Source organism: Apodemus sylvaticus, chromosome 7, assembly GCF_947179515.1.
Source record: "Apodemus sylvaticus chromosome 7, mApoSyl1.1, whole genome shotgun sequence".
Lineage (NCBI taxonomy): Eukaryota > Metazoa > Chordata > Mammalia > Rodentia > Muridae > Apodemus > Apodemus sylvaticus.
Window position 1 is genome coordinate 14,862,764 of NC_067478.1, and position 259,164 is coordinate 15,121,927.

The following is a 259,164-nucleotide window of genomic DNA, read 5'->3' on the forward strand; positions in this document are numbered from 1 at the left end:
TGAAAAAGGAAATAAAAATAGAAGAAGAGAGAATCCCTTTGAAACCTATTAACAGTGGAATTCCAGGGCTGGTGGGATGGTTCAGTGGTTAAGAGCACTGACTGCTCTTCCAGAGGGAACGCTCCACATTTTAAGTACAACTTAAATTCAGTTTAAGTACAACTTTAAATTCTTAAACTTTAAGAACGTTCCCCATACCCTAGGCTCCTGGCCATCTCATGATGCAAGATACATTTGTACTGATTTTAAAAGCCCCCATCATTTTTGACAGTTTAAACTTGTTTAAAAACCCCAAATGCCTTCAAAGCTCAAGTCAATCTCTTCTTAACTGTGATTCCCCCTCTGGAAAATAAAAATATAGATTACGTACTTTCAACACACAATGGCATGGAGGAAACCTTTCTGCTCCAAAGGGAGGCATGAAGGCGTAGCAAGGGAAGCTTGGACAAAGCCCGACTGGAACCCAGCAGGACAAACCCCTGACCCTGAAGCACACATCAGGCACCTGGGGCTCAGGATGGCCCCTTCTGGCCTCTGAGGTCTAGGTACCCTGGACCCTCAGCTCTGCTGCCTGCAGGACACACAGCTTCTCTCTTGAGATGCTAAACTCTATGATTAGTCACACTCCTATAACCCAACACAGGAAAAATAATTAAGGAGCTCTCTCTGAATTCAAGACCAGTGTGGTCTAAGTAGCAAATTCCTGGCCAGCTGGGCTCTCAAAAACAAAAGCAAACAAAGCAGGAGCAAACCTCCTAGGTTGTGCCCTTTCCTGAGTTCCTCTGTTTTCAATTAGCATCAACTCTGCTTCATGCTGGCTTTTCTCGAAATTATTCTCTGTGTGAAAACCAGCGATCTGGTTCTACCTGAGTTGAGTTCCTAACAGATTAACGGAGCTTGTTAAACAACCTCGAGGACAAGGTGGAGTTACACCTTTGCTGCACCAGGGCTGACATAAGCCTAATGTGGTGGAAGGAAGAGTTGCCGACTCTTCAAGCTGGTAGCGAACAAACAAAAAATTTAGACAAAGAAAATATTGAACTGACGATGAAATTGTGAATATTTGACTATTTTGGTCTACAAAAATTTGCATTTTCACACAAGGACTTGAATGAAAAGAGAAACCATGAAGTGAAGCACAGCAAACGAAGAATAAATGTGAGATGACTGGGGTTAAACATCCCTGTCAGAAGCCAGGCATGGTGGCACAGCTTTAATCCCAGCCCTTGGAGACAGAGGCAGGTGAATCTGTGAATTTGAGAGTAGCCTGGTCAAAAGTTAGGTTTACATAAAGAGATCATATCTCAAAACAACCACAATTAAAATAAAAGAAAAAAAGAGGATTGTAGTGAGAATTCTGAAATTGTGGTTTCTCTTAAAACTCAGAAAAATAAGAATACGTTTTTGTTTTAATCCCAGGTGTGGGGATGTGGGCTGCTTTGGACAGTCCACAGCAGCTGACTATTATTTGCCTCGTACTCTAGCAGAGGCACGATTTTGCCAGCTGCAGATAATGTCTGCAATTTTGTGGTATTTGGAATTCTAGGAACTTTTCAGAGAGTATATAAATGCTAAGGAATGGATATCTTTTTCAAGAGGCCAGCAAAAGCCCAGGGCTTCCAGGGGACAGTAGGCGATATGGTAACGGTTGCCTTTGGACTAATGAATGTAGATCTAGAAGAGATATTCGAGGTAATTTTAAGCTATAGTTACAACCAGGAAACAGCCTTGGGAACCTAGCTCGAGGCCCTGAAGCAAAAATTATGAGCTGTTTAGGCCAAGGAGTAACATGCAGACTGAAAAGCCTCAATACTAAGCAAGAAGAGTCGCCAAGTTATAGAAAAAAAATGTGTGGAATTAAATCAGCCTGTGTACTCTAAGGCTGTGTTAATATCAGAAAGGAAACCAGCAAAAGTTCTGTATTGGTTATATGAATTTCTTTATATCTCCACAGGAAATGAAAAGCTGTGGACACCAACAAAACTTATAAAGATTAGAACTGACCAAGAAAGGTCTCTGAAAGACCTTAGCCAGTGACCTAAACAGCACTTCTTTTGTTTCTCATAATTTCTTGCTATACCCAGCATAGTCAATGGCATAATGCAGAAAGGGAGAAATGTAGTGAGAATTCTGGTTAATTATCCTCTATCCTGAAGTTAGCCCCTGATCTCCCAGTCTTCTCTTTCCTGAAGTGGTCATTATAATCCTATACTCTCTTGTCCTAGATAAAGATCAATCATTTTAAAACTTAATATCTGTGGAATCACACAGGATGCTTTTTTTGAAATTATTCTTTGAAAGTCTCATATGTGTATATGACATATCTTAGTTATATCCATCTCCCCTCTCCCTAGCCAACACCTCCCAAGTTCATGTCTTTTAAAAAACATTTACTTTATTACTTGAAAGGGGTGGGCTGGAGACATAGCTCAGAGGTTAAGAGCACCAACTGCTCTTCCAAAGGTCCTGAGTTCAAATCCCAGCAACCACATGGTAGCTCACAACTTTCCGTAATGGGATCTGATGCCCTCTTCTGGTGTGTCTGAAGACAGCTTTATATATATATATATATATATATATATATATATATATATATATATATATATATATATATATATATATATATATATATAAAGGGGTTGGGGGTGAGGGAGAGAGAGGTGTTAGTGCCTGTGGAGGCATAAAATCCCCTAGGGCAGAACTACAGACAGTTGTGAAAACACAGGGTGCAGTGATAGGAACTGCTATTGCAGTGAATATTATTTGGGGTTTCTACCCCATCTCAGATCACTTAGCTCACAAAACCTTTATATCTACACAAGACTTATTGCACTAGAGCTGGGTAGAGAGCAAGCCTCTCTGTAGCTAGTCTGCTTCCCTGTCAGTAACCCTGAGATAAGGCTGGCTATGTTCCACCTGGGCTGCTCCTACTCCACAGGCCAGCCCTCACGGCCACGTGCTCACAGCTCACCTCCTCATAGCCACTTCTTCCTTCTCTTTCTCCTCTCTCATGATCTCTTCCCAGACCTAAGCCTGGGTACCAGAACCCTGTCTACCTCTCCTACCCAGATACAGGCTGTTGGCATCTTTATTAACCAACAGTTTTAAATTAGGGAGCAAGGTTTGAACAACAAAAGCTGACTCACTAGACCTTGGGATACAGAAGTTAGTCTTAGCATTCCTACACAGCAACAGACCAAAGCTCAGCAAACTGCGCCAGACTCCTCTGCAGGAGCAGTGCGAGCTCTTAGCTGCTGCCATCCCTCCAGCTCCTGGTCTTCCTCGGGTTTCCAGCACGCACAAGAGTGTGAGGACTTCCAGGGAGCCAGGGGCAGCCAACCAGCGGCCACACCCACAGAGGAAGGCAGCTCTCCCCTCTTCCACTTTTTCCTTTTTCTTAAAGAGCTGGGGAGTTGTGTTGCCCAGGCTGCTCCCAAACTCTTGGACTCATGTGACCCTTCTCTCCCAGTTTCCCAATACCTGGGGCCATGGTGTGGACCACAGTGCCCAGCACATCCGGGTTAAATTTTGTTTTCACATTCATGTATTTATTGTGTGTACATGTGTGGGCACACAAGTAGAGGTCGGAGGCCAACCTTTGGGAGTCAGCTCTCTCCTTCCTCCACGTGGGCTTGGGGATCAAACTCAGGACATCAGCCTTGTCTTCGAGCATCTCCACTTGCAGAGCTGTCTTCCCGGCCCCACATCCAGCTTTTTAAATTCTACGTTCGATCTGCCAATCTTATTGCTATTTTTCTCTTTTGTACGTATATAGCGATAGGTTTTTCTTTTAGTTGCTATATATTCGACCACAGGACTATAACACAAACTGTTCAACTATCTAGTGGACATCGAGGTTGATTTCGAATTTTGGCTGTTGGTGAATACGGCCGCCACGGATGTTCTCTTACGAGTCTTTGTTTATACACCACTTGTTGCCACTGAATAAGGTCCAGTTCCTTGGTGCTTTTCCACCACACATGCCTAACATTGCTTCTGAGTCTGTGTTTGTGGTTTTAGTATCGCAAGACAATGCCACCCTTTCCACATATTACATCAATATCCAAATCCCAGCGTAGGCTGACACTAGCCACACCTGGCCCTTTTTTATCAGGTTGGAAACACCCTCCCAGCACCTCCCAGAGATTGCACTTGGTCTCACTGACCAAACTCAGGTGACTATGGCTGCGCTTAGAAGCAAGGAGGCCAGTGAGTCAGGGAACGGCTTCAGGCTTGGGCTGTGACTTGAGATAGGATTTTTTCCTATTCTGTACTAATTCTGGGTATTCTGGGTTTGTTAATGTAAGAGAGAGAGAGAGAGAGAGAGAGAGAGAGAGGGGGGGGGGAACCCACAGGACCTTTCTACAAGAAAAGCTGTTCAAAGTTAACAAAAGACCAGGAATGCAAACAAAGTATGAAATGACAGAGCAAGGTTGCAGAGATGGCTTAGCAGGTAAGGTGCTTGTCTTCAAAGCGCGAGGGCCTGAGTTCAATTCCCAGAGCATTTGTAAACTTCAGGACACGGTGGACCCCATGTAATCCCAGTGCTTGAGGCAGAGATGGGAAGATTTTGGGGGCTTTCTGATCAGCCAATCTATCCTGATGGGTGAACTCTAGACCAATAGGAGGCCCTGTCTGTGGGGCTGGAGCCACAGCTCAGTGGTTAAGAACTGCCTGCCCTGACAGACCACCTGGGGCTTATGCCCAGCGCCCACTTAGTGTGCTTTACGACTAATTGCAGCGCCGGGGATCTGATACCTCCTTGGGTGTCTGAACACAGTTGCATGCACAACAGGATAGATGGCTCCTAGAGAGGGGGACTGGATACCGATCTCTGGCTTCCTCACACGGAGGCACATGTGCACCTGCACATACACAAACGTGCTCACGCATACATGTATGCATAAGAGATTGATAAGCAACGAATAATATTTTTTTAATGTGACAATGAGTGGCTATCAGCCTTTCGGCTAAGACCACTATAGAGATGTAACAATGTGCCAGGCCAAAGCTCTAGTCCAGCAGTTCAGTGGTTGCAGACATTACCTGAAAACAAACAGAAAATGCCTATCAATGGAAAGGCTGCAGAGAGTTAAAGATCATTTGCCGGCAGGCGTGAGGGGAGATGAGAATGCAGAACCAAGGAATGAGGGGCAGTGAAACTGTCACAATCGACACCTGTCATTATACTAATCTGCCAAATGCATAGACTGTGTAGCTGTGGCCTGAATGCTTCTCCACACAAATTCCTGTGTTGAAACCTAATTACCTGCGTGATGGTATTTGGAGGTAGGGACTTTGGAGGTAATTAGGTCATAAGAACGCCTCTTCATGCACACGAGCGGTGCTTTTATACAAAAGGTCCAGTGGGCTGCGCCCAACATGCAGAGACCAAGCGAAGGGTCATCTATGATGGGAAACGGGGCTGCTTAGACCCCTCCAGGACCTTAACTTGGGCTTTCTTGGCCTTCTGAACTGGCCTATTTTGTTTTGCTTTTAAAGCTGCTCTGCCCACGATCTTTAGCAGCCTGAATAGGCACAGTTAATGAACAACACGAAGTGAGCCCCATGCAAGCTGTGGACCTGGTTGATAGATAACGCCGGGATTGCTTCATTCATTGTGTCTGGTATTGACGGTGGGTTGTGGGTGTGGGGAAGGCCGTATGGAAGCTCTGTAATATTTGTTTTGTTTTTGAAACAGAGTCTCAAACTCGCCACATTCCCAAGGCTGTCCTGGAGTTCAAGATCCTCCTCCTCCCCCTTCCCAAGCTGACTACCGGCATGTACTGCTGCACTGGCTGAGAACTCTTATGTCATCCATTTTGCTGTAGCCTTAAATTTTCTTGGAGCTGGAGACATGGATCAGCAGCTAAGGGTGTGCAAGTGTTCCGGGAAAGCCTAGGGTTGGGGTTCCGATCCTAGGGTTGGGGTTCCGATCCTAGGGTTGGGGTTCCGATCCTAGTGCCCATGGAAGAGTCCAACACCACACCTATAACCGGAACACTGAGGGTGGTAGAGACAGAAGGATCTCAGGGGCTTCTTGGCTACCAGTCTAGCCTAGTTGGTGAGCCACTGCACCTGCCCAATACAAAAGAATATACATTTCACTTTGAGTTGGGTGTGGGGTATAAGCCTGAAATCTCAGCTTAAAATGTGAGCTCTAGGTTCAGTGAGCTACCCTGCTTCACAGGAAGAAGGCTGAGAGTAATAAAGGAAGGTGTGCACTCCTCTGGCCTTCCTGAGAAAACAGGCATATGTGTGTACTTAGGCTTCACAAGCAGTTTCTTAGAACTGACAGTAGAGGGTATGCAAACAGACAGACAACAAAAAAACCAACCAGCCAACCAAACAAACAAACATAGCCAGGCCTGGTGGTGCCTGCCTTTGATGTCAGCACTCAAGAGACAGACCATGCAGATCTCTGTGAGAACCAGGACAGTAAGAGCTACATAATGAGGTCATGTCTAAGGACGGAAGGAAGGACGGAAGGAAGGGCAGAAGGAAGGACGGAAGGAAGGAAAGAAAACCAAGTGGAGAGATCGCTCAGTGGTTAGAGCACCGGCTGTTCTTGCAGAGGACCTGGGTTTGATTCCCAGCACCCACATGGCAGTTCACAGCCATGTGTGACTCCACTCCCAGGATATACATGTCCTCTTTGTGCTGTGCGTAGATATACATGCAGGAAAAACACACATACATATAAAAGAAAAAATAGTAAAAATACAACGCAGATGGCTCCGGGGTTAAGGGCGCTGGCTACTCTTCAGGAGAACGGGACTTTGGTTCTCTTTTCCCACCCCTGGAAGCCCTAGAACTCCAGGAACTCCAGCTCCAGAGAACCTCACCCCCTCTTTTGACCTGTGAGAACACACACTGACATGGCTTATACTCACATAGCTACATACACAAAAATAAAGATAAAGCTTAACAACAAGTGTAATAGTGAGAAGTCACTCAATAAGTCAACAGCCAGCAAGCAAACATTTAGGAGTCACAGCAACATGGCAACAATGGTTGGGCCTTTAATACCAGATCTGGCGGAGGCAGAGAGGCAGAGAAGAAGAAGCAGAGAGGCAGAGAGGCAGAGGGATCTCTATGAGTTTGAGGCCAGGCTGATCTACATATTGAGTTCCAGGACTACATAGAGAAACCCTGTCTAAGAAAGAAAGAAAAGAAAGAAAGAAAGAAAGAAAGAAAGAAAGAAAGAAAGAAAGAAAGAAAGAAAGAAAGAAAGAAAGAAAGAAAAAAAGGGAAGGAAGGAAAGAAAGAAGGAAAGAAGGAAAGAAGGAAGGAAGGAAGGAAAGAAGGAAAGAAGGAAGGAAGGAAGAAAGAAAGAAAAAGGAAAGAAAAGAAAGGAAAAGAAAAGGAAGATTCCCACCAACTCGTGTATTACAGGACATGAGGAAATATATGCAGCACAGGGGTAAAATAGCCCTATAGCAATTCCACGTACTCAAGTTAAAATTAATAAAGCCCTTGAGGCTGGAGAGATGTCTTCAAGGCTAAGAGCATATAGTGTTCTTGCAGAAGATTGGAGTTCTGTTTCTAGAACCAATGTTACACAGCCCTTACTGCCTGAAATGAGGATCTGAAACCTCTGACCTCCACAAGCATCACACATATGTACACACACACACACACACACACACACACTCATAATAAAAAAAATCTCAGCACTTGGGAAGCAGAGGCAGGCAGACCTCTGTGAATTTAAGGCCAGCCAGAGCTACATAGTGAATTCCGGGCCAGCTCAGGCTACATACTGAGAGACTGTCTCAAAAATAAATAAGTATATAATCCATACAGCCCTGTGTGAAGAGGATTTTAAGTCTTCAGGCCAGCCTGGATTACTTAGTGAGAATTTATATCAACAAACCAAAACAGGAAAATCAAACCCGAATTGTTGGGCCTCATCTTGGGGTTCACATTTCCCGAAATGAAATCCCTGAAGGTGGTGGAGGCAGGGGGATCGGGAGTTCAATGTCATCCTTGGGTACATAGTAAATCCGAGACTAGCCTGGGCTATGTGAGAACCTGTCTCAGGAGAAACAAGATGAAGAAAAGCAGGGAGAGGAAGAAGAGGGCGAGGAGGAAGAAGAGGAGAAGGAGGAGGAAAGGGAGGAGGAAGAGAGAGGAGGAGGAAGGAGAGGAATTAATAAAAGCACCTAGAAATGAATTGCATGTTCAGAGCATTTATCCTTCTATAATGTCTAGTGAGAAAAAGTTTCTGAAATGACAGCCATCTACAAGAACATTGCTGAAGACGACTTGAAACCTCCGTGTTGTTGCAGTAACTGTGTCATGATAAGTTATCCCAATATGGTTCTTCAAACAGCGTTTGGGGGTTTACTGCTTTACAAATTTTATGTGCATGAGTGTTTTGTTCACGTGTGTATGTATCTGTCAATCTCATATGGGCCGGCGGCTTCAGACTTTAAGACTACATGGGATCCCCTTGCATGGGAGTTCCGGATGGGTGTGAGACTTCTTACAGGTGCTGGGAATTGAACCCAGATCCTCTGAAACATGAGCCAGTACCCTTAAATACAGAGCCATCTTCCCAACATCAGTACTTAATTTTTAAAATTTGCTTTAAATTAGGCTTATTTCACATGTGCGTGTGTGCATACATGTGTATATATGCACCAACATACACGTGGAGCCAGCGCACAGCTCATCAGAGTTCATTCTCTTTTCCACCAATCTGGGCTGGGACGTGCATTCTGATTTTCAGACTTGGCGGCAAACATGCCCGACAGCTGCACCGTCTCTCTGACCCTGGTCTTTAATTTTTTTTGTTTTTGAGACATGGTTTCCTTTATGCTTGTGAGCCTCTCCTTTTGCAGCTAAGAATGAACTTAACTCCCACCTCCCATCTCTACCTCCTGGGTGCTAGTATTAAAAGCATCTCTCAGCAACATAGTTTATGGGGTACTGGAGATCAAACCTAGAGTTTTGCGCATGCTAGGCAAGTCTTTTGTCAAATGAGCCCAAGACAAGTCTTTGTTTTTCTTAAAAAGCTGCAATCTGAACTGGGTGTGGCCACAAATCTCAGCAGATGCAGAGACAGGAGAACCAGAAGTTTGAAGGTAACATCAGTTACACACAGAGTTTGAGGCGAACAAGGCACTTGAAACCTCCAGGTTTTGTTCACACGTGTATATATCTGTGAATCTCGGTGGTTAAAAGCAATGATTTCTCTTCTAGCTGACCAGAGTTAAGTCCTAGCACCCCCGCGGAAACTCTCTGTAATTTCAATTCCAAAGGATGTGCTGCCCTCTTCTGGCCTCGACAGGCACTGCACCCATGTGGTACACAGACATACTTTCCAACCAAGCAGCCATAGGCATACAATAAGAGTAAATCTTAGCATGCAGTGGCACGTGATGTTTCCTCGTCCCCAAATAAATAAATCAACCAGCCTCAGAGCTGCCATTCCGTAAGATTGAGTAGACACAAGGTCCCTCGGCATCACAGAGGCAGCCGGACAGCAAAGGCTAGACCATTTGTCAGTTACCTGGGTCACTCTGAGGAGAGTTGAGGGATGCTTTTGCCGATAGTGACTCTTCACTTGGTCCTGCAGATGTGTAAAGGATGCTGAACATGGAGAGTAAGCTGTGGCATCGCTGTCTCCATATCTGCCCCTTGCTGTCTTCTTCCGGGGGTTAGATGCTACTCAGCCCTGCCACACAGACACATGGATCATTTAAAAATTGCGTGGGGACTGGGGAGATGGCTCAGAGATTAAAAACACACCGCTTTCACACAGGAACAGCATCCGGTTCCCAGCACCCGCTTCAGGCAGCACACACTGACCTAGGGAATCCAATGCTTCCGGCTTCCAAGGGGACCTGCATTCCCATGCATATACTTCCCCCACCACCACCACCCCCACACAGCTAAAAATAAAAGTTAAAAACGTGGGCTGGAGAGATGGCTCAGTGGTTAAGAGCACTGAGTGCTTCTTCCAGAGGTCCTGAGTTCAATTCCCAGCCACCACATGGTGGCTCACAACCATCTGTAATGGGATCCGATGCCTTGTTCTGGTGTGTCTGAAGAGAGTGACAGTGTATTCACATACATAAAATAAATAAATAAATCTTTAAAACAAAACAAAACAAAATGTTGGGTGGGCTGGAGAGATAGCTCTGTGGTTAGGAACACTACTTTTCCAGAGAACCCCGTTGTTCTTTCATTCCATCAAGACAGGGTCTCACTGTGAAGCCACGGCTGACCTGCAACTTACAGTGAAGACCAGGCTCGTCTCGAACTCAGAGATCCAGTGGCCTCTGCCTCCCCAGTGCTGGGAATAACTGCATGTGCCACCACACCTGGCAAAATTAATTTTCAAACTATTGCTCAGGGTGCTGGAGAGACAGCTTAGGAGTTAAGAGAATTTACTGTTCTTGCAAAGAACTGAGGTTTGACTTCAAGCACCTACATGGTGGCTGCCTTACAAGCATCCAGAACTCCAGTTCTGGGGGCTACTACCCTTTTCTAACTTTCCCAAGCACCAGGCATGCATGTGGCACACATACATGCAAGTAAAACACTCAGAAATGTAAAACAAATAAATCAGAAATAAGTAACGTTTGATCTTGAACACTCACAAGACACAGGTTTGTGGCTGGTGCCGTAATCCAAGCCAGCAAGGACCCGGAGTTCAAGGTTACACAGCAAGTTCAAGGCTCGCCTGAGCTTCATGAGACCTTGTCTTTAAGAAAATGTATTTTGTCTACATATGAAACAAGGTTAAGTTGCCTCACCGCCTGCTAGGCTGCTGTTTCTCTTGTGCTCTGTCTTTGCACTTTCTTTCAGGAAAATCCCACAGAAAAGGCCCAGAGTGAACCCAAAGACAAGGGTGTTTATGCAAGAAGTCAGTGGGTGCTGGAAAAAGGCCTGGCAGCTCGTGCAGTGGACCTGAGTTTGGTTCTCAGCACCAGGGTCAGACGGCTCACATCAGCCTTAACTTCCAGCATGCGTGTGCGCACAGACACACTCGTTTTAAAAATCACAAGTCTGAAGAAAAATAGACGGAGCCACTATCTGGGGGTGCTGTCTGAGTTAGGGTGACGACCAGCGACCCACTGACCCTCAAGGCCAGGGCATTCACACGCATGAAGAAAAATGTGTTTTGAAACTCTGCCCATAGCCAATGGAAAGTTACACCATTATCAGCCCCTCTGCCGACAATTCAACAAAAGGCCCCTCTGTGGCTCAGCCATCTACCTGGTCTCCTTCACAAACAGTGTCGCCCGTTTGGGATGAAGTGCCAACGTGGCTTTTGCCTGTCATGTTCTTCACCTCTGGCTTGCTTTCATTTCTATTGTTTCAGAGGCAAAAGATCCCCTGGCTGCCATCAGATTGAGACTTTGCTTGGGGCCTGAACACCCACATTGGCGTCTCCCTGTATCCTGGGTTTCATCAAAACACAGTGTCAGGGTTCTAAAGATGGTTGTTTCAAAAGACAGCAAAGCCCAGAAGGAGCTTTTATTACCTTTTCTTGATAGTGTGTATGTGTGTACATGTGAATGTGTGTGTACATGTTTGTGCACATGTGTTCATGTGTGTACATGTGTGTGCAGGTGCATGTGAATTGTGTGTGCACGTGTGTGAACATGTGGATGGAAGCTGGAGATTGACATCTGGTGTCTTCCTCAATTTTTCTCTACCATATTTAGTTTGAAGCAAGGTTTCTCACTGAACCTGGAACATGCCAATTTTTCTGTCCAGTAAGCTCCAGGGATCCTGTCTCCATCTTTCCAGAACTGGGATTACAGCCATGGGCCTGCCTTTTAAAAATCCTTATTGTGTTTGTGTTGGGGGAGAGACTGGGAGAGGAGAGGGAGGGAAAACTGAGGTCAGAACATAATATATGAGAGAGAAAAAAGAAAATGAAAAAATGATTATTGTGTGTTTGTTGTGTATGGTGGTGTGCCTGCACTGTGGTGCACATCCGGAGGCTAGAGGATAGCCTTGAGGAGCTGGTTCTAAACTCTTCCCTTTACATGGGTTCCAGGAAATTGAACTGAAGTCCTCAGGCTTGCCAGACAAGCACCTTTACCTGTTGAGTTGTCTGTTAGGCCTCTGCCCTGTGGTTTTTATTATTTTTTTTATTGTTAATTTTGTTTGTTTTTGAGACAGGGTCTCAGTAAGCTTGGTGGTCCTGTAACTCACTATGTAGACTAGGCTGACCTCAATCTCATAGAGACCTGCCTGCTTCTGCCTCCTGAGAACCCACACTAAAGACATGTACCATCATGCCTTGCTTTAAAAAAATGTTGGGGCTGGAGAGATGGCTCAGAGGATAAGAACACTGGCTGCTTTTCCAGAGGATCCAGGTTCTGTTCCCAGCACCCACACAGCAGCTCACAGCTGTCTAAGACCCTAGTTCCAGGAGATCTGACAGCCCCACAACAACTGTGAATGCTGGAAGTTGAACTCAGGTCTTGTGGGATTTCTTAGCAAGTATGTTACCAACAGCTGTCTCTGCAGCCTGCTTTGGTTTTGAGAGGAATTCGAGCTGAATCTAGGAAACAGTAAGGCTCCCCCACATCAAAAGAAAAAATGTCAAGTATGGCGTCATCTCAGAATTTGGATGAGACTGGAGAATCACCATAAGGTCCAGCCTGAGCAGTATAGTGAGACTTTGTCCAGAGACAGAGAGAGAGAGAGAGAGAAAGAGAGCGCTGGGTGTAGTGCCACATACCTTTAACCCCAGTACTCAGGAGACAGAGGCAGGTGGATCACTGTGAGTCTGAGGACAGCCAGCCTGGTCTACACAGTGAGTTCCAAGCCAGGCAGAGTTGCATAGTCAAGACTCCATCTCAACAGGGGAAGGAGGAGGGAAAGGGAAGGATGAGAGAAGGGAGGTGAGCTAGCGGGAGCTGCAGGCTCGGAAGGCCATGGTTGGACAATTGTGATTTCAAGGTCACCTCTGGGTGACATGACATGCCATTCAAAAAGATGTATAGATACAAATGATAGTTATATAGTCATAGCCTGCACAACTCACCCTGGCTACTGACCTGAAGAGTGATTAAAACTGGGACTAGAACCAGATGAAGGCCAGGAGAGAGGGACAGAGCAGCAGGTCGATGGGGCCGCTGTGGACTGTGGAGGCTCTTGGCAGGGGAAGAGGAAGGCATGCTCCCAGGACAGAAAGCAGGACGCGACTGAGGAGCTCCTCTGTCTAAGACAGCCCTGCAGCCTGGGGGAGACAGTGGGCAGTGGTCCACCCCGGGGCAGAGACATCAACAGCATGGTGATAACTCCAAGCCATCCCTGTCCTCAGGGAGGGAGAAGGGATTTCCCAGAACACTGCAGCTTCTGTTACAGCCGCTCAAGGTGAGAATGGTCTGGAGGGCGAAGGAAGGCAGGAGAGCTGAGCCTCGCTCTAGAAGGAAGCCCTTGCTCCTACTCTTGCTCCCTTGATCTCTTGCTTCTCTCTTGTCCTCTTGGGCTCTTCCCTTCCCCCTCTCCATGTGTTCATGTGGTCATGGCCAGCCTCTACTTCTCTACTCTCTCCCTCTCTCTGCCTCTATTACCCTTTTGTTTTGTTTTGTTGTTTTTCGAGTCAGCCCTGGCTGTCCAAGAACTCACTCTGTAGACCAGACTGGCCTCGAACTCAGAAATCCGCCTGCCTCTGCCTCCCAAGTGCTGGGATTAAAGGCGTGCGCCCGGCTTCTACTACCCTCTTAGCTCCCCTCCCTATGCCCTAAATAAACTTTATACTGAAGAAGAGGAGGAGGAAGAGAAGGTAGCCCTTGAAGCAGTGGCTGGGAATCAACCATCGTGAACTTTGCTGAACTGGCACACGCACTGGTTGTCACTAGAAGTCTCTGGGGAGGCACGGATGGGATGTGGCAATAGCTGGAGGGCATGGGGGCATTGGTGTGGGGCTCACAAGCGAGTCTCCAGGCTGCTGTCAAGAAGGAGGCAGATTCTTGGGGCAGGAGCTATGGGATCGTTGATGGAATCAGAGGATTCTGACACTTGTAACACGGCTTGCTTTTTCTCCCTACAGACATAAGGTCACTGGTGGCATCATGGTAGGGGTGCGAGACATTACACGTGGCCTCCATGCAGGGCAACAAATATCATGAGGACCCTGGAGAAGGATGGATAGCAGACGCTGCAGTATACGCTCCTTCAGAGTCTGGTGAGATCAAATCTGGTTTCTGGGCTAGAGTGTTAGGCTGCTGCTTCTGCTCTTCTCTGGCTGTAGCTGGGGACTTAGGGAGCACCTCTCTTTGCTAGTATCTGAGCCAGGAAGCAGGTAATGTTAACTTGGGACTGGGCATTTGTCAGAATCCCCTTCCCTTTATAATTCTAAACTTGTGTCCTTATTCCCAGTACCCAGGGTTTAAAGTCTGCCCTGGGACTCTGGGACATGGTATTAGACACATAACTTAAGGCTAGAAACATGATGTTCTCATTGAGATTGGAAGTGACATTCATGTCTCCTGTGACTCCATCCCTACCCACAGCTCCAGATCATGGGTCATTCAGAATGGCAGCTAGCTGCTGCAAATCATCACAAGGATATACTCCCAGAACAAAACACAGGAAAATTACCAAGAAAAGGGTTCCGCAGGGCCAGGGTGGAGGCGGTTCCCAGCACATCCTGGACTTGTACACTTTGTCCCCAATGCTTCCAGGCAGCACATGGCCCTGAGGGGCCAGGGGAAAGATTCCCATTGTGCTGGATGGCTGCCCAGTCAGTGAGCCCCAGTCCCACCCACACACCCAATAGCGTCCCTGCCTTCACACTGTGTGCCAAGGCCTTTGTGAGTTCTTTTTTTTTTTTTTAATACATTTTTAAGGTTTTAAATTTTGTATAGGGGTTGGGATGGATGGGAGGTACATGACCTAATGACAGCACACCACACACACACACACACACACACACACACACGGGACACACACACACACAGGGCGGGGTGTGTGTGAAGGTCCTACAATTTGCAGGAATAGATTCTTGCAGAGAACTGGATTCAGCTCGCTAGGTTTGACAGCCTTTTCCCCTCCAGCTGTCTTGCTGGCCCTGAGCCTGGCCTTCTATGTAAGGTTTAGCAAAACTAGCTTGTTTGGTTAGCTGTTAGAAGGCCCACTCTGTATCAGGGATCCGGGCAAGGTTTTGCTATGATCCAGAACATTCTAGTCTTGAACAGAGCACAAGAGAGTAAACGCCCAGCCCCTGGACCCTGATCTTTACTAAAGCCCCTCGCTGAGAAGGCGAGGGTGGATCTTCAGGCAAAGCTAGGGCAGAATGGATGGAGCCCTCGGGTAAGTATGCTGTTTCCCAGAGGGACAATCTGAGGCCCAGATCAGAATTCCCACTGGTCCTTTGGGCAGCCTCCACCCATAGCTGTCACCATCTTGAGTCCCAATCTTGGGACGGGGACCTAAACAGCAAAGTCTGAGGGACGCATTTACCCATTCCTGTGCGCTGCCCGAGGCTGCGGTTGCCTAGGGAACTGCCTCTCACTTGGGATCTGGGCTGAGATTCGGAGGCTGATGGGGACTGGGAGGCCGAGAGCCCAAGGGAGTCGGGGATAGCCTGCCCCCTGCTGACCGACGTGGAAAACTGCAGAGCTGCTGCTCAAGGTCACACAAAATGGATACTGGCAAGAAAACTTGATTCTTGGCCATCTGTCTCAACAGAACGCAACCTAGGCCAAAAGCGCATCTCCGGCCAACCTTTGTCGAATTTCAAGTGACATGAAACGAGAACGAGAATTTCCGAGGAGTCTGTGTCTCTCACCAGTCCAGCCTTCTCTTTTGCGTCTCCTGGGAGGGATCAGGAGAGAGGAGGAGGAGGAGGAGGAGGAGGAGGCCTGTGTGCCTAAGTGTTTATTTTCTTTTTCTTCCTTCCTTCCTTCTTTCTTTTTCTCTTTCTTTCTTTTCTTCCTTCTTTCTTTCTTTCTTTCTTTCTTTTTTTCCTTTCTTTCTTTCTTTTTCTTTCTTTCTTTTCTTTCTTTTCTTTCTTTCTTTTCTTTCTTTTCTTTCTTTCTTTCTTTCTTTCTTTCTTTCTTTCTTTCTTTCTTTCTTTCTTTCTTTTTTTTCCTTCCTTCCTTCTTTCTTTTTGTGCCTAAGTGTTTAAACCACTTGTTTAAGAGGCAAGAGGCCTGCAATGGTGCCACGCCTTTAATCCCAGCACAGAGGCAGATCTCTGAGTTTGAGGCTAGCCTGCTTGCTCTACAGAGTAAATTTCAGAACAACCAGGGCTACACACACACACACACACACACACACACACAGTCTTGAAAAAAGCCAAAAACCTTAAAAAAAAAGAAAAGAAAGGCGAGTTAGTTTCATAGCCTAAGACAGTAGATCTTAAAGTGGAAGGCCATTGTTGCTGTGCTGCCTGGCACTAATTTTGTTATAAAACTAAATAACTCATTAAGATCACTGAGATAGTCAAATTTAACAGGATAAATGTTTAGCCTCTTGGTTCGACAAAAGCAGTCTTCATGCAATTTCGCCCTCCTCAGGACTAAGACCTTGGACATGATCCTGAGACACAGACACCACCACCCCAAACACAGAAGAAAACACTCAAGTTTTAAAGCCTTGAGACATGGCCAACTTGGCTTTCTCAGCTATCAGTTTCTTGGGACCTAGGCAGGTAATTCACGTCCCTGTCACTTGGCACATTTATGTAGACAGGCATCTCTATCTAGTGGAGGTGACATCGTGAGCTTCCTTTGATCTCTGGGAAAGACAGCCAAGCACAGCAGGCTTACTGGTCTAGCCACAGTAACACAAAGAAGCCATATCCAGGCAGACAGGAAATGGTTTCTATTATTGGTATCTTCTGGGAAGGGGTACAATAGGTACCCTTAATGTTATCTATAGCAATCTACTATGTTGTTGCAGTTTATGTGTCCACTTGACTGGGTTATGGAATATTTGGTCAACCGTTTTCATGGGTGTTCTTATGATTTGGATGAGATTAGCGTTTTACTTGGTAAACTGAATAAGTCACTTTGGTCTGCCTAATGTGGTTAGTCCTTATCTGATCAGCTCAGTTCGAAGATGGCCCAATGATGGAGTGTTTTCTAACAAGCGCAAGGCCCTGGCTTTGCTTCCTTAGGTGGGAGGGAATTTTCCTTTTGACCTTTGACCTCGCTGCGCCCTGTCTCCTGCTGTCAGCCTCACTGAGGCCTTTGGTTTCCACAGCTCTTGGCCCGCTGACCTTTAGACAAGAGCTGTGGGCACTGGCTGTGCTGGTTCGCAGGCCTCTGAACTTGATATTACATGCCTCTATGGGTCTCCAGTTTGCTGACTCAGCCTGCCTCGATCTTCAGGTTTGCCTTACACCTCAGAACCTTTTCTCGTTACCCACCCCACCCCACGTTGACTGCTTCTCCGTGGAACCTCAGTACTGCAAACATCCAGGACTTCTCCCTAATCATCAAGGGTCCTACAATCCCAACAATGTATTTGCCAGGTAGGTGCTAAGATGGCCTGGGACTCTTACAAGAGAAGACAAATATACAACATAAGACACACCAGGACAGCCAGACATGATTTGTCAGCCTTTATTAGTCAAGAGTGAAGCCAGGCCCTAGAGTTTCCTTTAAAAAATAAACAAAAAACCCAACCTTGTTTACAACAAACTATGATTAATTTCTAGTGACTTTTAATTATATGTTCAAGACTACAGATCAAGAATTGTTTTCCAATCATATATTCTTTTGAGATTAAAATACAAGTGTAAAACAGGTTAAAATAAGAATCACCCCAATGATGTAAAAAATAATTCCAATTGAGAGACATTTCAAACACCATATATAGAACTCAGGACCAAAAGATGACCTTAGAATCTTTTTACCTTTGAGGTAGCACAATAATGCTTAATTGGATTTTTTTTAAAAAAATTATTACAATGAGTTAAAAACAAAACAAAAAAACGAGGAATCTAATCTTTGCTCAAGGTGGGCTAAATGGTTTTCTGCAAATCCCCCATGAGGTGAGCGACAATTTTCATTTTTTTTTTATAAAGATAGCCCTGCAGAGTGTAATAGGAAACCCACGGGAAGGCTGCTCCCCATAAATAGACATTAGAATCACGGAGGAACGCCAGCAGTCAAGACAGGAGAGACAAGAGGTAATTGTAGTGAAAGATCAAAAACTACCCAGATCTTGGTGAGATTGGTTTACAAGTGCATTATCAAAAACAAAAATTTCAATATCAACTGACTTGAGAAAGATAAAAGATGACATTCATGGGTCCTTTTCTTTCTCTGTGCAAAATGCTTTCATCTTTTTAAAATGAAAACTGTGACACCCCACAAAACGCTGTGTGCACGGGCACCTGGACACCAGCAGTACACAGCGGCCCCACCACCTCCACCTCGAGCGAGCAGAGCCTGGGCAGTCAGGATGTGTGGGGCCTCGGCTGGAGCCTTGGTTTTTCTTGTTTTGTTTTTGTTTCTGCTTTTGTTTTTTTTGTTTGTTTGTTTGTTTTTTGTTTTTTGTTTTTGTTTTTTGCCACTTTGCTGCTGAATTTGCTTACTAAACTGTTCAAAGAAAAGCTCAATGCTGACTGAGACTCTACGCCAGGAACACATAATTCTTTAAGAAGACTGTGAGCCCAGAGGATGGGGAGAGAGCCCGCCTGCAGAGAATTCAGTAGAGAGCGGGAGTGAGTGGTAAGGAGGACGGAGGGAACACTGCAGTGGAGTGAGTGGTAAGGAGGACGGAGGGAACACTGCAGTGGAGTGAGTGGTAAGGAGGACGGAGGGAATACTGCAGTGGGAGCTCAAGGCTCCAAGGAACATCCTCTGTCATTCCAAGTCAACAGCAAAGCCAGGGAAGAGCGAGGGGAGCCAGAGCCCTCAGGAGAGAGGCGCTAGCTAAGGAATCTTTTTGACACTTCAGCCCAGCTGGCAGCTGTAGGAGTTGCCCTCCACCATGGGAACACCGCAACCTTGAGAAAAACCTGGTCTATCACCTCTGATTCTCTAAGCTGCAGAGAGACCTGGAACACTGTCAGGGTCTGGCGCTGTGATGACAGACATCTTTCATCACCACCCAAGCTCCTGAGACTAGGAGAACCTCTCCCATGGCTCCGTCACACAGTGCCCTGACACAGGGCCACACTGCAGTGAAGACTCAATCAGTAGCTACAGCAGAACTTGGACTTGATGCCTTCTCTGTAAAAGAACAGCTGTCAGTGAGGCAGGAAGGGTGACAAGGAGGACTGTGAGGCCTAGCCCGGGAAGTGTGAGGACAGGCAAAGGCCTACCTAGCAGCCTGCAGGAATAACTCTGGCATGAGATTCACAGCTAGCCCTAACCAACACCGGCATGGAGGGTGGGGAGAGGTCAGAGTCTTTGTAAAGTCTGGGGTTGGATTTCTGGGCTGCTCCTGGAGCCCAATGCACCTCTTATCTTTGCAAGAAATCAGGTATTATTCTGTCAAAGTACGAAGTCAAATTTATTGAATAAAGTGATACCATAGAGAAGGACCTTAGGAAAATTCAGGATCACTACGAGGGCTTTCCAGTGCTAGCTGCCTGCTTCAGAGTTACAACTGCGCAGTTCCCAGATCTGCAGCGCAGGCTCCTCAGCGGTCCGAAGAGCCCTGCTGTTACTTCATGGAACACAAGAAAAAGTGACTGCCAAAAATGTGGCAACTCACCTACTTTGGACATTTCTTGGCTATGGTGACCATGGCAAAAGTCGAGACTGTTACTTAGAAAGGCCGTCATAGTAATTCCTGGTTTACACATGATAACCTGTCTTCCTGTGGCTATTACAGTGCTGGAGACAAACCCCAGAGCCTTGCACACGCTACAGAAGTGCTTTGCCACTGAGCTGCACCCAATCCCTACCCAATGATACCAAGTTTAAAAACGAATATAGAGGGCAAATGCCTAAGTCAGTGGACAAACTCCTTGTATATGAATACATCCAAGGCAAACTCTCTAGAGACATAATTTCCTTTTTTTTTTTTAAAAAGCTTCTTTTTAAGAGTTTAAAACTGACGATTACCAGCCTCGCTCTGCAATACTGAAAGGAAGCACTTGCTCTGTCTGCGCAGCACAGCTCCTGCTGGCCTCCTGCTATCAGCCAGTGACGGGCATGGCAGGGGTCACTCAGTGAAGTACTCAGGTCAGATAAGGTGATAATACCTCCAGACCCTGGCTCCTTGTATCAGCACCATGCTCTGACCGGCTGAGCTAACCAGCCACCCCTGGCTCCTTAGAAGGGGATAGCAATTTGTTTATGTAAACAGCACAGAGGTTAAAAAAAAAAAAAAACGTACTAAAAACAAACAACAAAACCCCTAACCCAGAAAACCTTTTATGGATACTACTGGCAAGAGTGCTGAATCCAAGTTCCTTGCTAACGTGAGTCTGCTCGTACGGACCTGCTGGGCCTTCGGGAGGGCTTCTTTCTGAACTTGGACACAGCTGTATAGTGTGCAGCTGCCAGCCAATAGTACAGGGCCTCTGGGCACACAGCTCCAGTATGACTACTACCACCTTCCACTGTGAGAACAAAGCAGCAATTGTGAACACACTGTGGACTTTCTAAAAGACAAATGAGATGGAAGGTTCTACCATTTCCTCCCCCAGAAGGACTGTGGAGGTGTCTACAGTTATTCAACAGGTTTCTGCAGACCTTAGAACTTTCTGAAGCAACTTTAGCAGCAAGAGAGGAAGGAGGATGTTTACACTTTGGACTTTGTATCAGGCACTTAAATTGCTGGAGAGACAGGCCATTCTGAACCAAATGTGAAACCTGGGTTGGAGTAATCACGACATAAATGGTCTAATGCGGCGTTCAGAAGCAAAGTGGAAGGTGGGTGTGGGTGGAGCCTCCGTCCATCTTTCCATGCTGACTTTCAAGATTTCTAAATGCCCTTAACCACAGCAATGGCGGCGGCGGAGACAGCAGCAGGAACGGTTCTGTCGTGTCTGTTTTCTGTGTGTTCTTGTGGCTGACTGGAAGGTTTTGGTATCACACTGAGAAGGCTCCCAGACTCATCATGTCTACTGCCCGGGCTCCATCAGATCCAAGTTGGAGCCAAACATCTTCACCAGCTGTTCTTCGTAATGCGAGATGTTCCTCTTCATGATGTCCATGCAGGGGCCCAGAAGCCTCTCAAATGCTTGGACATCCATAACTGCGTTGTTAAAAAAGAGGGGTGGGAAAGAACAATCTGTTTACATGAACAATTTAAGTAATCTCCTGTATGTAACCCTGTTCCTAAACACACTCCGCACTCGCGTTACAGGCGTGAATTTTAGAATACTGGGCACATGGAAAGGGAGGGCTGCTTCAGCATAAAACATCGGGAGCCATGCGGCTCAAGAGTAAGCAGGCACTGCCTGCCTTGCTCCTCCACAGGCCTGGCCACTGCTGCTTTTGCGGGCCCGTGGGCCTGTCTTACTCACAGCCTGGATTCACTGCTCAGAAATGATTTCTAGGGTGCTGGGGTAGAGCTTCAGTGGCACAGCATGTGCTTAGAATGTGCAAGGTTTTAATACCCAACACCTCCCCATGGGGGTGGGGGTGGGGGTGGGGGTAGGGAGTGGGGGGGAAGCTTTACTATAAGAATTCACTTACACAAACTATCCAGACCTAGATCTGAATGGGAGTCGTCAGAATAGGTCAAGGCTAATAACAGGAAAAACAAAACCAAAATACCCCCTGTATATTAGTAACACACAAATAATTTTCTTTTGCATTTGTAAAATGTTTACTAGTGCATCTCAGCCATACATGATAATGGTTTTTATAATGGCGTATTCATACATGTATGATTTTGATCATGTTCATCTTACCCTAGCTGCCGCCCACTCTCACTCCTACCCACCCCCCCACCCCACCCCCCAGCTAGATCCCGTCCTGCTCTGCTGATTTCAGGTCTTTTGGGAGGACAGGAAAGATAAGGTTTAATTAGGATTATGTCTCCTTCCCCAGTGGCCATTGCCTGCCTAAAGTTGGGGTGGGCCTTGTCAGCCCCACACATCTTGTCCTCACCTAAGCATTTGACATCTCCAACTGCATACGCAGAAGCAGCTCTGGGTTTGTTGGTGACCAGGGCAAGCTCTCCAAAGTACTGCCCCTTATGGCAATGGGCAATCTCAACCTCTTGGTTCCCACCATTCTTGTTCGTTTTAGTCTGCAACAGATAAAGAATATGATCCTGGCTGGCTCTAAGATCACAGCTGGGACGTCCAGTTGTACACACTCAAATACTTTTTAAATTCAGAAAGTTCAACAAAATCACTGAGGAATTCACATTGCAGAAGCTCTTAACTGTACCCTGTGAACTCAACAGATGAATCTTTGTGACCTGGTACAACAGGTGGTTTTACCTAGGTCTTCACCTAGGCCCTAACACATCAGGTAAAGCCTAAACACCCAGCGTCTTCTGTGGAGATTACACACTCCGGGAGATGTGACCCAAGCCCAGCAAGGTCTCTGCTAGTTCTTCCGTTAGTCACAAGCCAAAGCACAAGAGCACAGCCTGGCTCGAGGCAGTCTTGGATGGTTCTTTGGTGACAACATTTCTTTTAAAGAACTTTCTGCACTTACACTAGAGCTGCTTCTCCATTCTTAACAAGTTAACTACATCCTTCAAACAAACATATGCGCTATGTTGTATTGCTACACTGGGTTTCTTATGAATCCATCTGCTAAGTAAGGTAGTAACAACAAAGTATGAGAATCAGCCTCTGTCTCTAAGAACCATGAATGTTGTAAGCAGAAAGACACCCCCTGCCCCGATTGGTAACACAGTCTCACTTTCTGGCTCTGGCTAGCCTGGAACACACTCACATGCACGTATATGCAAGTGTCCATGAAATCCAGAAATGTGTTAGATCCCTTGGAGCTGGAGTTACAGGAAGTTGTGAGCTGTCCCAATGTGGGTGCTGGGAACCAAACCTGGGTCCCCTGGAAAGCAGAATGTGCTTCTTGACTGCCACCTTTCCAGCCTTCCAAAGTCTGTGCACTATCTGTGGGCTTACTTACCAATTTTATGTCTATGTGTGAGCCTGCCTGCTTGTGTGTATGCATGCGCAGGTCCCCATGGGATCCAGCTGGAATGTTGGAGCCCCTGGAACTGGAGTTCAAGTGACTGGGATCTACCTGATAAGAGTGTTGGGAACTGACCTGGGAACTCTCTGCAAGAGGAGTGAGTACTCTTAACCTCCAGTCCCCATTACATGATTTTTATGTTTACTTTTTGGTTTTTTCAAGACAGGGTTTCTCTGTGTAGCCCTAGCTATCCTGGAACTTACTCTGTAGACCAGGCTGGCCTCAAACTCAGAAATCCACCTGCCTCTGCCCCCAAGTGCTGGGATTAAAGGCATGTGCCACCACTGCCTGGCTTGGGATTTTTTAAAAAGTGTTATTTTAAATAAATGTTATTTATTATTTGAAGTGTTACTATTTCAAAAAATTTATATATTCAAAAAAGAAAAGGAAATTTGGCCCACATGAATGTCTTTGCACCAAAAGGTGGAGGCTGGAGAAGAATGTCAAACGCCTAGAACGGGAGTCACAGACAGCTGAGGGGCCGTGTGCTGGGAATGAAGTCTATCCTCTGGAACAGCAGCCACTGCTCTAACTGCTGATCCATCCCTCCAGCCCCTAAAGGGAATTAATTAATTAGTTAATTAGTTTATTTGTGGTTTTCCAAGACAGGGTTTCTATGTGTAACCCTGGATGTCCTGGTACATGCTCTAAAGATCTTGAACTCAGAGATCTGCCTGCCTCTGCTTCCCGAGCCAGGACTAAAGGGGTATGCCACTACTGCCCAGCTCCTGAAGGGAATAGGTGTTGCTGTGAAGGCGTGCGTACCTGTGTGTGCTGCTGCTGCTCCTGCGTGTGCAGCACATGAACACAGAAGTGCGTGCCTGCTGTCCTCTGTGTCTCTGCTCTTTCCTGACCCAGGGCGTAACTACTACTCATGTTGGAGGCTAACAAGCCTCCACAATCCTGTCTCTATCTATCCATCGTGGAGCTGGGACTACAGGCATCTTAGAGGGTGTCTGGCTTGTTGTGTGGGTGCTAGGATCCCACAATCTATCCTTATGCCTATAGAACAACTGCTTTTAACTCTTGAACATTTCTCTTGCCCCAATTCTTTCTTTAAAACTTGTTTATGTTCACTTGTTTTTGTGTGTTTATGTTTTTAGGCATGCACATACCACAGCACTGGAGCAATAGAGGACAAATTTTGAGAATCAGTTCTCTTTCTACTTTCTGGGTTCTGAAGATCAAACTGAGGTTGCCAGGCTTTGGAGCAATCACCTTTACCCACCAAGCCTTCTTGCTGGACTTTGTTGGTGGTGTTATTGTTCTTTAAGACACTATGTTTTAAGTATGTGTATGTGGCTTGTGCACATGACTGCAAGTGCTCAGAGAGCCCAGAAAGGAGATCAACTCCCTGGAGCTGCTATGAGGGTTCTGAGAAACAAACTCAGAAGCTCTGCAGGAATGCTCTGCATTCCTAACTGAGGGGCCATCTCTCCAGTCCTGCCTTCTTTATTACCTTTAAATGTAAATTTAAACACTCTACTTTACATCTTTAGTTTTTTTATCCCTCCACACTTCAACCTTGACCCGTTAGCTCCGAAGCTGGTCTGCTGCTTCATGTGAACCAATGTACTCTCTCATACATGTGTATGTAGTATGTATGTATGTATGTATGTATGTATGTATGTATGTATGTATAGGTAGGGTTTTGCGGGGCAGGATCTTGCTATATCATCCAGACTATTCTTGATTTCATTGTCTTCCTGCCCCCCACATCTTTCCTACCTATAGCTTAAACCTTTTCTAAATAGTCCCTACTAGATTTAATATATACATATATTTTACTATTTCAACAAATTTATATATTCAAAAAGGAAAAGGAAATTTGATTATGGTGGACTTATTGGTAGACAAACTCCTTGAAGGTTGGGTGTGTAGCTCAGCTGCTACAATGCTTGCCTGAAAGTCACAGAGCCCTCAGTTTGATCCCCAACACCAGATTATATCACCCAAGTGATATAATCATAAGCACTTGGGAGGTGGGGTCAAGGGATTGAAATTCAAAGTCACCCTCAGTTATATACACCACTGAGTTTGAAGCCAGCCTGGGCTAAGAGAGAGAGAGAGAGAGAGACAGAGACAGAGAGACAGAGACAGAGACAGAGAGAGACAGAGAGAAAAGACAGACAGCATTCTTCCCAGCTACAGGTTATCAGTTATAACATCTATCCATGAATATCATAGAGTACATAATGGAGACTTTCCCTCACAGTCCCAAACCGCACCCAACCTTATATGCACCTATTATATAATACTCCTGTATTTATTAGTATGTTTTTCTTATTTATAGCTTAGTAACCCTCATTTCACTAGTTACGAGAGAGACAAAATTGGGATAAGCGAACATGTACTAGGTCTCTATCAGTGGCAGTTCCACACCTCAGAGAGCAACAGCTTGGTACTCTGAAGTACAGGCCGCAGCAGCGCCCCAGGTAAGCCCTGGCGGGAGGACACGTGCACCCACTCACCTTGCTTCTGATCAGGATGCTCACTTCTCCAGACTCAATTATATAAAAGCTGTCAGCCTTCTCACCCTGAAAAAGAGGAGGTCAGAGTCAGAGTCATGCCCACACTGAAGACTGTGAGCACTGTGTGCCTCAGCTCTATCTCCAACCACTCAAGGGATCCATGGCTAACAAAGTAGAGGTTCCTGAGCAGTAAGGACATCAACCCCATCATGACTAACATCTCTCTTCCCCTTTACACACCCACATTTATCTCCAGGAATATGGCCAGGTCACCAACTGCACAGCATCTCTGCTGACTGCCTATGTTAGTGTGCGGAGACCCATTCCAGAGCAGGCACACAAGAACACTGCAAATAATGACAAGGTAAGGCCACAGCATGAGGTCTAGGGATAACCTTGGTCAACAGACACAGCCAGTCCTCAAGAAGAGAGGAGAGAGCTCCAGCACTGCAGCCAAGCACACGGCCTGGGGGCAACCCTCAGAGCCTGTTTGGGGTGGGAGGGGTGAGTGGTGATGCACGGCTGCAATCTGGGGTGTGCCCCAATGCTGGGGTGTGCTAGGCCAGCCAGCCTGACCTAGCAAACTGCAGGTCAGTAAGAGCCCTTGGTTGCTTTGGGGTTTGCACCCCTCTCCTCCCCTCCCTCTCCCTATAAGTTTCTCTGCGTAGCCAAGGCTGGCTGTCTTGGAACTTGCTTGTAGAGCCCAGGCTGGCCTTGAATGCCTCTGTCCTCTGAGTGCTGGGATTAAAGTATGTGTCACCACACCCAGGGAGACCTTGGTTTTTAGTAATTTTTGTTCTATTTTGTGTTTTTTTTTTCCTTTCTTCTTTCTTTTAAAGCAGGAGCAATGACACTGAAGGTTGTCTTGGCACCCTCCACACACACACACACACAGGAAGGTTGTCTCAGCACCCCACACATACACACAGGAAGGTTGTCTCAGCACCACACACACACACACAGGAAGGTTGTCTCAGCACCCACCCCCATACAGGAAGGTTGTCTCAGCACCCACACACACACACACACAGGAAGGCTGTCTCGGCACCACCACCCTCCCCCACACACACAGGAAGAGGACAGCAGGATGCAGATGCCTGGCTGCAGCTGGTGTCGAACCCTTTCTAACCCTGGCTTTGGTCTTGCTCGACTTACTACTGACGCACCTGGCTGACTAAGCCACCTAGGGATTGGACGAATAACACACTACGTACCCGCTTTGTGCGGGGCACTGTCCTGGGGACATGATGGATGCTTGAGCACATAAACTACTGAGAAACGTGATGACCAGGAAGGTATACAGCTGTGCGGGAGGGTAGCACGTGCTACAGGACAGGAACAAGCACCACAGGCACTAGATAGACAGGCGGCAGACAGACGGACAGGAAGGAAGGGAGCCTTAGGCGAGCAGACAGAGGAGACGAGCTTGTGGCTTGTTCCACATTGTCACCCTGGGTCAAACCATGAACAACTCAATAGCAACCATGTGCTATCGGTTGGCTCTGTTCTGAGGCGGGCCTGGCATGCATCCTGTCTGCCAGGTTAGTCTCCCTTTCATCAGCCTTCCTTCCTCTGCCTCTCAAGGCACACCAGCTTGGTGTGGGTTGTGTCTTCAGTGAAAGTCTGCCCTGCCAAACACGAGATCTGCGTTTGACTGACCACTTCAAGCCCCAAACGAACACCATTTGAGGCTGACTTGCCTGAGTGAATCTAGTTCCAGCCTGGAATGATGGCTCATGCCTATAACACAGCACTTAGTCAGCTGAGGCAGAAACACAGCTGTGAGGCTGAGGCTAGCCTGGGCTATGCAACTAGATCCTGCCAAAAAACTGAAAGACTTCTTTCTGTGTTACAGTTTGGATGTAAAATGTCTCCCAAAGGCTCATGTATTTGAACACTTGCTCCCCATCTGGAGACACTTTCCTGGGAAGTTACTGGACGTGGGAACATGGGGCCCAGCTCTGTCACCAGCATGGGCCTGAGAGATTTGTACACCCTGCTTTTCATCTGTTCCCTTTCCAATTACCACGGACTGATGTGTTCCTGCCACCATGATGAACTGATATCCCCTGAAACTGTGAGCAGAATAAATGTTTCCTTCCTTCGGGAAGTTGCTTCTGTCAGAAAGTCACAGAGATAAGGAAAAGAACTGACAAGCCACTGGCAAGTCTGAGCAAGAAAAGAGGCACACATATTATAAGGAATGAAAAATGGCACCAGTCTGCACACATGCTACTGAAATCTCAGTCAGGACAGGACCAACTCCAGGCTGACAACCCGAGATGAAACAGAAGTCACTAGAGACAGACCTCACTGGCGAGCATGTCACGCAGACGGTATGCCACGCACTGTGGTGCAAATGTGTAGTAATGTGGAGAATGGTTATGCTATGCTTTAAGCAGAACAAATGTGGGGTTTTTTCCATACAGTTCATTGCCTTAATAAGTTTATAATATAACTGTAAGCAAACCTTTACTTCATAAAGTAAACATGAGCATTTCATGGCACTGGTATTCTGTATATTCAAGGCAGAAATTGAGTTCTGCATAAACCTATAAAACAAGCACTTGCAGTTACTCTGCAGGCCAAGCTGCAAGGCTTCCTTTACAAATAACACAGATTAGTTGCTTCCTATTCTACACTCTCACTTTTCCCATTATGCACCTCCACAGCGGGCACCACCACAGCAGGCACCACCACAGTGGACATTACTTGAGTCTTGTTTATTTCAGTCTTCAGCTATAAAGATGCACCTAGCAAGCAGAGCCAACCCGTGCTGGAACCTGGGATGAACAGGATACTTCTGTCAGAGCCCTAGTGGGCTCTCTCCTCCTCTTTCACCATAAGTTTGACACACAGGCCTGCGATTTGCACTGATCTGAAACCATCCTCCTCGCAGCTGGGTTCAAGGACAGACACACTATCCAACTCATCCAGAAAACTTGCCTAGTGGTCTTGTCAGACCCATGGGCAGATAAGTTTATATCTTCTGTATAAGTTTAGTTCCTATAACTACTTACATATAATTAAAATACAAACACAATACACAGAGAAAATTGTGTTTCTAAAAGGCATTACATGTAGCACTGGAGAGCTAAAAATTGTTATGCAGCTGAGGGTGGTCCTGGACTCCCGACCCTCTTGCCTCTACCTCCTGAGTACCGGGATTCTAGGCATGCACACCATGTACAGTGTGCAGACTTCTTTAATTATAATGGTCCAGTTTACTGTGTGGTGATCTTACATTATCCAAAAATAAATTATGAAAAAGATACAAAGGATCTATACGTCAAGGACATTTCATAGATCTGATTTATCATTGGATGCTGAGGATTCTAGCACAGAGATAACAGAGAGCATCAGCCCCAGTCTTCTCTGGATTCTAGTACAGGTTAATAAAGGTTACTTAGCATCAAAAGAAAATAATATCCAGTAAAACAAATGACAGAAGCCCACCCCTAAATGAATGGAAGTCTGAGGCTAGTAGCACAACCATGGTAACTCTGAAAGCTTCCAAGGTCAGGACAACTTGATAATACTTTCTCAAAACACAAACAAGAAGGGCTAAGGATGCCACTCAGTGGCAGACTGCTTAGCATGTGAGTTCAGTCCCTGGTACTTCAACTAAATAAGGCAGCAAGGCATCTCTGTCTCAGGGAGACATCTCCGTGTCTCAGGGAGATGGGCATCAATGAACTTCATTCAGAAGTCTCTGTAGAAGGAATCATATGAGCTTCCAGTAGTGGGGACAGTCATTTTTTTCTTTCTCTTTTCTTTCTTTCTTTCTTTCTTTCTTTCTTTCTCTTCCTTTCTTTCTCTTTCTTTCTTTCTTTCTTTTTCATTCTTTTCTTTTTCAGAGATAGGGTCTCTCTAAACAGCTCTGGTTTATCTAGAACTTGGTATATGGAGCAGGCTGGCTTCAAACTCACAGAGGTATGTGCCATCATGCCGAGCTAAATCTTTGTTTTCCATTGGAATCAGAGTAATACAATGTGTCCCAGGCTGGCCTTGAACTTGTGAACCTACTTTTTTTTTTTGTTTTGTTTTTTGTTTTTTTAAGACAGGATTTCCTCTCTGTAGCCCTGGATGTCCTGGAACTTACTCTGCAGGCCAGGTTGCAGACTGGTCTGCCTCTGCCTCCTGAGTGCTTGGGTTAATGGCACGTGCTACCCCTACCCAGCTTCCTTCCCCCTAAATGCTGGCACTGCAGATGTGCATTATCATACTTAGTCCACAAGCGGAACACTGTTCCTTGAGATGGTGACTTCCAGAGAAGGAGCTGTGTGAGACCTGACTCACCTGAGTGATTATTCGCTCTCCATCCTTATAGATCTTCTCCCCGATCACATCTACAATCTTCATTCGTTCTGACATCTAAATAACAGATATAGTTACATAGTAGAAGGAAAAAACCTTGACTGAATGTTATGACTACAACTAGATTGGAACAGCGTTATTTGAAAACCTAAGAGTAATTTTAATAGCTTTCTGTAAACCACACAAATAGACTCTTATTCAAACTTTACCTCTAGTGATTTAAAGAGTGGAACAGACTCAATAAATGATTCAAACATCTTCCTCTTCTTTGCATTGTTCTTCACTATGATTCTTCTAAAAGTCACCCGGTCCTACAAGAAAAAATAGGAAACGTCTACTATTTTCTGTGTAAGAGAACATCTATGGTTTAAATAGCTAAACAACTACTAGAGAGCTGAAAGTCACTGTATCCAGAGTTAATGATGCCGGAAGAAAAAAACCTAACTTGGGCTCAGCAGAAGTCTCCAAACTGTAGTTTGCTGTGCTCACGAGTGCCACCTAGAGGCCATAAATAGAGCACAAGATGAAACTGCCATTATGCAGTACCAAAAGATAACCTCCAGAACAGGCAAATAAAGCCTGTGAGAGTTTGTAACTACAATGAAAAGACAGCACACGATGGGCAGGGCCCACAGCTTTACTCAACATGTAGGAGACTGAGGCAGGAAAACCAGACATCCAAGATCAGTCAGGGCTACAAGGTGAGTTCTTGTCCAGCCTGGATAATAGTGAGACCTATCTCTAACGAAAACAAAAGAAAATTAAGCATAAAATGGATAAGAATTTTTGCAATTGATATATACTGGTGGAAAATATAAATGAATTTTAAAAGTATATAGTTCAAGATAGCAATAGAACTGAAATGTACTACATCAAAGTACAGAAGACAAACGCTACGGTCATTTTCAGGTGGACTCCAGGGCATGGCAGTGTAAGCCTGTGATCTCAGACACTCAACAGACGGAAGGCTCAACAGCAGGAGGCCCAGCTGAGAAACTTAGTTCTGTCTCACAAGAAAATAAAATGGTTTTGGAATCGGATCTAAGTTAGCAATATTTTTCTCCTGCCTCTGGCTGTCAGAGATGAATGTTCGTACATACAGCAATGACATCTTAGATGTAAAGGCTGATGGACAAATATCAGAAGCCACAATTCAGAAAGCGGCAGCTGCTTAGCATCGCTGATACGGGCAGGCACAGGGTGGAGACAATGTGGTGCTTGTGGCCTCTAGGCCATTAGCCCCAGAATTCCAGGCCCTGTCTCATGCCATGATTCACTTCGGAAGTCAAGGGTCAGAGAAGACCCTTACATTCCCAGCATGGGCGACTGCCCTCCCCTCCCCTCCCCTCCCCTCCACTGCTCTAAACTACAGTGTACTGGTTTACAGCTCTCTGGCATTGAGCTGCTCTCCGTTTTCTTCACCATCTACTTGCTTGGCAGGAGCTTCCCAGTCTTTGCTGCTCTCATGTGATGCACACTTGTCATTGATTTCTGAATTCTAAGGTTAAGAATGTATCACATGGGCTGGGGCTGGCTCAGCGGCTAAGAGCACTGGCTGTTCCTCCAGAGGTCCTAAGTTCAAATCCCAGCAACCACATGATGCTCATAACCATCTGTCTGGTGTGTCTGGAGACAGCTACAGTTTGAGGATGAGCTACATTAGACTTGTATACATAAAATAAATAAATGTTTAAAAGGCTGCTTTCATATGATGCCATTATCTTTAAAATTCAGTTTCTGTATATTTTCTGGGCTAATCTAGGCCAAAATATTGTAGAATGAGGGCAATTAAGATGGAAGCACTGAGGTCAGGCAGTGGCAGCACACACCTGTAATCCCAGCACTTGGGAGGCAGAGGCAGGCACATTTCTGAGTTGGAGGCCAACCTAGTCTACAGAGTGAGTTCCAGGGCTTTACAGAGAAACCCTGTGTCAAAATAAAAATAAATAAATAAATAAATAAATAAATAAATAAATAAATAAAAAGATTGAAACACTGTTGCTAGGAACAGTGCTACTTAATCTTAATCCCAATACTTGGGAGCTAGAAGCAGACAGATCTCTGAGTTTGAGGCCAGCCAAGGCTACACAGTAACCCCTGATGCTGATACCTTCTTCTGGTCTGTCTGAAGTCAGCTACACTGTACTCATGTACATAAAATAAATAAGTACTTTTTTTTAAAGGGCTGGCAGGTAAGTAGAGAGGTCTTTTTGTTTTTTAAAGATTTATTTATTTATGATTATATGTAAGTACACTGTAGCTGTCTTTAGATACCAGAAGAGGGCATTAGATCTCATTACAAATGGTTGTGAGCCATCATGTGGTTACTGGGATTTGAACTCAGGATTTTTGTAAGAGCAGTCAGTGTACTTAACCGCTGAGCCATCTCATCAGCCCTAAGTTAACTTTTTCAAAAAAGAGTTAACTTTCTTTAAAAAAAAAAAAAAAAAAAAAAAAAAAGAATGGAGAAGTGACTTATGTATTGGGGTTCCTGTCCCATCAAATAATCTGTTGAGACCTTGCAAATAAACAAAGAGACCTTGTTTATTTGCAAGGTCTCATGTAAGCCAGGGGTTCCTGTCCCATCAATTAATTAATTTCTCTCCTCTTGTGTCTGTCTGTCTGTCTGTCTCTCTCTCTCTAACAAGTTCTCACATAAGCCAGGTTGCTCTTGAATGTAAGCAGAAAGCGTGTTCTATGCCTGGCTTTATGCAGAGTAGGACTGAATGCAAGGCTTCCTTGGACCCTGCCACTGAGTGACCTCTCCCAGACAAGTCTGATCTTCGGTCTGCATGAGTTTATACTTCCCAGAACTTTTATTTTATGCTGAGCAGGGCCAGCTCTTGTGGCTGAGAACAGCCTTAAAAAGCCCTAGGATGCCCACCTAAATATAAGGAGTGGCCCACAGAGCAGTGAAGAGGCAACTTCCACAGGCAGCAAGTGCACAAGAGGGCAAAGAGCCCTCACGTTCAAATGAGAAAAGGAATGTCACTGCTGCCCATGCTTGCCAGAACTGTCCTGACGGAGGGCAACGGCTTGTTTAAGCGGGAATGCGGACTCCAGTGTAAGCCTCCGGGACAACACTGCTCTTGTTTATCCTCAGCAGGCAGTGAAAAACTGCAAACGCTTTGCCTTGGAACCTTCCTGAAGCTCCAGTTCTGGACATAGGACAGAAGCTCCAAGACAGACTGAGCTTGCCAAGTACACAACTGAAGCAGGAGAAAGGCAGAGCCCAGGGGCATTGTCTTCACGGCTCACTAGCCTCACTCAGGGACAAAAACCTGAAATAGGAGGGCAGGCCGGGATCCGAGAGGAGGATCCTTAAGGACAGACAGTGGTGACCAGCAGCACGGTCACAGAACTGGTGCTACTATTCTCTGGGGATCTAACCTGTGCCAGGCCCTGATGCAGCAACCTCTCTCATGCCTATAACCCTTATGTCAAGCCAGAAGGCTGACTATTTTATAGTCCACTATATTTTAAAATAATTTCCATTTTTATTTATATTATTTTCTTTATATTACTTTTACTTTATTATTTACTTATATGAAGAGTGGGTTATGTAATTTTCAAATGTTTGGAGATTTTCATTATTTCCATTATTATGGCTAAAGAATAAATACTACTTTCAATTTTTCAGACACTACAAGAGGGCATCAGATCCCATTACAGATGGTTGTGAGCCACCATGGGGGTTCTGGATTTGAACTCAGGATCTCTGGAAGAGCAGCCAGTGCTCTTCACTGCTGAGCCATTTCTCTGACCCTAAATTTCAATTTTTGACTTGTTAAGATTAATTTTACATTCCAGGATAGGGTCTACTGTGGTGGTCATTTATGATCTTAAAAAGAATATATTCTGCTGTGTGTCTTGTATGCATTTCAATTAGATCCTGCTGCTTTACAGACCCTCAGTGACTTTCTGCTGAGCAGTCCCATCAGCGTTGTGGGACACTGTCCTGAGACATGGACCTGCCTACACCTAGTAGCTTTCTCACCGAGAAGCTCGCTGCTGCTCTGCAGACACATTTTAAGGTTGCTGGGCCTCCTGGGTAGACGGCACTCACCTTTCGTTATTATGCAGGGCTTACTCTTTGTCCCTGCCATTTTTGTTGTTCTGAAGTCTGATGTTAATGTGACTGCTCCTTTTTTGTTGACATTTGCACAGTGCATTGATTTCTCTCCTTACTTTTGACTTAATCATTGTATTTGAGTGAGTTTGTTAGACAGCATATGGCTGGATTATTTGGGGGGGGGCATGAGGAAAGGGCTTGGGGGGAAAGGCAGACAACAACTTGAGACAGGGTTTCTCTGTGTAGCCCTGGCTGTCCTGGAACTCACTCTGTAGATCAGGCTAGCTTGGAACTCAGAGATCTGCCTCCCTCTGCCTCCACAGTGCTGGGATTAAAGGCGTGGCTCCCACACCTGGCTGAATCATTTCTTAGATCCAGTCTTACAGTGTTTCTAAATTGAATGCTTACCTTTTGTTCCTGTTTTTACTTTATCTTCTAATTTTATGTGCCTGGATGTTCTGCCTACATACAGGGCTACACAATCATTGAGTTCAGAGGCCAGAAATGGGCATGGGATCCCCTAGAACTGGAGTTAGACAGTTGTGACCTGCCATGTGCGTGCTGGGAATTTAAATCTGGGTCCTCTTGACGAGCAGCCAGGGCTCTTAACACATTGAGCCATCTCTCCAGCCCATTCTTCTTTAAAAGAGACAAAGTTGTTACTGTTGTTGTTGTTGTTATTATTATTATTATTGGGGAAGGAGTGTCAGCACAGGTGCACTAGTGAAGGTCAGAGGACAACTGTCATAATTCAGTTCTCTCCTTCCATTGTGGGTTCTGAGGACTGAATTCAGGGTGTCACACCTGTTCAGAAAGTGCTTTTATTTGCTAAGCCTGCCAAAGAACAACAGGTTGTTTTATGGACACAGGCTCTTGCTTCCCAGCGCTCCCTAGCCTGAACTTCACTATGCAGACTACGTGGTCTCATATTCGAAGCGATCCTCCTGCTTCTGCCTAAGCGCTGGGACTATGACTGTACCACCACTGGCCTATTAGATAGCATATGAATTATCATATTAGGAATTTGGTTTATAAAATTTGACTACATCTCTATACAATTTTTGGAGGTGGTAGTAGGGAGAGAGATGGAGTATCACCCTGTTGCCTAGTTTGACCCTGAAATCCTGGGCTTAAGTGATTTTCATGTTTCAAGCCTCCTGAGTAGCTGAGAGGAAACATGCACTGCTTTCAGCTAGAGACCATTTTAGAGGTTGGTCTAGGTATACATTACACATGTATGGATCACACCAATGTCTTGCAAAGCTGGACTAGTTTGATAAGTTTTACTTCAATCTGGCCTCTCCCTCTTTATAAAATATATCTGTATAAATGTAGCAAGAACCCTGCCACTACAAGGATATGGACCACTGACATCTCTCTCTTTCTCTCTCTCTCTCTCTCTCTTCTTTTTTAGTATAGAATAGAGTTTATTCAGGGCCTGGGGAGGGGAGCTAAGGGGGTAGTAGAGGCAGAGAAAGGTAGAGAGAAGGAGAGAGTAGAGAAGTGGAGACCAGCCATGACCACGTGGAGAGAGGAGGAGGGAAGGAGGAAGGGAAGAGCCCAAGAGGGCAAGAGAGACCAGAGAGTGAGAGGACAGGAGACCACTGGCATTTCTATAGCTTAGAATAAAGTACGTGCTGCTAAGTCGCTGAGGGAACATCACATGTTTGGGTAGCTGGCTATAGAAGACAGTCAACATGACCCGTGCATGTCTCACTCACTCACCAGTCCCCAAAGGGAGCCTTCTGAGGTGGCGACGATGGTAGCAGCTCTTGGGGTATTGTACATCAGGGCTAGTTCTCCAAAACTGCCACGGTTGTCGTACTGACCAACAGAACGGGTTTGATTATCTTTTGTTACTAAAATGTCATACGTTCCCCTAGAAGAATGACAAGAAATAATTATTTCTAATAAGTTTAAAAACTGACTGATACATATAACACATAAGCGGGGCAGAGGTGGGGACAGAGCTTAGTTGAGAGTATTTGTCTAGCACGCAGGAGGTCCTGGGTTTGAGCCCTGATCTAGATAAACCAGGCCCAGTGGTTCATCTCTGTAATTACAGCACTGGAGAGTTAGAAGCAGGAGAATCAAAAGTTCAAGATCGGGCTGCAGAGATGGCTCAGCAGTTAAGAGCATTGGCTGCTCTTCCAAAGGTCCGGAGTTAAAATCCCAGCAACCACATGGTGGCTCACAACCATCTGTAATGAGATCTGACGCCCTTTCCCTGGTGTGTCTGAAGATAGCTATAGTGTACTTACACTTAATAATACATTAAAAAAAAAGTTCAAGATCATCCTCAGCTACGGGGGAGTTTATGGTAAATCTAGGATACATAACATCCTGTCTCAAATGGGGGGAGGGTAACCAACATAATTTTGCTAAAACATACAAATGATTTTTTCATGTAACATGGTTATTATTTTTATTAAATTCTATGCGCATGAATATTTATGTAGCATGTATATGCAGTGCCCAAGGAGGCCAAGAGGAAGTGCAATTCTTTGCAGTTGGAGTTACAGATGGTCATAAGCTGCCACATAACACATTAGGAATCGAATCTGGATCCTCTGGAGCTGCAGTCAGTCCACTTAACTGCTGAGCCATATCTCCAGCCCTGCATTTGACTTTGCATTTCCGACCTTGATGAACTGACTTGCTCAGTTCACTCTCTTCTTTGTAGCTAGCATTCCTGAGGATTTTTCCTGCAACGACTTTCTTACTTTTGCCTTATTACACTGGTTGAGCTTCAAGCACAATATTAATAGAAATGGAGAGCATAGGCACCCTTTCTTATGCTCAGTCTTTCCTAGGAAGATGGAGGGAGTACAGGGTCTTTCAGCTTAATCCAGGCTGGCCTTGAACTCCTGACCTTTGGCCTTAGCTCCCTAGGTGTTTACAGAGATAAGCCACTATATCTTGCCTGATGGTTTATTGCAAAAAGATGTTGAATTTTATCAAGTATTTTGTGGAAAGCATTGAGTTGACTGTAAAGTTTTCCTTCATGGTGTGTTGAAAAGAAGGACTGAACTGATTAAAATAAACAACTTTCTACCTATTATTGTAAATGATTGGTCAAAAAATACTCAGAACTACCCTTTAGAGAAATGGACATACACACTAAGAAGCAAACAAACTTCTCAGAATTTCTGTAAGACAACTAACAACATTATCAACAAGTGACTCAAAGAGATCCATTGAGGGCTAGGGTGATGGCTCAAATGGCAAAGTATCTGCACGTCTGACGCTGGTGGCACACAATTTTAATTCCTGCACTCCAGGAGGCAGAGGCAGGTGGCTCTCTGAGTTCCAGGATGGCCAGGACTACACAGAAAAACCCTGTCTTGAAAGAGTCAATCAATCAAACAAACAAAGCCGGCTGTGGTGGGCTGCACTTCTAATCCCAGCACCAGAAGGCAGGCAGATGGATAACTGAGCTTGCCAGCTTATGCTAATCTGTGAGCCCCAGGCTGATGAGACCCTGCCTCAAATAAGGTGGACAGCACCTGCGTAATAGCACCTGAGGTGTCCTCTGACCTCTGAACACTGGCACACATCAACACATATGCACACATAATCCTGGTGAAATCATTCAAAAGAGATAAAAATACTGAAAAGGTTTATTGCAGGGTTACTCACCAGACAATATAACAGCAAAAGTTAAACAAACAACTGTTCTGGGGCTGGAGAGATGGCTCAGAGGTTAAAAGCACTGGCTGCTCTTCCATGAAATACAGTTTACTTCCCACAACACACAAGGTAACTCATAACTATTTGTAACTCCAGTCCCAGGGTAGCCAATGCCCTTCTTGCTTTAGTGGGCACCAGGTACACATGTAGTGCAAAGACATACATACATGCAGGAAAAACACCCATACACATAAAAAATGTTTAAGGAAAAATACTCTCAATTATAATAATGTAATTATGACTATAATTTAATATGTAATATAAATAATAAAATAATAAAAATATAATAAATGTAATTTAATTATAAGTATATAATTAAATTACTTAAATATATATTAAATTAAATAAAAATATATAATTTTAATTAATTAGCCAGTAATACCAAGGACACAAAAGTTAACCAGGAAGTTGTAAAATTTTTCATTCAAAATTTTGAGAGGGGTCAGAGCGATAAACACTGGCTGCTCTTCCAGAGGACCCAGGTTCAGTTCTGAGCACCTGCATGGCAGATCATGCTCGTCCGTAACTCCAGCCCCAGGGGATACAACGCTGTCCTCTGGTCTCAGGGCAGCAAGCATGCCAAGTGATGTGCAGACAGGCATGCAGACAAAACATCCATACACAGCAACTTTTAAAATATAAAAAGCCAGGAATGGTGGCACACATCTTTAATCCTAGGAGGCAGAGACAAACTCTGTATGTTTGATGCCAGCTTGACCTACATACAGAGTTCTGGGAAAGGCAGGGCTACAAAGAAAAACCCTGTCTCAAAACAAAACAAATGTGAACAGGGCTGGAGAAACGACCTAGCAGTGAAGAGCACTGTTCCTCTTGAAGAAGTTCCAAGTCAGGCTCCCAGCATTCGTGCCAGGCGGCTCACAACTACCTGTAAGTCCAGGACCAATCACCCACCGCCTTCTTCTGACCCTGACCAACACCTGCACATATATGCCATGTATGCACCAGAAACACACATACACTAAAACTTCCTTTGAATATGGGCCAGTGAGATGCCTCTCTGGTAAGGGTTCTTGCTGCCAAGCCTAACAACCCGAGTATTTTCAGTCTCTGAGACCCACATGGTAGGAGAGGCTTGACTCCAGTAAGTTGTCCTGATGTCTGTACATGCGCACACCTGTATGTGCGTACGTGTGTATAAAACACAAATGAATAAATGTAAAAACCAAAATAATTACAAATTTTTACAAGCAAAGGTTTGATAAGCTAAATTTACAACAGTTACTTGATGACAATCAATAAAAGAATCCCAAAACTCAGGGAAGTAATCAGAAAATCCTAAATAAGCCTCCATGTGGCAGCAATTGTATAAAAATGTTTATTTCTCATTTAAAATTTGTTATATGTCTAAGATAATGCCCTGGTTTTTAGAAAACACAGGTGGAGGTGGAGGTAAAGAAACATTGTATCTGAAACTTACTGTGTGTTGTTCTGAGACAGGGTCTCAGATGGCTCAGGCAGGCTCTGAAATTGCTATGTATCTGAGGATGGCCTTGAACTCCTGACCCTCCTGCTTCCACATCCCTGTTGCTGTGATTACAGGTGTAGACACCCAGGCCTAGCTTTCTGGAACTTATTCCAAACAAACTGATATACTAAACATGGCAGAACACTAACCTGTGGGGCTGGGCTTATAAGAATTTTCTATGCTATTTGTACTAAGTTTGGTTTCTTTTTAAACTTTGAAGTTACTTTGAAAGGAAAAAGGGGTTTGGGGAGCTGGCTCAAGGGTTAGAAGCACATACTGCTTTTCCGGAGTTCTGATCCCATCATCTGATGGGCAGATGGTGCCCAAGTCTGGCTTCAAGGGCTCCAATGCCCTCTGCTGGCTTCTGTGGGCATCAGTGAACCACCTTCATTCCCCGCTCCCACCCCATCACACAGAAGTAAAATACATACACACAAATTAATTAATGTAATTATGCATACACATAAAGATAAGTCTTATTACATGAAAGAATGGAGGTAATGGGGATAATGAATACATTAACATTTTATTACCTTAGACTCTGATTATACTCCTTTTTTAGGACTTAGATGGAAGCCCTATTCTTTCTCAGGAGAGTACTTTCAGCTTGAGACACTAAGATGCAGGCACATTAGGGAGGTAAAGCCCAGGCCTTCACTTTCTCCAACATGGTTTATACTTGGTGCAGAGTCAGAAGTTTTGGGGGTATGGAGGTTAGGGGAGTACAATCATTTCAAAAGCAAGCTGGAAGTCAAAGCTTCCCATGTCAATACAGAGTCACAGATATGCTTCAGGGAATTAATTCAATTGAACACTGGAAATGGCATGTTTACAAAACACACCCTGCCATCTTTGTCCAACCCTAGATTTTAGTGAAGTGGTGTATCCCCCAACAGAAGCTCCTCGGGACAGCCGTCGGTAGAGAGGCAGCTGTGGTCCCTCGAAAGGCTTTGGGAAACTTATTCACCTGGCTCTAGCACTCTCTGGGATGAATGTAGTACAGGATAAGGCTTTTGTCTGAAATCAAGACTCCAAGGAGTTGTGGCTAAGCATTTACAAAGCGTCCCCGACCTACCGTTCTATGACATAAAAGTTGTCTCCATCATCTCCTTGGTCGATGACGTGCTCGTCAGTTTTGACTATCTTTTCAAACATGGCATCCAGAACTTGGGAAAGCTGCTCCTAAGGTACACACAAAGAGCATGGGTATCTTTTACATTTGCTGAGAAAACACGATGGTCAGTCTGCATGGTGGTGCACACCCTTAATCCCAGCAAACCCACAAAAGTCGTATTCATCGCAATGCATGTGCTTATATAATAAGGATCTATACCAGACTACCATCAAGATTAAAGCAGAAACCTGAGAGCTAAGGGAGATGCATTTTTATATTCTTTGGCTTTAGGCTCATTAGAAGACAGCACAATGGCCAAGCCCTCTCCCTCTCCCTATCTGTGGGTGGGGGAGCCTTTAAGACAGGACTTCTGAGTAGCCCAGGCTGTCCAGGAACTTGCTCTGTTGACCAGGCTGGCTCTAAACTCAGAGATCCGCCAGCCTCTGCCTCCTGAGTGCTGGAATTAAAGTCGTGAGCCACCACACCCAGTGGGCTTGGATATTTTGATGGTCCTGTCAGTCCCTTGAGTCTGGCCTTCCAATTCTTTTAATGTACCACTTGACAGAGTATCAATTCCAAAATATATACAGAACTCCAGACAAATAAATATCAGGGCTGATGTGAAGCTCACGCACAGAGCATTTGCACCATGTTCAATTCCCCATCATATCAAAAAAATTTTTTTAAGTTCCTAGAAGCCCAAAATGTTAAAAATAAAGAAGAAAGGGTAGTCAGGTTAAAAATAAATGGTCTAGCTGAGCGATGGTGGCGCACGCCCGTAATCCCAGCACTCTGGGAGGCAGAGGCAGGCGGATTTCTTAGTTCGAGGCCAGCCTGGTCTACAGAGTGAGTTCCAGGACAGCCAGGGCTACACAGAGAAACCCTGTCTCAAAAAAACCAAATCCCCAAAACAAAAATAAATAAATAAATAAATAAATGGTCTAATGATCCAAAGAGACATTTATTAAAAGAAAGACCAGGCTAGCAAACACTTTTAATCCCAGGACTCAGGCAGGCAGAGGTCTGAGGCTGGCTGGGGCTGGGTGTAGCCCGGCTGGTACAGTGCTTTGTCTCACATTCCAGAAGCCCTGGCCTTGATTCCAAGTGCTGCACTAAATAAGCAAACACTTTAATTCAAGCACCGGAAAATACAAGTAGAAGGATCAGAAGTTCAAGGTTATCCTAGGCAGAATTCAAGGCCAAACTAAGATATATGTACAGGATCTCCTCTAAAAAAAGAAAAAAAAATGGGGAGAGGGGCTCAATATCAACATCCTTAGTCATCAGGAAAATGCAAATGGAGCTATATTGAGATTCCACGCCACCCTAAATCAAATGTGTATTGTAAGAAAAGTTAGCAAAGGCTGGTGAGGAAGTGAAGAAAAAGGAGCTTGTGTCCTGGAGGCAGATGTAAATTAGAACACCATGAAAAACAGAATGTAAGCTCCTCAAAAGGCTAAGAATAGAGCTGTGTATGATCCAGCTATACACAGAAGTATGGGTATTCATCAAAAGGAAATGAAGTCAGCAGACAAAATACATATTCATATTTTATGTTACTATTCATAAGAGCTAAATATGAAATCAGCCTATATGCCCATCACCATGTAAACAGGTGGAGAAAATACGGTGGTATCTACACAGCGAGGTGAATGAGGTCATGGAATGTCTGTAGGAAATGGATGGAACTGGGCAGCGTCATGTCAAATGAAGTAAAACAAACACAGAAGGACAAGCGGTGCATATTTTCTCTTCCAAGTGAAAACTGAACAACAGAAAGAAAACCTGGAAATGAAGAAGGACTATGGACTATTAGGAAAGGAAGGAGACTAGGAGAACAGTTGGAAAAACATTTACATATATGGGAATGTCAATGAAACCCATTACTTTTCATAATTAACATGTGATAATAACCATTATTTTAAAAATAAAGAGCTTTCCAACAATTTAAACAAAAATTGACTATCTAAATCATAGTTCCAATTTCCCTAGTTGCACCTACACAAGTATCTTCTACCTGGATGGTTCCAGTATATTGTATATAAAACTATGTGCTGTCACTTTCCTAAATGTTTGGACATGAATATGAATAGCCTTAGCAAATCTAGAGAGCAGATTGTTAGGGATTGATTCCAATGCTTTGAATTAATCTGGCCCCCAAAATCCGGTATCTGTATCCAACTGGGAGGAAGACAGGAATGAATCACCATGACTCGGGGAGAAGGATGGGTTATAAGAGTGGCAGGAGAGAAAGCCAACTAACCATGTGAGAATTCACTGTCCATGATTGGGCCTGGGGTAGCAGGGGAAGGTGTACTAGCTAGTTTTGTGTGTCAACTTGACACAGGCTGGAGTTATCACAGAGAAAGGAGCTTCAGTTGGGGGAGTGCCTCCGTGAGATCCAGATGTGGGGCATTTTCTCAATTAGTGATCAAGTGGTGAGGGCCCCTTGTGGGTGGTTCCACCTTTGGGCTGGTGCTCTTGGACTCTATAAGAGAGCAGGCTGAGCAAGCCAGGGGAAGCAAGCCAATAAGAAACATCCTTCCATGGCCTCTGCATCAGCTCCTGCTTCCTGACCTGCTTGAGTTCCAGTCCTGACTTCCTTTAGTGATGAACTGCAACGTGGAAGTATAAGCTCAATAAACCCTTTCCTCTCCGACTTGTTCCTTGGTCATGATGTTTGTGCAGGAACAGAAACCCTGACTAAGATAGAAGGTTTAAGAGTCTCAGGAGTAACAGAGGAGAACATTTGCTAGCAGGGGAGAGTCTAAGAGTGCCCAGTCTTTGCGCCCAGTCACAACATGTTAAAAATTGACTGGGGTGTGCGTGTGTGCATGTATATATGTGTGTGTCTTTCATTCGTGAACCCAGATTGCTCCTGGGCGGGTGCATGCTTGTGACCTGCTGGGAGCCAAAGTGCTGTAGACAACCTCTGAGGCCGTCTGCTGTAGCGGTAGTTGTCTACAGGCTAACCTCCAAGGCCATCTGCTGCAGTGGTAGTTGTCTACAGCACTTTGGCTCCCAGCAGGTCACAAGCATGCACCCGCCCAGGAGCAATCTGGGTTCACGAATGAAAGACACACACATATATACATGCACACACGCACACCCCAGTCAATTTTTAACATGTTGTGACTGGGCGCAAAGACTGGGCACTCCTAGACTCTCCCCTGCTAGCAAATGTTCTCCTCTGTTACTCCTGAGACTCTTAAACCTTCTATCTTAGTCAGGGTTTCTGTTCCTGCACAAACATCATGACCAAGAAGCAAGTTGGGGAAGAAAGGGTTTATTGAGCTTACACTTCCACGTTGCCCGTAGAGTGGTACCTTACCTGAGTAGGCCAGCACAGCCAACTTCTAAAAAACTTTAATTTCTATCTCATCAATTTTTATGACTAAGGAGGCAAGTGTAAGAAGACCATCTTGCTACACAGTGTTGCTTAGTAAATGGTATCTAATGAACAGAAAATATATACATATTTCAGTTATGCATAACATATATAATTATATACTTACCAACATTACCTGTCATAACCAGAAAGCAACTATATGAATAAATATGAATAAAAAGGAAACACTACTACTAAATTCTGATCAAACATTGGTCTCGGCCTTGAGTTGGAGTCCTTCCATTAGACAAGATTAACGAGTGGCAGGGAGCACAGAAAACATCAGCTTTACACTGAGGTTAAACAGGGACAACAGACGTTAAAGGTTGGGCTAGAGAGATGACTCAGTGGTTGTCAAAAGCACTGGCTACTCTTCTGAAGGAACTGATTTCAAGTCCCAGCAACCACATGGCAACTCACAACTGTCTGGTGCTGTATACTGGTGTACAGATGTACATGCAGACAATGTGCCCATCTATATATGATACATAAATAAATCTGGCAAAAAAAAAAAAGTTCAAGGTCATCCTTGGTGATTGAGTTCAAGGGCAGCCTGAGCTACATGACACCGTATCTCAAAACAAAACAAAACAAAACAAAAATGGGCTAAGGGTGGGAGAAATGGCTCAATCAACCTGAGTTTGATTCCCCAAAATCCTTGCTTAAAAAAAGCACACAGCATCTAAAGAATGACACCCAAGGCTGACCTCTAGCTTCTACAAGCACATGCACTCCTCCAACAACACGCACTTTTACATACATACACATAGCAGCTCAGTCATAGAATGCATATCTCAGGATGTGAGGTCTTGAGTTCAATTCTTAGGACCAGAGTGCAAAAAACAGAAGAATACTAGCTTTAACTTAAGAGAAAAATGATGTTATTTCTGTGAAAGATCATGTAATTTCTGTCAGAGTGACTGTGTTTCCTAAAATAAAATGCCAAAGGCATCTTTAATTCCAAAGCCCCATGGGTGTTGACTACTGTACAAGCTCACACACTAAAAAAGAATGCTTACTACTGTGTGCCACCCACGCTTGTGTGAACCGTGGACGACATCCCCTGAAATCTTCTACTTAAATGCTGCCAAGAAAAAGAAAAAAAAGAAGAAAAAAAATACTGGCAATACATTCAAATTTTCTCGTATAATCCAGACTAAGGAACGACTCAGGCCAGATCTGACGAGTTCTTGTTCTGAGCACCTTCTTGTAATTCTCCTGAAACTCCACGGTATCAGGGAAAGGGATCACTCTACACCATAGGAAACAAAAACTGAACGATCACAATCAAATACAATATGTGTCTTGACTAAGAACAAAGAACCTCATATTAAGAACCCATGGTGTGGGGCTGCAGAGATGGTCCAGAGATTAACACTGCTCTTCTCGGGGTACTGAGTTCAATTCCCAGCAACCACATGATGGCTTACAACCATTTATAATGGGATCTGACGCCCTCCACTAGTGTGTCTGAAGACAGTGACAGTGTACTCACATACATTAAATCTTTAAAAAGAAAGAATATGAACAGGTTCACCTTAAAAACAAACAACAACAACAAAAACCCACATGTTGTGCCAAGCAATGGTGGTGCATATCTTTCATCCCAGCACTTGGAAGGCAGAGGCAGTCAGATTCCTGGGAGTTGGAAGCCGGCCTGGTCTACAGATGAAAGGACGAACAGCTCAGAACAAGAGATGCCTCTTTCTCCTCGGCACAGACTTCTGTGTGAGGACAGTAACAATGAGCATGGTAACTAGTTCATAGGGCTGAGGAGCCGGTCAGCAGGTGAAGTGTCAGGTGTGCAAACAAGAGGACTTGAGCACAAATCCCTAATGACTATGTAAAATAGCTGGACACAGCTTGTAATCCCAGCAAAAATAAAGGTGACAGATAAAGTCAGAATAATTTCTAGGGCTTTAGTTTTGAACCTGTACTCAAGTTCTAAGGCTGAGAATGGCATAACAGGACGCTCAGCCTCCTCTCTGACCTCAGCAAGCACATGGGCATGCATACATCTCTCTCTCTCTCTCTCTCTCTCTCTCACACACACACACACACACACACACACACACACAGAGAGAGAGAGAGAGAGAGAGAGAGAGAGAGAGAGAGAGACACTGTTTCAAAGGCATTTAAAGGTATTCATGGTACTATTCTTTTGACTTCACTGTAAATGTGAAATTTACAATCCTGTGTGTCCCTTTGCACTTGGGACTGCATTGTACGTGTGTGCACACGTATGCGGAGGCTAGGGGTGGATACGAAGGTCTTCCCTTCATTGTTCCCTACCTTTTCTTTTGGGTCAGGGTCTCTCATTGAGCACAGAGCTCACTGACGGGCTAGCCTGGGAAGCCAGTGAGCTTTGAGAATCTGCAGATCTCCACTGCCACTGTGTCATAAAGGTATGGGACCATAGTGAGGTCTTTATCTGGGCGCTGGAGGGCCTCGTATTTGTATAGCTACTAAGTTACAGACAGTTTTGAGTCACCATATAGTTGCTGAGAATTGAACTCAGGATCTCCAGAAGGGCATTCAGTGCTTTTAACATCTGAGCCATCTCTCCATTCCTACAAGTCAGCAATTTTGCTGAGCTTAGCAACATTATCGAATAAAAAAATGGAAAATAAACACAACAAAAACCTGTTGAAAATGGGCATTATCTTCTCAGTGTGGTGATACATTTCTCTAATCCCAATATTCAGGAGATTGAGGCAGGAAGACTGAGTTCAAGGCCAGCCTCAGCTACATAGTAAGTAATACATTCTAGGTTGGGATTACATAGTGAGACACAAACAAACAAAGAAAAGAGGAGAAAGGAGGAGCAGGAAAGGAAACTAAGAGGAAACAGAAGGCGGGAATGGAGGAAGCTGAGGGTGGTGGTGGCACATGCCTTTAATCCCAGCACTCTGGGAGGCAGAGCCAGGCAGATTCCTTAGTTCGAGGCCAGCCTGGTCTACAGAGTGAGTTCCAGGACAGCCAGGGCTATACAGAGAAACCCTGTCTGGGGGGGGGGGGGGAAGAAGAAGAAGAATATATGTGGGGCTGGAGTGACAGCTCAGTGGTTAAGAGCACCGACTGCTCTTTCCGAAGGTCCCGAGTTCAAATCCCAGCAATCACATGGTGGCTCATAACCATCCGTAATGGGCTTTGACACCCTCTTCTGGTATGTCAGAAGACAGTGACAGTGTACTTACATATAATAATAAGCAGGGGGCAGAGCAAGCAGAGGTCCTGAGTTCAATTCCCAGCAATCACATGATGGTTCACAAACCATCTGTACAGCTACAGTGTACTCATATACATAAAATAAAATAAATAAATAAATAAATAAATCTTTTTAAAAAAAGGATACATGTTGTGCCAGGTGGTGGTGGCATATGCCTTTAATCCCAGCACTCAGGAGGCAGAGACACATGGAATCTTTTTTGAGGTGGAGACTAGCCTGGTCTACAAAGTGAGAGACCCTGTCTCAAAAAATAAAACAAAAAAAATTAATAATAATACATGCTGCATAATTCCATTTATATGAAATTCTAAAATAAATGAAACTAATTCAATTATGAAATAAATCAAAATAGCAATTGCCTCCGAATGGGGAGGAGCAACATTAATCCTGAAAAGTCATTTTAAGATTGAGGACAATTAAAAAAAAAAAGATTGAGGACAATTAGATTAGATTATCTGGTTAGATAATTACATAGCATCTGATTAGAATAAAGATCACCTGTGTATGCATCTGTCAAACCTGATACAAGAAGACTTTTTACTATACTAAAGATTAGTGCACTGACCGCTAGGTTAACAGTGCAGGCCTATGACCTTTGCACTAGGGAGGTTAAGGTATGAAGATCCTCAAGGTCTATCTAGGCTACAGAGTGAGTTACAGGCCAGCCTAGGCAATGCAGAGAGATGCTGTCTCAAAGTAAGAAAATAAGAAACCTTGAGGCTGGGCCTACCCTGCTCTACAAGCTGAAGACAGGCCAGCCAGGTATCCTAGAGCACTTCCCGGCATGTGTGAGGTCCTCGGCTAGGCTCCTACACAGACTAGAAACATACATAAGTTGACCTCTAGGGCCATAACATGCACATCAGAGTATTCAGGTCAAAGTGTGCTGATATCAGACTGCAGAGCTAAAGCTGTGATGGAAATGATTACTGTTCTACTCTTTAGGAAGAAGTATGGTGACGTCTTTGGCAAGGGATGGGTAGATATCTGGCAGATCAAGTAGAGCTAGATATAAATTTTGTTGTAAAACTGGAGAAAATAGGGCTGAGGAGACAGTTCATAGGGTGCGCTACTTGCCATGCAAGTGTAGAGACCTGGGTTGGGCTTACAGCACCCAGGCAGGAGTGTGAGGTGGATGTGGCAGCTCGTTTATAATCCCAGTGCAGATGAGGCAGGATTAGGGGACCCCCTGGGGCAAGCTAGAGCTAGATAGCTAGACCTGGTGAACTGGCAAACTCTGGTCTCAATGGGAAACTGGGCCTCAATATACAAAGCGGAGAGTGATGGGGACGATATCCAGCCTCTAGTCCACATCTAAACACACCAGAACATACACATGTAACATGCTCAAAAATTCAACAGAAGAAAACTAATAACAATATAAAATGTCAGATTCCTTCTTTTCTTCTCCTCTCCCTCCCTGTTCGCTTTCTTTCTTTGATTCTTCCAACAGGCTCTTGATGTACAGCCCAGATCAGCCTCACATTTGAGATCCCCCTGTCTCAGCCTCCTGCTGATTTATGCTCCACCATGCTCAGATCAGTTATTTCTCAGTAAGTAAAATGGGAAAAGTGTATCTGGTACTGGGCAATAAGACTTTCCTACAACTCTGACAGTACAAAATTGACAAATGGCTTTATTAACACTAAGCAAAGAAGAAAGCCCCTCTCCATGTATTTATATGGCTGGGTCTTCCAGGGCAACCAAGCCATCACAAGACTACACTCCAGATAAGCAGGACACTCCTTCAGCTCTTGTTTCACTCAGTCTCAGACTAACAGCACCACATGAAGTTCTGGGTTCCTGCAAGCCATATGGCTACTATCAGACAGGTTGACAAACAGCAGAAATGGTTGGCTCCCCAAGTCAGGAGTAAAGCAATCAGATTCCTAGAGAGACACTCAGTCTTCCCTAAAAGCTCAGTTAGTAAGGGAATTCTGACCCTGATCTTCCTGCCTCTGCAGTCTGGGACTCGCAGAAATGGGTCCAGTGCCTCGGCCATACCCGTGGCTTTTGTACATGGCCTTCAAAGCAGAGAACTGCCACACACAGGATGTTAAACATTGGGACTGTGCAGGTGGCTTGTGAGTAAAGTGCTCGTCACAAAAGGACCCGAATTTGAATCTCCAGAACCTGCCTAAAAGTCAGGCACAGATGTGAATCAATAACCCAGCAATGGATGGGCAGACAGGCAGATCCCAGAGCTCACTGGGAGCCAGGCTGGCTAACTGATAACCAGTGAGGTCCATGAGAAACCTTGTTTCAAAATAGAGCAGTGGGCCAGTGACATGGCTCAGAAAGTAACAACATTTCCCGACAATCCTATCTTGAATTTGATCTTTAGGATACCACACAAGAGAAGACTGATCTATATAATTGTCCTTTGACCTCCACATGTGTACTAAGGTATACATGTACACACACACACACACATACACACACACCCTATTTGAAACCCTGCAGATACACAGAACTTAAAGCTGTCCCAAGGGAAGTCCTCCATGTGAAGCACAGCAAACAACCCACACTTGGAGTGGATTAGCTCTATGCTGATAAGAAACACATAGCAGGGTCTCGAGGGACATCAATTCCTTTGCCAAACAAATTTAGCCCCTCCAAACAAAGCAAGGGTCATGTTGCCTTGGCATTCAGTGTAGCATAACTTAGATACATCTACACTTGATCTTAGCCAAAAGGCTGAGAAGCGATAATTTAGATACATCTAAATCACTAGCATAACTAAGGGCATTTAAAAACCATTCTTCAGAAGGAGTTGTAGTGTACGACTTTAATACCAGCACTCAGAAAGCAGGAGCAGGTGGATCTCTCTGAGTTCCTGGCTAGCTTGGTCTACACAGGGAGTTACACTGCTAGTTAAAGCTACAAAGTAAGACCCTGTCTTAAAACAAAACAACAATAAAACCATAGTTTCATTATAGTGCTCAACTGAATAAAACATGTTTTTGGTAAGTAAACAAATCTGAAAATGTGTGCTTCATTCAACTGCAGCTAACATTCTAAAAACTGATTAAATGCCAAAAAGGATAAAAGCTAAAATGTCATTATAACAAAAATATTTTTTACAAATCAATGTTACCTGATCGAGGTTTTTGAAAAGAAGAATATCTTTACAAGCTTCCTGCAGCCTGCATCTCTGCTCATCAGTTTTGGGATGAACCACCTGTCAATTGAAATAAAGCCAAGACAATTATTTTATTGCATTTAGAAATCAAATTAGTGGGCCAGGCGGTGGTGGCGCACACCTTTAATCCCAGCACTTGGGAGGCAGAGGCAGGTGGATTTCTGAGTTTGAGGCCAGCCTGGTCTACAGAGTGAGTTCCAGGACAGCCAGGGCTACACAGAGAAATCCTGTCTCGGGGGAAAAAAAAAAAAACCAAATTAGTGTTTTTTCCTAAAAAGTGAGAAAAAAAAACAAAGAATATATGTGTATGTATGTGTATATATATATATATATGTATATATATACACATATATATGTATGTATGCATGTATGTATGTATGTATAATTCTACAGAAACAGCAAGCAGCATGCTGCTGAAAGGCGATGTCATACAGGAGTAACAATGGCGACTCTGGCGGGAGCATCTGCTGTCTGTGTGGCTGCAGTCGTCATCTGTCCCCTGGGATCCTCCATCTGGCTCATCTGTCCATCTGGACAGCAGAGTTATAACTGTCCCTTCAATAAATAATGAACATCTACCCAGTTGCAGGCCGTCTCCTAGCTCTGGAGACAACAGTGAGCACAGAGATAAAGCCTTTGCCCTCATTGTTGGAGACTGACACTATTAAGGAGAGTCAGTAGGCCAGGGAGGGAGCATGAGGACGCGCTCACATCTGGGTGGGTGAGGCCCACTGAGAAGGTGACAATTGTGCTAAGATCTCAGGCAGTGCCACCTGAGAGAGGAAGTGGCAAGAGTGCTGTGGGAAGAACAAGACATTGTGTGGTGCGAGAATAGACAGCGGATCTGACAAGTAACAGAGATGAGGCTGACGCAGATAAAGAAAGATCAGATCTGGCTGGGTGGGGAGGGATATCCAAATTCAGGACACTATACATAGGTCATAGAATAAATGGATTTTCTCTAACAACTCAGGGGTAGTTTGAGGTTATCAGTTCAGGAACAGATTTACTATCTGAAGGATCGCACTGGCTGTTAAGTTAGGGTTAGGGTTAGGAAGGTAGGAACAGAGCAGAAGCTGGAGCAGTCCCAGCAGTGGTTGTTTCTACCTGGGTGGTAACCATGCAGGTACCAAGAAGCAGAGAAGTTCAGATATATTTTGAACAAAGAGACCATTAAACTTGTGTTTTTAATCATGTGTATGTGTGTCAGTGTGTTAGGTGCCTATAAGTGCAGGTGCCTGCAGAGACCAGAGATGCCCAGTCCCCAGAGCAGCTGGATTATAAGGTGGTTGAGAAACCCCTGGTGTGGGTGCTGCAAACTGGACGTGGGTTCTCGGCAAGAGCAGCAGGTGCTCCTGACCACCAACCATCTCTCCAGCCTAGACCAAGTACCTTTAAAAGGAATAATCAGTCCACAGTGCCTGCTGACATCGACATGGAGATAGTGGTGGGACCATGAAAGGCAGTCAAGGATGATAATTAACAATGGCTATGTAAAGCCGGGCGTGGTGGCGCACGCCTGTAATCCCAGCACTCTGGGAGGCAGAGGCAGGCGGATTTCTGTGTTCGAGGCCAGCCTGGTCTACAGAGTGAGTTCCAGGACAGCCAGGGCTACACAGAGAAACCCTGTCTCAAAAAAACAAAAAAAACAAAAAAAAAACAAAAAACTAGTCATAAGAATTAAATAATATATGTAGGGCCTCTAAAACAATACCTTAAATTCAATTATGTTTGTTGAACTAAAAAGAAACATTACAACTTAATAATGATATTATAATTAAGAGACCTATTAAGTTATTTTTTTAAACATGTTTTTTACCAGAAATAAATAGGTTAAACTTGCAATATGAGGGGCTGGCTCAACAGGTAAAAGTGTTTTCTGTGGTAACCTGGCAACCTGAGCCCAATCGTCAGAACCCATATAAAGGTGGAAAGAGAGAAGGAACTCCATACATTTGCAATAGGAAATTGTATTCCTTTATTAAGACTTGTTTTAGTTGTTTTTTTATTCCATTTTTCACTGTTACAACAATGCAATGATCTCCATTTGTATAACCTTAGGAAGAACTTTCCCTGTAACTACGGAGTCTGCCTATGTCTACTGACTAGAGCTAATGCTTCTGCAAAGCCAGGCAGGTGCTCCTCACCAAACCCTCACTCAACCAGAGCTGGTTTCTATTGTACAGAAAATGGTATTCCATAGATAGTTTTAAATTTTACTTTTATTAGCCATAAACATTAAGTTGCCTTTGGTATTTTTCATGCAAATTTTTTGTTCTTTCTCTTCCTTCTTCTGTTCTCCAACCCCCTTTTCTGTCTCTCCCCCACCACACCTCTGAACCCTCAGTACCCTCCTTTTCGTTTCCATCTCTTCAGGATGCAGAAGTCCTCCTGCCCCTCCTCAGCTTCCCTCTACAGCTCATGCTCCTCTCTTGTGGCTGCTTGTTTAGTTTTACAGTCTATCCCACTCTCACACAGGTGTGCCAACATGAGAAGCTAGGGTCTGCGTGTGAGCGTGTGACTCACACGGAGATTTTAATTCCCACTTACTTCCACTATTGGTGGTTATATGAGGCATGTAGTAGAAGAGAATTATGGAAAATACAATTCTATGTAACATCTTAGCTTTAGTTCTTACCCTTGGATCATTATCTTCCTCTTCTTCATCAGGGTTAAACGTTTCTGCACAGACTAAAAATTGGAAAGATAAAAAAAAAAGGAAGTTATAAAATGTGTGATTTTAGAAAAAAAAAAGAGAAAGTATGGTGTCTCTGTGTGCACAAGTTCATATGTGTGTACAAGTTCATATGTGTGCCAGGAGGCGGCGCCTTTTTGATTACTCTACATCCCGTGCATCCACCTGTGTGTCCATCCATCCATATCAAGCATCTATCAAGTATCCATGTCTGTATTTCAGACAGGGTCTCACTCTGCAGCCCTGGCTGGCCTCGAGGATCCGTCCACCTCCCGAGCACCAGGACTAAGAGCGTGTTCCACTAGCCCAGCCTCCACCTCACTTTCTTAGGCAGTCTTTAACTGAACCTGGAGCTCACCGTCTCATGCTGGAGGCTGACTGGCCCGGGAGCTGCAGGAACCCACTTTTCTTCCCCCTTCCCAGCACTGAGAGTACAGATGTGTGCTGCCACACTGTAAACTTCTGTGTGGGATCCAACTCAGTTCCTCACACTCGTATGACAAGCATGCCCAGGCCAGCCATCTCTCCAACTCCCTCTTTTTGTAAGGACAAAAGTCATTTTTTTTTACCTTCATAACTCCTTTAAAGGCTGTATTTTCATTTATAATCCCATTGGTATGGCTTCAATGTATAGATTTGGTGGGAAGGCATAATCCAGTTTAGCTAAATTATATTAAGCAACTGTTTGGATTTCTAAATTATATTAAGCAACTGTTAGTGACATTTCATTTTAAAATAACTATGGTAGGAAAAATACAACATACTATTTTAGTACATTGTAAGCACGTCAGGCTTACATGGCAGTGCTGTTTAGTAAAGAGAGTAAACTTAGAAATAAATAACTGGGGCAGGAGGGATGGCTCAGTGGTTAAGAGGTTAAGAGCTGCTTTTCCAGAAGACCTGCATTCAATTCCCAGAAACCACTGGGTGGCTCATAGCCCTCTGTCATGGGGTCTGATGCCCTCTCCGACATGCAGGTGTGCATGCAGATAGAGCACCCATATATACAAGTAAATGAATAGTCTTTAAAAAGACATAAATACTTAACTGACATAGTACCAGATCCCCAATGAACTAGCCTGTCAGTCATCAGCAGTCAGAAACTCACTGCACAGATACACCAATGTTAACACACAGTTCTCTCCTTAATGTGTTTTAAAGCTTCAAAGTATGTAAGAAGTCTGTTTTATTTCCCTTTTATTTTTGATGAATGAAATTTTGAAATCGATAGACATATTTCAAAGACAGTTAACAATAATTTGAGACTGTATCAGAAAGCAGCAGTTAGAACACTTGCATCCCAGAGCCTAGAAGGCTGAGGGCAGGAAGACGGCCATGAGTTCAAGGCCAGCCTAGGCTACCCAGCAAGATCCTGTCCCAAAAATAAAACAAAAGAAAGCAGTGCTTTAAACATTTATGAATCCAAACCAGACAGTGGTGGCACATGCTTTGTATCCCAGCACTTATCCCAGCAGAGGCAAGTGGGTCTCTGAGTTTGAGGCCAGCCTGGTCTACAGAGTTAGTTCTAGGACAGCCAGGGCTACATAGAGAAACCCTGTCTCAAAATCAATCAATCAATCAATCAATCAATAAAACAAAAAATCATAAATCTTTCCCTGGGCTATACACAATCAGTCCTTGTCTAAAATAAATAAAACCAAAGAGAAAGACTACTACCGACAACAACAACAGCAAAAAAACTTATTTAAAAAACGAAATAGCGGGGGGGGGGGGGGGGGGGGGGGTTGGCGCACGCCTGTAATCCCAGCACTTGGGAGGCAGAGGCAGGCGGATTTCTGAGTCCGAGGCCAGCCTGGTCTACAGAGTGAGTTCCAGGACAGCCAGGGCTATACAGAGAAACCCTGTCTCAAAAAAAAAACAAATCCAAAAAAACCAAAAAAAAAAAAAAAAAAAAAAAAAACCAAAAATAAATGTGGGGAGCTGGAGGAGCTAGAAAGCTCAGTGCTTAAAAATACTGGCTGTTCTTCTAGAGGAACCAGGTTCAGTTCCAAGCACCAGCATGGCACCTCACTTACAACGGTCTCTACAGTTTCTAAGGATCTAACACCCTCTTCTGGACATCTTCACACCAGGCATGCATGTGATCCACAGACAAGCATATGGACAAAACACACATTAACACATGAAATAAAAATAAATAATAAATATTTTTAACATAATAGTATTTGGGGACTTTTATTTCTAGAGTCCACCTCTCTGCTTTGCAGGGGTCTTTCTCTCTGTGTGTCTTGCTGTGTGTTTCTTAACCTTTAATAAAAGTATTTTTCATCTGTTGGAAAAAAATAATACTAACTTGGACTAGACTACATAAAAACAAAAGATGTAATCAAGCCCATCCCATAAAGAAAACAAAAACTAGAGGCTGGGGGTTAGCGAAGTTGGTGGAGTCTCAAGTTCCATCTCCAACACTGAATACATGGTGGGGCGTGCCTGTGATCCAAGCACTGTTGGGGGTGGGGTCAGAAGCTCAAGGCCTTCCTTAAACACACAAGGCATCCTGGAGTAGTGGACCGTAACTCAGAAAGGGGGAATACAAATACAGACTTTCTAAATTCTGAAAGCATTAATTTTTGCCAACAACTAGAGGACCATCAAACGAGCTAAAGCTCTGTCTGCAGCTAGGTTGCTTATTCTTGAAATAGTGAAAAAAAAGACATATTCGGGAAACCTTTCTCCTGCAGCCTTATTTATACACTGCCTCCAAAAAGAACAAAGGTCAAGACAATGTCAGTCTCTCACCAGAGAACACCACTCTCCATGCTAGAACTAAAGACATAAGTCAAGTGACTTTAAAACTCATGAGGAAATTTAGTGGCATCATAATCTAGGATGCTAAAAATAATAATATCAAAAATCACTTTTGGAAATAATTTTCTATTTGTAAATACAGAAAAATCTTATGAGACAGATGCAAAGAGAACAATTGTAATAATATATGTACACATTTACTCAGAATGAAGGAATCACAGATAGTTTTACTTTTAGTATAATATATATATTTTATATATATATATATATATTATATATAATTGTATATATAATACTGTTAGTTTATCTTTTCAGGTTAGAGATGAATTATGGTCACTTAAGGTATTTATATCTTAAAATAAGATTTTAGCAGTATGTCATTAAAGAGAGCACATACCTGATACTCGTCTAGTAAATTTGCTAGGAATCGGAACTGTAAAAAGGAAAAAAAAAAATTAAACATCATTACATCACATGCCTCTATTCTTACCCCCACTTCTTGCAAAGACCTCTGATAACAGAACTAAGCACCCAAAAATCAATGGCAGGTCAGTCCACACTCGTCTACATTTGACCACAAATTATTGTTATTCAACATGATATAAAGAAAAGCCCCTGACAACTCCAGGGGAATAGAGGACCACACTGGGAACCTCCCACTCCCGCCCTCCTCAGGCTTCCAAGGACACCTGAGAGTGTGTGAATTTTATGTTTAATGTGTATAGGTGTGGAGCCCATACTTATAATCCTAGTATTCAGGAGCATGAGGAGTTCTAGGTTATCCTTAGCTACACTGAGTTCCTGGTCAACTTGAGCTTATTGAGATACTGTCTAAAAAATAAGCAAAAATGAGAGGAAGGGAGAGAGAAATTTAAGAATTAGTAGAAAAAAAACAAAAAAGCAAACAAAAAGGAGAAAACTAAGGTATATCTGAGCCTAACCAAGTTACCTGCCCCAGCTCCACCATCTAACCCTGTGACTTTGGTTGCTAAACTCAATTCCTGGAGGCTCATGGTACCTCTTCAAGGAGACAACAACCTCTCTGTTGTCAGCAGCCTGACAGGCTCCAAACTCTACATGCCACCATTATGATTATCTGCAATCCTAAATGCTGGAACACAGGCCTGATGAACATGAATGCTACAAAGTCATCTGTCTTCCCAGCAACACTGTATCTATCGTGGATTTTCCTGTCTCACTGCTGCTACATTGATGAAGAAGAGAATGGAAAGACTGTGGCCAATGTCCTGGTTGTTTCCCCATGGACACACTTCCCAACTGATCATGAAGCACTCAGGTACCTTAGCCTGACCCCAGAAGCTGATGGTGCAGACCTTACAATCTACAATTAAACACTAGTGCTAGACAAAGTGTGATGGCACATGCATTTCGCCTCAACACTAGGGAGTTTGCAGAGGCACATAGATGCCTATGAGTTCAAGATCTGTGTGGTCTGCTCAGGACGTTCATGTCAGCTAGGACTACATAGTAAAGCTCTGCCTCAAAACAGACTTTTTAGTGCCAGGTACATTTCCCTGCCTGTTGGAAATAGCAAACATGTGGTCCTGCACTGTAGTGGTTTCTTTTCTGTTGCGGTGACAAAAGCAACTTTACCAGAGAATGGTTCACTTGACTACGGTTCTAGGCTACAGGCCACTGTAGTAGAGAAGTCAAGGCAGGAACTTGAAGTAGCCAGGAAACCATGCGAGCTTGTATTCAGCTCGCAGTCTTCTTTTATACAGTCCAAATCCACACCCAGGAAAGACTGCTTAGGCTGGGTCTTCCTACATCAATTAAAGCGTTCCAGAGAGTTCCCTGCAGGCCAATATGACCAGAAGATCACTCATTTAGACTCTTCCTAGGTGATTCTATGTTGCCAGGTTGACAGTCAAAACTAACCATCATATTCTAACGCCCTCAACTGTCAGATGACAAAAGCGCTGAAGAGGGTGGACGCGTGGAGCTGGCTCCAGGCAGAGTCAGGCGGCCCAAGGCAGCCAGCGCACTTGTCAGAAGAGCCTGTCCACAGGAAATGTGCTGGTCCATGAGCCCTGATGTTCAAGACTGGACATTAATATGACTCCTACTGGAAACCACTTCTCAGACAGGCAGTATTATCTCTGTTTCCCAGATGAGGAAACTCGTGCAAATGAGCTCAAAGCCAATGCTCCTAGCATTCTCTTATTGCTCTAAGGTGCACGTCATTTGCAAAACAAAACAAGCTCAAACTTTCAACAAAAAGGAGAATCAGCAGTTTTAGAATGTTCTGGGTTGACTTGATGTATGAAAAAGTATATGTCAGTTGTAAATATTTACGTAAATCTTCAATTTTAATCACCTTTTAGTTTTCTTCCTTCATGAAAACAAGTAAAGAAGTGCTTGACCCTCTGCAGAAAAAGTCACAGATAAGTCCAGAGCTGTCGTTACTTCGTTTTGTCATTGTCTTTTAAAACGGGGGTCTCATGTAAACAAAGCTGCCACGAACTCCTAGTTTTCCTACCTCCCCTCCCAAGCATTGGTAGTATATTGTAACCACCTCTTCTCTCCTCTCCTCTCCTCTTTCTTCTTTTCTTTCTTCCCATTTTTAATTTTTATTTTTCAAGACAGTTTTTCTGTGTAGCCCTGGCTGTCCTGGAACTAGCTCTGTAGACCATGCTGGTCTTGAAGTCACCAAGATCCACCTGCCTCTGGCCCCCAAGTACTAGAATTAAAGGTATGTGCCACCATTACTCAGCTATAAACCGCTCCTAATGTTTATATAGTCCCTGAATGTAAACTACAAAAGCACATAACATTTTCACATTTAAATTTTTATGAAAACAAGTTATATACAGACTTAACTCTAGTCATCTAACATTAACTGAGGACAAGAGGTAACTCTGTACTCTGTAATCAAAACTTGCCCGCTAACTACTTAGAAATCTACCCTACCCCAGCACAGCGCCTGGAGAGATGGCTAAGGGTTAAGAGGTTTTGCTTCTCTTCCGGAGAACCTGGGTTTGATTCCCAGCACCTGGCAGCTCACAACTGTCTGTAAGTCCAGTTCCAGATGTTGTAACACCCTTTTCTGGCATCCAGAGGCACTGCAAACTCGTGATGCAGGCACAACGCTCATACACATAAAGCACTGACAGAGGTCCTGAGTTCAATTCCCAGCAACAACATGGTAGCTCAAAACCATCTGTAATGGGATCCAATGCCCTCTTTAGGCATCTCTGATGGGAGCCAGAGATGGCTCTGAGGATTAAAAAATAAAATACAAAACAAACAAAAATCTACTGGAGCACATTTGAAGAATGCCCCTCTATTGATACAGATGATTACAGGTTTTTCCCTCCATAAGAAGGATCTGTCATTTTTAACCAATATAAACCACTCAACTATCCTTTTTCAGTATACTCTGAAACTGTTTTACTCTGTCCTCTCAAGAATATGTTTATCTCTATTTTAAAATACTATAGCTTTCTAACATTTGCACCTTGGCCAGTATAACCTTACTGATGAAATGCAGTTCATGCCTTCCTTGGGCCCTGTCTTCATGTTAACAGCTCAGCAGAGAGAAGCAGAAGCAGCCTTAGCCTACCCAAGCGTTTCTCTCCAGCATTAGACAGACTGTCTCTAGCAGTTGACAATAGGCTTAGAGCGGTAGGAAAACAGAAATGACACTTCAGGTTGGTAGTGCTACTTTATAAAACTACTGGATGCTTTTCTTGTTACTAGGAGACAATAAAATTATAGCAACCTAATCTCGGTTATGCCTTTTGAGACAATGAAACAATGGATCATTGTCAGAAAAAAGTAACTCTCAAGTGCAAGCTCCTTAATGGTTGCTAGGAAACACACAGTTTAAATGCTATTTTCATGTTTTCATTCGGTCACACCACATGCTGGTTCTTCTCCCACATTTGCAGGTTCATTCTCCTCTGCCGATCCAGTGGTGCTGGGCGTTCTAGGTGTCACGCCTGTCAGTCAGAGGCCGATCCAGTGGTGCTGGGCGTTCTAGGTGTCATGCCTGTCAGTCAGAGGCCGATCGGCCCTCTCCTTCTCTCTTTATCACTCTTGTCCTGAAGGATCTCAATAATGCTCACAATTTCAAACACAAGCTCACTCTTATACCTCTCATATCTGTCCTGTGAGATCCAGACAAGAATATCAGGTTGCCTATATCTGATCTGTAGGCTCAAGAAAGAGAAGTTGGTTTAGCATGGGCTTTTGAAACCTGAAAGCCCTAACCCAGTGAGACACTTCCTCCAACAAGGCCACACCTCCTAGTCCTTCTCAAGCAGTGCCTCTCTCTGGTGACTAAACATGCAGATGTACAAGCCTAGGGGCCGTTCTTATCCAGACCACCACATTCACCTACTGGAGCCTTTGAGACTAAGACTTTTCTCTTGAAGTCATTGAAAAGGAAGCATTAACTGACTTTCCAGATAAGTAAGGCCATATTCCTACCACAGGCTCTGTAAAAGAATCAAGTACCTTCCCTTCAGAGAAGCATGCCACAGCATAATGCTAACATGATCTAAGTCATTTATCTGGTTGATAGTGCTCCCCCTTCTCATTACCCCAAAGAATAAAATTAGGTCTATCTTTGCTTGCCCATGTAGCCTCAAAGCCTGACATACTATAGAGTCTCTTCTGAGAGACAGAGAGAGGGGGGAGAGAGAGAGAGAGAGAGAGAGAATATGTGAGTATGTGTGTGTGTGTCCATGATTGTATGTAATGGACAGAAAACTAAAGCAAATTCTACAGTGTATGTCTGAAGGTCAAAGGTCAACCCTTTGGAATTGGCTCTCTCACCTTTAGAAGATCAAACTGAGGTCACCAGGCTTGTTGGCCAGCACCCCAACCACCCCCCAGCCATTGTTACTACAGATCTTTTGTATATATTTGTTATTACAGTCACTTTAAACCATAGTATCACAAATATGCACCAAAATCTTCATCTTTGGGGTAAGACATGACTCAATTCAACCAAAAGTTAGCTGAGCCCATGGATACAGAGGACTAGCTTTAAGGAGGAGCTAACTCTGCTGGGTGTGGTCATTCATGAGTGTAATCCCAGGACTCAGGAGACAATGACTGGAGGAGCTCTGGGAGTTTGAAGTCAACTTGGACTCCCAGAGTAACCAGTGAGACCCTGTCTCAAAAGACTAAATAAATAAAAAACAATAAAGAGAACCATGACTTTTTGTTCATTCAATATTTATTGAGCCCTGCTGTCATCAGGCACTTGAGTTTGAGCAGAGGACAAAGCCACCTGTTCTTACGGAGCTCACAATCTCACTGTGGGCAATAAGCGAGCACAGCCTGTAACGCAACAAAGGCTTAGCAGCCAAGGTGCAGAAGCAGGAAGAAAATAGCTCGCCATTTTCTTTATTCATTTGCCATTACAAGCATTACAGGCAGCTAAGGGCAGAAACAGTTTTTAATATTCTATTTGATGATTATATTCTACTTAAACTTTTTAAAAAATGTAATTCTGAGCTGGAGAGATCTCAGAAGATAAGAGTACTAGCTGCTCTTCCAGAGGTCCTGAGTTCAATTCCCAGCAACCACATGGTGGCCCACAACCATCTGTAATGGTTGAAATAAATAAAATAAATAACTAAATCTTATTTAATGAAATAAATAACTAAATCTTAAAACAAAACAAAACAAAAAATCTGACTCTATTGTGTAGTATGAATTGTCAAACACTGATTTAAAAAATTAAAAAAAAAGAAAAAAGAAAAAGAAAGCCAGGTGGTGGTGGCAGCAGCGGCGGTGGTGGCACATGCCTGTAATCCCAGCACTCTGGGAGGCAAAGGCAGGTGGATTTCTGAGTTCGAGGCCAGCCTGGTCTACAGAGTGAGTTCCAGAACAGCCAGGGCTATACAGAGAAACCCTGTCTCGAAAAAACCAAATCCAAAAACCCAAAAAAAAAGAAAAAAAAAAAGAAAAATGTAGTTGTGTGACAAAAAGCAGCAAGCGTCTAAACCCAGTGCTCAGAGGCTGTGACAAGGGGTCATGAGATCCAGACCACCTTGGCTTCATGGCAAGACCTTATATCGAAAAGCAACCACCACCATGGTATGACCCACCAGCTGAAAGCCTCTGCAGTTGAGGATGCACCTCAGTGTGGACGCTTGCCTCTTATACACTCATCTCCAGAGCGCACTCAGCAGCAGCACTCCCAGCAAAGTCCCTGGCTGCCTGGTTTGCAGCGTTGCTCTCTCTAGTGACTGGGTCTGCAGCCGCCGCTCTACTCTTCGGGGACACTGCTCATAGTATTTCTGCTTATAATGTGCTTATAATACAGAAATCCTCTTTGCTGTTCTCAAAAAATTTTAGTTCTGAAATAGGCATGAATATTTTAAACTCAGAACATGTAAACACAGCTGTCTACTATAAAAAGCAAAAACTTGTCTAATCTTATGCTACCCACAGTGGGCGAATTGGACAAAACTCTCCATACACGTAAACAAACACAAAAACTAAAGATAAGAGACAAAACCTAGGAAACTGGAGCTTGGTATAAGACTATAATTCTGTGCAGTCTGACTCTGAGGATTAGACGTTCAAAGCCTATTTAGGCTACCAACAAAATTCAAGGTCAGCCTGGGCAACTTAACCAGTCACCATCTCAATAGGAAACTACGAGCCATCAGATAGCTCAGGGGACATAGGTAGTTCCCACCATGCTGGAGAACCTGAGTTTGATCCTGATAGGAGAGAACTGAAGCTCATGGGTTAGCCTCTGACCTCCTTGTATAAGCCCTGGCACGCCTCCTTATACTAAATGAACAAATGTAATTTAAAAAACGTAAATAAGAAATTCTCAGAGCTGTTATCCTGTATAGTTCGCTCAAATACAGTTAAATGTTTCTTTTATGTATTCTGTGTGTGTTGAGTGAATGCTACATATGTGCTGGTGCATGCAGATACAAAAGAAGATCTGGAGGTGGAGTTACATGTGGTTTCAAGCCTCCAATGTGGGAGCTAGAAAACAAATCTGAGTCCTTTGGAAGAACAGCAAGAACTCTGAGCCATCTCTCCAGCCCTGCTCAAATGCCTTTTGTTAATTACAAGTTTTCATATCATTTATCTGTTAATGGTATGTGTGTACATGTCTGCAGATAAAAGGAATTTGCAGGATTGAGTTCTCTCCTTGCACCATGGGACTGAAACTCTTCTTGGGACTGAACTGGAGTTGGGTGTTCAGGTTTGACAGTAAGTCTCACTAACCAAGCCATCTCTCAAATCTTACCATGTGCAAATATTATGCCAGCCTTTTTCTGTTTTGTTTTTGAGACAATTCTCTCTCTGTAGCCCTGGCTGTCCTAGAACTCCCTACATAGACCAGGCTGCCTAGGACTCAGCGATCTGCCTGCCTCTGCTTCCCTAACCCTGGAATTAAAGGTGCATGCAAGATCACGCTTGGCCTGCCAAACATTTTAAAGGCCTCATCACAAAGACTCCTCACAACTCTTTTTTACAGCATACTATGAAGCAGAGGAGATGGAAATGCAGACAACTGCCCTTTAAGACAGGATTTATCTGACTCATCTAAATTTGACAACTGAGAGTTGCTCATGTGAACATGTTTATGTTCTGGGTTTTTGTTCAGGATATTTGATCACGCTGTAAACCTTTAATCCCAAACAATGAGGGTAAAGTTAGTTTATAGAAGGAATGATGTCTAATGCAAGGACAAAGTGATGAATCAGAGAAAGACTTGACAGAACAGGATATGCCCAACTCTCATGAGAAGAGAGAGGAAAGGGAAGTTACTCAAGGGGTAGTGCAGAAAGAAGGAAGGAAGGAAGGAGGCAGCTTTACCAGAAGAGTTTTACAAATTCAGGTCGCAAAGATCGAACAAACTGAGCAGCTGAACCCAGAACAGGAAGCCAGAGAATGAGAAGCAGCCAGAAGATTAGGACAGACTCTTAGCATTAGTTTGAGGCCAAGCAGAGCAATTCAATCAAAGGCCAGGAGAGAAGCCGGTTTGACAAAGTCAGCCATCTTGGAGAGGAGTTTTGAGCCAGAAGAGCTGAGTTGAATCAGCCAGCCAGAGCTCAGAAACAACTAGAAAGGATGAACTTATTCATCAGCAAGTCTCAGAGGTTGAAAACATTCTTGGCCTAGATTAGATTGTACAGAGGCTAGAAGTGTCCAGGACTAGGCCTAGGTTAGCAGAAGGAGGCAGTAAGCCTCTGAGACAATAATTACATCAGGCAAATAAAAGATGCTTTTACTGTTTTTTTGTTTGTTTTTGTTTTTGAGACAGGGTTTATCTATATAGCTCTGGCTATTCTAGAACTCTCTATGTAGACAAGACTGGCCTAACCCACCCCACCACCCCCAAAAAAAAAGAAAGAAAGAAAAAGGCTGGGCGGTGGTGGCACACGCCTGTAATTCCAGCACTCTGGGAGGCAGAGGCAAGCGGATTTCTGAGTTCAAGGCCAGCCTGGTCTACAGAGTGAGTTCCAGGACAGCCAGGACTACACAGAGAAACCCTGTCTCGAAAAATCCAAATCAAAAAAGAAAAAAAGAAAGAAAGACTGGCCTAAAACTCAGAGATACACCTGCCTTTGCCCCAATTGCTAGAATTAAAGTTGCAAGCCACCATGCCTATCTCCTAGATAGATAGATAGATAGATAGATAGATAGATAGATAGATAGATTTATTTTATATATGTGAGTACACTGTTGCTGTCTTCAGACACTTCAGAAGAGGGCATTGAGTCCCATTGCAGATGGTTGTGAGCCACCATGTGGTTGCTGGGAATTGAACTCGGGACCTCTAAAAGAGCAGTCAGTGCTCTTAACTACTGAGCCATCTCTACAGTCCTTCATTTTATATTTTTAAATAAAAATAAATTCTACTATGCTAATTATAGATCCAAGGCAAATTTAAATGTCCCCAACTTGTGCTGCTCTGGAAGGATTAGAGGCTCCTACAGATAGGAAGGTTCTTGTGCTCTAGTGCTCCAGCCTAAGCACAGTGAGATCTGTCCACTACAACAGCTTGTCCAGCAAGGCGTCCGCACACCGCTCTTCCCCTCCAACTGGAGCGCTGTCCCTGCTGCACAATTGGCCTCTCAGTGTTTCGCAATGCTGTCCCCCACTTCTGGCTTAGCGAGAGGACAGCACACATGGCACATGCTGGGAAGATCACACTGCCACGTAAGGTAACACTGCCGAGTGGGAACTTGACCCGAGCCAGGCCAGTCACAGTGCTTCCCTGGAATATATCAAGCAGGGGACAGAAAAGCTTCCACTCCAGCTTGGATCGAAAACTACAAAAAGCACTGAGGATAGAGTGGAAATCTTCCACAAGGGAGTGAAAGGTCATAACTGTTTATCAAAGAAAAAAACTCAGCTATAACCTCACCAAGGGAGTACAGCACCAGAAGAAGAAAGACCAGCAACGTGCCTAATGCAATAGTTCTAACGAGACCAGAAAAAAAGAGAATGTATAGTAATCGTTTGAGGTTCCCCTTTTCAGACACTGTCCTGAAAGAGAAAACCTTTGTCATCATATCCCTTGTTTTTTAAAAAATAAAAAAAAAATCTGAAGGGCCTTGAGTACTTGCCTAATATCCACAAGGACCTGGGTTCAACTCACAGAACTATGAAATCTGAGCCCTCACCTTTGGTTCAAATCCCAGAGCTACGTCAATTACTTACAGACCTTGGGGAGTAGACGAAACCTCAAAGGAATGTGTATTGTGGACAAGGCCCTCAGAACCATGGGAAATTGGCAAAACCTTTCCCAGCCATGCAGGCTCGGAACTGGCAAAGCCTTCCTCTGGTCCAAGTGTGTACAAATACAACAGATCAGTGTGTGTAACACTACTAAGTGCAGCTTCTTTGTCTTGGACATTTGCAGCCTGACTGCTCAGCTGCAGAGACCAGCTAGCCCCGCCCACTGTGCAGTACATCCAGGCTGGCAGCACACCAGCCCCAGCTTGCTGGTCCCTGTTCTCCCTTCACGGCCCCTAGCCAGGTCAGGTGCCAAGCTGTGCAGTTGCAGAAACAGACCTTGAACAAGTTATTTAACCTCTGAGTCTCAGTTTCCTCATTATAAAAACAGGGTAATAATAGCACCTGCCTTACAGGGTTGTTGCTTGGCAGAAAACGAACCTTTGAACCGGTTGATTTATTTAAAAGAAAAAAAGAAATTCACTGTCAAGTAAGAGGGAAAGAGGAGGGAGAAGGCAAATTTCAGGCAAAGAGAAGGCAAATACAGAGGAGAAAAAAAATCATAAAAAGATAAGCCTCACTCGGGGCTTGTGTCTTCTTCAGACTCACATTCCCACTGCTGGATGGATGTCAGCTGGAGTTCTAGCCCTGAGACTAGCCCTGCACTCGACAAGTCCAGAACAGAACTCATCAGCGTTACAACTGATTCTTCTGGGTTGCCACAACTGGGGCAGTGCTAGCAAAGTCTCCTACCAGTCCTCAGTGGGTCAGGGTGAAGGCAGAACAGTTTTCAGGATGTAAATACAGAACTTGACTGGTCAAGGCAGAAGCAAGATGTAGTATGGGCTAGAAATCAAGTCAGAAATGGCAACAAACAAACAAAATCCTCCAAATCTAGAAACAAAAGTTAATGGGCTCCAAATAATCACTTTCCGTTGTATGGTAAAGACCAACCCTTCTCAGAGAAGGAGAATCCCCCTTATTAGCCACGCCCACTCCCTCTGGTTATTGGTATTTCACTGATCCAACCCTGCTTTGTTCGCTTTGATTTTTATCCATTTTATGCATTTGGGTGTTGTGTCAGAGTGTGTATCTGTGCACTATGAATGTGCCTGGAATTCCAGAACCTAAGAAGGTGGAGGCAAGAGGATCAGGAAGTATCTGAAAGAGAAAGGGAAAGGGAGGAGGGGAGGGGAGGGGAGGGGAGAGGAGGGGAGGAAGGGGAGGGAAGGAGGGAAGGGGAGGAGGGGAAGGGAGGGGAGAGGAGAGGAGGGCAGGGGAGGAGAGGAAAGAGAAAACAGAGCTGGGAACTGTAGCACAGGCCTATGATCATAGCACTTAAAAGGCAAGACAAGCAAATCCCTTACAAGTTCAAAGCCAACCTGTTTCCATAACAAGTTCCAGGCTAAGCCTGCCAGGGCCTGGTTAGAAAACAAAAACAGAACATCTAGTTGGGAGTGTAGTTGCGTGGAGGTGCATGCTCAGTGTATGTCAGACTCGGAATTCAATTCCCAACATAGAAACAAAGCAAACGGAGAACAAAACCCTGACCCTGGTGGCTGTGGGGCCAGGGCAGAGCCAGTGGTGTCTGTCTTTTAGCTAAGTCGATATCCAGTGAATTAGGACAAGTCAGCTATCAAAGAAAAAACATCTGTGCACCTATTAAGTGTTTATTTTCTAAGTCAGACTTGGTGGCCTATAATCCCAACACTAAAGAGAGCTAAGGGTAGCCTGAGTTGCAGTGTAAAACTGTCTTTACAAACATTTTAAAGCACATACGTTTGACTGGCTTGACCTTCTTGCCCACACTCTAATCTCATTGGAAAAATTAAAACATTTTCACTTTCTTAAGAATAAATTTTCGGGGAGTGGGGGGGCTAGAAAAGGGGAAAACATTTGAAATGTAAATAAATTATATCGAATAAAAAAAAGAAAAGAAAAAAAAATAAATTTTCATCTGGGCAGTGGTACCACACACCTTTAATCCCAGCACTCAGAGGCAGAGACAGGAGGCTCTCTGAGTTCAAGGCCAGCCTGGTTTACAGAGTTCCAGGATAGTCAGGGATACACAGAAACCCTGTCTCAAAAACAACGAAGTATGTGTATGGGAGAGGGGGGATAAATTTTTATAGGCATGGTGAAAATTTCAAAAAAAAAAAAAAAAAGAATAAACGTTCATATGGCTGAAGAGAGAGCCCAGCAGTCAAAGGCTCTTGGTGCTCTGACAGAGCCCCACGCTCAAGTCCCAACACTCATAGCCTTCTGTAAATTCAATTTCGGGGAATCTCATGCCTTCTTCTAGCCTCCACATGCTTGCATGAAAACATGTGGTACACATACATACATGCAAGCAAACACACAGACAGACAGATAAAATAAAAATAATTTTTTTCTTTTTTCTTTTTCTTTTTTTCTTTCTTTCTTTCTTTCTTTCTTTCTTTCTTTCTTTCTTTCTTTCTTTCTTTCTTTTTTCTTTTTTTCAAGACAAGATTTCTGGCTGGCCTCAAACTCAGAAATCCCCCTGTCTCTGCCTCCCCGGCGCTGGGATTAAAGGTGTGCACCACCACTTGCCAGCTTATAAAAATAAGAAAATAAAATGTATGATGAAAGGTGTGACAGCACTCTGGAGGCAGAGACTGGTGGGTCTCTGGTTTGAGGAGACAGTCTGGTCTACAGCGTGAGTTCTATACCATCAGGGCTACATAGTGATATGCCATCTCAAGAATTAAAATAAGTAAAAATAAAATTTCACATACTTTGTAACTAAAGATGAGACATATCATGCACTAGTAATTCAGAGGAAATGACACATCAAGCTCATTAGTAAATCTGAATCATTCAATTAAACGCAGGTCCCTCGGCATACATGGATTCATGATGTGTCACTTAGTACTCGTTAACTTTAGAATGGTATAAATATGTAGAATGACTTCATGTAAATTGCTCAATCATAGCTTTAAAAAAACTCTCATAACTCATATCACCCACTGGCACTCTTTAGTTCCAGTGGGGGAAGTATAACTTGGGAACTTGTTCAATGCATATTGTATTAAATGCTCCTCACACAAGGCTGTTTAAAGAAGAGCTCTGTATTACACTGCCTGGTATTTATAAAAACCAGAACAATTATATATCATCTTTTTTGCTTCTTAAGGGAAAAGGTAAATTATTAAGACCACAACAAGTTTCATGTCAGTAGTTCTTAACTTTCTCTGCCCATGACAACCACAATTATCTAGGAAACTGTAAAGCACACTGCTACATGAGTTTTTCTTTTTTCCAGGTTCCTCTTTAAACCATTAATTGCTTAGCTGTTATTTTAGATTTTTGAAGCAGGTCTTTCTATGTAGCCCTAGCTGTCCTGGAACTCCTTATGTAGACCAGGCTGACCTCAACCTCATTGAGATCCACCTGCTGAAATTAAAAGGGACACACCAGCATGTCTAACGTTTTTCTTTTTAAAGCTCCCAAAACTGAAAACCACTGTTACCCGTCAGAAAGGGGAGGAATAAGCGAAATCTGTAAGGTATAGCCAGTCTTATGTGAATATATCTTGGTCTATAGGTTTGACTTCAGATCCATTTAAACATTATTATATAATTTTAACATTAAATAGAAAAACAATCCTTGGTGTTTTGATATAGCGCATCTGTAAGGCCAGCACATAAGAGGTAGAGACGAGAGGAGCTGACCAGTCTACATAGCCAGTTCCAGACCAGTCAGGGACACATCATTTTAAAACTAATCTCAAAAACAAACAAAACACCAGAAAGAAGCCAGGTGGTGGTACATACATCTTTATTCCCAGCACTCCAGAGGCAGAGGCAGGAAGATTTCTGTAAATTCTAGGCCAGCCTGGTCTGTAGAGCTAGTTCCAGGACAGCCAGGGCTACACAGAAAAACTCTGTCTCAAAAAACAAAGCAAACAGACAAACCCAGAAAACAAGGTAGACTGGGGAAGTCACTCAGTAAAGCGCTGTCACTCAAGCCCCTGGCTTCACCCGCGCACACACAATCAGCTATGGCTACCTGTGCTTCAGGCTCCCCAGCTAGCCAAGTCAGGGAGCCCAGGGCCCAGTAAGAAACTATCTCAAAAACCAAGGTGAAGAGCCCTGCAGGAATCCCACTAAGGTCGACTTCCAGCCTCCAGATGCACATACATATGAGCGTGTATGTACAACATGTGCACATACACAGACTCTGACACATCTACATAAAGACATTAACAAATCCATGAGTGTGGTGCACACATCTAATCCTATCCCTTGGGAAGCAGAGGAAGATGGAGTTCTGAGTTCAAGCCCAGCCTGATCTCTAGAGTGAGTTCCAGGACAGCTAGGGCTACACAGAGAAACTCTGTCTTGAAAAAACAAAAAGAAAAAAACCCCACATAAACCAAAAGAAATTAAGAAAAAAAATTAAAGTCATCCCTAAAACATAAAGTAAAACTCTTTGGGAGCTGTAGAGAAGCAATTAGAGTCACTGTCTGCTCCTCTAGAGGGCTGGGGCTTGACTCCTAGCACCCATAGGGAGGCTCTCTCATAACCAATGTACTGTAACTTCAGTTCCAGGGGACCTAGAAGCTGTGTCACTACACAGCCATGCACATACATGTACAGAGACACACCTGCAGGTAAAACATATACATAAAACAAAATTTTAAATGAACTTTTAAGCAGTCATCCTAGTGAAGTATATCCTAAGAACCTGAGAAAAATATAAATATTTTGTTTCAAGGTCTCACTATATATCCCTGGCTGGCCTGGAACTCTGCTGGCCTAAGGGGAAAAAAAAAGAGTCGGGTTTTTTGTTTTTGTTTTTGTTTTTTAGTGTTTGTTTGAGACTGGGTCTATTATGTAATGCTGGCTTTCCTGGAACTATGTAGACCAGTCTGGCCTCCAACTCTTAGAGAGATCTATCTGCCTCTACCTCTTAAGTGCTGAGAAAAAAAAAAATTAAAGAAAAATTAAACTCTTTTCTAATCCCACTGTTAAAATTATGATTCTGAGATTGTTATCATGTGATTTAAAAATAAGAGTCACTGCCCGTCTCCCACCCCCTATCCCCCACACCCCCACCCTATCCCCATCCCCCCACACCCCCATCCCCCCTCCCACCCCCATCCCCCCCACCCCACCCCCAGTCCCTCCCATGCCCTCCTTAAGTCTCTTACTGATTCTTTCCCATACAAGCACACTCAGAGAAATGAGGATGGTAATAACCAGGGCTTTGTGCTGCTAAAAAATTTTAAAAACAAGCGCTCTGGATGCTGAAGTTTTTTGGACACTTTGGTGAGAAGGAATGCCAAGTATGAAATCCCTAAGTTTAGGTGATGGAGCTAATCCCTAGTCTATAAAACACTATATTCTTAATGATCACCCTTGGATTCTCAGCAAGTTCGTAACTACAACGTTTGTTGGAAGAACTCAAGACCATCTCAAAACAAAAACAAACAAAAAAGCCAAAACAATCACAAAGGCCTAGGCCCAAGGTGGTGGTGGCAGTAACTGCATCCCAGGTTTCTGATTTCTGGGCCGGTTAGGCTGAGCCAGCTCAGGCTCCCGGTGGAGTCGCCTGCAATGGTGTCTACAGCCAGGAGAGGGGGCCTGAGTTTGCCTGTTCAAAGTCCTCGCCTATGTCATGGTAGGGTGGAAGTGAGGGTGCCATGGAGAGTCTGAAAACACAATTCTGTCACCAATACCCATCTCTACAACAGGACTATCACCTAGGCAACAGGCCAGGGTTCTGGTCTGGACCATTTACTCTGCCTGCATGTGGGCCAGAAAAGTGTGTGGAACATTAAGCTCATGGCTTTTTGTTTGCTTTGTTTACTTTTGTTCTGTTTTTTATCATATGGAGACTATCTCAGACTATCTTCCATCCTCTTACTGTGGGAGGAGATAGCTTTAACAAGAAACTTAAAACAAAATAAAACAAAAAACTATACTTTCTTTATTTTTAATTTTAAACAAGTTCATATAAAAAGCTTTAACTGGAAGAGAAAATCAGGACTCATTTTTATAATAATTTACTCCAATTCAGGGATAAATTGTCCTACATGTACCAGCTAGGTACCAAAACAGTCACAAAACTGTCCTTGCTTTAATGATGATAAATGACAAGTGATCACGGTATGTAAGAATCTTTTGGTTGAACAAAATAATTTACTGAATATAAAAAGAGCTGACTGAAGCACTCCATTAATGGAAAAGGTAAATATTTCAGAGAACTGGTATTTTCCCCCATATTTCCATTTGATGTCAACTAGAAACAATATTACCCATTTAAAAAGAAAAAAACAGAGAGACCCAATAAGATAGCTCAGCAGGGATATTAAAAATAAATACAGATGCTTACAAAAAAAGAAAAAAGAAAAAGAAAACCATCAGCTCTCTCTAATCATAGCATTGGTCTTCCTGGAGACAAGCCCTTGACCTGCATAATCTTTATAGCATAAGCTCCAATAGGACCCAAGGGCTCAGAAACATTGAACAAATCCCTAATCATCAAGAAAATTCAGAATTTCAAAAGCTTTAAAAAGTCTCTTTGAACGCTGGGTGGCAGTGGCACACGCCTGTAATCCCAGCACTCTGGGAGGCAGAGGCAGGCAGATTTCTGAGTTCGAGGTCAACCTGGTCTCCAGAGTGAGTTCCAGGACAGCCAGGGCTACACAGAAAAACCCTGTCTCAGGGGAAAAAAAAAAAAGAAGAAAAGAAAAGAAGAAGAAGAAGAAGAAGAAGAAGAAGAAGAAGAAGAAGAAGAAGAAGAAGAAGAAGAAGAAGAAGAAGTCTCTTTAAAAGAAAAACTAAGAAAAATAATGTGTGCACACCTCATGAGAGAGAAAGAAAAAGTGTATAAAACATCTTAAGAAGGGATAAAAAGGTCTGGAGAGATGGCACAGGGGTTAAGAGCACCAACTGTTCTTCCAGAGGTCCTCAGTTCAATTCCCAAAACCACATGGTGTCTCACAAGCATCTGTAGTGGGATCTGACACCCTCTTCTGGAGTGTCTGAAGACAGGGACAGTGTACACATAAATAATAAATAAATAAATCTAAAGAGAAAAGGGCTAAGGACAGAGCTCAGTTGGTAGGGCGCTTGCCTAACCTGAGTGAGGGCTACCGTTGGATGCCCAGTCCTGCAGACCCCAGGAAGCAGTGGGAGCACTCCCATAGTCTAGGTTTTTGGGAGGTGAAAGCAGGAGAGTTCAAGGTCTTCCTCACCTACCTGCTAAGTTTGAGGACTACATGAATCTTTGTTTAAAAAAAAAAAAAAAAAAAAAAAAAAAAAAAAAAAAGAGGCCGGTAGGCAGAGAGCTGAGCTATGCACATACAGACCTGTATTCTAGACCAGAATACACAGAAAAGCCCGGCCTGGTGGCAGGCACTTGTCATCGTAGCATGAGAAGGCAGAGACAGATTAATCTTTTGAGCTTACTGGTCTCACACACCAGCCTATGTGAGCTCTAGGCTAATAAGACTTGTCTCGGAAAGGAAAAGAAAGAAAGAAAAGGAAAGAAAAGGAAAGGAAAGGAAAGGAAAGGAAAGGGAAGGGAAAGGAAAAGGAAAAGGAAAAGGAAAAGGAAAAGGAAAAGGAAAAGGAAAAGGAAAAGGAAAAGGAAAAGGAAAAGGAAAAGGAAAGGAAAGGAAAGGAAAGGAAAGGAAAGGAAAGGAAAGGAAAGGAAAGGAAAGGAAAGGAAAGGAAAAGAAAAGAAAAACCAACTCCTGAGGAGTGACAAGAGGTTGACCTCTGTCGTGTGTGTGTGTGTGTGTGTGTGTGTGTGTGTGTGTGTCTGTCTGTCTGTCTGTCTCAGGGGCTCAGCTAAGGAGACTGAGTCCAGGAGCTTTCAACCAGTCTGGGCAACATAATGATGGCTCAGAGATATCTAAGATAGCTAAGACCAAGCTGGAGAGATCCTCAGTGATTTGTCGTTTTTGTCAATTTCCTTTCCTTTCCTTTCTTTCCTTTCTTTCTTTTCCTTTCTGAGACAAGAGTATACGCTGTTTTTATAAAGAACCCGAGTTCAATTCCCAGCACCCACATCAGGGGACTCAAAAGCTACTGCAACTCCAGCTCCAGGGAGATCCACAGCCTCTGGCTTCTGTAGGAACCAGCACTCACGTGCATATCATAATTTAAAATAATAAAAATATTTTTTAAAGAAAAGACCAGTAATTTTCAATCATTTTATTAAATTTATTCCACCTCTTCTCTTTTGGGACAGGGTCTTGTTATGCAGCCCCAGAAGGCCTGAACTTGCTATGTAGACCTAATTGGCCTCAGATTTATGAACCCTTTGCCTCTGCCTCCCAAGTGCTAGAATTCCAAGTGTGCATCACCACACCCAGTCTGCAAGCCGTTTTAAAAACCTGGTGTGCACTGAAATGAACCAAACTCAGAATCCTCTGAAGATCTAAACAAAATAACTCTGGAACATCACCAAGCAGGTAATGTTTGTTTTGCAAGCAGAAACACTGAGCACTGGACACTTGGATTGGAAACAAAAAACGACAAATCATTTACTTATTATAGTCACAGAGCCAACAGACAAGAAGCCTCAATAATCTGCCCCCAAAGAACAGAACCCATGCTGGGTGGTGGTGGTGCACGCCTGTAATCCCAGCACTCTGGGAGGCAGAGGCAGGTGGATTTCTGAGTTCAAGGCCAGCCTGGTCTACAGAGTGAATTCCAGGACACACACACACACACACACACACACAAAGAACAGAACCCATAAGACCAACAAAAGAGGAAAACCAGATCTGATGCCTCACACCTGTAACCCCCAAGCACTCAGGAAGTAGTGAGTTCCAGGACAGTCAGTGCTACACAGAGAAGCCCTGTCCCCCCCCCCCCCCCCCAAAAAAAGGCTCAGCTGTTAAGAGCACTAACTGCTCTTCCAGAGGCATTGAGTTCAATTCCCAGCAAGTGTACTCACATACAATAAATAAATAAATAAATCCTTAAAAAGAAGAAAAAGAAAGAAAATGAAAGAGGAGTCTGGGCCTGGAGTGGTGATGAACTTCTTCAGTCTCAGCACTAGGCAAGTTGAGGCAGAAGAATACAAAGTTCAGGCCTGAGCTCTGATCTCAAACCCTATCTATAAGGAAAAAGCAGGGGAGGGCTTGGTATTTCTGGGTACATATCAGAGAATAATGAAAACATACACCCACAAAGGAAGCCTGTGCCAGCATCTAGAGCAGCAGGCTCTTTCTGCTCACAAAGTGCAAATACCCAAATGACCACTAACCGCTGATACAATGTAGCATAGCCAAATAAGGAACAGTTGCAAGAATAAAATCTAACCAAAAGCAGAAAGTCAAGCACTCTGACAACCAAAGAAAGCTAAAGAGGGAGGAACACTGGCAGGCAGGAGCCAGGAGTCTGCAAACAACCTAACAACACAGCAAAGCTGACAAAAAAGATAGCCATCACTGTCATCCAACTCCAGAGGTTTATTATTCCAAGCAGAAGTCCTGCGCTCATTAATACTCTGAAGGGAGACTCAGTGCTGGAACAGAAAATAAAAGGGGCTAGTGAGATGGCTCAGTGCTTAAAGCCACTGGCTGCTCTTCCAGGAGACCCTGTTTTAATTCCCAGCACCCACATGGTGGTAACAACCATCTGTATCCCCTTCTGCCCTCTGAGAGCTGCCTAATATAGCATGCATACACATGTGGCATACATACAAACACATAACCAAAAATAAGCCTGCCGGTGTTAGGGACCCATTTTCAACCCAACCAGCACTCAGGTGGCAGAGGCAGGCAGATCTCATGAGGTCAAAGCCAACCTGGTCTAGGTCATCCAAAGCAACACAGTAAGACTGTGTCTCAAAAAAAAAAAAAAAAAAGAATTAATTAAAATTAAAAAAATTAAAGCAGGCTAAAGCATAAGTAGAAGCAACCAAGGAAATAAAATTGCTGCTCTGCTGCTCAACATTCTTATTTAAATCAAATGAGTAGAATGTTATTTGCATACTTCCCTGCAATCAACACACTAATCGAGGTATTGATTATGCTCGCCAATTAGATTCAATTGTTTTAACCATATCAAAACTTTAAATTTCTACACTTAAAGCGATTATATTAAGAAGAAAAAGGAGAAAGAGAAAGAGGAGGAGGAGAAGCAGCAGAAGCAGAAACACATAATTAACCAAACACGAATAAAATGGCATAACTGAAATTTCCTTTAAATACTTAAGCAAAGGGAGAGGGGAAATATATATAGGTGAAACAATGGTGAAAATATTGATAACTGTTGAATGTGCGCGGCAGTATTGGGGAAGGCGATTCAGCTATTGAACGTGAATGACAGCATCAGAGAGGGGTTCGGCTCATCTTTCCTCTTATGTGTATGCTATAAGGTTTTTCATTGAGGCAGAGTCAGTGCTCGAGGCCAGCTTGAACTACCTACTGTGTTCCTTCTTAATCAAGGCGATCGACCTCGTCTCCAAAAAAAAAAAAAAAAAAAAAAAAAAAAAAAATAGTTTGCAGCAATAAATCTCCCAAAACGGAATTCTTTGCAAATGAAATTATCATCCTGTTTATTCGGGACGAGCTACCCGGTGCTGGTGCTCTTGCCTTCTGACAGCACGCAGGCTATGGGGTCTAAGGCAGAGAGGCAAAGCAGCTTCTGGCGGGATCGACTTAAGCTCCGCGCCACCACGCGGACCAAAGAACGCGCACGCTTCATTCAAGGCAGAATCTGACAAATCACTCTCTGTGAACGCTCGGGCTCAGAGAACCGCGGAGCTCAATTTGGAATGCTCACACGCCGCGGAACCCAAGCAGCTGGGCTGGAGAGCTCTCGGGTCCCGGCCCGGGGCAAGGCCGGGCGCCGAGCCGAGGGCACCCCTGGTCGGCTCTCGGGTCCCTCCCCGAACCCTCCGCTCGGTGCCCACATCGCACCTCGGCCTTGCCCCGCCCGCCTACCTTCCAGATCCGCATCGTCCGAGTCCGAGTCGCTCTCCCCGTCCTCCTCGAGGACGGGGATCACGCTGGGCTCCTGCGAGTGAAAGGTCGTCGGGGAGACGATGAACGTGTCTGATTCCTGGCGGCGGGCCTCGCGCAGGCGTGTGAAGTACTCCACCGCGAAGTCGACGAGGTCGGGCGGCTGCTGCCGAAGCACCTCCACGGTGTAGCCCTGCAGCAGCTCCGTGAGCCCCGCCGGGATCTGGATGTGGCTCATGCCTGCGACGGCCGAGGGGACCGGCGGGTCGGGGCCGCCGGCGGCTGCAACCTGCGCGCTCCCTCCCTCACGCCGGCCTGTCACTCGGCGCCCGCGGTCTCCCGCGCGGCCCGCCTCGGCCTTGCTCGCGTCGCGCCTTGTGCCGGCCGGGTCTGAGTTTGTTGTGCGGGCCGCGCGACCCTTCCGCTAGCAAGCCAGCCTGGCGCCGCTGCTGTTGTCACCCGGCCGCAGCCGCCGCCGCCGCCGCCGCGCCGCCGCCGCCGCGGGGACCGCCGGGCAGGCGAGCTGGACGGGCGCGGCAGGCGCCCGGGTTGTGACGCACGCGGCCGCGGGCGTGCGCGTCCCCGGCCAAGAGCTGGCCTGGAGTGCGCGTGCGCCGCCGAGCCTCCCGCTCTCGGAGCTGCCCATGGTCAAGGTGCGGGAGGCCCCGGAGATGAGGAAAGAGTGGCCCAGCGGCGAGCCAGGCTGGTCAGTGCGTCTCGCCTGGTCACAAAGCCCTTCCACTTAAGCTTTGGGAGCATGCCGAGAGCCTCTTAAGGAAGTGCCAGGGACACTGAGGTGACACAGGACCATCTCACCTTGACCCCTGCTTTAGTGGAGGACCAGAGGACTCACTCTAGGGAATGACACTAATGCTAACCCCAAAGTACTGAGCAGGGCTTGCTTGGAGGAAGATCTGGAGGAAAGTCCTGTACAGCAGGAACAAAGATCTAGACAAGTCAGAACCACCTTGACTGACAGGTCAACGATTCGTGCGCTGGACTGCCTGAAGTCGTAAGGAGTCTACTATGAGGTCATGAGATGTCAAAGCCAGGAGCTGTCAAAGCATATGTAGGAAGTAAAAGTTTCCGTGAGATAGTCACTCGGGAGCCTCAGGCAGGAAGAGCTCACTCAGCCACTTGTGCACAGTGAGAAAGCAGAATAAAGCCTTGGGACAGCCTTCGGGCTTGTTCCTCCTTTGGACACTTCCATCCTGGTCTGCAGTCGTCCTTCCTCCTACTCTCAACCCTGGGCCCTGGGCCACACTATTTGGTGAAGTTGAGCAGACAGACCACAGGCTGTGTTATCTTTTGCCTTTGGGAAGATGGCAGAGGTGGATTAGAGAGGCACCCGCTGTTACCAAACTTGTTCCCTCCTGTCACCAAACTTGATAGAACAAAAGAAGTTACAGACCTTTCTGGAATATCCAGCCTAGGTGCTGGCCAAAGACCCAGTGAGAATACTGTCCTCCCTCTCCCTGCTGGAACCAGCCAGCCACTCATGAGCTGTAGACTTGGGAACCTGAAGGGTATTGGGATTGTTAAGCACCACCTGGTAATTAACCAGTATTAATTAAGATCTCCACTAGCACCGCCCATACAGGCCTGGCACAAACCCAAAACCTCAGTGCTGCTGGGAACTGAGCTGTGTATGGTGACAGGGAAAAACATTACTTACTGAGGTACTCAGTGGAGAGGCCAGGCCAGGCTGTAGGCTAGGTAGACCTGAGACTACAAACAGTTATGCGTCCCTGAAAGTATGTTGAGGGGATGGGGAAGCAGTGTCCAGCATGTTAGCTGGGCACGGATAGCATACTTGTGAAGACTGGCTGACTGACTGAATGAATGGATGAATGAACAAATGATATTTTTCAGCAACTGCAACAAAAGAAGCAGAAACTGCTCTCCTGATTTCAGCCTCATAATATGTATCATTTCCTTCAAAGCTGCTACATAGTTCAAGTCTAGCCTGGGTCACATGAGACCATCTCAAATCAAAAACCAAAAAGCAAAGCAAAGCGGTAGAGATAGGTCTTTTCTTCTCTTGAACAGACTGGCTCTTTTAGGGGGAGAAGAAAGGGGAGAGGTTTGTTTGGTTTGGTTTTTAAAGACAGGATTTCTCTGTGTAGCCCTGTCTGTCCTGGAACTCACTTTTTAGAGCAGGTTGACCTTGAACTCCGAGATCTTTCTCCTGAGTGCTGGAATTAAAGATGTGAACCACCACTGCCCAGCCGAGCTGACTCTTACAGGTTTTCCAGGATTCAAATCTTGCCATTACAACCCAGAAAACCTAGGTGTGACTCCCACTGCACCATGTTACCAAGGGAATTGCCTCTCTGAGAGCAAGCCTACAGCCAAGCTTTTGGAAAGGTAAATTCACAACTCCAAGTCCTAGTCTTCCCACATTATCAGGTTTTACATGTTTTAAATGGGGCACAGCTATATGAAGAGTTAGGACTCTGACCTCAATTACCAAATAGAAGAGAGAAGGGTTGTTGACAGAGCTGGGTGTGGACAGGGTCTCCTGGTACACTGAACCCTATTGGCCTCTGCCAGAAGCAGTCTGGTTCTCCTGACTCGTTCAGATTCTAACCATCCATCTGTCCAGCAGACAGCACTCAGAGGACACCCCAGCCTCGCATAGAAACACATCATTTGTAGACCCCATTACTCAGGAGAATGAAACAGGAAAAAAATCACTATTGCACACAGGAGTTTGAGACAAGCCTAGGCAACGCAAAGGGATCTCTATCTTAAATTTAAATAAATAAATAAATAAATAAATAAATAAATAAATAAATAAATAAATAGGAGCAGGCTGGAGCTGGAGAGATGGCTCAATGGTAAAGAACAGTTGTTCTCTTAGAAGATCTGGGTTGGATTCCCAGAACCCACATACTGTCCTAACTACCCATAACCCCAGTTCCAGTGGATCCACAGAGGGTACAGACCTCAACAGATGCACACAGTGAAGATACACGTGAGGCAAAACACTCATCCATATAAGTAAATCTCAAAGCAATTGTTTTAAAGGGGGAGAAGGCTGTAGCTCAGCGACGGAGGTTGCACTCAGTACCAAGCCTAAATGGGCTTAACACTGAACGCCACAACAAAATCCTCGAGGGGCTGCCGTGAACAGAAATCAGACACCCTACAGCTGCTCCTTACCTGCCTCCATATATCAGAAGCACAGTGACGTTAGATAGCTTGTAAGTCCAATCTGACTACCTCCCTCACTTCTAGGTCTCCAAAGGGAGGGTCTCTCTCTTCCCTAGCCTTCAGTAGCAAGGGCTGTCATGAATGCCCATTTGTGCTAAGTAAAAGGCTTTGTAACAAAAGAAAACATCAGGGACCTGAGCCCTGCATCTTCAACCTCTGTCCTGAATCTCATCCTGCCCGGATTCAAGCCTGTCCAGCTACACCACTGGCTGTTACCATGGCAACCAAACCCACCACAGCTAATACTGACAAACAGCTGCTAAGAGCAAGTGACAATGGTGGGTGGAAAAGCCTAGAGCAAAGACCTCCAGAAGCAAGAGCCATCCAGTGGATGAGGCCCCTCATGCCCGGTTGCCTTTCTCACAACCCGCAGGTAATGAACACCATGTACAGACCACCACACCACCAGCCACAGGCATGGATAGGAATACGGTGGGGCTAGTTCTCAGAGGCTTTTACAATTGCCATGCACAGTGCAGAGGAGGGGCACAGGCTGTTTAGCACAAACCGCAGGGAGGGCTGTGATGAAAGAAGACCCAGGCAGGATACCAACTGCTGTTTCCAGTAAGATAGTGAATTTCCTATACTCTTAAGAGGTTTATTACTTAAAACCATTCCCCTTCCCAAGGGAGGGAGAAGCTAATACTTCTTGAAGTCTTGCCCTCGGCTCAGGTCTCAGCTTACTTACCTCATACCCTTTATCTATTAAGGGAACTCAGCTGAAACAACCCACTTACCAGACCAAGAGGCCATGTGAAAACCTTAAACTCCTGATTCTCCTATGCCCACCTCTAGAGAGTTAGGATTACAGGCACAGGTTACTCTGCTCAGTTTATTCCGTGTTGAGGACTGAACCAAGGGCCCTGGGCATGCCTGACAACACTCTAACTGCGGCACAGCCCCAGCTCAGCTTCTTTAAGATCCCCCCAGTCCCCACCTGCTCACTGGAACCTGCTGGTAACCTGGGCACCTCTGTGTGACAGTCCCTCACTGACTGAGTCTTCACAGTTCACTTACCGCCTATGTTGTTTTGTTTTGTTTAACCTTAGAAGCATTCAGGAGCCTCTGATTAGCAGGAGAGATGGGGAACTTTTCTCTGTCCGCACCCATCTGTCCTTTGGCTTATATAATGCCTGCCCTATGAGGTGCAGTCTTTGATCTAGGTGATCTATTCTAACAAACACCCCTGCTCCAGGGAGCAGTTAATTCCCAAGCCACCTGTTTCTGTACCTGTGAGCCAGCCCCTTTTTTCCTGGGAAACTGTGTCCCAAGAAAGTATCAGCACCTGCAGCAGGCCTTAGTCTGCTTTTGAGACACCTCAGGGCAAGGAAAGAAACTGGGAAGCTCAAGAAACAAGGCTGCAGTACCAGAGCCTTTGTGTGCTGACCACAGCAGAGAAAGCAGAAAAGGGAGCCCTCAGGGAGCAGCAGGCAGCAGGCCTTTTCAGTGACAATCAGGACTCTACTTGACACTGGAGGCCTGCCTGACTCACCAGCCAGGTACTTGGGCCTTGACCCAGAAAACACAGGCAAGTCTCTCATAGCCTAGATCAAGATAATATCACAAGAGTCTCTTCAGGTTGCTTAGACACATCTGGACACAGGTCCGTCTGTTAGCAGCTTACTAATGGTCTTTATAGATCTCTTTATCACAGCTGGGCTTTCTACATCTAAAAGTGAAGGTAGAAAGAAAGAAAGAAAGAAAGAAAGAAAGAAAGAAAGAAAGAAAGAAAGAAAGAAAGAAAGAAAGAAAGAAAGAAAGAAAGAAAGAAAGAAAGAAATCGATCTAATTATTGAGTTCAATGAGAATAGAACTGGGAGAATTGGGGAGAGGTAAGCAAACACTACTAGTCAGCCATGTACAGACCTCTTCGGTTTTATTTTGAGATAGTCTCACAAAGTTGCCCAGGTTGGCCTTGAATTCACTGTGTATCAAAGCTGCCCTTGAACTTTTGATCTTTCTGCCTCAGCCTCCTAAAGAACTGAAATTATAAGCCTGTGCAACCTACAACGAATAAAAGAGAAAGAGAAGGCAGGAAAGGTAGAAATGAGAGAAGATGAAGACAGAAAAAGTACAAGAGAATTTTGTACAGTGGAACGTGCCTGTAATCCCAGCCCTGGGGAGGCCAAAGCGTGAGGATCACAACCAAAGCTGGTCGAGCTACATAGCAAGTTTGAGGCCAGCCTGCATTACACAATGGGATGGATTCAATGAAAGACACAAGTGTAGGTGTGTGTGTGTTTGGGGGCTGGGGAGATTGGATTGTGCTTCTAGCTTCAAAAGACTATAGTGAACAAAATACAGGGAAGATAATCTCTTCTACTCGAGATAGTGCTACTGTAGTTCTGAACAGCCACAGTTAAAACAACCTGCCCTGTCTCACCCTTAACCCAGTTATATATAACTTGTTAAAAAAGTTCTAGCCGGGCGGTGGTGGCGCACGCCTGTAATCCCAGCACTCTGGGAGGCAGAGGCAGGTGAATGTCTGAGTTCGAAGCCAGCCTGGTCTACAGAGTGAGTTCCAGGACAGCCAGGGCTACACAGAGAAACCCTGTCTCGAAAAAACCAAATCAAAAAAAAAAAAAAAAAAAAGTTCTGACCAGGTCACTATCTATCCCTGATCAATCACCACCTGGTTTCCATTTGACTATGACAGAGAAATCTTTGGGGAGGTCCCCAAATCTTCACCCCCACCCCATACTCCGGTCAGGAAAAGATATATAAGGAACAGGTGGCATTTCAAAGCACATCATAAAAGCAAGGCCTGGCTGGGAGGGAGTCACTTGCCAGCTGCTCGGTTCCTTTCACAAGTGCGCCTCCAGGGGCTTCCCGGCTTGACTCCACATCCTCTCAAAGAGCAGAGAGAAACAATCCCCCCAGCATGACTGTCACGGAAGCAAAACCCTCCGCTTTCAAATGTGAAGTATCTCCAAGGGAAAATGATCCTACCCCATGAGAATGACTGGCATTTGGCTGAAATACAAATACTCCAATGTGAGCTTTCAGTGTAGGGCTGAGGTCTGCGGAGAATCCTTTCCTGGGGAGTATTAAAAAGCGCCTGGGCAGCTCTGAGAGAGACCTACACTCCTGTTCTGGGTGTTGGATTCTCCTATTCCGAAGTCTCTCTCCTCTCAAGTCTGCACTTAAAATCTAAAGTCTGTACTCTCCCTCATCATAATAACTTCATGTTAACTTTCCTTAAAGGGGGGGGGGGAGGAAGGAGGGAGGAGGGAGAAGAGAGGTGGGCTTCAGGGAAGCATGTATGTACCTATCTTTTGGTCACTGAGATACTGAAGATCCTCCAGCATGAGAGAGGTAGGTTGGCTTAAAGTCCAATTAACCCAGGGGCTGGAGAGACGGCTCAGTGGTTAAGGGCATTGACTGCTCTCCCAGAGGTCCTGAGTTCAATTCCCAGGAACCACATGGTGGCCCACCACCATCTGTAATGGGATCCAATGCCCTCTTCTGGTGTGTCTGAAGACAGCTACAGTGTACCCATACATAGAGTTGAATTAACCTTCCTAAGCAAAGGGCCCCTGCTATTTGTCTCCCTTTTTTTTTTTTTAAGTTCCTTAAAGCTAGGGCTCTAGAGGTATCTCAGCAGGTAATAGCATTTGTTATACAAGCATTAGCATCTGAATTCAAATCTTGAGAACCCACATAAAAACTTGGGCATAATCACATATGCGTGTGTGTGTGTAACATGAGGGGCAGAGAGATTGCTGGGGCTGACCCTCAGCCTAGCTCTAGCTCAGTGGGAGACTCCCAGAGGAGCAAAGGGGGCAGTCAATGGGCAGAACATCCAACTTCCTCCTTTGGCCTCCGCACTTGTGTACAAGTGCCTGTGCTTGTATACACACACACTCTCAAACACACCACACACACAAAAAATTCTTACACACACACATTCATTTGTAAACATACATTCATTCATAAACGCCTACAGACAAAATGCTACTTTCACCCAGGTGTGAAGACACAGACTTGTCATCCCAGCACTTAGGAGGACCAGGAGTTCAAGGTTATCGTCAGCTGTATAATGAATTTGATGTCACCCTGTGGGGTGGGCTGAGGAAAGGGCTTATCAGTCAAGAGCACTCGCTGCTCAGGAGAACCCGAGTTTGATTCCCACCACCTCCCAGGCAGCTTTAACTTCACCTGGCCTCTGGCTTCCTCAAACACCTGCACACATGTGCATACCCATATGCACACACACACACACACACAAACACATAATTAAAAACCAAGAAGATTTCTTTTTAAAAAAATGAAAATTTTATTTTTTTGGCTGAGGCTATAACAAAGTTGGTATTGCCCAGGGCTTGGTTAGAACCCTGGGTTCAGTTCCCAGCACCCCATAAACTGATCTTGGTGATGCACACTAATAATCTCAGTACTTGTGAGGGAGGGACTAGAAAGCTCAGAAGTTCAAGATCATCCTCCTCAACTACACACACTCCAAGGCCAGATACATGAGACCCTGCTTGCCCAAACAAAAGTTATTTTCTACTTAGCCATTGTCCTTTTTGGTTTGCTTGTTTTCAAGACAGGGTTTCTCCGTGTAGCCCTGGCTATCCTGGAACTCGCTCCGGTCATAATTCTTAAGATTTTACTATATTTTATTGTTGTGGGGGTGGGGTGCACATGCCATGTGTGGAGGTCGGAAGACACCCTCCATTTGTTCTCTCCTTCCCCGTGAGACCCAGGGATCAGACTCAGGTGGTCAGTCTTGGTGGCACATGCCTTCACCCGTGGAGACCTCATACTTAAGCCACAATTCCTATTTGGTCATTTAGAAATACACTGCTTTGAGGAAAGTTCTTTGAACTCTCTAATCTTCAGCTTCCTGCAAGGTCAGTGACACACCCCAGGTGACTCCCAGGTGAGGGGCCTCTGTCCCCCATGCTCAGGGTGATGGTTCTTTTTGTTTTTTTGTTTTGTTTTATTTAGTTTTTTTGTTTTTTTGGATTTGTTTTTTTTTTCCCCCCGAGACAGTTTCTCTGTATAGCCCTGGCTATCCTGGAACTCACTCTGTAGACCAGGCTGGCCTCAAAGTCAGAAATCCGCCTGTCTTTGCCTCCCAGAGTGCTAGGATTACAGGCGTGTGCCACCACCCCCCACACCCCCCCACACCCCTGGCCCAGGATGATGATTCTAAAGCCAAGTCCCAAGGATCTCTGTGAGACTGCTCTGAGGCAGGAAGTGACACTGGAACTAACTTTCCAGGCCAGGGAGGGCAGTGCCAGAAAAGTCAAACTCCCTTTAGCAAGCTCTCCCACCCACTAAGTTGAGGACCAAGCCACTTAGGACTCCCCATCCAACCTCTTCTTGCCATCTCTGCATATCGTCATGGTATAATGAGTCAAACCAGGATGGGCCCATCAGATCACACGGCAAGTGCCAGACCCACAGCCACCCCTGACTCAGGACTGCTTATGTCCTCTCAGTCACGTGACTCAGGACAGGAAGGAGAATGAAGGATGGACTACAAGCCAGGTCATGTGGCCAGCCTGCCGGGCAGACCCCAATCAAGTCTCCCAGCCCCACCCAGCCTCCCTTGAATATCAAGAGCCAGAGAGATCCAAGCCAGCCAAAATGTCCTCCTTCCCTGCTAGAGGCCCAGCCTCTGGCCCCCAGGAATAAACACTGGATTCCTGACAGCCTCCAAAGGTACAGCCTACCCCCACCCCCTGCTGAAGTGTCCCTGAATCACAAGAGAAAATATCACACAGTGGAAAAATTAGAAACAATATTTATTGTTTCCTGTTAAAATTGAGTGCTCTCATGGGGAAAGAATGTGCAAAAAGAGCCTTCCTAGTTATGGCTTTCACACTTATCCCAGGAGGCTGGGGATGTCTTCACTGTGTAGGAGGGAAAATTCTCTACCTTCTCCTGGGGATTTAGGCAATTGTATTTTTTTTATTATTTCTTGTGTAAGAATATGAAAAGACAATGGTTAATAGGCGAGCTGTTCTTCGGTATTGTCTACCCAGTCCACTGGGTAGACAGACACATGCTTCCCATCCACACCCCATGTACAGCCACGAGTGGATGGCACCAGAGACAGCTCTTGGGTTTTCCTGGCTAGCAGCTAAAGACCCCAGCTCCTGGTTTAGCTGGTTGAAAATAGGCAAGGGGCCTCCAGAGAGTCAGCCATCAACTATTTGGTAAGGAGTATTTTGAGTGTAGTAGGGCCTTCAGTCAACCAGTAGGTGGCAATTTGGCCAAAGGTAGTGAGTCTATAAACTCTTTATTCCATCTCCAATTCTCTGGAAATCTTCTAAATTCAAGTTTCAAAATGGCACCAAGTTATACACGGTAGAGTATGTCATTAAGGCAACAGTTCCACCATCACAGCCATGCCTGGAACTCTGATCCCACCACTTCCCTCCCCTGACCCTCAGGACCTCCTAGTCCTGGCCCTGCCTCTCCACAGCAGCTGTCCAGGATCCACAAGTCTTCCACAGTCTTCAGCCTCACAAGTTGGGGGCAATCCAATTAAGGATCTTCATGGCAATTTCAAAGCCAAGGAAACAGGCCTAAGAAGAGGTTGGGTGGAAAAGAAAAACCAGAAAGAGAAGATGACTATTTGTAGATTCCATCTGCAGGACCATGCTTGGTTAGCCCCTTTCTTAATCCCCTCTCACCCAGTTAAGGGAGCAAATTAAATTGACTGTGATAAACACCTGTGCACCCAGTACTCCAGAAGCTAAGTCAGGGAGATCTGGAGTTTGAAACCAATATAACCAACTTGGACTACACAGTAGGACCCTGTTAAAAGAAGAAAGAAGAGAGAGTACAGAAGAATGGAGGGGGGGTGCAGAAGGAAGTTACAGCTACTTACTCCCAAGAAGAGTGGGGTGTGCGTAGCCTACGCTGCGTGTGCTGGAAAGTCTTAGAATCCTAACACTTTTACTGGGAGTTAAGACTACATACAGAGGGGAGTGTGTGTGAGAGAGACAGAGACAGAGACACAGAGACAGAGACACGGAGAGATGGGGGAAAAGGAAGAGGGAGGTGAGGAAAGAAGGAAGAAATGAAAAAGAAAAAAGAAAAGATATATGTCCTGCAACCACCACTTCTGAAAACCAGGTGAAGAAATTCAAGTCCCTGACCTTAAAGAGCTCCACAGGCAGCTACAGGAACGCAAGCATTAGAATCTCTGGCTGAGCCTTGGTGCTGAGTTTCCATGCAATCCCAAGAGCAAGCAAAGCCCACGCCCCCAGCATCAAACACTCACAGCATTGGCTGAGAGCAAGCACAGCCAGCCCCGCCCACCAATCAGCCCACCCCTCAAGACACTCACAGCATTGGCTGGGAAGGCACGGATCATGACCGCATTGAACCCTTTGTACAAGGAGGTGACTCCTTCTTCTCGGATCAGCTCTCTCAGCACATCTCTGAAACCATTAGGATATTTTCCAGGAGGTGCTGCAGGGCAGAACCCAATTTTTTAAAGCTCTAAGAAGCTTTGTGACCTGACCATGGTAACCCACATGAGGACGATCTAATAATTACATCTGTTGGGTCAGATACCAGGGCAAGGATACCTTGAAGGCTACAACTTAGTAGTACCCTACAACTCAGCTCACATTGGGGCAAAGACAGGAATGGCTAGATTCTAGTGCCAGGGGAGTTAAAAATGGAATTCAACAGCTCTGGCAATGTTAAAGAGGAAAAATAGGACTTTATCAGTTCGTGTTTAGGCTGACATGAAACAAATCTAGAATATAAATGTGAAGGAGAAGGTTGGTTGGGCAGACCCTGGAAAAGAGAGTCTGTCCTCAGATGGACCTTATGATCTGGTGGTAACTCTTGTTTACGAGCAGCACTTGGGAGGGAGAGGCAAGGAACAAGAATTCAGGATCATTCTTGGTTACATAGCAAGTTAGAGGCCAGCCTGGGCTACACGAGACCCCTTCTCAAACAACAAAAACAAAACCTCTGCACCCCAGGGTAATCAGTACTAGACCTATTCCATCCACATCCACACCACTCACCAGTCTGGAATCGAGACTTGAGCACATCTGGGGGGATTGCCACAACCCAGTTGAAGATCCCTGCAAAGCCGCCAGCCACCAGGATCCGAGGCACACTAAGGTCACTGACGCTGCAAAACACAACCCAGTCAATCAGACGAAAGCCTGGCAGCGGGATTCAGACCAGTTCCTCCATTCTACTCAGGGAGGAAGTTACTGGGGAAGTGGCTCAAGGTCTGGGACCTGGCAGCAGCCACTCTGTTGGAGGAAGTCCCATGCGTGATTCAAAATCCTCCTCCCCTGAGTAAGGTTCAGAGTAGAAGGGGTTCGCTGTACCCCAGAAGCTACTGAAGGAACCAATACAGGGGGCAAAGGACAAGCATGTCCACGTGAGACCTGCTACGGGGGAGGACAGCCTGCCCAGCAGTGGGGAATGGCTCCTACAGTTCAAAGCTCTTTTCACCTCTTTCCTTCTGGAGTGAAGAGATTTTTAAGCCATTCGTATGTCATGAAATACATCCCACTGGCAGGAACATCTGTTGGTGGCAAGAAAAGTGAATTAAAAATTCATAAAATCTCCACAGATAGGCACTAGACTATTCAAAGATTCCTAAGGTGGTTTTTTTTTTCAGGTTATAATTACATCATTCCCCCTCTCTTTCTTCCAAGTGCTCGATGCGCTACCTCCTTGCTCTTTCAAATTCATGACCTTTCTTTGTCATATATATATATAACAAATATAAGAATAACATACATACTATATAAATACATATATTAAATATATATATTAAACACAATATAAATATATATTTATATTACCTTATACTAAAGTATACTCAATATATATTATACTGTACACACACACACACATAGAATAAATACATAACTAGAGCCTGCTTGGTCTGAATGATGTCACTGCGTATACATCTTCAGCGCACCAGTGTGCTCTTCCCTGGGGAATATCCTCAGATGTTCTAGCAGCTTCCTCCTTTCTTGTTTAAATTGTTTTAGCTTTTTAAACATGTATGAGTATTTTATCTGCATCTGTCTGTGGACCATACATGAGCAATGCCCATACAAGCCAGAAGTCGGCATCAGATCCTCCAGAACTGGAGTCACAGATAGCTTGTGAGCTCTGATGTGGGTGCTGGAAACTAAGCCTGAGTTCTCTAGAAAGGCAGCCAGGCTCCCAGCCACTAAGCCATCTCTCCAGCCCCTACATCCTTTTTAATTTGTTTATTTGTTTGATTGGTTGGTTGTTTTTTTGAGACAGGGTTTCTCTGTGTAGCCCTCGAACTCACTTTATAGACCAGGATGGTCTCAAACTCAGAGTTCCATCTGCCTCTAACTACTGCCTCTACCTACCAATTGCTGGGTTAAAGGTGTGTACCACCACCCCCCAGGTAACATTTTTAAAAATCAGTCTGCAGCTATCAAATGCTGTGGAGAGCCAAGCACTGGTATGAGCGCAAAATTGGATGACGTAATTCATCTGTCAGGGCTCCTGCAGGTGGTTACCACAGTACACCTGCTCATAATCACAGCTAATTGTCTGGCCCTCCTCCAAGGCGCCATCTCAAGATGAGACTGTCTCTGCCTGTCAAACCAAGAGGAGGTCTGCTAGTGTATCTCAATGGTAGAGCAGTGCCCAGCATGCACAGGCCCTGAATTTCCCACTATTGCTGTCTTTCTTATTTCCCCTTCTCATCCCTTCAGCCATGACTTCTGTCTAGACGCCTCTCCCTTCCCCTATCATGACTCCACCCCTGAAGACATTAAAGAAGGATGAGCTTTCTCTCCGTCCTTCTCTGCGTCCACATGGGTGAGACTGCATATAATCAGGACACATGCTACTGGTTTGTAAAGCATATATGAGATTGAGATGTCCAGGGAAGCATCTCAGGGGCAGGGTCATCAGCTGACCTTCCCAGGTGAGCTAAAATGCAGAGCTTCAGAGTTTACCTCGCATGAGTGTGAGCACAGTCCCTTTGTAGAAGCCACGAATCCCAAACTCCTGATATAACTTCTTTGCACAATCCAAGGAACCACTGTATTTGTTTTCCCCTGAAGAAGCCTGAATCTGGGAGGGATGGAAGATCACCAAGTCAAAAACAGCAGCGTTGGAATCGACAGACCCCGCAGGTTTGGGGCTCCTGGCAGGTTAGCCTAGCTTTGTCACTGAGCCCCAGGCTAGTGAGAAAGCCTGTCTCAAAGACAAGGTGGGTGAGGGTGGGAAAGGGACGATGAGGCTGCCCCCTGGCATCCACATGGACATGTATATATCTACTAAAAAATAGATGTGTGTATGTACGTATATATGTGCCAACAAGATGCCAGAGAAGTCAGAACTGTCTGACAACGATTTCTTAAAGCAGCCAGGATAAAAATCTAATGAAAAATTATAAATATGTTTGAGACATGAAAATAACCACAGCATACAAATGGATAGTTTCAGCAGAGAAACTAGAATATACAAAGGAGAACCCAACAAAATTTCAAACTGGAAAAGTACACTTATTAAAGGCTCAGTGGCTACCTCATTCAAAGCAGCAAGGAGCAAAGGGACCTGGAAACTGCTAGAGGAAATGAGTCTTTAAAGACGAGCCCAGTGTGGGGTACCATAGTGTAATCCCCGCACTTGGGAGGTCAGAGGCAAGAAGGCATGGAGTTTGGGGTCATCTCAAGCTACTTAGTAAGTATGAGGCTGGTCAAGGTTTGTATTTCTGCTGGATGGACTGGTACAGAGACAATGACAGAAGCTTCAAGGCCAGGTTGGTGCTCACTCACGGTGAGTTCCAACCTGGGATATATAAGATTTTATTTTTATTTTGTTTTGTTTTAAAGAGTGCCTTTCAAAACAACCAAAATCATGGCACACACCTTTAATGCCAGCACTTGGAGACAAAAGCAAGCATAACTGAGTTAGAGGCCAGCCTGGTCTACACACTGGGTTTGTTCCAGGCCAGCCAGGACTATAAAGGGAGACCCTATCCCAAAAAAAGAAAAGAAAAATGGACAGTGAGATGACTCAGTGGATAGAGGCACATGTTGTATAAGCTTGGAGACCTAGGCTTGACCCCAGAACCCACATGGAGGTAGAAGGGGAGAACTGGCCCACAACCTTGTCCTGAAGTCACTGATGATGCACTGTGCAGCATATGTGCCCCATCCCAGTAATATATTAATTTTAAAATATTCTTTAAAAATTACAATTGTTTTCAAACCAGGCCCGATGGGTGCATGCCTGTAACCCAGCAGCTGAGAGGAAGGGACAGGAGGACTCGGAGTTCAAGGCTACTATTCCCTGCACAGTAAGTGTATGGACATGTAGTTTGTAAGTACACGTAGCTTGGGCTACCCAGACTGTCTCAAAAGCGAACAAAAATTCAATAAAACCCAAAACAAAACAGGACTTAAGGTAGTAGAGTAAGTGAATAAAATGTCACATGATGCATGCGTCCAAACTCATCTGCCCTTGTCTTCAGTCAGAAACTGAAGACAGCCGGGTGGTGGTGGTGCACGCCTGTAATCACAGCACTCTGGGAGGCAGAGGCAGGCAGATTTCTGAGTTCAAGCCTGGTCTACAGAGTGAGTTCCAGGACAGCCAGGGCTACACAGAGAAACCATGTCTCAAAAAAAACCAAAAGTCAAAAAGCCAAAAAAAAGAAAAAAAAAAGAAAAAAGAAAGAAAAAAGAAAAAAAGAAACTGAAAAGACAACTGGTATCTCGGCAATGGTCATTCTCAGGGGTCTGGACCTAGGACTTGCACATGCTAAACAGATAATCTACTACTGAGCTGTATCCACTCTCATCAAAGGTAGAAGGGAGGCTGCTCCTGTCCAAGATGTTGTGTGTCTCCATTTACTGCCCAAAAGGTAGCAAATGTCACTCTATAATTTTGGTTTTATGTTTGGGTTTTATGTTTTGGTTTGATTTGAGACAGGATTTCTTTATGTAGCCCCTAGCTGTCCTGGAACTCTATGTAATCCAGATAACACTGGACTATGGCAAGCTTCCTCCCCAGCCCCCTGCCTCAGCCTCTGAGGTGCTGGGATTGTAGTTGTGTGCCACAACAAATGAACTTGTGCCCCTTCTGTCTCATTGCTGGCATTTGTCTACTGGGAAGGCACCACACCAACTGGTGTATAGTTCTTGATTCTTTCATGTTTCTGAAAACATGTTTCGCATAAATGGACTAAAGACTTCATAGAGGGAAAAAGGACATAAATATAAATCCAGGCATGGGAGCACTTGCCTGTAAGCCATACGTGTGGAGACCGAGGCAGGAGGATCATGAGTTTGAGGCTAGCCTGTGACACTTGGCAAAACTGTGACTCAGAACAACAAACCCCACAATACTACTAACACACATGTGAGATGTGCGCCTCTTTTCTGTTCCCAGCTTACAAGCTTACCTGCAGTAAACATTTGATCCGTTCTCCAGGGGTCATGATTCCTGTGGTGAACACACCAGATAACATCCCAGCTGTAAACAGCTGCGGGTAGCTGCATTGAGAACAAGACCAGAAGCAACCGTCTGTGGTTATCACCAAGGACTGAGTCAGTCCCAGCAGAGAGAATAGGTTCTGTCAGGAAAAGTTAGAACGTAGTCTGGGGAGAAGCATGGCCACCAGTGAATCAGATTTTACAGATTCTGGGCAATTCTTTTTCTTTTTTTCTTTTTAAAGATTTATTTATGGGGGCTGGAGAGATGGCTCAGCGGTTAAGAGCACTGACTGCTCTTCCATAGGTCCTGAGTTCAATTCTCAACAACCACATGGTGGCTCACAACCATCTGTAATAGGATCTGATACCCTCTTCTGGTGTGTCTGAAGACAGGGACAGTGTACTCATACATAAAAAAAAAAAAAATCAATAAATAAATATTTATAAAGTTGAATGATATTTTTTTAAAAAAGATTTATTTTATGTATATGAGTACAGTCACTATCTTCAGACACATCAGAAGAGGGCATCAGATCTCATTACAGATGGTTGTGAGCTACCATGTGGTTGCTGGGAATTGAACTCAGGACCTCTGGAAGGGCAGTCAGTGCTCTTAACTGCTGAGCCATCTCTCCAGCCAATTCTGGGCAATTCTGATGTCAAATTTACCAGAGTAAGAGTCTCAATGTCAAGAACAAGACACCTATGAAGCCCACACACAGTAGGTGCACACTTGAAGTCCCCCTTATCCCTGAGAAAAGCTTTATAGTGAGATACAGTTTTCACCCAACATCCTGCTACCTTCAGTTACCAGGTCTCAGAGCCTTCTTCTCCAAGTTGTAAACACTGTTTGTTGGAGTAGGGAGAGCCTCCAACCTGAGATCTAAACCTCAGCAGATCCTGGTTCCCCTCCAATAACACATCTCCTGGGCCACCAAGGAACTAGAACATTAAGCCAAAACTCAAGCAGGAAAAAAAAAACTTCAAGGTCAGGGAGGAAGGCTGTGGCCAGCCACAGGCTGAGAGGTGGCCAGGGGTTCTAGTTTCATTTCTATTGCTGTGATAAAATACCTTGACTGAAGCAGCCAATGGGAAAATGGGGTTTGTCTGTCTTTTTTTTTTTTTTTTTTTGGATTTGGTTTTATCGAGACAGGGTTTCTCTGTATAGCTCTGGATGTCCTGGAACTCACTCTGTAGACCAGGCTGGCCTCGAACTCAGAAATCCACCTGCCTCTGCCTCCCAGAGTGCTGGGATTACAGGCGTGCGCCACCACGCCCAGCTTGTCTGTCTTATATTTCCAGGGTACAGCCCATCATTTGGGAGAAGTAAGGCAGGAAGTCAAGCAGTTAGTTAGATCACATTTACAGTCAAGAGCAGAGAGGAACAAACACACCCATGCTGCCTGCTTTTAGCTTCTCTGGTTTTCTGTCCTATATAGCTCGGGGATGCTGCCTAGGGAATGGTGCTGCTCACAATAGGATAGGCTAGGCTAGGTCTTCCTACATCAGTAAACAACATGGGAGATATGCCTACAACAACCAGATAAAGGCGATTACTACAGTTAGAACTCTCTTTGCAGGTGACTCTAAGCTGTAGCAAGATGGCATTTAAAGCTAACCTCAGACCCGGCTAGTAATGAGGATTGCAATGTGATGCTGGGAAAAGTGAAGTCAATGATGGTCCACAGGAATAAGGGTCCTGTGGGCACTGTAATGTAAGGCCCCAGTGGCATGAATCATAGGTTCTCATCCTACCCCCAAGAATGAAGCAGCCTGAATATGAGGAGGTGTCTGAGATTCCTAGTATCTGTCACTAAAGCTGTCTTTGTCACCTCTAGCAAGACCTTATCTTTCTGGGATTTGTAATACCATCTCAGGCAGACAATAGGACACAAAGTCACATTCAGTGCTTCAACAGAGTCCCTGCAATTTGTCAAATGTTGCTGAAAATTGAACACGCTGGTCCTTGCGTCAGGCCTCACTAGTCTAAAGCTCTGACAACTGAGCCTCAGGCCAGACTCACCCCAAAGAGGCCAAGACCAGGGAGACATGCTGAATGACAATGGGACAGCTATCCAGGCTCCTTCCCGGTAGGAACGACAACAGTCTGACACCCCAGTTCTTTCATGCACTTATCCCACAAAGGCTCACACAGCTACTTCAGACAACAAGCCAAGCACACAGGCGGATGGTTGAACAATCGAGAGACTTTGGGTTTTGTTTCTTTCATTTCAAAAGAGGCCCCATATTGCCCAGAATGTCCCGGAACTCTAAATAGAGGCCACAGGGCCAACTACAGGGTATTTGTTTTGTTTTTGAGACAGGAATATTATATAGCTCATGCTGCTGCTGCCTGATCTCACAATGTAACTGAGGATGACTTTGAATTCCTCGTCTTCTTCCCTCCACTCCCCAAGCATTAGGCGTATGGGGCCACCATGCCTCGCCCAGGGAATGTTTGAATGTGACCAGTGATGTGAATGGTCTTCAAAGTGGCTGCACCAGTTTGTATCAATGTACAAATCTTTTGGGCTGTGTGGTGACAACCCTAGCTACTTGGGACGCCGAGACAGGAAGATCTTGTAGGTTCAAGGCTTGCCTGAGCTATGGAATAAATTGAAGGCCAGCCTCACAGCACAGTGAGAGGTTGTCTCAGAAATAAAGAGTAAAAGCAGGCAAGGTGGCACACACACCTTTGATCCCAGCCCTTCAGAGGCAAGCAAGGCTCTGTGAATTCAAGGCCAACCTGGTCTACAGAGTGAATTTCAGGACAGCCAAAGCTACATAGAGAAACCCTGTCTTGAAAAACCAAACCAAACAAAAAACAAAGCACACCCTCCCAAAAAAGATAAATGAATAAATACATAAAGAAAGGAGGACTAGCCGGGCGGTAGTGACGCACGCCTGTAATCCCAGCACTCTGGGAGGCAGAGGCAGGCGGATTTCTGAGTTCGAGGCCAGCCTGGTCTACAGAGTGAGTTCCAGGACAGCCAGGGCTAGACAGAGAAAAAAACAAAAACCAACCCCCCCTCCAAAACAAAAACCCGAAAGAAAGAAAGAAAGAAAGAAAGAGAGAGAGAGAGAGAGAGAGAGAGAGAGAGAGGGAAGGAAGGAAGGAAGGAAGGAAGGAAGGAAGGAAGGAAGGAAGGAAGGAAGGAAGGAAGGAGGACTAGGGTGGGTGCTTTAACCGCTTTAATCCCAGCACACAGGAAGCAGAGATTGGTGGATCTCTGTGAGTCTGAGGTTTTCCTGGTTCACAAAGTCAGGTCCCAGGCCAGTGAAGGCCATATGGTGAGACCCAGTCTCAAAGAAGTAAATAAAATAAAAGGCAGGACATACAACGCAATGCTGCCTACTTGCCCAGCATGTGTGAGGTCCCAGTCTCAATCCAAAGAACTGTCATTTGTTAAAAGTGCGAGCCTATTCAGAAGAGCTGTAATTACTGTTTTTTTTTTAAGATTTTATACACACACACACACACACACACACTGTCACTGTCTTCAGACACACCAGAAGAAGGCATTAGATCCCATTACAGATGGTTGCTAGCCAACAGATGGTTGCTGGGAATTGAACACATGACCTTCGGAAAGTGCTTTTAACCACTGGGCCATCTCTCTAGCCCTGTAATCACTGTTTAATTGACAGTTTTCTGCAAAAACAAACACCCACTCTCTGCCTGTAGGCCTGACCCAGATGGAACAAGAGACTTGCACATATATCCAAAGTCACAGTCCCTGTTTACAGTACTGCCCCTAAAGAAGTCATCTCAGTAACTAATCCCCCTCACAGTGCCATCAGCTCCATTCTTCCCAGGATGCCCAACCTTGGGGACTGCTCCCTAAATAGGACCTGTGTGTTCACAGCTCACCAGCAGACACCAGGAGCACCTGGCCTGCTCTGTCACTCCCCGTCCCCATTTCAAGGAGGTGTTTGTGAGCCCTGGGTCTTCGTGAGTTTCCATTTCAAAGCTCTGTAAAACTCTTTTGCATGCTACATGGCACTGTAGAGAGGCAACTGCAGCAAGACAGACAGGAAGACAGGGACAGGACAGGACGGGTCCAAAGTGTCCCACGCTGCTCCCAAAGAAAGACTGTTTCTCTCCTGCTGATGTTACTCTATGGGAACACAGCCCCCACACATGGTGCAACTGTGAGTTGTCACACTGCAGAAGCAGGTGTTCACAGATATTTATCCCCAGGTCCTTGGTCTGCCAACAGCCCAGCAGCTTAAACAAAACAAAATAAAACAAAACCCAAACAAAACTACTCACACCTGGAAGCCCTTTCCAGGAAGCACATTGAGAACACCCCGACCAGAAACAGAACTTCCCATTGCAAACCTTTATCTGGAGCTGGAGCTTAGGCTATTTTTTTTTTTTTTTTTTTTTTTGGATTTGGTTTTTCAAGACAGGGTTTCTCTGTGTAGCCCTGGCTGTCCTGGAACTCACTCTGTAGACCAGGCTGGCCTTGAACTCAGAAATCTGCCTGCCTCTGCCTCCCAAGTGCTGTGATTACAGGCGTGCGCCACCATGCCTGGCCTAGTTTAGGCTTTCATGAACCCTGTCATGGCCTGATGGGTGAGAATACAAGCGTGGGATACCTCATGTCCTCCCTTGAACTCCTAGATGCCAGCCTTGCCAGGCCTGGTGGCTCTTGTGCCTTTCCAGGAGCTGTAACCTGCATGGCTCAATACTGAGGACACCTTGTCAAATCAAGAGTTTCACTCAAAACTCCCCTGCATCCTGAGAAGCTTACACGGTCACTTTTTTTAAAATGCTGGGGTGTAATTCTGACTCAGTTGTCTCTTTATACCTAAACTAAAAATTTACTAAAGAACAGACAAGGGGCTTGAGATATGCTCAGCAGTTAAGAACATTGGGCTGCTCCTCCAGAGGACGCAGGTTCAATTCCAAGCACTCACAAAGCTGTCTGAACCATCAATACTAGGAGATCTGACACCGTCTTCTGGCGTTCTCAGGTACTGTACCCATGTGATACACAGACATGCAGGCCAAACACCCATACACATAAAATAACAAAATAAATCTTTAAAAAATATAAAGGGGAGGGGGGAACTGGGAAAGGGGAAAGCATTTGGTCCGTAAACAAAGAATATAGAAAAAAAAATGTAGTAAAGAAGGGGGCTGGAGAGATGGCTCAGCGGTTAAGAGCACTGACTGCTCTTCCAGAGATCCTGAGTTCAATTCCCAGCAACCACATGGTGGCTCACGGCCATCCTGTAATGGGATCTGATGCCCTCTTCTGGTGTGTCTGAAGACAGCTACAGTGCACTCATAAACATAAAATACATAAATCTTTAAAAAAAATGTAAAGAAGATACATCAAGGGCGGGCTGGGTCTCATGTGAGAGGCTGGATGTACAAGGCCCTGAGTTTGTTCCCCTGCCCTGCATAAAATCAGGGGGGGTGTTACACAACTGTCATCCCAGGACACAATAGGTAGAGGCAAGAGATCAGAAGTTCAAGGTCATCTTTGGTTACACAGGGAGCCCTTGTTAAAATTTATTTTAAGTACGTGAGTGCTTCGGCAGCCAGCATGCATGTGCACCATGACCGTGCCTGGTGCCTAAGGAAGTCAGAAGACATCTGATCTGCTGGACCTGCAGCTGCAACAGTTGTGAGCCACCATGGGGGTGTTGCTGTGAAGCAACAAGTGCACTTAACCACTGAGCCATCTCTCCAGCCACTGGAACCTTCTCTTAACCAGTTAACAGTAAACAAATTTATTCCTGTCCTTAAAGTGGCAGTAAGAACCACCACAGAATCTGACCCCAGTGTGGGCAGCGGGCAGCGGGCAGCGGGCAGCGGGCAGCGGGCAGCGGGCAGCGGGGATTTACAAGGAATAAGAAATTATTGACAACCTGGCAAAGAGGCAAGGAGGGCTCTTTCCTTCTTTTACCCTTTCACTTCACAGAACACAGGAAACTCAGCTACTTCCTTCCCTTAGAATGTCCACAAGTCAGCCCTGGGACCCATGGGACAGCCTGAGGTCAAGACTTCCCTACACACATATCACAGCACAGCACATATCACAGCACAGCACATATCACAGTACAGCACATACTCAGTGCTGCCTGATAATACTTACCTAAGTTCATCCTCTGGAGATTTCTGCTGTAGTTTCTTCCCCAAACCAAACCCAAAGAAGCACACAGCAAACATAGGGGTGACTCCAATTATGGGAGCAGCCATGCCCCGATAGAGCCCTGTGATGCCCTGCAAGGAATGGCAGAAATAGAATCTGATTTCAGATATCACCGCTCTCTTCCAGTGCTGGGAATCAAACCAAGGGCCAAACAAAAGCTTACCTCTGAGCTGTGCCCCTGGCCTCTGAGCTATACCCCAGGCCCCACCACTAACAAAGGGGAGCCTCGAAGTCGCGAACCACCGGCTTCCTTCTCCACCTTTTCAAGCATAGAGAGATTTATTCTCCCTGCCTACATTTGTGTGTGTATATGTGTATGTATGTATACATGTGTGTATGTATGTGTATATATGTATGCATGTATGTATTTGTATATGTACACATGTGCATATGTGTATGCATGCATGTGTGTATGTGTATGTATATGTGTGTATGTATGCATGCATGTATGTATATATGTGTATATGAATGTGTGTATGTATGCATGCATGTATGTATATATGTGTGTATGAATGTGTGTATGTATGTATGTGTGTGCATCATGCGTGTTTAGGTATATGCCTATATGCCAGTGCACATATGTACATGCATGGGTCAGAATCAACTTTAGGTCCCATCCTCAGACATCATTCTTTCTTTTTCTTCTATGCCTCTGCCTCCCAAACGCTAGGAGTAAAGTTGCGTCTGAGATAAAATATAAATTTGAGACCAGCCTGGGCAATTTAGTGAAATCTTGTCTTAAAATGTTTTTTTCTTTTTTGGAGACAGGGTCTCACTTTGTATCCCTGGCTGGTTTGGGACTCCTTATGTAGACCAAGACGACTTTGAATTCAAAGAGATTATTATACCTCTGCCTCTCACCTCACAATGCTGAGATTAAGTCCCGTGCTACCACACCTGGCCAATAGCAAATATTTTTAAAGGAATTAGGAGCAGAGTAGGGTAGGCCTGGAACTACATAGCATCAGTTAAGAGTCTTTTCTGATCTCTGTGGGCACCAGGAAAACATGTGCAGATACATACATGCAGGTAAAACACTGCACAGGAAATAAACACATCTTTTTAAGAAAAGGGAAGAGCTGGGCATGGAGGCACAGGCCTGTGATGCCAGTTCTCAGGGGACAGAGGTACAAGGATTCAGAGTTTGAAGTCATCTAGCCTTCAAAATAAGATTAGATCTCTCAAAAATGGGGGTGGGACAAAATATAAAGTTGTAATCACAAAAATAATAAACTGGGGGATTGAGGTGTAGCTCGAGTACATAGCACATAGACCTGGAGTCAATCCCTGGCCCCCCAAAACGAATTAGAAGCAAAATGGATTAAGTCACAAAATGTGATAAAAATTATATGGCTATGCAGGCCAAAGAAGCAAGAAGGGGAACTGTGAGAGTTAAACGATGTACCACAACGAGGCGGCTGGAGCGGGAGAGGCGTGCTCAGGTGCATAAACACATAAAGCACAGTAACAAATGCACCGCGCAGTCAGGCAGAAGCAGCGCGAACAACCGAAGGAGCCGAGAGCCTCGCCTCTGGAGCAGGAGGCAGGAGTGAGGATCACAGGGCTACTTGCTTTTCAGGGAAAATGTAAGTGCCTGTATAACCTTAATGAAAAAAAATTAAAACAAACATCAAAAACATGAGTTAAGACTGCTCCTGACACAGGGCAGGCTGCACAGTGGGAAAGACCGCAGATCCAGGTTAAAGAACTGTTCTCAATGCAGACCCTCAAACATCTACATCTTTCAGGAAGCAAAGGGCCACACATGTACCTGTTAGCACTCCTCTGGGTAGCTGGGCGGTGGTGGCGCACGCCTTTAACCCCAGCACTCAGGAGGCAGAGGCAGGTGGATTTCTGAGTTCGAGGCCAGCCTGGTCTACAGAGTGAGTTCCAGGGCAGCCAGGGCTACACAGAGAAACTCTGTCTGGAAAAGCCAAAAATAAGGGGGTGGGGGGTAAAGACTCCTGGATCCCACGAAAGCCTGGCAGTGCCACAAGCTGAAGTACAGAGGCAATAAACAGTCGCAGGACAAAGACCAAGGAGGGAAGGACAGAGTACAAGGTGACAAAGTCCCGCAAAGTCTCTCCCAGGGGATGTCCAGGTCCTCAGGGGCCATGCATGCCTCCTGATAACGCATCTAGTCTTTCTTCAATGACCCGGCAGTGCCAGAAGACAGAGCTAAGTCTGGAACATCAAAAAGTTCAAGGAGGTGTGCAAGTCCAGACTAATGAAGCCTGCTAAATTCTTTTTTTTTTAAAGATTTATTATTATATCTAAGTACACTGTAACTGTCTTCAGACACACCAGAAGAGGGTATCAGATCTCTTTACAGATGGTTGTGAGCCACCTTGTGGTTACAGGGATTTGAACTCATGACCTTTGGAAGAGCAGTCAGTGCTCTTAACCACTGAGCCATCTCTCCAGCCCACCTGCTAAATTCTGCAGAGTTAGGTCGGTATTGTTTTCTTCCTGGTTTTTGTTTTCCCAATATATTCCCCAAGTTGTATTCCAACTCAACTGTGGTGATCCTCCTGTCTCACCCTCCCAGGAAATCTATAAACATGAGAGATTGTAGACTTGGTTTTCTTGCAGAGAAATCTCTGGACAGAACTGGAGTGTGGAGCCCCCATGAAACCCTGACAAGACTCCATCCTGGGTCCAGATAAAAAGAAGGCCCCTAACGAAGAAAGGCAGAGCCACCTTGGGGGAAGAGAGCTATGCAGGCTCTGCCTCCAGGCCTTCCTCCTACCCTGAGACCTGCAGGAGCCCTGGAAACGTCCACAGCAAGGATCAGGCTGTCCCTTCCAGCATCTTTATACTTCTAGGTGACACTCGCCCTTCAGCATCTGCACGTTTAATACTGTGACTGATAGATAACCGTATGCAAGTTGTATTTTAGTGCAATTGTAATCTTTGCACTTGGGACAGTGAGGTGGGATTAGTGGGAGCTCAAGTGCAGCAGGGGGTGCAGCAGGGCACGCCAAGTCAAAATGTCAGGCCCAGCAGAAAGGGACTAGGGAGATGGGTTGGTGTTAGAGCGTGTGCGGCTTTTGCTAAGGAACTGGGTTCAATCCCCAACACGCTCATGGTGGTTGACAACAACCATCTCTAACTCCATTCCCTCCGGATCCGGCTCCATTTTCTGACCTCCACAGGCATCAGGCACACATGTGGACATTCATACACATAATTTTTAAAAAGTCATATTCTATCAAAAATTATGTAATTAAATAACTCTAACAAAGTTAAATGTCCCTGTCTAGGAGTCCAGAGACTGTTAGTCTTTCTTCTCCAAACCTCACACATTTCCTTTTTCTTGGATTTTTTTTTTTTGTCACTTTTTTCAGGTTATCTATGTTATAGGTGTTTTGCCTGCACATACATACATATATGTGCTAGTGTCCTCTGAGGTCAGAAGAGGGTGTTAGATACCCTGGATTAGAGTTATGAATGGTTGGTGCTGGGTACCAAACCTGGGTCTCCTGCATGGATGACAAATGTTCTCACCTGCCAGGCCATTTCTCTAGCTTCAGTGGATTTTTGATACAGGAGCTCTCCACATAGCCCGGTTTGACCTCGCCCTAAGATCTTCCTATCTAAGCTTTCCAAGCTCTAGGATTACTGGGAAGTGCCAGCATATGGCAAGACGTGAATTTCTATGCAATTCACAGCTTCACTTATGCCTTGCTAATGCCTCCATCTCCTGGAAGAGCGAAGCATCTACAGCTTTATTCATCTGTATACCCAGTAGCTGTAATTTCCAGGCTCCTAAGCAGATGAGGAGGGCAGGCGAAGGAGCTACAGCTGTGGCCAGTAGACTCACAGCTACCTTCTTCACTCCCGAAAGTACTGCCAACCCCTGAACACAGTCCTCTGAGTAAGGGAGGCCCAGCACCAGATGCATACCTCTCTAATGAGAGTCTTCCGGAAGCAGTCGAAGGTCCCAGAGTACATAGGTGGCTGTCCAGGCAAACTTGGTGGTTGTGTCTGCAGTCGGACCTGAAACCAGAAACTAAAACAGTCACCTTCTAGAATTACCATCACCATCCAACTCCTCTCTCTCCCCTGCTCCTTGTCCTTAGCTCCAGGGCTGGAGACTGAAACTAGAGCCCTGTACAAGGGCCTTTCCCACGGAGCTGTATCTTCAGCCCCTCAACTCCATTTAAACCAGGAAATGTGCACAACCGTAGGTGTCTTCGGCATCTTCTGATAGATTCAGACTTCACTTTTACCCCATTAGCGTTCATTCAACTTAGTTATTTACTTTTGATTTTTGAGACCGGGTTTCTCTGTTTTTGTTTTGTTTTTTTGTTTTTTGGGTTTTTTTGGGGGGGGGTTGGTTTTTTTGATTTGGTTTTTTAAGAGACAGGGTTTCTCTGTGTAGCCCTGGCTGTCCTGGAACTCACTCTGTAGACCAGGCTGGCCTCGAACTCGGAACTCAGAGACTGCCTCTGACTCCCAAGTGCTGGGATTACAGGCCTGCGCCACCACTGTCTGGCCTGGGTTACTCTGTGTAGCAGTACTCATTCTTTTTTTTTTTTTTCTTTTCTTTTTAAGGTTTATTTATTTATTTTATTTATGTGAGTCCACTGTCCCTCTCTTGAGACACACCAGAAGAGGGCATAGGTTCCCATTACAGATGGTTGTGAGCCACCATGTGGTTGCTGGGAATTGAACTGAGGACCTCTGGAACAGCAGTCAGTGCTCTTCACCGCTGAGCCATCTCTCCAGCCCAAAGTACTCATTCTTTTAGAGAAAATTTATTTTGTGTGTATGACTGTTTCTTCTGACCACAGGTATGTACACACTACATGCATGCAGCACGTGATGTGCTGTTAAGCTGGGCCTGCTCTCCAGCATCTCTCTCTCTTTGTTCTTGGTTTTTCCAGACAGCGTTTCTGTAGACCAGGTGGCCTCAAATTCAGAGAGATCCATCTGCTTCTATCTCTCGAGTTCTGGGATTAAAGGCAAGGTCCACCTCAGCCTAATACATCCATCTCAGTCTCTCAGTCAGTCTCTCTCTCTCTCTTTCCTTCTTGCTTTAGCCCGCTGGCTCTGGCCCCACCATCTCAGTCTTTAAAAGTATGTATGTTTTATATTTATTCTTTGACACATTCATTCACATATAAAATGCACCTCATGTATATAATCCATTTCTCTCCTATTTCCTCCAGACATGCCCCCTGACAATTTCATTCTTTTTACTGGCAAATATTTCATTGGATACCAAAATACATACATACATACACACACACACACACAGAGAGAGAGAGAGAGAGAGAGAGAGAGACAGAGACAGAGAGAGACAGAGACAGACAGAGACAGAGACAGAGACAGAGACAGAGACAGAGACAGAGATACCCCAAGCACTTAGGAGGTAAAGACAGGAGAATCAGGAGTTCACAGTCATCATTGGCTATCTAATGAGTTCAAGGCCAGACTGGGCTACAAGAAAATCTATTTCAAGAAGAAACAGATGGCGGGGCAGTAGTAGCACACACCTTTAATGCCAGCACCAGAAAGACAGAGGGGAGTGGCCTCTGTCTGAGTGGCCTCTCTGAGTTCAAGGCCAGCCTGGTCTACACAGCAAGTTCCAGGACACTGAGGACTACACAGAGCAACTGTCAAAAGAAAAAGAAAGAAAGAGAGAGGGGGGGAGGGAGGGAGGGAGGGGAAACAGACCTAATGTAGACCACCCACCCAAAGTACTCCCCAAAATATGGCTCACAAAGATTATGAGCATTAATGAATGTTTATTTTAGCCAGTAAGGTTCAAGGTCCAGGTTTATTATACTGTAATAGAAGCCAAAACGGTCAGGATTTCTGTAGTCTGTTTTCCAAATGCTTCTCACAGCTGTCCTCACACCAACCTTCCCAGAACCTCACTTTCAACATATTCTTTCCCACTTCTGTATAGATCTTCCTTGTTGCCTGTGCTAGAACCTTACATGCCCTACGAGGAGGCTGTTCCCTAGGCAGTAGGGTTGACATGCAAATCTTAAGAGTTTATGGGACACAACGGTCATACTGTCCATGGCTGCCACTACTTTTCATCACATGACCCTTGTGTGCACCTTCAGCTTCTCCATGGAAGGCATGGCGTCCCACCAAAGGGGCCAGGAGAGCTTTATTTGGCTGGGCATGGTAGCACTTGCCTTTAGCACTCAGGGGCCAGCCTGATCTCTGAGGCTAGCCTGATTTACAATGACAGTTCCAAGACATGCAGGGCCACACACAGAGAAATCCTGACTCTGGAAAACAAAACAAAAAAACTGTCTTTGGGCTGGAGAGATGATTTTTGCCTTTTTTGAAACACAGTCTCACTATGTAACACCAGCTGGCTTGAACTCACTATGCAGATCAGCATTTTTATTTCATTTGTTTATTTTTCATGTATCCCAAGCTGGCCCCAAACTCAGTTTGTATCAGAAGGTGACCCTGACCTTCTTAGCACCCCACTTCTACATCCCCAGTGGTATTATCCTGCTTAGGTTCTACATAGTGCTGGGTATCAAAACTAAGGGTTGGACTGGAGGGATGGCTCAGTGGTTAAGAGCACTGACTGCTCTTCCAGAGGTCCTAAGTTCAAATCCCAGCAACCACATGATGGCTCACGGCCATCTGTAATGGGATCCAATGCCCTCTTCTGGGGTGTGAAGACAGCTACAGAGTGTCCATATAAATGAAATTAAAAAACAAACAAACAAAAACCCTAAGGGTTTAACGAATGCTGGGCAAGTACTCTGCCATCTGAGCTATATCTCTACCCCAGTCACTTTTTTAATGTCCCTTCTGTTTATCTCATCATGACTGCAGCCATCCTAACCAGTGAGGGCCTGGAGCCCTCCTCAGCTGATATTACAGCCTAACCTCATATCCAAGCTCATGTCTGACATGCCTTTACTCTTGTCCCAAACTACGTATTGGAAGTTAACCCCAAAATGCAGTAACAGTGCTGTGAGGTAAGACCTGAAGGGTCACGTTTGTTCATGAATGGATTAATGCCAGCCAGAGAAATGACTTAAGACTGGAGTCTGATCTCTTGCTCTCTTGCCCTCCTCCCGCCTTCCACCATGGGATGACACAGCACAGCCAGGCAGAGGGTAGACCTGTGAGTCCTGGCATTCCCAGCCTGTAGCGCTGTAAGAAATAAATCTTTGTTTCTTATAAACTGCAAGTCTCCAGTGTTCTGAGCCTAAGACACTTACTTCCCCATGACTGGATTGTATAGCTCTCCCTAGCCTTCCAGTCAGAAATCAGCCATTTTTTCTTTTTTCTTTCTTTCTTTTTCTTTTTCTTCTTCTTTTCTCTTATTGGTTTTAGGAGACAGGATTTCTCTGTGTAACATCCCCCATCCCCGGCTGTCCAGGAACTCACAGAGATCTGCCTGCCTCTGTCTCTGCCTCCCAAGAACTGGCAAGAGCCACTACACCCAGCAAATATCAGCCAGCCTTTCAATGCTTGCTCTAGCACTACTTTCCAAAACCTTTTTCCACACCCCAGTTCTGAAGTGTGGCAATTCTTACTGAATAGGACACATGGGCCAAGGCTTAGTTTCTTTGAGATTTTGAAAGAACTTTCAAGTACTTGAGAGGCAGAAGAAGGTCAGAAGTACAAGGTCATCTACTACATAATGAGTCAGCACAGGATACATAAGAATATATATATTTATATATTTATATATATATATATATATATATATATATATATATATATATAGAGAGAGAGAGAGAGAGAGAGAGAGAGAGAGAAACACAAACAAAACCAAAAACAGCTTTCTGAGGTCAAAAGGACAGGAGTGGTTTGATTTACAAGGGAAAGTCCTCTGGTGTCAACACACCAGTGAGAATTTTCAGTCATTTATAATCTAGTACAGAGGTTACTAGGCCCTTGCTGGGAGTAACATCAAGAACAAGAGGAGACAAAATAGGAGTAACAGTTGTATAAGGAGTCAGGATATTGTTTTTTAAAAGTCTCAGATGTAGGGGACAAGATTCCTGCCTCTGCCGAATAAGATTAGAAATAAAGGCCAGACAAACTTCCCTTGCTAGATACAGCTACTTGAACCGCCAAGGCCTTAGAAGCACAGCCTTGGCTACTGCTAGGATCAGATTTCTCACTGCCTAATCCTACACAATCTCCTCAGAATGAGCTCTTTGCTGAGCTTCACTTTGCACACAGGCGACCAGACAGCCTGCTGCCAAGCCTGCCAAGAGGAAGAGCCCTTGGATACTATTCTCTTTTGGAGGAAACTGGATCTAACATCCTATCAAGGCCTCAACTGAGGTTACCACTCTTATGAGATTCACATCTTCTCTGGGTTCTGTGCCCCAGTAACACGCCATCTATGTGTGTACACACACACACACACACACACACACACCCCTCATGTCTTCTTTCTACAGGCCTATGCTGGCTGCGACCTGTCATCTCCCTTCAGGTCTATGTCCAGGACAAACAAACAAACAAACCTATGAGCTCTGAGGTTATATGAGCTCATATATGAGCTGTCATCGAATAAAGACTTTGATCTCCACAAGACCTTGCTGTGAGTGCAGCAGGAGCAAGAATGGAAGGCTGAGGAGAGCAAGCTTCAGGACGAAGCTCCAAGTTTCCCGTGTGACCTCGATGTCCACACCTGCCCGGCTGCTCACTGCTTCCTATGGGGGTGACTGTGCCGCTTCCCCTGCGGTGGGTGAGTGACTGGCCGAAAATGGCCAGGTGCCTTGTCAGGCAAAACGTGCACGAGAGAAAGGCTAGGTGGCACACTGGCTTCACCAGACTGTATCAAAGGACATTTCTGCCACCTTTGTCCTTTGTTGGGAAGGCCAAGTCTACAGATAACCTGTTTCTTTTTTTGTTGTTGTTTTGTTTTGTTTTTTTGAAACAGGGTTTCTCTGTGTAGCCCTGGCTGTCCTGGAACTCACTCTGTAGATCACGCTAGCCTCGAACTCAGAAATCCACCTGCCTCTGCCTCCCAAGTGCTGGGATTAAAAGCGTGCACCACCACCGCCCGGCGAGATAACCTGTTTCAATCTTTGTAACACTATTAGGATTAACTGGGCACAGACAGCAGCTTTTTCTTTCTCATCTCCAAGTAAGTGCTTTGGGGTCAAAAAAAGACTGTCATGCAAAGACCTTGAAAATGGAGCTGTCAGGCTCTTAGGGCGCGAGGTACAGCCTCTGCCCACTTCGTAGTGGAGAGAGAGAGAGAGAGAGAGAGAGAGAGAGAGAGAGAGAGAGAGAGAGAGAGAGAGAGAGAGAGAGAGAGAGAGTTCTTTTGGGGTGCTAGGGAGTTGACTGCAGTTGACTGCAGAGCCTCCGGCCCGGTTAGGTAAAGCAGCGCTTACTAGAAAAGTACGTACCAACCCTCTGTAAACTTCCCACCGAAGCATCCATCGGCCCGGCCCCACTTCTGTCCAGAGACAGCACCTCGCGGTGGTCCCTACTTTCCTCGTCCCCCGCGCCCAGCCCCGGCCTCGGGGCCTTCCTCCACCAGCCCCCCAATCCACACTCCATGCACCTTGACCGTGTCCAGGGGGTGCCCCACAAACACCAGGCACACGCCGCCGAAGCCGCCGGCCAGGAAGTTCTTAAACGGACTGATGGGTTTCGGCTCGTCTGCCATGGTCAGTCTTCTGTCAGTCCCCCTGGCAGCCCCGGGCAGTCTGGGTCTTGCTCGGCTGCCCAAGCGGCTCCACCGACCTTTCACCTACATTAAGGTGGGCGGGGCCGTAGGCAGGTCGGAAAGAGGGCCCAGTCGCACTAGCCTGGCTTCCGCCCGAAGTCTACTTCCGGCTGCCGCGCCTCCTTAGTGGGCGGGGCTTTCCCTAATGCTGTATGGGAGGGGCTTGGGAATGATTTTCGTGGACTTACTTCTCCGGGAAGTCTTCTTGGACTTGAGTTTTTTTTTTCTTTCTCTGGTCCTCTGTGATCCTATGTATCTGTGTACTTCACAGAGGTCGCATAGACTATTTTGCGTGACAGCCACTCTTTTTTAGGTGCTGAAGAGTGGAGGCACCCCATACAGGTCCCCATCTTTGATAAGCTCTGACAAAGTGAAAAATGCATATGTCCTATGGTAAAAATGGGTCTGCTGGAAAGTAAATCCGGGAAGAAATAAAGTGTGGGAGACAAATAATTTGTAACTCTAGTTAAACAAGAGATCTCATTAGGAAAGTAAAGGATTAAGATCTAGTGCATGGAAACGAGTCCTGTCCATAGATACTGGGTAAAGAAAGGCTGGAAAACCTTTCTGGCAGAAGATAAAGAGGCGGGAGTGGGGTGGGGTGGGGTGGTGGAGTAGCTGATGAGGACAGAGGAGAAATGGAGACTCATCAGGAGGAACTTTCTGCCCCACTGTGAGGACATCAGTCTCATGTATGGCAGGTTTTGGATGGAGAATAACAATCTGAGATGAGATTTTAAAATAAACAAAATCAGGGTCCCTGTTAACCCCTGGTGAAAACAGCCAGGAGGAAATCAAGAGGCTGGACAAAGTTAAAGGTCATGAGCAGAAACGGTGGCTTGAACCGGCACATAGCAGAGTTGTTAATGAGGAGTGGTTCAATGGTGAATATTTTCTAAAGGAAAACCCAAAGGACCTGTTAGTGAACGGAAATTCATTCCATTTACACGTACAGAAACTGGAGAGATGGCTCAGCAGTTCAGAAACCTAGCTGCTTCTGTACCCTGCACCCTCCTGGCAGCTCAGAACTGTCTGAAACTAGAGTTCCATGAGATCTAATGCCCTCTTTTGGCCTCTTTGGGCACAAAACACACGTACATTCATGGAGGCAAAGACTCAAAGGCACGAAATAAAAATGAATAAATATATTATTTTTAGGAAAAGATTTGTGAGAGAGGCTTATGGGACACTGTTTTTGGCCTCAGCAACTAGAGAAGACATCATCTTTAATTGAGATTGGGGAAGAGACAGGGGTCAAGCAGATTAGAGGATGGTAGAGGACATTTCAGACATAATTAGTTTGAGATTTCTATTAATAGATCTGTCTCTTGATCCAGGATTCTGAAAAGAGGCTCAGGCTAGTGGTTAAATTCGGTATTAACCGGTGAAATTAGACCACGAAGGAAATGGAGACCCTCAGAACCCCTGGAGCCCTTGACCTTCCAGTGTTTGGAGATCAAATAACTGAGGAAGGGCCTGAAAAATAAGCAAAGAAGTAACTAAGAAGTAGGAGACCAAAGAATCTGCAACCACTGAGCAAGGGCGTCAAAGGGGATAGGAGGGGGTCAGGAGCACTCAAACCAGAAAGTGATGAGGGTTGACTGGTCCCAAAGACCTCTGGGGGAATGGAGGACAAGGGGTTGGAGCAATATGCAAAACACTTTATATATGTATATATATATATGTATGTATATATATATATAATTTATTTAATTTTATGTTTTATGCACATTGGTGAGAGGGTTTCACGTGCCCAGGAACTGGAGTGACAGACCGCTGTAGATGCCATGTAGTGCTGGCAATTGAACCCAGGTCCTCTGGAAGAGCAGCTAGTGCCATCTCTCCAACCCACCTCTCTCTTTTCTTAGGCAGTAATGAGGCACTGTGGAAGAATTTCAGACACAACAGTGACACAATCGGATCTCTTTTGGAAAATCTATATCATTGAATCAATTTCTGTGGGGGAGAGACTGCTGAGATCATGATAGCAGCCCAGGTTAGAGACAGTGAAGGCAAGGGGCGAACAGGATAGAAAAGGAAATAGAAAGCTCTGCATTAGAGGAAAATGGACAGTAGCTACCGGTCTCCTTGCACCTTGGTGCTCAGAGAACGTATGGGAACATGGCTGGTTGGCCACTGGTAAGAGGGAAACAGGAAAAAAGCAACCCTCACACATGGTTGTGTGCCCTTCGAAAACACTGGAGGATGGACTCCTGAGGACCAGAGTGGGCAGCATCATAAACCCCTGTCAATGGAAGGTGGAGGAGGGAGGCTGGAGATTTGGAAGTGTGGTTAAGAGAACTTGTTGCACAACCTTCAGGAGCTGATTGCAGCACAGACAGAACAAGCTGAGCCACGGTTCTGCCATTGCCTGTAACCCCAACATTAGGTGGGTGGGTGGGAGGGAAGGAGGGAGCGAGCAGAGACAGAGATCACTGGGAGCTGATGGCTGCCTGCCCAATCCCAAAACTCATGTTCTAAGTTCAGGAAGAGACTCTGTCTCAAAGGAATGAGACAGAGAGTAATAAGGGACTCTGATGGTCCTCTAAGGTCCATACAGGCTATGCAGCCTACCCTACCTCTGCCAACCCACCCCCCAACCACACACACACACACACACACACGCACACACGCACACACGCACACACGCACACACGCACACCATACCAGGCATAGCAGAGCATGTCTGTCTACAATGGGACAGAGGGAGAGGACAAGGCTAGTCCTGGCTACATAGGTATTTGTGTTTTAAAGACAGGTACTTTGGCATATAGCCTTGGCTGGCTTAGAACTGTCTATTTAGACCATGTCAGACTTAAGCTTCTGCTGATCCTTCTGCCTCTGCCTCCCTAGTGCTGGGATTGCAGGTGTATGGTGGTTTGAATGCTTGGCCCCTGGGAAGTGGCACTCCTAGGAGGTGTGGGCTTGTTGGAGGCAGGCTTTGAGGTCTCCACCCAGTTAGTGTAAGCCAGTCTCCTTTGGATCGGATTGGGAAGTGGAACTTTTGGCTCCTCTAGCCCCACTTCTGCCTGCACACTGCCATGCTCCCACCCTGATGATAATGGACCAAACCTCTGAAAGTGTAAGCCAGTTCCAATGAAATGTTCCCCTGTATAAGACTTGCCTTGGTCACGCTGTGTCTTCACAGCAGTAAAACCCTAGGACAAGGTGTGCGCCACAATTCCCATCACTGTATTGAGGTTTTGGACACCAGTCTGTGCTGCAGGAAAGCCGAACTAAAGTATTAAGCAAATGAATAATAAAGCAAAAAAAGAGGAAGAGAGAAGGAAAGGGAGGAAATGCTGGCCAGTCTTATGTCAATTTGACACAAAATATAGTCACCTGAGGGGAGAGAACGTCTGTTAAGAAAAGACCTCTAATTTTCTTAAATTAGTAATTGATGGGGGAGGGCCCAGCGCAGTATGGGTGGCGCCATCCCTGGGCTGGTGGTCATGGGTTCTATGGAAGAGCAGGCTGAGCAAGCCACAGGGAACAAGCAGCCCACTCAGGGCCTCTCCATTAGCTCCTGCCTACAAGTTCCTGACCTGTTTGAGCTCCTGGCCTGGCTTCCTTCAATGATAGACTATGGTGCAGAAGTGTAAGCCAAATAAACCCTTTCCCCTCTGCTTGTTGTTGGTCATGGTGTTTCTTCACAGCAATCGAAACCCTGAGACAGAGGATAACTATCGTTGGTCCTCTGTCTGGATTCCACCCCCACAGCTATGTGGCAACAGCCGGGTAGGTCTGGCCCATTAGAAAAAGGCTTCTTGCCCCTCTTCTCTCTCTCTCTCTCTCTCTCTCTCTCTCTCTCTCTCTCTCTCTCTCTCTCTTGCCTTCTCTCCTCTCTCCACATGGTCATGGCAGCCTCTACTTCTCTACTCTCTCCTTCTCCCTGTCTTTTTTCTGCCTCTACTACCCCCTTAACTCCCCTCCGCAGGCCCTAAATAAACTCTATTCTATACTATATCTTTGTGTGTGTGGTTCACCGCGGCAACCCTTCCCCCACACACCCATAGAAATATTCTCATGCTGCTTTCTTTTTATGATCACAGCAATTATTATATATTATTAATAATGTAATGATGAAGGAAGGAAAGAGGAAAAAAAGGATGGTACTTTGGAATCCAAGGGTCAGAAGGCCAAATGGTAGGTGAAGAGAAGAGATGTTTAGTCTTATTAGATGTAACTGTTAGTTTTTGGTGACACTTGAAGCTCTCCAGAAGGACTACCATTAGTAGATGAAAAACTGAACAGCCAGGCTGGAGAGATGACTCAGCAATTGAGAGTACTGGCTGCTCTTCCGGAAGACCTGAGTTTAGTTCCAATTTCCAGCAGGCACAACTCAGCTCACAGCTGTCTGTAACTCCAGTTCCAGTGGATCCAAAACCTTCTGGCTTCCCTGGGCACCCGGCACACACTTTATGCAGATAAGTACGTGCAGGTAAAACACCCATGTACATGGGCGCTGGCAATCATAATCAAACACGGGTTCTCTGTACTCTTAACAGTGTCTGTTCCAGTCCCATAACAATCAAATGAATCTTAAAAACAAGAAATAACTGAAAAGCTCAGGTGTGTAGTGCATGTCTTTAATTCCAGCAATCAGGAGACAGAGAAGACAACAACTGTGAGTTTGAGGACTACAGAGATCTTTCCTCAAACAAAAAAGTGAACAGTCAGCTAGAGACAGAGTCAGTTGCTGTTTTGTTTGGAAGGAAGGAAGAAACAAAGAATTAAAGTCAGATTTATTTGTTTAGTTAGTTTTTAAGAGGGAAGGGAGTTCGTGCATACAAAGGCAGGTCCACCCTTTTCGTCTGACCTGACCGGATCCCTATGCTGGCTTCTTACACGAGGCTCCTCCCACTTGCTGAAACTCCCTCTGCAGCTCCTAAGCCTAGCTCAGCTATGTGCATCAGGAGGCATCAGCTGCTTCTGCAAATGCCCTTTGATAGTCAGGCCTTCCATTTGTGAGCATCCCTTTGTCAAATCTGCCCCTTCCGGAGTGACCACTAGTCTACTTCAGTTATGTTTCTTCCTCATTGTTTTATTGAAGTGGCTTAAACACAGGTGATCTACTCCCAGTTCAAGAGACTATTAGTTTGAGAGGGCCTCGATTATGACCTACAGAAGGAACCATTTCCTGTATCCACAGGTAGGGCTTTGTTTTGTTGTTATTTTTCGAGACCGGGTTTTTCTGTGTAGCCCTAGCTGTCCTGGAACTCACTCTGTAGACCAGGCTGGCCTTGAACTCAGAAATCCACCTGCCTCTACCTCCCAAGTGCTGGGATTAATGATGTGCGCCACCACTGCCTGGTGCAATTTGGAAATCTAAGCTGAATAAACCCTTTCCTCCCCAACTTGCTTCTTGGTCATGATGTTTGTGCAGGAATAGAAACCCTAACTAAGACAAGTAGTAAATGCTTTTAAGTGCTGATCCATTTCTCCTGCCCATTTCTTCTGCCCATTCTATATGCATATGTATGTATATGTGTATGTGTATATGTATACATAGGTTGTTTGGGGTTTTTTCGAACTTTTAAAAAGTTTTTTGTTGTTTTGTTTTTGAAACAAGGTTTCTCTGTGTAGCCTTGGCTGTGATGGAAGTTACTTTATAAACCAGGCTGGCCTTGAACTCATAGAGATCCAATTATATACACACAAACACACACACACACACACACACACACACCAGGAGCCATCATAGGACAAGCTAATAACTAGCAGATAATCTTTCAGAGATGGTCTGCCTCAGATTATAATAATCCATGACAGATTTGTTCCCATAAGCAAGGCCCAGGAGAAAATAAATTTTGGAAAATTGCTATTAATATGCTTTTCCTATTATTAGCACACTTAAAACAATCACTAGGTATTAGCCTGCCATTTTGAGCAGATCTCTGCAGAACAACAAAGATGTCCTGTCTTGTAGTGGTGTCTCACAGTGCTCATAGCCTTCATTCAGCTCTTTGGGTATCTTGGCCAGGTTTAAGGTGTAGTACCATGCCACAAAATTGGGTTGAATGAATTTCATGATGTTGGGTCAAACCTTGGTGTTTTGCAAGGACACTAGAAAGCTATATGTGCCTATGGTGTGACACACGTAAACCAGGGAGATTGTAGGTGAGCCATTTTATGTTGTTGTACTGGAGCTTGAGAGTAAATCTAAACTTTTGAAAAAAATATGTGTATGTGTGTGAGCCCTTGTGAGTAGGTGCGTACCACGTTTGTACTTGAGCCTGTGGAGGTTATAAAAAGGCAGTCTGAACCTACATGTGGGTGTTAGGAACTGAACTCAGGTCCTCTGCAAGAGCAGAAGTGCTCTTAGTCAAGATCAAGTGTGTGCAGGTGGGAGGTATTAGAATCCTGAGGACAATTGTCCCATAGTACCTTCAGTGAAAGAGGGCTGGAATTGGTCCCGGAACTCCAAACCAAAACCCAGGGCTCCATGAAGTCCTCATATAAAGTGGGACTTGATAAGTGAGCGCCTACATTCTGTAGTTTGCAGGTATAAGACTTCTGTGCACAGACTACTCCTCTTTAGTACTCACTGGAGTGGATCTTTTACCAGTAGTTCAAAGGGATAGCTGACAATTAGTTTGCAGAAAATATGATTTGGATCCTTTGTGGGGATCATCGTGATTTACATGGATATGTTTTGTCAACTCAAGTGCCCAAGTTCACTGCTTGTCGAAATTTGCTTTCTATTGCTGTGATAAAAGTCTATGGACTAAAAGCAATTTGGAAAGGAAACAAATTATCTCACCTTTAGTGTGTAGTCCCTCATGGAAGGAAATTAGGGCAAGAACTTGAGGCAGAAACATAGAGGCAGGAACCTCATAACCTCTTCGTTTAAAATTATAATTTCTCTCTCTTTCTTCAGATAGGGTTTCTCTGTGTAGCACTGGCTGTCCTGGAACTTGATTCATAGGCCAGGCTGGTGTTGCTGGAACTCAGAGATATATCCACCTCTGTCTCCTAGGTGCTGGGATTAAAGGCATGAGCCACTACTGGTTGGCTTCAGTTTCCTTTCTTAGACTACCAGGACCACCCACACAGGGATGGCACTGTTAACAGTTGGCTGGACCCTCTCCCGTCAATCATTAATCAAGAAAATGGCTTGCTTATAGGCCAATTTAATGGAGACATTTTATCAGTCGAAGTGAATCTTCTTTGTAAAAGCAAGTAGCACACTTTTTAAAACTATATATATATATATATATATGATAATTACTAATTATGTACCTCTGGCTGCCTTGCTGGGCAGCCTGGAACTTATTATGTTATTATGTAGACCATGCTGGCCTGGAACTTGCAGTGATTTCCTTAGTCTTTGCCCCACCCCCACCCCAAGTACTATTAATTCTTACTCTAGAGACTTTCAACATTTGATTACTCCTGATTTTGGTACATGACCCAAATATATATATATATTTTTTTTTTAAGTAAAGAGTGTGACTGCACACGTGTGAGTTTGTGAGTTTTAGGTGAGTTTTAGCTTCAGGATATCCATGAATAGTGAGACCTTTTCTCAAAAACAAAAAACAAAAAACAAAAAACTTTTTTTTTTTTGTTGGTTTACATGTATGTGTGTACCGGAAGAGGTCTGAAAAGGGCTTCAGATCCCCTGGAGCTGGAGTTACAGGACATTATCAATAGTGGGATGGGAATGGAACTCAGATTTCTGGAGAGAACAGCCAAAGTTCCTAATGGTCCAGCCAATTCCCAAGTCTAAGTTATATTTTTTCCAAAATTACATAAAAGATATTATACCGTCTTTTTTTTCTTTCTGCCTCATTTTTCCAGGTGTCTTGAATACCTACACTCCAGAAAAGGTAGAAATAGATTATCTACAGGTGTGCACAAACATTTACCTCAGCACAACTGGCTTCACTCCAGTATTAACATCTCGACGGAGTTGCTACTTGAGTGAGCCTATCAGTCCACAAACCTTGGACACGAGTACTAAAAAGGGACTGGAGTCCTAATGCAGTCTATATTGTGGGTAGAATTGTACAGCGAAACACGATGTATGAATCGCTGGGTCTGGTAATCTAGCAAGGCAAACTAGCTTTGGCTATATAGTGAGAAGCTTCTAAATACAACCAAACAAAGCAAAAAATATCGGTCGTGTAAGGTGAGTGAAAGTCGGAGAAGTGGTTGGTTAGTGTGGTAGTGTCATGAGAAACTAAAGTCTGATGCTCACGGTCCAGAACTTTCTCCTAGCGTACGTAGAAATTCCGAGTATAGCTCATGTCAAACCATAGTTGCCCGGAAACTATGATCCTCCAGTGTTGCCAGAATGACTTCTCATGCTGTATGTCAAGAGTATAAACAGTGAAGGGAGGAGACGTCTGGTCAGAAAAAAAAAAAGTTAAAAATATCTTAATATCTCAACTAGGGGCCTGATAGATGGCTCAGTGGGTAAAAAGCGCTCACTGCCAAGCCTGACAAGTGTTTGATCCTATCCTCGAAACCCACACGGTGGAAGGAGAAAACTGATCCCAGATAACTGTCCTCTGACCTCTACATGCGAGCCGTGGAACACACACACACACACACACACACAAAATACACGCAAGAAAATCTTAAAAAAAAAAAATATATATATATATATATATATATCGAGTAAAGACGCTGGAAGGCTAACGCAGGGAACAAATGATGTCTACATCAGTCCTTCAAAAGCGAACGCTCAGCAGTTCCTCCCAGCGGGTCTCAACATAGGACCCCGAGGAAACAATTCCTACGACTAAGCATTTGTCAGAAGCCTGTTAGCCTCGCCGACGACCGCAGGCCGACCCCTACCGGAAGTGACGCGCTGCGCAGAACACTTCCGGAGCTGCGGGGACCGCTCTGCCGGAGGAAGCAGCGCGGGCCTGACCCGCGTCCGCCGGCCGCCTCCGCTGCCGCTACGCCTCAGTCAGACTCTTTTGGTCCGGCTTGACCTGGTCTGGCCGGCCTGAGCTCTGCGGCCGCGAGGTCGCGGCTCCCGGTAAGTGCGCGGCGGGAGTCGAGGCCTTGTTTACTCTTGACTGGCCGCCGGGGCGGGGGGGGGGGGTCCCCGCGCGCCTCTCCGGCGCGGTCGGGGCTCCGCCTTCGCCGCCGCCTGCGAGGCCGGGGCGTCCCAGGTCCCGACGTTCCCCGCCGACCGATAGACACTCCCGGAGGCAACAGCCGGCGCCGGTGGGCGCCCGGTGTCTCCTGGGTTTCTCTTCCTCGTTGCCTCTTTAGCGCACCGGGAGGTCGGAGGCCAGCGCCTCTGGCCCGCAGGCGCCGGTGCATTTGGGCCTGCCCTCCTGGGCGCTCCAGGAAAACAAACGCACCGCCTCGGAGACTCCCGATTTATGTCGTGTCTGGGCGCTCTTGCAGCGCCCGGCTGCACTGTTTGTTAACGCCCGTCCTGTGAAAGGTCCTCCCCGCGCGTGGGTTCCGTGTCCGCGCGGATCTGCTGAAGACTAGGGCGCATCAGAGAGACGTACGGTCACGCCCGACGCCACTGGTGTAGCCTCCGGAGAGGCGGTGGTGTTCTCGGACGAGCTCGCCTTAGTTCTGTTACTCTTCTGTCTCTTAGAACTTTACGTTGCGACGGACGCGTTCTAGACCTTTGCTGTTCCGTATGGTAGCCATTAAGCCACACATGGCTGCTTAGTGTTGACATGTAGTTAGTATATCTGAGAAACTAAGCTTTACTTTCTAAAGTAAACTAACTTAAAATAACTGCACGTAATTAGTGGCTACATGCGGTTATTAGGACAGATACGGTGTGGAGTTTGTTGTTTTTAGACACTGTCTCTACGTAGTCATGGCTGTCAAGGAACTCACTATGTAGACCAGACTGACCTCGAACTCACCCACTTCTGCCTTTCAAGTGCTGGAATTGAAGGCTTGCACCATTACGGGACGCTGCTGAGTTTTTTAAAAAGTTGCTGATTCATATTTTTCAGCCAAGAAGTTTTCTTCGAAAATGTAGTTAATAAATGACCACTGAGGGCCAAATGTTACAGCTGGAGTTAAACATCTGTTAGACTAGCCAAATTTTTTGTGTTCTTGTCAACTTCAAACTAAGAGATCTTTATCCTTTTGTATGTGGTCATGTCTTGGAAAACAGCTCAAAATGAGTGGCAGGTTTTTTGAAGATGACTTTGACTCTTGGAAAAAGTACTAATTTTGTACCATTCCTCTCTGAGATAGTCATATTTAACATCTTGAATACTTTCTGACATTAAGAAAATAACACATTGGTCCTTTGAACAAAGTCAGGACTCAGTTTTCTTGTGTGCTTATATTTTAAGACAAGTGTCTTGCTGTGTAGCCCAGGTTAGTCTCCCACTTTGATCCTCCTGCTAAAACTCCTAAATTGGGGATCGCAGAATGTGCCACCAAGCTCAGCAAGGCCAGCATTCCTTCAGGAATCTAGCAGAGCCTAATTTCACTCACCTTTAGTATCAGTATGAGATTTGTGAGTTTGAGGACGGACAGTGTGGTCTTCATAGTCAGACCTTGTATGAGAAATATGTGTGTATTTCTAAAATTTTTATTTTAAAAAAGCTTCATTGAGATCTGACTCTAGAACACCAGGAAGAATATGAAAGAATCAATTCTTTTAGAGAACCTGTACTCCCATCTGCTTGAGTATTTGGTTGGTGAAAAAGCTATGAGCCATATTCTGGACAGATCCTAAGGAGAAATCAGAATTTGAAAGGGTATGCTCTTTTGTTAGTCAGCCTTCTGTAGCTTTAAATCAGGCTCCCTGAAGGTGGTGGCTAGAGCCTCCTTGGTGTTCTGATGCTGCCTCTCCCAGTTGACTTTGTATGATCCTAGGCAAGATACTTCCATTGTAAATTCCAGCTTCATTTGTAAGCCTCGTTTGAGACAGCATCTCACCATGCAACGCACCGAATTTACTGGTCTTTGGCTTCCCAATTTCTGGAATTAAAAGGTTTAGGTTTGCACCACCTCACCTGGCCATTGTAAGCCCAACTCCCCTCCCCCATTTTCCCCCCTCTGTAGCCCCAGCTGTCCTGTAGATCAGGCTGGCTTCAAACTCAGATCCACTTGCTTCTGCCTTCCTAGTATACCAGCATGTTTGGCTATTCCATTATTTGGGAAATAATTTTCCATGGATTTGTTTGGACTTCGATTTTTTTTTTTTAAGTTTGTGTGCTGCTTTATTGTATGCTACAGCCAGTGTATATAAAATAGTTAAACCTTGTGAAACAGAAATCCATGAAAATTCAGAGAGGTAGATGTTAAGGACTGACAAATAGAAGATTGTGTACTATGGCACGTGTTAAAGAGAAGCTTTTGTACAGACTTCAAACTTAGTTCTCTTGAATATTCTCTGGTTCATGAAAAGTGGTTTGAGAAACCTCAAGATATATGACTACAGGAACGAGCAGACTTTCTGGGGTCTGAAGGGGTTTGTACTTGAAGACAATCCGGTCAGCAGAGGGTCATGCTGAGCATTCTGCAGACAGAACTGTTTCAAGTCTGCTGCTGCCTGGGAAACCTTCACGCGGTTGAGCCCGGCCTCCAGCCGGAGCTGCTGTACCACCTTCTTCATGGCAGCGACGCTGGAAGGACTTCGATTTTTAATTAATTTGTATTTTCCTATCTATAATTGAAGTATTTTTCGGCAGTTATAAGTTCTGGTTGTCCAAGAAATCCTAAAGAAAAGAGCAATAGACATGAAAAAAAAGTAACATTTTACAAGTTTTATATAGTAGGATCCATGTGTCTAGAAAAACCAGGTGGCCTTTGTAAGGTGACTGGGCATGGTAGCATGTTTGCCTCTCTAGAGTCAGTGGGACCTGATAAATGAGAGACAAAAGTCTCATTAAATAGCCAACTTTATTCAGAGCATTTATACTCTGAATAATTTATACTCTGAGGGTTAAGAGAAATCATATGAGGAAAGTTCTCATGAGTTTAAGCTGTGTAAGATCACAGGGACCAAACAAATGTGGATAGTTTACACATTTAATTGAATAACAAACAATAGTGAGTAAACTTAAGAAGCTACACTTGGGAGGAGCAGGAGGACGAATTCCAAGAACAATTCGGTGTTGCAAAGAAACTGAGGTCATAAGAATCTATTTTCTAGCCGGGCGGTGGTGGCACACACCTTTAATCCCAGGTGGATTTCTGAGTTCGAAGCCAGCCTGGTCTACAAAGTGAGTTCTAGGACAGCCCGAACTACACAGAGAAACCCTGTCTCAAAAAAAAAAAAAAAAAAAAAGGAAAAAAAGAATCTATTGAATCTATTTTCTAGGAGATTTCTCACAAGCACTCAGAATTTTCACAGAGTTCCATTCACAGACCGTGTTCCAGGAGTAACTTATGTTTATGGTCACAGAGTAAAGTTGGAGATGGATATTACTGTTGCCTAATTAGGTGCATTTTTATTGTAAAGTTGAGGCATTTTGATGACCTTGATCTTCCTTTCACCACGAATTCCTGGATGACAGGCATGTGCCACCATGTAAACCTAGGCACTGAAGTATGTAATTCCAGTATTCCTCTTCACCTGTGAGAGGTGGAGACAGGAGACTCTTTGACAGGTCTTAGGTATGCATTGGTAAAAATAAACCCTACCTCAAACAAGGTGGAAATGAAGCACTAATGCATTGTAGTGAGTTTTAGGCTTGCTTAGTCAACTTAGTAAGACCTTGTCCCAAAAGGAAACACAGGGTTGGGCATGTGGTCCGTATTTTTAATCCCTGAACTCAAGAAAGAGGTAGAGGCAGTCTGATTTTTCTGAGTTCAAGGCCAGCTTTGTCTACACAGTTCCAGGTCAGCCAGAGCTACTTAGTATATGTCTGGATTGTGGGGAGAGGGCTTGAGGGGGTAAAGTGCTTACCTAGGTAGCTCTGTGTGAAATGCTGCATTTAGTCCTACTGCTAAGTAATTCTAGTTTGTGAACTGGGTGTAGTGACACCTGTAGATCTAGGATACATATCAAGATCCGATCACAAAAAAAGTGGGCTTGTGGAATAGCGCAGTAGGTAAAAGACTTGCTGCCAATCTCGAAGACCTTCTCTGTTATTTACTTATTGTTTGTTTATTTTAGATTTGTTTATTTATGTGAGTCCACTGTCCTCTCTTCAGACACACCAGAAAAGGACATGGATCCCATTACAGACAGTTGTGAGCCACCATGTGGTTGCTGGGAATTGAACTCAGGACCTCCGGAAGAGAGCAGTCAGTGCTCTTAACCGCTGAGCCATCTCTCTAGCCTGAAGACCTTTAAATCCCTGGAGCGCAAATAGTTGAAGGAGATAACAACCTTAAACCAATTTCTCTGACTTACCCACACCCACTTAAAATGCATAAATGAAAGAAAGAAAACAGCTAGGCCTGGCAGCACACATTTATTTATTAATCTCAGTACTTGAGAAGCAGAGGCAGGTGGTTCTCTGTGAGTTCAAGGTCAGCTTGGTCTATAGAAGAGTTCCAAGACATGTAGTGAGACCCTTTTTGTCTTTTTTTTTCTTTTAAAATATTTATTTATTTAATGTATGTGATACACTGTTGCTGTCTTTAGATACATCAGAAGAGGGCATCTGATCCCATTACAGATGGTTGTGAGTCACCTTGTGGTTGCTGGGAATTGAGCTCGGGACCTCTGGAAGAGCAGTGAGTGCTCTTAACCACTGAGTCAAGACCCTGTCTTAAAAGAAGCAAAAACAATAAACTTGAGAAAGCAGGGTATCGGGTCTAAAAATATGGATATTGTCTTTTTTTCATTTCAGATGGAAATCCTATGACACAGACAGTTTGGGTGATATCTGCAGGAAAGATCTTTAAACATTACAGGTGATTTAAACATTTCCTTAATTTTGTAATGTTGATACCAGGTTTGAATTTCAGGCTTTGAAGCAATAAGTGCCTTTACCTGTGGGTTTCTGTCTCTTGGTGGAAGAATTTCCCTTGATAAGCATAGTCTGGGGAGAGGAAGGGGTTTTTAATTAAGCTAGAATTGAAATAAGCAGCTGGGTGGGGTGGTGCCTGTCTTTAAATTTCAGGGCTCAGAGGCAGAGGCAGGAGAGTTTTAGGACAGCCAGAGCTGCATGGAGAAACCCTGTCTTGGGGGAAAAAATAATTGAGATAGGGCTTGTTGATTGTTGAGTGATTTCTACTTTAATTGTTCATAGAGAGATAGTAATACTTTTTTTCCTTTTTCTTAGAAGACAAAAACCGCTAATGAATTTGAGAAAACGATAAAAGCTGGGGGTAGGGGAAAAAGCAACTGCTTTCCTGATCTGCAACTTGGCTGGATGTTAAGATGTCTGTGGACATGAAACAGCCAAGGGTCTGACAGCAATGAAGAGGACTATGACCCAAACTGTGAGGAAGAGGAAGAAGAGGAAGAGGACCCGGGGACATAGAGGACTACTATGTGGGAGTAGCCAGTGATGTGGAGCAGCAGGGGGCAGATGCTTTTGATCCCGAAGAGTATCAGTTCACTTGCTTGACCTATAAGGAGTCTGAGGGCGCCCTCCATGAGCACATGAGCAGCTTAGCCTCCTGTCTTAAAGGTGAGTAGTGCTTCCAGTTCAAATGTAATTTCTCTGGTGAAACTGAAAGGACGATCTGTTGTTAACTGATCACTCTTACATACTGAGTGAATGGTCTTGTAGTTTGTAGCTTGAAACCCAAACCTATGCGTGTATCACATCATTTGGATATTTTGTCACATTTACCCATTTAAAAATATAAACGTGTCCAGGGTAGAAGAAGTATCAAATAAATTTTAGATCAGAACTATATGACAGAATAGCCCAGTTTCAGAAGTGAGGTCTATGAGTTTTGATGAGATGATGTGTATCTGAATTTACTGTTGTTTCTACAAACTGTTTGATAAAACCTTGGTAAAAGTATCCAGATTCCGTCTTGCTGTTGATCAGTGCCTTCCGGCTCAGAACTCAACTGATTTCAGGTGTACTGGTGGTTATCTATTTAGAGTTTTCATAAGAACAGTTCTCAGAACTTATAATTGGGGTTATCGGTATAAAATTTTTAAATGTGGCCAGGTGGTGGTGGCGCACGCATTTATTTATTTATTTATTTATTTATTAAAGATTTATTTATTATATATAAGTACACTGTAGCTGTCTTCAGACACTGCAGAAGAGGGCACCAGATCCCATTACAAATGGTTGTGAACCACCATGTGGTTGCTGGGATTTGAACTCAGGATCTCTGGAAGTGCATTCAGTACGCTTAATTGCTGAGCCATCTTTCCAGCCCCAGGTGCATGCCTTTAATCCCAGCACTTGGGAGGCCAGAGGCAGGCAGATTTCTGGTTCGAGGACAGCCAGGGCTACACAGAGAAACCCTGTTTCAGAAAAAAAAAAAATTTAAAAAGTGACTGTACTCAGTTATTCCAAAGAGTTTCTGGGTGCTTTGTTTTTTTTTTTTTCTTCCACCTAGACCAGCATCCTTTTTTGAATCTTACATCTCTGGCCAGTTATTGCCTTTGGATACCTAAATGCTTTTAAATGCTAGACATTTTTTCCAGTTTGTTTTCTTTGCAAGATGTTCACCAAAATGTGAAAATGAGAGCATTTATTTTTTTTTCTTTTTTTTTTTTTTGGATTTGGCTTTTTCGAGACAGGGTTTCTCTGTATAACCCTGGCTGTCCTGGAACTCACTCTGTAGACCAGGCTGGCCTCGAACTCAGAAATCCACCTGCCTCTGCCTCCCAGAGTGCTGGGGATTACAGGCGTGCGCCACCACCGCCCGGCTAATGAGAGCATTTATTGTCTTTACTGTTTTGTTGGCTTTGCTTCATGAATTACCTCGTGGGTTTTGCTGGATTGTACTGAGGGTCAGTGGGGCTCAGCAGGTAGAAGCCCTGGCCTTGTACACAGCCTGACCACCTCAGGTCACTCTGTAGAGCGCAGAGAAAGGAGGAAGGAGAGCTGTCCTCTGATTCCAAGTGTATTGTGCTGTACATGATCCTCTACCCCAATAATGCCAAATTGACAGTCGGAAGGAATAATAGGCTAGGCATTATGACACATCTGTAATCCCAGCATGGGGGAGGTGGCAATGGAAAGATGACAGTAAATTCAGGGCTCCAGGCTTACAATGAGTTCAAGCCTGATTGATGCTATACAAGACTGTCTCAAAGAATAACCAACTCACCAAAGAAAACACATGACATGCCAACCAGATTTTCTATGGTTATTTAAATGGAAATACCAATGTGTATCATGTATGAGTTTCTAGAAAAGATTATTGTATATAATGTCCTAGTATCCAGCATGATACTATGGGCCTCTGCATGGTCCTGCAGGCCTTTAATCTCAGCACTTGGGAGATAGAGGCAAAATCAGATAAGTATCACCCTAAGCTACATAATTTGTTCGAAGCCAGTATGGGATACATACAGTCCTGAACCAACATTTCCTGGTCCTCCTCAAAAGTCCTGCAAAGCTGGGTGTGGTGGTGCACACCCCCCGAAATAGTCGGTTCTCTGAGTTCAAGGCCAACCAAGGTTACAAAGTTGAGACCCTGTCTCAAAAAAATACCATCAAACCCCGCATGACTATATATTGTTTAGCTACAAGTGTGGTCTCAACCAGTGTCATAGGGGCCTCTCAAGAGTCACCCAGTGAAAACACAAGCAATAATCCAGGATAATAAAGAGCCCTGAGAACAGAAAAGGGGTAATAACAGCAAGGGAAGGCTTTACAGGGAGCTGACCACATGTCACTTTCATAGCACAATGGTAAGTTGTATATAACAAACATTGTGTTACTGTTTACATGTATGTATGTTTTAGATGTGTGTGTGTGTGATTTATAAAATGTTAAAAACAGGGCTGGAGAGATGGCTCAGAGATTAAGAGCACTGACTGCTCTTCAGAGGTCCTAAGCTCAATTCCCAGCAACCACATGGTGACTCATAACCCATCTGTAATGAGATCTGACACCCTCTTCTGGTGTGTCTGAAGACAGCTACAGTGGATTCACATAAAATAAGTTTTTTTTTTGTTTGTTTGTTTGTTTTTGTTTTTGTATTTTCGAGACAGGGTTTCTCTATATAGCCCTGGCTATCCTGGAACTCACTCTGTAGACCAGGCTGGCCTTGAACTCAGAAATCCACCTGCCTCTGCCTCCCAGGAGTGCTGGGATTAAAGGCGTGCGCCACCACCGGCCCGGCAAATAAGTTTTAAAAAATAAAAATAAAATGTTAAAACAAAACATAGAAGGAATTGGTGTTTGAGCTACTTACCATCCTTAAGAGGAACAGAAAAGTAGGCACATTGAGAGTTTAAAAAGGATTTACAAGTCCTTTGCTTAAATGGGAGCTTCTTAACTTTGGTCAAAGAAATCTAGTATCCACAAATCTGACACTTCTTTTCCAATTGCTTTTTTTTTGGGGGGGGGGGGGGGGTCGAGACAGGGGTTTTTTTGTGTAGTCCTAGCTGCGTCCTGGAACTCACTCTGTAGATCAGGCTGGCCTCAAACTCAGAAATCCACCTGCCTCTGCCTTCCCAAGTGCTGGAATTACAGGCCTGTGCCACATCGCCCAGCCCTCCAATTGCTTTTTTACCTTTTTCTTTTTCTTTTTTTTCAAGGCAGTTTCTCTGTGTAGCCTTGAATATCCTGGAACTTGCTCTGTAAACCAGGCTAGCCTCAAACTCACAGACATCCTCCTGCCTTTGTCTCCCAAGGGCTAAATTAAAGGCATGTGCTGCCACCACCACCCAGGTTATTTTCTATTTTTTAAAGATGACTTACTATCATCTTTTAAAGTAGTATGCGAGCGTGTGTGTGTGTGTGTGTGTGTGTGTGTACGTACGTACGTACGTACATGTGACTGTGAGGCCAGGGGTGTTGCAGCTGTTAGATATGGGTCCTGGGAACTGAACTCAGATCCTCTGCAGGAGCATTAAAAGCTCTTAGCTGCCCACAGAGCAACTCTCCAGCTCTTCACATCCTCCCCTCTTTTTCTTTCTCTCTTCTCTTTCTCCTTCTTTTGTTTATTTTATTTTTTGGTTGTTTTTGTTGTTTGAAATAGGGTCTCTGTAGAATTTGATAATGTAGACTAGGCCAGCCTTGACCTCAAAGCATGCCTGGGTTTTGGGGGGTTTTGTTTGTTTTTGTTTTGAGACAGAGTTGCTGTGAAGTAATAACAGCACTTTGAGGGGTGGGGGTAGTAGCTACATAGGTGGAGGCCAGCTTGGGATTTATGAGACCCTGTCTTTTAAAATAAGAAACAACACAGTATTGTACAGTAGTGCGGGGGAGCAAGCATAAGGAGGGTTCTAGGATGGTGACCGTGTCCTGATCATGACCAGTGTCCTCATCGTTGTCTGCATTATTCTGGGACATATACGTGTTTCCTATAGATGCTGCTTGATTCTATGTGTAATTTAAAATGAACCTCATGAACAGCTTTCTGTGAACAAAGGCGAAATATCTGCTTGACTTGTTAAGTTGAGCTGCAAGTAAAAAAAGACGAGAGACAAGCTTTGATAAGGCCTAAGGTTTAAAAAGTGTTTCAAATATTCTGGGGTTTGAGATCTTTATCTTATTTTAAATTGCATGGGCAGGCATGGTGATGGAGACTCCCCCCGCCCCCCATTTGATTTATTTCAAGACAAGGTTTCTCTGTATAGCCCTGGCTGTCCTGGAGCTCACTCTGTAGACCAGGCTGGCCTCGAACTCAAAAATCCACCTGCTTCTGCCTCCCAAGTGCTGGTATTAAAGGCATGTGCCACCACTGCCTGGCTCTACTCTCTTTTTTTGAAGATAGAATTCAAAATTAGATATGTTGGCTACTATGCACAGGGATCTGGGTTCTGACCCGTGTGCTGCAAAAAAGAAGATGCCATGAAAACCTAATCAAGAGCTGAGGACAGAACAAAGCAAATGTCTGTCACTAAATGGCAGCTAGAGACAGACACTAGGCAGGTTGTTGTGGGGGATGAGACTACTTGAATTCTTCATTGTAAAAATGGAAGGGAGAACATCTTGTATGCATGAGTATTTTTTTAGTGATCATGTAATATTTAAAGAAAGATTGCTCTTGGCATGGTGGCAAGCTGATCTCAGTGAGTTTGAAGTCAGCCTGGCCTATAAGATTTCCAGTGTAGTTAGAGCTAAATAATAGACCTTGTCTCAATAAATAAATAAATAAATAAATAAATAAATAAATAAAAGTTTCTTTTGTTACTATATTTTCTTCCTGTGAGTGTATGTCAGCTCTAATAGGCCCCCCCCCCCCCGTCTTTTGTGAATGTAGTGATGGATGCACACATGGAAGTACATGTGTTCACATGGAGATGTCTGAGCATTTGTTTGGAGGCTATAGGTTGTTAGGTGCCATCCTCCATCACCTCCTCCTTATTTTGCAGTTATTTACCTGGGGGTGGTTTTTGGTGCCGTGGTGTGCAAGCGGAGGTCAGAGAATTAGTTCTGGGAACTGAACTCAAGGTGTCGGTCTCAGTGGCAAGAGTGTTTACCCATTGAACCTTCTTACTGACCCTCAACTTTATTTATTTTAAACTTTTTAATTTTTTTCAGCTATGTGGTGGTACATGCCTTTATCTCTACCACTCAGGAGGCAGAGGCAGGTGGATCTCTGAGAGTTCTAGATCAACCTGGTCTACAGAGTGAGTTCCAGAACAGCCAGGACTACACACAGAGAAACTCTGCCTAGAAAAAAAAATTGTGTGTGGATGTTTTGCCAGCATGCATGTATGTCTGTGTACTACTTATAAGGTACCAGGTGTTCACGGCAGCCAGAAGGTCTTGCATCACCTGGAACTAGAGTTACAGTGCCTGTCTACACATTAGTGCTGAGAATCACTGAAAAACAGCTAATACTCTTGATTGAAGAGCCATCTCTAGCTGCTTATTTTTAATTTTTAAAAATTTTATTTATTTATATGTGAGCATATATATGAGCACATACCATAGCATACATATGGAAGTCAGAAGACATTATGGGAGTTCTTATTTTCTACTGTAGAGTCCCTAGAATCATACTCAGGTCATGAGGCTTAAAAACAAGCGATCACACCTATTGAGCAGTCTCATGGGCCACACCTCCTGGTCTTTCCTTAGTCTCAGCACAATGATTTTAAGTATGCAACTTTTACTTGGCTCTTTTTTTTGTTTTTTGTTTTTTTTCGAGACAGGGTTTCTCTGTGTATCCCTGGCTGTCCTGGAACTTACTCTGTAGATCAGGCTGGCCTCAAACTCAGAAATCCGCCTGCCTCTGCCTCCCAAATGCTGGGATTAAAGATGCGCGCCACCACTGCCCGGCTTTCTAAGGATCAAATTAAGTCCTCGTGCTTGCAAGGTAATCACTTCATAGAACTCTCTCTAGCTGAATTCTTGTTTCCTATGTGAGTGTGTGTGTGTGTATGTGTGTGTATGTGTACACAAGTATGCATGTAGAGGCCAGAAGACAACCTTAGGTGTTCCTCAGATGTATTTATTGAGACAGTGTCTCAAATTGGTATGAAGTTCACCAAGTAGGCTAGACTGGGTGACCAGTGAGCCCCAGGATCTACCTGTTTCTGCTTTCCCAGTGCTAGGATTTCAAGTCTCTCTACTATGCCCAGCTTTTATTTTTTTAAGATTTATTTATTTGGGGCTAGAAAGACAGTTCAGGGGTTCTGAGTTCATTTCCCAGCAATTACATGGTGGCTCACAACCATCTGTAATGGGATCTGATTTCCTCCTTTTTGAAGATTTATTTTATCTGAGTGCACTGTTGCTGTCTTCAGATACACCAGAAGAGGGCATCGAATCCCATTACAGATTGTTGTGAGCCACATATTATATGTGTATAATATAAAATATCAGTTATTCTTTCAGAGAATCATAGTTTGGCTCCCAGAACCATATCAGGTTTTAGACGGACGGACGGACGGACGGAAGGAAGGAAGGAAGGAAGGAAGGAAGGAAGGAAGGAAGATACATACCTACAGTGGAATATGTCTGCACTAGGTACTTGTCTGGTACTCTCCAAGGCCAGAAGACAGGATCGGATACCCTGTAATTAGAGTTATGGTTGTGACTTGACATGGGTACTGGGAATTTAACCCAGGTCCTGGAAGAGCGGATAATGCTCTTAACTGTTGAGCCTTGTCTCTAGCCCCATGATAACTTTTTATTATAAAATACAACTTAGTCAAGAATTTTGTCATTTAGTATTTAACTGTTCTATGAGACACTTTAAAAAACTTTTCATTTATGTCTGTGTTCATGTTCATGTATATGTTTATGTAGTATTGTGTACATGTGTGCTCAGGTACTCAGGGCAGAGAGATTGTCAGTGAGCTGCCTGGCAGATGTGCTGGGATCTGAACTCTGGTCTTCATGATCTATCACTAAGTACTTTCCAGGACTAAGCCATTTTCTCAGCACCCCTACCTCCCTTTGAGACAGTATCTCATATAGTACAGACTGTTCTCAGATTTGCTGTGTATCTCAGATGTCCTGGTCCTCTTGCCTTTCTCCTGAGTGCTGAAGATAAAGGTACATAACACCATACTGGCTGTTCATGATACTCTTGAAGCATTTGCTAAGTTTGTTCAGGAAAAGATGCTCAGCCTTGGCCAAGCCAGAAACAGGCTGAGTCAGGGCTATGATGGATGATGATGGGTAAATTGCAAAATATCTCTTCCCCTTTGTGTTCTCCTCTTAGCATCATGTTCTAGGTGTGATCAAAGATCTGATATTCAGGGCCCCATCTACCTGCTGCAGGAGGAAAGAGAAATGGTCACTCTGCATTCAGTCTAGGCCAGGAACCATAGTGCACTAGGTAAATATAGTACTGAGGCAGGAGAGCCTTAAAAATGAGGTAGAAAGGGATTTGTAAGATGGCTCAGTAGGTAAAGGGGCTTACTACCAAGTCAGATGGTCTGGGTTTTATTTCCCCAGAACCTACTGGGAAGAACTGTACCCACACAAATGAACACATATGTGCAAACAAAATGTTTAAATGGATGTAATAAATTTTTTTTAAATGAGGTAGAAGACATTCAGACCCCACTGCAGTGAGCGTGCAAGGAAGATTGCCTTCTGTGCAAGCTTGAGAATATGTGATGTATAGGGAAAAACAAGTGAACTTTGGACTATTGTGAAGTGTTCTTGTTACTGGGGGAAAGGAATAAACTTTGACAACTTCAGGGCTTGAGTGTCGGGGAGTATCGTGCTTGCTTGTCAAGCCATGGCTAGAGGAGGCTGAAGCGAGTTATGACAAGTATTTATAGTCCCTCATGGGTTGTTAAATACAGTAGAGCTGGCAGGATGCTCCCTAGATCCTCTCACCCTCTTGATTGAATTTATTTTAAAGTCTAGTTTTTGTTCTTCAAGAGGATGTAGGCAAATGTCATGTTACACTTTTCCTCTGGATCATTCCCCCCTCCCCCGCCCGGCCCCTATTTGTGGGTAAATGATGAGTTGTCAGTGCTTTTGACTTTATATGCCGAAGTATTTATAGTGTTGTGTTTAAAACAGCCTGGTTCTTCTATACTTTTGTCAACCCTATTGGTTTATATTCTTTAACACAAAATAATTTGTGTTTAGTTTTTCTTAGGTGGCATCAGATACATGTATAATATCTGAAGGCTTAATTACCAGATTGACCTTTTCTTAAAAAATATTTATTTTATGTATATGAGTACACTGTAGCTATCTTCAGACACACCAGAAGAGGGTATTGGATCCCATTATAGATGGTTGTGAGCCACCATGTGGTTGCTGTAAATTGAACTCAGGACCTCTAGAAGAGGAGCCAGTGCTCTTAACTGCTGAGCCTCCTATCCAGCCCCTAAATTGACCTTCTTTTCTTCTGGAATAGTTGAATTTTAAGACCATTATATTTCTATTATCTACACACTCATTTCTTTCTTTTTTTCTTGTTGCTGTTCATGGTGATTGTTGTCAGAGAGCCTTCTGAGTTCTTCAGTCACTTGATGCCAGGTTTCTTTGAATGCTTGCATTTAGGTACAGTCTGGAATAAATTCTATGTTTCAGTAGATGGCCAGCATGTTGATGCATTTTATTGTTGGAAATCTTGTGTTTTACTAAAATATTATTTTTAAAGGGAGATTAAAAATGTATAAAACAACATTGGAATTTACCTAAATGCAACTAGTTGAAAATTGTTAACTTCTTGACAGCTTAGAAAGGTTATTGTAATTGCTGTGTACCTGGCATCACAGGCCGCTGTGTTCATCACCCTTCAGCAAAGAAGCTCTCCGTCCTCATCCCATCGTGAGGTAGATTCCTGCATTAGGTGAACAGCCTTAGAAACTCTATGTGAACAAGGATGAAATTTCATATTCTGATCTTGAATTTGTTTGTATACAAAATTTTACTTTTAGGGTGTTAGCTACAATATTAAAGAACAACATTTGTAATTTCATTAACAAATAAGTTTCCTAACTTGTCATTCTCCCCAGCTCTTGTTTACATATATTACTTTACTGAAATTCATTTATTCAGCCATTATGTATTTAGTATCTGCTGTGTCAGGGACACTACCAAAATAGCTCTGAACAAAGTAGATAAAAATTTCTTGTGGACATGTCATTCTAGAATGACACATGCAGTGTGTGTAAAGGTGTGCTTTGCCTTCTTAGCACACATATTTTAAATGTTTCTGTGCTTTTAACTTTACCCTTAGAGTTACTTTAAATTCCCATGAAGCCTACTATCTTGTTCTTGAACCATAGTTCACTTTGTTTCCCCACCGGACCTTTGAGTGAACACCTGCGTGTCACAGTATAAGAGACTGATTGTATTGCTTTGAGCATCTTTATGGACATAGTCTCATGTCTCTTGGGCTTTGTCCACAGCTGGATAAGTAGTCATATGATTGGGGCCTTTTTGCCATTTAATATAATGTGACCCTCGTCAAGTCCCTCAAAATTGCTAAGCTTCAGTTTGTAATACCTTATTCACACCATTAAATGTGATTATGGGCATAGAATGCTTGGCACGTAAGTATTTTAATAAGCATTGTTTCATCATCAGTGCCGTGTGAATGGAGCAATGCACATGTTTGCATGGTGACTGTGGTTCCTTAAAAATGCATTCTCCTAGCTGGGCTAAGGTGGCACAAGCCTTTAATCCCTGCACAGGGAGGCAGAGACATGGCGGTAAGGGCTATGCAGAGAAACCCTTGTCCCAAAACAAAACAAAAAAGCATTCTCAGGATGCTTGGGGTTGTACTGCAGGATCTCACTGAGGAAGTTTCCTGGTGTGCTTATGGTATTTGGTTTTATCCTTTGGTGTATTTTACTTTGATCGAGAACCCGTCTTCTCCTTCAGCTCATTAAAATGAAAGTGAAAAACAAGTGACAGAGGGAAAGGTCGCTGGTCCCTCAGTGCTCTGGTCACAGCTTGTGACCAGTGCTGCTGTGTGCGTGCTGCTTTGATGAACACCATTGACTCACAAAACACTGAGTGGATTTGGTGATCCTTGTTACCAAAGACACCACTTAACTTTCTCTGGCTTTTGTTATGTTTCCGATTAGCTTTGTTTTCCACCTTTGTCTCTGTCTCTATTAATCTAAGAAAACTTGGGAGACTTGAGTTTTCCACCCAAAAGAAGGAAGAAATAGGAAAGATGAACAAAGTACAGATTCCAAAAGCAAGAAGCCTTTCCTTCCACCTCTGAACTGTCTTCCGAGCGTCATTGCTTCAACTGCATGAAAACGTGGAATCTATTTCTTTTCTTTTAGATTATCATACATCTTTCTTTAGGTTATCAAACATCTTTATCATCTTTATCATACATTTTCAGTGATAGCCCTGAGTTTTCGAGCCTCTGTAGAGAAATACAAATGGGATAAGAATTTGTTTGGATATAGAACAGAGCTGGCTAGGAACAAAATGTCTCTAGACAGCATTGGCTAGCTCCTTGGAATAGTTCCTTTATTCCTTTATCTCCACTTCCCTCCCACACCTCCTCTTTTTTATTTATTTAGTATGTGTGGGGCGGGGCACAGTACTCATGGAAGTCAGTGGACACCTTTCAGGAGTCAGCTTTCTCCTGTGAACTCACATCATCAGACTTGGCAGCAGAGCCTTTGCTGGGGGAACTGTCTTGTCAGCCTTTTTTAAGATTTTTTTTGTTGTTGTTGTTTTTGTTTTTTGTTTTTTTGTTTTTGAGATTAGGTCTCAGGTAGTTTAAGGTGTCCTCAAACTTGCTATGCAGCTGATGGTCTTGAATTTCTGATCCCTCTGCTCCCTACTTGCAAGAGTTACAATTACCCCTTCCCTCCCTCCTTCCCTCCCTCCTTCCTTCCCTCCCTGTTTGTTTGTTTGTTTGTTTCCTTTCTTTCCTTCCTTCCTTTCCTTCCTCCCTCCCTCCCTCCCTCCCTCCCTCCCTCCCTCCCTCCCTTCTTTCTTTCTTTCTTTCTGGTTGATCATAAATGTCTCTGCATATTTGTCTGCTCTGGGTTTTCTCCGCAGGCCACCCTGTTCTTTCTTTCTTTCTTTCTTTCTTTCTTTCTTTCTTTCTTTCTTTCTTTCTTTCTTTCTTTCTTTCTTTCTTTCTTTCTTTCTTTCTTTCTTTCTTGCTGTGAGTTCAAATTCATAGCAGTCCTACTATGGCTTCCTAAGTTCTAGGATTATAGGCATGAGCCTCTACATCTGGCTTCTGGGTGTATGCATAGAGGCTAGAGGTTGATATTGGGTGTCTTTGTACTACTACTTCTTACTGTTTTGAGACAGCATCTCACTAGGTCTCTATCTTAGGGTTTCTGTTGATAGGATGAAATGCCATGACCAAAATGCAAGTTGGGAATGAAAGGATTTATTATTTGGCTTATGTTCCCACATTGTAGTACAATCATTGAAGGAAGCCAGGACAAGAATCTGATCAGACAAGCAGGAATCTGAAGGCAGGAGCTGATCTGAGGTTATGAGGGAGGTGCTGTTTACCAGCTTGCTCCACCTACTTTCTTAGAGAAGGACTATCTGCCCACAATGGGCTGGGCCCTCCCCATCAGTCACAAATTAACAAAATACTATATAGCCCTTAGGGAGACATTTTCTTAATTGAGGTTTCTTTCTTTCAGATGACTTTAGTTTGGGTCAAGTTGACCTAAAACTATCCAGCATAGTCTCACTATGTGGATAGTCCTAGCTGACCTAGAATTCACTATGTAGATCATGGCCTTAAACTGCTGACCTGTGTTTCCCAAATTCACTGTAGTTTTCCGAGCTCTCTGTTACCACTGCACTGGTGAGCAGCACTCCAGGTGTGCTTGCTTGTCTCCCTTACCCTCTGTTCTCCAGCACTGGGGTTACAAATAAGGTGCCCCCTACTCCTGTCCTTCGAAGGGTGCTGAGGATCTAAATTCATGGCCTTTGCACAGTAAGACCTTTACCCAGTGAGCCATCTTCCCCAGTCTCTTCTCATGGTGTCTCCTCTTCTCCTGCCCCACACTGTTTCTTCTTTACTGTGAGCCTCCATGTGGGTGCTAGAAACTGAACTTAGGTCCTCTCGAAGAACAGCCAGTGTTGTTAACCACTAAATCCATCTCTCAAGCACTGAGATCTAGTTTTGTTTGGGTTTTGGGACAGTTTCTCAGTGTAGCCCTAGCTCACCTGGAGCTCAGAGATCCACCTGCCTCTGCCTTCCGAGTGCTGGGATTAAAGGAATGTGCCACCACTGCTGGGCATGAGATCCAGTTTTTCTTTACACTTAAATTTCTAATAAAAAGCCAGGCGGTGGTGGCGCACGCCTGTAATCCCAGCACTCTGGGAGGCAGAGGCAGGCGGATCTCTGAGTTCCAGGCCAGCCTGGTCTACAGAGTGAGTTCCAGTACAGCCAGGGCTATGCAGAGAAACCCTGTCTTGAAAAAAAACAAAAAAACAAAAAAAAAAAAAAAAAAAAAAAAAAATCTAATAAAAATGCCTTTAATCCCAAGACTCCTGAAGCAGGAGCAATTGGATCTCTGAGTTCCAGGACAGCCAAAGTTACATAGTGAGACTTAAAAAACAAATTTGAGATGCAAATCTAGTTTTGCCTTAGAAATAAGAAGCTTGGTTGGTTATTTTATGTTCTAAGACTGGGGTTGATACATCTACAAATTGAAAACTTGAGCCTGGTATTGTGGTATGTGCCTTTAACCTCCCTTAGCACTAGGAAGGCTGGTCTCTGCAAGATTGAGGCCAGCATGGTCCACATAGTTCAGTACATCAAGGACTATGTAGAAAAACCCTGTCAAAAAAAGAAAGAAATGAGAACACTAAATGCTAGAAGTTCTACTTTTGTTTGTTCCTATTTGTAAACAATATATACTTGTCAAAGGTTTGTTTTCCATAAAGCCGGTTGGTATGTTAAATAGAGATGATATAACAGACTGTGGGTTCCAGCTTATGGTATATACTAGAGTTAGTTTGGACAGTAGGAACTTAAAACTTCATCCATCCATAATTTATTAGAATCTTCAGGAGGGAGACCCAGGCCTTTATATTATAGTCAATGATTCAAGTTACTGAAGTGAGACTGGAGTACTTGAATACATTGAAAGCTAAATATGGTGTTGTCAGCATTCAGAATGAACTGATTTTGTAGTCTGTGGGAGTTTGCTGTGAACTGCACAATTATGCTTATAAGTTAGACTTCCTGTAATCCTTTTTTATTACTTGTTTGTGTGTATATACATGACACAGGTATTGAGGTCCGAGGACAAAGACTGACTTCTTTCCTTCTGTTATGTGAGGCCCAGGAATAAAATCCAATGAGAAAGCACCCTTCCGCCATTGAAGCATCTTGTTGGCTCCTTTTGTGATATTTTTGATGTCTAAATGTAACTTCTATTACTTTGTTAAGAAACAAGTAAGTTCACTGAGCAGTGGTGGCTCACACTTTTAATCCCAGCACTTGGGAGGCAGAGGCAGGCCAGTTTCTGAGTTCAAGGCCAGCCTGGTCTATAAAGTGAGTTCCAGGACAGCCAGGGCTACACAGAGAAGCCCTGTCTTGGAAAAAAAAAAAAGTAAGTTCTTATGCCCTTTTTAATAGTAACAGGAAAGATGATAAATGATACCTAGAGTCATAATAACAGTGTGTTTTAAACATTTTGAAATTGGGGCCTGGAAAAACAGTTCAGAAGTTAAAAACTCTGGTACTGCTCTAGTTTCAGAACCCTACCTAGTTCAGTTTTTAGCATCCTCATTGGACAGCTCACATCTACTTGTAGCTAAGGTCCAAGGGATCTGTGGAACTCTGCATGCACACGCACCTATTCACACATACGTACATACCATGTACACATAATGAAAAAGGAGACTCTTCAAAGTGATCCTCTTGCCTCCATTTTCTAAATGCTGAGATTATAGACCGGTGCCATGTAGCCTCCAAATCTTTCCTGTAACTGTTAACACAGTGTGAGGCGGAAGATACTCAGTACATAACTCAGTTGGGAGAATGTTTGCCTTAGCATGCACAAAGCTCTGGGTTCAGTCCCTCTCACATCACATAAAACCAGGGGTTGTGCAGAGGTTTGTGCCATACTTGGGAATACTGGCAAGATCCAATAGAAACTTTTAAAAAATATATTTTAATTTTATGGGTATAGGTGTTTGGTCTGCGTGTTAAGTCTATCCACCATGTATCTGGTGACCACAGAGGCCAGAACAGAGCATTGGATCCCCTGACATTGAAGTTAGAGGTGTTGTGAACTATGCAGTGGAGGTGCTGGCAAAGCCTGGTCTTCTGGAAGAGTAGCTAGTGGGTTTAAGGGTAGGAGCAAGGTGATACCCCATTAAATGAAGAACTTGGCAAACAGGATATGGCAAAGGAATCTTATGAAACTATAAGGGGGACAGGGAGCAGTTAGACTTGTCGTGTAAAGCAGAAAAACTACATAATCCAGGTGGCTATAGTGGCACACATCTGTTATTATAGCATTTGGCAGGCCGTGCTTGCTTGAAAGAAAATGGCTGTCATAGGCTATTAGGGAGTGGCATTATTTGAAAGGATTAGGACATGTTGCAGTAGATCTGGCCTTTTTTGAAAGAAGTGTCATTGGGAGGAGGGGAGTTTTGAGGTTTCAGAAACTCAAACCAGATTCCTGAGTGGCCCACTCTTTCCTTCCTGCTGCTTTTGGATCCAGATAATGGCTCCTGCAGCACCATCTGCCTGCCTGCCAGCCTGTCACAATAACAGTGAAGCCAGCCCCAATTAAATACTTTGCTTTATAAGAGTTGCCATGGTCCGGCATCTTTTCACAGCAATAAAACCCTAAGGCAAAAGTTGGTACCAGGAGCTGGGGTATTGCTGTAATAGGCCTGACCATGTTTTGCCTAGATGAACATGGAACACTTTAGGACTTTGCACTGGAAATCTGTTAGAAAATTTAAGCTGGATTAATGTGCCATACTAGCATGGAAAACAGTGATGCTGAGGGTCATTGAACTGTAGGGCCTGGTTCAAAAGGTTTCAGAAGAGAAGAATATTAGTGTGTGGTCTAGAGACTGTTCTTGTGATAGCTCGGAGAGAAAACAGGAAATCCATGCTGCTGCTTGAGTTAAGGCATCCCAGAGGCGAGCCACATGTCAGAGTGGGTGGGGCTTCAGAGGCAGAATAAGGAAACTCAATGTATCTTCCTTAGGTTTTGGCCAGTATTTTTGAAAGGGAAAAAAAGAAAAAGTAATACCTCTTTGAGTTAAAGGGAGCAGATTCAGGTTGGTAGTGACTGCCGAAGTAAGAGGTTTTCCGTAGACACTTCCTGAATGGCTTTTGTGGCTTTTGTCTGTTTTAGGCAGAACTGCTTATAACACAGGCTACGCTCAAACCTATGCAACCTAGGGTTGCTGAATTTCTTATCCTTCTGCCTCTGTTTCCAGAAAGCTAGGATTGTGGCCTGTGTGCTGCCTTCTGAGCCTGGTGGTACATTCCTGAGAAATGGAACCCAAGGTTTCTAGCAACTAAACAAGCACTGTCAACCAAGCTACATTCTTAGCCCCCTTCGGTTGCTTTTAACATTTAAACGGGTGCTAGAAGAGAAGGGGCTGGAAGTAGTTTGGGTTCTATCTTAACAAAATTTAAAGGACTTTGCTTTAATTGCTCCCCCCCCCCTTTTTTAAAGAATAGTGAAAAAGAAGGCTTAAATAAGTCTTTCTACTTCTGCTTCATAGTCTACTCAAAATTTTTTCATACACTATATATTTTGATTGTATTCTTTTCCATATTTTTATTTCTGCTGTGGTAAATCCACAGCAGATAATTCTGAGTAACCCACCAAAGCACTCACCTCTGTCACCACTGACTGTCACCCCTTTGCTGATTCCGCCTGACTCCTCCTTCATCTCTGCAGTACCCTTGTTTCCTCTCTTACCCCTTTATTTCCTCATCTCCCTACTGCTTTTCTACTCACATGAGAGCCGCATCATTCATCTTGATCTTTTTTAGTTTTCCTTTTCTACGCCAGGCCCAGAAGCTGGCTTACCTTTTCTTCATCTGGTCTGTTTAGTGAGTGACTATTACTTTGTTAACAAATATGATTGGACCACAAAGTGGTTTTAACTGGATGAGGCATGAAGACCTACTGGTGTAGCCTTGAAAGATTTCAGGCAGTTGGCAAGTAAGAATTCTAAATAAAAATTGAAACTCCCACCTGTATTTTTTCAGGCCGTTGACGCTCACTGCCATCGGCTGCATCCTCCCTATGGCACTGGTAAGTGTGGGAAGGGCTGCGACCGCTATGGTGGGATGCTGGCTTATCCTTTCTGGGGGAAGCTTTTTAATTGCAAGTTTTGTTAACTACTTGATTTTGAGGATAGACTGTTTGAACGGCTTTAGGTACCTGAAAGGAAGAAGCAGATGATCTTGGTCATGGGTTTTCTTGAAGAGTTATGTGGAGTAGACATTACTGTGTGTGTGCCTTGATTGCTGGATACAACTGGTGTGTTCTAGACATTAATGCTTTGGACTTGTTCCAAAGATACACACTTGGCTCTTACAAGAGAGGTCCTGAATGCCACTTGTGCTTTGCCTTTCCTTAAGGAACAAGATTTATCTTCCTTGGTATTTTTAGTTCTCTGTAGGCAAGAGATGCAGATGTTTACTCAAGTAATTAAGATTTTAAGACTGGCTTGCTTGAATTTGTGAGGAGGTTACAATTTGGTGGGAACTAGGAAAGAAATTTGTGATGTTATTTACTAACAGCCTTGAGGTGAACTTGGAACTTGTGGTTGAAAAATAATTTTACTAACGTATTCTCTCTTATTGAGAACCTAGTGGTGCTAGCACTCAGGAGGCAGGTCTCTGTGAGTTCAAGACCAGCCTGATCTACAGAGTGAGTTCTAGGACAGCCAGGGCCACACCGAGAAACTCCTCCCCGCCTTCCTCTACACACACACACACACACACACACACACACACACACACACACACAGAACCTAGTGGTGAAAAGTCACACTGAATAAAATTGAAAACTAGACTAAGGCAGCAAGTCACAGAGTTGTTTCTATGCCCAGAACCAAATTGCTATTGAATATGCCTTATCTGTAAGACAAATGTTACTGTTGTGGTTATTGTTCTGTTGTGTAAAGAGACCTCAATGACTATGGCACCTCTTATAAAAGAAAACATTTAATTGGGACTTGGAGTTTCAGAAGTTTAGAAGGTTCTCATCATGGCAGGAGACAGTTGGCATACAGGCAGACACAGGGCTGGAGAATTAGCTGAGAGTTGTACCTCTGTTGGAAGAGAGAGGCTCTGCTTGGAATAGGCTTTTTGAAAACTCAGGGCCCACCCTCAGTGACACACTTTCTCCAACAAGGCCACACCTAATCCTTTCAAATTGTGCTACTTCCTGGTGTGTTCAACTCTGAGATTACGCCCCCACCCCCCGTTCTCACTCAGACCACCATAGTTACCAAGATAGTTCCCATCCTGAGCTGCCTCTTAGACTTTATTTTGATTATCTCTAACTTTCTTAGCTTATGAGGGAATGTGTCTCTAGAACAGCAATTCTTAACCTGTGGGTCGTGATAGGTTTAGCAAATCTCTGTTTCCAAAAATAATTTTCATTATGATTCATAACTGTCACAAAATTACAGTTATGAAGTAGCAATGAAAATAATTTTATGGTTGGAAATCACCACAGGATGCAGAACTGTATTAAACCATCGCAGCATTAGGAAGGTTGAGAACTCCTGGTCTAGAACAGCTTATAAAGTGATGAGGCTATAGGCTTTTGTGCTGTTAGCCTTGTTTGGAGCCACTTGCTGATTGATAATAGCAACTAAAGTATTTGTGTAGATGTCATTACGTCTCGGTGAGGAAATCTTAACAATACGATACCTACCTAAATCCTGAATTTCCGCGTGGTCTCTGCTCTTCGTCCAGAACCCTTACCTTTGAAGTATTAATAAAATTGGGTGGCACAATCACTAATTCTTTAAAATCACAAAGGAAAACTTGACTCCCATTCTGCTGCCTACTTCTATAGGTAGGTCTCTCTCTGTGACAGTGTCACCACATGGTAATTGCTGAACATGTTTGAAAGTCTATGGTAGAAAGATAACTTTTCAATTTCCTTTACAAACACAGAGAATGAAGGATGTTGTTAGATGTTTGTCTGTTACCTTTGGGAAGTACTGATGATCAGAAACAGTCATTGTGACACATATAAAGTAAATGTTTCTTGAAATAAAGATCTGGAGGTGCTGTATTGGATTGAGGCCTATAGGCAATGCAGAGTATTATATAGGGTAAAGGACAGCAAGGAATGTCCTTCAAGTTGGAAGGAAAGGTTCCCATCTGCATCCGGTCCATCTTTTTATAGGTATTGGGGGTTCAGGAAAAAAGGGAAGAAAAGCAGCAAAGATGGACTGTACTTGATCTCTGCTCTAACCCCATTTTTTATTCTATTCAAGCCACTGTGAAAATTAAGGGTATGCCTACCCGATCCCCTCTTTTCTTGTTTGTAGTGTGTTTATGTGCATGCATGTTCACAGTGTGTACAGGGCAGATGGGGGTGTGCGTGTGCATGCATGCGTGTATTACTGTGTAGTCAAAAGATCCCAATGTTTTTCCCAATGACTCTCTACTGTATATGGAGTTAGGATCTTTGAACCCAGAGTTTGCTAATCAGTATGCCCTAGGGATCCGATGTCTGGGCCTCTTGAGCAGGCTGGGAGTACAGGCAGCTGTCAGGCCTATTCCACACTTCAAGGGTGCTGAGTATCCAACCTCTAGTCTTCATACTTACCATGCACTTTACCCACTGAACACTGCCCAGCGGCCTACTTGCCACTCTCCAGTGAAGTGCGAGTGTTGACTTGCTTCCCTTCCCTGCCTTTGCAGTCACACTTTTTTCCTACTTTGTTCACATTGAGTGTGATTTAAGCACAAATATGATAGATCACAGTCAGGCCAGTAAGCACTCACTCCTTGTGGAGCATTGACTGACTTTGAGGATATGGCAGGTGGATAACAAAACATTCAGTGAACATCTTAGAAGGCTTGGTCAGGTAAATTGTAGTAGAGCTGGTAAAAATTACATGACATTCTAGAATTCATAATATATAATCATTTAACCTTTGTTTAAAGCTGTTAAAAATTGTAGCTAGGGTGGTGGCATATACCTACATTCCAGCACTTAGGAAGTGGAGGCAGAAGAATCCATTTACATTCAAAGCCACCCGGGCTACATACCAAGTTCTAGTCTCAGCATGGGTAGAATGACATAACATGACCCGGTGTCAGAAGCAAGCAGGCAGGAGAGTTGCCTCAGTTGTTAAGAGCCCTGGATGTCCTTCTTGATCCTGGATTCAGTCCCCAGCACCCACAGGGCAGCTCACAACACTCTAACTCCAGGGCCAGGAGGTCTGATGCCTCTTCCCCGATTCCTTGGGCACCAGTCCTACAAGTGCTGTGCAGACACACATGAAAGCAATGCGTCCCAGGACCAAAACACCATAAAATAAAATTGAAACAAAATAGGACTGGCAAGTTACCCATTGGATAAAGACACTTTGCTGCATAAGCCTGGCTGTGACCCAAATTTGATCCCTGGAACCGACCTAAAGTAAAGAAAGCTGGGCATGGTGGCACCCAGTGCTTGGAAGGCAGAGGCAGGAGAGTCTGTAAGATGTCAACCTGGACTACATAGTGAATTCCAGGATAGCCAGGGCTATATAAGTGAGACCCTGTCTTTTAAAAAAAAAAAAAGATAGGTAACAGTCAACTTCACAGGTTGTCCTCTGACCTCCACGTGGGTGCCTTATCACATGCATCATCCCCAGTAAGGGAACTGCAGTGAGAACTCACTGTGTAGACCAGTCTGGACTCTAATACACAGACATTTTCCTGCCTCTGCCTCCCCAGCGTGGTGACTAGAGGCTTGCACTACCAGCTAAGCTTTTAGAAAAATAAAAATCAGGACTTTAAACAGAATCGTGGGCCAGGGAGCCAGCTCAGCAGGTAAGAGGGCTGACTGCTCTTCCAGAGGTCCTAAGTTCAATTCCCAGCAACCACATGGTGGCTCACAATAGTCTGTAATGGAGTCTGATCCCTCTTCTGGAGTGTCTGAAGAGAGCAATAGTGGTGTACTCATGCATAAAATAAATAAATCTTTAAAAAAGAAAAAATCTTAAGGAAAGTTTAAATGCCAAATGTGGTAGCACATCCCTCTAATACCATTATCTGTCTCAAATCAAGCAAATAAGTAAAAATAAAGTGGTAAAATACATAAATATACTTTTCTTCTTAAGGTATAAAAATGCAAGTTCCTTTTTTAATGCTGTGGAGAAGTAAAATGTGTTGTTTTTTTTATTTTTTTTTTAATTTATTTTTTATTTATTTATATGAGTGCACTGCAGCTGTCTTCAGACATACCAGAAGAGGGCATCAGATCCCATTACAGATGGTTGTGAGCCACCATGTGGTTGCTGGAATTTGAACTCAGGACCTCTGGAAGAGCAGTCAGTGCTCTTAACCACTGAGCCATCTCTCCAGCCCCTGTAAAATGTGTTTGTAATAGTAATTCTGCTTAGCTGTTACTGAGTAGGCCAGGGGCGGATTGTGCTATAATTCTTTGGAATAGTGAACACTCTAACAAAAATTAAAGAGTGAATATACAAGTATGAGACAAAGGCAAGGGCAACTTATATACTTTAGCAGTATTCAGAAGGGATTGCATTTGAAGTAGTCCACTCTGCTTTGGTGAGGCCTTGTGTCATGAGAACGTTGACATGGTGTCCTCTTAAACAGCAAACCTATTTTATTGGCAAGTCCACTTTGCTAGCTGTGTCAGAATAGGACTGATAGTCACTGTCTTTGGAGGAAGTTCTAACCTCTCCTTGTGTCCCTCAAGTGTGTGACAGTGGCTCTGATTTCATGTTCTGCAATGTATATTGCCACCTGCAGTTTCACATATCTTAATCACTGCTGTAATCATCTAAGTATCCAGTAAAGCACAGTAGATTTCTACTGCTTATTCAGTGTGACTAGCCATCATCATCTTTATTTTCCTCATCTTCCTGCATAGGCCCGAAACCATCCTTAGAGTCAGTAGTCATAGCCAGACATTAAATTATTAAACAACAAGCTGGGCCGCAGTGGCACCCACCTTTAATCCCAGTCCTGGGGAGGCCATCCTGGTCTACAGAGTGAGTTCCAAGACAGTCGGGGCTACACAGAGAAACCCAGTCTCTTAAAAACAAACAGTGAAGCAAGTGGCTATAGCTATGTAGGCTGTTCTGTGGAGGATGTCGAATATGTTCTGAGCCTCCTGATGAGGTCCTTTTTTCTATATGGGATTAGTAGTTTGAGTGACTTCTAGTTCCAGAGTTGCTGTCTAGAGTCTGCTTCCTTTCATGAAACACTTAAAGGGTTTTAAAAGTAAAAGCTGGAGTTCCTCAGCTCAGCCTCAGCTACGAGGGATGAGACCAGCCTGGACCACCTGAGACTATATCAGAGCAGCAAAGCAACACTTTGGAGGCAGAGGCAAGCCAGATCTTTGAGTTCCTGGTCACTCTTAACAAGTGACCCTTTGCCGTTAAGTGTTTCATGAAAGACGTCTCATCTTTGCCTGAACACTCTTTTAACATTATTATGTGTGATGTGTGTGTGTACACCTGTGGAGATTTGAGGACAGCTTGTAAGAGTCAGTTTTGTCCTTCCACCCTGGGATTGACTCCAGCTGTTGAAGCTTACATAGTCATCAGTCACTTTTACAAGTTATCTCATGGACCCAATCAGGTTTTAACTTGATTTTTATTTTTGAAACATTTTCATGGAGCCCAGGCTGGCCTTGTACTTGTTATGTAGCCACGACTGTGAAATCTTCTAATCCTCCCACCTGCTGGCATTGTAGGTATGTGCTCCAATGCTTAACTGTATTGAAACATTTTGTTTGTTTGTTTGTTTTTAAATATGGATTTTATGTGAAGCTCTGGCTAGCTTGGTATTAACTTAAGCTAATTAGTTCAAGCTAGCCTCAAATTCAAAGAGATGCTCTTGCCTCAGTCAGCCTCCTGAGTATGGACTACTTGGGACTACAGATGTATGGTGTCCAACTTGGCTTTATAGAAACTTTGGTTGGTTGTTTTTTGTCGTTGTTGTTGTTTTTGTTTGTTTTTGTTTTTGTTTTTTTGAGACAGGATTTCTCTGTGTAGTCCTGGAACTCATTCTGTAGACCAGGCTGGCCTCGAACTCAGAAATCCACCTGCCTCTGCCTCCCAAGAACTGGGATTAAAGGCATGCACCACCACCGCCCGGCTCTTTTTTCTTTCTTTTGGTTTGGGTTTGGGTTTGGGTTTTGATTATAGAAACTTTTATATTGGAGTAACTTCATACAGTTTAAAAAATGTTTCATTATACATTTTAATTTATACATCTGTTCAACAATGACTATAAACTTAGTCCCCTCCCCCAGTTGGGGTGTGTGTGTGTGTGTACGCGCGCGCACCTATGTACACTTGAATGCACACGTACGCTAGCCTTGAACTCACAGAGATCCACCTGTTTCTACCTTCCTGAGTGCTGAGATGAAAGGCATGTGTCACCCACCCACCTTTGTTTTGTTTCTTGAGACCAGATTTCACTATGTAGATCAGGCTAACCTACAAAGATCTGCCCGCCTCTCACTACTGGAATCAAGGCATGTACCACCATACCTTGCCACTAACCCAGCTTTGAAATTTGAAACATCTATCACCCCAGAAGTTTCTTGTGTCTGCAATCAATCCCTACATATAGCACCAAGCAACTGCTATTCTCTGCAACAGTTTTGCCTCTTTTGGTTAGTTTAAACATATGGAATCATACAACAGCCTTTTATTGCCTGATTCTTTCTTGTGAATTTTTTAAAAATATTTATTTAATGCATATAAATACACTGTAACTGTCTTTAGATACACCAGAAGAGAGCATCAGATCCCATTACAGATGGTTGTGAGCCACTGTGTAGTTGCTGGGAACTGAACTCAGGACCTCTGGAAGAGCAGTCAGTGCTCTGAACCACTGAGCCATCTCTCCAGCCCCCTCTTGTGATGTTTTTAAGGTTCATCTGTATTATATGCATTTAATGGGTTCTTTTTATTTCCAAATAATTATTTTCATAGTATAGATATGCATTTTGCTTGTGTCTATTCTATGGACAGTTAGGCTGTTTCTGAATTCTGGATGTTAAAAACTATGTTGCTTTAATTATCCATGCCCTGAATTTAATGTGGACATTGCTTTCATTTTTTTCTTGTGTAGAAGTAGGGGCAGGATTGCTGGGCTATTTGGTAAATGTATTTTTAGCATTTTAAGAGATTTCCAAGCTAGCCAGGTGTGATGGCACACACCTTTAGCCTCAGCACTTTGAAGGCTGAATAAAAACTGTGTCTTGGAGTGAGGGCAGCAGGGGTCAGGGTAGAGAGGAAGGGAGAAAAGAGGGAAGGAAGGAAGGGCAGGCCAAACTGTGTCCCTAGGTGGCTGTTCTGCTGTGCAATCTAGAACAGCTCAGGTCTCTTTGCTTCATTAGGTGTTTCTAGTACTGCTTTGGATTCCCTAAGGATTTTCTGCTTAATTATTTTATGTGGGAATACATAGAATTTTTTTCCCATCTCTGTCTCCATTTTTTTTTTTTTTTTTTTTTTTTTTTGGATTTGGTTTTTTGGAGACAGGGTTTCTCTGTATAGCCCTGGCTGTCCTGGAACTCACTCTGTAGACCAGGTTGGCCTTGAACTCAGAAATCCACCTGCCTCTGCCTCCCAGAGTGCTGGGATTACAGGCGTGCGCCATCACTGCCTGGCTCTGTCTCCATTTATTTCTCTTGCTTTATTGTATTGTCTTGGGCCTACAGCATAATGTTAAATTAAGTGGGAGTGCTACCCTGCTGCTTGCATCATGTGGAATGTAATACCAAATCAAGTACTGTGCTTTTATTCCCTGATTGATGACAGTTTTGTTTCTCTGTTTTAATTTAAGGGTAATTTGTTATTAAACAGTGACTGACATTTCCTCCCATTCCTGCAGAGTTATTGGATACATAGTTGGTGGATACTATGTGGATCCACCATGCTGTGTATGGTGGATAGTAAATTCCTAGTTTAGGGTTGATAGAAGTGAGGTGTGGTGGAACATGCTGGGAATCCTAGCACTTAAGGAGGTAAAAGCTGGGAACCAGGAGTTCCTCAGCTCAGCCTCAGCTGCGAGGGATGAGACCAGCCTGGACCACCTGAGACTATATCAGAGCAGCAAAGCAACACTTTGGAGGCAGAGGCAAGCCAGATCTTTGAGTTCCTGGTCACTCTCAACAAGACAACACCACAACAGCAAAAGCAGAACTTGGTAGGTAGCACAGGCCTTTTATCCTAGCAGAGGCAGGTGGAGCTGTATAATAAACTCAAGGCCAGCCAGGGTTACTTAGTAATAACTTCCTTCAAAAAATACACACACACACACATCTAGTTTTAATGCTGAGAAGGGTGGCTCACAACCTGTAACCTAGCACTCAGGAAGTAGATGCTGGAGGGTCAGGAGTCCAGGCTAGATGGACATGGCTACCTAGTGAATGTGAGATGTGGGTGCACATGTGTCCGTGGTTTTCTCATTTTCTTTCCTTTCTTAAAAAAATTTTTAAGATGTATCATTATGTAGTCCTGGCTGTCCTGGAATATGTAGACCAGGTTTGCCCAGAATGCACAGAAATCCATCATTGTGTGCCTGCTGGCTGCTAGGGATCAAATGTGTATGGAGCTGTGCCTGGCAAAAGTGCCTCTGAATTCAGCAGAAGAGTGAGTGAGCATAGCCTACTGGCTCTTGGGACCTGTACACCTACTAAGCCTATTTTCTTTTTCTAAAAGATTTTTTTTTAATGTGTGCACATGTTTTTACCTGTGTGCATGTATGTGCATGATGTGTGTGCTAGTTCCCTAAGGTCAGAAGAGAGTATCACAGCCCCAGGAACTAGGGTTCCAGGTGCTTTTATGCCATCGTGTGGGTGCTAGGAACAGACCCCAGGGCCTCTGTCAGAACAGGTGCTCCTAGAGTGTGAGTGTCTCTCCAGCCCCAGGAGAAGTGAGTGACTCTTAAAAGGTTTGGAATATTAAAGAGCAGTGGTCTGAACATTTGTTGATTCTTGAGAAAACTCACCTGTTTAACTGAGGCTGCTTTTCATGTTCTTAGTTAGGGCTTCTATTGATTTGAAGACATCATGACAAAGGAACTGTAATCAAGGAAAACATTTAATTGAGACTGGCTTATAATTTCAGAGGTTTCATTTTCGTAGTTGCAGGAAACATGGTGGCAAACATTGTGGTATCCAGGCAGACATGGTGCTGGAGAGGAACTGGGAGGTTTACATCTTGATCCACAGACAGCAGAAGAAGACTGTGCCACAGAGGGTGTAGCTTGAGTATATAAGACCTCAAAACCTGATACCAGTGTCACACTTCCTTCAGCAAGGTCACACCTCCCAATAGTGCCACTCCCTCCCTAAGGTCCTTAGCCTTCCTAATGCTGTGAGCCTTTACTATAGTTGCTCAGGTAGTAGTGAGTCCAACCATTTGTTATGTCATTGCTACTTCATTACTAAAGTTGCTTCTGTTTTGCATTGTAATGCTATGTTCTTTGGTCTAAGATGAAGTGACCCCTGTGATAGGGCTGTTTTATCCCCACAGGGGTTAAAACACAGATTGAGAGCCATTGATTTAGACAAAACCAGGTATCATCAACCCCTCCAGGGAAAAATACCACTGGGATAGAAGAAGATGGTATTCTTAGCAGGGGAGTAGTCTCCACCCAAATACTGACCATATTCCTTTAACTACTTGAGAACCACTTGTATAGAGCCTTCTTCTAGGTCTTATTGGATGTGATCCAGTCTTGGTACATTTTGTGGAAATCAATGGTTTTAAAATTCAATCAGATTCATAGTGGCTAATTGATGAAAAGAGACTTTGTGGACATGATATAGGCACTTTCCCCCCACGCCCCCTTTTGTTTTTTTTTTTTTTAAGACAGGGTTTTTTCTCTTAGTAACAGCCCTGGCTATCCTGAAACTAGCTTTGTAGACCAGGCTAGCCTTGAACTCAGAGATCTGCCTGCCTGTGCCTCACAAGTCTGGGATTACAGGTGTGTATCGCCATGCCTGGCCCTTTAGGCACCTTTCTTAAACCCCACATGTAATTTGGTAATCATGCTAGCACTGCTACCGAAAGCTAAGAGGAAGTGTATGTTTCTGAGTCCTGTCTCTGCAAACCTGAGTATACCGAGGTATTTTTGCCTCTTTGCACTTAATAAATCTGTCTCTTGGGCTGGAGAGATGGCTCAGCGGTTAAGAACACTGACTGCTCTTGCAGAGGTCATGAGTTCAATTCCCAGCAACCACATGGTGGCTCACAACCATCTGTAATGAGATCTGACACCCTCTTCTGGGGTATCTGAAGAAAGTGACAGTGTACTGAGTACTCACATAATACAATAAATAAATAACTTTAAAAAAAAATATCTCTATAGTTGTTTTTTTGTTTATTGGTTATTTTCCATTGTTGTTGTTGTTGTTGTTGTTGTCGTTGTCATTTCCCCAGCAAGGTTTCTCTGTGTAGCTCTGGCTATCCTGGAATTTTATAGATGAGGCTGGCCTTGAACTTCGATCTCCTGTCTCAGCCTCCCAAATGCTAGGAGTAAAGGTGTGTGCACCTACTTTCCTGGCCCTTGTTGGTTTTTGTCGGTGGTGGTTTTTTTGTTTGTTTTGTGTGTATGAGTTTTATCTGTCTACTTGTGTAGTTAATTGTGCACCATGTATGTACCTGGTGTCCATGGAGGCCAGAAGGGGTTGGAGCTTAACTGTTGAGCCATCTCTCCAGCCCTTAGTCGTCTCTTATTTTTCTTTTTCTTACTTAATCAAGATTCAACTGCTAGGATACAGACTTGTAGTCAATAAATGTCTGGCTCTAACAGAGCCATGTTGTTGGTGCAGTTGAACTTTTCCTCTTGTGCTAATTCTCAGACTCTGTGACTCTGTTGTAGGAATTAGTGCTGAATTCAAGGAATCAGACTGAGTACAGTGTTTAAATCAATGTCTTGAACACTTCTTTAAAAAAAAAAAAAAAGCCAAAATTTCGTTTTGAAAGCCCACAGGTTGCCAGGCAGTGTGGTGCACACCTTTGATCCCAGCAGTCAGGAGGCAGAGGGAGGATAGCCAGGGCTACACACAGAAATCCTATCTCAAAGAAAAACAAAAAGAAGGAAAGAGCAGCCGAGACCACAGGTTAATAACAGTATCACAAGGGCTGGGTTAAGTGGGTAAAGACCTGAGTTCAAATCCCCAAACCATGTGAATGGTAGCCCATATCTGTAATCTCACATTCAAATACACAGGTGGAGATGGAAGAATCTAAAAAGGCTTGTGAAGGCCAGCTAACCTGCTGTATTAAGATACATGAAAATCAGAACAGTTGGGTATGGTGGCCTACATCTGTAATCCCAGTAAAAGGGAGAATTTAAAGTTATCTTTGGCTACTTACCCCGCCCCCAGATGATGATGGGGCCAGGCAAGGTTGCACGTCAGTCAACACTCAGGAGGCTAAAGCAGAGTGGTTTATATAGTTACAGCCTATCTTAAAAAAAAAGAGAGAGACAGTTTAAAGGAGGGGTGAAAGAAGAAAGGAAGGACGCCAGACAGGTGTAAGGGGGTGACTGAGTACATCAGACAGCAAAGACAAAAGGTTCCAGCACAGAGAGGACGTACTCCTACAGAGTTGTTCTGTAGTACCACCTGTGTCCTGTAGCAGCTGCACTCCCTCTCATACACACAAACTCATATACATTAAAAATAAAAAAGTATTTGTAAAGTAGGTGTTGTGGAACATACTATAATCCCAGCACGTGGTGGCCAAGGCAAAAAGGATCACAAGTTTGAACCAGCATGGGCTACATATATAGCTCCATAGTGAGGACTTCTAAGGGGAAAAAATTTCAGCATGGTGACACACATCTTTAATGCAAGTACTCAAAAGGCAGAAGCAGGTGGGTATCTAAGCCAGCCTGCTCTACATAGAAAGTTCTCTGCCAAACAAAGCTGTGCTGGAGAGATGGTTCAGCAGTTAAGAGCACTGACTGCTCTTCTGAAGGTCTTGAGTTCAAATCCAGTGACCACATGGTGGCTCACAGCCATCAGTAACAAGATCTGACTTCCTATTCTAGAGTGTCTGAAGACAGCTACAGTGTACTTAAATATAATAAAATACATCTTTAAAATAAAATTTGAACATAACAGCTGTATTTATGAATCCACTAAAAATTTAAAGAAAATAGCTGGTTTATTACTTATTGAGGTAAATTATGTCAACAGTTAAAGGACATTACTATCTATTTAGGAACCTTTGCCTTAAGTCTCCATGAGCCTCAGTAAGAAAATTGTTTAGCAGTGTACTTGGTCTTCAACTTTTGTGGAAGGGTAGTTAGAACCCCTGCCCCAAGTGAGGTTTTCTTTGGTTTTCTCCACATATGGCCTGCGGGACAGGAAGGCACTCACTAAGGAACAGCCTTTGATAATGACATCATTCTAGGATATGCCTTATTTAGTCTGAGGGATGACTTGCACTCCAGAGCTGGGGATCATGTCTTCCCTGTTAAAGTTCTTCTCCATGAACCAGGTAGGCACTACTGCACAGGTAGTTTATAGACTCCTCCCCAGATCAGTCATGTCTGTATCCTGATGTATCTACTGGCCTTTCATATTCCCAGTGGCATCCTCATGCTATCCTGTGCTTTCTTTCTCTGGGAAGCCTGCCTGATCTAGACCTCTAGACACATCCCAACCTTTTGGCTCCTACCCTAGTCTTGACGCTTGAGATGTTTTCAACTAATTTACTTTCCACTTAATAAGATATCATGTTCTCTTTGAATCAAATGCCGTATTTCTACTTGCTTCTTTAACCTAATGTTGAAATGTAAACTTCTCTGGAGCTCAGTTGGTTGAGTGCTTGACCATCGTATACAAAGTTCTGAGTATAAACAACATGGTAGCGCGCATCTGTGATCCCAGAATTGAGGAAGTGAAAGAAGGGAGATTGGATGTTGAAGGTCATCTCTAGCTATTCAGCAGGTTTGAGATCCGCCTAGGCTGTGTGAGACTCTTCTCCCCAAAGTCTTTTCAGTACATTCAGTACATTGTTATCCATTGCAATGAATATGTTACATATTATTTATCAGGCTTACTTTTCTTGGACATATATGTTAATTTTAATATCTTAATAACCTAGTGGTGCATGTATCCTCTCATTTCCTTAGGAGAAAGAATTTACAGTAGCTTTTGTCATCTTTTGAGGCTCTTTAATAGTCAGAGCCATATGTGAAGACCAGACAACAGTCTACAACCGTTAAATGTTTAGCAAGTAAGGCTTGTTTGATTTTGTGAATTCAAGATTTAAAACTGGTTTTTAAGATAAGTATGGTGGCAGATACCTTTAATCTCAGCCTTTGGGAGGCAAATTAAGGCAGTTTTGAGTTTGAGGCTAACCTGGTCTACAGAACAATTTTCAGGACAACCAGGTCTAACTACATAGAGAAACTCTGTCTTAGAAAACAATAAACTGGCTTTAATTGTTACTTATTTGAGATAGAGTCGCTGGGCGGTGGTGGCACACGCCTGTAATCCCAGCACTCTGGGAGGCAGAGGCAGGCGGATTTCTGAGTTTGAGGCCAGCCTGGTCTACAGAGAGAGTTCCAGGACAGCCAGGGCTATACAGAGAAACCCTGTCTTGACAAAACCAAATCCCAAAAAAACAAAAAGAGAGAGAGAGAGAGAGAGAGAGTCTCACTGTGTATCTCTGGCTGGCCTGGCACTATCTATGTACACCAGAAATTTGTCTGCCTCTATCTCCTGAAATTAAAGGCATTGGCTCTATGCATGCAGATGGCTTAGGGTCTCACTGTACCCCTGGCTGGCCTGAGACTTACTTTTTAGACTCAGTCTTAAACTCAGAAGAGGTTTGCCTGCTGAGATTAAAATTGCTACCACATCTGACCTTACATTTTGTTGTTCACAGATGCCTGGAGATATGCTTGCTGCTAGTCCTAACTAGAAGCACTCTGTGGGTGTGGCCTTGTAGAGCAGCATTCTAGAACATTTGTCACCTTTGGGAACCAAACTGGGAAGCTGTCTTGCTTAATGTTAGATATCACATTTTTAATTACTGTAGAAAGGATGGTTTTGCTTTACTTTCCAGTAGCATTTCTAGTGCTTAGTAGAAAACATTAAAATAACTAATATAAGAAATTTAACTTAAAAGACAAAAAACGTACAACTAAAGAAAAGAATGTGAACCTAGCATAGTGGTGAATATTCATTTCTCAAACATTATGAGAGACTACAGTTAAAATTTGTTGTTGTTTTTTTGTTGTTGTTGTTTCTTACAGGTATCTCATTCAGTTGCAAAACTTATATTAGTTAATTTCCACTGGCAAGTCTCAGAGATTCTGGACAGGTAAGATATTCAGGGGGAAAGAGATGAAATTGCTCATAGCATCTCTTCTCTGCTCATCCACTGTGATTTTACTCAGCCTGGTTTTCTTATAGTCCAAGAGTGTCAGCACCCAAAATGGGATCCCTCCCCCAACCCATCAGTCACTGATTTAAAAAGACCCTCCAGGCTTGGTGGGCAGCTGAATCTTTTGGGTTTTTTTGTTTTGTTTTTAGGATTTTATGTGGCATCAGATCCCATTATAGTCTGTGTGGTTGCTGGGAACTGAACCCAGGACCTCTGGAAGAGCAGTCAGTGCTCTTCACTGCTGAGCCATCTCTAGCAGTTCTCAAAAAAAAAAAAAAATCTGAAAATCTCACTCAAAAAAAAACTCAAGATCTCTCTCTATCTCTCTCTTTCTATCTCTCTCTCTCTCTCTCTCTCTCTCTCTCTCTCTCTCTCTCTCTCTCTCTCTCTCTCTCTCTTGAGACAACCACTATATAGCTCTGGCAGTCCTAGAATTCTCTGTGTAGACCAGGCTGGCCTTAAACTCAAGGAGATGTGTCTGTCTTTACCTCTAAGCCCTGGAATCAAAAGAGTATATTACCACACCAGGCCTATAGCGTGATCTTAGGGAAGCATTTTCTCAGTCAAGGTTCCCCCTCTCAGGTGACTTCTGGCTTTTGTTAAGTTAACATAAGAACTAGCCAGCGTGAATCCTGACATAGGCAAGGTGTTTACTGGAAGGCTGAGTCCATGGCATCCTCAGTGTCTGCCCAACCCACTGTGACTGTTCTTGGCATGTGGAGTGTGTTCTTAATGCACACATAGTTGCTAAAACACTTGAACATATTTTATATCCTTTTCTTTGAGCATATTCTCATCTCTTCAGCATATTCTTCTATTTCAGTTTTAATGCTGGAATAGTATTTTGTTACTATACAGGTATCCTAATACTTTTTTTTAAACCTCTGTTGTTTGGGGCTGGAGAGATGGCTCAGCAGTTAAGAGCACCGACTGCTCTTCCAAAGGTTGTGAGTTCAAATCCCAGCAACCACATGTTGGCTCACAACCATCCGTAATGAGATCTGATTCTTCTTCCCAGGTGTCTGAGGACAGCTACAGTATACTCGCATATAATAAATAAATCTTTTTTAAAAAAAAAAAAAAGCTGGGCAGTGGTGGCACACGCCTTTAATCACAGCACTTGGGAGGCAGAGGCAGGCAGATTTCTGAGTTTGAGGCCAGCCTGGTCAACAGAGTGAGTTCCAGGACAGCCAGGGCTACACAGAGAAACCCTGTCTTGAAAAACAAAAACCTCTGTTGAGAGGAGACTTACATTAAATCTTCTGTGTCTGTGTGTAATAGGCCATTCCCTGTTAACACTTACCCCCAAAAAAGTTGGAAAATGTATCTTCTGGGGAGCTGGAGAGATGGCTCAGTGGTTAAGAGCACTGACTGATCTCCCCAAGGTCCTTAGTTCAATTCCCAGCAACCACATGGTGGCTCAAAACCATCTGTAATGGGATCTGAGGCCCTCTTCTGGTGTGTCTGAAGAGATCAACCATGTATTCACATACATAACATAAATCTTTTAAAAATTATATATCTTCTATTTGTATGATTTTACAACTTTGTAAATAAAATTATGCTGGACACATTCTTCAGCTTTCTATTTAATATGGTTACATTTTATATTCTCTCATCAGCTATTTATCTTTTCTCTCTCAGAAAACATTTTTGAGGGCTGATGGTTCAATGGTTAAGAGTTCTTACTGCTCTTGCTGAGGACCCAGATTCAATTCTTAGCACCACATGGCAGCTACAGCTGACTGTATATAACTCTAGTTTCAGAGACTCCAGTGCCCTCTCCTGGCCTGCATGGCACCAGGCATGCAAATTGTTTATATACATACATGTAAACAAAAATTTCATACACATAAGATAAATATTAAAAACCACACAGAACAACCAAGCATTGTGGCACACCCCTTCAATCTCAGTATTTGAAAGGTAGAGACAGACAGATTGTGAGAGAACAGCCAGGGCTACAAAGTAAAACCCTGTCTCCAACCTCTTGTCCCTGCCTATCCTCCAAACAATGTTTGTATTGAAAAAAAATGAAATTTGGTTCAATAAAGAAACTATCAGAGATAACCTGAAACATACTATGTAGAATATTGGTTGGCCTCAGATTTGCTGAGTGCTAGGACTATAGTCATGTACCATTATTCTGACAAGGTAAAAGATACTTTTGATATAACCACAACACCTGATGGCCTGTTCTGTTATTGAGAGTTAAAAACAATGTCTTCAGGTGTGATTCTGTTTCTGCCTTTTGTCTTCTAGGTACAGGTCTAATTCTGCTCAGCTGCTTGTTGAGGCTCGAGTTCAACCTAATCCATCCAAACACGTGAGTGTCTCTTCCTAGAATGAGCTGTCTGAGTGCTCATGACTTTACTTTCTCTGTGACTCGGTGTCAGCAACAGCTTTGTTTGGTGCTGTATAGAATACCCAAGATCCTCATTTTGCTTCTAATTCTCCCCCACCCCCAATTTTTCTCTTTTACTTAACAAGGTCTTGTTATATAGACAAGGCTTTGCCTGAAACTCAGATCTGACTGCCTTTGCTTGCTGAGTGTTGAGATTAAAGGCATAAGTGTTTTGCCTATGAGTTTGCATGTGTACTACATGCATGCCTAGTGTGTATGGAAGCCAGCAGAGAGCATTGGATCCCCTGGAACTGCAATTATAGATGACTGCAGGCTGCCATGTGGTTGCTGGGAACCTAACCTAGCTCTTTTACAAAAACAGAGAACCCTAGAAGCTCATCTGTTTTGTGATTTGGGCATGTTTATATGGGAAAACCACTACTCTTGAAGAACTGTAGTGTGGACTGTGAGAACCTTTACAGGTCAGCCTTTCAGAACTTTATATGGTGTTTGTTCTCACTCTACCCCCTCCCTCTAGGTCCCCACAGCCCATTCCCCTCACCACTGTGCAGTGTGTATGCAATTTGTGCGGAAGGAAAACCTGCTCTCTCTGGCCTGCCAACATCAGTTTTGCCGAAGCTGTTGGGAGCAGCATTGCTCAGTACTTGTCAAAGATGGTGTCGGTGTAGGTGAGTCTGCGCTGGAATATGGCTCTCAAAAAAATGTCTTTTGAAAAACATATTTTTTTTTTGTTTTTATTTTTGTTTTTTTGAGACAGGGTTTCTCTCTATAGCTCTGTCTGTCCTGGAACTCACTCTGCAGACAAGGCTGGCCTCGAACTCAGAAATCCGCCTGCCTCTGCCTCCCAGAGTGCTGGGATTACAGGCGTGCACCACCACCGCCCGGCTGAAAAACATATTTATTTATTTGATTTTATGTGTGTAATGTATTATTTTGTCTGCATGCAGCTCTGTGCACCATGTATGTGCTTAGTGCCTGCCGAGGTCACAGGAGGCCATGGGGTCCTTTGGACTAATGGGATAGGTGATGACGATCATCATGGGGTTCTGGGAATGGAACCCAGGTCCTCTGTTAGAGCAACAAGTGCTTTTAACTGCTAAGCCTTAAAATATTTGTCTTGCAGTCTGTATTTTCATATACCTAAGTAAATATTTCTTCTGCGAATAACGTATTTTTATAGTCGGTATAAATAGTACTGGTATAAGACAGTTTATAGTAGTCTCCAGTAAAATGAGAAAATTAAAGGTTTTAGAAATATTGGTGAGGGTACAAAGTGATCTTGTGTCATTTTTAAGAGAACTGTCGGGCTGGAGAGATGGCTCAGCTGGTAAGAGGACCGACTGCTCTTCCAAAGGTCATGAGTTCAAATCCCAGCATCCACATGGTGGCTCACAACCATCCGTAAAGAGATCTGACACCCTCTAATGGCGGCTGAAGACAGCTACAGTGTACTTACATATAATAAATAAATAAATATTTTAAAAAAAGAGAACTGTCCTTAGTTAGGCATTGGTGGTGCACACCGTTAATTCCTAGTATTCAGGAGGCAAAGACAGGCTATCTCTGAATTGGAGACCAGCCTGGTGACTACAGAGTCAATTCCAGGGCAGCCAAGACTTCATAGAGAGAAAAACCCTGTCTGTAAGGAGCTAGAGGGGGCGGGATGCTGAGAAAGCTGTCCTTTGAGCTGCCTACCATGTCTCGACTCTATCTATTGCTTTTGGGCAATATAACCTATATGATTGAAATTTTTATGCATCCTATACTTTGAAACACCACACCAAATGGTTTCCTGAACTCTGGGAATGGTGCCAACACTAATCCTAACCCTAGCCCTAACCCATCAGATTTGATTATCAGGTGCAGGAGTATTTGTTGTCACCTTATAATATTAAGAACCATGTTCATTGCGATCTGCAGAATCTCAGGATATTAACCTAGGCATGGTTGCACACTGTGATCCCAACATTTGGGAACTAGAAGCAGAAGCATAAGGAGTTCCAGGCCTGCTGCAGCTACATGTCAAGCTTAAGGCTAGCTTGGACTATATGAAATAGTGTTCTCTGCCTCCCCTCCACAAAAAGAAAACACCAAAATATCAATACATTAGTAATAATTACACGTACATGATATAATAAAATCATTAGTCATATTAGTCACTAAGTCTGTAATTTTTTTTGTTATTGTTTTTTTTGAGACAAGTCTCCACCCATGTGTAGCCTTAGCTGACCTGGATCTCATTATATAAACCATGTTGCCTTCAAACTCTGCCTCTACTTCCCCAATGCTGGGATTAAAGGCATGAGCTACTACATCTAACGTTAAAATTTTATTTAGTGGTGCTTTTTTTTTTTTTTTTTTTTTGGAGACAGGGTTTCTCTGTGTAGCCCTGGCTGTCCTGGAACTCACTCTGTAGACCAGGCTGGCCTCGAACTCAGAAATCCGACTGCCTCTGCCTCCCAGAGTGCTGGGATTACAGGCGTGCACCACCACTGCTCGGCTTTGGTGGTGCTTATAATGATATTTGAATAATTGGACACATTATCTTGGTTACATTATTATGCAAACATGTTAATTTCTCTCCTTGAATAAGTTCTTGTTTTGTCTTTTTTTTTTTTTTTTTGAGGCACTGTTTCCTCTGTGTAACAGCCATGCCTCTTGGACTCACTTTGTTGACCAGGCTGGCCTCAAACATAGAGATTAACCTGCCTCTGAGATTAAAGGTGCCACCATACCTAGCTTTGATAATTATTTTAACAGAGAATTTCCTATATGAAATTAGAATTTGTTGGTTGAAAATCATGGATAAGTGTGTTGTGTCTTCTGTAGTATGGTCATCCATCACATTATCTTTGTTCAACAGGAATCTCATGTATGGCTCAGGATTGTCCACTTCGAACACCAGAAGACTTTGTATTTCCCTTGCTTCCCAGTGAAGAATTGAGAGATAAATACAGGCGCTACCTCTTTAGGGACTATGTGGAGGTATGAACAGCCTTCTTTTGCCTTCTGTCTTCCTGAGGCTACCATACACAGTATAGTCACAGGTGGTGGTAAATCACATAGGTCTAGGAGCTGGAGAAATGGCTCAGTACTTTAGAGTCTTGAAGAGAACCGTGTGTTAGTTCTCAGTACTTACGTCCCAATGGTAACTCCAGCCACAGGGGATCTTTTTTGGGGGGGGAATGGGGGGAGGACAGGGTTTCTCTGTGTAGCCCTGGCTGTCCTGGAACTCACTCTGTAGACCAGGCTGGCCTCGAACTCAGAAATCCGGCTGCCTCTGCCTCCCAGAGTGCTGGGATTATAGGCGTGCACCACCACCGTCCGGCTCTGTACCTTCTTATAAAATAACTTTGAGTTAGTGGCTCCTTGTTTTAAGCTAAAGAAAGATTCTCCGAAGTAATTAGTTAATATCTGTCCTTCACAACAACTGTCCTTTAGTTTAGGACAGTTTAGTCCTTTGATATAAGTCATCAGCTGGAAGTGTGGAGGCACTTGAGCAGTCTGAGACACAGCAATTAGAAGATCTCTTCATCATTTCCCTTCGTTGTGTTTACAGAGCCATTACCAGCTCCAGCTGTGCCCTGGTGCAGACTGCCCCATGGTTATTCGGGTACAAGAACCTAGAGCCCGCCGAGTGCAGTGCAATCGGTGCAACGAGGTCTTCTGGTAAGAAAGAGTGAACACTGAGCATTCCTGGGCTCGTGGCCCAGCTTCCTCCAGAGAGCATGTGGCTGTGTGTGAGGACAGGGCTGGAGAGTGGAGGAAGACATCTTCTAGAAGAGTGCAGCTCTAGGTGGCCAGGTCTCTGCCCAGCATTTTATGTTCCTCAAGGTATTTTTGGTAAATGAACAGACTCTGAAGGCAAGGAAGTGGCAGATTCCTGGCAGATATGTTAAATTTATGCTGTACTCATGACCCAGACACTGTCTGCCTTACTGACTACAGTGACTTCAACACTTTTCATCTTTTTCTGTTTTGAGCTTTTTTTTTTTTTTTTTTTAGCTAACTTAAAAATTTTTAATTTATTGTTTTTTCATATGTTTTGGGAATATCTCATTTAGCTCAGGCTGGCCTCAGTCAGAGTATAGCCAAGGATGACCTTGAACATCTGATGGTCTTCCCTGTATCCAGTGCTGGGATTCCAGAGTTGTGTCATCATGGCCAGTTTATATGGTGCTAAGAGTTGAGCCCAGAGTATTGTCTTATTTTGTTTAGTTTTGAGATAAGGTCCTGCTGTGTGACTTTGGCAAACCTGGAACTTATTTGTGGACCAGGCTGTCATACTCACAAAGATCCGCACTCCATTAGCTGGTAGTGACACTAGGATTGACTTCTTGTGTCACCCCACTGTCACTAGCTGACTTGTTTAAACTGATTCATGGGTGAATTCTACATCTGAGATTCTCCTCATTCTGTAAATTCCAAATACAAGCCTCTATCCAGCCATTCCCCTGCATCATCACAGCTGTGAGATTTGACATCTCCAGTTACTAACTACAGTGAATAGCACAGCCCTAATTTAGATCAAGGTTTGTCCTAAATGCAGCTCCCTGGAAGGTTGATGGTCTAGCTTCATAGAAACTTCACAGTAAATGAGTGTGTGTATCTTCTACTGTTCAGGACAGTGAGTGGACTCTGTCCCACCAGAAGTTCAGAACTGAATAGTTGTTGTCTTGGGGACCTTTATTGTTGACTTCTACAAAAGGAAATTGAAAACTGGAGTCCTAGCTTTGTTTTCTTTTTAAGTTTTGATTCCTTTTGGGGGAAGAAGTGTGGGTAGTTGGGACAGGGTTTCTCTGTAGCACTGACTGTCCTTGAACTCACTTTGTAAACCTTGCTAGTCTAGAACTCACAGAGATCCAACTACCTCTGATTCCCAAGTGCTGGAATTAAAGGTGTGCACTACCCCTATCAGTTTAAGCTTCGGTTCTTTTCACATATAATAATAGTACCCTCAGATGTTACAAGTGCTAGTATTTGTGCATCCTTATGTGCACATCTAGCCAGAGGTGTAGAGAAGTGCCCCCAAAGTCTTAGTCCTACCTTAGTGAAGGGACGCTTACCTCACTTGCTGTCCAAGGAGCTGAGCTCCTGGGTAAAGTTGTAGCTCTGTTGGTAGAGTGTGTATAACACACAAAGCCCAGGATTTAAGCCCCTCACCACATAAGGCATGTTGACTCATGACTATAATGTAGTACAAGTACAGTTCATTGCCCAGTGCCCCTTTCATCTTGTTATGATGAAAATGAATGGCCTTAGAGCAGGGATTATACCTTCATAGTAAAAGTCAAGACCTTGAGTTTAATCCCCAGCAACTCAGAAGGGGGTTGGGGGAGAAGGAAACTTTCAGAAAGGGTTAATACCATCCAGGGGGTTTAAGGAGAAGCTAGCTTCTGTGAGCCTATTGAGAGCATCTCTGACTCAAGATCAGAAAGCATTTCATTATAATCCTAGGTGAGTAAAGTCCCAAAGACCTCAAGAAGTGATTTTTGCCTAATTTCTGATTCAGAATTTGTTAATTCGAACAAGAGGGAAATTTAAAACAGGAAATCCTGACCCAATGACTATTTGAATGTGTTTCTTTTCCAATTTTAAGTTTCAAGTGCCGACAGATGTATCACGCCCCCACAGACTGTGCCACAATCCGGAAATGGCTCACCAAGTGTGCAGACGACTCCGAAACGGCTAACTACATTAGTGCTCACACTAAAGATGTAAGGACTATATGTTACCTGTACTGAATCTTTCCTAAATAATGCAGTCTGGGGCTCTCCATGTAGATAGCCATCTAAGAGGAGAGCATATAGCCTAAGGCTCTGACTAGAGACTTGGACACTGCCATGCTTAGTATAGTTTTATCAGTTTTTATCCTTGGATGCATTTTTTTCTTAGTTGTTAGAGCTGGTCATGTGTGCTCACTCCAAAGGCAGAGACAGGGGCACAGAGAGCCAGAGCTACAGAGAGAAAGCCTGTCTCAGAAACATAACAATAAATAATAATAGTAGAAATTTTTTACCTGATATATATGAATGTTCTTCCTGAATGTATGTATGTATATATGTGCACCATTTATGTGCCTTCTGGATATTTTGAAAATAGAATTAATGGATAAATTTGAGCCACTGTGTGGTGCTAGGAATTGAACTCTGATCCCTGCAAGAGCAACAAGTGCTGTTAACTGCTGAGCCAGCTCTTCTGCTCCAGATGCATTTAATAGAATTCCAAAGTACTTAGGAAAATTTGACTATAGGAGAACTAGAGGAAAACATTTTTTTTGTTGATATTTACTAAGCTTTGATAGCCCTGGGAGTAGAGTGGTTAATTGGCATAGCTCATAAATAGCAAGACTATATATAATACAAGCCCAGACAGTCTCAGTGTTCAATATGCTAACCCTGGGGGAAGGCCCTGTTGTTCTTGTGTTCTATTGCTCACTGACTCAGTCAGGATCGCACATAGACTGCTTCACCCTGAGGGGAGGCTCTGCTTCACTCCAGGCTTACTGTTTTTTGTTTTTTTTTTTGTTGTGTTTTTTTTTTTGAGGGGGGGGGAGTTGGTTTTTGGTTTTTTTGGATTTGGTTTTTTAGAGACAGGGTTTCTCTGTATAGCCCTAGCTGTCCTGGAACTCACTCTGTAGACCAGGCTGGCCTCGAACTCAGAGATCCACCTGCCTCTGCCTCCCAGAGTGCTGGGATTACAGGCGTGCGCCACCACTGCCCGGCGTCAGGCTTACTGTTCTTAATGTGAGAAGAGTGTTGAGGTAGTTTGCACATCCTCTTCTGGAGGCCAGAGTCTAAATGTCTTAGAGTTTCTATTCCTGCCCAAACATCATGACCAAGAAGTAATTGGGGAGGAAAGGGCTTACTCAGCACTTCCCCACTGCTGTTCATCACCAAAGGAAGTCAGGACTGGAACTCACGCAGGTCAGGAAGTAAGAGCTGATGCAGAGGCCATGGAGGGATGCTTCCCCTGGCTTGCTCAGCCTGCTCTCTTATAGAACCCACGACTACCAGCTCAGGGATGGCACCACCCACAATGGGCCACACACACACACACACCTTGATCACCAACCAAGAAAATGCCTTACAGCTGATCTCATGGAAGCACTTCCCCAATTGAAGCTCCTTTCTCTGTGATAACTCCATCCTATGTCAAGATGACACACAAAACCAGCTAGTATACCGAGCAAGCAGAGCAGGACTCAGTTTCTCCCAGCAAGCCCACTTCCTGCTGCCTCAGCCTGGCTTAATCTGAGTGGAGTCATAGAAAGGACAGATGGTGGAGGATTTAGTGGACCTCAGCTGACAATGCAATTATTTTAGATGCCAGCACGCTGACCTCATTTTCTTGTATTGCTGTTCAGCCTCAGTGACCTGCCACATTTAAGTGAGACACTCCTCCCCAGAAGTGCTTGCAGTGAGCTACTGGGCATGGGTGCTTGGAGTTGTGTGTAATGTTTCTTAGAACTGAGCTGATGATGCGTAAGCCTAATGGCGCCTTCTGTCTCCTCAGTGTCCCAAGTGCAACATCTGCATCGAGAAGAACGGAGGCTGCAATCACATGGTGAGCAGGAGATGTAGAGTGTGCGTGCAAACCTGGAGTTCCTTGGTCAAAGTATTCTTCTTAAATGTGTTCTCTTGTGTTTCTCTCTGACAGCAATGCTCCAAGTGCAAGCACGGTGAGTCCAGCCTGGTCTCCGGTCCCGGGGCACGGTCTTTTTCTTGTGCTTTTGCCTCCAGTACTTTTTAGTGGGTTCTTTTTTTTGAGGGGGGGGGGGGTTCGAGACAGGGTTTCTCTGTGTAGCCCTGGCTATCCTGGAACTCACTCTGTAGACCAGGCTAGCCTTGAACTCAGACATCTGCCTGCCTCTGCCTCCCAATTGCTGGGATTAAAGGTGTGCGCCACCACTGCCTGGCTAGTGAGTCTTTAACAAGGCAGCAAATCATAGGGGAACGTCTGTCACTTACAGACTTACTGGCTTAAGAGCGACTTTTGATCAGAGGCTGGGAGCATTCTTTATACTCCCACTGCTGTCCTGGTGACATGTAGTTAAAAGTCAGGTGTGGTGGGACCTCATGATCTTCAGTCACCCCCAACAAGACTTTTTCCTAATCTTTCTTTCTGGGCGGGGTCTGCTGTGTGGGCCTGCGAGGCTCAGGCTGCAGTAGTCCTCCCATCTGTCTCCCATGTGGGTGGGTTACAGACACACGCCAGCACACTCAGTGCAAGGGTTAGAGGGTTTTTTTTTTTTTTTCCTCTCAAAACAGATAGGAATCAAAGAGATTATCTGAGATACCTTTAAGTCACCTTTTAAAAAAGGCTGTATAAAAATCCTTTATCTAGTGTAGTGGGACCAATTTACAGAGCTACAGATTGGTAGTTTCCTTTTTCTTCCTGCCCAATCAAATTCCTACAAGCTGAAGCTATGTTAGATAGTCCCCCACACAGTTTCTCAGTTCCACAATTGTGACATGATCCTTTTTTTTTAACCCGGGTTATAAAGACAGGTATATATAGTGGCACATGTTTGTAATCTCAGTGTTCAGTATTGGAGAGGCAGAAACAGGTGGCTCTGGGACTTCTGCTGGCCAGCCTAGAGCTTATCTCAGAGACGGAGGGCAGGTCGATTAAGCACCTGAGGAACAACATTAAGAATTGACCTCTGTCCTCAAAGTATATGTTCGTGAGCATAGGTGCACACACACCGATAAAGGAAGAAATTTGATTTTCAGTTTGTGTATAAAGATCTTAGGGCAAGCAAGAGTTGTAAGCCTAGAAAGTACTGAGGACAGTAGTTCATATAGGTAACCTGTGTTCTAGATGACCAGGTGAGACTCTTTTGGACACATTTTTGCCCAAAAGCTTTGTATTGACAGAGCTGGACAGTGACCTTGTACAGCACAGTAAGGCATACAACTTGTATGCTGTTAGAATTCATAGGCCATTGGTTCTCCTCACGAGTGAGGGGACAGTGAGCTGTGACAAGAATGAGAGCTGCCCATCCCTCTGCAGAGAGACAGCTTGGAGAGTTAGTGTTCGGGTTCCTCTTCATCCTGCTCCTGCCTGGGCCTCTCTGTGTGTGAGTGTGTGTGTGTCTGTGTGTCTGCCTTGTGAAGATAAACGACTTTATCCTCCTTCCTGTGCAGACTTCTGCTGGATGTGCCTAGGAGACTGGAAGACGCATGGCAGTGAGTACTACGAGTGCAGTCGGTACAAGGAGAACCCTGACATTGTCAACCAGAGCCAGCAAGCGCAGGCCAGGGAGGCCCTCAAGAAGTACTTGTTCTACTTTGAGAGGGTAGGTGTCTTTTACACCAGCGCGTTCAGAGTTGGCTTTCTCCACTTGGTCTGCTGACCTGAGAGCACTGGGACTGTGTGCATATGTGGAAGTCAGTGCCTGGGGCTCCTGCACAGGCCTGGGTTTTTCAGTTGTGCAGGATGACGGGGTGGTCTGTTCCATAAGAAGACAGAGCAATCTGTGGGCATGGCCTTCCAGCCAGTGTTGATCTCTGTACCTTCCTGGGACTCTACATTTTTCCTTCTTCCTCTGCTTTGTAGTGGGAAAATCACAACAAAAGCTTGCAGCTGGAGGCACAAACATACCAGCGGATTCACGAGAAGATTCAAGAGAGAGTTATGAACAATCTGGGAACGTGGATTGACTGGCAGTACCTGCAGAATGCTGCCAAGCTGTTGGCCAAGGTATCCACCATCGCACTCTTCCATCACTGGTCCCTGTTGGCTGCAAACATTAGGGTGGGAGGTCATCTCTGGAAGGACACGAATTTGGTGCCCTGTGTAGCTTTGTATGCATGTCTGTGGTGCCACATTTTTCTGTAGGAATACACCAGAAGTCTTGGCCTTTGCTATATGTCCAAGGGATTTCTGAGATTTTACTATCTCTCCCAAAAGAGAAAACTAAAGCCTTTTTTCTTCTTTATTCCACTTATGGATAACTGAAAAGATAGTGTATAATTGATAAGTACTGAGACATGTAGATTTTAATGACCACAGAAAAGTCCGGAGGCAACTGGTGGTGATAAACCAGTATGAGGGGTGGTGGTTCTGTCACCATCCTTGTTTCTGGTTTCTGGCTTTCTGTAGTCCATCATCTCTGTAGTTTGGCCTTGTTGGTTTAAGGTCCCCATGTCTAGAGTCATTTGCATGGTTGGATATGAATTATAAGAGCCACCTAATGTGTGGGTCAAGTAGAATCAAAGATAAAACTTTTTTTTCTTTCATATTACAGTGTCGATATACCCTGCAATATACCTACCCATATGCATACTACATGGAGTCTGGTCCCAGGAAGAAGCTGGTAAGCCAAAACTGCCTTTCTGCTGGTCCATGCAGCTTTAGAGGGGCCATTTTTACAGGCACTGTACAGGTGGACGTGGTCCTGACCTGGTCATTGGGAGAACACAAAACTATCTTACTGCAAAAATCCATTTCTGGCTCTGGGCACTTCTAAAATAAATCTCAGATGCACCTGATCCCTTAATGATATTTAAAGATCAATGGATCTTTAAATTTTGTCTGTGATCACTTGGATAGCCAGTGGCCATGTCATATACTTCCTTACATTATAGTTATCTGTTTTTCCTTTAGTTCTTCTTCTTAGATATGTTTGTTTCTGATGGTGATAAAAGTAATTTTTATATATTCCTTAAATGTTGGAAAACATAGAATTTATGTCATGCCATTTTCTAGCCTTTGAAATTAATGTTATGGAAGTCAAGCTTTAGCAGAGCACCTGCCTAGCATACATGAGCTCCTGGATTCCATCTCAGCACCAGAGAAACACAGAGGCATGGATGCACAAACTTCATAACCCAGTGATCAACAAGGACTGACTACTGTCCAGCCTAGACTATAACAAATCCTTATCTCAAAAACCAAGGCACAGAGATGCATGCATGAGCTGCAGGATTCCATCTCAGATTGAATTCTTTCATTTCCAGATTGAATTCTTCTTTACATAAAAGCTCCAAATGTCTTACCTTAATGTGTCATCATTTGAGATGACAAATTGTTTCCATTTTCACTATCACAAATAAGTCTGAGGAAAGTATTTTTGCGTAACATTTTATACCTCAGATGTATGGTTACTAAGTCAAACAATTTGATTTCTTTCTTCTGAATCTAAAAAAAATTAGCCCAGGCATCCTTTAATTTAAAATCTTTCTGTCTCTCCCTAGTGCTGGGATTTCAGGCACACACCTCCACATAGGCCAAATTGTTTGGTTTTTCAAGGGGTGGTGTTTTCTGTTTGGTTTGGTTCTTTTGGTTGCTTATAGTTTTGGTTGGTTATAGTTATTTTTGGAGGTAGCTCAGGCTGTCCTCAAACTTGCTAATAACCAAGGAGAGGACCTTGAACTTCTGCTGCTCCTTAGTGTTGGGATGGCCAGGCCACAGTGTGCTACCATACGCAAGGCTCCGTACATCATAGGCAGCCATTGTCACCACCTGAGATACATCTGTAGACCCCATTTTAAGGCTTTGTTGGGGACTGGAGAGATGACTCAGTGGGTAAGAGCACTGATTGCTCTTCCAAGGGTCCTGAGTTCAAATCCCAGCAACCACATGGTGGCTCACAGCCATCCGTAAAGAGACCTGACACCCTTTTTTAGTCTCTGAAGACAGCTACAGTGTACTCACATGTGATGAATGAATGAATGAATGAATGAATGAATCTTTTTTTAAAGGGGGAGGAGAACTGGGGAAAGTCCAAGTGTGGAGTAAATCCGGTGTCCTGACTTGACAATACCCATTTTAACTTAACTCTTGCAGTACCTGTGTCTCAGTGTTTTGTCTCATCTTTTCCTGTGGTTTAAGCTTCTCACCCCCCTTTGGTGGTGGACGGCAAATGTTGCTTTGCCATTTGCTCTTCGCTTCTGGAAGCTCTTTGGCTGTTGTTTTCCACTGGGTATACAGAGTAGCAGGCTTGCTGAGGACAGTGTCAGGCTTGTCGGTTGCTAATTGGAGCCTGAGGTGCTGCATGTACCCTCCATCTGCAGGCCCTGCCCGGCTACAGCCCTCTCTCCTTTTGACCCTCCTGCTCTGCCCATACAGTTTGAATACCAGCAGGCACAGCTGGAGGCTGAGATCGAAAACCTTTCATGGAAAGTTGAGCGTGCAGACAGCTACGACAGAGGGGTAAGTGCCTGCCGCCTTCCTTCAGGTGACAGTGACTGTATTGGGGTGGGACAGCGGAGGGTGGGAAGGGCAGGGATTTAGACTCCAGGGAGCGTCTGATCTGCTGCCTGCGACCGGCTTACTCTCTGCTCCTGGCATTGGAACTTAGAAAACCTGTTGTGTCATTTGTACAGGACTTGGAAAACCAGATGCACATAGCAGAGCAGCGGAGAAGAACCCTGCTAAAGGATTTTCATGACACCTAAACTGGGCTGTGGATGTGCCGGGGTGAGGAAGATGTAGCTGTGAGGCCACCCGGCTACCGTACTGCATGCTGCAGGCTCTGCCTTTCACGACCCAGGCGACAGCCAGGGCCCCCACTCCTGAAAGACACTGGCAACACACCTCTTACTCATCGATTTGTTTTCTCCTCATCTTTTTGATTTTTGTTTCTACCAGGGAAGAGGCCATGTTGAGTTGGCCTCTAGAGGACTTTAAATTTCCCCTGGATGGTTGTTGGGTGGGAGGGAACTTTTTTTTCTGAATGGCTATTAATAGTATTAGATCATTACAACTTATGTAATTTTCAGAGGTTGTACGATTATAAAGAAAAGAGGCAAACCATAGATAACACAGAGCCCGATTAAAATAAATTGGCATTGGAGTGCTTCACCCTTTAGCTATTTGACTTAGAATGTAACTTGATACTGCCCACCCACTGAGCCGCAGTGTGTCTGCACTGCAGGAGGCTGGGGTGGCCTCTGCTTCCCAGCGCCCTGTTTGACTGGAGCTGGAGTCCTGGGGAAGAGCACAGTGGCTGAGAGTAGGGAACTGAGCTGGCCTGCATAGTGGGATGGAGCACAGTTACTTACATCTGGCCTTAGCTGGACAGCCAAGGCACAGAGCAGAGCAACGTGTCACTGCAGCCTTGCTTTTATTCTTGAATGTGAGGTTTCCCTGAGTCAGGCCACCCAGACCAGTGTCCACAGCAGAGGTGGGCCAGCGCACCTCGGGACTGGGAGACTGGTTCAGCATGGTGCTTCCTTTTGTTTCGTAAAGATAGAAATCCACCTTTGAAAGCAGTCGTTCCCCCAGATGAGTTTCCTTTTCCTTGGTCGTTCCTTTTGATCCAGTATTCAAGTGATGTACTCTGACCCGGGTCACTGTCTTGTGTTCTTATGAACAGAGTTCACAAGGTCAGAGTTCAGCATGGCTCTTAGACCAAGGGCCTGGGCCTTGTGGCTCAAGAGCTAGGTTTGCACAAGTTATTTTTATGTTCACCTAGAGTGTGGCCAGAAGCTGTGCCAGGGTGGGGTGTGTTTCCCTTTGCCTAGTTGCAGCTGCCAGAAGTCCCCATTTCTATGGTCTGGGAGTCTAACACCAGGAGAATCCTGGTTTGTGGTCTCAGTTCCTGTACTAGAAGGGGCTGGCCAGAAGAAAGGACCAGTCCTGCACAGTCCCGTGCAAGGGAACAGGCAGCTTGCCTGGTGTCCTTCCGATCTTGAACCTGGTCCTGTGGGCCTTTGAAAAGTTAGATCTGTGATCTCTGGGGTTTCCATGGCTTTGTTCAGTGCCTCCCCTCTGAGACTGGCAGAGCTGTCTATACTTGACAGGATCTCCTTGAACTCCTAGGAGAGCCTATAGAGAAATCTGTGAATATTATGATGCAGATTCTTTGATATTCATACATTTTCACCTCCAGTCAGCAATTTCCTAGGTACCATGTAAAGCTGTAAAATTGAGTTATTCTTGAAGACAGGTGACAGCTGTGACTCCGGGGTCCATGACCAGCTGCACACCCTCTTTCACCTCCTCAGGTTTGTCTCTTCATGTCGTCCCTGACAAGTGAGATTGTGAGGTGGATTGGGAGCAGTAGTTTAGGATATGGTGAATGAACCCAGAATACCAATGGGAGCTGATTGTGACCCAAGAGTGTACCTGCTCCTGGGCCCCGGATGGCGTGTGACGCCGTGTTAGTGCACAGACCTTTCCAACAGGTCCTGTCAGTGGCACTGCCATGACACAAGACCAGAGTTGCAGCTCTGCAGCCTAACTCCCTTTGGGTACTTTCTCAGCTGCATAGCTGCCATCCTCTGCTCCTCAGCTGACCCTGGACCGCTGGCACTGCAGACCGCTGGCACTGCAGGAGGCTCTGCCAACCTGTAGCTGGTGGCACCTCACCTGTGGAGACGTTTGTTTTGCACCCTCAGTGGTTGTCCTTTGTTAACATTATCAGAACATCTGAAAGGTCAGGCAGAGGTAGGGTTTGGTTTGGTTTGGTTTGGTTTGGTATTTTTGCCCTGCAGAGGGTAGAGAAAGGTGTTTTCATGAACTGACCAGATCCTTGTCTTTCTTCAAAGAAAAGTTGAGGTAATGTCATCTCGCAAAGTTGAGTGGTTTATTCAAAATAAACGCATTTTCTGATTATAAAACTTGTGGAGTCTTTTTTTTCAAAGTGTACAGGTGACTGCCTTTTGTCCTTCCCACTCCTTCAGGGCTCTGAGGGCCCAGACAGACTTAGCACTGCTTTTCTTGAAGTTTCTTCTCATGGGGAGAAGGCAGCTCTAGATGCTCCCTGCTGGGAAGTGTTAGTTCTCTCCTTGGCAAAAGATTGAGCCATTCCCTACAAGCATCGTGGACTGAAGTAGGAATGCCCTGAGCCCTGCCATTAAACACCTCTACAGAACCATAGCACAGAGCACTTCGGCTCTTGAGAGTTAAAAAAAACCTCTAGACAAAAACTGGAAATGGGTTTGGAAGTATCAGGCATGGGAGCAACACTGAGAGCTGTCTTAAGGTTTTACTGCTGTGAACAGACAAGCAACTCTTAGAAGGACAACATTTAACTGGGGCTGCCTTACAGGTTCAGAGGTTCAGTCCATTATCATCAAGGTGGGAGCATGGCAGCACCCAAGCAGGCATGGTGCAGGAGGAGCTGAGAGTTCTGCATCTTTATATGGAGGCTGCTAGGAAAATACTCCAGGTAGCTAGAACAAGGGTATTAAAGCTCATGCCCTCAACGACACACCTACTCCAACATGGCTGTACTTCCTGGTAGTGGCACTGCCTGGGCCAAGCATATATAATCCATCTCAAGAGGTAAACTAGCACCAGGGGAGGGGACACACAACTCCAAACTGCTGGTCTTGGCCTTGAGTGTGCTGCTCTTACGCTTACTCCTGGGTACACAGTGAAGTTTAAAAGGACACTACCCCCTAGAAATGCCTTCAGTTTGTGACAGACATACACTTGGTCACTAGGGATTTTTTGTTTTATGTGTTTGGGTGTTTCATATGCATGTGTACTGTGTTTATTGTATTCATAACTGCTACCTAAAAGGAGGTATATGAATGTTGGGAACCCCCCCCCACCAGGTCCTCTGCAAGAGCAACAAGTGCTCTTAACTGCTGAGCCATTTCTCCAGCTCCACTAGTAAATATGTTTACTAGACAGCAAGAACCAGTAAGATAAAGCCATCCTTAAAAATCAATGGGTACAGGGTAACATGGTATTCGCACTGCTTTGGGTGATCTTTGCACAAGATGTCCCTGGTAAAATGGTTCAGTGGGGAAAGGCATTTGACCACTGAGAAAGTCTCAGGATCCTGTGGCAGAAGGAGAAAACTAACTCCTGCAGGTTGTCCCCCCTGACCTCCATACTCTTCCTTCCGTAGCACAAACGTGTATATATACACACACTTTAAGAAAAAACGTCTTTTTAGGGTCTGGAGCAATCTAGAGCACTTGCTATTCTTGCATAAGACAAGGGTTCAATTCCAGCAGGCACATGATGGCTCACGATTGTCTGTAAATCCAGGTACAGGAGATCAACACCTTTTCCTGGCCTGCATAGGCATGGATATGCTACACAGATTTTTCTAAGATTTTTTTTTTTTAAGGCTAGCTGGATATACTGTATGCTAATATCCCAAAGTCACAGTACCTTTGGTAAAAAGCCAGCTGTGGTAGCACATACCTATAATCCTAGAGCCTGGGAGTCTGAGACCAGGAATTAAAGGCTAGCCTAGGCTGTTTCATAGTGAGACCATGTCTCAAAAGAGGACAGGAAAAGAAAAGCCATGTTAAAATGATAATTCTTTTAGTTGGTATTTATCAACAGTTGAAAAGTATAGTTTTTAGAAATTGTTGGTTGTCCCTATTACACAAGAAACTGGCTCCTGGCCTGAGTAAATGCAGAAAACTACAGAGGAGAAAGCCCTGCTCTGGAATCAGGCCTGGAACCTGGGAGAGAACCTCTTGGCTCCCACGTACTGGGGTTATAGGCGTGTGCTGCTACACCCATCTCAGAAATCAGAAGATTCCTAAGTGTGCGGTAGAGATTTGTCTGTTTAAATCATTAACTTTGTTTTTGAGACAGGATCTGCCTTCACCTCCCAAGAGCTGGGATTACTACTGGTGTGTACCCCCATGCTCAGATTCAAGACTGAATTAATTAAGCAGTAATTAGCATTCCTTTGAGAATTCACTGTAGGCTGCTGGGGAGATGACTCAGCTGGTAAAGCTTGAGGTCAGGATTTCAGATCCCCAGCTCGGACATAAAGGCTGTGGGCATTGCAGTCAGCTGGGAATCCCAGTACCAGGGAGGTGGATCTAGGATCCTCCAGGCAAGTCAACTAGTCAGACCAGTTCAGTTGGTGGGCTCTGGGGTCACATGAGAAAGCCTGCTCAGTGAATATGGTGGAATGTGATGGAAGAAGCCATCGGGATCAGCCTTCAGATGCAATGAACACACACTAAAAATAAGTTCTGGGGGAAGAGGCCATGTCCTTATTGCTTTGGCTTCTGTGTAGGGACAACCAGGTATGCCACCTGATCTCTGTTCCCACTTCTTACGAAGATGGAGGACCATTGGTGCTGGTTGCTTTTTTTATTTTGTTTTTTTCTTGGCTCAACATTGCTACCTGTTTCTAACCCAGAAAACTCTGGCACCTTTCATCTTGTGGGTTAGGAAGATTAACAAAGTACTTCTTGAGGTTGACTAGATTAATAAACTGGAATTCAGTGGCCCTGAAGAAGCCTGCCATTGTAGAATGTTGGAAGGAAGTGAGGTGTGGTACTTTACTGCAGTGGGGGGGGGGGGGGATGTTAAGTGGTGGGGAGGATGTTAGCTGCACATCTGAGGGTAGCCTGGCCTAAGAGCAGAGTTCAAACATGCCTTGACTGCTTTATTTTGTTTTTTGTTGTTGTTTGTTTTTGTTTTTCGAGACAGGGTTTCTCTATGTAGTCCTGGCTTTCCTGGAACTCACTCTGTAGACCAGGCTGGCCTCGAACTCAGAAATCTGCCTGCCTCTGCCTCCCAAGTGCTGGGATTAAAGGTGTGCGCCACCACCACCCCAGCCCTTGACTGCTTTATATATAACCTAAGTTTTATTTTCTTCAGAGGCCAGGGTGTCCTGATTAGGGAAAAGCCTTCCACCCTCCCTCTTCCTATTCAGGAGCTTTAAGGCAAGAGTCACAAACAGCACCTGCTTCATTTTGAAGGATTCTAGGTGAAGCCCAGGCTGGGCACACTGGGCAGCCTGTTACCAAAGTTTGACTTGCAGCGTTTCCTCAGTGGTCCATTCTGACTGCAGAAGGGCCTTCAAGAATATCCACAAGGGCTGGTCGTGGTAGCACACGCCTGTAATCCCAGCACTTGGGAGGCAGAGGCAGGGGAATTTCTGAGTTCAAGGCCAGCCTGGTCTACAGAGTGAGTTCCAGGACAGCCAGGGCTACACAGAGAAATCCTGACTCAAAAAAAAAAACAAAACAAAACAAAAACAAACAAACAAAAGAATATCTACAAGGTCTGGGAGGGAGCTGCAAGAGAATCTGGGGGTGCGTGTCTAGTAACTCCAGCATTTGAGAGTGGAAGCAGGAGAGTAAATGTATTCTCTATTCCTTTCGAGTTTGATGAGCCAGCCTGAACTACATGAGACCCTGTCTGGTTTGGTTTTTTTTTTTTTTTTTAAATTTGGTTTGGGTTTTTTTTTTTTTTTTTTGCTTTGTTGTTATTGTTATTTTTTAATTAAAAAAAAAAAAGGAAGCTGGAGAGAGAGGCTCTTTGGCTAAGTTCTTAGTGTTCTTGGAGAACACAGGGATTTTAGTCCCAGCACCAACATGGTGACTTATAAATGTCTGTAACTCCAGCTTTAGTGCCCCTTCTGTCCTCAAATACAGGCACGGCCATACACGGCCGTTCCATATACATAAAATGTTTTAATTAAATAAGCCAAACTCCTGGAAGCTGCCCTATTATCGCATCATCGGGTGTGCATCATTGGCCTCAGCAGCCCACTATGTCATATGTCCCGTTTCTGTCACTCTGACTCCCCTCTCCCAGGAGTGAGAAAATGCCCACTACACTTCTCTGGGAGGAGGGAAGGGGGCGGCGACTTCGCCCGGGAACCGAGAAACTACTAGAGGCAATGGTGTCTGTCCTAGCGGTGCTCCCCTGATGTGCCTCCACATTTGCGGATGGCCTTCGGCGATGGAGTGTATACAGCTCCATGCGCTACTAGCCGGGCGTGGGCGAGGTCCCAGGATCTCAGTATGGACCGATGGGTGCGGCTCGGTGTAGGCACAGCATCCCGAAGCACCGTCTCCTAGTGACCGCGGTGCGCGCCGACTCTGGCGTCCTGGTCCCAGTGACTGCGCAGCGCAAGCACCCCCGCGGCCCCTCCCCTGGGCGCGCGCGCGACCTGGGCGCCATGGCGGCAGCGGTGGCGACCGTGCAGCGGCCTGAGGCTGAGACAGTCGAGGAGGCCTCAAATCTTCAGTGGCCGCTACCACCGGAGCATCGCCCTTCCGGAGCAGCGACCGGACCAGGCGATGGTGATGAAGCACCGGTGCGGCCACTGTGCAAGCCACGGGGCATCTGTTCCCGTGCTTACTTCTTGGTGCTGATGGTGTTCGTGCACCTGTACTTGGGCAACGTGCTGGCCCTGCTGCTCTTCGTGCACTACAGCAACGGAGACGAGAGCACAGACCCCGGGCCCCAGAGCCGCGAGCAGAGCCCCCAGCCAGTGCCAACCTTGGGTCCCCTCACCCGGCTGGAGGGCATCAAGGTAAGAACATTTTCCCCCGCCTCCCGCCCCCGCGCTGAGCGAAGCTTCAAGCACTGCCCAGCAGAGCCTGAAGGAACCGTGGCTCAGCTCTGGGCCACCACGGTGCCCCACGCATCACTGTGTGCGGGTCACGCGCGCGCGCGCCTACTTACTTTGCTACTGTGGCGCCCCGACTCAGGACTTTTCTTGAGCAGTGCGGCCTGGCACACCAGCTGCCTGCTGTGTACTTTTCCTTTAGGTGGGATATGAGCGGAAAGTCCAGGTGGTCGCCGGCAGGGATCACTTCATCCGAACCCTCAGCCTCAAACCATTGCTTTTTGGTAAGTCCGCAGGACACTTCTGGGAAGAGCTGGGGACGGGGAGGGGGTGCGGGGGGGGGCAGTAATGCAGCGTCCACCCTGAGGCTTCCTTTGACCCTGTGTTTTCTATTTTAAACATGGCTGCTTCGTAGAGGCGCTCTCTGAATCCAGAGGATTACTAAAGTAGAGCCCCCTTTTCCATAACAGGACAGAGGTTCTTCCCTTTCCACACTTTGCTCAGTGGACCCCTCCATCATCGGCTGGGTAGCACGACCCTGAGACAAAGGTTCAAACGGTTTATTGAAATTATCTTTGAACTGTCTGTGCTACTAATCTGTCACCTTCCAGAATCCAGGGCAGGGTGAGAGACTGATAACCAGGCTAGCTGATCCCGGAGCCTCTGGGGAGATCACATTCCCAAAGCTGGTCCTGCGGTCTGATGTTAGAATCAGGCCGTCCATACTGGAATGAACTGATCACCCTCAAAGCCAGCGGCCCCCCAGAGGGGCGCCGTTCAGAGACCCAGCTTCTTGCTCCAGTGTTTGGGGTTCTTAGGGCTCCTGTCTTTCACCCTTCGTGGGCAGAGACTATTGGGGTGACCCTTTTTAGCCACATCGCACACAGCTCCTGTTTTCTGAGTTCTAATTAAATGATAGGCTTCAAACACCACACCATGGTGTTGTGAAGACCCCAAAGTTCTCCAAAGACTATCAGTGTCAACATGGTGAGGGCGGGCGCTATGTTCACAGACCTTGCCCGGGTTTAATTTTGCAACTTTAGCAGGGCAGTAGTGGCACCTAACTTTCATCCCAGCACTTTGGAGGCAGAGGCGGGTGGATCTCTGAGTTGAAGGCCAGCCTGATCTACAGAGCAAGTTCCAGGATAACCAAGACCACACAGAGAAAACCTGTCTCAAAACAACAAGAACATCAACAACAAAAACGATCTATACAGACACATGACCTTGGTAGTAGGAATTAGCAGACCCAGGCTGTCCTTGGCTGCTAGGGAAGGGAGTGTAGAGAGGATGTAAGAGGTCTCTGGGGAGGTGGCTGAGCAGATGAAGGCGCTACAACACCTGATTGTCTAAATTCAACCCCTGTGACCCACATACTGCAAAGGAAGACCGCAGTCCCACAAGTTGTCCTCTGCCCTGGTTACCAGTCTTTCAACCTGCCCCGAATCTGGAAGGCACCAGATTAGTAGCACAGACTGTACAAAGACAATTTCAACAGGTGCTCTTAACCACTGAGCCCCTTAAAGAGATGACATTTATTTGTTTGTGTTATCTTCTCTTTAAAAAAGAAACCGCTGGAGAGTTGTTAAGAGCACTTGTAGAGGATCTGGGTTCTGTTCCCAGCATCCATGTGGAGGCTCAACATCTCCTCTCCTCGAGCACCAGGCACACATGTGGTACATGCACACACATGTAGGCAGAACATTAGTATACATAAAATAATAAAAAACATGTCTTTAAAAATCTAAAAGAGGAGGCCTGTGCAACGCCTCTACTGCTTCTACTGTGGAGCACAGCGGGTCCTGGCTGGTGCTCTGGATAAGAGCTATAAATAGCAATGTCCTGTGCGTGCTGTTGTGGGAAGGGCCCTACGAGGCTGTGCACTGTTATCATCGATATCACGTGAATAACTTACAGCCTGTATCAGGTCCTAATTCAGGCATTGGAAACAGCTTTTTCTGAAGCTGATTTTGTAATGGGAAAAAAACAGGATGAGCGACTCACTAGATGTGATACGGTGGTGAGCACAGAGGAGTCAGTGACCTGGGCTGAGGCTTCTGGGAGAGCCTTCCTGAGGGGCAGTGAGGTCCAGCCTGGCAGCGCCCGAAGAAGGGAGATCCAGGCCTGTGAACAGATGTGTCCCAGTGTTGGATTTCCTTTCTTTAGCCAGCCTGTATATGTCTAACTCAAGTTTGTGTTAGCTTAGGTGAACCGTAAACTAGAGTCCTCTGAATTTTCAGCTTGTCCTAGAAAGAAGATAATTAAAGACCCAGATTTGAAGTCCCCCAGGAGTAAATTACAAGAAACAGAAGAGGGGCTGCAGAGATGGTTTAGTGGCTAAGAGCACTGACTGCTCTTCCAGAGGACCTGAGATCAATTCCAAGCAACCACATGGTGGCTCACAACCATCTATAATGGGATCTGATGCCCTCTTCTGGTGTGTCTGAAGACAGCTATAGTATACGCACATATATAAAATAAAGAAATCTTTAAACAAAAAAAGAAAGAAAGAAAAGAAAAAAGAAACAGCAAACCTGCTGCTGGGGTCATCGAAATGGGTCCCAGTTTCTGCCAAAACTTTCAAAGGGTACAACTAAGGCTCTCGGCAGTGCCAGGAAGGCTGTGTAACTCCTGAATGTGGAAGGGAGAAGCAGGAAGATCCTGAGTTTGAGGCCCACCTGGGCTACACAGCAAGTCGGTGCCTTGGCTACTAATGAGGAATGGATGTTAACAAGCAAAACAACCCCAGGACAGACAGACAGACAGACAGACAGACACTGGAGGCTGTGTGGCTTCCTTTAATACTAGCACTGGGATTAGGGGGTGGGGGCAGGGGCAGAGTGCAGAAGCAGGTACATCTCTGAGTTCAAGACCCATGTGGTCTAAAAATATAGTTCCAGGCGAGTCAGGGTTACCCCAAGAGACCAAGTCTCAAAAACAGCCAAACAAACAAAAAAACAAAACCCAAGGGGCTGGAGACATCGCCAGTCGTTAAGAACACTTGCCTCTCTTGCAGAGGACTTGTTCCCAGCACGCAGCTAGCAGCTCCTAAGAGCTTTAACCCCTGTTCTGGCGAACCCAGCACTCCTAGGGTATAGGCACCACATGTAGTATGCATCCATACATAATTTTTTTACTTAAAAACAAACAAACAACAACAACAAAAAAGCAAGCTTTAGGGGCTGGAGAGACGGCTCAGAGGTTAAGAACACTGACTGCTCTTCCAGAAGTCCTGAGTTCAATTCTCACATTTACATTGCTTACTGATCAGTTGCTGGGAGATATCCCAGGTTTTACCTTGAAAGCCCTGGGACTTGCTGTTGGCGAATGGACAGGGTAAGGAGGAAGCCCCTCCTCCTTATGAATCTGGGATTCATTCATAGCTGTGAGTTGCTAATCCCAGCCCTTGGGAGGTGGATGCAGGAGGGGGACTGGGAGTTCCAAGCCAGCCTGGGTGTCTTAGTTACTTTTCATTACCTGTGCAGAGACACCATGACTAAGGCAACAGAGCAGAGACAGTTTGTTGGGGCTTAAATGTTCCTGAGGGCGAGGACGTGAGCATTGCATCGCGCTGGGCACGGGCCGTAGGCAGACAGGGCGATGGAGCCAGGACCAGAGCCTAAGTCTGTGGAACCCACAGGCTCCAGGCAAAATGCTAACTGGGAATTGACCAAAGCCCACGCCCCCAATGACACACCTCCAACAAGGCCACACCTCCTATTCCTCTCCAATCAGTTCTGTCTGTCACCTGGGGACCAAGTATTTAAACAAGAAAGCGTCACCCTGGACTACATAAGACCATTTTTTGAAACCAAAAGAAATCTAGTTTTGGAAAAGGGAAACCACGGGGCAGAGCTCCAGACTGCTATGGTACGGGGAGCCAGATGGTTCAAAACCCACCGCGTCCCAGGGAAGAGCAGACTGAGCCTGTCTTCTACTTGCCTGTCTGCCATCCTGACACTGGCTTGATGCCCACTGTCATCCTCAGGAGGGAGGCAGAGCCGGGAAGAATGGCTCCCTCTGAGCCTTACCCTGCTGCCCTTAGCTCCGAACCTATGACATACCAGATGCCCAATGATGTGAACCGGAGCAAGTTCCCCGTCTCTGTGGAAGGAGAATTCTTCAGTGTAGACACGAGCCCGCACAAGCTGCAGTCTCTCTCTTTTATCCTGGCTTTATTTTGCTTGTTTATATTTCCTGATAATTAATTAGCCCAAACATGGACTTAAAACTTGGTATGTAGCCCAGGTTGGCCCAAAACTCAGGATCCTCCTGCCTCTTCCTCCTCTGTTCAGGAGTTACAGGCCTGTACTGAATCTCTGTTGTCATTCTGAGACAGGGTAGCGCTGGCTGTGCTAGAGCTTGCTGTGTAGACGTGCTTAAAACTCACAACAACCCTCATGCCCCTGCCCCCCCAGAATTCTGGGATTAAAAGCAGACACCGCAACACGTCACAAGGCTGGAGAGATAGCTCAGAGGTTAAGAGCACTGGCTGTGGGGCTGGAGAGATGGCTCAGTGAGTAAGAGCACCGACTGCTCTTCCAAAGGTCATGAGTTCAAATCCCAGCACCCACATGGTGGCTCACAACCATCCGTAAAGAGATCTGACTAAAGAGATCTTACATCCTCTTCTGGTGTCTGAAGACAGCTACAGTGTACTTACATATGATAAATAAATAAATATCTTAAAAAAAAAAAAAAAAGAGCACTGGCTGCTCTTCCAGAAGTCCTGAGTTCAGTTCCTAGCAACCACATGGTGGCTCACAACCATCTGTAATGGGATCTAGCATGGAGGTGAGGTGTATATGCAGATAGAGCATTCCTATAACATAAGTAAATAAACCTTTTTTTAAAAATAGCCTTGGGAGGTAGAGGTAGGTGGATTTCTGAGTTCAAGGCCAGTCTGGTCTACAGAGTGAGTTCCAGGTCAGCCAGGGCTACACAGAGAAACCATGTCTCAGAAAAAAAATAGCATGCACCACCACACTGTGCTGAGAGCAATTGCTTTCCTACAGTGCTGGAGAATCACAGGTGTAGGACCCCATGCTTGGCCTTTTCCAGGGCAAGGAGTGGGATTTCTTTCTTAGTAACATGGTCACTCTCATATTGTAGCTCAGGCTGCCCCAAAACTCAACTATGAACTCATGATAATCCTCTTGCTTTCCCCTTCCAAAAGCTGGAATTTCAGGTATGAGTCACCATGCCTAACACGTATGTGTGTACATGCACACATGTATGCATATATGTATAGAGGCTAAAGTAGGCCAATACCACAATTTTTATTATTTTATTATTATTATTATACATACGTGTGGACATGGAATGGACCCGGGCACACATGCCTGGGGAAGGCAGAGGACAGCTTTCTGGAGTCAGTTCTCTCCTTTGCCATGGAATGGATTCCAGGCATTGAGCTCAGGGTTTTGTGGCCAGTGCTTTCTCACCAACATCTTGGTTTTGTTTTGTTTTGTTTTGTTTTGTTTTGTTTTGTTTTGTTTTGTTTTGTTTGAGACAGAGTTTGTGTAGCCCTGGCTGTCCTGGAACTCACTCTGTAGACCAGGCTGTCCTCGAACTCAGAAATCTGCCTACCTCTGCCTCCCAGAGTGCTGGGATTACAGGCGTGCGCCACCCCCCCTCCCGCTGGCCTTGGTTTTTTTTTTTTTAATTTTTTTATTCGATATAATTTATTTACATTTCAAATGATTTCCCCTTTTCTAGCCCCCCCCCCACTCCCCGAAAGTCCCGTAAGCCCCCTTCTCTTCCCCTGTCCTCCCTCCCACCCTCGCCTTGGTTTTTAAGCCGCAGTTTCACAGTAAACCTGTAACTCACTGATGGAGCTAGTCTGGCTGCCCAGCGGGCCCCTAGGATCACCCTTGCCTCGCCTTTCACTTGAGCGCTGCCTGAGTTCCAAACACAGGCTCTAAGCTGTGCACGGTTTGCACGCTTTTTATTCCAGTACCTGGAAGCAGAGGCAGGTGGAGCCCAAACTGCACAGTGAGATCCTGTCTCAGAATGAGTCACTGCAGCTCAGGCCCTCAGGCCCGGCTGACTGAGCTGTCACCCAGCCCCAGCCCCAGCCCCAGCCCCAGCCCGAGTTTATCTCTTTGGAGAGCTCTTGCTCTGTGCCCCAGTCCTACCTGCAAATTAATGATCTTTGGAGCTAGCAAGATGACATCGATGGTTACGATTACCCAGGTTCAGTGCAGAGGACCCGGGTTCAGTGCAGCTCATAACCTATCTATAGTTCCCCTGCCAGAGGATCTGACACCTTCTTTTAGCCTTTGAAGCCACCAATCATGCACATGTGATACATGGACAGACATGAAGGCAAAACGCCCATACATGTAAAATAAATAACATCCTTTTCAAATTGTCAATTTTCCTGCCTCAGTCTCCTGAGCGCTTGGGGGTCCCCTGTGTATGCCACCAGACCTTGCAGAATTTTAGCCCCTATCCTTGATACAGGGATGAGAACTAGCCACAAAGTTTGATGGTCTCGGCTCTACACATAAGCTGTAGTTACCGACAGGTGGCCCCTGTGCCTTCCTGCTAATGCTTCCTGTTTGCAATCCTGGAAGGAACTCATACAGCGTCAAGGAACAGCCATGTGACATGCTGAACACCAGCTCTGGTGACGGTGGGGATCCCAAATTCAACCACTCTAGTCTTGAGTCAAATCACAGTGCCCACAGCCAGAGTTTGTACTGTGGTGCTGGTCTGCCCTTCACTGTAGACTGGACCATGGAACTAAAGGACAAGCTAGGTTGTCTCTAAGAGCGCTCTCTCCGGCCTCTCCACACAGCTGATTAAGATTCTCTGTCCGACTGATGCTCTGCCCTTTGAATCAGGCTCCCAGAAATGAGGGAGGTGTTTGTGGGGGGGGGGGGGTGGACACCATTCTCCTTACAGAGTTTGTTAGTTGAGAATCTCAGGAAGCCAGGAACTCTGTATAGCTAAGAATGACTTTGATTTCCTGATCCCCCTGTCTCCACGCTCCACACAGTGACTTGGCAGGTGCCCACCACCACTCCCAACTTGTCCTCATTTGTGTTTCTATTGATGTTCTAGCGGTACCACACCACTCTAAAGAAGTATGTTTCTTATTCAATTCAGGCTTAGAATACGGGTACCCCTCGTACATGTGTCCTGGTTCACACACATGTATCTGACACACTCAGGGGGGAACTGCTTGCCAGGGAAGTTCACAGAACCCACATAAAAACTAGGCACACTATGACACACCTGTAGTTCTGGTATTCCCATGACAAGATGAAAGGTGGAGATAGGAGAATCCCGGACTTGCGGGGCCTCAGCCTATTGGCAATGCAATGGCGAACAACCGAAAAAGAAGCCCGTCTCACACAAGTCGGAAGGCAAGGACAGACGCCTGAGTTTGTCCTTGTGCTCTGACCTCCATATTCATACACAGTCACTCTTACACAAGCGCGCGCGCACGCACACACACACACACACACACACCATGTAAAGGGTGTCACACACTCAGAACTCTCGAGTCCCTGATACGGAACATGTCCAGGATGCCTTGGATGAGGCTGCAAGTCTCGGTCCCTATTGCAGCTGCCATGCTGCCCTGATGGTCAGTAGCGGAGGTGACGCAAGGATAAGAATGCAGGGCCTGCTGCCCGGCCTCCACCTGTGAGCCCTCTGCAGCAGCCCGCCTGGGGTCTCCTCCCCAGCCTGAGTCTAGTTTACGATCGACTCAGGAATGATTTGAAAGGGGTGTGCTTTGACTATGACATTGAATATAGTGGAGACATTATGCCAAGACTCACTCTTGGCACTCTGGGTGGGAGGCCTGGACTTCTGCTGTCACCCAGATCGTAGCCCACAGGGAAGTCTCTATGGAGGACAGTTAGTTCTCCAGGAAAAGCCACAGCAGGCATTGAAGGCCACACAGCTGGCTTACAAGGCTTGTCACTGGCTGCAACATGTTAATGACTCTGGTGTGGGAGAAGCTGGGGTGATCAAGTGGGGCCTCTTGTGCTCCGAGAACACTGCCTTGTAGCAAGGCAGCACTCTGTGGTTGCTGGGCAACAGCACTGTGGTCACCTAGCAACAGCTCTGCAGCCTGGCTGACTGCTTGGGCCACATCTCATACCTCAGCCCTTCCCCCCCTTTATCTCCTGCCTCCTCCCTCTAACCCAGGCTTCTTTCCAGCTTTCCAGTGCACCTCCCCCACCAGCTTCTTAGTCATCCCCACCCAGGGAGGGCTAAGGGAGGGAGGGCCCCACACCCTGGATCTTCACCTCCAACCTCGATGGAGCACGCAGCCCTCCCCTGCCTCCCGCACCCCCTGCCATACTGAAAGCTCTCTGACAAGGCAGCCTCTGGCACGGTGTCCGCGTCCTGCGCCCATGGCCTTTGAGTTCTGAAAGACTCCATTCTCGCTGCCACTGATAATCCAGAGCTCCGGGAGGGGCTTGCTCTGCCCAGAGGGAGCTGAGTAAATGCTGCTCAGAGGCGAGCTAAGCTGGGGTGGGGCAAGCCACCGCCTTGTGACCCCTTGCCAGCATCCCTTGGGCAGACAGAGCTTCCGCCATTTGCTGGCAAGGAGTCTGGGTCTCTATTCCGAAGTGGCACACCTCTTGTCCTATCATGACATCCCGGAGACTTTGATGGTTTCTGGAAACAGATCTCTGCCCCAGGGTACTTGCTTCCCTCCCAGGGACACTAACAAAAGCACCTCTTCCTTTCTTCCCTTCCCCACATCAACACCCAATACTCATAGATGCCGAAAGGATTAGTGAAGAACTGGGCTTCTGGGGCAAATCCTGGCTGGGGGACCACACATCCTAGCACCTGGGAGCTTCTGCCCTTTTTCCTCAAAGCACTTGGGGGTAAACAGGGAGCAGAGGGAGACTCACAGGGCTTTGGGTGGCATGCCTTGGGTAAGATGAGGCAACAGGTAATCTGCTATTGAATAGCCTTAGCTGCTATGTCATGGGTGGGGTCAGATACATCTCAGGTGTCCAGTGCCACAGCTTAGGGGAAGGTCTTGCAATCTGTTAGACGTCAGGCGCTGTTTCCCTGCACTGCCACCATGTCAAAGCCTCTATCAGTTTCCTCGTCTTGGTCTTAGTGAGCTGGGGTTAAGGGCCGTGCCCACTCAGAAGTTCTGAGGGCTTTTGCAGAACTCTCAGGTCCCTGCACCTGCCTAATGAGGCCTCAACCGACTGACTTCCCTGCTTGCTTGCTCTGTTTTGTTTTGTCTGAGACACGGTCTCTTGTAGCTCAGGCTAGCTTTGAACTTGCTACGTGGCAGAAGGTGACCTTGAACTTCTGACCCTCATCTGGCTCCTAAGTACTGGGATTGCAGGTGTGTCTCACCACACCCAGTTTTATGGGGTGCTTGGGATCAAATCCAGGGCTTTATCATCAAGGGGGAGGGGCTAGAATGGTCTCCAGACTTGCAGATTTCCGGTTCTTAATAATAAAGAAATCCAGGCTCTGGCCAGTCGTCCTCTGCCAGCCCCCTTTTCTTTTCTATTTTAAGTTCTCTGTCTTTAGCAACCAAGAGATGGAAACTGATGAGCAGCTGAGGCTAGCCCACTCTTCAGCAGTGCAGCCTGCATCTGCTCACTCCCTTTAGGGTCCTGCAGTTTAGATGGGGGTCCTTATCCTGGTCTATCTTCAATGTTACCACATCTGGGGCCCCAACACCTTGGAAGCTAACTCTGATCTCCAATCTGGTTCTGGGTATAACATCTGGGTGGCCCTGGACAAAGCGCTGATCTTTCTGTGTTTGGGGTTCTTCCGGTCTTGGAGAGATGACAGAGCTGTCAGGAATGCTTCGGGCAGTGCGGTTGGCGCAGCATGATCAGCTGTGGCCATTATTAAAGATGGCTCCCATCTTGCTGTAGTCTTCTCAGCAGCACTGCCGTGTCGCCCTAGAAGTGTGACACAGGGAAATAAATGCCAAGCTACTCTGAGGGAGCCAGTGCAGCCTTTTCTCTGCTGGCTTCTTGTCCCTCAAGGGCGTCTTCTTTCTTTTGTTTTAAGGTTATGGGGGCTGGGGCAGAAAGCATCTGGGCTGTGAGCCATGCATGGGTTGTTCACTCCTGAGGCTCAGGGCCCGGCTCCTTCACAGCGCCTGCCCGCAGTGGCTGCTGTGTGCACGCGCAGACGCAGAGCAATGTCCTAGGGCCACCAATTTGTACTGAATACATGGAGGGACTGGAGCGTCCTAAGCGACACCCACTGACTTCTCGGTAGTAATGCTTGAACAGAAGAACAAGGTCCTTCGGTCTGCCCAGAGCAGTGGTTCTTAGACTGTGGGCTGCGACCCCTTTGAATATCAGATAATTACATTACAATCTATAACACTAGTGAAAAAATTATAAACAAAAATAATTTTATGGCTGGGGATCACCACAACACGAGAAACTGTATTAAGGAGTGGTAACAGCAGGGAGGCTGAGGACCACTGTGCTCTAAGTATTGGATGTCTTGAATGATGCTGAAAGGAAGACTGAAAGCAAGAAGCAGCCATGATCCCTCTGATCTTTAAATATAACTGCAGCCGGGGCAGTGCACAAGCCCTTAGTCCAGGCGCTTGGCAGAGACAGGCAGAGACCAGCCTGATCCACGTAGCCAGTTCCAAGCCAGCTAGGGCTCTATAGCGTGACCAAGTTTCAACCCTCCCTGTCCCCCCTATATATAGACCCAGGAAGAAGCCAAGCTGAGTGTGTTGATACACACCTGTTATCCTAGCACTTAGGAGATCAAGGTGGAAGGACCAGGATAGGTCAAGGACATCCTCGGCTACACAGCAAGGCTGAGGTCATCCTGGACTCTCTGAGAACTGTCTCAAACACAACAGCAACAACAACAAAGTTGTCTGGAAGTTGGGGTGTACCTCAGTGGTAGAACATTTGCTTAATATGTGTAAGGTCTTGAGTTCAATCCCCAGCACTGACTGTCAGAGAAGGAAATTTTTTCCCCAAGGTCAACCCTCTGCCATTGTTCAAGTTCACCCTGTGGCTTGTTTCATGCTGAGGTGGAAGATGATCTCTAATTTTTTTTTTATTTGTTTTTTTTTTTTTTGAGACAGGGTTTCTCTGTGTAGCCCTGGCTGTCCTGGAACTCACTCTGTAGACCAGGCTGGCCTCGAACTCAGAAATCTGCCTGCCTCTGCCTCCCAAGTGCTGGGATTAAAGGCATGCGCCACCTCCGCCAGGCTGAAGATCATCTCTAGCTTAGGCCTGGCTCACTCCCATGAGCACACCCTTGAAAGTGTATATTGGGGGCTGGAGAGATGGCTCAGCGGTTAAGACTGCTCTACTGAAGGTCTTGAGTTCAAATCCCAGCAACCACATGGTGGCTCACAACCATCCATAATGAGATCTGATGCCTTCTTCTGGTGTCTGAATACAGCGACAGTGTACTCATACACAAAATAAATAAATAAATCTTTTTTTAAAAAAAAAGAAAGAAAAAGAAAGTGTAGCCAGGCGGTGGTGGCGCACGCCTGTAATTCCAGCATTCTGGGAAGCAGAGGCAGGTGGGTGGATTTCTGAGTTCGAGGCCAGCCTGGTCTACAGAGTGACTTCTAGGACAGCCAGGGCTACACAGAGAAACCCTGTCTCGAAAAAACCAAAAAGAAAAAGAAAAAAGAAAAGAAAAAAGAAAAAGAAAGTGCATATTGTTCCCAATGAGACTGACAAGAGTCCCCTTATCCCAAACACTGGTACAAACCTTGTAGGGCAACTCAGCCTTCACACACAGCCCTGCCAGGTACCCACGCCCTCAACCCCAGACTCAAGAGGCAGAGATGGGCAGATCTCCATGGATGTAAACGGAAATACAAAGTCCTCCAGATCTGGTGGCCACCCAGGGACAGGAAAGACCCAAGAATCTTGTGGGGGGTGGCTGGGGGGTCCTTGGTGCCCAGCCCTCCTGCTCAGTCATCGGCATCCCCCACGCCCTCTTCTGGCAGAAATCCCAGGCTTCCTGAGTGACGAGGAGTGCCGGCTCATCATCCACCTGGCACAGATGAAGGGGTTACAGCGAAGCCAGCTCCTGCCCACTGAGGAGTACGAGGAGGCCATGGGTGCCATGCAGGTCAGCCAGATGGACCTGTTCCAGCTGCTGGATCAGAACCATGATGGCCGCCTGCAGCTCCGAGAGGTTAGGGCCCCTCCACCCCGGGGTGGGAGAGGGTACTGGAGGAGAGGCCCAAAATCACCATTCCAGAACTTGTCTAGCTTAGCCCTGGCCTCTGCAGTCAAATGCTACCCCAGGCTTGCTCGGACTTGCCCCGGCCCAGGGTCCATCCTGCCTTCTCCTCCCTTACTGCCCTAGAGACCCCAGAGGATGGCAAGAAAGTCCCTTCGTAGGGAAGGCTGCTATCACTAGGTGTTTTGAGTAGTGTACCTTCTGTGGGCTGAATTCCTTCCTGCCCTGTCTAAATGATGATGGAGTAAAGTTCTGAGGGGCCCATCGCCTGCGTCTTTCTCGCCCACACCCTCACACAAGGACTCCTGAGAGAAGGTGTAGCCCGCCTCTCATCGCGGACCTGCTTCTCCTGAATCGTGGTAGTTAGGTCCCAGCCCCATGTCCTCCTGGTCCTCTCACCTTAGCCAGGCCTTTGTCCAGGGGTGACACGGGCCTGTCTGGATTCCGCCTTCAGCAGGTCTGGGAGTGGACACAGCCCTCAGGCATGTGTACCTCCTTCCCAGCTTCCTTCACGGTTTTCACTGCACTTCTGCACAGAGACCTCGGCGTTCCTGTGTCTTCTTCACCCATGCCCTGACACTGAAACCTTTAGCCCTACAGCAACACCCATGCCTTGTCTGTTTTGGTGACTCTCTGCTACTAGGGGACACCTCACACTGAAGGGTCTTCCTGCCGTAGGTCCTGGCCCAGACTCGCCTGGGAAATGGACGGTGGATGACTCCAGAGAACATTCAGGAGATGTACTCTGCGATCAAGGCGGACCCTGATGGTGACGGTGAGCTCACACTCTTCACTGTTCTCCGTTTGTGAGCTCCTCCTCCTCCTCCTCCTCCTCCTCTTTCTCCTCCTCCTCCTCCTCCCAGAGTGAAACTTCAGCTGGAGCCTGCCCTGCGGCTGGAGGGCCGGGGCACACCCCTTTAATATGATGTCAGGCCCACAACTTTCACTTTGAGTAGACTCTGGGCCAGAGGATAGAAGAATTACAGCAAAGCCACCCACTGTCCCCGAGCCCCCAGAGGGATACCTCTGCTTAGTGGTTTGAACAGGAACAGAGGAGTCTTCTCATCTGTGGGGTGGTGAGGAGTTTTTTTTTTTTTTTTTTTTTTTTTGCTAGGGTGAATGGTATTGTAGCAGGAAGGACTCACCAACAGGGTTCCTCCCAGGATGGAACTCGAGGGAACTTCTGGGGACTGGCCTTGCCTTCACACTACAGTGTGGAAGGCCCCAGGGGAGACTCTGCACAGGCTGCTCTCTCTCCTCACGCTCTATAGATTGGAGCACCTCTCACACTATTACAGGGCAGGCCGCAGAGTCTGGGGCCATCTTGGTCATGTGGCCCGAGTGTCCCATGGAGACCCTGCTCTGGCTGTCTGGGTTTTCGGGACCAAATCAAGGTTTATACAGAAAACAAACTTCTCTGGGTCTTCCCTCAGGGCCCGATGTGACAGAAACCAGGTTCATCTGACCCGAGTCCAGGTGGGGACACATGGCCCCCCAGTGCCTGAGGCCAGGGGCTGCAGCTACCTTTGGGGTAGGTAGGGAGGTACCGCCTGCCGCTGTGCTCGCCCCATTGGCCGGGCAGGCACTGATAAGGGTGCCTCTGCGCAGGCGTGCTGAGTCTGCAGGAATTTTCCAACATGGACCTTCGAGACTTCCACAAGTACATGAGGAGCCATAAAGCGGAGTCCAATGAGCTGGTGAGGAACAGCCACCACACGTGGCTCCACCAGGGTGAGGGCGCTCACCACGTGATGCGCGCCATCCGCCAGAGGTGAGCACCTGAGATCCTTCTTCCTGCTGCATGGGCGCCATGCAAGTCCTTGGCCAGAGCCGAAGGGACAGAACTGATGAACCAATTTCAGTTGTTAGAGCAGGAATGGGGAACCTTGAAATACAGGCAGCTAACAGATGTCCATTAGCCTGGTTGTGGGCAAACAACCTGTATTAGAAATAAATCAAGCCTGGCGTGGTGCCGCATGCCTTTAATCCCAGCACTCAGGAGGCTGGGGCAGGGGGATGTCTATGAGTTCAAGGCCAGCCTGGACTACAAAGTAAGTCCAGTACAGCCAGGGCTACAGAAAGAAACCTTGTCTGGAAAAAAAAAAGCAATCGATCAAATATTTATTTTCTGATAATTAGGAAAGTGAGGATTTATTTCTGCTCAGAGAAGCCCTGACCCTTGGACAGATAGCTTCATAAGGCAGGGGAATGCCTCCCAGCCGTCATCCTGCAGTCCGTGGCTAAGGCCTGGACTTGGGAGTGAAACTGTCTCAGAAGACCTGGGAAGATGAGGCGAGGGCCTGGCTCAGATGGTCAGGAGCTTGCCTAGCATGTGAAAAGCGACGTGTGATCACCACACTGCAGAAAACCAGGTCCTGCTGTGCATATCTCCAATCCCAGAACTTGGGAGGCAGAGACAGAAGCATCAGGAGTTCTAGATCGTCCTAGGTTACAGAGTTCCAGGCCAACACAGGGCTACATCAGATCCTATCTAGAAAAATAACAGAAAGAAAACAAAACGTAAAAACAGTTTTGTTTTGGGTTTTTTGGTTTTTTTTGCTTTTAAGATTTATTTATTTCATCTATGTGAGCACACTGTCGCTGTCTTCAGACACACCAGAAGAGGGCATCAGATCCCATTACAGATGGCTGTGAGCCAATGTGGTTGCTGGAAATTGAACTCAGGACCTCTGCAAGAGCAGTCAGTGCTCTTAACCTCTGAGCCATCTCTCCAGCACTCCCCCCGCCCCCCCCAAAAAAAAACAGGGCTTTTGGGTTTTTTGTTTTGTTTTGTTTTGTTTTGAGACAGGGTTTCTCTGTGTAGCCCTGGCTGCCCTGGAACTCACTCTGTAGACCAGGCTGGCCTTGACCTCAGAAATCTGCTTGCCTCTGCCTCCCAAGTGCTGGGATTACAGGCATGTGCCAGCACTGCCTGGCAAAACAGGGGTTTTTTAATGAGCAATTTTATTCCAGAGAGGAGTCTCAACTCTCCTGATCCCCCTGAGTATGCGGCCATCTTGTTTTCTCTAGTAATTGGATATCTCTGTGTCTGGCAGCCTGGGATATAAGGAGGTCATCATCACCACCACAGATCAGATCCTTTGCTCTCTGTCTGCTGTGTGTGTGTGTGTGTGTGTGTGTGTGTGTGTGTGTAAGGTCTCATGTATCCCAGACTCACCTCAAATTTGCTATCCGCTTCTACCTCCGAATCCCAAGTTCTGGGGCTACAGGCACCCAGCACATCAGCTTTTGGTGGGCTGGGATTGAACCTTGCGCACGTCAGGCAAGCACTACATAGAAATTACAGCCTTCCTGCTCTTAGAAATCAAGCCCAGCATGGCTCATGGAATTTTCAGGGGAGGCGGGCAGGGGAAATGCTTGTGGCTGGCCTAGGACCCACCTTAGGCAGCTCCCTTAGGTGGCCTTCCTGCTGAGTACCTGCTGCCTACCAGGGTGCTGCGCCTCACTCGCCTCTCGCCAGAGATCGTGGAGCTCAGTGAGCCACTCCAGGTGGTCCGATATGGTGAGGGAGGTCACTACCATGCCCATGTGGACAGTGGACCTGTGTACCCAGAGACCATCTGCTCCCATACCAAGCTGGTAGCCAATGAATCTGGACCCTTTGAGACCTCCTGTCGGCAAGTACCCCATGGGGGTAGGGGTAGGGGCTTCAATTCCCAGACTGGTCACCTTGACCTGGTACGGGGCCAAGAATACACTGGGCCATCCTGGCCAGTCATACCCCTAGCTTTCCCAAGTCTCTCCTTCACGGATAATGGAGTAACAGGAAGTGGTGGCCCCTGGCCATTGTAGGTGTCCACAGATACTGGAACTTACCCTTACATGTAAGCACCGATCTTGACTGCACTGCTGGAGGTCTCTGCCTCAGGCCTTCCAGTTGCATGGAGACTTTACACGATAGTGCAGCTTCTATCAGCTTACTTTCCCCGGCCAGAGGCCAGATCTTTGGTTTAAGGTCACAAACTTACCTAAGTGCACCTGTGATCTTGGCCCCACTCTGTGGGGAAGAGGCCAGGAGACATCTTAGCTATCCTAGCCTGACCCTGTGGGCCCTGGGCATCCTGCTGGCAAGTGGGAATGTCCACAGTTGGGGCTCCGCTCAGCAGCGCCCCCTGCCTTACAGCTACATGACAGTGCTGTTTTATTTGAACAACGTCACCGGTGGGGGCGAGACCGTCTTCCCCGTGGCAGACAACAGGACCTATGATGAAATGGTAGGGGCCAATGGGCCGTTCTATTACTCTTGGGCTGGTAGGGCCTTGGGCAAGTGTGGACATGCCCTTCCAGACCAGGGACGGGGGCACATCTGTCTGTTGTCCCTCCAGCCCCAGCTTTGGCTACCCAGTCATGCAATGGCCTGCAGTCCAAAAACATTGTCACCTTGTTGTCCATAGAGTCTGATTCAGGATGATGTTGACCTCCGAGATACTCGAAGGCACTGTGACAAGGGGAACCTTCGGGTCAAGCCCCAGCAGGGAACTGCAGTCTTTTGGTACAACTACCTTCCTGATGGGCAAGGTGAGCGTTTCCTCATGGCTAGGTCTTGGGCCTCTCTGAGGGAACTCCTCTCTCCCTTCTGCTGCCCTGGAGGGCTGTTTCTGTCATAACCAGTGATTTCAAAACACAGTAACCCTAGTACAGTATCTTGGGTTATCTCTGCCTGTCTTCCTTATGCACCAGTCTTCCTGCAGTCTAGGGCAGGGAAACCTCTCTCCACACCTCAGGCTGGAAAGAACTATGGCCAGGCTCACAAGCGAGGAAGCTTGGTTTTAGAGGGCCCAGTATGCTGACCATGCCTTAGTGGGAGAGACGCCAAGTCCTTCCATGGGGATTAGAGGTTTGCACAGCTCAGGCTGGGCCAATCTAGGGTCCCCCTCCCTAACTTGTCCTTTGTTCCTGTCACCTTCTTACGCCAGGGTGGGTAGGTGAAGTGGATGACTACTCATTGCACGGGGGCTGCCTGGTCACCAGTGGCACCAAATGGATCGCTAACAACTGGATCAATGTGGACCCTAGCCGGGCACGGCAAGCCTTGTTCCAGCAGGAGATGGCTCGTCTGGCTCGGGAAGGTGGCACTGACTCGCAGCCCGAGTGGGCCCTGGACCGGGCCTACAGCGATGCCCGTGTGGAGCTCTGACGCAAGGCCCTGAGTCACCCGCTGCCCAACGTCAAGGACCCTGCAGGTCCTCTGTCCTACTGCAGACTGAAGTTCCGGCTGACCTCTTGCCTTACCCCTCCCTGCCTGCAGCCGCGATGAAAGGCGCAGTTCCTACATTCACGTTATTTATTGGTGTACAGCCTCCATGCTGCTCCGTTAAATAAAACTACAGGGCTTCCAGCCAGGGGCAGGCGAGCTGAGCGCCCGCTTGGGGGGAGGGGAGGGAGGCCCGCCGCCCCTCCCGCTAGTCTCACATGGGGCGGGGGAGGGGAAGGTGACTCTCTGATCGGACCAATCAGAAGCGGGATCGCGTGGGGGGGGACAGGGTCGTCATTGGACGTCCGCAGCCCAGCGCCAGGGCTTTGCTACCTGTAGCTAAGGGCTCCGGAGCTCTGCAGCACGGCTCTCCCGACGATGGCCGGTTCTCGCGAGAACGCAGCTAGCTCCCTTGTCCGTGGCCGCTTCCACAGCTTGGGGAACATCATGGACGCTTTCGAGGACTATGTCTGGCCGCGGGCGACCTCCGAGCTCATACTCCTCCCGGTCACGGGTCTGGAGTGCGTTGGGGACAGGCTGCTGGCGGGTGAGGCTTGGTTGGCTCTAGTCGTGCTAGCGGGCGAAGAACTAGGCTCTCCCCTGGGGCGGGGGTCGCACCGGACAAAGGGATGCCCGAGGAGGGGGATGGGCGCGGGCTGGGGACTGGCGGCGGGTGGGGTGAGGTGGGGCGGGATAAGGCAGGTTCGGAGGTGGCGGGAAACATAGGCCAGCGGGAGGAGGGCGGGGCTCGGAAGACAAAAGTCTGTCCTAGCAGTGGCAGCTCTTCATAAAAATGCAGCGTGGAAAGGGTGGACAGAGACGCGGGGAGGTGTGGGGGACGTCGTCGTTCCATGGTGGGGGAGGGGCGTTGCACCTGTAGGTGAACGCAGATGATCCAAACCTCTGGAGAGGAAAAAAAAAAAGAGCAGCCTCAGGGGGTGTGGCAGGGGTGTGGCTTCTGGGGAGGGTGAAGCTCCGCCCCCAAAGATGAGGGGGCCAAAAATTTGCTTTCTGAGTAGAGCAGTATCCAGAGAGGCTGGGGCTGAGGTTCCTCTTGAGAAGGTTGGGGTTCTGAGCTAACTGGGTTAGTAATCGCATGCCCCAGTGACAGGTTGTAAAGGTCTGAGGTGGATCTGAGGTGCCGAGTGTCCTGGATGAGCAGTATGGCCTGCCTGGTACGGAGCCATTGGCGAGGGTGGTGTTGGGTTTTACAGGGGCCCTTGCCACTGACAATTAGGCCTTGGGTCAGCCATTATTAGCGCCAGCAGGGTTGTATGTTTGCCTTGTGGGGAGGGTATACTCTAGAGTTGATAAGGGTGTTGGGGGAGGGGAAGGGCTGGGGATGGGCAGAGGCTGGTAACTAGGAACTCTGACAGGTCTGGGGAGGATGAGATCGTGGGAAATGGCTGCAAGATGACCAAAAAGGAGCTGAGAGCCCCATTCTGGAAAATGTCTGTGTTGATCTGGGTCTGTGGGTTCTATACACATGTATGCCGTGTAAGAGACTCCCCAGGAAGTATGTGAATCTGTATAGAGGGAGGCCCTGGACAAGCTCCTCTGAGCTTAAGTTAGGAATGTGCCTAACCAAGAAGATATTAACTTCGTTTCTTTCTTTCTTTCTTTCTTTTTTATTTTTTTGGTTTTTTTTTTTTTTTTTGATTGACACAGTCTTTTCCCTAGGGGGGAGGGAGAATCAGGAAGACGCATATAGAGGCAGAGGAAGCTGAGAATTTGGACTAGAGCAGATGGAGGGTTTTTCAAGACAGGGTTTCTCTGTGTAGCCCTGGCTGTCCTGGAACTCACTCTGTAGACCAGGCTGGCCTCGAACTCAGAAATCCACCTGCCTCTGCTTCCTAGAGTGCTGGGATTACAGGCGTGCGCCACCACCGCCTGGCTGTTAGCTTTGTTTCTGCTGCGTTAAATGCTGTCCAGGTTCTTAATAAGGACACCTCATCTCTCCTGCCCAGTCTCAGTCTCATACAAGGGATAGTCTCACAGCTGGGTGGGGCCAGAATGCAAGCCTCACCCCTGTCTGCAAAGTGTGGGCTACTTTTGTGCGCGCGTTGCACACACACACACATACACACACACACACACACACACACATCCGCCTCTGACTAGGCACAGGGATTAGACTGCTGCGGGATGCTGATGATAGGCTGAGGGGTGGAAAGGTTGACACAGCCTTTCCCCCCGGGGGAGGAGAATCAGGAAGATGCATAAAGAGGCAGACGAAGCTGAGAAGTTGGACTAGAGCAGATTTCCCATCTGAATGGAAGAATGCTGTGCATCAGAGGGAATCCCGGTGGCTGTCATCAAGGGTGATGGATAGCCAGGTGTGACGGCACACTGCTACCGTCCCAGCAGATGCGAGGCTGAGGCAAGAGGATCTTGAATTCAAGGCAAACCTGGGCTCTCAGAGAGAGCCTTAAACCAAGAGACTAAGAGGAGTGTGCATCTGTAATAGAGGTCCAGCTGAGGGGAGGGGTAGTAGGATTCTGGGTCCTGGTACATTCTGAACCTATTGCTAAGGAGTAGCCGGCCAGCTCATCTGCTGCGTCCTAGGGTTAGGCACGCCATCCTCATGTGGCTCTCTGCCTCTGTCTAGGTGAGGGGCCTGATGCACTGGTGTACAGCTTGGACTTTGGTGGGCATCTCCGCATGGTGAAACGAATCCAGAACCTGCTTGGTCACTTCCTCATCCATGGCTTCCGAGTGCGACCAGAGCCCAAAGGAGACCTGGACTCTGAGGCCATGATAGCTGTGTTTGGGAGCAAGGGCCTCAGAATTGTGAAAGTAAGCTGGGGTCAAAGCCACCTTCGAGAGCTCTGGCGCTCTGACCTGTGGAACATGTCTGACTGGATCTGGGATGTGCGCTGGCTTGAGGGTAACGTAGCCTTGGCCTTGGGCCACAACTCGGTGGTACTGTATGACCCAGTGATAGGGTGCATGCTACAGGATGTCCCCTGCACAGACAGGTGCACCCTCTCCTCAGCCTGCCTGATTGGAGACACCTGGAAGGAGCTGACCATAGTAGCAGGTGGCATTTCCAACGAGCTCCTGATCTGGTATCCAGCAACTGCTTTAACAGACAAGAAACCGGTGGCGCCTGACCGGCGGGTTAGTGGACACGCGGGTGTCATCTTTAGCATGTCCTACCTGGAAAGCAAGGGCCTGCTGGCCACTGCTTCGGAAGATCGGAGTGTTCGTATCTGGAAAGTGGGGGACCTCCGGGTGCCTGGGGGTCGGGTTCAGAATGTTGGCCACTGCTTTGGACATAGTGCCCGTGTGTGGCAGGTGAAGCTCTTAGAGAATTATCTTATCAGTGCAGGAGAGGACTGTGTCTGCTTGCTGTGGAGCCACGAAGGTGAGATCCTTCAAGCCTTTCGGGGCCACCGGGGCCGAGGGATCCGGGCCATAGCTACTCACGAGAGGCAAACCTGGGTAATCACTGGGGGAGACGACTCGGGCATCCGGCTCTGGCACCTGGCAAGCCGCGGGTACCCAGGCTTGGGCGTCTCCTCTCTGTGCTTCAAATCCCCTAGCCGGCCAGGTGCCCTCAAGGCTGTGACTCTAGCTGGTTCCTGGCGAGTACTGGCAGTGACTGATGTAGGGTCCCTGTACCTCTATGACCTGGAGGTCAAGTGCTGGGAGCAGCTGCTGGAGGACAATCGCTTCCAGTCCTACTGCTTGCTGGAGGCAGCTCCCGGGCCCGAGGGCTTCGGGCTCTGTGCCTTGGCCAATGGGGAAGGTCTTGTCAAGGTTGTCCCCATCAACACCCCCACCGCTGCTGTGGACCTGCACCTGTTCCCGGGGAAGGTCCACAGCCTGAGTTGGGCCCTTCGTGGGTACGAGGAGCTTCTTTTGTTAGCATCAGGCCCTGGTGGGGTAGTAGCCTGCCTGGAGATCTCCGCTGCACCCACTGGCAAAGCTATATTTGTCAAGGAACGTTGCCGGTACCTTCTTCCCCAAAGCAAGCAAAGATGGCACACATGCAGTGCTTTCTTACCCCCGGGTGACTTCCTTGTCTGTGGGGACCGCCGTGGCTCTGTGCTGCTATTCCCTGTCAGACCATGTCTGTTCAAAAAACCTGGGGCTGGAGGCAAGGCTATTACTGCAGCTGAGGCCCCTGGCGCTGGTAGTGGCAGCACTGGGTCTGAGAAGGTTGTGACAGGAATAGGCCCGGTCTCAACCCTCCATGCTCTGCATGGGAAACAGGGTGTGACCTCTGTTACCTGCCACGGTGGCTATGTGTACAGCACAGGGCGCGATGGCTCCTACTACCAGCTCTTTGTACATGGCGGCCACCTCCAGCCAGTCCTAAGGCAGAAAGCCTGTCGAGGCATGAACTGGGTAGCTGGGCTTCGGATGGTGTCCGATGGAAGCATGATCATCTTGGGTTTCCATGCCAATGAGTTTGTAGTGTGGAGCCCCCGGTGCCATGAGAAGCTGCATATCGTCAGCTGTGGTGGGGGGCACCGCTCCTGGGCCTTCTCGGATACTGAGGCAGCCATGGCCTTTGCCTACCTTAAGGATGGTGAGGTCATGCTCTATCGGGCTCTGGGTGGCTGCATTCGGCCAAACGTGATTCTCCGAGAGGGTCTGCATGGCCGTGAAATCACATGTGTGAAGCGGGTGGGCACCGTGACCCTGGGCCCTGAATTTGAGGTCCCCAACTTGGAGAATCCTGACTCCCTGGAGCCTGGCAGTGAGGGGCCCGGTCTGATTGACATCGTGATAACAGGCAGTGAGGACACTACTGTCTGTGTCCTAGCACTTCCTACCACCACAGGCTCCGCCCACGCCCTCACCTCGGTCTGTAACCACATCTCCTCTGTGCGAGCCCTGGCAGTGTGGGATGTTGGCACCCCAGGTGGCCCACAGGACACTAGGCCAGGGCTCACCGCTCAGGTAGTGTCTGCAGGGGGTCGAGCCGAGATACACTGCTTCAGCATCATGGTCACTCCTGACGCCAGCACCCCCAGCCGCCTGGCGTGCCACATCTTGCACCTTTCGTCCCACCGGCTAGATGAGTACTGGGACCGGCAGCGCAACCGGCACCGGATGATCAAGGTGGACCCTGAGACCAGGTACTGCGGCCTCCCTGGCGTGGGTGTGGCGTGGGGTCGTTAGGGGAGCTCTGAACTCCCTGTGGCCTGACTGCAGGCCCCTTGTTGGTCTCGTCCTCCCTGCAGGTACATGTCTCTTGCTATTTGTGAGCTTGACTCCGACAGGCCTGGCCTCGGGCCCGGCCCCCTTGTGGCTGCCGCCTGTAGTGACGGAGCAGTGAGGTAAGCTCCTAGGGCGGAGGAGGAGACAAAGGGTGTGGCTCACCAGGACGGCCTCTGAGCTGCCCATCCCTCTCCTCGTCCCCAGGCTCTTTCTTCTGCAGGACTCTGGGCGCATTCTGCATCTCCTTGCTGAGACTTTCCACCATAAGCGGTGTGTCCTCAAAGTCCATTCCTTCACACACGAGGCACCTGACCAGCGTCGGTGAGAGGCGGTCCTCCCTGGGTCGGGTAAGGGCTCCTCTTGTCCTTGCGTCCCTTTTCCTGAGCCGATGCCCTCTCCTGCCTTCCAGAAGGCTGATCCTGTGCAGTGCAGCTACAGACGGCAGCCTAGCCTTCTGGGATCTCACCACCGCCATGGACCGAGGCTCAACTACCCTGGAGCTCCCAGCACACCCTGGGCTTCCCTACCGTAAGTACCCTGACACCCCTCATCACCTCTCACACATGATGAAAGCAGGAGCCTGACAGCCACTCTCTTCCTCCAGAGATGGGCACCCCTGGCTTGACCGTCCAGGCCCACAGCTGTGGGGTCAATAGTCTGCACACTCTGCCTACCCCCGAGGGTAACCATCTTGTGGCCAGTGGCAGTGAGGATGGTTCCCTGCATGTCTTCACGCTTGCTGTGAAGATGCCAGAACAAGAAGAGGCTGACGGGGAGGCTGAGTTGGTACCCCAGTTATGTGTCCTAGAGGAATATTCTGTCCCCTGCGCACATGCCGCCCACGTGACAGGTGTCAGGATCCTCAGTCCCAAGCTGATGGTCTCGGCCTCCATAGACCAACGGCTGACCTTCTGGCGTCTGGGATGTGGGGAGCCCACCTTCATGAATAGCACTGTGTACCATGTGCCTGACGTGGCTGACATGGACTGCTGGCCTGTGAGCCCTGAGTTTGGCCACCGCTGTGCTCTGGCAGGTCAGGGACTTGAGGTTTACAACTGGTATGACTGAGTTATCCCATGGAGGGGTGAGCACGGGCCTGACACAGACAGCAGAGCAGGGATCGGCTGTCTTGTGTCCTGCTCGGTGTGTGTGAAGAGGTGGGGCGGTACCACAGGTCCTTGGAAGTATTCCAGTAGGGTGTTGCTAGGTGGACCAAGAACATGCCTCACTCTCCACAATAGGATGAAACTGTATTTATTCCGACTTTAAGTGCCCAACATCTGTGAGGTTTTGTCTTTTCCCCAGTTGATGCTTTTATAAACATTCCCAGTTATTGGGTCCTTAGATGTGGCTCAGCGGAGGGAGGCCCAGCATAGCCAAGCCTGTGTGGAACACCTCACGCACTGCCCTCAAAAGCTGTAGGCGAGCAAACATCTGACCAAAGAGGTGTGGCCGAGGTTCCTGAAAGAAAAGCAACCAGGCACATCCTCATTCCCGTGTCCCCACCCTTGGCCACAGACCCTCCCTTGCTGAATGCTTACCCCTAGAATGTGTACTCGGTTGTAGTAGGAGCTGAAATCCATGCTGAGCTGCACTAGGAACTTGCACACCTAGAGACAGACGTTGAATCGTTGAGCTGTTGTCTTGTTTTCTTGTGTCACAACCCAGAATAAAGAATAGCGTGTGTAGTGTCCTCTGTGCCTTACCAGCTCCGTGCGAACAGGGATGTGGTGCCCTGGGCTGCTGGCCAGGCTCACAGTCTGGCCCAGCAGGTCCAGGAACGGAAGGACACTGTTGAAAATCAGCAGCCACTCCCCCTGTGGGAGACAGGGGTGCTAGGGAGACAGGTCCAAGCCTTTTGCTTGTAGGCGTTTATCAGGACGGACAGGACACTCACCTCATCATGGAGTAATGAGAAATCCAGACTGTTCACACTCGGAAAAGCGGGATACAGACCTTGTTCCATTCCATGTTTGTAACCCTCGAAGAGTGTGGCAAGGCGGGCACAGTTGTACATGACAAAAGTCCCACTCTTTGTGCCCTTTGTGGAGCTGGCGCTGTGGGCTAGGAGGAGCTGGGGAATGGGGGCATGGCTGCAGAGGGCACGGGCTCCGCACACTGCATCTGCAGCCCTGGAGAGGGGAGGCTCCCAGGCTTACCTGGTTCTGTGGGGCTGTGCTTAGCATCTCAAATTTGATGGTGGCCACAGAGAGGATATCGAAGGTCTCAGTCCAGGCGGGGTCTGGGGTGAGAGATGTAGGCTGGTCAGTGTCTGAAGACGAAGCACACAGGGTGGAGGTGCACATGACACGCAGCGTCTCCTGGGAATACCTTGTGCCAGGTCTCCGCCATGCTTAAGGGATGAGGCCTCACACACCTGTGCATGTCTGAGCCTAGAAAGGAAAGCCAGTAAGGAAGGTCCCAGTGAGAGCTGTACCCACATCTCCACCATTCCTGGCTGTGGGTGGCATCCCTTCCAAACTTACCTGTGGTACTCGGGGGCAGACATCTGGCTGGGGGCTACACCAGCTACTTTCACTGGGCCACACACCACGTGCTTCTGTGAAAGATTGGAAGGGCTCAGCCCAGCCGGCACCACTCTCCTGCCTCCAGGAACTTCATCAGTTGCTTTCCCGATCTGTACCCACCAGCCTTACTTAGTACCTCTCCTCAAGACACTGTCACACTTTTTCATACAACTACACAGTCACAGGACATTTGCACCTGCTGCATGGGGCCCCTAAGGTCACATCAGTTTCTAAATGGTCTTACAGTCTCTCTGAGGTTGAAGGTGGCTTGTCTTTGGTAGGTAACCAACCTGCTTGTGAGGAGCCTGGTCATCCAACTTCTGCCAAAGCAGATCCAGCTTTTGTTGCTGGAATGCCTCCTCACAGCTCACCACATGCATAACTATGCAGTCATCGACACCAGCATCTGGACCCCTAACCTGAGTAGAGATGGGCCGGTTACTACAAAGATGCACAAGTCCAGTTTGGGCAGAGGTCAAGACCACCACTAACCGGGCCTGGGTGGCCACCCTCTGGCCAATGGCGCACAGCTTCCTGCAGTTCAGACAGCACAGAGAGCAGATCTTCAGTCACTACAGAAAACAGAGGTGCTGAAGTGCTTGGCAGGGCAGAGAGACGACCCGACCCGTGTTCTGGCTTTTGCCCTACCTAAACAGTGGTCTATGCTGGGGTCATAGCCAGCAGCATGTCTCTGTTCGGCCAGTTCCTTCAGACACAGTCGGCCTAGGACGCCAGGGGGCAGTGTCTCCTCAGAACCATTAAGGCTCGCAAGAACACAGGTCCTCAGGGTTTCGGTCGAGGTGCTGCTGGTCGAGGCAGTGGGCCATTCCACCCGAAGTTTCTGGAGGAAAGTTGACATGTGAGGGTCCAGCACAGGGGGCACTGAGCACACACGTACTCTGCAAAGCAAGAGAGGCTGTCTCAGTCTGCGAACCAGGCTTAGATAACCACGACTCCCATCTTTTCTGTCCCCAAAGCTTCGGTCTTTTGCCATTATAGCCTCGAACACTCACTCACCCATGAGCTCGCAGCACCCGTCCTAGGAGGTCGGCCACGAGCACGGCACGCAGCTGGCTCAATCGGAGCGTACCCGGATTGCAGCGCAGTGCTGGGCAGTGTAAGACAACTCGCGGGCCCGGTGAGGGAGGTTTGGCGGGGGTAGCATAGGAGGCCAGGGCACCGAGTACGCGTTCGAAGACTGCGGGCCGCTGAAGTTGGAGCGATAAGCCCGCGGGTGTCGGCGCGCAGCGCAGTACAGGGGCCACTCCCGGACCCTGCAGGCAGGAGACCGCACGGAACACGCACTCTGGCACCTGCAGGCAGATGTGTGTGTAAGTGGACCGGAGTTGCGTGTATCCGGCTAGACATGCCCGACAGGCGCGCACCCACCTGCCCGTCCCCGAAGCGCGCCTGTAGCGCGCTGCGCGGTGCCAAGAAGTCTCGGATACGAAGGTGCCGGGCGTGCGTTTCCTTAAACCACACAGGGCTACCAGGCCCTATGGCTGCATTAAGGGCCTCCAGCGTTTCCCCAACCCCAAGGCGCCCGGTCGCCATGGCGACCGGAAGAGTAAGTGGAACAGGAAGTAAGTTATCCCTAGAGCTTCCGGGAGGTCCGCCTGTCGTGGGCGGGGACCCGAGCGCTGGAGCATGCCAAGTGAGCGTACATTCTACCCGCGCCTTTAGCTCTCCCTCCCCATGGCTCTTCATGAACCCTAGCCCCCAAATCTGAGGGTCCATTTTTCCTTTTTTAAAAAATCGTCACTCTGAATTATTTTCATAACGGATCGTTGTTACCAGGCAAGACACTTTGCCACCAAAGCTTCACATCTTTGTGGGTTTTTTTTTTCTTTTTTGCCCCATTTAAACAAATTAAAGGTCAGACGCACGAGACGAAATGTCAAAGGAATAAGACTGTCTCATTAATGACACTTTCTTGTTTTTTGAGATAAGGTTTCACTGTATAGCCGAGATTGGAATTCTCTTTGTGGATCAGAAAGGCCTTGAACTCAGAGATCCACCTGCCTCTGCCACCTGAGTACTGGGATTAAAGGCGTGTGCCACCACTCCTGTCTTCCATTAAAGACCCTTTACTGCCTACTGGAAAAAGTAATGTAACAAAACAAACTTTGTGTTCTGATTATTGGCAGGCATTTCCGCGGCTGCGGTATGGGATGTCTTTATTCTCAGTAAAAGCCCAATCTGAGAGAATTGCCCATCTTGATACCTGTGGAATCAGAGTCATCATAATTTCTAGAATTACCAGCCTTTAATGTTTTTCCTTTAAACTGGTGTTACCAGCACCTTTGGTTCTTTAGGCAACTGGCCCATTTAAGACAGTTTAAATGTGATCATGAGAAGCTCCAAATAAGCAGAGATCTCAGGTAGAGCATGCACGCGGCAGGCAAGCTTTTCTCTGTCCAAACGCTTTCGTTTCAAAGTAAAGTAAAACTGCACTTCCCCCAGTGATGAATGAATCCAACTGGTGAACTTTGCTCTGGAGAGGAGTGAAATCTGGTGACAGGAAAAAGTTCGGGAAGGCCAGGGCTGTGAGGCCCTGTTTGGGAGGTGCCGAAAGAGCACTGGGCGGACACGACATTCCCGATGGCTTTTTAGGTGCCCACTCAACGGGAGTGATCGTGTCATTCCAAAGCACTTTCCATGCTGTGGGTTCAGCTGCTAGCAGGGTTGGGACCCAACAGCAAGTTGGTGATTTTAGCTACTCTCCCTCCATGAAGACGGTTGGGGTGGTTTTTCCCCAGGAAGTGAAGAGCTATCTTTAGCGAGCTGCGGGCTGGGCGGCCCTGTGGGACTCACCGCCATTGCGGCCCTACAGAGAGGACCCAGGACCTCCCTCGTCAGAGTTCTCCAGGGATTCCAGAGAGGGCCATCAGCCCGAGCTCTTTTCGTCGTCTCTGCCTGCCACCATCAAGTCTGGGGTTGCACCTGAGAGATGGAGATCAGAATGGCCCAGTAGTGTTTCTGAGGATAGAGACCACCTTATCTGGGCCAGGGCGCTGCTCAGGCAGGAGAGCAGGGAACGAAATCCAAGTGCAGCTGGAATGCTCTGGAGACAACAGCTGCTTTTGGGATTCCGTTGCCCGCTGTCCAGCCGTTGGAGGAGGGCTCTTGCTCCCAGGTCACTCGCCCTGAGGCCAAACCGGAGCCCGCCCATCCCTTCCCAGTGGTCTGACTAGGAAGGAGTAGGTGTTTTAAACCAGTCTAGTGAGAATGAGCCGCTCACCTGGGCCCCAGAACAATAGGAGAAGGTGGGGCATCCCCCTGGACGAGGTCCTGATCCTGATCCGGATTAGATCAGAAGGGCAGGATTAGCCCTGTGAGTCCCAAGCAGGAGCCACTTGTACCGGGCGGGCTTCGGAATCCGTCAAGAGGGAAGCGATCTCGTGGGACCCGAGAGGAAGTAAACCGTGTGTCCACTTCTGAGACACCCCAAAGCTTAGGACCCTTTGTCCGGTGACTCTGCCAGCTCACGAAGTGCCAGGGGCCAAACTGGCCCACATAGCAGGACAGCCTCCCCGCAAAAACCCATTGCAACCTGCCCTGCAAGAACCCCACAGCCAAGCCCCAATTGTGTCGAGCATCCCACCCGTCTAGTCCAGCGGATAGAGAACGCGACAAAGTTCCTTCTGCCAGGGCAGAACCGGTGCGCAGAGATGCCCACGCCGCGGGACGCCAAGGACTCATGCGCCAGTAGGCCCTAGACTCAGCTCAAGACAGGGGGAGGGAGACTCTCGGTACGCGCACGCAGGGCGCGCGAGGACCGGGTGGTGCTCCGGGCGCTGTCTACTTCACGTCTGCTCCGGTCTGGCCCAGTCAGTCCCACCCGAAGAGCTACTCCAGCACAGCCGTGGCTTGCCCTTCCGCTGGCTCTAGCTGTCCCCAGACTTGGAGCCATTTTAAGGAGAAACCATCTGGCCACACCCCCTCGCGCTGCCGGGAAGCCAATCCACGCTCGGCCACGCCTCTCCCGGAGCGCTGCGCCGTCGCCAACGGTCGCGCGGGTGACGGTTGGGGAAAGCAGCGATTTCGAGACTAGCCAGGGAAACCTTAGCCATGCGCCCCGCCCTCGGAGCCCGACTCTCCAAAGCCTGGGATTAGGGGCCTGGAGGCTGGCACCACACCCTGGCCAGGTGTTCATAACTGGACCAGGTGCGCAGCTGCCCCGCCCTGGTCCCCGGGAGCCCGAATAATGGCTGAGAGTCCCAGGAACAGGCCTTGGCGGCGGCCTAAACAATACCCCGAGGGCGCCCGCACTGGCAGGTGTTTCCCCCCCTCCTCCTCAGGGACTGTCGCTGGAGGCCTGGGGCGGCCGGGCGACAGGTGCTGACACCCCGCTTGGGGAGACAGGCTCCGTATTGGCCCACTGTGCCGGCCAAGGTGCGCGGTGCCCTCCGGGACGCAGGGGGCGCTGTGGCCGCTTTGAGACAGGCGACTCTGCCCCAACGACCGGGTCACTCCGCGCCATTGCAGCCATGGCCACTGCTCTAGGATTTCGCTGCCTTTACCGAACGCGACCCGCGCCGCTCTGTCGGCACGTCGATCGGCTGTGGTGAGCACTCCCTGTCCAGCCTCTGACATGGCCTCGGACCTTTCAGGCCTGGCCATGAGCTCCTGACTTTAGTCCTCCGCAGGAGGAACCCGCGGCGGGGACACCGCCTCTCTCCTGCGGACGATGAGTTATACCAGCGGACGCGCATCTCTCTGCTGCAAAACGAGTTCCCTCAGGCCATATACATCGACAGCTACAGCAGCAGAGGTTTCACCATCAGCGGAAACCGCGTGTTTGGCCCTTGCGCGCTGCTCCCGCAGACGGTGGTCCAGTGGAACGTGAGCCTTCCCCTACATTAAAACTTAGCGCCAAAATCCACTCCCTCCTAGCAAATTTAGCTTCGTGTTGTTGCCCCTGAGTTAAGGCTGTATAAGTTGACGTGTTGAATGGCCTCTGCTACCATACAGGTGGGATGTCATCAGGATATCACTGAAGAGAGCTTCTCCCTTTTCTGGATGCTGGAACCTAGGATAGGTATGCGGCAGTGGATAGCACTGGGTCCTAAGTGACCACCTTCTGTACCAGACCCTCAGCGTTTGGTTGTCCCCACCTTTCTTAGAGATTGTCGTGGTCGGCACCGGAAACAAGACTGAGCGGCTGCACTCTCAAGTACTCCAGGCCATGAGGCAGCGGGGGATTGCTGTGGAGGTTCAGGACACGGTAGGTCTTCAGACATGACAGTTCTATCTAGTTCAGGCCTGCTTAGGCCAGGCATGCTAATCCTCACGATGTTCTCACTGCAGCCAAATGCCTGTGCCACTTACAACTTCCTGTGCCATGAAGGTCGAGTGACAGGAGCTGCCCTCATCCCCCCGCCTGGAGAGACTGCACTCACTTCTTTGGGTCAAGCCTCAGAATGAAACATCAGCAACTGTCGAGGGCACTGTGCATGGATGGTTCCCCAGTGCTTGCTTTCTTACTCTGTCTGTCTTTTGGCATACCATGTTTACCCAGGATAATTTATATGCCTCTTATATTAGTTGTGTTGTGGGTTTGGCTGCTGATGGAGGGGAATGGGGATTAAGGGTTTTCACCCAGACAGTGGAGGATCCCTGGTGGTCACCATCTACTTTGCTCATACACAGATTGGAAGAGACCCCAATAGCTTTCCTGACTTCTTTTAGAAGTAGAACAGGAAGTACACATGGATGGCACAAGGCTCTGTCACAAGTGAGAAGACTATCCTCTGTGAGCATGTGTGATGGTGGTGACCACAAAATTCCAAGTGCCCCTTGAACTCAAAGATCAGTTGTCACTTTTTCCCAAAAATTTTATTGAAAAATCCAAGGCATATACTGGATCTGTTTTCAGAAGAGCCGTTTCTCGTACCTGTAGGGAGAAACCATTTTGAGTTTGAGGAGGGAGGAGGGTGTCTGCGGCTGGCAGGAGCCCCCCCACGCATAGGGCTACTTACGAATGGAGGCTGTGGACACCTCCTTCCACCTGAGCCGAGGATGTTCTCTTCTCAAATTTAAGTTCCCCGGAGTACATCATGGCTCTGGAGAGAAGCAGGTATTAGTTAGATGCATGCAGTAGTGGGCCATGCACTACTTCCTGATTCTTAAAAGTCCCAGCTACCCAAGCTCACCTGACTTGGGTTAAACTCTTGGCACCAATGTCCTGACAGGAATGCTGGATGCCAGCAATCAAGTAAGGAACGAACTTGTGGATAGACCCTTTGTCCTGCACTGCCCCTGAAACTCCTTGGGCCACTTTGATTTTGTCAGCTTCACTGTTGAAAGAGGCAGACACATGCACAAAGTTGCCAAGGAGATGAGAGCAGATGCGGGATTGGGTGGACTGACTGGTTCGCTGATCTCACCTGAAGTAGCGGTTCTGACTGCTGAGGTGCTTGTCCATGGCATCGAGAGAGCCCATGCCTCGGTACTTCTTGAGCCGGATCCCATCTGAGAAGAAGTACTCACCAGGGGCCTCAGTGGTGGCAGCCAAGAGGGAGCCCATCATGACTGTGGACAGACAAGTGACCTAGAGGCATCACCTGAGAAGTACCGGGAAGGGAACCCCAGCCAGGCTCTAAGGTTACTAGGCCTCACCTGTAGAAGCCCCGAGAGCCAAAGCTTTGGCAATATGACCCACATTTTGGATTCCCCCATCAGCAATAACAGGAACACCAAAGCGACGCGCATATTCCGAGACCTTGTACACTGCTGTGGCTTGGGGCCGCCCACAGGCCAACACTGTTGAGAGATGGAGGGACAGATGGGTGTGTAATACTGGGATAAGGGGATGCAAGGGGAACTGTGAGCTACTCACACGACCCAGCAGCTCTGAAAGACACCTATACCAAGTCCACAGCTGATGAGATGTGTTTGGGATGGATGGCTACTACCCATCTGCCTTAAATAGTACAAACACCTGTGTGGGCTTCACCTCTACATGTGCTCGTGCACGTGTGCAGGGCCCAGGGCAGCCTCAGGCACATGCAGTTTATAGCAGCCGGGAAGCCCCGCCCAGCTGGTATCAGATGTGGCAAGAGTCACCGTGCAGTTAGTATCTAGAGACGCCAAGTCAGGCCTTGACTTTCCTGCATAGTGGACAGCTCAGGCGAGATCAGGGCAGTGGTATATAGAAGAGAGCAAGTTCAAGAGTTGGTTGTTGAGCCACGCCTACTGCAGAGCATGTGGACAGAGCAGGGCCTGCCTCAGGAAGGAGGTCCTGCTCTATGAGCACCCTAGGAAGGAGCTGTGATCCCAAGCAGCCCCCAAACCATGGTCTGTACATGTCTGCCCTGCCCACCCAACAGCACCACAAACCCTGGGAGCTACAGCTACAGTCAACCAAGCAGCCGGGCAGTGGGCAGCTGGGCCGGGCCAGTGGGCCGGGCCGGACTTACTATAGCAGCCCGAGACAGTAGAAGGGCATTTGGGGCTGTGGGACTTTATGTCTGGTGGGATCTTGGGAGCCACTAAATAAAACAAACAGACCAGAGTTTAGAGAGGGCACAGAGCAGGAGCAAGGAGGCCAGGCGAGGCAGGGAGTGGCAGGTGAGGGATGACAAGAACTTGTCTTGCTTCCAGCCATGTCACCCATCCAAGAGGCCTGTGTGGCCCTAGAGTCGCCCATGTTGGAGGAGTCAAGTGTAGTTCCCCTAAGCCCCCGATCAAAGTGTGAGTTACCTTCCTGGGTGATGCAGATGGAACCACTTCCCATGCCGACTCGAAGAGCATCCACACCTGCATCTATGAGGTTCTTGGCTTGAGCAGCAGTGACTACTACAGTGAACAGAAGGGCTAATGAGGGTCCAGGCGTAGAGAGCGCGCATCTCATCACCAGTTTAGTACTCCCTTTTCTTACCATTGCCTCCAATGACCTGGAGATTGGGGTACTTCTCCTTGATGTACTTGATCATGTTGATCTGGAAGATGGAGTTTCCCTGGGAAGAGTCCTAGAACGGGAAGGAAGTTCTGGCTATACCATCAAATGGCAAATCACAAGTCCAGTCCCACCCTACTTACAATGGAGCTTACCAAAACCACCACATCCACACCAGCAAGAGCCAGTAAGTCCAGCCTGTACTTGTCATCCTCATGGGTGCCAATGGCTGCCCCACACAGTAGTTGCTTTTTGGCATCTTTGGAAGCCAGTGGGTAATCACGATTCTTCTTCAGGTCTGTGCGGGCAATGATGGCTACCAACTCATCATTTTCATTCACAATGGGCAACTTTCCTGAAGACAGAGCAGGACACAGGTCAGGTCCTGAATATGATCTCTGAGCCCCTCCCACCTCTTAGGTTAGGACTCACCCTTTTTACTGCGCTGCAGAATCTCGTTTGCCTCTTTTAGAGTGACGCCAGCAGGGGCTACCACCAAATCTTCCCTCTTAGTCATGATCTAGGACATGAGTCAGGAGGCAGAGACCAGTCAGACCAGGACCCTCCCTCGCCCACAATCCGAAGACCACCATGATCATGTACATAGACCCAAATCACCCCTCCTGAAATGGGGAAGGAAGCACCAATGTTAGCAGACATTTAGTCACCAGAGTCCTGGCAAGGAGAAGGGATGCAGACATCCCATGAAGTAGTAAGTAAGTAAACGTAGCTGGGCATTTTTCTTGGACAGAAAATGAGGCCATCAGCGGGGTCAGGTAGCTTAAAAGAAACTGCATGCTTTCTCAAGTCTGGGTTCTTAGACCTTGTTTCTCCTCGGCCAGTGGCACCTACCTCTTCCAAGAAACGGTCATGCTCTTCCTCCTTGAGGAAATCAATGTCCCTTGAGGAGATGATGCCCACCAATCGACTCCCCATCCGGCCTGTATCTGTGATGGGGATACCACAGAAGCCATGCCTGGCTTTGGCCTCAAAAACGTCACGTACACGATCCTTGGGGCTAAGAACCACTGGGTCAGTGATGAATCCCTGTTCGTATTTCTGGAAGGCATGGTGAGAAGGTCACTGCATCTTTGAAATCACTGTCATCAGGCTCCTGGTCTAAAGAATAAGGTCCATGCCTGACTGTCCTGTACAGTTGAGCAACAGAACCACATCAAAGCCTCAAACAAGGGCATAGGTGGGCTGGAAGCACTGTGGAAGCTTACGATACGGGGTCTGGGGTCTTCCTCCTCAGTAACTGAACCTCACAGCAGACAGGACACTTAGCAAAACCAATCCTCCAACGCCACCCCACGCCTGTGACTGCCAGGGTGTCTGGCCACGGGGCTTGCCCTTGCTAACCTTCACTTTCCGAACTTCATTGGCCTGGAACTCAGGTGTGCAGTTGTGGTGGATGAAACCAATACCTCCTGTAAGCTACAGGATGAACACTCAAGTAAGTGATAAAATAAGAGGGACAATTTTTGGCTATAAGATGACACCCATGGCCCTCAAGCCTCACCGCCATTGCGATGGCCATTCCTGCCTCTGTCACAGTGTCCATAGGTGAGGAAACCAATGGGGTCTTCAGTGTAATCTTCTTAGTTAGAGCAGAGGTCAAGTCCTGAGGCGATAAAGAACCAGCAAAAGAAAATACAGCTTATTCCATCACAGGAGCCCCGGGGTGATCTGCATGTTCACCAGGAAGACCATCACATTGACTTTACACCTCAGCTCAAAGCCCAGTACGGTGCAGTAGCTCACCCATCCTAAATGTTTACCAACCCAGTTCCTAGAGTGGGCACAGTGGCACATGCCTACTGTAATCCCAGTACTCACTCAGAAACAAGACGGAGGTCTGACACTAACAATTAGGGGTCAGCCTGGTCAACATAACCAGTGCTTGAGCAGCCAAGGTTATAGAGGTAGGCTCTCTCAAAAATTAAACAGAAACCCAGTACCTTATACTCACCACCTGATCTGCAGTGAAGTCGATATACCCGGGAAGAATGAGAAAATCACTGTAGGAGGGAAACAGGCAGGGCTCTCAGGCTTGTGACACCAAGAAACTTGAACTCCATATATCATCCCGAAAAACTCTTTTGAGCAGCGAGTTGTACTGAGCACGTGTGACACAGGCCAAGATGTCACTAGGTGGATGCCACCGAGGTGTCATTAGTGCTACTGCACACTAACAATTCCATATATCCAGGGAACTGAGTCTCAAGACTCAAGTCTTAAGTACTATTGAAAGCACCCTCTAAAGCCCTGCCCCTGCTTCACACGTCAAACTCATTCTCCGGTGAAAGGTAATTCCCGGAACCTGTTCCCCATCCGTTCGAGGAGAGCTTCAATCAAGCCCTCCCTCCTCCGGCCTCCTCCCCAGCGTGCGGCCCTCGCCTCGCCCAGATGGGTGCCCTAGACCCGCACTTGTAGGTGAGGCCGTCCCCGCAGTTGAAAAGCTGCTGTGCGGTGAGCCCGTCGTCCGGCACGTAAGAAGTGCCTCCGCTGATCAGGTAGTCCGCCATGACCAACGAGGGACGGACACGCGCCTCCGAGGACCGCGCCGCAGAGGCCTCGGCAATCCGGACCGCGCCAATATAAACTAGACTATTCCGTCACACGTCGCGTGCGTCACTGACGCCAGGGCGTAGGGCGTGCGTATTGAGTGCCCCTCCCCGCATTGGGGCGGGGCTAGCGGAGATGGTTAAAGGCGTGCTTATCGCCTTCCCCGGCCTAAGGGCAGAGGGCTGCTTCCTGTCCCGCCCCTCTGCGTCCCTCCTCCACAGGACACCAAACCATTCAATTAAGTTTTGTTTCCACTTCTCCCGCAAAGCTCCTCCCCCAAATAAAGACACGTTCTCCAGTAGCTTGTTGAAAAGACGTGCTTGTCATTCTTAATAAACAACTAGAATAAGAATACATAAGAGAAAGAGTGGTATCTTTATATGATACACAAGTGTATGTTACAAGAATTCCATCAGGCACAGGAGCCTCAGTTTTAAGGCCTCAATGTTAGGCCAAAAAAAAAAAAAAAAGCTTGGTAAAGTTTTTACTTTAATATCTATGTCACTTGTCATAAAGAAGGGTGTAATAGAAATTGTCTTTAATAAAAATCATAATTGAAGTTCCCCTCATTTTTCTTCCATCAAGATGCTAAGTTTATGTCTGAGCATTACAAAACAAAACAAAAAAAAAAACACCATGGCTCTGAGTGGTCTGTAAAGTTTGCGGGTCCAGAGTGAAAGGTGGAGATCTCCAGGAGGGTTGAATCACCATCATCAGCCAGCTCCATCTTCTTTGTGGAAGGGAAGGCCTTATATTTCTCCATACAGTCCAAGTCGCTTTCCCCATGCCCCAGACAAAAGAAAAAGAGAAAGGAAAAAGCCAACCACTTCCTAGGACACCAGGTTCTCAGAAAGCCCAGATCCCTATGAACCAGGGGGTCTGCCCATTTTATGAAGATGCAGAGAGGGCAACACTGTCTTTTACATTTTGAACAAAAGTAGCCTGAAAAGCATAACTACAAATTAAAAAAAAAAAAAAAAGAAAAAAAGAAAGAAAAGATGGAGGCCTCTCCCTTAGTGTAAAAGTCTATCTGGTTTTTCCTGGATTTTTTTTCCTGTGGCTGAGGCACCTCAGTGCATGGTGGTTGCGTTGGCCACGGCAATGGCTTCTTGAATTTCTCGTATAACCAGGATCCGGGTTAGCATCTGTCCCATCTGTTCTCTGCTGATAGGCTGGACTGAGTACCAGATTGGGCTGTTGGGAGCTACAACTGGCTCAGGTGTCAGGTAAAAGGTGTCATTTCGGCCTTTCACACTCTGGGGGCTGAAGAATAATTTCAGTAAGTAATAGCATAATTTTAAACCATTCTAGTTTGAGCCTCCAAAACAATTTCAGGTTGAATTACTTTAAGCACACAGACTTTAGCATCTAGAAGATCCAACTGTTTAAGCACACTGTTTTCAACTGAGCAGCAAAGGCCAAAACCCATCTCTTTTTTTTTTGTTTTTTAATTTTTCTTTTTCTTTTTCTTTTTTTTTCCGAGACAGGGTTTCTCTGTATAGCCCTGGCTGTCCTAGAACTCACTTTGTAGACCAGGCTGGCCTCGAACTCAAGAAATCCACCTGCCTCTGCCTCCCAGAGTGCTGGGATTACAGGCGTGCGCCACCACCTTTAAGATGGCTACCAAAAACCATCTTATCTGGGCTCATTTTGCCTCCAGCCTACAGTCTGTACCTCTTCAGTATTCAGCACACTCCAGCATCATCTGACAGCCATTCATCCATGCATTCAAAATGTAATGAACACGTGTCAGCTCTATATTGAGTACAGATGTTTAAGTAAGTGGGCAGGTTCCTGACAAAGTTATACAAATATGTAAGAACTGATACTAGGTAAGTGCTACAGAGGAAACAGCTGAGGACAAAGGTAGGCAATCTAAATATGTTTTATTGGAGCTGCTAATAATGTCCAGAAAAGAGAAAAAATAATGCCCTTGGATGTAAATATGGCTATAGTCTTTTAAAGTAGCAGTAGTGAACTAGCAATGCAAGTGCATTAGAGGATTGTTCATCGTGTGTATTTATAGAAAAGTGAGGAATCACTGAAGGTTTTATTCTAATGAAAGTATCCAATAACCACAAAGACCCATAAACACAAAAGCTCTTCTGACATTGATATGAAGAGGATGCACCAACCTATTATGAAAAGAAAACAATCAGGAACACCCCCAACACCCGTATGCTGATGGTACCAGTAACAAACTTTGAGCCAGTGACCATGTGATTAAATCACTATGTGATTTTAAAAGTAAAAGCCTTTGTACCTTTATACCTCTATGAAAAGTCCTGTCAGAGCCTGTTGTGGTGATGTACACTTTTAATCCTAATACTGTCAAAGGCAGACAGATCTCTTGTGTGAGGCCAGCCTGGTTTACAGAACGAATTGCAGGCCACCCAAAGCTACATGGAAGAGACAATGTCTCAAAAGTGGCTAGCAGAGTTCATGATCCTTTTATATTATAGTGTTATGTATATTCCACATCTTGGCAAATCAAATGAACTTTATTTCTTTGGCTAGATATGGTGGAACAGACCATTACTCCCAGAACTCAAGAGGCAGAGGAAGATAGATTGTGTCAATTCAAGCCTGAAGCCAATCTGATCTGAGTCTCAGGATAACCTAGGTTATACAGAGATGTTGTTTTGGGACTCCAAACAAAAAGTTATTTCTTTGATAGTACTGGGGACTCAATTCAGAGCACACCAGACAATCACTCTAATCCTGAGCAACACCCCCCACTTCTCTTTTAGTATCTGTGTACATCTTTATTATTTTTGTCATTTTCAAGACAGGGTTTCTCTGTGAAGTCTTGGCCATTCTTGAACTCAGAGAGATCCATAAGCCTCTACCTCCGAAGTGCTGAGATTAAAGGAGTGTCCAACCACAGCAGAGTGGCATCTTTATTAAAGACAAGTTTATCTTGTCATGGGTAGGCAGTTTGTAGTTCTATTCTGGAATCAGGAGTTCAAAGTCATACTCCCACAAACACACACATACATTTAGTGTACAAAGCCTCCTCACCATTTGAAGAGGTAGAAATCGTAGAGCTTGATGGGACACCTTAATGGGTTCTCTGGATTTTCTGTTTGTTCTGCATACATGTCATCTGTAACTATTTAAAAAACAAACAAAAAAGTAAGTTCAATTGCCAGGATTGTAGAGAGCCTTATTGGGCTGTCGTGCCACCTGGCAAGAGCCTGACATTGGTCAAGGACAAGGTTTCAAGCAGGAATCTGACATTAGGGCATGATAGAGAAGTTAAGTTTAGGCAAGAATCTGATGTTAGGCTATAACAGGGAAGTAGGTTAAGGCAGCAATTTTAACCTTAGGGTGGAACGAAAGAAGCAGGCTTCAGTCAAGATTCTGGGCTTGGACAAGGAAGAATTGTCATGGGACTTTGCTTATTGCCTTGACTATTTCGTGTTTACTGTCTTGCTTGTTCATTGCACTACTACTGATCTTAATACATGCAAGTAATGAAAGTGGATTGGAAATTATTAAACCCGCCTTCAGTCTCAGAATTACTGGGGTAATGCTACAGCATTGTCTGTCTCTTTTAATTCTCCCTCCTGCGCTAGAGAACCCATTTACTGACTGAGCAGCGGGCTTGGTCAGACAGGATCCAACTGGGAAAACTGATTCAAGTTACGCTCTGACCACTAGTAATTTGGCCCCTGAGCAAGGACAAGCATGTGTGTGGGCGTCAACACACACACACACACACACACACACACACACACACACACACACACAGGACAGATCTGGCACGGTAATGCAAACCTACATATTAACTTTAGGCATTCAGCCACCCAACACAGAAATCCTAGGTTAAAGAAGAAAGGGATGAGGAGTGGACAATGCTGGAGGGAAAAGCTATGTTCTCTAGGGCATGCTTGATTCTATGAAAACTGTTTAGAGCTTTTGGCCAAGAAAAAGGAAGCGGATAATTTCTGCCCAGACCACCTCAACTTGCACACACATTCCCACTGACGAGTACGTCTGGCTGTATTTTTAGTTCCAGTTCCTACCTTTCTGGCCAGTCTGATGTATTCCAAGGGCCTTAAGGTAGCGGATACTCGTGCTTTTATCCTTGGGATTTGAGGGGCTCTTCTTTGTCTGTCTGAGGACCTTGGAGAAAGCCAGCTTCATGTGCTGATCTACTGTCTTCAACAGGAAGTACCTGGACCACAAGTACAAGCAAGGCAAAAAGAGGGATGCCAGGAGGATACGATAATTTACCTTCTGCCCATCAATGACTCAGATAACCACTCCCCACTCCCAGGATCTAGGTAGGGCCATGTTCAAGCATACCATCCAGAGAAAGAGCCCATCAATACAGATTGAAGGGGATCTGGCAAGGCTGCCTGCCCCTTACCACTCACTACACACAAAAGCAGCTAACTGGAACTCTTAACTAGCTCAAAATTTCTCAAATGTATCAGAGGAATAAAGAAGTCCTCTTGGTTTTCCCAGGTGTCACTGGGTAGCTGCCAGTAGTAGTTTCTAGAATACTTACTTGGTGTTAAAGAACATGAGGGTGGTCAACAGTGTGGAAGGGGAATGTGCCCCAAGCTGCTTGCATTCCCACAGCATCTCTTCAGTCACATGGCTGGGCAGAACGTAGCCTAGGTGGAACAGAACACCATTGCAACCCCTGGATGATAAAGGTCCACAAACACAAGGACCAGAAGAGGCAAAGACTACACAGGGACTGCCTTATGGCAAACATCACTAGGGTGTAGTTAAATAATCCAGAGCTAGTTAAAACACAGATCTGGGGCTAGAGATGGCTCAGAGGCTAAAATCACTGGCCCCTCTTCCAGAGTACTCTGGTTCAATTCCCAGCACTCACATGGCAGCTCATACCTGTCTGTACTTCCACTTCAAGGGGATCAGACACCCTCAACAAAAACATACATGCAAGCAAAACATCAATGCCCATAAAAAAAAAAAAATATATGGAGAGAGATGGAGAGAGTTGGCTCAGTGGTTAGAGCAATCTGGAAATGAAGATAGTGCAAGAACACTTGACTGATTTTCCAGAGGTCCTGAGTTCAATTCCCAGCAACCACATGGTGGTTCACAACTGGGATCTGATACCCTCTTCTGACATAAAGTATACATGCAGATGGAGCACTTAAATACATAAAATAAATAAAACAGCAAAAACAGATGCTTGGGTTGTAATTAAATTTCTTTTGTAGGCCCTGACAATGACTACTTGTTTCTAATTAAGTTTCAAGGTGACAGAAAACTGATGCTACTTAAAATTTTTCTTCCTACTCGCCTCAATCAAAGATGATTAGCAAAAAAGAACTCTGGAAAGTAAATTACTTAAAGCTACAACCCAAGCTCTGCTTCTAGTCTTTAAGGATTTATGCAGCAGATGAGTGTTTTGCCCCAGTGTATGTGTGTGCCTAAGTGAATGTCTGGTGCCCCTGAAGGTCAGGAGATGGTATCTGATCTCCTGGAAGTGGAGATGGTTGTGAATTACCACGTGGTGTGGCTGGGAGTTGATCTGGCTTCTCTGCAAGAGCAACAAGTGCTTATAATAAACCTTGAATTCTCTTCTCCAGCCCTCATGTTTTCAGGGTGCTACGGAACAGAGATTCGAAACACATACATCTTATACATTTACTATCTCTGGTTAGCAAGGCAATTTTATGAATAAAAGAGAAGGCTGATAAATTACTCCAGTTTCCTCCAAAATAGCACTTATTACTAATACCCAAGTAAACTTACAGCTACGGGGTTCAAAAGGGCAACAGTCTGAACCTGAAAAACTAGAAACACACGGTTTGATCTGACCATTCTGGCACCTTTGTGTGCTCAAGTCCTTTAAAGATGTGCAACTGTTTTATACTAGGAACATGTTTAGCAAGCAGATGAGCTGACACAGCCTAGTCTCCAAAGACTTTTAAAATTATATAGTCAGGAAGTGAAGATAACAATTCTAGAATGAAAAACAAAACCAAAACAAAAATAAAACCATCCTATTACTACTTTAAAGCACATTTATTTCTTAAGACATTTCTAGATGGTTTCCTGTTTCTTTGATTGATTGATTTATCAATTCAGGGTCTCTCCCTAATGCTTAAGCTGGCCTGCGACTGTAGCTCAGGCTGGGCTGGAACTTATAATGTTACCTAACCTCTCATTCTGGAATGTTGAAAAAAAATTTTTCCCCTGAGACAGGGTTTCTCTGTGTAGCCCTGGCTGACCTCGAAATCAGAGATCCGCCTGCCTCTGCCTCTCAAGTGCTGGGATTAAAGCCGTGTGCCACCACTGCCCAATGTTGAAATTTTACTGTCCAATTATGCCTGTCTTTGGCCTCATGCTGGTCTATTGTACAATGTATATTGTACAGTAGCGCAGTAGCAATGAGAACTGTTTTCCATTTCCCAGACAAATCTGAAGCCCTTTCAACATAGGATGAATGGCATAACAGAGCATTCTCTACAGTAAAAGCCATCTCAGGCAAATGACTGCATATTCTACTCTTCTTGGATTACTTTGCCACCAACTCTCAGCTGCTGTTGCACCATGTCTGCCTGGACACTGCCATGCTCCTGCCTTGATAATGGAGTCAAGAACAGAAGGGACAGCCGGGCGGTGGTGGCGCACACCTTTAATCCCAGCACCTGGGAGGCAGAGACAGGCAGATTTCTGAGTTTGAGGCCAGCCTGATCTACAGAGTAAGTTCCAGGACAGCCAGGGCTACACAGAGAAACCCTGTCTCGGAAAACAAAAACAAAAACAAAAAACCCAAAAAAAACCCAACCCAACCCAAAAAAAGAACAGAAGGGACTACTGGGGTAATTGATGCTAATTAGTGGGAACTGAGAAATCAGTGGTGATCGAGACCACCATCACTGAGGTGAAATCTGGGAAATCTTTTCTGAGAGCACAAAGAAGCTAACTATGTTCCAGAGATAGCCAAAGTCGTACCTAGTGCTGCAGCTGTACTTGGTGATGTGTATTGGCTTTGGAGTCATGAAGAGCAGCTATGAGAGGCCAGGAAGGCCACTGAGGAAGGTGCAGCCTCAGTTGCAGTTGACAGCCCAAGACTGAAGGGGTCATGCAAATGAGCTGAGACTTGGCACCTTGAAAAGAGCCTATGAGAAGCTATTGTCTTCTGTTTTGTTTTGTTTTGAGACAGGGTTTCTCTGTGTAGTCCTGGCTGGCCTTGAACTCAGAAATCTGCCTGCCTCTGCCTCTCAAGTGCTGGGATTAATGGCATGCGCAACCACCGCCTGGTGAGAGGCTATTGGTGAAGTCTAGTTGCAGTGTAAGACCCCAACATATTGGAGATGTCAGTATGATCACCAAGAATAGCAGTGGCAGTGGAGTGGACCAACCTGAGCTTAGAATGCTACAGAGGACAGAGCTGGAGAAGTGACGCCAGATCCCAGAAGATCATGTGTGGATCCAAGACATTAAAACAAAAAGCTGTAACATTTGAAGTTGCCTTAGAGATCCCAAGATTTTTGAGATGCCAGAGCTGTGGGCTATCTGCTGAGGAAAGCTGCTAACACAGAGCTGAACTGCCCAGGAGAAAAAAGTTTGTTAAAATCAACAAAGACAAAAAAAAAAAAAAAACAAAAAAAAAAACAAAAAAAGGAATTTGAGGGCTGGAGACATGGTTCAGTGGTTAAAGTGGTTAAGAGCACTGACTGCTCTTCCAGAGGTCTTGAGTTCAAATCCCAGCAACCACATGGTGGCTTACAATCATCTGTGATAAGATTTGATGCCCTCTTCTGGTGTGTCTGAAGACACTGAAAAATGTACTTATAAATTAAAAAAACAAAAAACACGGAATTTGAGACCTGAAGACCAGTTTGACATCAGATATGGAGATGCTGAGTTTGGAGTTTGTCTAGCTGGTTTCCTGTCTTGCTTTAGGGATTATAGTTAGGTGATTGGATGAATCTCAGATTTTGAACTTTGGACTTTTAACATGGTTGAAAATGATATAGACTATGGGGACTTTGGAAATGGGATTAAATGTATTTTTATGCTATGGGTTGGCATGGCTCCATAGACACATGTGTTTGAACAAGTCTATAGGGGCCAGAGAGTGGAATGTAGTGGTTTTAATATATTTGGCCCAGGGAGTAGTGGCACTACTAGAAGATGTATCCTTGGAGTAGGTGTGTCACTGTGGGAGTGGGCTTTAAGACTGTTTTCCTAGCTGCCTGAAAGCTGGTCTTCCTGTTTGCCTTTGACTAAAGATGTAGAACTCTCAGCTCTGCCTGCACCATGTCTGCCTGGATGCTGCCATACTCCCACCCTGATGATAATGGACTGAGCCTTTGAACCTGTAAACTAGCCCCAATTAAATGTCATTGCCTTAGCCATGGTGTCTGTTGATAGCAGTAAAATCCAAATTAAGAGAGCTGGAGAGCTGGGCAGTGGTAGCACACGCCTTTAATCCCAGCACTTGTGAGCCAGAGGCAGGTGGATCTCTGTGAGTTTAAGGTCAACCTCCTCTACAGAATGAGTTCTAGGATGGTCAAATCTACACAGCAAAACTGTCTCAAACTCCCACACCAACCCTAAAAATACAACAACAAAAGCTCTGTAGGACTGGGGCAGCTCCACAGTTGACCATTTACTTAGTGTGCAGGAAGACAAGCAGATCCCCAGTGCTCCATTCACTAAGGAAAAGCAATCAATTAATACCTTTACAAACACAAGTCTACAAAGATTTTCACCCCGAGACAGTATCGAGACACTAAGTAGTATTGGCTGTCCTGGAACTGCTAATGCCTACAGAGACCAGACTGGCTTCGAACTTGAGAGATTCGCTTGCCTCTCCAAGGTGTGCTACCATGCCAGCATACAAAGTTTTAAAAATGCATGCATGTATTGGCAAGGTAAGTGATTTATCAACCATGTCATCTCCACAGCCTTACAAAGATTCCAACTCTTATTTTCGGATACATTAGCACTCCAACCCGCCTCCACACACGCAATGTGTGTCTGTGTTGGTCTGCATGTACAAATAGGTGGGGTTTCAGATCCCCTGTAAAAGCAGTAAGCACTCTTTTTTTTTTAACCATTTAATTCTCTCTCTGGTGCTCCCCAGTGTTTGATTTTGCTTTGTGGTTAATGAGGTCATTTTTGAACATAAGGCCAAATGCATGCAGGCAAATACTCTACTATTTAGCTACATTGTTTAGGCTGGCCTTGAGTTGTGATCCTGTCTCTACTTCCAAAGAACTGAGGATTATGGGCACAAATCATGTCTAGTTTAATTCTGTTAAGATTATCTCGCAAAAATTAAGTTAAATTCTTTTTGAGTTATAAGTATTACACATCACCAAGGTGGTTGCAAATTCATGGGTTCAATTGATTGTCCTGTCTTAAGATTCCAAAGTAGTAGATACGTTCTGATTATAATTTTTTTTCCCTTAAACCTTTTCATTCATTTTATATGTATGGGTGTTTTACCTGCACGTATGTCTGGTTACCACATGCATGCTTGATACCTACAGGACCCAGAAGAGGGTACTGAGTATCCTAGAACTAAAGTTGTGGACAGTTACAAGCCACAGTGTGGGTGGTGGGAACTGAACCCAGGTTCACTGTAAAAACAGCAAATACTTCCAACAACTGAGCTTCCTCATCTCTCAGGCCCCGATGTGTAAATATTAAGTTCAAGTTACTAACTTTTCTCCCAGATCGTGCTTGTGGTATTATCTTAAAAAAAGTCATCACCAAATCAAAAGTTAACATGATTTTCCCTTGTTAATGTGCATGCTTGCCTGGATGTGCATGTATATGGGAAGCAAGTTGAAGTATATTCTTAATTGCTCTCTACATTTTCAAACAGTATCTCTTTCTAAACCTTGAACCCACTAATTCAGCTCCACTTGAGCCTGTATGCTTTCCAGTGAAGGGATTGTAGGCCACACCCCACTTTTCACATAGGTGCTAGAAATAGGAACTCAGGTCTACATGGTTGTGCACCAAGCAGTTTGCTCAATGAGCCTTCTTCCAAGCTTGTTATTTTTTTTTAATTTTATTATTTAATATGAATGGGTGTTTTGCCTGCATCTATGTCTGTGTACTAATCTCATGATTAAGAAGTCCAGTAGAGGGTATCTCTTCCAGAGGTCCTGAGTTCAATTCCCAGCAACCACATGGTGGCTCGTGACCATCTGTAATGGGGTCTGATACACTCTTCTGGTGTGTCTGAAGAGAGCAATGTTAGTTTACTTATATGCATAAAATAAATAAAATTTTAAACAATATAAATCTGTATTTTATATTTAAGTCTGCAATTTAATCCTCAGTTAATTTTGTGAAAATTTTAGGCCTGGGTTTAACTTTTCTAGCCTCACTTGAAATGGCTATATTTTCTGTGTTAAATTGAGTTTCTCCTCTGTCAAAGTTAAATTTATCTTATCTGGATACTCTATTTCTGTTCCACTGAAGTTATTTGTTTAACTTCATACTCTTCATACATTTCTATTTGTTTAACTGGATACTCTATTTCTGTTCCACTGAAGTTATTTGTTTACCAAAAACCCTAATATGAGCAGGCAACTGGTGGTGCATGCCTTTAATCCCACCACTCAGAAGGAAGGCTAAGGCAGTTCAAGGCCAGCCTGGTCTACAGAAGGAGTTTCAGGATAACCAGGGATACATAAAGTATAAACTGTCTCAACAAAACTAAGCAAAATAAAAAATCAAACAAAAAAGCCCCAATAGGCTGGACAATTGTCTACAGGAATTAAAAGCACTTACTAGTGTCTTTCAAATCCTGAATGGATAAAATGTGATACATCCGCTGATGGGAGTGTATTCAGTACTAAAGTGAAATGAGAGAGGCTGTAGAGATGGGTCAATAGGTAAAAAGCACATGCCTCTCTTCCAGAGGACCAGTTCACACTGGGCAGCTCACAGCTGAGTGTGAGTGACTTCAGCTCCTGCATGACCTCATGCATTGGTGGTCACCTTTACTCAGATGTGCATACCCATCACATATTTCAAAACAAACATAAACCTTGAAAAACAAAATTGGGGAGCCTGGTATGGAGCTGACTATTTAAGGCCTACAGCCAGGGGTGGTGCGTGTCTTTAAACCCAGGACTCAGGAGGCAGAGGCGGGCAATGTCTGTGAGCTGCTCAGCTGTCTGTCCACAGAGTAAACTCCACAATAGTCAAGGCTACAGAGGGAGACCCCATCTAACAACAAAACGAACAAAAAGTTAAGAGTTACATAATAAATTTGAGACGAGCACAGGCCTTATCTGAAAGAGGCTAGAAAGATGGCTTAGCAATTAAGAGAACTGGCTGTTCTTCCAGAGGACTCAGGTTCTATTTCCAGAAAAATGTGGTGGCTCAGAACCAGATATAACTCCATTTCCAGGGGATGATGTGCTCTTTTGGACTCCATGGTTACCACACATATACACATGGTATATAAGACATACATGCAGACCAAACACATACACACATTAGAAGATACGCCACGGCGGGGCTATGGCGGTAGTGGCGCACACCTATAATCCCAGCACTTGGGAAGCAGAGGCAGGCGGATTTCTGAGTTCAAGGTCAGCCTGGTCTACAGAGTGAGTTCCTGGGCAGCCAGGGCTACACAGAGAAACCCTGCCTCAAAACAAACAAACAAACAAACAGAAAAACAGCAACAACAAAACAAACATTGGAATAGGATGGTGGCTATAGTTGGTAAAGTGTTGTCTGGCATGCACAAAGGGTTCAATTCCCAACACTATACTAGAGATGGTAACACACCACTGCAACTCCAGAACATACAAGATGAAGACAGGAGGATCAGAAACTCAGTCACCATGAGCTACATAGTTTGAGGCCAGTCTAAGATGTGTAAACAAAGTAATAAATGTAGAAAGACACACAAGAGCTTTGAATGTGCACTGCTAATTGAAAAGTCAATCACAAAAGAATAGATAATGAGGTCATTTCAATTGGGGAATGATGACACGCTTTTAGAGGCAAAAACAGGTGACTGTATATTCCATGGGGACACATGGCCTTAGTCCTAGCACTCTGGAGGCAAAGGTGGACAGATCTCTGCAGATCCAGGCTAGCCAGGACTCTCTACACAGTGACACATTGAAAATCAATCAGGGGCTGGAGAGACAGCTCAGCAGTTGACTGCTCAGCAGTCACTGACTGCTGTTCTGAAGGTCCTGAGTTCAAATCCCAGCAACCACATGGTGGCTCACAACCATCTGTAATGAGATCTGACTCCCTCTTCTGGTGTCTGAAGACAGCTACAGTGTACTCACATATAATAAATAAATAAATCTTAAAAAAAAAATATCTGCCGGGCAGTGATGGCGCACGTCTTTAATCCCAGCACTTGGGAGGCAGAGGCAGGCGAATTTCTGAGTTCAAGGCCAGCCAAGTCTACAGAATGAGTTCCAGGACAGCTAGGACTACACAGAGAAACCCTGTCTCAAAAGAAAAAAATAAAATAAAATAAATTAAAAAAAAAAAATCAGCTGGCCATGGTGGTGCACGCCTATAATCCCAGCACTCTGGGAGGCAGAGGCAGGCGGATTTCTGAGTTCAAAGCCAGCCAAGTCTACAGAGTGAGTTCCAGGACAGCCAGGGCTATACAGAGAAACCCTGTCTCGAAAAAAAACCAAATCCGAAAAACAAAACAAACAAACAAACAAACAAAATCAATCAATCAAAGCAGCAACAACAGTTCCAAATCTATGACATTCTAGAAAAGGCAAAAAACTCTGGACATTAGAAAACTATCAATAGTTGCCAAAGGCTTTGGGAAAAAGAGGAATGACTAAGTGAGAAAGAAATTCTTAGAACAAACATTTGGAGGGATGGAGAGATAGCTCAGAGGTTAGAACTCTCAAATTTGTTTCCTAGCAACCAAGTGAGGCCTCAAGGACTGAAGAGATGGCTCAGTGGTTCAGAGCAGTAAGACCTGGATGCTATCTCCAGCACCTACATGGTTGACAGCCATGTAATTTCAGTTTCAAGGTCAGAAGGTGTTGGATACAATGGAACCTGAGTTACAAATGGTTCCCAGTCACTATGCGGGTGCCAGAAATAGAAGCTGGATCCTCTGTAACAAGTGGCCTAGACCTCCGAGAGCTCCACCTGACTGCTTCTTGCTGGTGTTTGCCCCCATACCCAACTTAGCTGCCAATCCTCTGAAAGCCCACGTGGAGGACTGGAGACACGGCTCAATGGTTAAAAGCACTGGCTCTTCTTCCAGAGGACCCAGTTCAATTCCCAGAATTGACATGGCAGTTCACAACTCTCTGTAACTCCGGTTTCAGAAGAACCGATCCCTTCCAACAGACACCAATTCACATAAAAAAAAAAAAAAGAGCCCAAGTGGAATAGAAAACATTCAAAGCCTAGGGAGCTCTTACCAAGTGGGGTGACCCGCGGCTGTGCATCCTTCAGAACTTCATGTAACCATTCGGTGAAACGAACATAGTAAAGATCAGAAAATATGTCATCTACTCTTCCGTTTTCAAAAAGATACTAAAAGAAAAGTAATTAACAAATGTTATGGGCAGTCTCGTGGGTAAAACCTTTGGGAAAAACAAAACTTTTTTTTTCACCACCACCACCGCCTTACTCTACCCATTCTCTCCAACAAAAAACTGTATGTAGTAAGTCAGAAATGTCCAGCTTGTGTCATTTCCACAGCACACCTTAAATGATACAAGCAGATTCTTATGTTACTGACAGCTGAATCAACAAGGGACCTTATAAATACTATTCCACATAAGCAAGTCATTGTAGCAAAAACCATGTGGCAGATGGAGTTAGAGACATGGGTCGGCAGTTAAGAGCACTTACAGCTCAGAGAAGACCGAGGCCACCACTGCACATGTTGCTCATGCCTACTCACACATACACATGAAATAAAATGTAATGTAATGACTCTTACATTATCAATAGGTAGGAGCATGTTCTTATTAAGAGTTCTATGGTGGACTGGAGAGATGGCTCAGCAGTTAAGAGCACCGACTGCCCTTCCAGAGCTCCTGAGTTCAAATTCCAGCAACCGCATAGTGGCTCACAACCACCTATAAGGAGATCTGACGCCCTCTTCTGGTATGTCTGAAGACAGTTACAGTGTACTCATATATAATAAATAAATCTTTTAAAAACACGAAAGAGTTCTATGGTAATACATGTAATTCTTAAAAAAATTTTGTTTAATTTTTTGAGACAGGATTTTTTCTATGCCACCTAAGCTGGCCTGAAAGTCACAAAGTAAAAAAAAGCAGGAATTGAGCTGAGAGATCTATCAGCCTCTGCACAATCCCCACCTACCCACCTCCACCCCTCATGCTGGGATTAAAGGCAGGGACTACCATGTGCAGCTTTAATTTTGTTTAGATTTATGTAAATGAGTGTTTCTGCATGTACAACGGGTACCCTTGGATGTTAGAAGAAAGCACTAGATATCCTGGAACAGAAGTTAGGGATGGGTGTGAAGTACCATGTGGATGCTGGAAACTCAACACTGTAAGAGCAGTAAGTGTTCTTATAGCTGGTGAACCATCTCTCCAGCCCTAGCACATCCAAGTCTTTTAATTTCCTTTTTTGTGAAGGGAGATTACAATACTACAGCAGCCTTCTGTGAACAGAGACAGCACATAAGGTAGCTCAGGTAGTTTTGGGTTAGGATTAGAAGGAGAAGGAAATGAGAAGAGGCTGACTTCTCTCAGAAGCAGGCCATAGAGTGCCAACAAGCTAGCCTGTGACCATCACACTGTCAAGTTCTACTCTAGAACCTTAATTAAGGTCTGAAGAAATTACTGCTCCCCGAAACTCCCCCATATTCCTCTGTTATCCTTCCTCTCATATCTCCCAAAAAACCAAGGGAACTCATATACAACTTTAGTCATACTCCTTCAAATAAATATTTTATATCAATGTAAGGTATAGCAAAACTTATACTACTTGAGCACTAGATTTTGAATAACTTAATAAAAAGTATATATGTTAACAAAATGTATTAAATAAATATTTTGTAATTTAAGAAGAAAAGTTATTTTACATAAGCAGTTCTGGGAATCACATTCAGGTCACCAGGCTTGGAAAGCAAACATTTTCATGGGCTGAGCCACTTCACTAGTCCTCAGTAAATATATTTTAACTCATGGTTTTCTAGGTTCGTGGTTTTCTTACTTGTATTTATTCTTTTCTAAAATGAACATCTAAGCCTTTGTTTTTTTTTTTTTTTTTAAAAAAAAAAAGGGAAAAAAGGGAATGGTGTTGTATGTATGCCTTTAATCAAAGCACCTGAGAGGCAGAGGCGGGTTGATCCATGACAGCCAGGGCTATGCAGAAAATTCCTCTCTCAAAAACAAACAAACAAACAAACAAACAAAACCCCAAACAAACAGCAGGATCTCAAAGATGAGCCTGCCTCTGCCCATGAAAGCTGTGCCACCACAGTGCTTTTCTCACTTCTCGTCATTTAGGTAAACTAGGCCAAAGTGAAAACATTCGATGGGAACCCAGTCCAAACATGCTCATGTGAAGATGTTTCCTACCTTCTGTATACACAAGAAAATGTAGTAGAGTACATCTGGGTCATAGGGTTCACCTTCTCCATTCCGAGCTTCTCGTGTCATTAAACAAAGGCCATAATTCAATTCAGCCACAGCAGAGGAGATCAGATCTTCTTGGAATCGTAGCAACTGGCGCCCTGCAATACAAGTCCTAAGGGTGAACGAGCGTGGTGACAACAGTGATGTCCTAACTGGTTACTCATTGTTAAAAGCAGGGCTCAGAGAGGATGTTGCCCACCAGGGTTCAGGCTAGGAATGTCTTACACCTGTGGCCAGAACTTCCCTATTCATGCACTAATATATGCTATTACACCAACAGGTTTTTTTTCTATAAGGAAAAGTAAGAAGAAAACCCCAGCAACCTCATTGTACCATGAACAAGTAAATGAACCCGAAACAAGCCTGGTTTAAATACAATTTGCTGGCACCTCCCAAGTCTTCCCAGAAACCATTTCTCTTTGTTGCCTTTTGTTGACCCTAGAATCATACAGAACTAAAAATCTGGTCTTGGGCAATTCCATAAATCCTGCTCATTTCATGATGTGAAGACTGCATACTGTTCATCATGACACAAAGTATGTATTTCGAAGTCTATCCTCAAGTCCTTATGGCCAGGGGTGCTCCCTGCCTGCATTCTGTTTTGTCTTATGCTTACATTTTTGACACACCCCATCCTCTCCCTCCCAAGCACTCACGCCCAATGGGGGCCAATCTGTTCTGAGCATCCTTTTCTAGTTCAGCATTCTTGGTCTGAGCCCAGTTTTTCCATACTTCAAGCCCTTCTTCTGGCTTCAAAGAATTTGGAAGCAAAAGCTCTGGTGAAGGCTGTGGTTGTGACTGTGGCTCAACTTCAGCAACCTGAACAGTTTGTGCCTATGAGAGGGAAACCATCAGAATTGTCAATATTTTTCATTAGGACCTTTAGTAAAAATACCAGAAAACGAAACTTAACTGCTTATTCAATACCAACGACCAAGACGAACTCTTCATGCTGTCCTGTTGTCATGCTTTGGAGTTTGTCTGGCCACAGGGACACACACAGTGTGTGAGCAGACATCCACGTAGGCAAGACACCCATACATATAAAATAAAATTCAGAAAGAACAAAAAGAGGGACTGGGGAGATAACCCAGCATCCACATAAAAATTCCAGGCATGGCCAAGTTGTCTGTAACTTCAACACTGGGCCAGAAGACAGATGAATCCCAGCAACCCAAAGGCGATAATGCTCAAAATAATGAACTTTAGGTTCAGTGAGAGAATCTGTCTCAGGGAAATAAAACTGAAGAGTGACCGAGTAAGCAGAACCACTGTTCTTTGTCCTAAGATGTGCACATGGGTATATGTATCCACATGCACACAAACACAAATCTTTTGAGCACAACTTTGTTCCTAGCAATTCATGAGGCAGAAGCAGGCAGATCTCTGAGTTCAAGGCTAGCCTGATTTACAGAATGAGTTCTAGGACAGCCAGTGCAACATAAAGAAACCCTGTCTTAAGTGGGGGGCAGGGGGGAGAGAAAAAGAAAGAGAGAAAGAAAGAAAGAGAGAAAGAGAGAAAGAAAGAAAGAAAGAAAGAAAGAAAGAAAGAAAGAAAGAAAGAAAGAAAAAAGAAAGAAAGAAAAGAAGGAAGGAAAGAAAGGAAGGAAGGAAGGAAGGAAGGAAGGAAGGAAGGAAGGAAGGAGAGAGAGAGAGAGAGAGAGAAAATAAATTTTGTTTTGGAAAAATATTAAGAAAAAAAAAACCAGAATAGAACATGATAGTTTGCCGGGCAGTGGTGGTGCATGCCTTTAATCCCAGCACTTGGGAGGCAGAGGCAGGTGGATTTCTGAGTTCGAGGCCAGCCTGGTCTATAGAGTGAGTTCCCAGACAGCCAGGTCAGGGATACACAGAAAAACCCTATTTTGAGAAACCAAAATCAAAACAAAACAAACCAAAACTAAGGAGGTAGGAGGGGTTGGTAACACCAGAAGGCAATGGGTGTCATGGAACCCAGGTCACAGACAGTTCTGGACCACCGTGGAGGCCCTGAGGAACAAACCCAGGTCCTCTGGAAAAGCAGTCAGCGCTCTTAACTGTTGAGCCATCTCTGCAGTCCCTTTTATTTTTAAAAAGTTTTTTGTGTGTATGTCTGTGTATTTTATATATGCACATGTTAGTGGGTGCTCTAGAAGCCAAGGAGGACTCTGCAGAAGAACAGCAAGTGCTCTCAACTGCTGAGCTCTCTCCAGCCCTCTATTTTAACAACAAGGTTTCAGGACCGAACGCTGGCCTAGAACTCACATGCAGCCCACACTGATTGTGAGCTTAGCCTTCTGCCTCCCTTTTTTTTAAGTGCAGATTTCAGGGGTGCTCTACCATACCCAGAATCCTTTTTTGTTTTCTAACATTCCTGTAATCGAAGAATAGTTCGATTCCCAGCACTCAGGACCTCAGAGGCAGGCATATTCTGCGCTCAAGGCCAACCTTGTCTACAGACCATGTTCTAAGACAGCCAAGGCTACATATAGAAACCTTATCTTGGGAAAAAAAAAAATTAAAAAAAGAACACTTTTTCCAGAAGACCCAGGGGTTCAATACCACACAGCAGCTCACGACCACCTGTAACTCCAGTCACAGGGGATTTTACACCCTCTTTTGAGTATATGGGCAACATTCACACACTGTGGGGAGAAATACATACAGACCAAATATCCATATACATAAAATAAAAATTAGTCAATCAGCCTAATATCCCAGAGGCAGGGGGAGGTACATTATTTAACAACAAAAACCCAAATGAAGCCAGATGCAGTGGTGTACACACATCTGGCCTGAAGTATTTGAGAGGCTGAGGCAAGAGAGCTAGTTACACCTCAAAAGAAAAATGGATAAAAGTGGAGATAGTAGCCGGGCGTGGTGGCGCACACCTTCAATTCCAGCACTTGGGAGGCAGAGGCAGGCGGATTTCTGAGTTCAAGGCCAGTCTGGTCTACAGAGTGAGTTCCAGGATAGTCAGGGCTACACAGAGAAACCCTGTCTCGAAAAAAAAAAAAAAAAAGTGGAGATAGTTTCTTACAGATAATACCTAGAGTACTGAGAATAAAACAGATTGGTAAGAGGCAGAAACAGATTGGGTCAAAGTCAAGTCAAAAGAGGAAGGCTTCACTATGAATATAGTTCAGATGGGAACTGTGGATGAAGGCTTTCAGAAAAGGCACTGCTCTCCCCAACTCACTGCAACTGTGGAATTCAACACTTTCTCACCAGCTCTTTCTGAGTGTTACTTCAAAACAACTGTCTTCCCCACAAGCTATTAAGTGGTATAAACATGGAAGAAACTGTCTTCTGTTTTAGACAGTCTTGCTATGTGGCCTACGCTGACCCTGAAGAACCTGTGATCCTACTGTCTCATTTTTCTGAAGTTCTGGTATTATGCAGACATGTGCAACAATGGGTCAGCTGCTAATTTTATTTTTGCCATTTTCCCCACCTTTGTGTTCTGAGACAAAGTATCATTGTGTAACCATGGATGGCTTGGAACTTGCTAAGAACAAGCTGGCCCTCAACTCACTCATCTACCTGCCTCTACCTCCCAAGTGTGGGTATTACAGGTGTATACCTCCACATCCAAGACCTTTCAATAGACCTACTAACAGGTATTCTTATAAATTTATTTATACCATATTCAAAGATAACTAAAGGGAAAAAAAAGCTATCTTATAAGCTCTCTACCAGGAATCTCTACCAGGAATTTGTGTGCTAAATTAATGGTTTAACTACAGCTGTAAATGTAAGTAACCCATAAACAGTATGTAACACTTTGGGTCTTCCATTCTTCACAGCATTAACCTCACTCGTCATAACAAAATGTTATGCAAGGCAGTGGTGGCAGCTCACGCTTTTTATCCCTAGCACCTGGGAGGCAGAGGCAAGTGGATTTCTGAGTTCGAGGCCAGCCTGGTCTACAAAGTGAGTTCCAGGACAGGCAGGGCTACACGGAGAAACCCTGTCTCGAAAAGACCAAAAAACCAAAAAAGAAAAGAAAAAAAGAAAAAGATGTAGAACTCTCAGCTCTGCCTGCACCATGTCTGCCCGGATGCTGCCATACTCCCACCTTGATGATAATAGACTGAGCCTCTGAACCGGTAAGCTAGCCCCAATTAAATGTTGTCTTTTATAAGACTTGCCTTGGTCATGGTGTCTGTTCACAGCAGTAAAACCCTAAGACCTACCCAAATATTCTCTAAAATCTACAAAGAATTACTGATCATTTTGTTGAATTCCAAGAATGATAACTACCTCCTCATGTACTATTTCTTTCTCTTCCTTCCCCCATACACTATCACTGTCACAACAATCATGATGGAATTAAATAATTCAGACATTATAGGTAGGTTCTATGTTACACTGAAACCAAAGGAAGCAAGATAAAATACCCTACAGATTAAGTCTTACTTACTGAACAAGTGACCTGCAGCTGCTGCTGTTGTGGTGGTGGCGGTGGTGTCTGTTCCTGTGCAGTTTGCTGTTGTGGCTGCTGCTGTGGGTCCCATATATGTACAGTCTGAGCCGTGTTCTGGTATGTGCCTGCTACAGCCTGCACAGCCACTGGAATGTGGATGTTGCCATTCATGAACTGTGCTGGAAAGAGAGAGTTTGCAAGGGTCTGCACTACCTCTTCATGGGAATTTTTCACTACAGACGTGGTGCCCACCATCTTCTCCTTGTCATCCTCCAACTTTACAGCTGCCAGGGCTGTGGGTGAGCCACTGACGTGAACCGCATTGTAGGCTTCCTGGGGAATGGCAATGTGGGTAATGCTCTGCTGTTGAGGGTCCCCACGGGGCTGAGCAGAATAAACAGGGATGGTCCAAGTTTCTCCCGTAGGGCTAGTTATGGTTCCAGTGGCACTGTACAGGTGGGCACTGTCTACTGTCAGTAAGTCTGGCCTCAAAGACACGTAACTCTGTTGCTGGCCTTGTGGAATGGCCAGCACGGTGGCCACTGGTTGCCCTGAGATGGCGTAGGACACGGTGATGGGCATGTCCACTTTGCGTTTCTTCACTGGCTGAAGGACACTGGCTGTGCCAACCCTCCGTTCCCCTTCCCTGGGTGAGCCCTGCTGGGATGGTGGTGGGGAAAGAGCACCCACAGTCTGGATTTGAATCTGCTGGCCTCCAGCAAGAGACTGGCCAGCTACCAACTGAGCCTGGATTTGCTGATGTGGGATATGCTCCTCTGGGATTTCAGTAGCCTGGATCTGCTGGGCTGCCTGCACGTGCTGCACCTGGATCTGGGCTGCTTGCAGCTGCGAAGGGCTGGGGCTCTGCAGAGATGGAGTCTGAATGGAAGGGGCTGCGGACTGTGGTGCTTGGCCCTGGATCTGCACCTGGACCTGGATGGGTTGCTCAGCAGGTTGGTGAACGGTGAACTGCGGGGAAAGTTGCTGAGCTGAGACCTGTTGTGGAGACTGCTGTACCTGCACCTGTACCTGCAGGAACAAGATTCACCAGTAAGAAAAAGCAGGTAGCATGAAACTCCATCTTCCAAAAGAAAACTTTTCAGCAGGATCCTGTGTAATATGACCAAAGGGAACTCTATCAGTCAATGCTTCTGCAGTAATGATGCCTCAAACCAAATTCAGCATCACAATGAATTGACTGTGAGATATATCCATCCCAGAAGATAAGATGCTTAACAGGGCCCAAGAAACAAACATTACAACTTTGTTTTCTTGGTTCTTTGTGCATTAGTAAAATGGTATAAGCAAAGTGGGCATTTTCATTTATTAGGGTTTGAGTGTCCGCTCAGTGTCAAATTATATAAATTAAAATTTTATGTATGGCCTGAAGAGATGGCTCAGTGGTTAGAAGTTCTTACAGAGGACCCAGACTCTACCCCAACAGCTACATGGTGACTCAACTGTTTCTAACTCCAGTCCCAGAGATTCCAATGCTCTCCTTGGACTGCCACAGGTACCAGGCACACACATGGTACAGACATACATGCAGATAAAACATGTACAATACATAAAATATGAAAAAGTTTCTAAAAATAGATGAATGGCTGGCAAGATGTAAAAAGTATGAGTAAAAAGTATGGGCTGCCATGCACGCCTGAATATTTTTTGATTCTTGGTACTCATGTGGTTGAAGGAGGGCAGACATACATATACATGCATGCAAACAATAAATTAAAAACTGTACCAAAACAAACAAAAGGGCCAGACAGTGGTGGCACACGCCTTTAATCCCAGTACTTGGGAGTCAGAGGCAGGCAGATCTCTGAGTTAGAGGCCAACCTGGTCTACAGAGTGAGTTCCAGGACAGCCAGGGCTACACAGAGAAACCCTGTCTTGAAAAAACCAAAAAAAGTAATAAAAATAGAATTCTGAATTCTGAGCTGAATGGTATTGATATGTGCCTTTAGTCCCAGTACTCCAGAAGCAAAGGCAGGTGAATCTCTGAGTCTAAGGACAGCCTAGTTTACAACAATCAGGACTAAACAGAGAAACCCTGTCTGGAAAAACAAACAAAAAAAGCCCAAACAAAACAAAAATGAATTCTCTGTTAAAAATTGGGTATGATTTTTGAGACTACTTGGAAAAAAATTGCTTCTTCACCTACATATTAAGAGCTGGTATTAGGCATGGTAGAGCAGGTCTTGTATCTCAGCATATAGTGTGTTGCAGACATAAATGTAGCTAAGTAGTATTTGCCTAGCATATTCAATATATCAGGTTCAACTCTAACCCCTTCAAGAAAGGAAAAGAGAGGATGCATAAGAGCACATATCTTGCCGGGCGGTGGTGGTGCACGACTTTAATCCCAGCACTTGGGAGGCAGAGAGGCAGGTGATTTTTGAGTTTAAGGCCAGCCTGGTCTACAAAGTTCCAGGACAGCCAGGGCTACACAGAGAAGCCCTGTCTCGAAAAAAACAAAAAAACAACAACAACAAAAAAGAGCACATATCTTCAGAATATGATCCACTTGATATTTTAGCTCCAGAAATTATACACTGAATGTTTTTCTTCTTGCATCTCTGTAGTATGTTTCCTTCTTCTCGCTCCTAGTGTGTGTACTCAGTGGTAAGATGAATCCAGGGCAAGCGCTGTAAACATTTGCTATACCCACCAAGTTTCATATATTACCCTGTGTTTTGTTTGAAGCAGGGTCTAACTACATAGCCCTGGCTGTTCTGTAACTCACTAATGTAAACCAGGCTGGCCATGAACTCTCAAAGATCTACCCACCTGTTTCCTGAATGTTTAGATCAAAGGTGTACACCACCACAATAGGCCTAATTTCTTTTTTATAATCACTTCAAACACATTAATTCTTTATGTTGGACACTTTTAAAATCCTAGGGGTGGCCGGTGGGACAGCTCAATGGCTAAAAGGCATCTGATTTGTTGCATAATCCTGGACAGAGGGGTGGCAGGAATAGGTCCACAATGTTGTCCTCTGGCCTCCACATGTGCTCCATGGCATATACATGCATATATTATACATGCCCACACGTGCGCACGCACACACACACAATTAATTCTCTAAGGTCCAGGCCAGCCTCGTCTACAGATTGAGTTCTAGGATAGCCAAAGCTAAACAGAGAAACCCTGTCTTAAAAAACAAAAACAAGCCGGGCGGTGGTGGCGCACACCTGTAATCCCAGCACTCTGGGAGGCAGAGGCAGGCAGATTTCTGAGTTCGAGGCCAGCCTGGTCTACAAAGTGAGTTCCAGGACAGCCAGGGCTACACAGAGAAACCCCGTCTCAAAAAAACCAAATCCAAAAAAAAAAAAAGTTTGTTATTGCATGTGTGTTTTATGTACTATATGAGTACGCATGCGCAGAAGTCGGAGGACAATTTTGGGGACTCTATTCTCTTCTTTCTTCTATGGATTCTAGCTAGCACTGAGACTCAGGTCACTATTCATGCTACAGGCACTTTACCTGCTGAGCCACTTCACCAGCCACATTTAGCAGGGTCTGATCTTATTCTTTTCCCCTTTTCCCCTTTTCTTACTCAGTACAATCACTAATGGGGAAATGTAGTTGGGCATGTTAATATACCTGTAATCCAAGGCACTAAGGAAGTTGAAGCAAGAGTATGATTTGACTTTGAAGGTAGCCAGAACAACATGCAATACAGTATAAAATCCTGCCTCAAAATAAAAATATAAAGAATGGAAAAAAATGTTCTCAGGACCCTATTTTATGAATTATACTTCTTTTATAAACATGAGTTTTAGGAAAAATATGTTAAAGGTGATACTAGTGAATTATCTTAATTATCACAAAGCTTCAAAGAAGTCTGTCACACCGAAAGTCTCAACCTTTTGAACCTTGGTAAGGAGAAACTTCTAAGAAACTAGAGATGCTTCTCTTGTCCATTATCTCATCTGGTCTCACTTAATTGGTATTTTTATCATTTCTGACACGAAAAAATCAAGACTAAAAAACTAAGATCATGTTATTAACTAAGAAGTCAAATAAAATTTATAGCCAACCTCTAGTTTCAGAGCCCAGTTTCCCACAATATCTTCCTTGTGACTAACATGTCAGCCCTTCTAGCAGACATATTCCTGCTCTTCCATCATGTTTCATATCCTTCCTATTATCTGGTGTAAAAAAATCATCCAAAGAAAATGAAACTCAATCTTAATATAGTGCCAAAAAAACTACTGTATGATGCAAAGATCCTTAAAAAAGAAAAAAACGTCATCAGCCAATGTTCTCACTCCTCCATTTTGAACAAGCTTAATGTCTAAGTTAGCATTATCTGAAACTTATTAGGTAGGAAAATGCCAACCTAAAATTCTATAATCAGAGAATTGAGATGTATAAACTAAATGAAGATCAGCAATATATCAGGTTTTAATTTTAAAGCAAATTCTGAATTCCACACTTTCCACAATCAGTCAAAAGGTGGTATCCTGCCCTTTCTGCTAAGACTATTGCAGAGAGATGGAAAGGCTCAAAACCTGAAGCTCTCACATTCAAATGCAGTGCTGGTCTCTACTTTTCTGTACTATCAAGCTCTCTAAAGCAAATATTAAGTATCTGTGATCTTTATAATTCACAGTGGCTAAAGATATTGTCAGTCCATAGTAAATATCAAAGATTCCACAGTTCAATAAAATAACCTCTAGCATTTCTAACATCTGAATAGGTGTGTTGTAGCTATCCTAAACTGTGAAAGAAAATAAAGTTTATTAACAGGCTCCAAGTATTTCCTCTTACCTGAACCTGCTGTGGCTGCTGAACCTGGATCTGTTGCTCTTGCTGAGTTTGTGGTTGAACACTGGTTGTGACTGGACAAGCAAGTTCAAGCAAAGACCCAGCCACTTCAGTGCTGTCTGTATAAATGCAGTTCCCACCCTGCTGGTACACCATGGTGGTGGTTGCAGTCTGCTGGAACTCCTGAAGAGCTTCTGGTCCCTTAGAAGCCAGTGAGTCCAGAAATTCCTTCATCCTGTGTTGCGGGACAGACCTCGCTTTTACTCGGATGTACTCTTCAAATGAGATGGTGTTCTCTAGAGAATTATTCATATTGCAGAGTCCTTAGGGTTCCTAAAATTAAAATGGATAGTCAACATTCTGCTACTGTTAGCATATCGTTTTTATATTTTTTACATTAATTATCGAGGTGTGGGCATGCATGTAGAGATCAGAGAACAACCCACTTGAGTTGATTCTCTTTCTACCATGTAGGTCTCAGGGATCAAAATCAGGTCATCAGGTTTGGCAACAGGTGGCTTTACCTACTAAGCCACCTTACCAACCCTACTGCTTGTATATCTTGAAATCCTGAAATACATAGACACAATTATTCTGGCAATAAGAATGAAATGCATGTGTATGTGTGTGCGCATGCGTGTATTATATATATATTATATATACACACATACATATATACAAATATGTATATGTATGTTTTATTATACCTTCCTTTTTTCCCCCAAAATAAACTGTGGATTTATTACTGTGAATCCTTGGATGGCCTGCAACTTGCTATGTTGACCAAGCTGACCTCAACCCCACAGAAATTCACCTGCATCTGCCTTGATTGTGTTGTGCCCATCTCTGTGATGTATTTTTGCTTAATGTTTAGTATGTGTACAAGATAATACAAGGCACACATGCCATGACAAGTGTACAGAAGCAGAAGTATAGTTTGTTCTCTCCTTCCACATTTTCAACAGTTCCAGAGATGAAACTCATAGGCTTATACAAGTGCCTCTCATCTGCTGTTAACACTTCACTCGCCCTTGTGCCCAGTCTGTGCTAGAATTCCACGTAGCCCAGGCTGGCTTAGAATTTAAGGAAACTCTCCTCCTCCTGAGTTCTGGGATTATAGGTGCAAGCCAGTATAATATGCTCATCATCTTTCAATATTTTGTTTGTTGGTTTTATTTTCCTAGACAGGGAACAGCTCTTTGTAACAGCCCTGGCTGTCCTGGAAGTCACTGTGTAGATCAGGCTGGTCTTGAACTCATAGAGAACCACCTGCCTTTGCCTCCTGAGTGCTGGGATTAAAGGTAAGTGCCATCACTGCTCAGGCCTTCAACATTTCTTAAACCAAACTATCATACTAAAATAAAAATCAAACACATCCAAGTGCTGGATAGAATAGGCTAAAACCATATTCTCCATCCAGCATCAGTCCAATTTCATCCTCTCTATGGAGTCAAGCATTAGACAGTAATGTTGCATGCAAAACCACTTCCATGACTGTTTGCACACACCTTTATTTGAAGCACTTGAGACAGATATAGGTGGAAATCTAAAGGTTTGAGACCAACCTGGTGTACATAGCAAATTACAGATCAGTCAGAGTTACAGAGACCCTAACTCCAAATAAATCACTGCCCTTATAATACCACAGAAATACCGATCAAGGGGAGGGAACTATGAGCAGATTCCTACTTACTGACATGCTTTTGTTTGTTTGGTTTTTTTTTTTTTTTTGAAACAGGGTCTTACTATGTAACTTTAGCTGGTCACCTGGCCCTTACTGACATTTTATTTCCATAACCAAGTACTGCTATAGTAAGGTTATTTATGAATACCATGTAGCAAGACCCAAGAGACAGGGAGCACATTCTTTACCCCCTACCAGAAACACCAAATCTCCTGGACTTAGCAGTGCACTTCTTGTTCCCTAAACACATGTAATCCCAGTACTTGGCAGGCTGAGGCAAGAGAGTCTCAAGTCAGAAACCAGTGAGAACTACATGCTACATACACAAATCACAAAAAAAAAAAAAAAAAAAAAAAAAAAAAAAAAAGATCATTTTAAAAAGGCAAAGATGAGCTGGGCATGGTAGCACAGGCCTGTAATCCCAGCACTTGGGAGGTAGAGGCAGAGGCAGGTGGATTTCTGAGTTCAAGGCCAGCCTGGTCTACAGAGTTCCAGGACAGCCAAGACTACACAGAGAAACCCTGGGGGGGTGCCCCCCCCCCCCGCCCCCCCCCCCAGCCACCAACAACAAAAAAGGGCAAAGATGAAAAAGGAAAAGTAACAATTTCATTTTCCATACATTGCTCACATTCTTTTACAACCTGCCTGAAACATAGTCTCTAGAGCCATATTGCTTGGTTTCAAATTGCACTATGACAGGACTTTGTCTACTTTAGGCAAACTAACTTCAATATTTTTTCCTTGTATTCAACAGCAATAAAATAGCACTTACCTCAGCATTAACAGGAGAGAATATATGTGTGTTTACAGTGCTTGGAAAATATGTGAAAAAAGAGAAAAGTACCATATAATTTTAATTTCATTAAAATAATTAGAAATGGGGCTGGAGAGATGGCTCAGTACCGACACAGTAGCTCACAAGCTCCTGTAATTTCAGTTCCAGGAATCTGACAACTTCTTCTGGCCTTTGTAGCACAAGGCTTGCACGTGGTACCCATAGGCATGGGTACAAAACACCCACATCCACATAAATAAGTAAATTGTGGGGCTGGTGAGATGGCTCAGTGGTTAAGAGGTCCTGAGTTCAATTCCCAGCCACCACATGTTGACTCACAACCATCTGAAATGGGATCTGATACCCTCTTCTGGTGTGTCTGAAGACAGCTACAGTGTACTTACATATAATAATAAATAAATCTTAAAAATAAAATAAAATAAAATATATTGGAAGGAATTGAATAGTTTCTTTCCTTTCCTTTTTTTTTTTTGTTTTTTGTTTTTTGTTTTTTGGAGACTGGGTTTCTCTGTATAGCTTTGGCTGTCCTGGAACTCACTCTGTAGACCAGGCTGGCCTCGAACTCAGAAATCCGCCTGCCTCTGCCTCCCAGAGTGCTGGGATTACAGGCATGTGCCACTACCGCCCCACCGAATAGTTTCTTAAAGAACTAAGTAACTAAAATCCAGAAATCAATTTTGCACAATTTTTTTTTTTATCAAGTATCTTTAACAAAAATGATCTGGACCCAGGTAGGGCCACAATCCAGTAATTCATCATGAGGCCAAATCAGGAAGAACATGAGTTTAAGGCCAGGTTGGGCTACATTTTTTTTCTTTTTTGGTTTTTTGGATTTGGTTTTTTTCGAGACAGGGTTTCTCTGTGTAACCCTGGCTGTCCTCGGAACTCAGAGATCCGCCTGCCTCTGCCTCCCAGAGTGCTGGGATTACAGGCGTGAGCCACCACCGCCTGGCTGGGCTACATTTTTTAATCTTGCTTCAAAAAACAAAACTAAGAGTTGGGGATCTAGCTCAGTTGGTAGAGTGCTTGCTTGCCTAATACACACAATGCCCTGGGTTTTGTCCTCAATGCTACAGAAAACGGCAAGACATTGCAGAGCTGTAACTCAGCACTTAGGAAAGTCCAGAGAACTAGAAATTCAAGGTCATCTGCAAAATCAATGAAAGCAATTGATAGACTTTCAAAACAAAAGCCCAACAAGGTAACTCGAGGGTAAAGATGTCTGCGTTCATCATCTGTGACCTGAGTTCAATTCCCATGACATATACAATGGAGGAAATGAGCCAACTCCCACAAGTTGTCCCCGACGTCCACACACATGTCCTGGCATGCAGCCACACACAAAATAAATAAATAATAAGTGTAATAAACATGCCAACAACAAAAGCACAGCGACCTATAGATACTAAGCTGTCTGTCAACACCATCTTTGCACTACCCTCTTTTAGGCAGCACTAACTCAAGAACAAAAGGAGTCAGTCACAGGTGAGAGTAACAAACCAAGGGAAGCTTCTTGCCAAAAAGAGTTCTCAGTTGATCGCAGATGTCTAAAAATGTGCTTTGCTCCTCTGAGCCATCAGGCAAGAAGCCCTCCATCTTTCTCTCACTGAGATGGTCCACTCCCAATCTACAATCACATCTGCGGATAACCATCTTTCTTCCATCTGACTAAAACTCCTGGCAGCAAAACTGTGTAAAACTGTGTCCCATTCATCTCTAATAGTTCACACATGGGAGGTGCTTCTTATATTTTTTTCTTATGTTTATTTATTTTTTTAGTTGAATATCAGCTTCATTTACATTGCCAACGGTATTCTTATAGACTCTTAAAAAGAATTAAGAATTAGGATTCTTTCTTCCAGGCTCAAGAGATGGCTTAGTGGTTTAGAACATTTGCTGCTCTTCTAAGGGTACAGGTTTAAATCCTAGCACTCATGAGAGGCAGCTTACAGCTCCGGCATCAGGGGATTCAATGCCTTCTTCTAGTCTCCATGACACTGGCAGACATGTACACACTTGAATAAAAAAAAAAAAATCTGTTTTTCAAGACAAGGTCCAAAGACAGGTCCTGGCTGTCCTGGAACATGCTCTGTGGACTAGGCTAGCATCGAACTCAAGAGATACATCTGCCTCTGCTCCCAAGTGCTGGATTAAAGGTGTGTGCCGCTGTACCACCTAGCATAAGAATAACACTTTGGCTTATCAGCAGCTAAGAGCACTAGCTGCTTTTTCAGAGGTCCTGAGTTCAGTTCCTAGCAACCACATGGTGCCTTCACAACCACCTATAATGAGTTCTGATGCCCTCTTCTGGTAATGCAGGTGTACATGCAAATAGAGCACTTGTAACATTTATGTAAAATAAATATATAAATATTAAAACATCTTTAACTCAAGAAAAATAAGGGTTCTACTTTTCTCAAAGTATACTTCTTGGGAAGAATAAAACTATCCAGGGCCAACAAGTGAAACCAAAGAAAACCGATTAGTCTTCTGGCTATTAATTCATTGATATTATTAACATTTCTGTGGAACAATATGTAAGTATAGTATACTAATTATACTTTCTTTCAAACAGAATGATCCAATGACAACTCTTTAAAATAATGCATATATTTTGAATACTTCTCTCCACATAAGCACAGTGTGACAATGGGACTGGAGAGATGGCACTGTAGTTAACAGAGGACTTGTGATTAATTTCTAACACTAGTGTCAGGTGCTGGAACCAATGTAACTCCAGTTCCAGGGGCCCCAATGCTCTCTTCTGCTTTCTGTGGGCACTTGTGTGTAGACACGTAGATATATAGAAACAGTCTCACTATATAGCCTTGGCTGGCATGTAACTCACTATGTAGAGCAAGCTGGAGATCCACCTGTCTGTCTTCCATGAGTTGGGATTAACAACATACAGAACCACACCTGGCCCATGATTTAAAAAGAAAAACAACAACAACAACAACAACAACACAATAGAACTCTATCCTACGGAAATACAGTATTTCCACACAACACAATAGATATGCCTTTATCCTATAGAAATTCATTGTTTCCAGGCCACAGCAAACTTCAAAACTACTCCTCACACTACAATATCCCAATAAACAAAAGTTTATTAAGCTGCCTTCAACCTGACACACAAATGTTGCTTTGAAAAAAAAAAATATAGCAAACTTTCCCAAGAATACATCTGAGAGACACACACACACTTTTTGAGACACACTGTCACCTACTGTGGACATCTGGCAGGCTGGGAATCAAATCCTAGGTCCTACACATAGACTTAGCTCCTATGTGTATTTTAAAGTAACACTGTGAACCAGGCTTAGTGACACCCACCCTTAATCTCACAGCTCAAAAGGTAGAAACTTGAGAATCTCTGTGAGGTCCAGGCCAGCCTGGTCTACATAGTAAGTTCCAGTACAGCCAAGGCTACACAGAGAAACCTTATCTTGAAAAACCAAAAACAAGCCAGGCGATGGTGGCACATGCCTGTAATCCCAGCACTCTGGGAGGCAGAGGCAGATGGATTTCTGAGTTTGAGGCCAGCCTGGTCTACAGAATGAGTTTGAGGCCAGCCAGGGCTATACAGAGAAACCCTGTCTCATGAAAAAAAAAAACAAAAACAAAAACAAAAAACCCTGTGGATTTTTCAATAAAATTCCACTGCCATCTATATAACCATAATTGCTTTTGGAAAATATGTTAAGCTAGACTATATAGCAAGTTTTAAGCAAGCCTGGGATACATCAGCCTGACTCAAAAAAAATTTTTTAATTAAACTAAGAAAAAAAGAATGTCAAAAATGGAATGAGGGTAATATTTCTTATCCCAATGCTACATACATGAAAATATTTCATGACACAGAAACATACATTAGATGTGTTTAAGAAAAGTAACTCATACAATTTTACTTACATGTCCCAATATTAGTTGTATTTTAGGAGAAAAAAAGCAAAAAAAAAAAAAAAAAAAACTTCAGAACAGTAATATTTAGCTGATAAATTTTTTCTGTATAATACTCTACTATATTTTCCATTAATTACATAGACAGATATGTAACAAGTCATCCTTTTCTATTTTTAGTTATATTACAAAAGTAAGACAAACAATTCTTACATGTTTTTCCCTATAAAATCTTCAAGTCCCAAAAATTTACATACTAATGGTGTTAAATTCTTTAAGATGCTGCTCATAAGACACAAGGCTGAGCCTCCATAATAAACTGCCTGCCACAACACTCAGAGATGACTCCTCATTAGTGCCTTAGAGTCTAAACCAAAGACCAGGTGAGAAGCATAAAGAAATTAAGACTCCTAAAATCCTGAAACTGTGGGAACAGGCTTGGTACCCCCAGTTCATGGAAGTCAGATGAAATTAGCAATAAAAACAAGAGAACACAGTGAGTTCATAGTGGGCAGAGAGCCCTCAAACAAGTGTTTGCTTCTAAAGACCTCAAGTTAGCAGGACAACGTAAGGACAAACCAGCTCCAATCAACACGTCCACAGCACACACACACACACATTCTCTCTCTCTCTCTCTCTCTCTCTCTCTCTCTCTCTCTCTCTCTCTCTCTCTCTCTCTCTCTCTCTCTCTCTCTCTCTCTCTCTCTCTCACTCTCAGTTATGGGCCTGAGCACTTGGTTTACTAAAGCTACTACTGACCCAGTGCCTTACAGCAGTTAACCATTCAAGCTATCATACTGTGACCAGAGCACAATGGGACTCATGGAAAAGATCACTCAAAAAGTATTTCCAAGGGCACTTTCACTAATTCCTTTCTTCTTCTGTTTAGGTCTAAGAGATGACTCCAGTACTCACCTTCGAGAGTCATTCATTTCTGCCTGCTGTTGTTTGGCTGGTCAAGCACAGCAGTAAGAGAGGAGAAAGAGTATGACAAGTTCACTCTATGACTGACTGCGAACAATTAAGATAACTCACTCCTTTTAGGCTAGCCAAGTTTTTTTGAGGTTTTAAGCTTCTATGAGAATATAGCCTGAGTTGCCTCAGTCTTGCCTCTTTGAGCCTCAAACCTCTTACAAAATAAGGTGTTACTGACAAAGAAGCAGAGTGGAAAACCTAGTTCTAGTCTTACAAATGCTAACCCACTAAAGTTTGTCAAAGAACTCTCCCGGGCCGCTCACCAACCCCAGGCCTTTATTGAGAAGTCCCAGATTTAAGGGCATTTTCATCATGGTTCTATTTTTAAACAATACATACTTTCAACCAAGAATTTAAATTCAAGGGCTGGAGACATGGCTCAACAGTTAACAGCACTGACTGCTCTTGCAGAGGTCCTGAGCTCAATTCCCAGCAACCACATGGTGGCTCACAAACATCCATAAAGAAATCTGATGCCCTCTTCTGGTGTGTCTGACATACTCACATACATAAAACTAAATAAATCTTTTAGAAAAAGTCAAACACTGATGGGCTGTAAATTAGTACAACCACTGAACATTGGCTTGTGAAGATGAAAACATCCCTTCCATAAAACCAAGATCCCTAACCTTAAATGTATGACATCCAAATATATGCAAATTTTCACAGCACTAATATCTATAAACTAGAAGCAATTTTGTAGTTTACTAATGTGAGATAGAAATATTATGAAATATCAACAAGAGCTGGACGGTGGTGGCGCACGCCTTTAGTCCTAGCACTTGGGAGGCAGAAGCAGGAGGATTTCTGAGTTGAGGCCAGCCTGGTCTACAGAATGAGTTCCAGGACAGCTAGGACTACACAGAGAAACTGTGTCGAAAAACAAAACAAAACAAAACAAAATATCATCAAGACAATACAGAAATGGACATCGACTACCACCACTGCACACATAAAAAGCAGTGACAAAAGCAAAAGACAATAAGAAACTAAGTTTAGCAGGCAGAGACAGGTGTATCTTTATATGCTCAAGGCCCTGGTCTACCAGGTAAGTTCCAGAAGAGCCAGACATACGTAAGATCCTGTCTTGGAAAACAACAATAATCATAATGTGTATTGCCATGAAATTCAAAACAAAAGCTATGCTTAGGGATACAAAGGTGGCTAATGACAAACTTATCAAGCTGAGGAGATGGTTAAGCACGCTGACTGCTCTTCCAGAGGCCCCGAGTTTGATTCCTGCACCCAAATAACAGCTGACAATCGGCTCTGACTCCAGTCCCAAGGGATCCAACACCCTAATCTCTTCTGGTTCTAAGGACATTGCACAGATTGGCACACAGACACAACATATGTAGGTAAAACACCCAAACATATTTTAAAAAAAAATAGAGAATGAGATTATTCAAATCAGAAGAATAGTTTGTCTCCAAGAACTGAAACACTGTGAGGAGGGATGGGGATGACAGCTACTTATTTCTTAGAGGCAGTTACACTAATCCGATCTGTAAGCAGGGCGTAAGTATTTCACGACTTTAAGGGAGGGAGTTGGAAGTGCGCTTGTATAGCATACACAAACCCCAGGGTTTGATCTCCAACCCTCAGAGAATGTGGCTGGTGGCAGAGTCAAGAGGATCAGAAGTTCCAAGATCCTGTTCTCCTGCAACAGGCCAGTCCAGAATTTCTAAAACAGTCTCAAAGAGGAAAAAAAGCAGCTTTCTAACACATCTCATCAACCTAGAGTTAAGCCTTAGTGAGTGCAAAAAACCATTTCTTTCCCCCTTTGAAGAAAGCAAAAATTTACATATTTTTCTTCATGCAACCCAGTCAGTTTAAAAAGACAAATCACAACCCAGAGCCAGAGTAGTTTAGTAGTAAAGTGCATGCTTAGCATGTGCAAAACTCTTTCGTTCAATGCTCTGCACCGAACAACAAGCAAACAAAAAACCCTGATAAGAACAGAAATCACAATACAATATTATAGGGGAAATAGTGACGCTAAGAGCGGACTTACACCAGGGACTAAATGCAAGAGAGCAAAGTAAAGAACAGGTTCCTGTGACACCTTTCTGAGGCCAAGTCAGAAATATTCACAGAAAAGCATGGCCACTTAAAAAGCACAGAGATAAGAAGCAAGACACACCAAGCACAAACCACTACTGATTAAAAAGAACATGCAAGCTTATAGAAAGACATCCTTGATTCTGAAGCAGCTATAAAAAAGAACAGCCACACCCAAAACCCAAGGTCCCTAACTGGGTTTTGATTTGTGTTTTTTTTTTCAAGTAACCCAAATTTACAACAAAATTCAACCATTCCTTGAGCTTGTTTGAAACATCAACATAAGCTTTTGTAAAAAGATGTGAACTGTGTAAGCTCTTGGAGACTTTATCCCAGAGAACTAGAAGTTACCCACCAGGTAAATACTAGTTGATGGAAACATTGGTTTAAAAAAAAGAAAAAGAAAAAAAAGTAATCCTGAATAAGCAAGCTTAAATGATATAAAAAGTTCACAAACACATCCTCAACAAACCTGACAGGTTTTCTTGTTGTATTGTTTTTGTTTGTTTTGGAAAACCATTTAGGTTCTTAGTTGATGCTTTGCAATGTTAATCCTGAAGATTCCACTGACTTTGATTTTAGGGACTGTTGTCCAATGAACGAACAAATACAGTTTCCCTCATCAGGAATTTTCTAGTAGGTAGCAGTTTCTGGCAGACAACACCAAGAAAGAACGACAAGATTTATAAAGTTTCAGTATTACCAAGGGGTTGGGGTAACGGACTGCACACATACTTCCAGCGTATGAATGATTTTTAACTCACCAGTCACCATGTTGCATGTATGTCTGCTGCTTGTCCTGAGTTCTTAAGACTTCTAACATTCTGAAGAAGATAGAACAAAGAAGTTCCTTCCATCCTCAGCCTCTTTTTAAGTTTTAACTTTGTTCTTAAAAAAATACAGTATATTAAAAAAGTCATTACTATCAAATTTGATTGCTACTAAAAGGAACAATCCTTTGTTTTTCCTCAACCTTTATGTAACAAAACTGTAAAATAAACTAGCAGATGTTTTTGTCTTAGAAAAAAGAGCTTCGTATTTCTCCATCACAAACCTAGAATTTCCTAGACAGCAGATCACAGCACTGGAATAAATTGTATAAAAAAACAACAGCAACAAAAAACAAAAAAAAAAAAAAAAAAAGCTGAGAATGACTTCAGTTACATAGTTTTTACAGTGACACAGGCAGAATTTAGAAATGTCTGCTGGGTATTTTAGAAATTACAAAGAAAAAAAAAGAAAAGCATTGATCAAGTTAATCAAGGGTAAGAACCAGCCCTTATCAAGAAGAGAAAGGCAAGCCCCTCCCACCCACGCGGGGGTGAAAAAAAAAAAAAGGACTGCATTTAAATAAGGATTTAAAGCGGAATTTCAGAGCTCGGAGAGTTTGAAACCATACACATAAGGAGGATCTCTTTCCGGAGCGCACAGAGGTGACGTGTATCAACTGCGCTTATGGAAGAATTAGTTTCTAATGGAAGAAAAGCGGGGCCTTGTAACGTTAACCTTCTCTCCTCGGCACAAAGCACCAGTCCAAGGTGAGGAAACCCAGGGGGACCCAATGCCCTCTCCGGCCAATAGAACTCGGTTTCCCAAGCAGAGCAGCACCCTCCCCAAGCACCCACCCAGTACATGGGCCTCGCTTAAGTAACAGCATTCTTCAGTTAGTACGAGCAATCCTGTCCGCCTCGCGGAGGCGCGGAGCCGCAAGCCAGACCGCAAAGCCGCTATGTTTCTCCGCAGACCTAGGCCACCGCTGCCCCGGACGTCACGAGGGCAAGGGCCCAACCCTCCACCTTCCCCACTCAGCAGGTCGGTCGTCCGCCAGGCCACCCGCCCTCCTCTCGGAAGGGGCGTCCTGCGCGTACTCCGGACAGCGCGAGTAACCAACAGCAGGGCGCGCGCCGCAAAACTGGGGGGTCGCGGGGAGGCGCGCGCCCCGGAAGCCGTTCTAGCCCACAGGCCACAGCTGAGAGCCAACGGGAACGCGCACGTCGGGCGGCTACGCGCAACGAGAGGACCGCACAGCGCGCGCGTTACCGCGCCCAGGCAAGGAAAAAAAAAAAAAAACAAAACACCCCACGCTCGTGCGCGCGCCCGCCTGTGCGCGCACTCGTGCGCCGCGCCCACCCAAACCTCAGGCTCGGGCCCCTCCCCCACCCGCGGGGCGGAGGCACGCGAGCCGAGGGACGTTCTCCGTTCCGAAGCCGCCCCGAGGTCGCCTGGGCCCAGCGGCAGCGGCCCGCCCGCCCCCGCCCGCCGTTGTGTGGGGTGGGCCTGCGGCCTCAGACCCACAGCCTTGCTGCATTCCCGCCCTCACCAGAGCCCTCACCCGGCGACGTCACCGCCGCCGCTGCCTCCGCTCTACCCGCCGGCCCCGCTTCACCGCCCGGGGCCTCGGTTCTGCCGCCGCTGCTCCAAGACCGACAGGATTTTCTCCTCACAGCTCCCTGGGCGCCATCTTACATTCAACCCTCACGGCCAATGGGAGCTGAAGGCCTCTCTCGCGAGAATCGAAGCGTCGGATCCCGCGAGAGCTGCCGCTCAGACTTAAAGGGAACGCTGAGGACAGAGAGGGAGACTGTCGGAGCGGAGAGCGTACCCCTCTTTATGGGAAGGAGCGCCACGCCCATGGACACCCCTCCACGCGGGGCGGGGCTTAGGCCTGGGGTTCAGTGTCTTGGGGGTATTTTGCCCCCGCCCCGGGTCTGAAAGCGTGCTTCTTGAACCCACCTACGGTGTCCCGCTAGTGTCTCTAGTTGCACAGTTCAACGCGAGGCGGGGCCGGGCCTAGCTCGGCCTCGTGGTTAAGGTGGCCCCCTCCCAAATCCCCAAACTGGGCCCAGCTTCAACTATTGTACTGCACCCGAGAGCCGCTCAGGGTGCAACTGTACTGGAGAAAACAGCTTCAGGAACACCCACTGTCAGCTATCATCTGAGACCAGTTTACCACAGTCAGGTCCACCTTAAAGCAGGCCTCGGGTAGCCCAGTGTTTGTATACAGGGAAAATGTGGAAGGCTTTAAAGCTGCAGGCACTCACCTACAGCTTCAGCAGCAGCACACATCAACCCAGATAGCCTTCAGCCTGGGGTAGAACTTTGTGCCTTCTGCACTTGTTCCTGACCTAGCAAACCCACATCTTCACACTCCTCAGAAGTCAGTTTCTGAGACAGGATTCAACCCAAGGGCTAGCGTGGACAGGAATGTCATCTCAGCACTGTAGAGGCATCCAGGGATGGCTCTACCGTCTTCTGGGGTCTTGAAACTTGAAAGGTCACAATAGCATTTATGCTTTTTCTCACTGTGCTTAAATAGTAGACAGGTTTTTTCTCTGATCATACTGGGGATCATGTTTCTTGACCTGCCTAGCCACAAAGACACAAAACTAGATCCTTCCACAGAACTGATTCAACAGCATCTCTGGGGCTCTCCAGTTTACCATAGTGCTGATCTAATACTAGCCATGCACTTGCCTTTGAGAGTCAAGAAGTGCAGTAGTGATGTTTGTGACTGGCTCTTTTCTGGGAAGCCAATTCTTCCAGCAGACATGTGAGAGCCACCACTGGCAGCTAGCAACCATGTCTACAGGGTCCTCAGAGACTAGAAAGGGAAACAACATAAGAGACGCCAAGGGAATTTAGTTACTCTTTATTGACACGGAGTGTGGGGTGGTGAGGGCACCCCCAGCCTCCAGGATGAGGTAGGGCCACATAAATTCAGTTCATACTTTGCCTGGGTCTTCTTTTAGTGTGACAGTTCGATTGAAGACAAGCTGAAAGACAGTAGAAGAAAAATGACCAACAATCCAGAAACAGGCTTCTCATTTCCCCTTCATCACCAAGGGGAGGTATCATGGTTCTCAATAACTGTAATATCAGATAAAGGACTAGATAACTGTGCGGTGCCTTAGTTTCATGAGGACTATGATAAACTCTAAGCATGCCCGCTACTTTGAAGAGTAAAAAAGTTAAGGTCAGGGCTAGAGAGATGGCTCAGCAGTTGAGAACACCCAGCAACCACATGGTGGCTCACAGCCATCTGTAACGGGATATGATGCCCTCTTCTGGTGTGTGTGAAGACAGCTACAGTGTACTAACATAAATCTTTAGAAAAAAAAACCTTATAAAATTGTGCTTGGACTTCACTGAAAAGTAATGAATGTCCTCCCACCGTATCTGGAGAGTGCTGGTCATGGTGAACATCGGCCACCAGCAGGACTGCCGAAGGGAGTAGGAGAATAAACTTAAGCACCTGTCCTTGATCGCTGTCTGGATCCACAGAGAAGTACCCAAGGCGCTCAAACTGGAACTTGTCAAAGGGCTTTGCCCGAGCCACAGAGCAGTCCACTAACGCTCCTTTTACCACTTGTAGCGACGCCTGCAGACAGAGAATCCAAGTGGCTATCCAGCTCAGAAGCACACCACCCTCACCTCACATTCCATGAGCCTACCGGGTTTAGGTCACTTAGGAATCCACCCGGCACTTCGACAGGGTCTTCGGGGTTCTTGTGCTGGAATCTATAGCCAGAGTGAAAATCAAACCCTAGCTGGAGAGCCACGGCATGCAATCCCCATCCTGTGACAGTCCCAATTCCAGTTATGTTCACTCACAGTCGTTCATAGAGGCGAATCTCACACACCAGAGGCTGTGACACCCAGTGAATAAAGGCCTTGGGCTTCTCTCCAGCATCTGCTCGTCTGCAGGTCACCTCCAAGCATTCCACACAGCCACTGGAGCCCTGCAAGTGAGGAAGATGTAATCAGACCAGGGACCAACACCAAGACTGTTGGCTATACACAATCTTGGCGCTAGCAGGCACTGTATAGAAAGACCGCAGCTGTCTCTTACCCTGACAACATTCTTCAGTTCAATGACATAACCAGTATGCCTCAGGCCCACGGGCTGGCCCCATGCTAGGCGCTTATAGCCTGGTTCTGATTCCTAAAGAAAAGAAGCATGGAAGACACAGAAGCTGCAAACATCATCTAGGAACAAGGCTTCTCCCAACCCCATGTTTGTCAGGGATTGGCTCATGTAAAGCAGGAAGGAGACAGCTATTAAAACCAGACATAACAGTAAACCCCAGTTACCTCCTTAAAGTCAGTTCTCTCAATGAAGACAGTGGAAGCAAAGGGAACCTGGTGGAAACCCTTGGTCTCATCAGCCGGGAAGTTTGGCACTCGGATGTCCAAGGGCTGTAGCAGCAGACAGACATCTGTCATCTCAGATACTAGGCACACACACACACACACACACACACACACACAGAGGTAGACCCACCTTGGGAGCAGGAAAGTTTGTGATGACAACTTGTAGTGGCTCTAGCACAGCCATGGCACGTGGGGCTGTGTCATTCAGCACATCACGCACACAGGCTTCCAGAAGATGAGGTTCCATTGTGGTCTGTGCCACTGTGACCCCCACCTGTCAGGAAAACTCATTAGTCATAGCCACAAGTACAAACCGCCACACAGAGCCTGCTTTTGCCCACTAAGCCACTCAATTATACCCGAGCACAGAAGTTGTTGATGGCCTCTGGTGGAAATCCCCGTCGTCGCAGGGCAGTAAGTGTGAAGAGCCGTGGATCATCCCAGTCCCTTTGGGTAAGAGGGTGGTCAGAAAACCTTAAATAGCACATGCCACTAGAGCTACCACCTCTGGTGAACCCAGAGGCCACACCTACCGAACAGCACCAGCTGCTACAAGCTGGAGAATCTTCCGCTTTGAGACAACAGCATAGTGCAAATTGAGGCGACCATATTCCCACTGAACAGGGCAATAGACATCCAGTGCATTACATAACCAAAAGTAGGAAGACCGTCTAGGATGGAAGAAAAGGGTTAGAGTTGCCATCTTCAGGGTCAGAAGAGACCACAGAAAAAGCACTAGAGGCCAACAAGAGGGTTCAGTGGGTAAAGACACTTAATGAGAATCAAGTTGGATCCCTGGAATCTATATGGTGGGAGAAGCTGACTTCTACAAGTTGTACTCTTATCTCAACATACACTGTGGTACCCACACCCCCACTCATGTATATACACTTGAAACAAATAAGGAATTGCCTAGCTCTACCCACATGACCTCAGCCTCCTCACCGAGCCTGGAACTCCTTGGTACACAGTGAGTGGGTAATGTGTTCGATGGAGTCACAGAGGCAGTGTGTATAGTCATAGGTGGGGTAGATGCACCTGCGGGACACAAGCAGAAGATGCCACCAACCAGTCCCTCTGCCCTAGTCCACAGCCCCTCCTCCCTCACCACCCCTCCCCATGCCAATGTGTACCATTTGTCCCCTGTGCGGTGGTGTGGTGTATACTTGACTCGATAGGCCACAGGGTCCAACTTGCCATCTTCCATCACCAACTTCATTCGAAGCGTGGCCTCACCCTCTGCAAATTTGCCCTTGCGCATTCCCTGAGGAGAACAAGAGTTCAGGCTATCTCTAAACACAGGTGCATCTCATCCTTTGCACACTGCGCAACCTAGCTGCCCTTCTGGGACCCCACCTCAAAGAGCAGCAATGATTCCTCAATAGGCCGGTCCCTCCATGGCGAAGGTAAAGGGTTATGGCCTTTGAGCTCTTCCACTCTCTGGTGACACACATAAGCTTGACCCCTGTGAAGAAGGGATATGAATGTGCATCTGGCCCATGATCTGGTCAGCCGACCGGGCCAAACATTACAGGTCTAACCTTACCTGCGGATGAGTTCCACGGCCCAGGCATACAGCTGGTCAAAATAGTCAGAAGCATACGTCACTTTGTGAGGTGTATAACCTGGAGTGATATGAACAGAGTATGAACAGCCAGCAAGAAACCCTAACAGGCAAAGCCTGGCCCACAAGAGGTCCACTCCCCACCAGCCCATCCATACCCAGCCAGGTGACCATGTCATAAATAGCAGTGAAAAATTTTGCTTCTTCCTTCTCAGGGTTGGTGTCATCAAAGCGCAGAAAACAGATACCGTTGTTGGCCTAAGAGAGTTGGAAGACCACACCCATCAGTCCTAGAGTCCACACCATCAGCTTCACATTCTCAGAACCCGAGCTATCAAATGTAAAAGGCAGCCAATGAGACCATTCAGCAGATAAAAGGAGTTTTCGGGCAAGCCTAATGACCTGAGTTTGATCCTCAAAGTCTATGATGGATCCACGTATATTCATTCAATAGCATGAGTGTACACGAATGCTTACACACACAAATACACACACACCTTTTTTTTCTCTTAGATTTATTATGTGTTTGAGTGTTTTGCTTGCATGCGTGTGCTCACACCATGGTGTGCCTGGTGCCCTCAGAAGATATCAGAAGAAAAAAATCCCCTAAAACTGGAGTATGAACAACTATAAGCCACCATGTAGGTGACAGGAATGAACCAAGTTCTCTGCAAGAACAACAACTGGTCTTAACCACTGAGCCATCTTTTTAGCCCCCTAGGAATATATTTTTAATTAATGTCTTCTTTTGATGACTGCCAAAAAAATTGAAAGTTAAGTAAAAGGAATTCAAGAAATGCATTTTCTGTCAGCATGTGATGCCTTTAATCCCAGCACTTGGGAGGCAGAGGCAGGCGGATTTCTGAGTTCAAAGCCAGCCTGGTCTCCAGAGTGAGTTCCAGGACAGCCAGGGCTACACAGAGAAACCCTGTCTTGGAGAGGAGGGGGGGGAAGAAAGAAATGCATCTTCCATGGGGCGTGGGGTGCACGCCTTTAATCCCAGGACACGGGAAGCAGAGGCCTGTGATCTCTACAGTTCCAGGGCATCAGGACTATACAGCAAAACCCTATCTAAAGAACCATTTTAGGTTTTTTTCCCATAAACCAAGTATTCCCTGATGATACCTGTTACATGAAGTTTTCCTCTAGGGCCTCTGTCATCAGCTACAAGAAAGGCAAGACAGAAAGACCTTTCTGGAATGCAGTGGAGGGAGTAGACAGTGATCATATCACACCTGCCAGGGACCTAGACACATGCTTACCTTGGCATAACCAAAGTTAAAATTGATGGCTTTGGCGTGTCCAATATGCAGGATTCCATTGGGCTCTGGGGGAAACCGGGTACGTACCTAGGTAATAGGAATAAGACCACAGCTCAGATCACCCTACAAAACTAGATACCCTTCCGGGGGAGGCCATTGAAATGGGTGAGATGAGGCAGCCTAGGCATTGCAGGGTCTGCCAGGCCACACCCCTACACACCTGTCCCCCAGTGATCTCCAGGTGCTGCTTCAGCAGATCCATGGTGTGTGGCGTGGTCACATAGCCTGGCGTCTTGTAGTTCTCGCCTGCGAGGATCAGAACAAAGCTGAGAGCAGGCCGTCAGCGAAGACCTTGACTCTACAGACCTGGCTGTGAAACAGCACAGCACAGACCAGAACTGCAAGGGACCCCCTTACCTGGCTTATGAAACTTAAGAGCCTCCCCCCGGAGCTGCTCCATTAGAGACAGGGTTTGGCCAACCACTTCACCTGCAGGGAAGAAATCAAGAACCCTGTCTTCTGTTTTATTGTTTTCTTTTTCAAGACAGGGTTTCCCTGTGTAGCTCTGGCTATCCCGCAACTCACTCTGGAGACCAGCCTGGCTACAAAACCAAAGATGATCCACCTGTCTCTGCCTCCCAAGTGTTGGGACTAAAGGTGTGGATCACCACCAACCAGCTCTTGTCATCTAGATGAAACTACTATACCCAGTCAGGAAAATATCCATGAATATCCTAAAACCAGATCTGAGGTGACCCGTCTTCTCCAATTCCCAGAGACATCTTCTCAGGTCTTTAAGCAAAGGAAATAGGAAACCCAGCCACGGGAAGGCGGGAGGGCCTGAGAAGCCTGTATGTAAGGTCCTTCAGATAGAATGCCCACAAGTCCGCAGCTGAGTGTAGCAGGAATTCTCACCATTCTCTACCACGTCTTTTGCTGTCTTCCGGTCTGTTTCTTCCAGCCGTGCCTTTGCCACCTAAGAAAGGCATAGAAATTGCATCATTCTTTCTAGGAAAGATCTGCTGATGAAATGGGTTCAGACACTCCCTTCCCCAGCTGTTAGTCTCCCGTTCTACGGCACTCCCAGTTATGGAGGGCAATCCCTAGCCTCACCTTGGGCTTCTTCTCCAGATCAGCTTCTATCTTGGGCCCCAGAAGGTGGAGGACCTGAGCAGATAAATACCACAGACAAGAATCTCCTGACGGAGTCCTTCCCCACCCATCGAGGGCTTCATGGCCTTTCTGCCAGCCTGCCTATCCCACTTTATCTTATCACATGTTTTGCTGTCTGATGTGGGATCTTACTAAGTAGCCTAGGCTGGTCTGGAACTCACTATGTAGACCAAGTTAGAACTCATAGAGATCCACCTGCCTCTGGCCATCTGGAATGCTTTTGTTTCCTTTCTGAGGACTTATTCTGGGCCCGGGAGAACAAGTGCTACCATTTACAGAGAAATAAGGTGGGCCCAGCACCACAATAAACAATCTGCCTCGGTCACCGTTCTCTTCTGATTCTTTGCCAGAGTCAGTAAAGGTTACATCATCATCATGTAATCATGAGAGGAAACAGCGACAAAGTGATTCAGCCTCACTCAGAGTCCCAAGTTAGGTGCTACCCCTCCACACTGGGCTCCACGATCTCTGTCCGAATAAGGACAGGGCCCCAGTCCCTTTACCCCTGTAGCTCGATCTTGCGGAAGAACCCACCTGCATATCCACTTCGTTCTTAATCATTTTGCCGTCTGCCCATCTGAGCGCAGCCCGAGCCTCGCCTAAGAGTATGGATATAAGAAGCTGCAAGGAGGGGGAAGGGAGGATTTCTTCCCTCCTCAAGGAAGGCCTAGCTGACGCGGGGATCAGAACCAGTCAGAACACTAGCAAACTGTTCCTTGCTCACCTTCCCATCGCCCTTCTCATAGATGTCCAAAATGGAACGAACAACCAGAATGATGAACTCACAAGTAACTCCCTGCCCCGGATCCTACTCACCCATTAGCAGCCCCATGTTGAATCGGTACCGTTCTGCCAGGAGCTGGAAATGATGCTTATTTATGGTGGACTCCACCTGCAGAAAGCCAGACCATATGGTTCACAGATGCCTCTTCAGAAACAGTCTCGAGACCAGCAAGCACTCTCGATCAGGGTTTGTGTGGAGAAGCTACACACCACTTTTTTGCAGGGGCAGAAGAACTAGGAGCTCTCTGATGCCCGGAGGAAAGGACTTACAGCTTCCTCAATCTGCTCTGGTGTCACCACCACACCGACGCCACATTCCTGCTCGAAGTCCTTGGTATCAATGGGATCCAGGGGATGACTCCGAACATATTCAAGGGCAGCTGAAATAGGAAGGGCAATTAACTGAACAAGTCAGCTCCAAGAAGTGGACCAACGGGGCCACAGTACCATGAAAACCTAACTATTTTAGTTACTTAGATGCCTAAGAGGTTAGGCTCTGGCACCATTGGAAAGAAGCCCTGAGGTCACAGAACAGAGAAACATGTGTTCTGAAGCAGGCTTCTCACTGTGGTAATTCTCTGATCCACACCAGCCGTCTCTACCTCCATGCTACACTGCCTGTCCAGAACCTGCTGTCCAGAAAGTAACTGGGGAACTTGAGAAAAAAAGCGAATAGGAGTCTTTGCTAAAGCAGAGATTGAAGGTGACCTAGTAATACACGCAGGGGTCTCACCGCTCAGCTGAAGTTCGGTGTGTATCTTCTTACTGGCTATATAGCTCACAAGGAAAGACAGACGCCGAGTATCCCTGAGTCGGGAGGCCAAGCCATATAGTAAGGTCCCGGTAGCCTTGTCGATGGAAGAGCCCAGAGTCTGCTGCGCCTGGAGTCGGGAGGAGGGGGGAGGAAGACCCATTCCCAGTGAGGTAGGATGCCTCTCCCCACAAGGCAAGAGCGGGACACCCGGAGCAAATCAAGATCTGAACCCAGTCCCACGTAGCTCTGGAGCACAGCCTGCAGCTAAGGCCGGGAAAGGGGAGAGGGACTCGCACCTGGGTCGCCGCCTCGCGCAGCTGAGAGCTCAGAGCCGCGTTCTTGAGCGTCTCGCGGGCCTTGTTTTCGCTAAGGCCAAGGCTGGTGAACAGCGCCAGCGAGTCTGGAGTAGCCATAGCTGGGACACCGGAAACCAAAAGAAACTTTGGGACCCATCTGCACAGCGACCTTTGCTCATTGACCAATTAGAATACGAAGCCTTGAAGCGAACCAATGGGAGCCTTCCTCAGTCAAAGAGGCGGGGCCGGCCAGCTAGTCGACGCCATTTCTGAGCAAGAAAGCGACCGGACCGGCTTTTCCGGGCAGTTGGCTTCCGCCTTCCCGGTTCTAGGCAGTTGGCAGGGTTGGGTCCATGTGATTTTAGAAAGTTTGCCTTGGGCGTGGAAAGGGAAAGTGTTTAGTAGCGACAAGGCAGCTGGTAGATTCAAGCGCGGCCTCTTCTCTCTCAGCCCTAGGAATCCGACCCTATTCGGCTGTCGGAGAGCAGAAGTGAGTTCCGGTCGCGTTTTCAACGTCACAGCTTTGGCGTTGTCATGGCAACATAAATAAAATGAATTTCCTGAATTTTCTGGTCCAGATTACTGCAGAAAATGTAGAAAATGGCCTATCTAGGGACCACAAATCTGGTACTTTTTAGGTGCGTACTGGGACACAGCAAGGAGAAGGGAGAGAAAGGCCAGGAGCGACTTTATAGGAAGTTCTGTGATTTCATCAAAATCACAGGTGAACAAGATGCATCGACAAGCCACAGGCAGCACTGATTGGACCAAGTGGGTAACCAAAACAAACCTGTTGAGGTTTCTGGGGCAAGTAAGAGTCAGGTGTTCCGGAGTGGGATACATTGTTGCTGGAAAAGACTTGATGTTCGCCTTTAATTCCAGAAGCAGAAACAGATGAACTCTCTGCAAGTTCAAGGCCATCTGGGCTACATAATGAAACTATGTCTCAACAAAAATAAGAAAACAAAATGATACATTGTTTACATATATGAAATTGTCTCGCAATAGATAAAAGATATTCTGGAAACTGGAGAGATGGCTCAGCACTTAAGAAGAGCACTGGCGCCGGGCGGTGGTGGCGCACGCCTGTAATCCCAGCACTCTGGGAGGCAGAGGCAGGCAGATTTCTGAGTTCGAGGCCAGCCTGGTCTACAGAGTGAGTTCCAGGACAGCCAGGGCTATACAGAGAAACCCTGTCTCAGAAAAAAAAACAAATCCAAAAAAACCAAAAAAAAAAAAAAAAAAAAAAAAAAATACAGGCTTGAGAGATGGCTCAGTAGTTAAGAGCACTGACTGCTCTTCTGAAGGCCCTGAGTTCAAATCCCAGCAGCCATATGGTGGCTCACAACCATCTGTATTGAGATCTGACATCCTCTTATGGAGTCAGAAGACAGCTACAGTGTACTTACATATAATAAATAAATAAATCTTTAAAAAAACAAATAAATAAAAGATACTCCGGCTGGAGAGATGGCAGAGAGTTAAGAGCACTAGCCACTGTTCCTGAGGTCCTGAGTTCAATTCCCAGCAACGACATGGTATCTCACAACAGTTTATAATATCTGCTGCCTTCTTCTGATATGTAGGCATACATGCAGGTAAAACATTGTATGCGTAATAAATAAATCTTTAAAAATTAATAAAAGATACTCCTTTTTTAAAAGAGAAATCTTGTGCCAAGTCAGGTGTAGTGGACTTCCCCTAGAAACTGGGCAAGGATAAAAATTTTGGAGGCTAACCTGAACAACATAGGGAGATCTGTCTCAAAACACAAAGGGTTAGTGAGTGGATCAGCACATAAAGGCATTTACTCAGAAACCTGACAAACTAGGTTCTAGATCCCTAGATTACACATAGTGGCCAGAGAGAAATTACTCAGAACACTGCATATGTGCGCGCACACACACACACACACACACACACAATTTTTATATTTCTAAACTCAGTATCACTTTATCACTTCATGGTCTTGGAAACCATCAGGATTTAGTTCCCAGAACCCCCATGACAAATCACAACAAACTCTAACTCCAATTCCAGGAAATGCAATGCCCTCTCTTGGCCTCCTCTGGCACCACACCTGTGGTTGGTGCCCATATAAACTAATACAAACACCCGTACAATAAAACAAATTAGCATGCATGGTGGCACAGATCTTTTAATCCCTGTGCTCAGGCTAAGACAGTCGATCTCTGTGAGTTCTAAGCCAGCCTGGTACCTAATAAAAACTGTAAAATGTAGTGCCACAGTTAACCATTTCACAGGAGGCAAATATCTCACACACACAGGGAAACAACCCACAAGCCACAAGCAAGTCCCTCCATAGGACTTCTAAGGTAGGGACAGTGTGAAACAGAGATAGGGTAATCCTGATAATGGCTGTAGTGCTTGGAGTTCTCCATGGGCTGCTTCTTCTTCTTCTTCTTCTTTTTTCTGATTTGGTTTTTTCAAGACAGGGTTTCTCTGTGTAGCCCTGGCTGTCCTGGAACTCACTTTGTAGACCAGGCTGGTCTCAAACTTAGAAATCTGCCTGCCTCTGCCTCCCACAGTGCTGGGATTATAAGCGTGTGCCACCACCGCCTGGCTCTCCATGGGCTTCTAACTTCAAGATTTGTCAACTCAGACAAAACATACAAGTTGTTCTTCAAGTGGAAAGTGAGGAAGTCAGCTGCTGTTAGAACAGTGGAAAAATTCCCAACTGCAGAACTAGAGTGGAAGCTTTTGGAGGCCTTGATGTTCTTCTGGATCTCTAAGGACCGGTCAGGAGATCAATAAGGATTTTTTTTTTAAAGATTTATTTATTGTTATATGTAAGCACACTGCAGCTGTCTTCAGACACACCAGAAGAGGGTGTCAGACCCATTACAGATGGTTGTGAGCCACCATGTGGTTGCTGGGATTTGAACTCCTGACCTCCAGAAGAAGAGTCAGTGCTTTTAACCACTGAGCCATCTCTCCAGCCCGATAAGGATGTTTTATGCTGGCATCCCATAATTACCTAGGGTCATGTCTGAGTTTACATGTAGCTCTCCCATAACGACCACCTTAGCAGGTTCTGTCCGGAGCCACAGATCCAATCCTTTATCTTGAGGGCTCCACCTTACCCTAGCATGCACAGCATGAGGAAGGCCAGGTGTGTGAGTTGGAGAAATGATGCAGGATAGCTATCATAGACAGGTTCTGAGCAAAGCCATGGCTCCGCCAGCGTGTGCCAAGTCTGCAGGTGCAGAAGCTCAAACAGCACAACACAGAGGCCCATGATGAGCAGAGCCACACAGAACACCTTGCCAGGCATAGTGGTACATTGCAGTTATCCTAGCAATTGAAAGGCAGAGGCAGAACTGTCATGAGATGGAGGCCAGCCTCAGTGGCATAGCAAGACCCTGTCTCAAAACAAAATAAAAATAGTCTGCCACTGCCAATGTTTCCTCAATACCTGAGGTCACTCAAGGACAAATTCCAACTCAGTCACCGCCATCACTAAGCCCTGAAGGTTTGGCAAAGGTCTCCTGAATAGGGTCTATACTCCTTTACTTAGTCTCCTAACCCACCTCCAACATGGAGCCAACAGCTCTGTGTAAAAGCGTGAGACAGTAGCTCTTTCAGTGCCTTGTCACATGTCTAATCAGACCTCAGGAACCATGACTTACACAAAGCAGAAATGAAAACAGATTAGCCCTTCCGTAGGAGTACCACATCCAAGAAAAATGAGAATGTACAAAAGCTAGGGTGCAGCCAGCAAAACCCATCACAGCATGCAGTCAGGCAGGCGTGTGAACAAGTTTTAATGGAACGGACTAACAGTACACAGAATGAGGTCACGGGTTTAGCAGTAACAGTGCTGCACACAATAAAGACCCAACAGGATCCTGTTATACACTCCATACCTACCAGGTCCTCCAGCAGTCAGAGCTGACAGCACCAACATACAGTTTAGCATTTCCATTTCTACAAGACCCCACACTCTGTAGTTCTGCAAAGCCAACACCAGGACATAGCCTTTTTCAGACACTGTGTGTCCCCAATTGTGATCATGTAGTTTAGGATTCTCCAGTAACTCACTGCTACCCCTAATTCCATCTCTGAAGAGAAGTCCTACTGATTGAGCTTCACGTAATTGGCTCCACGGGCTTGAATATGCTGCAGACTCCACTCATATCTTGGTCTTTCGTCTGCTTCTGGCTTCTCCAGGTCTAATTGCACAGGGAGCATGGGAATGAGGATGGGGAGGAGGTTGAGGTCTCA

General features: G+C 45.6%; 11 protein-coding genes and 1 pseudogene across 21 annotated transcripts; 5 read left to right on the forward strand and 7 right to left on the reverse strand.

Annotated features, from left to right (window-relative positions):
• Positions 1 to 17,532: 17,532 nt before the first annotated feature.
• Prkar2a (protein kinase cAMP-dependent type II regulatory subunit alpha) lies at positions 17,533 to 76,647 on the reverse strand. The gene is made up of 11 exons (XM_052187249.1): positions 76,057 to 76,647; positions 55,834 to 55,869; positions 52,611 to 52,663; positions 49,928 to 50,011; positions 40,175 to 40,281; positions 35,649 to 35,802; positions 30,061 to 30,162; positions 29,834 to 29,908; positions 25,535 to 25,600; positions 22,002 to 22,143; positions 17,533 to 21,141 (listed from the first exon to the last, which is right to left on the reverse strand). Exons 1-11 carry the CDS (start codon positions 76,310 to 76,312, stop codon positions 21,008 to 21,010), a joined length of 1,209 nt encoding a protein of 402 aa, XP_052043209.1. The 5' UTR covers positions 76,313 to 76,647; the 3' UTR covers positions 17,533 to 21,007.
• An 8,379-nt stretch (positions 76,648 to 85,026) lies between these two features.
• Positions 85,027 to 107,667, reverse strand: Slc25a20 (solute carrier family 25 member 20). Its single transcript, XM_052187250.1, has 9 exons — positions 107,406 to 107,667; positions 101,789 to 101,881; positions 97,826 to 97,953; positions 91,685 to 91,775; positions 89,232 to 89,349; positions 87,733 to 87,805; positions 87,291 to 87,400; positions 86,597 to 86,721; positions 85,027 to 85,829 (listed from the first exon to the last, which is right to left on the reverse strand). The coding sequence occupies exons 1-9, from the start codon at positions 107,508 to 107,510 to the stop codon at positions 85,767 to 85,769; spliced, it is 906 nt and encodes a 301-aa protein (XP_052043210.1). The 5' UTR covers positions 107,511 to 107,667; the 3' UTR covers positions 85,027 to 85,766.
• An 8,714-nt stretch (positions 107,668 to 116,381) lies between these two features.
• On the forward strand, positions 116,382 to 122,405 carry LOC127688531 (E3 ubiquitin-protein ligase ARIH2-like; annotated as a pseudogene).
• Positions 118,702 to 120,041, reverse strand: LOC127689520 (guanine nucleotide-binding protein G(I)/G(S)/G(O) subunit gamma-5-like). The gene is made up of 2 exons (XM_052189221.1): positions 120,018 to 120,041; positions 118,702 to 119,184 (listed from the first exon to the last, which is right to left on the reverse strand). The coding sequence occupies exons 1-2, from the start codon at positions 120,039 to 120,041 to the stop codon at positions 118,954 to 118,956; spliced, it is 255 nt and encodes an 84-aa protein (XP_052045181.1). The 3' UTR covers positions 118,702 to 118,953.
• Positions 122,406 to 138,173: 15,768 nt separating the features above from the next.
• Positions 138,174 to 169,492, forward strand: LOC127688526 (E3 ubiquitin-protein ligase ARIH2). 2 transcript variants are annotated; one of them, XM_052187246.1, is made up of 14 exons: positions 138,175 to 138,237; positions 152,427 to 152,494; positions 154,820 to 154,883; positions 155,440 to 155,590; positions 157,786 to 157,907; positions 158,482 to 158,591; positions 160,522 to 160,639; positions 162,438 to 162,488; positions 162,582 to 162,603; positions 164,072 to 164,223; positions 164,484 to 164,627; positions 165,175 to 165,243; positions 166,998 to 167,081; positions 167,255 to 169,492. In XM_052187246.1, the coding sequence occupies exons 1-14, from the start codon at positions 138,229 to 138,231 to the stop codon at positions 167,324 to 167,326; spliced, it is 1,236 nt and encodes a 411-aa protein (XP_052043206.1). In that variant the 5' UTR covers positions 138,175 to 138,228; the 3' UTR covers positions 167,327 to 169,492. The 2 variants fall into 2 exon arrangements, with proteins under 2 accessions (XP_052043208.1, XP_052043206.1); XM_052187248.1 differs by lacking the exon at positions 167,255 to 169,492 and having other exon boundaries at positions 138,174 to 138,237; positions 166,943 to 167,037.
• Positions 169,493 to 173,762: 4,270 nt separating this feature from the next.
• Positions 173,763 to 191,746, forward strand: P4htm (prolyl 4-hydroxylase, transmembrane). The gene is made up of 9 exons (XM_052187251.1): positions 173,763 to 174,126; positions 174,365 to 174,446; positions 186,119 to 186,309; positions 187,036 to 187,132; positions 187,966 to 188,128; positions 189,810 to 189,995; positions 190,502 to 190,592; positions 190,773 to 190,896; positions 191,295 to 191,746. The coding sequence occupies exons 1-9, from the start codon at positions 173,770 to 173,772 to the stop codon at positions 191,513 to 191,515; spliced, it is 1,512 nt and encodes a 503-aa protein (XP_052043211.1). The 5' UTR covers positions 173,763 to 173,769; the 3' UTR covers positions 191,516 to 191,746.
• A 107-nt stretch (positions 191,747 to 191,853) lies between these two features.
• Wdr6 (WD repeat domain 6) lies at positions 191,854 to 197,883 on the forward strand. The gene is made up of 6 exons (XM_052187231.1): positions 191,854 to 192,119; positions 194,181 to 196,662; positions 196,768 to 196,863; positions 196,949 to 197,065; positions 197,154 to 197,272; positions 197,349 to 197,883. Exons 1-6 carry the CDS (start codon positions 191,951 to 191,953, stop codon positions 197,810 to 197,812), a joined length of 3,447 nt encoding a protein of 1,148 aa, XP_052043191.1. The 5' UTR covers positions 191,854 to 191,950; the 3' UTR covers positions 197,813 to 197,883.
• Positions 197,884 to 197,982: 99 nt separating this feature from the next.
• Dalrd3 (DALR anticodon binding domain containing 3) lies at positions 197,983 to 203,172 on the reverse strand. Of its 4 annotated transcripts, none has more exons than XM_052187242.1 (12): positions 202,514 to 203,169; positions 202,087 to 202,215; positions 200,290 to 200,585; positions 199,921 to 200,171; positions 199,765 to 199,844; positions 199,563 to 199,691; positions 199,231 to 199,304; positions 199,076 to 199,137; positions 198,904 to 198,986; positions 198,642 to 198,818; positions 198,451 to 198,561; positions 197,983 to 198,354 (listed from the first exon to the last, which is right to left on the reverse strand). In XM_052187242.1, exons 2-12 carry the CDS (start codon positions 202,090 to 202,092, stop codon positions 198,154 to 198,156), a joined length of 1,470 nt encoding a protein of 489 aa, XP_052043202.1. In that variant the 5' UTR covers positions 202,093 to 202,215; positions 202,514 to 203,169; the 3' UTR covers positions 197,983 to 198,153. The 4 variants fall into 4 exon arrangements, with proteins under 4 accessions (XP_052043202.1, XP_052043201.1, XP_052043203.1 ...); XM_052187241.1 differs by lacking the exons at positions 202,087 to 202,215; positions 202,514 to 203,169 and adding an exon at positions 200,662 to 200,862 and having other exon boundaries at positions 197,983 to 198,205; positions 198,286 to 198,354; XM_052187243.1 differs by lacking the exon at positions 202,087 to 202,215 and having other exon boundaries at positions 199,921 to 200,113; positions 202,514 to 203,172.
• A 104-nt stretch (positions 203,173 to 203,276) lies between these two features.
• On the forward strand, positions 203,277 to 204,818 carry Ndufaf3 (NADH:ubiquinone oxidoreductase complex assembly factor 3). The gene is made up of 5 exons (XM_052187252.1): positions 203,277 to 203,839; positions 203,922 to 204,117; positions 204,247 to 204,313; positions 204,399 to 204,499; positions 204,583 to 204,818. The coding sequence occupies exons 1-5, from the start codon at positions 203,763 to 203,765 to the stop codon at positions 204,697 to 204,699; spliced, it is 558 nt and encodes a 185-aa protein (XP_052043212.1). The 5' UTR covers positions 203,277 to 203,762; the 3' UTR covers positions 204,700 to 204,818.
• Positions 204,819 to 205,088: 270 nt separating this feature from the next.
• Impdh2 (inosine monophosphate dehydrogenase 2) lies at positions 205,089 to 209,783 on the reverse strand. Of its 2 annotated transcripts, XM_052187244.1 has the most exons (15): positions 209,603 to 209,783; positions 209,145 to 209,193; positions 208,695 to 208,796; positions 208,535 to 208,609; positions 208,025 to 208,231; positions 207,605 to 207,692; positions 207,328 to 207,527; positions 207,155 to 207,245; positions 206,977 to 207,072; positions 206,694 to 206,765; positions 205,894 to 206,037; positions 205,662 to 205,806; positions 205,428 to 205,571; positions 205,254 to 205,337; positions 205,089 to 205,168 (listed from the first exon to the last, which is right to left on the reverse strand). In XM_052187244.1, the coding sequence occupies exons 1-15, from the start codon at positions 209,698 to 209,700 to the stop codon at positions 205,147 to 205,149; spliced, it is 1,617 nt and encodes a 538-aa protein (XP_052043204.1). In that variant the 5' UTR covers positions 209,701 to 209,783; the 3' UTR covers positions 205,089 to 205,146. The 2 variants fall into 2 exon arrangements, with proteins under 2 accessions (XP_052043204.1, XP_052043205.1); XM_052187245.1 differs by lacking the exon at positions 206,694 to 206,765 and having other exon boundaries at positions 209,603 to 209,781.
• A 260-nt stretch (positions 209,784 to 210,043) lies between these two features.
• Positions 210,044 to 246,357, reverse strand: Qrich1 (glutamine rich 1). 6 transcript variants are annotated; one of them, XM_052187232.1, is made up of 11 exons: positions 246,269 to 246,355; positions 244,701 to 244,760; positions 234,521 to 234,850; positions 229,739 to 230,770; positions 225,993 to 226,170; positions 225,280 to 225,434; positions 223,135 to 223,249; positions 214,257 to 214,365; positions 213,769 to 213,920; positions 212,762 to 212,852; positions 210,044 to 211,003 (listed from the first exon to the last, which is right to left on the reverse strand). In XM_052187232.1, exons 3-11 carry the CDS (start codon positions 234,827 to 234,829, stop codon positions 210,811 to 210,813), a joined length of 2,334 nt encoding a protein of 777 aa, XP_052043192.1. In that variant the 5' UTR covers positions 234,830 to 234,850; positions 244,701 to 244,760; positions 246,269 to 246,355; the 3' UTR covers positions 210,044 to 210,810. The 6 variants fall into 6 exon arrangements, with proteins under 6 accessions (XP_052043192.1, XP_052043194.1, XP_052043195.1 ...); XM_052187234.1 differs by having other exon boundaries at positions 244,701 to 244,824; positions 246,269 to 246,354; XM_052187235.1 differs by having other exon boundaries at positions 246,257 to 246,341.
• Positions 246,358 to 247,569: 1,212 nt separating this feature from the next.
• Positions 247,570 to 255,071, reverse strand: Qars1 (glutaminyl-tRNA synthetase 1). The gene is made up of 24 exons (XM_052187239.1): positions 254,920 to 255,071; positions 254,603 to 254,750; positions 254,140 to 254,249; positions 253,903 to 253,978; positions 253,621 to 253,685; positions 253,027 to 253,080; positions 252,829 to 252,889; positions 252,331 to 252,402; positions 252,134 to 252,219; positions 251,914 to 252,000; positions 250,810 to 250,909; positions 250,634 to 250,712; positions 250,444 to 250,552; positions 250,221 to 250,351; positions 250,033 to 250,125; positions 249,621 to 249,758; positions 249,447 to 249,534; positions 249,218 to 249,361; positions 249,028 to 249,132; positions 248,786 to 248,878; positions 248,548 to 248,675; positions 248,388 to 248,454; positions 248,189 to 248,314; positions 247,570 to 247,709 (listed from the first exon to the last, which is right to left on the reverse strand). The coding sequence occupies exons 1-24, from the start codon at positions 255,034 to 255,036 to the stop codon at positions 247,659 to 247,661; spliced, it is 2,328 nt and encodes a 775-aa protein (XP_052043199.1). The 5' UTR covers positions 255,037 to 255,071; the 3' UTR covers positions 247,570 to 247,658.
• Between the last annotated feature and the right edge of the window lie 4,093 nt (positions 255,072 to 259,164).

Excerpts from the sequence above, each read along its gene's own strand:
- Prkar2a (XM_052187249.1), bottom strand. The coding sequence starts at position 76,312 with ATGAGCCACATCCAGATCCCGGCGGGGCTCACGGAGCTGCTGCAGGGC. Across the intron at positions 50,012-52,610 it reads AGGAAGATAATGATCCAAGG|GTGGTTCATCCCAAAACTGA; the intron begins GTAAGAACTAAA and ends TTCAATTGACAG. Across the intron at positions 21,142-22,001 it reads TGGAGATGTCAAATGCTTAG|TTATGGATGTCCAAGCATTT; the intron begins GTGAGGACAAGA and ends TTAACAACGCAG.
- Slc25a20 (XM_052187250.1), bottom strand. The coding sequence starts at position 107,510 with ATGGCAGACGAGCCGAAACCCATCAGTCCGTTTAAGAACTTCCTGGCC. Across the intron at positions 101,882-107,405 it reads ACCCCCTGGACACGGTCAAG|GTCCGACTGCAGACACAACC; the intron begins GTGCATGGAGTG and ends TTCTGGTTTCAG. Across the intron at positions 85,830-86,596 it reads GTGCCTTCCCAGCCAATGCT|GCCTGTTTCCTTGGCTTTGA; the intron begins GTGAGTGTCTTG and ends ACCTCTTCTTAG.
- LOC127689520 (XM_052189221.1), bottom strand. The coding sequence starts at position 120,041 with ATGCCTGTCATCCAGGAATTCGTG. Across the intron at positions 119,185-120,017 it reads CTGTCATCCAGGAATTCGTG|ATAGGAAAATACAAATTAAT; the intron begins GTGAAAGGAAGA and ends CTTCAATTATAG.
- LOC127688526 (XM_052187246.1), top strand. Across the intron at positions 154,884-155,439 it reads AACCTAATCCATCCAAACAC|GTCCCCACAGCCCATTCCCC; the intron begins GTGAGTGTCTCT and ends CCCTCCCTCTAG. Across the intron at positions 158,592-160,521 it reads CGGTGCAACGAGGTCTTCTG|TTTCAAGTGCCGACAGATGT; the intron begins GTAAGAAAGAGT and ends TCCAATTTTAAG.
- P4htm (XM_052187251.1), top strand. The coding sequence starts at position 173,770 with ATGGCGGCAGCGGTGGCGACCGTGCAGCGGCCTGAGGCTGAGACAGTC. Across the intron at positions 186,310-187,035 it reads GCCGCCTGCAGCTCCGAGAG|GTCCTGGCCCAGACTCGCCT; the intron begins GTTAGGGCCCCT and ends TTCCTGCCGTAG. Across the intron at positions 190,897-191,294 it reads CTACCTTCCTGATGGGCAAG|GGTGGGTAGGTGAAGTGGAT; the intron begins GTGAGCGTTTCC and ends TTCTTACGCCAG.
- Wdr6 (XM_052187231.1), top strand. The coding sequence starts at position 191,951 with ATGGCCGGTTCTCGCGAGAACGCAGCTAGCTCCCTTGTCCGTGGCCGC. Across the intron at positions 192,120-194,180 it reads TGGGGACAGGCTGCTGGCGG|GTGAGGGGCCTGATGCACTG; the intron begins GTGAGGCTTGGT and ends GCCTCTGTCTAG. Across the intron at positions 196,864-196,948 it reads TGTAGTGACGGAGCAGTGAG|GCTCTTTCTTCTGCAGGACT; the intron begins GTAAGCTCCTAG and ends CCTCGTCCCCAG.
- Dalrd3 (XM_052187240.1), bottom strand. The coding sequence starts at position 200,826 with ATGGCGACCGGGCGCCTTGGGGTTGGGGAAACGCTGGAGGCCCTTAAT. Across the intron at positions 198,987-199,075 it reads TGGCGGAGACCTGGCACAAG|ACCCCGCCTGGACTGAGACC; the intron begins GTATTCCCAGGA and ends CTCTCACCCCAG. Across the intron at positions 198,562-198,641 it reads TCTCATTACTCCATGATGAG|GGGGAGTGGCTGCTGATTTT; the intron begins GTGAGTGTCCTG and ends TGTCTCCCACAG.
- Ndufaf3 (XM_052187252.1), top strand. The coding sequence starts at position 203,763 with ATGGCCACTGCTCTAGGATTTCGCTGCCTTTACCGAACGCGACCCGCG. Across the intron at positions 203,840-203,921 it reads CGGCACGTCGATCGGCTGTG|GAGGAACCCGCGGCGGGGAC; the intron begins GTGAGCACTCCC and ends AGTCCTCCGCAG. Across the intron at positions 204,500-204,582 it reads CTGTGGAGGTTCAGGACACG|CCAAATGCCTGTGCCACTTA; the intron begins GTAGGTCTTCAG and ends TTCTCACTGCAG.
- Impdh2 (XM_052187244.1), bottom strand. The coding sequence starts at position 209,700 with ATGGCGGACTACCTGATCAGCGGAGGCACTTCTTACGTGCCGGACGAC. Across the intron at positions 207,246-207,327 it reads GTGTGGATGTGGTGGTTTTG|GACTCTTCCCAGGGAAACTC; the intron begins GTAAGCTCCATT and ends TTCCCGTTCTAG. Across the intron at positions 205,338-205,427 it reads AAGAGTTTAACCCAAGTCAG|AGCCATGATGTACTCCGGGG; the intron begins GTGAGCTTGGGT and ends GCTTCTCTCCAG.
- Qrich1 (XM_052187233.1), bottom strand. The coding sequence starts at position 234,829 with ATGAATAATTCTCTAGAGAACACCATCTCATTTGAAGAGTACATCCGA. Across the intron at positions 214,366-223,134 it reads GCCGCGGGTCACCCCACTTG|GCTACGTTCTGCCCAGCCAT; the intron begins GTAAGAGCTCCC and ends TGTTCCACCTAG. Across the intron at positions 213,921-214,256 it reads CTCATGTTCTTTAACACCAA|GTACTTCCTGTTGAAGACAG; the intron begins GTAAGTATTCTA and ends CTTGTGGTCCAG.
- Qars1 (XM_052187239.1), bottom strand. The coding sequence starts at position 255,036 with ATGGCTACTCCAGACTCGCTGGCGCTGTTCACCAGCCTTGGCCTTAGC. Across the intron at positions 249,133-249,217 it reads CAAACTTTCCTGCTCCCAAG|CCCTTGGACATCCGAGTGCC; the intron begins GTGGGTCTACCT and ends CTGCTGCTACAG. Across the intron at positions 248,879-249,027 it reads AGAGAACTGACTTTAAGGAG|GAATCAGAACCAGGCTATAA; the intron begins GTAACTGGGGTT and ends TCTTTTCTTTAG.